Raw genomic sequence first — 288,358 nt, forward strand, 5'->3', positions numbered from 1 at the left:
TACATGCTTGTAATCCCAATATTTGGGAGGCTGACACAGGAGGATCATGGTTTGAGGACAACCTCAGTTATATAGGCCCTCTGCAACTCAATGAGACCCTGTTTAAAAATAAGAAATAAAAATAGTGCTGGGGATGTAACTAGGAGGTAGAATATCCCTGGATTCTATACCCAGTACTGCAAAAAATGTGCATTCTGGAATTATATATTGATAATAATTCCACAATCTTGTGTCTAAAAACATTGAATTTATAACTTAAAAGGATAGATTTATTGTACATGGATTATATCTTAATAAGATTCAAAATATCTTATTTTGAGCATAAATAATATTTAACTTTTTGATGTTGGAACCTGGTCTGAATAATAAATGTATTCCTATATGCATTCCTGTATTAAAATCTCATGAATAAGACTTTCAAAAAATCTTTAAAAACTTATAGTTTAATATTTAAAAACGAAAACACAACTTCTTATTATAAAATACTTAAGAACTTTAATTAATTGCTTTTTGTTAGTTAGGTGAACCGAATATAGTTTGAAATAGCTCAATGAACTGTGTATGATTGACAGTATATGAATGTGAGAGGATTTTGACAAAGCAATTATCTGAAATTAATTTGAAATAGTTGATCATGCAGAAATTGGATTTGCATTGGAAATTTATTTTATCATTTTTATGTCAAAACATAAACACCAATTTCTACCTAGATTTTAAGGCAATTAGAGTAATAGGCTACACAGTGCAGTTAAAAAGTAAAGTTATGCAGTGATCATGGTAGATAAGTAAGGTAAACACAACATATTGTACTCCAAATTTGGATTAGACCACTAAGCTTGATGATGAAAGATAGTACACAATTTTAATTTGTCATTTATATGGTTATCTATTCTTTGGCATCTGGCCAAGTATCCAGTTTCACCCCCAGAAACTTTACTTGAACTCTAACTACATCTCACTCTACCAGACAAGTAGCATTAGGTGTCAATTTGCAACATGCCCACGTGATTATATCTTATGTTTTGCATTAAAAATAATAAGAAAATGAAGGATGAGTGTATTGAAATTGGAGAGTATGTTTCCAAAGTATTATGATTTAAATTTATTACCATGTTTTTAAACTTATGAGAACTTAGTTATAGCTAAAGAGAGAGGGCTTCTTTTTTTACATCACTCCAGCTATTTATTCTTTGTACTTTTAAAAAAATCTACTTTTATACTACCTCCTGAGTTCTTCACTGTACCTAATTTAGGAAAATATCAGGTAATGATAGAGCACAACTTTAGGAGTAAAATGTCAAGCCTTTAGTCTTAGATTATTTATTATTTGCTGTGTAATTTACGTAGATGTTTTTGTTTTGTTTTGGTAGTAGGGATCAAAACCAGGGGTGTTCTACCTCTGAGGTATAACCCCAGCCCTTTTTTATTTTTGATTTTATGACAAATTGCAGGGGCTGGCCTCAAACCTTTGCTTTTCCCGTCTCAGCTTCCCATGTACTGGGATTAGAGATGTGTTGCCACTGAATTTAGCTACACAGCCAATTTTACAGAAAATCGACCTTTACTTTGCTCTACTCTGCAGACCAGTAGACTGGCAGTTACATTTTCCATTAGCCACCCAGAATTTCTCCCATATCCTTGCCTTGCTCTCGAGCCCAGATTGACTTATGTCTTGAATATCCATAGAGCCAGTGAAAAGAAAAGCATAGATGTTCATTGGATTATGTACACAAACACACACACACACCCCAGATGAAAAAGTGATAGAAAAAAGCAAAAACTTCAGGCATTTATAATCTCTCATGATAAAAGATTTAGTAATAAAACTTTTATTTATTTATTTATTTATTTATTTATTTATTTATTTGGGAGGATGCTGGGGATTGAGCCCAGAGAATTTCAACCTTGGAACTACACCCCCAGCACACCACACACACACACACACACACACACACACACACACACACACACACACATATATATATATATATATATATATATATATATATATAATGTATGTATATGTATAATTAAAAAAAATTCAAAACAGTGTCATACTAAGGTACAAATCATCCCATTACGTTGCTGAGTCTGACCTAGAATTTTCAATCCACCTGTTTCAGCCTCCCAAGTACTGGGATTACAGATGCACATAATGAGACTCTTTAAATTAGTGCCACTCCTTTGCATTCTCTAAATTTGCTAGGAATTGAGGACTCTCACACAACTGCTCAGTTCTCCATATCTGAGCTTCTTTTTCTGCTCAGATGGCAGTTTTTCCACTGGACAGCAGAGTTTGCCTTTCTTAAACTCACTGGGGGGAACTTCCTTTCAGCTTATTGGAGGGGAAATTGCCTATCTCACTGAGCCACGGCATGTCTGGCATTGGTTGAGTATATATTCTTTTTATTAATTTTCTTTCTACTCTAAAAACTGCTATTTCTGGGTTTCACTTGGTTGGGGCTCTCCAGGTTGAACTTTAATGCTTTCCCACAGCTTTCATACCTCATCATGCAGTTGCAGAACTGTTGCTTTGATTCAAACTTGGGGAGAAACTGCTGTAGGAGTACTTCTGTTCTGTCATTTTCCCTTCCCCTGTGGCTGAACTGGGATATTACAGACAATATCTTCATTTAACAAAGACAGGAGATATATTAATTTATGTTGAAGTGTACTTTAGCTGGAATATCTTTGATACATATCTCTTATGTATAAATCCTACTCTTTTGTTAGAATTCAGTCTTTAAAAGGACACTCTTAATAATTCAGTACATAGCACTTTCTATACAATTCACTCAGAGTAATTGTAAAAGAAGTAAAGTGTTTTACTTTAATTGAAGAAGTATCTAATAAGTGATAGAATTATTGTATACAATAGAGTTCCTTTATTAAACAGGTAAATTTTCTCCAGTTGTTTCCAAATGGATTGCTTTTAAAACAGTGACTCTCAAATTTTAGAGCCATAAGAAATAACCTAGGTTTGTGCTAATTGTTAAAAAATTTGTATTTTGGGGTCCTTCCCAAGACAGTGAAACAAGACATGCCCAGAAATCTGTATTTTAACAAGCTTTTTGAGAAATTATGAAAAATGGCCCTTGACCTAATTAAAGAAACACTCTTCTTTTTCTCAGATAATTGTCTTCAAAGAAGTTTAATCTAAATACATATATCCTTAGATTTGACCTTTAATTTTTTTTTGCATGTGGAAATTGATTTTCAGGCAAAATAGTTTCACGTGAGCTGACTCTGGTCAAACTATAATATCTATTACATAAGAGAAATCTTAAATGTGACACTTTTCTTTACTAGGCACCAGTTTTGTATGCCCTTGCCAAAGCAATTTTTTTCCCTGCTGATATACAGTTGGGGGCCTTTTATTCCTTGTATCAGCACAGTAGGTGATGTCCTAAGTCAGCAGGATAGAACTAAGAGCACTATTCCTTTCCATTCTACTCAGTGGGGAAGATAGACAATTGCAGGAACCCTTAAGCTAAATTTCAGAAAAGCCCATCTCTACTCTTCTGCTCCAAATTTCTTTTACAAGGAAAGCTGGTCCTATTGAGGGTAAAAGTAAAGGAGAATAAGAAAGTCGTTGCAGGGATAAGGGTAGAAAACTAAAATTTAAAAAATACAGAAATCTAATTAAAGAGATGAATATTACCTTATCCTGTGCATATGATTCTTCTCAATTGTATTATTTCAACTAATAACTTTCTAAACATATTGTCACTCTGTAATCATAACTTTTGTGTGTGCTGAAAATTATTCTTATCGTACAAAATATATTTTAATTTAGACATTATTGAAACTTTTTCTTCTTTTTTAGCACCTTGCATTACAGTTTATCATGAGTAGAGAGCATTGATACATGTAGCTCAATCCTCATAACAATAAAAAAAATTGAACATATATAGTCTGTCATCTACATCTCTAAGCATACCTGCAACAATGTTTTTCCCACTAAGTGTAAATATTTTAAAATATTTTTAAATTGGTATAAGGGATTAGTAGATGTTCTTTTAATGATATCTGGGCTTACCTAGCACAATTTTCTTGAATTTTTTTAACCTATTGAGGTTTTTACATTTAATCATCTTTGTACAATTTAATATAAAGTTGTAGAAAACTGACAATGCAAATGATTCTGTTTTTTACATGTGTGGCACTGGGAATTGAACCCCAAGGCATTCTACCTCTGAGCTACCCTCCTAGCCCATTTTTAATTTTTTTGTTTTGAAACAGAGTTTCCCTAAGTTGCCGAGGCTGGTTTGGAACTTGATCCTCCTGTCTCAGCCTTCTCCTGTCTCAGCTTTCCAAGTACTGGGATTACAGGCATGTTCTGCAACACCTGGTGCAAATGATTCTTTTTTATACAAATGCCAATGAGCTTTCTCCAAGGGAAGTACAATTGGTCATTTTCTTGTACAAACAATCAATTTTTTTTTCTATTAGCAAATTTAAATCAGGTTTTACTTCCCTATTTATATGTGAATTCTTTGATATCTTTCTTGAATTTAATTTAAATTTACATATGTATTAATACTATGCATTAATTAATAATATTCAGTTTATATATCTATATTTTACTGGTTTTATTATCAAAAGAAATTTTCGTAAGTGTTCTTGTTACATTTATATGAAGATCTTTTTTTCCAGTACTAAATTTATCTTTGAAAAACATAGAGATCATCATTAGTTATAGGAATCAGAAGTCACGGCTAAAGTCTGATAGTACATTTAAAGGGTCATTGACTAATTGATGGATACTGACAGTGGACTCTTCTATTGGCCCTTCATTTGAGGGCCCAACACTTATGTTATGAGTTTTGCTTCCCAATAGCCCAATCAGATTCTAAGATTAAAAAAAAAAATTGAACACAAATTTGTAATGCTTCATAAAAGTTACCATTTAAAAACATGTCCAGAGTTACGTTCTGATTAACTAAGGCCCCCATCCTAGGCAACTATTTTACTAACACAACTTTAACAAAGACTAAATTACAAAAGGGAAAATGAACAATCAATTCCAGACAATTGTAGCCTTCCCGTCTCATCTAAAGTAAATAAAACTCACTAAAAAGCACTTATAAAAATCATAGCCTAAGAGACTAAGAACTAATCTTTGGCACAGAGATTACCCCACTTCTTCCCATACTTTACCATCACATTAATAGAACCCTTCTAAAATAACAGGGGATTAAAGGCAATAAAACCTGTAAGTCTCACACAATCTGCGAGGGAGTCTTTAGGGAAACTCTAAAAAAGAAGAAAAATAGAGAAAATTTTGGCCTCTTACAGATACAGCAAATACTAAACACAGCCTAATGCATATTCAGATGTATATAAAACCTCATACTAAAGACTTATATACCTAAGTTGATTTTCATTAAAAACCTACAATGTAAACAAAAGGAAAATATTGAAGAGACAAAGTAAAAGGAGCAAAACCAGATTTAAATATGTTGTTGATTTTTGGAATTAATAACTTATGAGTTTGCCTGTGATTATTATCCTAATAGATGAAATGGAAAAACTAGACAATGTGTATGTAAGAAACTGTAAGTAAAACGGGCAGATAGGTGGAAATGTAAGAAAAGATGAGTAAAATGAGCAGATAGGTAGAAAATTACAAGAAAAATTAGAAAAGTGACATGGTAGTAAATATATGAAGAATATATCTGATTAGCCAAGCATGGTGGCACATGGATGTAATTCCAGCATTTGTGAGACTGAGAACAGAGGAATGCGGTTTGCTGACAGCATCAGCTACTTAGCAAGGCCATTTGCAACTTGGTGAGACCCTGTTATAAAAATAAATAAAAAGAATAGGATCAAAACCTTGGAAATTAGACCAGCGATTGTGAAGTTATTAAAGGAGGGCATAGGCTCAACACTCCAATATACAGGTACAGACAATAACTTTCTCAACAAGACCCCCAAAGTGCAGGAAATTAAAGCAGGATTTAACAAGTGGGATGGCTTCAAACTAAAAAGTTTCTTCTCATCAAAGGAAACCAGCAAGGACCTGAAGAGGAAGCCTACAGAATGGGAGAAGATTTTTACCAGCCACCACTCGGATAGAGGGCTAATAACCAGAATATACAAAGAGCTCAAAAGACTCTACACTAGCAAAACAAATAGCCCAATCAAGAAATGGGCAACTTAATTGAATAAACACTTCATAAAAGAAGAGATACAAGTGGCCAATAGATACATAAAAATATTTAGCATCATAAGCCATCAGGGAGATGGAAATCAAAACTACTCTGCAATTCCATCTAAACCCAATCAGAGCGGAAAGCATAAAGAAATCAGATAACAACAAATGTTGCTGAGGATGTAGGGAAAGAGGAACTCTTTTACACTGCTGGTGGGAGTGCAAACTAGTTCAGCTGCTATGGAGATCTGTGTGGAGATTCCTTAGAAAACTGGGAATAGATCCACCATTTGATCCGGCTATACCACTCCTGGGTATCTTTCCAAAGGGGTTGAAATCAGAGAACTACAGCAACATATGCATACCTATGTTCATAGCAGCACAATTTGTAATAGCCAAAATATGGAACCAACCCAGATCACCATCAACAGATGAATGGATAGCAAAACTGTGGGAAATACACACGATGGAATTCTATTCAGCCATAAAGAAGAACAAAATTATATCATTTGCAAGAAGATGGAAAGCCCTGGAGAACATTATGTTAAATGAGATCAGCCAAGCATAGAAAGAGAAGGGACATATGTTTTCTCTAATATGCCCAAACTGAGGAGTATTGGGGATACCAAAGGGACTCCAGATAATGGAGGAGAAACCTCAGCAAAGCCAGAATGGAAGGAAAGGAGAGGAAGACGGCTGAGGTTGATTAATGGAGGCGCTATATTCGAATATGTATATAAGTGTGAATGTAGCATGGTCAACCTGGACACTCATTTTTGGGATGGGGGAAAGGAAGTGGGGTGGGAGAGGGCACCAAGCACAAGTTAAATGTATACCATTTTCAATATGTACATTCATAAACATATCAAAGTCAATTAGCCAAACATGAGAAGGAGGAAGAGGGGGGGAATGGAGTTGTAATTGGGGATGAGCTAAATGAGTAATTTGTGCATGTAAGGCATTACCATCTTGTACTCAATTAACATATATTCTACAAGCTGGGTATTGATGGCACACACTTGTAATCCCAGAATTTGGGAGGCTGAGATGGAAGGATTGCGGTTTGCAGACAGCCTCAGCTACTTAGTGAGGACCTCTGCAACTTAGTGAGACCCTGTCTCAAAAAATAAAGAATAAAAAATAGGGCAAGAGGTGTATCTTGTGGGTCAAATGCCCCTGGATTCTATCCCCAGACCCACACAAAAAAAGATATATTCTACAATGCACCAATAAAAAAGATGATAATTTAAAATATATATATTCAAGGTAGAATACATATTCTCAAAATCACCATCCTACAGAAATGATCTACAAATTAAAAAAAAACTAATATCATTCTTTACAGATCTAAAGAAGAGTCCTAAAATTTATACAGAAAAACAAAGGGATAAAATAGCCCAAATAATTGTCACCAATAAGAACTATACTGGAGGTATCACAATATGTGATTTAAAATTATGTTATAGATCTATAGTAGTAAAACAGCATGGTATTTGTACAAAATCAGACACATGAGTCAATGGAACAGAATATAAGATACAAAAATTCATCCTCACATGTATAACCAGTTGATTTTTTACAAAGATGCCTGGAAAAAAGGCAGCCTTTTCAACAAATACTGTTGAATGAGAATAAACCCTAACCTTCACCCTGTGCAAGATCAACTTTAGATGTATCATAAATCTGGAAAATAGATGAGACTTTACCAATAATAGAAGAGGGCAGAGGGATAACACTTCAACATAAAGGCACTGATTGAAACATTCAATAAGATATCTAAAGCTCAGGAAATCAAAATCTAATAAATGAAATGAAATGAAATTTTTAATTTTCTGCTCATCAAAGGAAACCATCATGAGTCTAAAGAGGGAACTGACAAAATGCAAGATTTTTACCACCTACTCCTCTCATAAAGAACTAATATTTTAAATAAATAAATAAAAATAAAGAACTAATACTTAGAATATATGAAGAACTTAAAAAACTTAACACTAAAAATAAATAAATAATTAACAGTCAATTGAACTGAGTATACACTTCTCAAAGGAAGAAATATAAATGGTCAACATGTATATAAAAATGTTCAATTTTATCATCAATCAGAAAAATGAAAATAAAAACTATACTGAGATTCCATCTAACTCCAGGTAGAATGGCAAGTAAGACAGGCATGATGGTGTACTTCTGTAATCCTGGTACTTGGTAGGTTGAGGTAGGAGGATCTCAGATTCAAGACCAGCCTCAGCAACTTATCAAGGCCTTCTGCAACTTAATGAGACCTTGTTTCAAAATAAAAAATAAAAGAAATCTGAGAGTATGTCTCAGAGTTAGAATGTTTCTGAGTTCAACTCAAAGTATCAGAGGTAGAAAAAAAGAATGGAAATCATCAAGAACACAAACAATAATAAATGCTGGTGAAAGTGTGGGGAAATAGGAACCCTTTTACACCTTTGCTGGTATTTCAAATTAACACAGCTGCTGTTGAGAAAAGCATGGTGGTTCTTCAGAAGACTAGAAATGGTACCACCACATGACCTAGATATATCACCTCTTGGTATCTTTCCAAAGGATTTGAAGTCAGAATATTATAGCAAAACATGCATATCTGTCTTTAAAGAAGCACAATTCACAATAGCTAAATTATGGAACTAACCTAGTTATCCACCAACAAATAAGTGGATCACAAAACTGTGGTATATATACACACAACAAAATTTTAAGTAGCTATAAATTAACAAAGTTTTGTCATTTCTAGGAAAATGGATAGAACTAGAGAATATTATGCTAGATGAAATACTGTTTCATAATAAAAAGAGTCGGTGGTGTACCTCAGTGGTAAAACACCCATGGGCTCAAAATTCACAGAACTTACACAACTTAAACTGGCAGCATTATCAAAAGATATCATGGTTAGATATGAGTGCCCCCTGAAGAGCTCATGTATTAAGCTCAGGGTTGACATGCAGTGGATTTATCTGGGTGGTGGCCTGGGCTGGTAGAGTATTATGGCTGGAGAAAGTAGGTCCATGTGGATATGGCCTTTGGGATTATATATGGTTCCCCTTTACCTTTTTTGTTTACTCTCTTGCTTCCAGTCTCCATGATGTTGAGGAACAAAGTCTGCTCTCCCTCTCTCATTGCTTCCTGACACCTGCCTTGAGATTCTCGGTCCCTGTCCTCACATAGACTGAACCCAAGGATTTCCAAGAAAAAAACTTTGAGCAAATAAATCTTTCTTTCTCTAAGTTGCATGGTCAAGGATTTTAGATTATAGAAGTGAGAATGCTAAGACAAAAAGTGACTATATTCATTACAATTTACTGAGAGCATTTCATGTGCCACTCATTGTGCTGAACATTTAATCTGCTTGAATTGTTGCATTTTACTTTGCAATAAAGAAGTTAGTTACTGTTGTGAGCTCCATTTTTCAGAGGAAATTGTCATTTGGAGTTGTATGGCTTACTCAGGATTCCACAGGGGCATGGATTGAGTTTTGTACCACATTCAGCTTTAAGCCAAAAATCAAGTCTATGCACTTATGCAAATGATTTATCCATCTTAAAGAGCTATAATGTCAAAAATGGATAAAAGTTAAAGAATCCTTGTCTATATATTTCATCCCATAGCAAAACCCACTAATCTTAAAAACCATTACTCTTGACCTTGGAGTACAGATGAAGAGCTAACTCAGGGTTTGAATATCTAAAACAGATAATAGGATTGCCCATTATCTATTCAAGCATTAGTCTATTTGTTTTTATTTATATACATTTGCTAAATTTCTTTCACGTGCCAATATTTTTTTCAAATTTCTGAGAATTAATGGACTGAAGAAACAGTGGCTCACTGTCCAATGTGGTAGGACAATATATCAAATAATAAGTATTACTGTATTCAAACAAGAATACAATTGTGATCATTGTTAAGACTCTATGGATCCATATTTAAGACATCTTCAAAATCTATCTGATATAATTAAGGGATATTTTACAAGGTCATGACTTCAGTAGATTTTAATAAGCAGAATTTTTCTCACAGATAAAAAGGAGCAAAGTACTTCTGTTAGATGGAAAAGCATGTACAAATGAAAGAAGGCATGAGAATCCATGGTGTGTTAAAAATGAAAGTTTCATATATCATATAGAGAATATGGCAAATGCTCCAAAGGTGGGATTTCAATTAAATTACTCCACAGTGGTTTTCAATTTTTAATAATGCACAGTTGTGTCATAGACTACCTTATGTGAAGCCCTAATATAGATTAAAATAAAGAGGGTTTTATATAAGTGGAACCAGCAAGCATCAATTATAAAATTCTTATTACCTGTTTGAGACATTTAGACTTTGAGTTAGCTAATTATCCAAGTGTTAAATTATTATGTGTGACCCTTCACTTGATGTGACTGGCTAATCTTAAAACAATTTTCTCCAGTTCCATCTAGTCTCCTGAAAACAACAAAATTCTGCGCTTTGCTCTTTTTTGCTGAGTAAAATTCGACTGTGTGTATATCACATAATTTTGTAATCCATTCATCTGTTGATGGACATCTAAGTTGGTCCCATAAATTAGCTATTGTGAATTGTGGTGCTATAAACCTGGATATGTATATGTTACTATAATACTCTGATTTTAGTCCCTTTGGAATGATACCCAAGAGGGGAATAGCTGGGTCATAAGGTGGATATATTCCTAGATTTCTGAGTAAACACCACACTAATCTCTAGAGTGGTTGAACTCATTTGTAGTCCTACCAACAGTGTATGGGAGTTTCTATTTCACCTCATCTTCACCAGCATTTATTACTGACTTCTTGAAGATTTCCATTTTAGTCGAGGTTGAACCCAGGGTTATTCTAACTCTGAGATACACCTCCAGCACTTTTTATTTTTTATTTTGAAACAGGGTCTCACTAACTTGCTGAGGTCATCTTTGAGCCTGTCATCTTCCTGTTTCATATTCTCTAGTATTAGGATTACAGGCATGTACCACCATGCCACACAGTAAGCATTCTATCATATCCAGTTCTTAACATAATACTTGTTAAATTCATCCTGGCTTTTGTGTTTTATAATTAAGAGTGTTTCTTTTTATCTTTGGTAGCATTATATTTGGTGGATATTTCACAGTTTTTCCCATCTAACTCAATATAGGGTTAGGAGTCTTATACAGCATTTGGCAACTACTTAAAAAGTCTGTGTGGGGCCAGATGTGGTGTCACATGCCTGTAACCCAGTATTTGAGAGAATGAGGCAGGAAGAACACATATTCAAGATAAGTACCAGCAACTTAGCAAGACTTTGAGCAACATTTGGAGACTCTGTTTTGAAAACAAAAATAAAGTGCTGGGAATATGGCTTGGAGGTAGAATGCCTCTGAGTTCCCCCGAACTAAAAATAAATAAATATAAGAAGAAAGAGGCAAAAAGAAATGAAAAGTAAACAGGTATGATCTATTTCAGCTCAAGTCTTTTCTTATATTTTATTTTTGTAAAATTTTTATTGGTGCATTGTACTCATACATCACAAGGAGGTACAAGATGGTAGAGTCCCCAATTCCCACCACATTTCCTCCCCCTCCCTCCTCAAATTTGGCTTACATATTGACTGACATACTTCTGTATAAACAGTTTTCTTCCTCTTGTTTACATACATCTACTTCTACTGTTTTTATTTTGATGCAATTTTTTATTAAAATTATAATGTAGTATAATTAATACCTTGTTTTTATTGTCATTTTTATTGTCTTAAAATAAATGAAATTAGCTGGGTGTGGTGGCATACACTTGTAATCCCAGCACTTGGGTGGTTGAGACAGGAGGATCGAACAGGTTTGAAGCCAGCCTCAGCTACTTAGTGAGGCTCTCAGCAACTTAGTGAGACACTGTTTCCAAATAAAGTATAAAACAGGACTGGGAGGATAGCCCAGAGGTAGAAGGCCCCTAGGTTCCACCCCAAGTACCACCAATAAATAAATAAATAAATAAATAAATAAATAAATAAATAAAATTAATTTTCTCAAAATAATTTAGAAATCTTAGTCTAAGCTTTATTAGAAGAAATATTCTAATTTTTCATAATCATTTAATTCATAGCAAGACATTACAAAACCAGTAATTCCAATGGCTTTTCTAAATTAAACAGCTTTCTTCAGGTCTCCATAACATATCTTAATATATACATCACTTAAGTTTTCCACTTTTTGCCATCCAAGTTTCTCAAATTACTTGAAGTTAAACTTTTATCTCTTCAAGTATTAGGTGATATATTGTCATTTTAAAACAATAATGTACACACACACATATACAAACGCACACACACCTTTTCTTTGCAGCAATATTCTGCTTAATTAATACCTCACCAGAAGGTACACTTCCAGCCTGACAAAGTTTAAGAAGTAGAACTAAAGATACAAGTTCTCAGCAATGGAATATAATATTGTAAGAGGCTTCTGAAGTCAATGGGAATAATAAAAATATTATATGTATTTTACTATTATTTTATTCTTTCATTGTCCTTCTTTGAGTTACTGGATTTTAGATTGTGTTCCATTTTTTTTTATATTTTGAAGACTAGGAGGAGATGTTTTAGATATATATGTGATGTTCAGGACATTGAGCTGAGAAGAAAGAAGGGAATTGCAGAATAATACAATATCTTATGTAATATCTTGCATATGTATTGAGTCTGAAGTATTTTGTCAGCAGCATTGTGAAATGACAAGGCATATGATGCAAAAGGTGGCACTGGAAAGGTATGACACATCTACAAATCATGGATAACAATACTGGATAATATGAATAATAGGAAACTATAATTATATGCCTTAATGAATCATAATGTCAATATGTCTTCTCATTGTAGATACAGAATAAAAGAACTACAAACATCTGTCCCTCCTTCAGGGAAAATAGTACAGGGCAATTAAGAAAAGTGACAATTACATTGATGTGAAACAATTAATTTATTGGATGGAGAAGTTTGATTTTGTGAACAGATAAACAAAGTAGCATTACATAAGCCTGTCTCTTAGAGGTTAGTGGATTTGTTTTATGAGAAATTTTTTATTATTTTACTAATTAAATAACACATTAGCTGAACTTGTTAACATTTTAAAAATTACCTGAGAAATTATTGTTGCAATTTTCTTACTCTTAATTCTTATCTAAAGTTGCCACAGATTATTTGCTTATTTATATCAGATGGTTAAAATACTAATCATTGAACAACAGTCCTTATTTTTATAATGTTGTTTAATACAGTCTATCATGTATTTTTAAAAACATCTTTAATATGTATCCATGAAAATAAATTAATATTTCCACTTTAGCTGCCTCATTTTTAGAATGCATTTACATGTAAAAGGGAAAGTGAAAAAAAGAAAAGTCTTAGATAAATGAAGAAAGGGAAATAATTATCAAACCAGAGTTTAGGTATCATTATAAATTCAAATTTGTTTTTGCAATATGGTTTTTGGTTTTCATCTCATCCCAAAATGGAGATCACTGGGTTGAGATATTCTAAATATTGTATTTTACCCTTGATAAAAGAGAAAAAATATTTTGGAGACTGCTTGTCCCAGATGTAATTAAAATTTAAGACTTTTTAAAAATATCATTTAGAATTATAGAACTAGCCAAATCCCAACAGAACAACTAGGCCAGAGACCAATTATGTTCACATTTCCACCTGTGAAACCTTAGGGATTATTGACCCTTCTTAGAATTTTATTCAAGGTAAGAATTCTAGTATGAAATAACAAGCAAAAAAGCAATGTAATAAAAGTGAATAGAAAAAGAAAGTTAGAATAATTGATCTAGTTCAACATCCATCTTCATTTTTATGGTTAAGGCAAATTATGTTCATTGAGATTAAGTAACTCAAAAGATACAGTGCTAGTTTAATTTTAGAGAGAAAATTAGGATTCTCAACCATATATTTTTCTATTAGCATACAATGCTCTCATATCAAAGATTTTTGAGGAAATAAACCTATACAATTTTGATTATCATGAAATAATATATATTTTACAGAGGCATGGTTAGATTTTTTTCAAAACCCCTACTGTTTATAAAGAAAACATTTTCTAATGATACCTAGAATATTTTCCAATTATAGTGATAAAACAGGGTAAAATAGATACATTGTTTTTATTTAAATTACAATAAACATTGTTATTTTAATTGTTGAAATCTGTCCTGCAACATATTAAATGATTGCAAAGATAATTTGGTGTTGTATATGTGTTTGCTTTAAATAAATGTGATAACACTAAACTAGTGGCATTTATATTCCCCATACTTGTTATTTAAAGTATTATTTAAGTTCCTCAGATGAAGGCATTCAATCTGTGGAATATAAACATTGAAAGTCCACTTTATTTAAGTTAACTAACAAACAATTATCTTACTGATTTCTATTGACAGAGACACGGTTTTAATTTTGTAAATTATGATCACAATTAAGAAACAAAAAGGATGGCATTATTTCTTCTAATATGAAAGATTTTCAAGACATTTCCAATTTATAATAGTATTCCTTTGACTAATTTCTTCTTTAAATTTAGTATCTCAGGACATGAACTGAAATTTCATGTAGAGACATCCTTTTGCACTATAATTTGCCTCTACCACTGATACTCCAAGCACAGTGCAGTATGTACTATTTTTTCTAAGACTTATCAAAACTATTACTATCAGTATATCTAGTGCCTATGAAATGCTAAATGAAAAATAATATAGTCAATTGATGAGATTTAACTTGAGGATGGGATTGATGAAGTCAACAAAACACAGTCATTTCATCAAATTCTGCCTGGCTTATAAAGTAAGCTATCAACTTCCGGGAAGATGGCGACCGAGAAAAGTGGGGCTTAAGAGCCCCGCTAACAACCAATCTCCATTACCACAAAATCAGCACCTTTCATAGCCAGAAAACACCATCACCAGAGAAACAAAATAATTACCAGGCTCCAGAGAGAAAGCAGACTGAGAACAGAGCTCAGAGCCACAGAGGAGATACACCGGCCTCACACCCGAGGACGCGGCAGCAGCGCCATACTGCCGGGAGCAGCGGCGAGTTCACCGGACGGCAACAGCAAGCCGAGGTGAGCCACTGCGGAACAGCCAGGCGGGATTTCTCCGTGCAGGGAGCATCTAAAGCTCCCAGTAGCTGAGCTCAGCACACGCTGCAGGGATTCAGAGTGGAACTCAAAACCAAGAAGAAATACGCCAGCCTCACGGCCGAGGGCATAGCAGCGGCGCCATATTGCCCCCGGCGGCAGCAACACCGAATTCACCGACCAGTACAGCTATATCTGCGTACTCAAGAACAGTGAGTCAAATTGCGGGCCCCAGAGGAGAAATCCCAGTACTGTACTCCCTGGGACTTGACCCAGTGAGGGAATGGCGGTGGCAGAGATATCACACCATAGAAGAACGTGCAACCTGGCACCCCCCACAGTCTAAAGCAGCCTCTATCGACTCTCTGGGTTGGAGACTCTGTGATACAACCCAGTAAGGAGTAGTGGGGTCTGAGATACTACTGACTCAAGATCCAGAACACCTTAAGTGAAGTCATAGTGACCCAAGGGAAGAACCCAGAGAAGGCACAAACTTCCGAAATCGTGGGAAAGAGGAATAACACTGGAGCAATGAATGCCCACAACCCCACAACATCAGAACCCAATAAAACAGAAAATCAGAGATTTCTAGAAGATCAAATCAGGAAAATAACTGTAGAAATAATAGAGGTACTTCGAAAAGAACTCAGAGAGAGCCAAAAAGAGATAAAGGATGAAATTAATGAAGTAAAGGCCTGAATTCAAAGCACAAACAACCGATTAGACCACATGGAGAACAGAATCTCGCTCTTAGAAGATGATCATTCCAAAAATGAACGCATAGTTTCTAATCTAGAAAAAAAAATCTGACAGCAGGAATCTGATATTGAAGAAATATGTGTCCATTTTAAGAGAACTAACCTAAGAATAATTGGAATAGAGGAGGGAAAAGAAAGTGAAACCAAAGGGATCAACAATCTCTTCAAGGAAGTAATAGAAGAAAATTATCCAAACATAGAGCAAGAGGTTGATACACAGGTCCAGAAAACTTATAGAACTCCCTTTAGACAGGATCGGAGAAGAGGATCCCCACGCCACATAATTGTCAAAATGACCAATGTGGAAGCCAAGCAGAGAATATTAAAGGCAACAAAAACAAAGGGCCAAGTGACATTCAGAGGCAAACCAATTAGAATCACTCCAGACTTCCAAAAACAAGTCATGAGAGCCAGAAGGGCTTGGAGTAACATATTCCAAACTCTGAAAGAAAACAACTTCCAGCCAAAAATTTCTTACCCAGCAAAACTTTCTATCAAATTAGATGGAGAAATAAGAAGCTTCCATGACAAACAGAAACTGAAGGAATTTATGTCTTCAAAACCAGCACTAGAGAAAATACTCAAAGAGATTAACTACAAAGAAGAAATAGGTAACACACACCAGAACCAGAGAAACAAGATTCTCCATCCAACAGACAACTAAGATTGGTTATCTGTGGAGATTCATTATTTATGTTAGTCTTTTACCTATCTCTAAATGGTATTGTTTGCCTTTATTATTGTTAATTTTTAGGATTTCTAGTTGGAATATTAATATACCTTCAGATATAGCATTTGGAAATATTTTATCCCATTCTATTAGTAACTTTTAACTCTGTTTGCATTGTCTTTGGATATACAATATATATATATATATATATATATATATATATATATATATATTTTTTTTTTTTTTTTTTTTTTTAGGGAGTTTTAATACTCTTCTGTTGCCTGTGCCACTGAAATCATATCCAAGAAATCACTGCCAATTTCAATGTTGTGAGGCTTTATGTCCCAGATTTTCTCCTGAAAGTTTATAGTCTTAAGATTTATATTTAGGTCTTTTATCTATTTCGAGTTAATATTTGTATATGGGATTAAGTAAGGGTCCAATTTTATTCTTTTCCATGTAATTATTATTTTTCAACTATATTTAGTTAAAAGATTATTATTTCCACCACCAAATGTTCGTGGAAACCTTGTCAAAAATAACTTGACAATATAGGGAAGAATTTAGCTCTAGGCTTTTATTTAACTCCAATGGTTTATATATCAGCCTTTAGAATAGTACTACACTGTTTCAATTACTGTAGCTTTATATGGTTTGAAATCAGAAAATATATATCTTCTAGCTTTGTTCTTTTTCAAGATCATTGTGGGTACCTAGAGTCCATATTCCATATTAGGATAGATTTTTTTTTCTGAAAAATAAATATATAAATATATGATAGTTTCACCTAAAAAAAAATAGAAAAAAATATTCTCTGGTAAGAAAGAAAGTAAAAAGAAATATTGAAATGTTATCTTTAAGTCATCAAAAGCTTGGTATCAGACAAATGAAACTGCTTTGTGAGATTATCATTTTTAATTTTGGATAAATTGCTATTATACTAGATGTCAACCACTAAGCCAAGCATGGGAAGGAGGGATGGGGAGAGAATGGGGTGGGGATCGGGTGGGGGCTGACTGGGCGATGTGTGCATGTATGTCTACAAAAGTTTGTATCCCACTATTATGTATGAATACAGTGCACCAATAAAAAAAAAACAACTTAAGAATAAAGTAAGCTATCTTTTCACAATTTATTTCTTATATTTATTTAAAATATTATTAACTGCAAATAAAAAAACTTATTGGAAGTATCTTTTCAGTTTTATAAACTTAAAACATATAAAATGAAATTGTACAGAGAATCTTTTCATCCACCCTATTGATCAACACACACACACATACACACACACACACACAGTATCTCTGTGTTTTGGTACTATGGGTGTCAATTTAATCTGCTTCAGAATAAATTCAAGGAAGGAGAGGTTCAAGAAAGGCAAATTAAGCTGGATTCTGAAATCAGAAAATTGTATTTTCAGTATCCCACTGGCAGAGAAGCTACATGACTATTCAAGGGATATACAAAAAAACTTGATAAATTGTATTTTTGTTCCCAATATTTTCTTATTTTCAGTGTTTAAAATCTGGTGTGCAATTATTACTAAAAGTATATTTCAGTTCAAAATCACATTTCAAGTGCTTTGTAGCAATGTGCAATTAGTAGTTATTACACCGAACAGTGAAGGCTGAATTTCTTGTCCTTCCAATCTAGTTGTTGCCATTTACAATGAGCATAGAATGCAGGTATACTTATTCAACATGTTCTTTATCCTTAACTCTGTAAGGTGAAACCATACTTTCTAGAAGATTAAGACTCTTTTAAACCTAGGCTGAATCTTCCCACTTGACTGTTTTACTTATATAGGAAAATGTCTCCTTTAATTTCTTAAAGTTTCTAGCTGGGTCTAAGCATTAAAGTGGCATTACACAGTTTAATAGGAGAAAAGCATACACAATTATTTCATTTAAATTTTAAACATTCATAAAGAAATCAAGACAAAAACAGCAGTTAAATGCTAGCACTATATACTGAGCTGGACAGACTGTTAAATTATGAAACTATAACATTGAAAAGGTACTTGGACTAAGGCAGTTAATTGTGCAAAGGTGACTTGGAAGATAATTCATAACAAGTTTGTTTGCACAGAGTCCTCTTTGCATCTCCATCTCCAGAGATAATAATGCAACTATTTTCCAGGCATATTGAAGGCCTCTTTTTTCATGAATCTCTTATGATGTACTTCAGAGTTAAAGGTAGTCCTTCTAGTAATTTTCCAAATTTCTTCATCTTAAAATATTCAGTATATAAAAGTGTCTTATTTTCAGGTAGTGTATCCTGAACCTCATCCCTTAGGACGCACTGACAGATTGAGCTTGATACATGACAAGTCCCATACTTTGAACAATAAATAAGCAAATATTTTGGGTGAGGGAGAATTTGAAATTTTGTCTCCAATACTTTAAGAATAATAAAAAGAATATTTAAAAATTCATAGACACATTAGATTATGTCAAATGAAGTTTTCCAGATGGACTCCAGAAAATCATAACTATTCAGATAATAAAATGAAATAATCTCCATGTCCCAAATGAATAATCACATGAAGAAATGTGTAGTTGCTTATGTGCCTGAATGCTCATCAAATTACTAAATTTTCTTCTACAAGTGCAAGAAGATTTTTTTAATACAAAGGCAGCAGAAAGTAAATGTGACAAGGATTTTTGTAAACAAGATGAAATCAAAGTAAATAACAGGCTTTTGTTATAATTGGATTTTTTTTTTAGCTGTATATATACTGGAAATACTTTCAGTGGATTGGAAAAAAAGGAAGTGCTATACTGGTTGTTATATTAAGCATAATAAAACATGTTTCCTGGATAAATCAGTGATGCTAGTCTCTAGGTTATGAGATCAGTATGTTAACTTTCTTTACAACTTCTCTTCTGAAGCTAGGAGACCATTTTGTGACCCTTACAATAAACTGCGTTAATAAATATTTCAAAAGTAGTGAAGAAAATGCCACAGCTTTGTACCATTTGGGAGTGACCAAAAATACATTAAAACTTCAGTTTTCAAAAATAGGAGAATAAAATATTCCTCTTAAACTTATAACTAAAGATGTTTTTAAAAGACATGTATGATGCACATTTTTCTAATATTCTCCAATATCCTATATTCCTTTTTTGTTCAATGTGAAATCAGAAATAAAAGAAAAAAAGAAAGCCAGAGATTTAGCTACTAGAATCTTGCTTACTGTTTAAACAACTAAAATACTGAATAACATATATCTATTTAGATATTAGACAACAGGTATTTTGGGACTTTGTTCAAAGACAGAAAAAACATGAGAAAGACCTATGACAACTAGTCTTCAACTTGAAAAAACCTTCTGATACTTGACTGAAGTGAGGAGAAAGCTATTTTTTTTAAACTGGATGCTATATTTTGGATGTCGATTGTCCCCAAAGGTCCATGTGTCAAAGGCTTGATCCCCAGGGTAGCACTAATTGAAGATGATGGAACTTTTGGAAGGTGGGGTCTAGTGGGAGGCCCTTAAAACATTGAGGTGTGCCCTTGAAGAGACTTGTTGGACTCCAGCCTCATCCTTTTTTTTCCTCTCTGCTTTCTGGCCTGAAGTGAGCATTTTTGCTACATCATATACTCTCAACCATTTTCATCTAGCATCTCTACCATTGGCAAAAATAAATAAATAGACAAACCAAGCACTGAAGCCTTTAAAAACTATGAGCAAAGTAAGCATATTTTCTTATAAGTTAATTATCTGAGATATTTTATTATGATGTCATAAAGTTGACTAATACACTTTGAGAATAAATCAGCAATGGCAGGGGCTTCTAGTAATACCTTGGCTAAATTAAGTGTTCTAAAAGTATATGGTTTGCACTTTTCATAGTTATAATTTGATTAACAATAGTATCAAAAAAGCTAAGAGAGTTAATCACCACTAGTCCTGCCTTAAAAGATGTAACAAATACTGTTGATGGGAGTGTAAATTAGTACAACCACTATGGAGATGAGAATGGAGGTTCCTTAAAAGACCAGAAATGGAATCACTGTATGACCCAGTCATACTACTCCTTATTAACTTTTCAAAATAATTTAAGTCAGAATACTACAGTGATACATGCATATCCATGTTCATAGAAGCACAATTTACAATAACCAAATTATGGAACCAATCCAAGTACCCATCAACAGATAGATGAATAAAGAAAATGTGGCATATAATAACAATGAAATTTCACTCAGTCAATAAAGAAGGATAAGATTATGACATTTGAAGGAAAATAGACAGAACTAAAGAATATTATGCTAAGTGAGATCAGCCAGTCTCACAAAGTCAGGGGTCATATATTTTATCTTATACATGGAAGTTAGAGAGAATATAGAAAAGGAAAATGGTTTCAGATAAATGAGAGAGACCAGTGCAATAATGGAAGGGGACCTGAAGAGAGAGATGAGAAGGGTAAAAAAGGAGACTTGATGAAGGAAACAGTTCAAATAATGTCACATCAATATATGAAAATTTTACTATCAATCTCACTTGCATGTACTGGGAGAATCTGGGGGTGATGGGAAAGCATTATAGGAAATCACACAAAGTGCTTTTGTGCATGGCATGTTAGTATCACTTTGAACTTCACTATGGTATATAATTACAATATACTAATAAAAATATACTGTAAAAAAGAAGAACCAAAAAGGGTTCTGAGAGTTGAAATGAAAACATACAAAACATCAACATAAAATTAGGATTTTCCTAATTTCATAAATAAATTTACATATATATATATATATATATATATATAGTCTATTAAATATCTATGGCATGTATGTTGACATACACATACCTTGTATATCAAATATTTCAGTTGAGCAGAGTAACAAAGAGAAAATGCAAGGATTGAAGTTTTCAATATCTCGAGATCATCATTAGAAAATTCAAGGAAAAAGCTTTTTGTCAAAGAGTATTTTTTCTTGTGTTTTCTATCATCATTATTTCCTTAATACCATATTCAGAAATATGCTGTTTCCAGGCCTATGAGAATATAAAATTTGGATTATATAGCAGAAAAAATACCAAATATTTCTCTGAAGTAAAGAAAAATTCATACAATCTTCTTATTCTCATATGTATGCTCTTATGTTTAGATACAGAATGACCATATGTTTATCGGTGTTCTCTAGGTTAAAATGCATACAAAGCAGTTGATTTGTGAAAAGAGAAAACATATATTCTTTCACATCCAAGGACAAAACTGGTGGCAGGTCAGCCATACCACTCCAAGTAAAACAGTATTGAAATTCAATATAAATATGAAAAATGTGCTAAAGCTTAGACTAATACTTTCTTGTAAAATAAAACAACATTTAGAAAACCATATAACAAAGTTAAATTCTTCATTAATTTGCTTTAATAGTGATCAAATTCAAATGAACTTTATTCTGTGATATTTATTTTCATTAACAAGCTAACAAGTGTTATGTGTTTTGTTTTCATAATTTCTGTAGTAATTATTGAATAATAAAATTCAGCCTCATGGTTGACTATAAAGCAAGATTTTTTTCTCTCGAAAACATTGATGTTTCCAATAGCAATTTAGAGAAAGTAAGGAAATATTAATGTTGGCAATCCCTGAGGGAAGTTCTAAATAAGCGTAGTGCATAGAATATTACCAAGAGATACCTGTCTTTCTGCCTTACTTCTCACTTTGGATAAATGCGCTTCTTGATCCATATTAATATCAATCTTGGCAGAAAGCTATGTGTTTGATTAAATTTTATGTCTGTTATATGACTCAAGTAACTATTATTAATAAATGATTGCAAAGACATGAGGACAGACAGTAATATATAATCCTAAATTTGAGGTGTTATTAAATTGCCTGACCATTATGTAAGTTCATAAGATTGTTACTAAAGCAAAGAAATAAACAATTGTGCTGCATTGAATAAGGTCTTACCTTATTCAAAGTTATGTCCAAAATATTTATATTCAGTTTTCTGCTTGGTACACATTGTAATAACTATTTTCCCTCTGGTATATAACATTACTTTCTGCTATAATATACTCTCAAAGAGGACCTATTTTGGTGAATATTCCTCAGTCGCAAGGGGAAATTACTAAAGAAGTGTTGTAGCAGAAATCTTGGAATTTCTTTCCCTTGGTAGGTTTATGCCTCAAACTTAATGATGTTTGAATGTAAGCTGTTTCTGCTTAATTTCTTTCTGGCAATATAACTCATTTTGACATTATTTTATTTTGTCTGTCACTATAAATAACCTCTTTTGACTTCCAGTGAAATTGTTTTACCATTACCAAATACTTTTTAGTAGTGGTAATACAACAATTAGGTAGCTGTAGTTGTGATGTTAGTATATGTCTTCAGGCAACATCACAATATTATAATGCAGTATTTTTGATATTCTGTTTACACTGTAATAACAACTTAATAGCCTCATACAAGGCTACAAATAGAATTGTACTCAGATCACTTAATCATTGAAATTTTACATTAAAATAAAATCGTAATGTTTTCATAATATGATCTCCATAGGCTCCTGTTAAAATTTTATCCATATTTGGATATAAATTTGGTGTAGAATGCAGGAAATTTTGTGTCAAATTATAAACTCAACAAGAGAAATGTCACTATTCTTCTTTCTATATTCAATACTTTTCAAACTAATTGTTAACCCTCAATACTTTTATTTCTAACACTACTTTTTAGAGAAAAAGCTGAGTGTTTATCAAAGTCCAAAGGCAATACAAAATATTATTTTGGGTTTGATAACCAAGTTGATTACTGAGCCTTATTAGTCTAGAACAGAAAAATGAATTGTCATCGAAGAAAACAAAATCTCACTTCCTTTGTGTTTACACAGGATTGCCTGTGCAATACTGCCAAAATAGGCCAGGCCTTGTGTGAATGCAACCAGGGAATATTTAAAAGATATGATTTATTTTGTTTTAAAATAATATCTTCTTTAGATAAATTTTATTCCTAAATTGAACTAATGGGATTTCCTGGGTTGTCTCAGAGCCTCTAGATGACCTGGCAGATATCTTAGACGTTTTGGATAAATTGTATGCTTTTTGAATCCAAGATTTCTTTAGAACTGTTTCAGATATTCATTGCTATATTTATTGCTTATCAACTCACACTTTAGTGTGCATTTTTTTAAATTTTGCGTTTTGGGTTGTCTGTCTTGAAATAGTCTTTACCTTATTCACCATCTCTGACTTACTCATTCTTAGCTTTTACGTTTTCTCTATCCAATCTATCTACTTCAGTGTATTCTATACTTTCAATAAAAATTTTCTTTCTTTTTTATGGTGGTACTGGGGTTCCTGGAAGCCCTTCTACCTCCGGGCTACACTCCCAGACCTAATTTATATTTTAATTTGGAAACAGGGTCTCTTAAGCCAGCGCGGCTGGCTTCGAACCAGTGCGATCCTCCTGTCTCTGCCTCCCAAGTGCGGGAATTACAAGCATGAGCCACCATGCCTGGCTCAATCAAAATTTTCTGAAATATATATTTCATTAAATCTTTCCCCATACCACAATACCCTTTTACATTTCTACATTACAGTAACATTTCTAGTAACTCCTGCATATTAAGTTTTGGATTTTATACTTTTTTATATTAATCTTTAATTTTTTATGCCTGTTCCTCTTATATATCCATGCTTGTTGCTTTGAGGCAAGTCAACATTTATTAGTACTGTTTTGATCATTTGCTTGTTTGTGTTAACTTCCAAATCCTGATGACAAAAAAGAGAAAAAATTCTTATTTTGAGGCAGCGATAGTTTGCTAAACTTGGTCTCTTCAGTGGTCTCAGTGAAAAAGAACAATCATAGAGTACTTGAAAAAGAAGTCAATTAATGGGCTTCTGAACTGTTGCATTACACCGAAAGGTGCAAGTAGGTGGGTGAGTTTGAAATCTGCCTGACTTCAGGTTAGCAGTACTTTCAAGAGGTCTTTTGAGGAGAGACAAGGTATAATTAGCCTTTAAGCTAAGCTGGGATATTTCTTTTTGAGTACCATTTAATCACCAGAAGCCATCACATTTAAGCAGAATTACCATCCCAATTAAGCAACGATCTTTGTTGTTAATTAGTATTAATTCAGTAACTTGGGAAATGTCCCATTTAAGTGGACTTAATTAAATCTCAATTACATTGAATGCATATTAGAAATGATGATCAAATATCCTTCATTGTTTATCACTTGTGAATCCATGTATCTAATCCTAATATCTTAGACTGTGATCCAATTTATCTTCTATATATCTTTGGAGAAGCCCTATGTGCAAAAGAAAAGAGTAATTGATAAAATGTTAATACTATTACTACTGATCCCATCTATTGTGAATTTCAATATATTCAGCTTTTGTGATACATTTTTGTCTGTGACAGAAATGAAAAGAGGTAAATTTATAAACCAATATTTTATCATAACCAAACATATTTTATCAATGATTAAGATCTAATATGGTAATATTCTAATTATAGCAATAGTTAGAAAACTGACTCATAGATAATTGTGCATTTAATTGCTGTGTTAAACACACTCAACACAATATTTACTGTAATTTTATGAATTCTGTTTAATAGTACACTAGTCAATACAATAGTTATCTAAATAATTTTGAAACAAATGATAGGCTCTAGTTAAAAGTTTAATTTTAAAATTTCAAATTAATCAGATAATATCTACACTACTTATTTTTTAAAAAATCATATTTTTTCTCATTTGGTCAATATTTATGTTGAAATGATATATAATATAGATATGCATGCATTATTTTGGTAGTTCAGTTTCCATTTTTTGGGTAGGTACCCAGAAGTGGCATTGCTAAATCATATGGTAGGTTCATTCCCATTCTTCTGAGGATCCTCCAAACTGTTTTCCAAAGTGGTTGCACTAATTTTCAGTCCCACCAACAATGTATTAGAGTTCCCACTTCTCCATACCCTCTCTAACACTTGTTTGTGTTTTTAATGGTTACCAAACTAATGCATGTGTATCTATGTTCATAACCACATAATTCACAATTGCCAAACTAGGGAACGAGCCAAGATTTCCATCAACAAATGAATGGATTACAAAGCTATGAGATATGTACACAATGGAATTTTACTCATCCATAAAGAAAAACACAATTACATCATTTGCAGGAAAATGGATGGGACTGGAGGACATTATGGTAAGTGAGATTAGTCAGTCACAAAAAGTTTTAAAAGTCAGATGCTTCCTAATATGCAGGGAGAAAAGGGGTCATAGGAGGAACTATAGATAAAGGAGAAACCTTACATAAGCAAATAAGACAACCTGAGGGGGATGGAAGGGGGTAAGAAAGAAATGTACATGAGGTACATCCACAAATATATTAAAGTCAATCAGTAAGCAAAACATGAGAAGGAAGGGGGAGAGGGAATGGGGTGGGAATGGGGACGGGCTAAATGAGTGACGTGTGCATGTATGCCTCTACCATCTTGTACCCCATTAAGGCATATGACAACAATGCACCGATAAAAAATTATGTAACATATTTTTATATAAATTACTTATAGGCAATATCAGAGATACTATCTGATTCTTCCTATAATGCCAAATGAAACAGCCCAGATGAAGCATTGGACATGCTTCTTTTGCAATCTATATGGAACTGGTTTTATGATGACTGAGATATTAATATCTCATTATCTATGTCAGCAAACTCTGTGGTTAAAGAATCTCATTTTATGTGGGCACTCTTGTAATGCTACTGCTGAGAAATTTAGAAAAAGTCTAAGAAAATAAAATTACTGCCGTAGCTTTTTTTCATGGATCTTTAATATGATTTAACAAGAAAAGAAGGGAGAGAGAATGTTAAGGAGACTGTTCTTATGTTGTCTTGCTTCATCAGAGGCCCAAAAGGTATAGTACTTAAAGACTATATACTGAAATCTTCAAAGTGTGAGTCAAAGGTTTCTCCTTATTTTTATATTTATCTCAGATGCTTGTTATAGCAACAGAAAACTGAGCTAGTGACTAAAAATGGATCCTTTGAGGAACATTCACTCTGGACTTAGGTTGCCTTACCCAGGTATAGGTGCAAATACTCCAAGTGCTAGAAAAATATCAGAACAGAAAATATTGTAACAATTTGAACTGCCAAGTCATATTTCTTCAGGCCACAGAACATGGTTATTATAAATTCCAGCAATGGGTAGAGACATGATCTTCTCATAGTACTTTAATAATAGAAAATCAGAATTGTAATTAAAAATACTCCTTGTGCAAAATGGGGAGAGATGTAGGCAGGAAGCTTACCTGCCTTCACAGGTATGTGCTCACACTGAATATGAGAAGGACTATGGGAGTATTTCTACTAGATAGCTTTCTCTATTTTTCTATTAGATTCATCTATTTTATCATGATAAGATAGAAGATGATACTGTCATAACTCTGCAAATTTTCCCCAAAAAAGGACACTACTATGACTATACAATTATTTCCATGTCAAAAGGATTGTTGTATGACCACTATATACTTTTTCTTTCTTCTTTGCATATCATTATCTTTTTTCTGCCCGATAAAACGGTTATATTATCAGAGCTCCAACTATCCAGTGCTGGAAACAGATGATTTAGAGGCAGTAAAATGTCTACGTGTTCAAATTCTTAAGGGCCTGTTAGGTTAGTGTATTAGTCATCTTTTCATTGCTGTGATGAAAATACCTGACAAGAACAACTTACAATACAAAAGGATTCTCTTGACTTATGGTTTCAGAAATCCCTTTCATAGCCAGCTGGCTCTAAGGCAGAAAGATCATGGCAGCAAAGGATGGAGGATAAAAGCTTCTCAGGTCATGAAGGCTGATAAGCAGAGAGACAGAGAAAGGTCAGGGGCAGATATAGTCCTCAAGGCAACATTCTTAGTGATCCACCTCCTGCAGCCACGCCACACCTCTGAACCTTGTTGCATTGGGGACCATGTTTCAAAAAAGCTTTTACAAGGATATCTAAGATCCAATCCTTAGCAGGTAGATTGTGCTTTCACACCATCTGGCAAAATTGAGATCGACAGTGAGTGATGGCACATTGCTTAATGGTCAAGACAACATAATAGTGATCTATGTAATCCTACTCAATATGAAGGGGTATGGACTGAGAAGTATTTGTTATAATAGCATCATTTTCTGCAATCTGAATCAATACAGTGGTCAATGTTTCTTCCCAAGGTGAAAAAGTTGGTATATAAATCAACAGAAGAAATAATAATAACGTAGGGTAAAAGAATGAATACATTGATTATGTGATGAGGGAAATATAGTATTAACATTAAAAAAGTGAAGGGGCCCAGATCCATAATATTTTATTTTTCTAACGGTCTAACTGCTAACCTCTGAGAACAGGCAATGGTCTTGAGTGTGGCTGGGAAAAACCCGAAGATGGGTCCCAATAAAGCTTGGAACCTTGCCCAGTAACTTGGAGGAATTTTGCCTAGCTATAAAACATCAAGTGTCTTTGCAGATTACTGTGTGAAAATTTATCTAGTTCTTCTTCAAACTTTTTTGATGTAGTTACTTTTATGTTTATGTATAAAATTTTTGATGGTTAAGGTCTAGGAGGTGGTCTGTGGCATAATAAAATACACATATTTAGTCTTTAACCCTAGTTTCCAGCACAGAGTTTCAATAACGTTGGAATGTTCTGAGTTATCAGAGTGTTTTTGTTACCCATAATGCGTTCATTTGGTCTATGCCTATATAGTAGATAATGAGGTGGCTTATCCTCAGGATGGGGACTAATGACCAGGAAGACCAAACAGGCAATATGATTTGATTAAAAGCTGAATACATTCATTATTTATTATTACATAATAAAAGAAGTAAGGGTTTCTTTTTCTTTAAGAGGCAGGCAGTTCAGAACATATGTGGCTGCTCCCAAAGGCTATATGAGACCGCGATTGTTCTAAATGCTTTTCCACTGTCTTTATCATGTAGCTTTTTACTTGTGGTTAGAATATGGCTGCTATGCCAAGCTGCAAGGAGAGAAATGGGAAAAGCAAAATGGCTAAAAAATGTAATGGCAAAGCCAATGTTATTTTATTTGAAAATAAAAGCACTCTAGGGACATGTGCCTATATCTGATTGGTCACAACCCCATCACAAAAAGATTCTTAGCCACAAAGGAGAATGAAACGTTAAATACTTTATGCCCATTGCCTGCCACCTACATGAGCTCTGGATTCCAGCAGTAAAAAAATAGTGAAAAATTGACATGGCATATGTATGTATCAGTGTTTGTCTGAATATCTATTCAAAATATGATTTTTCTTTGCACATATTTATTATTAACAAATGCTTGTTGAATAAATTGATGAATTCTTTCTGATTAAGTGATATAGGGTGGATTTAATTTTTCTTCCAAATTATTATTTTTAAGTTTTACAACAGCATGCCTGTTGCGCTCATATCTACCTAGCTACCTAACAGAATTAAATGTTTACTATATACATGGCTTGCAGTAGGGTATAATTGTCCTTCTAAAAACATTGTGTGACTACTATTTCAGAATAAGATCAAAGAAATATACTTTTGGCAACCAATAATACAGGTGATGATCCCAGTCATTTATGGCCTTTAGATTATTTCCTATATATTTTAATTCCTTTATACTTCGTCCTACTTTCATATGCAAGTCATGTGCTTTTGCTTTAATCCAAACTGCCAATCACTTTATTTTAAATTGAGCATTTACACCACTTAATTTTATAATTGATGAGTTAATATTTAATGCTGCTGTTTTATTATTTTTCCCTTTTCTCTTTACTTTTTTTCTTACATCCCTATAGATTACTTGAATTTTTAGAATATATATTTTGTTTACCTGTAATATTTTAAGTGCATCAATTTATATCTTTTTTTTGGTTCATCTTGATAGTAAAAGAAATATTGTATATGTGATTTAACCTACTAATATCAAAGTTTAGTAGTTTTAAGAATGTGTGATGCCTGTACTTCCATTTATGTCTTTTAACCCTCAATGTGTCTTTTTCCTCCCTTCTTCTAAATAGTATTGGTTTTAGCATATGATGGTATTATAATTTTTTCAAAGATATTAATTGTAATGTTTCTTTCTTCATGGGCATGTTCTGTCCTGTCGGAATAGTTTATTTTCTGACCTCTTCACCAAGCTAGTTCTTGGTCATCTTTCTTTTTTCACTCAAATATTACTTCTTCGAGGACAATTGTCCTGACCTGCAAAACTCATCAAAAGCTGAAGAATTGTAGGGATTCTTACAGTTTTCCAATTAAAGAATCCTATAGTTAAGATTTTAACATCTGTATAAATTATTATAGTTAATGCCTGTCTTTTCTTCTGGAGTAACTGATAAATGTAACCAGATACCATATGTTTGTTCACCACTTATGCATTCTCGAGCTTAGTACTTTGCTTGGGATATGATATTTGATCAGCAAGTAGTTATGAAATAATGAATAAATTTCTCTTGTGTGCAATTCAATTATTTTTTACTTTGTAATAAAACATATAGGTGATATGTATGAGAATGCTCTTGATAAATACAGAAAATTGTCAAGAACAGACAGAAGCTATTATTATTGATAGATATAAGGAAGTTGTGATGTGAATGAATGGTTAGAAATTCAATACCATACACCTTGAATGTGAGGGGATAAGGGGCAATTCAAGTGAAAAGGTCAAGGACTTGGTGTATAATGTTAAATTTGAACTTGGCAAAAAAAAAGGATAGAGACCCAGAATTCAAGTTTTTAAAGAGAAATTACTAGAGAGTGAGCCTTTATATTAACCTTTACAATGTATTGGCTACTCTGGCATAATATAAAGCATTCATAGAAATATTGATGTATACAATTATTCTGAGAAAATTTACTACTTTTATTTTATTTCTTCATTTTTCCCTTTGAGGTTTGCTTCATTTTTAGCCAATTACACTTGCTTTGTGTGACTGTATATTAGAAATTTTGAAAGGAATTTTAAAAGATACAACATATCCCGCTTCAACTCATGCCTTTTGGTTTTTTGTTAATAATTTGAGAAATTTTCTTTTAAAGTTTAAGTTTCTAAATGAATAGATGAGATATAATTTAAAATAACTTAAAACATAGAGAATATCCTTTGTATTAATATAATATAGATCATTTTATTACATTTTTCTTTTCAATTTTTAATTCACATTAATTAAGAATCGCAAATTTGCACTGCAGAAAAATCAAATAATATGCAGATAAGACTATTAGAGACAACAATATTTTCATGTCCCACATCTCAGTTAGCCTGTGAGTGTATATTCTTTCACATAGTTTCCTCTCTGTTTAATCAAAAACTTTATTAATATATTCTATTTACCAGGCACTATTTTAGGAAATGAAGATCTAAAGCTAACAGGGAAGATGGAATTTTATGAGTACATTTATTTTATATTCTATAGCCAGGAGTTAAAAACTAAAAGTGTCATGACACATGATGATCATTAGTGCCATAAAGCAAAAACCAAAACAAACAGCCAAATGGAGAGGACATTGAGACAGGCAAAGGAGTGGGTGGTGAACATTTACTTTAGGTTACCAGAATATCTCTCTGGTCAGAAGATATCTGAGGATTTATAAAATAAAAAAAAAGCTGTATCTGAAAATGTTTGGAAGAACATTTTAGGAAGAATAACAAGCTAGCCAAATTCCCTTTTCAATTGTATAGCTATTTCAATTATAAACTTATAAACCCAAGAAATGTCTGGGACATCTTATTTGTACTTTATATTCTCAACTCTGTCCTCAACTAGGGAGAAAATTTTTTCTTTTATTTGTAATGTTTACTTGAAAGATCATTTTTATATTAAAATGATAAGAATGACATGATTTTCAACTATCATTTTTAGTCAAAGTCTATTTAATTTTTATATGTAGTAGATATTTCACAAAGTCCAAAAATTTCAAAAATAACTAAGCTAAAAGGGTTGTTCTCAAAGAACTCTCACTCTATCAAGGAGAGAGATATTTATGCAAACAAAAATAATAAAATCTGAATGGTTCCCTAATAGAAGTGTTATAGAGCAATGAGTGATCAACTCTGATTAGGTGGCGGCATCATGAAGAACAATAGAGAGGTGTTGATATTTAGTTTACTAACTATGTAACAGTGTGCAGCTATGCGCAAGAAGCAGAAGGAATCAAATATGGAAAGGCATGGAAATCTAAACAACATGGTATGTGTCATGAACTGCAAGTAGTTTTGTAAGTCAAAATCAAGAATACAGGAGAATCTCATTTTTTTCCTATCAGAATATTAACTTAAAGTTGGCAACAGTATTTGCCTGCTTGTCTACAGATCTAGTCCAAGTACCTAAAACAGTGTCAATATCAGAAAAAGGCATTCATTAAGTGGAAACATAAATTTGGAGGTATAAGTTGATGCCAAATCATGAAGAACTATTTGTTATTTGGAATTCCCAAAGTTTATTTTGACATTTGCTTCCAAAACAATTTCATTTTTTGTTTGTGTGTGTGGTACTGGGGGTGGGACCCAGAGGCTTTCTACCTCTGGGCTATACTCCCAGACCTATTTTATATATTTTTTGGAAACAGGATCTCAGTAAGTTGCTGAGAGCCTCACTAAGTAGCTGAAGCTGGCTTCAAACCTGTGAGATCCTCCTGTCTCAGCCTCCCAAGTGTGGGGATTACAAGCGTGCGCTATCACACCTGGCTCCAAAACACTCTCTTATTATTTTTCTGGAGTTAAAGGAAATTCCAGAAAATATACATGATATTCATATTTTGCATTTTGTGATTCATCCATATTTATGATTTCTACAGTTTTGTTATTAAGATTCGTTTTAAGTACATCAAAACAGAATCAAAGGACCCTCCACTATAGAAATCTCCAATTATTTGTTTAACCATAAATGCAGTCAAAGCATAAGTGTGTGTTGCCTAAACAAAATGAAAAATATTAATATTTGCAACATTAGTAAAAGTTTGTTCAAAAATCATCCAAGCACACAATTTTTGGAGTCTTTAATAAGTAATAACAATGAGTTAAAATTTTAGTCTGGGGCCAGGATGTAGCTCAGTGGCAAAGTGCCTGCTTTGCAGGTGCAATGCTCTGGGTTCAATCTCTGGTTCCAGAAAGAAAGAAAAGAAAAAAAGAAGAAGAAGAAGAAGAAGGAACACCTTTAAAAAAAATAAGTTAAAATTTTTGTCTCATAAAATTTCAGATTGATAAAACTATAAAACTGTAATTATACTTCTAATTGTTCTCTCTTCCCAATGGATATATTTCTTGATTGGTTCTTTGAATTTTGAGAGTCTGTATATATGAAAGAGCACAAATAGATATAATTATTCTAACTATATATTCAAAGGCACACCATATTTCATGTTATTAAAACATTTCTCTACTACAATCTATGGCAAACATGCAAAATAAGATTCTTTATACACAATGCTAATATCCCGAAGTCATTCATTTTTATTCACCTTTCATTGTTTTATGCATCAGCACTTTTTCCTTTGATCATATCTGGCAGCTTCTAATTTATAATGTTCATTTTTATATTCTCTACACAGTAATCAAATCTTTAGACCTTGAGGATAAGAAGCAAATTAAAGCTATTAACGTGTTAGAGAATTGTTTGATTTACTCATTATGAGTGATTCTGAATCTAAGAAGCTCATATGAAGTAGGCGCCTACAGGGATGGAAAATTTTGATCAGCAGTGTCAGAAAAGCCAAGGACAAAGAAGACATTTCTAATAAATTTTTAAATGATGTTAAGAAATGTTGAATTCTAATTGAGGAAAAGCAATTCATAATCATAAAGGCATTATTAATATAATTCTAAAGACTGAACACCAAAATGAGTAGACAACAAGGCTTGAATATTGTACTTTTGAATCATTTCCCTGATTTTTTAGCCTTGGTGCAAAATATTACTTTATACTTCATTACTAAAGTGTGCCTTTTTTAAAAAATTTGAAATTAGTTCAGGATTCATGAAACTATGAATTTAAAAAATGTATCTAACCATGAAGGCATATACACCTGTATTTCAAGGACCAGGAGATAAAATTAAAATGCTGTAATATAACGGCCACGAAAAGTAAAAAAGAACTATGCTTTGATTGCATTATGTTCTAGCTTTTTAAAATCACAAAATAATAAAAATAGATAGGCATGGAAATGGCAAGAATAAATAGTTGCAAAAAATGTGGGGAACATCTTTCACTGTATTTGTTCCAAGTAAAGTTTTTGTTTGTTTTTTATATGGTATTAAGGTAGGATAGAAAAAGTAAAATATTAGGTAGAAAGGAGACAAATTAGGAAGGAAGGAAAAATACAGTTTTAAAAACTGGAAATTTTCTAATCTCTTACTCTACCAAAGGAGGTATATTGAATCTTAGGCAGAAGCTTCAATGAACTCACACCCTTAATCACAGTAGCCTCTCTTCCCACTTGAAATTCCTGAAATCTTGGCAAATAAAGGATTCATGAAGATGGACATGGTCAGATACTACCAACCACTACTCATTGCTGAGAACCAGGGGATTAAGAGAAAGTCCAGACCTCAGCCCTTGCTGTGTGACCCCACCCACCGCTTCACTGGTGGTCTATGAAAGAACTGCAAAAGCCACAAAGACTCCCCCCACCTTTTTTCTCCCTCTCCCTCTCCCTCCTTCCCTTCTCCCTCTCTCCCTTTCTCCCTCTCTTTTCCTCTCTCCCTCTGTCTTCTCTTCAGCTTCTTGGGATTGCCAGCATTCTTCCTCGAACTAATATCCCTGACTTTCTTAAATAAACCAAGTCTTTGTCTCTGACCAGAGTGTATGCTGAAATTCTTTTCTGCCATGTAAGGCAAGAACCCAAGGATTATTTTGTTTGCCCATGAAAGTACTGAGGATTAAACCCAGGAGGTGTTCTGCCACTGAACTGCATCCCTAGCCCTTTTTATTTTTTATTCTTTTTTTTTTTTTTTGAGACAGGATGTCACTAAATTGCCAAAACTAACTTCAAATTTGCAATACTCCTGTCTCAGTCTTCCAAGTACTGAGGTTACAGGTGTGGACCACTGTCACCATCTTAAAGTAAATTTTCAGTATGACTGTGAATCTACAGTATGAACATTGTGTTATCAACCAATCTAAAAGAAGTTTATTCAGAGTTTCTTTCTGAATATGTAATTATAACTACTATTTAAAATAAAGGATTATAAAACACACTCTTACTGCATTTAAAAATGTATTATTTTTTATTCATTATGAAAACACATTCAGAAGTATTTAAAGTTTAAAACTATAAACCTTAGAGAGATGCAATTCCCAGACCTCAAATTACTGCATTTTTCTCCTCACCACAGTTACTTAGCTGAAGGTTTTTACCAAAATATTTTAACTTGTTTTTTATCTTAATGTATTTGATCAACTATTATAATTGCTACAGGCCACAATACACAAAATACCTTGAAAATGTACACTTTGAAGAAGAAATAGTTTAGTTTTATAGCATTTAACACAGACAACTCTCAATTGTATAGATGTTGTTTGAAGAAAATGGAAATTAATTATTTGTGTAGACTTAACATTTCATCCTCTAATGGCTATCTTAAAACCATGTTTGGTTAAATGTTCCTTTAAATCAGACACATAGGAGAAATTTGTGGATATGTTTCCAAATATTTTGAGTAATATGCTTTGTCAGGGTCAGAACAATTGGCATTCATTTTCATTTGGGCATTAATGACTTAAGTCCCTTAATTCATCAATAATAGGAAATAGTCGACCAGAAAAATACAGAATAATTATTTAAACTATGTTTCTTTTTACCAAGGCTTCTTTTTATGAATACTCTGAGTATGGATAAACAATTGATTTCAGTATTTTCTGAAGATTTAAAAATTTTCTTACTAAACAATTCCAATAGGTACAATATAAACATTTAGAAAGATCACAGAATATGTTTTCCCTGAAGGCATTAGAGGGTTTTCATACAGGAATGAATACTTAAAATTTGTGTAAAAAAATCAAAATATTTATGTGTTCATATATGTCACTGTCAACAAGATTTACATTATGATATTGACTATAATGTACCAATAAAAGCATATAAAAAGAAATTAAATTACAACAAAAGCATTGGTACTAGGATAAATTACATTAAAGTCTTTATGAGTATAGTCGTTTGCTATAAGTGGCATGTTGATTTTCTATAAAAAAATCATTGCATTACTATTTTTAAGTATTTGAAGTTGGCATCTTTATAGACATCATACCACTGAAAATATAATTTATGACCATAGGCTTATCCTCTATTTTTTTAAAATGGTACTTGGGATGGAACCCAGGGGCATTCTGCCTTCAAGCTATACCCCCAGCCATATTTTTCATTCTTTATTTTGAAACAAGGTCTCACTAACTTGTGGAGGACCTCACTAAGTAGCTGAGACTGGCCATGAACCCATGATCCTCCTGTCTCAAGCCTGCTAAGTACTGGGATTACAAACCTGGGCCACCACAACCAGCAGGCTAGTAATTTTTAAGAATGGAAGTTGCTTTTAGGATTTTCATATGAAATTTTCAGCAATTTAGTATAAAAGCAAAAATTTAGAAATTACTGAACATTATTTTGATTCAGTAGAAAATATTTAAAATATATAAAGAGCATAAAATAAACTTTTATACAGACTTTATATTTAAATGCTTTTTCCATATGGATAAAATTATACCACTTAAAATGTTTCTCTTGGTTCATAAATTATATCTGTGTACTTATATTTATTTTTGTTAAAAAAAATCTAGCTTTCAGAAGTATGATATTAAATGAATTTTGAGACTAAAGGCCTGGAGATAATTGTAAAGTTTTCTTAGTGCCTAAAATAAAAGAGCCCTGAAAAACGGTGTACACTTAGTAACAATAAAACTATTTTGCAAACATGAGGCTTAGAATTTACTTCATACAATATATAAACTCTAATTTTTTATAAATAATAAAGATATTCTTGTAAGTAGGTTGTTGTTTCTGATGAAAACCAAATTTAGAGACAAAGTTTCTTTTTAAATTATCTTTTAGTTTGACAATGATAGCAATTTTTATAAATCAGGCAAACTATGTCAAATGCCTGGGTTGTTACACATACCTTATTGTATGGAAACATTTAAATTATCCTACCATGTGAAGTTTCTATATTATAAATAATTATAATAAAAAAGGGAGAAGGAGACAGAAAGAGGGAGAGTGGGTAGAGAGAATACTGTAATACATTGCCAATTTAAGAAAATTCCTCTATGTGAAATATAAGCCCAAGTGTGGCCATGATTTTGTATGCAGATCTTTGATAACTAAAAATTCACCACTTTTGTTTACTTTTGAAAATAAGGGGCTTCTAGCTTTATTCATATTGCCTTCTTTTATTGTTTTTCTTTAAGATTACTGAAATTGGGTAATTATACCTGAGTTCTATTAGATTCATTATAAATTGGGTAATGGAAACAAGGGAAGAAATATCCATATATAATATACAACATTAACAGTGAAATAGTAAACTTTTCTCATTTGAGTATCAATAAACTTCCATATTTACACAACTCAACAACTTTAAATTTAAATTTCTTAGCTGTCTTTTCTAGACAGAAACTGCTTATTGTTAAAGCAGGAGCATTTAGTATTTTCTTACATCTTAGAAAAACTATTTTCATTTAATAATGTTTCGATTGCTTTCTCTTTGTGGTTATAGTGAGATAAGATAATTTTTTTCTTGGTTTTCCATTAATTTTAAACATATTCATGCTTCTTCAAGACTGATCTGCAAAATTAAGACTGGTCAAAATCCTCCTCTTACATGACACTGTCAGGATCATTCTTTCTTGCTTAAAGAAAAAAATATTGAAAATCAATAATCATAGAAAATATAAAGATATATGTATAAGTATATGTAAGATATATAATTAGACATTTTATTTATTTTGTTTTACATTTCAAATAATCCTATATTTTCATATGAAGGTATTTGTCCAATTATTCAACCTAACATATACAATATAATTGGCTAAACTTTGGAGTGTATTGAAATATACAAAATTCAGGGGATAGTCAAGAAATGTATTAGACAGCAAAAATAACAGATTGGTCCTGAGCAATATTTTTATAGTTCTTAGTTTCTTGTAGAGACTTTATTATTTTAAGTGTGTGACAGCATGATAAAATTATTTCAAAAACTTTGTCTAAAGTTTTTTTAATACAATGAAGCATATGAAGGAATCAAATGCAATATTTCCAAGACGTTTTTATTGTCTTTTTCCAGGCCTTTCCAAAATTCTGACAAACCCCTTATTTGAGTGAATTGTTTAAAAGAATTCTCTGATACAGATACTTGTCAAAGCTGTCAACTGAATTTTAATGAAAAAAACCTCATAATGTTTCTCTTTACATTCATATGTCATAGGCTTAGATAATATTTAATTATGTTATAAACTTGTAGTACTAAGTTAAACTGAATCTATAGGTTTCATAAGAAATATCGCCATTTGTAAACACACTCATTAACTGTTAAGTACAGAAAATGATTACAAACAAGTATGTAGCCTCTGCTACATGGGAGATATGAATATAATTTTACAAGAGAATTGAGAGTGTTCATTAACCCAGTGAGCAGACAGAAGTAAAATCAAAGGTTTCATTTGAATTTGTGAACACTTAGTCACCCTTTCATGATAGTTATTATGCATTGCAAATCTAATTGCATGTATGATGCATTTTGAGATTCCATTCCATGGGGCAAATTAAACTATCTAGATCACATATCTTTCTTCTTTCTTTTTTTTTTTTTACTCTCCAAGATATCAAGTTTAATAATTCCATTTCCCAATGAAGTAAAAAAAAATAATACTAAAACAGCATAACTTTAGTCCTCTACTTTTACCGTGTGCCATTCACTTTTAAGACATCTAGAAAATCTACATGTTTCCAACAAGTACTAATTACCCACTATACATACTTTAGTAATGAATAAACCACACATACATACTTAACAAAGGCTATCATTTGCAAGTGTCTTCTATTTAGGAACATTCTGGCTAGAATTCTAGAACATTCTAGAACCCTTTTCCCATCTTATCATCACAAGGGTCAGATATACACATCCGAAATGCTTAAGACTTTAATAATTTCACTTCCTAAGTGGTTTTAAGTTTAATCTTTCCTATGGATTTTAACACAAAGTGTACTCAATGTATTAGTTTACTACTTGCATTGTAAACTGGCAACCTCTTTACCATCTAGAAAGACTAGTTGTAAATTAAGACTCATTTGTCCTTTGTATACAGACTGTATACACAGCAAAGTAAAACAAAAGACAGACATAAATGCCAACATTATTATCGTGCATTGCCTCCTTCCTTCCCTAGCCCCCTTCTGAGTCCGTACAATTCCCTTTTAATTTTTTACTCTTCTCTTTCTTCTTGCCTTTCCCCATATTTAGTGACCACTTCTTCATTCTGTACTTTTCTGTGCTTGACTTATTGGTCAAGCACAGAAAAATGAGAACATTGATATTTCTCTTTCAGTATCTGGATTGTTTCATTCAACATAATGTCTTTACTTGTATCCATGCTGCTATTTATGACAGGATTTCATGTGAGTATTTATGAAATACCATGGTAAACCACACCAATATGAATAGTTAATATGTATTGGCAATTATAATAACAAAATCACTATTGTCTATACTATTTATGAACATTAAAAGTATAATGTCACGTAAAAGCAAAATAATAAATATTTTAGTTGGAATAATTTTTAATATTTAAATATAAAAAGTGAGCATTGATATTTCTTTTATACACAGCCAAAATGTGCAGAGGAAATGGGCCCCTACTCTATCCTCCACAATCTTCACCATCCTCCATCTTGTGGCTAAAAGCTGCAGCTAGCTTCTCTTCTCTCCAACATACAATAGAGATTCCTGGTGCTTTACACTGCAGCTCTAATGCACTTTGTTACTTTTATACTGTGTGTATGCCCCATCCCCAACATTTTCATTGTTTAAGAAAAAAGTCATTAATGGTCAGGGGCTCTTCCCTCCCACTGGCCTCAGTTTCCATCCCACAAGGGGATAATGAGATCATCAAGTGAGGAGCTTACTGAAAGGTAGAGGGTGGCTAGAGCTGAACTAACGATCCACATAGTGGCACTTCGTATCAGAGTCAGGGCAGAAGAAATGGCAGTAGAGGGCATGGGTGCAAGTTGGGGGGTCTCTCCATTAAGACATTTCTTATAACACTATATATTTCATTCAAATTTAATTTCTTAAGCTCTCTATGCACAAATTTGTCTAGATATAATGATCATTTGACACAACCTTGCATACCTGTATTAGTTTACTAGAACTGTCATAACTAAACACTGGCTGGCATAAAGAAGAGTAATTCTGCCAGTTGTGGTTGGCGGATGGTTGTAATCCTAGCACTTGGGAAGCTGAGACAGAAGGATCACGATTCCAGGACAGCCTCAGCTATTTAGTGAGGCCCTCTGCAACTCAGTGAGACCCGGTTTCAAAATAAGGAATAAAAAGTAGGGCTGGGGGTGTAGTATGGAGGTAGAATGTCCCTGGGTTCCATCCCCAGTATCCCAAGAAAAGAAAAAAAAAAGAAAGACAAAAAGGGAGAAGAAGAGCAATTTTTGTTCTTGTGGTTCTAAATTCTGAAAGTCCAAGAATTGGGTGTTAGCATGATTGGCTTCCTCTTAGGCCTCTTGAAGCCTCTTTAGGAGTTTTAATCTCCTCTTTCTTAAAGACACAGATTGAATTAAGACTCACCCTCATGACCACTTTGTGACTTACCTCTTGGAAGTCTTATTTCTAAATGTAGACACATATCTTAGGGTTAGGTTTTCAACATAGGAATTTTAAAGAAACACAATTCTATCACAATATTTAATAGAGAAATAACCAGTTAGAATATGTCTGTGTGCTTATTTCTAATAAAATTGCATCCTTGTGATTTCAAATTTTCTTGAGATTTAGAAGCAGCTTACCCTGGTGGAAAGGATGTACTTAAACTTTTAAAAGAGGTCTGTTAAAAGGGAATGTACTTTCATCCAATAAGTATATGCTTTACACCAATAAAAATATATGTAATAAAAATAAAAAATAAATGTTTTAATTTATTCGTCTCTGAAAGCTCATATTTCAGTGTATCTTTCCATGTCCCTGACATAAAGATGAAACACAGGGAAAGGTTTTTCTAAGAGGTGACACGGCTGCTTTCTGAGCACCACATACTTATGTTTGCTTCACTGCTTTCTAGTTGGAGAAGAAAGGAGAAAAAGATAGTTAGCGACTTTGGGGCTATGTTTATTGGGAAGAAATGAAAAAAAAATTTTGACAAAAATAATGCAAATAGAGTTATGTTGATGCATTTAACACTGAAAATTATTTAGCAGGAACCTCTAGGACAGATCACTTTTATTTAAGTATATTTTAAATAGAAGAAAAAGAATACTATTGAATATATTAGCTTATATTAGAAGCTTTCTTTCTATTCTGCTTTTCTCTGTCATCTTTTCAGGCTATAGAAGAGGCTAAAATGTTATGTAGTACAAACATTAGCAAAACTAAGTGTTATTTTTCATGTAAACAGGTTGAAAAGAGCCATAACACTTTCTACACTCATTTACTTTTCTTTTCACATATAACGCTGACCTTCCACCAGAAGATGAATCAATACTGCTTTACAAAAGCTTATAAGACTATATGAAACACTAAGTCAATATTCCATTTTCATGATGTTAGTAATTTTGTGTAATGCATTATTGTATCACAGCAAGTAATCCTGCAAAGTCTAGTGTTCAGACCTATTGCAAAGAAACCTTAACACACAAGGAGACCAAATGTACAATCTCACCCCAGTAGCAGTGATACCAGGAGCCATCACTCACCTAGGGCTCATTCAGTTAGGGCACTATTCTAAATGGTTACATACATTGACTCACTGGCTTCTCACAATGCCACGAATAAGCGCTAGAGCTATACACAACTTACGGAAGAGAAAATCAGCTCCCAAGTTCCAACAGCTCACAGGTAATGGCCTAAAATCAAACCAGAGGCACTCTGACTTTAGAGTTAGCACTCGTAATCATTATAAGGCCTGATATTAAGAAATCAATCTGTAGTATCAGACTGAGTTCAAGTTCGAAGTCTAGTTATTTCACTTTCTCAGGTAGATTTTTCTAGGTTTTTCATGCTGTTTTGGTTTCCTCACTTAGAAACTGACAAATTTAGGAAGACAGGAGAGAGGGAGAGGTGGGGGTTGGCTCAAAATACGACACATAACAATATGAAGCAAGATATTTGGCTTTAGTGACTTTGACTTTTATATTTCACCTGTGTATATAACTTTTGTTAAAGATCACAGCAATAAGAAAAACGGGATGAGATTCTCTATACTACAACTGAATCTCTGGCAAATTGCCTGAATTTTCCAATCCAGTATTTAGATTATAGATCTCTATTTACCCTAGGACTAATTACATCTTTAAAGAAGTCTATGTTTGAGTGGGTCCTAAGTTAAAATTACAATACCATTTGGGTCCCATCACCTTATAAATAAGGTTCACATTAAAAATAAGTTCAAGTAGTGATATATTTGCAAATACAAAAAGATAGCAACTTCAAGCTGAGCATGGTGGCGCACGCTTATAATCCCAGCGCTTGGGAGGCTGAGATAGGAGGATCTCACAGGTTCAAAGGCAGCCTCAGCTACTGAGTGAGGTTCTCAGCAACTTAGTGAGACCCTGTTTCCAAATAAAATATTAAAAAAAATAGGTCTGGGGGTATAGCCAGGAAGTAGAATGTTCCTGGGCTCCATCCCCAGTACCACACACACACAAAAAACAAACAAACAAAACATAACAAAAACATAGCCACTTCATCTCTTTAAATGTAGCAATTCTGCCATACCTGTGTGAATTGTATTCTCTGAGCCATCACTGAATACATGGAATGTTGAAATATATATATTTTTATATTCTTTCATAATATTCAAACCAAGTCAAGTTGCAAATACTATGCTATCGACTTTTCACTTTCATTTAGCTATGGGATAAGGTGCATGCAGAAACCCATAATAAAAGCCTCCTCAAAATTTTAAACCTGTTTATATATTTGCCTATTTTATTATATTTTCTCTTTTTTTGGTAATAGAAGAAAAACAGGGAAAGATATTTGGAAATTATTCATTATATCAGCTAAACTAGCAATGATCCAAATGTATGCAGCGCTGTAATAGCAGGTTTCACTCCTAATTGTAGTTTTCATTCTTTATCTCCCATGATAGCACTATGCAGCTCATTCCATGTGAAATCTGAGATATGACCAAGATGGTCGACCCTTGTCAAAACTGGTAATTAATTTTGCTTCCAGTTCTTCTAGTTGTGCTAAAAAATGAGGATTAGATAGATGAGAGATAGAAGATGATAGATAAATTGATAGGTGAATAGATATAGAAGAGGAAGAAGCAAGCACTAATGACAAGTGTTTATATATATAAAGCAAAGTTCTCTTTTAATGGATCAGAATTTTTTGTATTCATAGTATTTGAGTTTTCTGCTTCTCTTTCTTCTGTGTGCTTAGTAAAGTCATTTGTGTTCCAGCACCATTAGCTAACAGCATACCATTTTAATAACACAGAAGCAGCTTCATTCACAAATAGCAGAGAATACACATACCTTCTGTAATGAGTGGTGTTTTGTTTTTGATTTGCTTAGTGTATGCTGTAACACTTCCTTACAGAACCGAAACTTTTTGCAATCATAATAATCTCAAATGTATTACGACTGACATCTGGGTTCCTGATTTAGAGTCTAATCACATATCCTGCTTAGCAAAGAGATCCAAATTTGATTTAATTGAGTTTATATTTTTTTCTAGCCCTCAAAGAATACATTTAATCATATATCATCTGTTAATCATCTCACGTTATTACATATGCATGTGTATGTTTACACACAATGAATCTGAGATATCCAATATGTATTTGAAGGGCAGAATGACTTTTTTGTCCTTAACATGAGAAATCTGTACACATAAGATGCAACCTATGTAAACAAAATCCCCAAATGCCCTCTCTCTAAAGACAAAATATTTTCTGTGTTCAAATAAAGCTGCAAAGGCAAACTCCAAACAAACATTCGATTGGATCAATAGTTGGAAATTGCACAGAACAATATATCTTGATGCTTTATAGAATTTCCAAAGGTTCACACCTTATCTCCCAGTTTTTCGAGCTTCACACCGGTACTTATTGTCTTGTTTGCTTTTCTAAAAAAAAGAAAAGAAATAATAATAACAATAATAATAATAATCAATAATAATAATAATATGATTTCAAGAAAAATTTTCTTAAGAAAAGCAAAGATGTTTTTAAGACACCTAATCTCATTTTCTTAAACAGTCAATCTGATATCTCAAAGTTATTCAAGGATATAAAGGATTATATATGACATTCCTCTTTTGATTTTGACTTCTATGAAATTTAAAATGTATTTTCTCCTCCTCTTCATCCTCCCCCTCCTCCTTCTTCTCCTTTTCTTCCTTTTTTTTTTTTTCTGATACTGAGGAATGAGTCCAGGAGCACTCTACCTCCAAGTTACACCCCCACGCACACATATACACACAGCCCTTTGGTTTCTTATTTTTAAACAGTTTCTCACAGTGTTACTGAGTCCTTGAACAAGTTACTCTCCTGTCTCAGCTTCACATGTATTAGGATTGCAGGTTTGCACCACTACACTTGGCATAAAGATATATTTTAATAGTGTTCTATTATATTTATCAGATATTGTATCCCTATGTTAAAAATATCTCAACATAAAAATATAGTATTATTTAAAATATAAAATTAAAATATAAAAATGCATAGTAATTATTCAGTATCAAAACACGTATTTTAAAAAATTTTCTGAGGTACTAATTACATTTTCTGCTTTCACGTACTTGTGTCTCATGTTTGTACTGAAAGCAATATACATTTCTCTGTGATTTACAAGCAGCCTTGTAAATGAAAAGTTCTCATTATGAGTACTTTGTTTCTCCTATCACTATTCCAAGTAGTATCTTTAAAAATGTATATAAAATATATATCTATACATATTTCACCTTAACATAGAAATCAGTTATGTTTTTAAATTCAGTAATGATTTGTCAATGATTATTAAATTTGATTAAGGGTTTCAGACAAAGTACAAGCATTTTTTCAATTGGATTTATGTGAAAATTTGCAAGAGGAAACAAAGTAACTTCCCTGGGGTTGTTAGGACCTTCCTTTAATATTTTCTAAAAGTAAGTATTATTAGTAAACATCTACAGTTGACTGAAGTAAGAGTTAAAAGAGCTTGCATCAATGACCAACCCTTGGTACATATAATATTGATACCTTAAATTACAGTGTCAGTATCATGAAATAAACAGGCTAATTTCCCTTAGGATCAAACCAATTTTCTTCATCTTTTAATCATACATTTTTATGAATGCTTAACCACAACGATACTGTAGCTCCCTCCTGTGAAATGGATAAACTCTATTAACATGCACCACCAGTAAGTGAGACCAAAGGAGAAAAATGAAATAATGCTAAAATAGAAGATTATGTAGATTTCCATCTCAGATACAAACCTGAGGCTACATACATTATACACATAACCTGTTGGGAGGAGTTCCCAGAACAAATTATTCAATTTAGTTCCACAAACTCAGAATCAAAGGAATCATTTTCAATATAAAAGATAATGATACATAATTCTTTATATTTGCTTAGCCTGGCTATCAATATTCTTAACTTTACATGCTTTATTTTTAATCACTGCACAGAATTTTAGATGCACAAACACATTAGTGTGTTGGCATCTTTTTTGTCTTAAATGGCTCTTGGGTAATTATGAATTTTATGGAAGTTGTATACAAATAAGTCTAAGAAAAAAATACCAAATTTTAAACTTTCATGGCTTATGTAACTTAATAAGAAATTTGATTGCTTCATATTATAACTGAAAGGCAAGCATAAAAGGTGAATACAGGAAATAATACAAAGTATTTAATAATGTTTAATAGTAAGGAACAATGTCGGATAATGTTAAATTATTTATATTCTTTTGGCAGAGTTCACCTCATGCGAAGTTGTAAAGGAAACACTTTCTAAATCTATAGGTTTCCAAATCTCATTTGAATGAATATTTTCTCCAACTTTATATCAGTACTCACTCTGAGCACCATACTAAACCCTGCTTCCAGGAAAACATCTATTAATCATTTATCTAAATCATTCATATGCTCTCATCTTTACCTTAAATTTTGGAACAAAGACTTTCATCTGCTATAATAAAATTTTCAGTGACAGAGAACAGGTCCGGATGGCCTGCAAATAGAATTGTACCAATATTACTACTACTACTACTACTACTACTACTACTACTACTAACTACCAACACTAATAATAATAGGGTCACCATAGCTTGTTGAATAGCATGTAGATTGATGCTTTATCTAATTTTTCTATATAGTAAAGTCTATTACCTTTTTTAGGGGCAATCTGTGATTTTCTTTACATAAATTTGTTCTTTACTGGATTAGACTATGATCTCCCTATCAATCATCACCATATCTATTATATGCACCATTTTCTTTCCACTGACTAGTAAAGTGTCTAATACTGAAAAAAAATTGTTCAACAAATATTGAGTAAAATGTTGGTTAATTACTTGTTACTCCTTGAGAGTAACGAAGAAATGATCAGAATTTGTGTTCACTTATCAATTAAGGACAGTTTAATTTTCTGAAGACAGTTTTGTTGAAAACCGCCTCTAAAGCTTTCCTCTTTTCTTATAAAAAGGAGCGAAAAAAATCAGTGTAAACAGTATGTGTTATCTTTCCCTTTGTGAATATTTTTTTTGCCTATTTATATGAATGCCTATGTTAAAAAAATCTTGAAGTACACTTTCAGGTCAGAAATGTGCATAATAAATCTGCATATTTAAAAGTATGATTAAATTTTTGTGTGTGTGTTACTGGGGATTGATCCCAGGGACTTCCTACTCCTAAGCTATAACTTTAAAACTGTTCATTTTGATTTTGAAACTCATTCTCTCTATCATGCACTGTCTTAAAACTTAAAATAGATCCTGTTGTCCCAGCCTCCCAAATACTGGGATCACAGGTGTGTACCACCATGCCCAACTTGACTAAATCATTTTAATTTATAATATATTTAATGACATAACTGCCTACTTTTTGTGGGTGTACTTGAAATTGAATCCAGGGGTATCCTACCTCTGACTACTCCCTACACCCCCAGCCCTATTTTATTATTTATTTTGAAACAGAGTCTCCCTAGATTGCCGATGGTCTCATTAAATGCCGAGGCTGGCCTGGAATCTAGGAATCTTTGACCTCCCTGTTTCATCCTCTTAATTGCCTGCTTTTTTATGTTAATTCAATGCTGACTCAAGAGATATCTCTTAAAAATTGTTAATTTCTTATTTCATTCTGACCACTGAAATACTGTTTTTCTTCAACATCTTTCTAACATTTTTATGTCCTATTCTTGTTTCATTTTTATTTTTGGCTATTTTCCTTCACAAATTTTTAAGAAGTTGATGTTTACCATTTTACCCAATGAAACTGATTTTTCACAGAAATTGTAAAGCAGTATTTATTATGTCTATATAAAAACAAAATCCCACACTGTAAAATCCTCAGATTATATTTTTTTCACCATAATTATAGCAGTAAATTAAAACCTCAAGAATGAGCAATTGCCTATTATTCATGCTAAGGATAATGTCTTCTTCATTAAGGGATGCGGACAATAATTTAATTCATCAAGTCTATCCCTTAGGATATATTTGGTTTTGGGAATAGAGATGGCTATTAAGCTTTCATGTACATATAACTGAAAGAAATTTGTGTATGTAGCATACATCCACACTCTAAAAGAACATTATTATCCTATCATAATGAAAAATAAAATGAACAACTTCAAAACCCAGAGGGTACACAAAAGGACCTATTCATGTGGCCAGTACTCCAAATTCTGAATATTCATATATTATCTCAGATTGAGAATATAAAGGTCTTGGTCCCTACAGAGTTAAAGCCCCATAACTTAATTTATAGTTAAGAAAAGAGTAGGCAGAGAATCACCTCTCACATAATTCAAGTTCTTGCTACACCAGTGAGACAAAAAAAAGTCAGTTAAAAAAAGGTTATAAATATTTCTTTTTTTCTCAACATATATTAAAACATATAAAATGTGTGTTTCTTGTTTTTCTTTTTCTCTTTTTGTGGCAATAGAGAATAGAGATTGAACTCCGGTGCATTCTGCCTGTAAGCTACATCTCTATCCATTTTTAAATTTTTGTTATTTTGAAACAGGATCTCACGAAGTTGCTGAGGCTGACTTCAAAACTGCAATACTCCTGACTCAGCCTCTTAAGTACTAGGATTACAGACATCCACCAGCATGGCCAGCCTGTTTAAAATTCTTTTATCTATTTTTCCCATTAAGATGGAGACGGGAGATCATTCCAGAGCCAGGGGTTTTCTGGGGGCTAGAAGTCAGCTGCGGCAAAAGAAATATGCTGAAGTTTGGTGGAGTTGTATTGTCCAGGTCAGTTCTCCCCTTTACTTCAAGCCTACACTAGCCTGGCACCAGTATCAAAATGCAGAAAGACTTCCAGCCTTCTCTTGTATCAATAGTCTCTTCCCTTTCTCTTTTCTCTTTCCATCTTCCTATTTTAAAAGATTTTCCTAGGATAGTAAGAATCACTCTTTCATAATCATCTCCCTTTGCTGGAAAACTGATTAAGAACTCAGTTCTTTGTAGCTATATTCCTTGAGGAAATTTATGCGCGCACGCGCGCGCGCACACACACACACACACACACACACACACACACACACACACACACGGGGGTGGAGAGAAAAACAACTTGTAAATGTAGACAGTACTCAAATGTCAAGAGGAAATTGAAAAGACTGAGATGGTATCAAGGTGTCTACTATTCAAAGGGGCAAAATCTCCCCAGAGATGTCTTGCCTCCCCCTCCCATTTTTTTTTTATTCTGCATTAAAAGGGTGAAATATTTTCCTCCTAGTCTAATCCAATCCTGGTAACAATTAGACACCCTCTTTTTGCCATGAGTCCTGAAGTTTTATCAAAAAATAATCATACAGGTTTGAACCATACAGTGCAGATGAGTGGAGGTCTGTTTTCTCACTGGACATTCACAGGCACCACTGGAGAGAGCTAAAATAATCTACACACTGCTAATATTGCAGAGATCATCTATACGTCTTCTACTAGTTACCAGCATCATTTAGAAAAAAGTAGAGTTAACACAGTTGGGATCTGCAATATACTCTTATTTGAAAATTGAGCCAGGTTCTATGGAAATATTGAGGTCTCTTTTCTCCCTTTACCATAATTGTTTTTAACCAGTGTTGATGTTTTTCCAGCGGTCTCACCTTTCCTTAACTTGTAGTGGTATGAGACACTTATACACACCCTCAAAGGTCATCCTAAAACATTTGGATCTAAAGATGCAAATTGAAGCAGGGCGTGGTGGCGCATGCTTGTAATCCCTGCGCTTGGGAGGCTGAGACAGGAGGATCGCACAGGTTCGAAGCCAGCCTCAGCTACTTAGTGAGGCTCTCAGCAACTTAGTGAGACCCTGTTTCCAAATAAAACATAAAATAGGTCTGGGTGTATAGCCCGAAGGTAGTAAAGCCCCTCGGTTCCACCCCCAGTATGACAAATAATAATAATAATAATAATAATAATAATAATAATAATAAAAGATGCGGATTCAGACCGTGCACACCTGGATTGCAAGTTTGAGGTCAGTGCACAGTAATTTAGGTAGACTGTTTTTTTAAAAAAATATGGCTGGGGTATCAATCCTAAATATGGAAAAATAAAGGAAATGAAAATTTAGTTTTTAATATTTTGAAAATGTTACTTGAGAACTAAAATTACAAATCTCAAGAACCCAGCGATATTGTAATTATCCCTTTGAAGATCCACATTGCTGAGATCTTTTATTCTTTTCCTAGAAAAGATATCTATTCAAACGTCACATAATGCAAACATGTAGATGCTTCCTTTCAAATGTATTTCATCTGTTGTGTCAAATATCAGACATTGGCTATATTTCATTTTAAAGTACAAGTCTAATAGTGAGCATTTTTCCCCATAAAATGTAAGTATATCACACAGAAGTTATGGATACCAGTTAAAAAATTCATCCATTGCTTATTTAAAATTGCAGACATGCCAAATCTTTCAGACTCCAATATAATTTTCATTGATGTCATTTGAAAAAAAAAAGCAATTATAAGATGTTTGAATCAAACTAAATTCAGGCCACTGCAGACTGTCAGCAGGTGGAGCTACTCTGCAACATATGCTTACAAGTTTTTTGCAATGAAGAAAATAGACTAAAAATTGTTCAATATTTAAATGACACTGCAGTTTCATAAGCTGATAATTAAAATGTACAAAGAAAAAAGTTTGCCTTTCCTATAATTTAAGGTAATACTTTCTGTGTGTTTTTATCTCAAACTGTTTGCCACAAATATGTTAAAATAAGTTTTACTTTGAGTCATAATAGAGATTTGAGTGTAATAATTGAAAAATTTAAGTTTAAAACAAACAAGCAAAAACGGTATGCAGAATCCAAACAATGACAAAGTACACATATCTAATTTTGTTGAGACACACAATTATTATAGAGCAATTTTGCCATATTTTGTACAGTAAGCACAAACTTGCCCCCATCAATTTTGATCTATGTAAATTTTACATCTTGATTTTCATGAGATAAACCTTTTAAAAGTTAAAGTCCATTTTAGGGCTAGGAAAATAAATTAGAGTGAATTTTCAGTGTGTTACATTGTCCCCTTGTAGACAGTAAACATACTTTTTTATTCATTTTTATTTTTTTAATTTTTATTGGTAAACATACTTTTCTGTAGTCTGATAAAGCAATGTTCTGGTTTAAAATATTTTTTTTGTTGTTTTCAATGTCTTCAAGTTTTAGAGATTTTTAACCTTGGCTCATCTTCATCCTTTTATCACCATTCAACTCCATAGTCTAATCAGAAATCTGTTTGGAACCTTTGTTTTTATGCTGATTGATTCTATTGTACATTGTTTATTGGTTCCTGAGAACAATCTACAGAAGATAATATGAAAAAAAAAAAAAAACGAACCATTTGCAAGCAGAAAGAAGCTTGGAACAGATTATTTTCACAAGAATCTTAGAAGGAACCAACTCTGCTGATACTTTGATATTAGATTTCTAATCTCCATAATTGTGAAAAAACAAATTTCTTTTGTTTAGCTACTTGGTCTGAGGTCATTTGTAATGTCACCCCTACCAAACAAATACATCCATAGACGCTAATGATTCTTTATTTTAAATAGTCATCACTTTTCAAATGAATTGTAAGAAAATTCTCCTAAAAGCTCTCTACAGTGCTAAGCTAACACTAATTATCTTATGCTTTTGTTTATCTCAGGATCTCTATATGCTTTATTTCTTCAGTTTGAAGTACCTTATCCACATTTACCAAGCACCTTTAGTGATCATCCTTCACCACTAAGCTCGTGATATTGGTGAGTACTTCCTTGGCTATACCTTTCTTGTGCCTCTATTGAGGTTGTTAACATAATTATTATTTAATTTACCATACTGTTTAGAATTATTTTCTCATGTGTTGGTTTCCCCAATAAGAAAATGAATTCTTAGAGATTAAGGATGATGTTTCTTTTTTCTCTCAGCCTGGGAGAAATAGGAATGTTTCTAACTGTTGTGCACATTGTGTATACTTAAGATGCATAATATAATGTTTTGATATATGTATAAACTGTGAAATGATTACCACAATGAAACTAATTAAATATTCATGATCTAACAAATTTACTATTTTTGTGTGTGAAAAGAATACTCAATATCAAATTTCTTAGCAAACTTCAACTATTCGATACAGAATTATTAATTATAGACACCATATAGTCTCTTAGATCCCCAGAACTTAATTCATCCTACATAATTGTACTTTTTTTTTTAACCAGGGAACACACCTCTTTATTTTCGTATATACAATAACTAAGAATTGAATTAAAGATGTTAGGTTGTATTATATATAGGCTATTTTGATATTTTTCTAAACTCATATAGAATAGGTCTGGCAATGGCTTACTTTCTACCAATTAATTCAATAATCCACAAAATATATATTAAATGCTTATTAAGGATCAAGCATTGTATATGCTACTAAAGATTAAAAGTGGGTCAAGAGTTGGCATCTGCTATCAATAAGCCTTGAAAGAAATAAGGAAATCAGTTACTTAAGTATTACATAATGGAAATATGTACTGAATATTTTTGGATTCAAAGAGAAATTGCTCATTTGGAATGCAATGAATAAACTGGAGGATAGGAATAGGGTCCAGATGTGGTATATCAGAGTTTATGCTTTGAGAACAAAAGAGCTTCCAGCAGTGATGAATTCATGCACCATAGGCTTTCCGTACATTATCTCAATTTTGTCTCTTCAACAACTCTATGGAATGGGTAATGTCATAATTCTCATTTAACAGATAAGTACAATGAGGCTTGGAGAAGTTAAAAATTTTAATGAGCATCATATAGTATGTAAACGACAAATCTGGGATATGAACTAAAGTTGCTTAAATGCAGCCTCAAGGCCATTAATCATGCTTTAAATCCTCTCTAGAATGTTAAAAAACAAATTCTTCCTTAGCACTATCTGATATATTATAATTCCAGCATATACAAGGACGTCAATATTATTTTAAAGGAGCAGGAGTCCTGTTTGCATCCAACATGTCAAACTATATATTCAAGAAGTGTAAATGTCTTATATCTTTCTTAATGAATGTCTGGAGAGACAATTAGGGTACTATTCACTGATTCTATCAATATTAACTTTGATTGCTACAACTTCTATAAAGTTCAGGCTAACGACTATGCCTTCTTTGTTTACTCCATGCAATTTTTTTTTTTTAACATGGGCCTGAAGTATTGTTGTCAAAGGTTTAGAGCTAACAAAGAGTTTAAAAATTCTTCTTTGGGAAAAAAAGACTTCCATGCATAGTTTATATATCATCAAAAGCAACAACAATGCTGCTTTTCCTTACTTATCTATAAAAACTGTAAAACAAAAACAGATGCATGATAAATTATAAAATTAGTTATTATACTCATAAGAATCTTGGGATGTTTCATCCAGTAGTAAAACGTAGGTATTCCTTTACAAATGCCAAAGTAAGGAAATAGAAAACTTAAGGGTAATTCACAGAGAAAGCAATAAAACAAAATACTGTGAATGTTCTAGTAACTGGAAAAATAGTACACTCACATTTTGAATTTTCCAATAGAAAAAAAAAACTCTCTCTCTCTCTCTCTCTCTCTCTCTCTCTCTCTCTCTCTCTCTCTCTCTCCCTCTCTCTCTCTCTCTCTCTCTCTCTCTCTCTATATATATATATATATATATATATATATATATAGTCAGTAAAGGAAAGAAGATGCTATTCAAGATACCCAAATCTCGCATTTTTGATACTCTATACATCAACAGGAAATGTGCTATGTAACTTGTGGGAGCTCAACAATGTGTTTATGGATTATAGATTGGCTACAAACCAACAGCAAGCAGAATCAGAGGGTGCCTCTACTATCTAAGTGTTAGAAAGCAGGACTTCTCATCTTGTAGTGCAGAGATCACTTGTATATCTCTGGGAAGTGCTTGGACTGACACAAAAATTAAGTCTTACAGAAATATGTGCTGTTTCATTTATGTGTATTATCTATTATTTATTTGACTCTGCATTAAAAGAGAATAAGATTCCACCTTAAGTATATCAAAAGTAATCGTATCTGCGCAGCATATCTTGGTGTTGGTTCTCTCTGAAGACCATCTTGCTATTCCCTCCTCAATCCTCATACATATTAATAAGGTTGTTGATGATGCTTTCATATATGAACATAAGATTATTTGGCCTGTTTCCTTTCCTGAGGCTCTTTTTTTCTCTCCTCCTCCCTCCCCTGATTCCCTTCCACTATTCTACTATCAGACATTGACTGGAAATTAAGCAGTAATCTCAATGCCAAGAAGAACAAATACATTGGAGCCTTTTCCTGTCATTTCTATTGCTATGGCTCTGTAACCAATGTCTGAACATAAGATAAACCTCTTTGCAGTCTTTAGTGACTATTTCCACATCCAATTCTCAGAGGACAAAATGTAAAACTGACATCTGGTCATCTCTTGATTCAATCTATGCAGAGTGATATTGGCTTAGAGAATTAAAAACAAATGAGAATTTACCCAACTGGATCCAAGCTGTGTTCCCTCTCAACACAGCAGTTTTCTCAACCCTGCAATGAGGAAAACCCAAGCGTGGATAATCAGAAGTCAACTTTGAAGTGAAATTCCATTTGTAAATTATTTCCTAGAGTTTTTCAAAGGACTTCCTTTGGGTATATAAAATTTAAAATAGAAAAGTTTACAGGTTTATAATTACTACAAATTTAAAAATTAAAATGGTTTAATTTTAATTTTTTTAAAATTGTTTAATTTTTAATTAAAATTGTTTGTTTTTCTTTTTTCTGTGCCTTCAATTTTTCTTGATGTTTATTCATCTTTTCCTAAAGCCTGCCTATTTTAACACGATTTATAATAGATAACACTTATTGAGTGTTTAGCACTTTACAATTTTAATTAATCTAATTTAAGAGAAAAATAATTTGATGGAAATATTTCATATCAAGTGTGGTGTGCATGTATGCATCACAGCGAAACAGTGATTTAAACATACACTGAAAATGAAATGTATTTTAAGAAAGAAATATTAATTGGTGTACTGAAAGCAAAGCAGGAAACCTTGGAATTACTTACTTTTGTAATATGATAGTACTGGTAAATTGACTTTATTACATGAAAGGTTACAAAAAGGCAAAATAGTGGGATGGTTTAAAGGCTCAAACTGGTATGAGATCATCCACAGTCCTGACTACATCATTTACTGGATGGGTTAATTTGGGCTAGTTATTATCCTTTTCATTACTCCTTGCTTTTTTCGTCTATAATATCAAGATGATGAAAATAATAGTAATATTAGGTTTTTACAATGACTAAATTGATTAAATCATTTTTTTAAATTTGTGGTACTGGGGGTGGAACCAGAGTCTTTCTACTTCCGGGCTATACTCCCAGACCTATTTTCTATTTTATTTGGAAACAGGGTCTCACTAAGTTGCTGAGAGCCTCACTAAGTAGCTGAGGCTGGCTTCGAACCTGTGCGATCCTCCTGTCCCAAGCGCGGGGATTACAAGCGTGCGCCACCACACTGGGCTGATTAAATCATATTTCATTTAGAGTATTCTCCAGCACATAGTAAGTGCTTAATTATAATTAACCCTTAAAATGCCTTGATTTAGTCTAATTTCTATATAATCCTGTTTGGTTTGCTCCATTCCCTAGCTCTTTAAAGTACTTCAAGCTTCAGGAAGCTGTGTTACAGGTGAATACTGAAAAATCACATGGCTCTATAGATATCAGCACTAAAAATCATGTATAAATTGGTGAAAACACAATTGTGCTGTTATAAGTAGCTTGAACTGCCCAGACAAAGTATCTTCACTGTCTTTGAATGCAAAGGACAGTGCTTCAGTAAAATCTTTGTTATTACAATTTTGTGATAATTCTAAGAATATGAAAAATATTTGATTCATTCTATGAATCTAGTTTACACAACTGAAGTTAATTTTCTTGCAATGTCAAAATATATACATTTAATAGAAAATGGATTACCTATTCTTTAAGAAGCAACATTTAACAATGTTTGAAAGTACTGATTCTATGATTATTCTTCCTAGTGTTTCTAGCAGTTTCTCTTTGAATGTCTATATTTGCTCCAGAATTGTGAGATTTTATTTTGTTTTTATTTTTAAAATATACTTTATCGGTACATTGTAGTCTCACATTGTTATGGTCTGGACTGTTGTGGTTTGGGGAACTGGTCCTGGGGACCTCTGTTAGACTCCCAGAAACTATTCCCATAACCGCGGGTCCTTGTTCTGGACCAGGTTTGATATACACTAGTCAGAACTCTTGCTGAAGACTTAAATGAGTTTATTATTAAAAAGAAATACAGAGGACAGTGACAGTCCTGTACAATCTCAGGATCATATTGGGGGTGGCCCAAACAAGGTCACTGACAATTTCTGGATACAGAGTATTTTATAACCAGTCTTCTGACCCAACTAGATCTCTGCAGCAGATCTTTTGATATGTAGATGACCTGCTCTGTCTCCAGCACAGACCCCTATGCCTTTTCTTATACTCCAAAATGTGTTAAGTTGCTTATCTGGAGTCTGGGATTCCCCCACATCTTTGAGGAAGTCCACTTCTTTTAGAAATGTAAAAAGACCCTAGGCTCTTGTGCTTCTTCTGTTCTCTTGGTAATTACTTTTTGGCACCTGGATATCTGCAGTCCTTTCCTTGAAGCTCCTGGCTTTTTTACTATCAAATATATTTTGAAAATTAAAAAGCTTTCCCAATACTGTTACATTAATACATTTTGAAGCCTCTTCAAACATCATAATGAAATTCAGAGTGACAGGTACATGCATGCACAAAGCACTTGGTGAGCTTCCTCCAGTCTTCTATGTATTCCTTGTCTCTCCCCATACATGATATTGAGATTGGCACTGATAAATTTATTTATGTATATAGTATCAACTGAAATGTTTAGATTTTAAAAAGACAACACAATTTTTATTATTAGTCATAAAATGTTAGGTAAATTATATTATTTCTATTACCTACCTATATGAGATTTAGCAATAAAAATTAAATTTTGAGGATAAAAAGAAAAATGTTTAGAAAGAGCCCTCATAAATGTATTGAGTTTTATCTAGGGCAAGTGTATAAAAATTTACACATAACTTTTTAAAATTAAAACAGAGAAAAGTGAAGAAAAATATAAATATAAACATATTTATAAAGTTACATTAACTAGCTTTATCATGGTGTCTTTTATCCTGTCCTTGGCTCCTCATCATGCTTCTAGAGTCTTACTCTTTGAACTCTGGTACCCTACTATTCTTACTGGCTATACAGAGTTGCTGTATATCACTCTCATTTTTAAATTCTCCCATCAATCTTCACTGGAAGTACATGGGAAGATGTTACGTATGATTAGTCACTGGAGAAAGGCAAAACAATCATGAGATAAACTGCACAACTATTACAATGACAAACAAGATAAAACCATAAGCTCATTAGGATGTAGAACAGAAACTCCTATTCATCGTTGGCTGAAATGTAAATGGAATAGCCATTTTAGAAACAGCTCGGTAGTTTCTTATACTACCCAGAAATCCCAGTGTTTATATTCTAGTAAAATACAAATTTATGTTCATACAAATACATATATTTGAACGCTTATAACAGCTGTATTAATTAATGCCAAAACCCAAATATCTTTTACTGGAAGAGTATACCACTGTAAAGAGAGTGGATGAGACAGTTTGGGGTGGGGAGTCTTAGAACCATCTATTGTAATTACAGTAGTGGTATAAAAATTGATACATTTAACAAAATTATAGGATTATACAGCAACAGAATAAACTATATATTGAGTGGATTTTTTTTTTCCGGTGACATTGGAGTTCCTGGAAACCCTTCTACCTCTGGGCTACACTCCCAGACCTATTTTATATTTTTATTTGGAAACAGGGTCTCTTAAGCTAGCGTGGCTGGCTTCAAACCTGTGCAATCCTCCTGTCTCTGCCTCCCAAGCGCAGGGATTACAAGCGTGTACCACCACGCTCGGTTGAGTGAAGAAATTTTAAATAAATTAATAAAAATATTGCCACTCCTTCAAAGTTTTTATTCTCGTTGTACCAGAAAAAATTCCCTAAGAACCTTTTTCTTTTAAGTACGTCATACTCAGGTGTGAATAATTATTCTACACAATTTTTGACCCTCCACATTTAATTCTAATTTTAAACATAAGTCCCTATACACAAAATAACACATTTAGAAATCATAGTGCCTGTCCCAGGGAAAAATCCAGATGACCTGCAGTAATTTAGCCAGGCATGGTGGCACATGTTTGTAATCCCAGCATTTGGGAGGCTGAGACAGGAGAATTGTGGTTCACAGAGAGTCTCAGCTACTTAGTGAAACATGATCTAATTAAGTTGCAGAGGGCCTCACAAAGTAGCTGAGGCCGGGCCACAAACCCGGATCTTCCTCTCGCAGCCTCCCAATGACAAGAATTACAAACCTGCACCACCACTCCTGGCAAAAGAATTTTATACATGCTTAATTCCTTTCTGATTTTCCACTACACTTTTATCTGATCGTATTTGGGCTTTTGCCTCTGCTATAGTTCCTAGGCTTCCCCATCAAATTATTTCTGATGAACTTCTATTTTTATATAATTGTTGCATAACCCTTTTTGTAATACTGGGGTTTAAACTACATATGAGCGGTATCCCAAACCCTTTTCATTTTTGAAACAAGGTCTTGTTAATTTAATGAACACTGGCTTTGAACCTTCAATCGTTTTGTTTCAGCCTCCTAAGTACTGAAATTATAGTCATGCATCACCACAGCAGGCTCAACATTGTGTAACTTTGCAGAGAAAATCTTTCACCTACAACAAGCAGTTTAGAAAAACATAAATATCGGATGGCAAAATAGAGCTGAGTCTATAAGTAGCTCTGAAATTCATTTGCCTATTTCTGGTATCCTATAACTTTAGATGTTAATGGACAATATATATGGAAAACAGAAGCCAAAAATTACGGCCCGTCCAACATACACATTTATTTATTTATGGAATATAGGAAGATTATAATTATAAATACTTATGTGAAAGAAAACAATATAAATGCTATAATATTTATAAATAATTTAGAATTATTGAATCAAGCTAATTAGCATATGTATTTCCTCATTTTTTGTTTATTTCTTCTGTTGGAACTAAAATATTTTACACTTTGATTGGGATTTATTCATAATCACAGGTCTTTATCCAAGACTGTTCTATGCTCCTGAATTTACAATGGTTGTTAAATTCTGATAAACTCATCATAAATTGAAAATATAGTGGCTCAGAAATGCATTTAAAACACAAAGGTCATAGCTTAGACCAGCCTACTATAAACATACTCAGATCATTTAGATTAACCTACAGGTCAGCAGTGACATCTATCCAAAATCATGATTCAGAAGGAAGTATTGAATATTTTACGTAAGCCTACAGAGATAGGTATTTTGCAGACATGATAGTATGCATAAACATATATGTAATATCAAAAAAGCACAAACAACGGAATAAAGGGTAGAATAGTTTATTCCCATAATTTTGTAGTTGGCTGGGAGCTATAACTTGCTGCTACTGCCCAGCTTCAAGAGAAAGTTTTGTATTACACTTTGCTAAAGAGGTTTTTACCACATATGGCTACCCTGGAAAAAGCTCAGAATTCAAAATTTGATTTATGGTTTCTACTGAATGTGTATTGCTTTTGCAACATTTTAAAGTAACTCAAGGATGATATTGCCTCACAGAGGGAGAAATTAAGGAAAATTGCCTGTTTTAGCCTTGGCTTTGGGTCTAGGTAGAAACAAATTCTTCACTCAGAATTCACTGCAACAGAATGGTTCTCACTCAGAGTTGAGGGTGAAATCTATATTATCTGGGTGACACAACAAAGAAGACTGATAACTCATTTTAAGACTATTGGAGATCTTAGACACATGACAGAAAGTAAAATTATCATCATCATCATCATCATCATCATTAGTTCTGAGAGAACATTCCTTAAATTCAGATTACATAGTACACCAAAAAAATTTTAATGAGTTTACATATATAGGAATAATATGTAAGGTAAAACAACAATAAACACTTTATTGTTAAGTACAGTATTTCTAAGTACTTAATTCTGCACCAGAAAAAGCAATTAAAAGCTTTTATCAACAGTAAATTCAAGGCATGGTGAGGGGAAAACAAAGATCTTTGAGTCAAAGAGATTTGCATTCTTGTCTCACTTCTGTCAGTTGTTAGAGTTGTGATATTTGCATAGAAAGCAGAAATATTCGGAACTTTAGCTTCTCCTCAAGACATTAGGAAGAAGAAAAAATCCTTTCATAGGATTGAAGAGATGTGCTGACTCTGAACTGCAGAAAATACAGGGTACTTGTAATCATGTGGGCTAGAAGGCCAATCAAAACTCTAACATCTATGAACATGGGTATGCATATGTTGCTGTAGTTCTCTGATTTCAACCCCTTTGGAGCATTACCCAGGAGTGGTAGAGCTGGATTATATGGTGGATATATTCCCAGTTTTCTAAGGATGCTCCACACAGATGTCCATAGTGGCTGAACTAGTTTGTACTCCCACCAATAGCACAATTCATAATAGCCAGGTCCCCATCAACAGATGAATGGATTGAAAAATTATGGGAAATACACACAATGGAATTCTATTCAGTATAAAGAAGAACAAAATCATGTCATTTGCAAGAAGATGGAAAGTCCTGGAGAGCATTATGTTAAGTGAGAGTGTAAGACCCCCGCAGAGGGGAGACCCTCAATCAACCTCGGGATAAGCGACGACGGCCAGAACCACGAGAAACTCTACTTGATGCAAAAGCAGAAGGTAAGAATTTTTATTAGGGGGCCAGTGCACTGGGGCCAACTTGTATCTCACTTAAGAGCAGAGGAGTTCGGCCCCGAGTGACTGAAATTGAGGGTATTTATAGGGAAAAGACCACCAGTTAGGGGGGGTTTGGGCCAAGTTACATGCATTTACAAAATATTACAGAATCATTTGAAAAAGTACATTCTGTTGTCAAGTGTTAGATAAGACACTAGGTGTAGTCAGCAGGTTTCCGGCACAGGGCGCGCTGACCCGGTCAGTATAGATAAGATGCTAGGTACGTTCCTGGAACAGGGTGGGCTCATTGCATATTTTCATTCTTACGCTATGCTTCTTAAGCTGCAAGCTGCAGTAATATATACTTTTTCTTTTTAACTATTAGCTGGCTGATTTAACTATTAGCTGGCTGCTAGGGCTTGCGATTTTTCTTTTAAATGGGGCCTTTCAAGATCAACCAAGCACAGAAAGAGAAGGGACATAGGTTTCCTCTAATATGCCCAAACTAGGGAACACAGAAGATACCAGAAGGACACCAGATAATGGAGGGGAAACCTCAGCAAAGTTTGAATGGAAAGATAGGAAAGGAAGAAGGCTAAACTTGATTAATGAGGGTCCACATCCGAATATGTGTAAAAGTATGAATATGGCATGGTTACCCTGGACAATCATTGGTGGGAGAGGGGAGGGAAAAGAGGGCGGGGGAAAAAGGACCTCAAGTACAGTTTAAATGTATATCATTTATTTTCAATAAAAATATGTATAAAAAACCCTAACATCTAATACCATATAAAAATGTAGGTGTTCCAATTTTCCTGAGATTCAATAATTTTATCTCTGAAATGAAGATCATGATGGCCAATTTTGAAGCACTGTCACAGTATTAAAATGATTATTTCTTAAAATTTAAAAGGTCAAAATTTTATACAAGCTTGGTGATGTGTAAATGTTTAGGGACATTTCTCATGGTTATAAATGACATAAATTATGCAATGTTCAAATAATAGTATTTAAAACATTTCATATAATTGACTGCATTTTCATTTTTATTGGTACACTATAGTTTCCCATCATAATGTGGATCATATTGACAATGGCATATATTCACACAGTACTTGGTCCCCCCCCCCACTTCCCCTTCCCTTTCTCCCAACAATGAGTGTTCAGGTTGAACATGTTACATTCACACTTATGCACAAATTCGAATGTAGCTCCTCCATTAATCAACCTCAGCCTTCTTCCACCCCTACCCTTTTTTTTTTAGCTTTGCTGAGGTTTCCCCTCCATTATCTGAAGTCCCCCCAGTATTCCTAATATTCCCTAATTTGGGTCTTCTGGATGAAGGATCATGTCATTTGCAAACAAGGATAATTTAAATTTTTCTTTTCCTATTTGAATTTCTTTGATATCTTTCTCTTATCTTATTGCTGAAGCAAGAGTCTGGAGGACTGTATTGAAAAGGAATGGTTATATTGGGCATCCTTGTCTTGTTCCTGATTTTGGAGAAAATTCTTGCAGTTTTTAATCATTTAATTTGATGTTGGCTTTGGGTTTATTGTATATTGCCTTAATGATATTGAAACAAGTTCCTTATATTCCAATTTTCTGCAGTGTTTTTAACATGAGTGTTGGATTTTGTCAAATGCTTTTTCAGCATCTATTGATATGATAATGTGGATTTTGTCCTCAGTTCTATTTATGTGGTGAATAACATGTAATGGTTTGTGTATGTTAAACCAGCCTTGCTTTTCTGGGATGAAATCAACTTGGTCGTAGTGTACAATTCTTTTGATATGGTTTTGAATATGTATAGCTAGTATTTTATTTAGAATTTTTTCATGTATGTTCATCAAGTATATTGTTCTATACTTTTCTTTTCTTGAGGTATCTTTATTTGGTTTTGGTATTAATGTGATACTTGCCTTGTAGGAGGAGTTTAGGAGAATTTCACCTCTTTCGATTTCCTGGAACAAGTTGTAAAGTATTGGGATTGTTTCTTCACTGAAGGTTTTGTAGAATTCAGCTGGAAACCTATCAGCTCCTGGGCTTTTCTTTGAAGGCAGAATTTTTATTTCTGTTTCTATTTTTTTTGTTGTTGTTGTTGTTATTGTTTGGTTTAGGCTTGCTATGTCCTCTTGGTTCAATTTAGAAAGTTTTATGTGCTTAGAAATCTATTTCTTTCATGTTTTCCAGTCTATTGGAGTATAATTTTTCAAAATAGTTTCTGATAGCCAGGTGTGGTGGCACATGCTTGTAATCCCCACACTTGGGAGGCTGAGACAGGAGGATCGCACAGGTTTGAAGCCAGCCTAAACTACTTAGTGAGGCTTTCAGCAACTTAGTGAGACCCTGTTTCCAAATAAAATATAAAAAAAAGGTATGGGAGTATAGCCGGGAGGTAGAAAGCCTCTGGGTTCCACCCTCATTACCACCAAAAGAAACCAAAAAACAAAACCAAGAAACAAAAAACAAAATAGTTTCTGATAATTCCTGATAATTCTTTGAATTTACTCACTGTATGTGGTGATGTTTCTTTTTTATTTCTGATTTCAATTATTGAGTTCATTCTCTCTTTGTTTTGAGTTGTTGGCCAGGGGTTTGTAAATCTTGTTAATCTTTTCAAAGAATCAGCTTTTAGTTTTGTGAATTTTTTATTTTTTTCTCTATTTTATTTATTTCTGCTCTGATTTTAATTATTTTCTGCCTTCTGCTGGCTTTAAGATTAGACTGTTGCTGTTTATCTAGGTTCTTGACATTTGTCATTACGTTGTTTACTTTGAGACTCTCTCTTCTTATGTGGATGTGCAATGCTATAAACTTCCCCCTTGATATCACCTTTAAAGTATCTCAGAGTTTTTGGTATGTTGTGTCTCTATTTTCATTTAATTCCAGGAATTTCTTTATTTCTACCCTTACTTCTGATCTTACCCACTCATCATTTAATTCTGTATCATGTAATATACATGTATTAAATGGTTTCTTTTGGTCTTTCTGTTGTTGATTTCTACTTTCATTCTTTTGTGGTCTAAAAAGATGCAGGAAATTATATTACATCTTTTGAATTTGATGATGCTTGCTTTGTGGCCCAGGATGTGATCTATTTTAGAGAAGGTTCCATAGGCTCCTGAGAAGAATGTATATTCTGCTGTTCCTGGTTTAAATATTCCATTTGTGTCTATTAGGTCCATTTTGATTTATGGTTTTCTTTAGTTCTGAAGAGCTTTGACTTATCTTTTGCCTTGATCGATTTAGTGGTGTGAGTGGTGTGTTGAAGTCTCCCAGTATTCTTGTAGTTGGGTCTTTTTGAAATCTGATGTCCTGAAGGGTTTGTTTTACAAATGTGGGTACATTCATATTTGGTGCATAAACATTTACTATGATTGTAGCTCCTTGGTGAATTGTATCTTTTAATAAAATGAGGTGCCCTGACTTGTCTCATCTGATGTGTTTTAGCTTAAAGTCTGTTTTTTTTTTTTTTTTTATATCAGCGTTGCTACCCCTGCTCATTTTTGGTCTCCACTGGTATGTTATATCTTTTTCCATCATTTCACTTTCAGCCTATGAATGTCTTTGGCTGTAAGGTGAGTTTCTTGCAAGCTGCATATATTTGGATTATGTTTTTTTAATCCACATTGTCAGTCTTAAATTATCTTTTAATTGGTGAATTAGTTCATTTGACATTCAGGATTATTATTGAAATATGATTTTTGTTTCCTGCCATTTTGTGTTCTAGCTTCTGTTTGATATAATGTTATTTCTTCTTTGCTTAGTTGCCCCTCTGATCAAATTCATCTCTGGTTCTGAAAATTACTTCTTTTTTCTTCTGATTGGTTTATTTCTTTAAGATTTTCTCTAGTGTTGACTTTGTATTCATGAATTTTTTGAAATCATGCTTATCTTGAAACACTTTTGTTTTTCCATCAATTTTCAATAATAGCTTTGCTGGGTATAGCAGTTTGGGTTGGAAGTTGTTTTCTTCCAGGCTCTGGATTACATCATACCAGTCACTTTAGGCATTCATGACTTGCGTTGTAATGTCTGGGGTAATTTTTATTGTTTTGGCCCTGTATGTCACCCATTTAATATTATTTCCTTAGCTTCTGTGTTGATCATTTTGATTATTATATTCTTTGATCTTGTTGTATGTCCAAGTCTCTTTCAATGTTTGGAAAATTCTCTAAAATTATTCTTCTGAAGAGATTATGAATACCCTTGGTCTCTACCTCTATCTTTTCTTCAATTCCTTTTATCTGTAAGTTAGGACATTTCATGTTTTTCCATATTTGTTGTATGTTTAGATTTTGTTGATGTAATGACTTCTCTATGCTACTTACTGTGCCACACCAGGTCAATCATGTGATTGGACTCTTTGCAGTGGATCTCACCTTCAGAGTATTGAATTTCCTCCCACTATGGTTCCCATTTGTGTTTTTGTTTGTAAATATCTTCCACTGCTTTTTTTTGTCAAGATGCTGCATTCTAGGCAGTTGAATTTTGTTACAGCTACTGAGACATGCTTTGTCCAATAGCCAACATTTTACTGAGCCTCTGACAGTATTTTATTAATTGATTGTTTCTCATTCATGTGGATCCTTTGTGAATTGTAAGTTAGCAAAATAACTTTAACTCAGTTTCTGCTATGAGGCACTAACAATTATTTTGTCTCTGAGAATCAATACTAGAAAGGAAATTTGATATATATTGTATATATAAAATATTTTAAGTTGCATAAAATTCAACATTCTACCCACCCTAAAATATGTGAATTTATTGAGTTTCAGAAATATATGAGGATTCAGACTTAAAGTTTTCAATATGAAAATAAATTGTTTTAAATATTAAACTTAATAAAATGCTTTATTTATTTATTTATTTATTTATTTATTTGAAGTCTGGGGATGGAACCCAGAAGCATTTGACCTCTGAGCTACACCCCCTGTCCTATTTTTTTTTAATTCTTTATTTTGAAACAAGGTCTCACTTAGTTGCAGAGCCTCACTAAGTAGTTGAGGCTGTCCGTGAACCGCGATCCTCCTGTCTCAGCCTCCCGAATGCTGGGATTACAAGCGTGCGCCACCACGCCCGGCTTGAAATGCTTTATTTTTTAAAATAAACTGAAAATATAGGATATAATAGACAAAGCCTTAAAAAATCCAATGTTTTTTTGCCAAAAGTACATGTTAAAAATAAGTTGCATTTTGGTAAGACAACTTTATATATATGGTGCCAAGATTAGATCTTATTTTAATTCTAAGTATTCCTGACTCAAATAACAATAAATAAATTTAAATTTATTAAATATTACTGAGTAGAATTCCATTGTGTGTGGAACAAGGAAGATAAAAAGGGAGGAGACACAGAACTAATGAAGAAATCACTTCCACTTAAGTTATGTACATATGTGAGAATACCAATGCCAATATCAGTATTTTGTATGGGAAGAGTGAGGAGGGAGCCAGGGGAAAGCCCATCAAGGTGTGAGTGTATGTATGTCACTATCACCATAAACTACATTATGTGAGATAATAATGCATCAATAAAAGTATAAACACATCAATTATTCCCATGGATATGTGTGGGGCAAACAACCCTGGATAAAAAAATTGCTTTAAAAAGTTTTCAGTAAGTAGAGGTATGTTTTGAAAAGTTTTATTTCATTGTACACAGGACGAAATATTCAAAAGGAAATTGGCAATCCTAATTTTATTGGGTGGATCACTGAATAAATTTGACAATTTTTGATAAAAACTAATTAATACTAAAACTAACGGTGCACATATTGTGGAAAACCTTTTTCTAAATGAATAGGGAGCTATTTGAAGGCACAGATAATTAACTTTAGTGCTAATCCCTTTGAGTATAAAAAGGAAAAATGTATGATGTGTCCATTAGGATCTCTCTTTGCTACAAAATTCATAGGCTATCCATCCATTTACTAGAAGAATACAATAATACATAGTGAGGTGATTCATTTTAGACACAAAAATATGTTTGTAAAATTATATATATGCACATACTTTCATGCTTACATATGTATATATGTATATATAATATCTGAAGGAATCAGACTCTCCTAAGTAAATGAACCTTATCTAAAAGAAATGAGCAAAACCAAGAATTCTATCAAAAGAAATATGTATTATCTACAGAGTATTGGGGTTATTGGTAACCTCATTAACTGCATATTCTATTAGAACTTTATGGACTGAATAGATTAAAAATTTAGTGTTTAATCATAAAAAGCTTTTTAAAGTCCTTTCTTTTGTGAAGGTGAATAATATTGCATGTGAGTATGAAGTTTTCAAATTCTTTAGTTATTAATAAAAAACGGGTCCATCAGTTGGTGTTTATACAGTATTAATGAATTTGTAATAAGAAGATTTGTTATTGTAAAGATTTTGTATTAGAAATGTATATATTAAGTCTAAACATTCATCCTGGAAAAATAAAATTTAAGAGCCTAGCTCTTAAGAATTAATGAATGAATCTGATAATATTCACAGAAATATATTTACTACAACTAAACATAAGCAAATTAAATGATTTATGTTTGACTACAGGATCTATTGAGGATAAATATATGGTAATTTTTAAATGTGTATTTTGTGGTTATCACACACACAAACACACACACAAACACACACAAGAATGACCCCTACAATGTTTTTGTGTCAGCTAGCATAAAGATTAAATATTTTGGCTAAAATATTCTAATAACAATAGTGATGTTATTAAGATTGGAATTATTTTTTCATCTAACATATTGAAGCTTATGACTAAACTCAATTTCAACTATCTGTATTAATATATTAGCCTCTTCTACTACATACCAATCATAAATATAGTCATAGAAGTATTTATAAGTTACAACAAATTATAAATATCTTCAATTGTGAAAACTACTGTGTATAAGTAATCCTGATTTTAGCTGAGAAAGAATTAAATCAATATGAGTCATCATTAGGGTAATGATTAAGAAAATGTTTTGCTCATGGCATAGAGTCAAAGGTTATTTTGTCAACAGAATAATTTTGAAATGGAATTATGCTGGTACTGAGAGTATATAACACACAAATATGTTCTGTAAGGCTTCAATATGATCACAGCTGTTGACAAATTGTTATACAATACATATATAAGTTCTCAAATTGTTCTCTATGTAGAGAGAGATACTCCATCCTTGATAAAGAAAGTAAAAGTGATTTATTGTTAAATAAAACTTCAACAAATATTTATGATTAACATACCTTATCAGACTTCTGACTTTTCATATATGATACATGAACATATGTAACATATGAAGCATGGTTAAATCTTCTATAATAAAATAGAATAAGTTCAAATTCAAGAAGTTTTTCAAATACATTAGAGATCTGATGTTAAATAGTAACCAACTGATTCTATTTATAATAAAAGAGAGTGCCAGCCGGGCGTGGTGGCGCACGCTTGTAATCCCCGTGCTTGGGAGGCAGAGACAGGAGGATCGCGCAGGTTCGAAGTCAGCCACGCGCACTGGCTTAGGAGACCCTGTTTCCAAATAAAAATGTAAAAATAGGTCTAGGAGTGTAGCCCGGAGGTAGAAGAGCTTCCAGGAACCCCAGTACCACAAAAAAAAAAGAGAGAGAAAGAGTGCCTGATATAATAAAGAAAAAAATGAACATAGGTACACCTCTGTAAATACAATAGAACACCTGTAAGATGTCCAATACCTTGATTTCAGACTTAAGGTCTTAAAAACTCTGAGAGAATAAAGATATTGTTTAAAGCCACACTGTGGTAATGTATTGCAGTAAACCTAGAAAACTAACACAGATTTTGGTACTGGAAGGTTGGGTGCTACTTTAACAAATATATAAAATGTAGAAATAATTTGAAAATTGAGTAATTGGTAGAAGCTAGAAGAATTTTGGTAAGTATGGTAGAAAAATTTTAGGTTGCTTTAAGGAAACTTTTTAGTAGAAATATAAACACATATCATTTGGGGGAAGGCTCATAAGAAAGTGAGGAGCATAGTAAAAAAATCCCATAAAGAATAAATGCATCTTCACAAAAATATTATTTAAGAACTTGTTTAGAATGTTCACACATTGGTATTTTTTGTTCTTTTTTGTTGGTACTGGGAGTTGAACCCAGGGTCATTCTACCTTTAAGTTATACCCAAGCCCTATTGTAAATTTTTATTTGAAACAGGTTCTCAGTAATTTTCTGAGGATCTTGCTGAGTTGCTGAGGCCAGCCTAAAACCATTCTCCTGTCTCATTTTGTCAAGTATGGGGATTACAGGCACTCCCCCCGCCACACACACACAGGGGGCGGGATTTCTTTCTGTTATTTTTTTTTCCCTGCTATTGACTTCTGCATTATTCCATTGTGACCAGAAAAGTTGGTTGAAGGATTTAAATATTTAAAAATGTATTAAGTCTTATATTTTGATATAATATTTGATCCATTCTAATGTTCCCTATGCATTTAAGATAAAAAAAAATGTGCACTCTGTTTTCATTAGGTAAAATTTTCTAAATTTTCTATATATGTCATGTAATTGTTAGGTCTAATTATTTCTTCATTTTTTCAAGTCCTGTTTTTTCTTAGTTTATGTATTATTTAATATAGATTATTGTCAAGGGCTGGCCATATACCTGATAGTTGTTCAAGGATAGCTACAGTATATCACAAGTCAGCCTGTACTGCAAGGTAGGCAAAACCCAAACCAGTGGCCATATCCATGACAAGTGACAGAAGTTCTCATTTTGCCGGACAACAGGTACAGGCCTGGGCTAATAAGAATGACATATGGTGGCAGTTGCATATTCCCTACTGTCCCCAAGTTGCCAGAATGATTAAGTACCTTCTTTCTGGGTCTATTTTCTAGTTGAGCTTTCTTTTTTTTTTATACTTTTATTGGTGCATTGTTATCTCACACCATAATGTAGTTTATAGTGATGATGACAATAATAATGACAAGTGTACTTGTCATTCTAAATACAAGTCCCACTGGGTTAGACTGGGTTTTTGAGCTATCCTTGTCTGGGAGGCCCAAATTCAGGACCTCAGCCAAGCTTCAATATGCTAGATGGCCTGAACCCTCACTGACCCACTACCTAAAATTGGTTCACAAACTAAGAGAGCAGCGTATATGGCTACTAGTCATACTCATATAACTATATACACATCTGTGGCTGTGCAAGATGAATGTAGAACTCCAGCTGCATGGGATGAGCAGAGGCATAGGGTTATTTCCTCACCACCAGCATGTACTTCCTTCCAGTCTCCACAAGAAAGGAATAGCTTTGACTTTTACATTGTTTTCTCTTTGTTTTATAGTTTTATTTTTCTCTTTTATTATCTCCACTATTTTCTTTTTGGCATTTAGTTGATTTTTTTTTTTTTGGTAATGACATGTACTGATTTTCTTTTCACTTATTTTATGTATAACTTTTGTTATAATAAGTACATAAAATAATAATACTTTTTGGTAGTAGAGACTGAACCTAGAAGTTGAACCTCTGATCTATACCCAATTTTTATTTTATTTTTTCTTTTGAAACTGGACTTCACTAAATTGTTGAGGCTGGCCTTGTGCTTGCAGTCCTTCTGTCTCACCCTCACAAGTACTGGGATTACAGGTTCATGTCCAGCTGAAAACCATACTACTTTAACAACCTTTTTTATTTTGATAACATCTTCAGTTGCATAAAAATTATTTTCTTTTATAGCTTTACTCACTCTAGTTTATCAACAATTCCTTGAAATTTCTAGAGGAGTTCTCAGGCTTGGAGAAAGGGACCACTTCAGCATGGTCCTTGGCTTTTTTGGCAGAAAATAATTTCAGCACAAGCCAGTCAGAGACAAAAACAGACTTATTTAGGAAAGAGGGGGATGCACATTCAAGCAAGAATGTGGGCAACCTCAAGAGTGAGGGAGACATCTAGGGTCTTCACAGTTCTTTTATAAACTACCCCCCTTCCATTAGGGGGTATGTAGGGGTGCACAGCAAGGATGGAGACCTGGTTTATCTCAGAATGCTCATGTTCCTGACATCTGATTGATGGGTGGCTGGGTGGCACCTGGGTTTGGCCAAGTGTCAGTTATTACTTATAGATTCTTTGTTCACCAAATATCTTAGAAACTTTAGGTGGGGAAATGGGCCTTTAGGATTAAAGATGGAGGCCTTTTAGGGATTTATGTCTACAGGAAAAAAAGATACTATAGGGTAAGATAAGGATCATTATAGACTTTTTAGATTTAAAGCTACAGTCTTCTTTTTTCCATTGGTTCCCTTATTACTTTATTTCTCCTATCATTCCTCAGTTCATATATATATATATATATATATATATATATATATATATATATATATTTCTCAGTTAATTTATCTTTTTTTCAGATTTTCAAATATATCACTCCAATGTATTTTTCTTCCAAGGCTTCTGCTAATTGATAAACTTATTGATAATCACTTGCATATGATCAATTTCTTTTTTCTTATTGTATTTAAATTTATTTAAGAGAGTTATTTTAAAATATTTTTAGTATTTCTTCACCTGCATTTCTTCAGAGATGTTTTCTGCCACTTTATCTTCTTTATTTCAGCGATGATAGTTTTTTGTTTTAATGTCTTTATTTTTTACTAACAACTTGGCATTTGATAAAAGAACCATTTCTCCAAGGTTTTGTTGCCTGTCTACATACCAAGGAAGACTTTCAGTAATTAGCAAAATATTATGAGACTCAAAAGCAGCATGTGATGAACAGTAAATTTTATCTCAGATATTTCCTGGTTAGTTTGGTTCATTTTGTGATACTACAACACAATACCTAAAACTGGCTACTTTATACTCAACAGAAATTTCTTTCTCATTGTTAAAGGACCAGGAAACTCCAGATCTAGGAGCTAACATTTGGAGAAGGCTTTTCTGTTGGATCATTCTCTGATGGAAGGTGGAAAGGCAAAGAGAAGGTGAGACAGAGAAGGAAAATGTGGCCAGATATATGTTCATATACCTGCATTAAGGAAATTACTGTCATATAAATGGCATCAATCTATTCCTGTAGGCAAAGCCCTCAGGGTCTAATCATCACATTAAGGTCCCGTGTCTTAATATTACTATCTTGATTTTTTTTCAACACCATTTGTGGGACACATAAAATCATAATATCGGGCATGCAGATGGCTTCAGTCTGTATATGTGCTCTTTGTGACTCGCCTTGCTCTTTGTGACTCGCCTTATACACAATTGTTTTAAAATGTCTAAATTTCTTGAATAATATCACCCTGAGATTCTTCTTGAAACTTGATTCAGTTGTGTTCTTCTACTATTAGTTTCTTTCCTCCGTTTGTGTAGGTCCCTAGCCCTCTGAAGATTTCGTGAACGTTACCTATTGCTTTCCATGAATTTTCCCAATCAGAGCCAACCTATGTTGTTTTTCCCCATCTGAACTGTTAAGTACACTGTACAGAAACCAGTACCTCAGGCAATCCCCAGCCAAGCCAAAATGTTACAAAATGAACCAATCAAAATGCTGCTTGGATTGATTCAAATAAGAAAATTGATAATTGGGCCACTGTCTTTTCCTGACTGTGCATACCTTGCTGAAAAAGGGGAGTGAAGATGAGTGAACCTACTTTGACATTCCTATCATTTCAAATGTGGCTTTTTCTTGATAGCATATTTACTTGGTTGCTCTAAATACACGATTGTTCCTACAAAGCTTCTTTAAAGTTACTTTAGTGAGTCTCTGGTTATATTGTTAATATTTCCTTTGGGAAATGAAGATCTGGAGCTTCATAGAACAATTTGCTAAAGGCCTCCTGGTTGATCATTTAACTAAGTTTTACTTGTTATAAAAAAGCTCATATTTCAAGTAAATCACACTGGAGAAGAATAATAAAACCTATCTCCCACAATTGTAATAATTCCATTAGTAACATATGAGGAGCTTCTAAACCAATGCTTTTAATACATAGGTTTGGCATAAGTATTAACCATCTTTTCCTCATATGCCTAATATTTCCTTGATATATGCTCTTCCCTGTGCTTTTAAAATTACTTCTTTATTTCATCACTCTCTTTGATAAACTTTCCTACATTTTATCATTTTATTCACATATAGGACATACTCTATCCACCTAATTTATTTTGATTCTAAAGATTGTGTCACTCTCTAACTTAAACAATGTGTTATCTGCAATAATATACTTATTTTTGCCTATCAAATTACATGATGCAATAAAATTACTTCTTTTGATTTTGTTACAGTAAAAGTTATTAGAGTACTTCCATGAGGCCAGTCATGTTGGCATATGCCTGTAACACCAGTACTTGGAGGCCGAGACAGAAGGATTGCAGGTTGGAGACCAGACTTGATAACTTAGGGAGACTGTCACATCCTAGTAAGATTTTATTTCCAAACTAAAAATTTATAAATGGCTGGAGATATAGCTAGAATGTAGAATGCCTCAGGGCTCAATTCCCAGTAACAAACACACACACACACACACACACACACACACACACACACACACATCAATAAATAATCCTTCATTTCTAGTTTAAATATTCATTTTCAGGCCTGTAGCATAAAACATTCTAGTAAAGCAAATAATTAATATGTCAATATGACCTGAATTTGAATTATAGCTCATTCATTTCTTATTTCTGTGGTCATTGCTAAGTGATATTTTTCACACTGGTACTTAGAATTCTTATTTAACAAATACAAATATAAATTGTGTTTTTATACACATTAATTGAATTCAAATATATAAATAGCTCAACATGGTACTTAGGCAAAGTAAGAATTTAGTACATGGACTATTACAGTTTATTTTACAAGTAAACCAACTGATTTCCCACTTGGTGAATTTTAACTTTACAAGACTTTTGGGGAATAGAAACTTCAACTTAATTTCTCAAAACCTGACAAATCAAAACTGTTCATCATAAAGAAATATGATTTGTTTCTAAGACGACTTCACCAGAATTAACCCATAAGACGACTTCACCAGAATTAACCCATTATGTACCTGTTGCTAATGCAAAACAATTATAAAGACAACATACAGTTATCAATTCATTCATTGGCAGACAACAATCAATTTAAGATTTCACATAAGCATCATCATCTTGTAAAGAAATGTCTGGCTGGATAACTTATAGCATTTGAAAGACTTTTTTTTTGTTTGTTTGTTTCTTTCCATCAGGCCCAAAACAATTCCAATTCTGAAGCACTTATTTGGTAATTTAAGCTCATTAGTGAGTATCTTCATAATCTTTTTAACAAAATTTTGTCTCACCGCCCTGAAACCAACACCTCCTTCTAGTTTCAGACAAGTAGATCTAGACTTCCGAGTAAACTAAGGTAGCAGGGCATGAAAATAAGCTATCTGGGACATTTGATCACAGAAAAAGAAACACTAAAATAGTCACATGATTTTTGCTCTCCTTTTCCTTCCCATTCACTTTCCCCGTTAGTATTCTTATTGGAAAATCCTTTTGTTTGATTTGAAAGATGGAACTAGAGAGTATCATGCTGTGTGAGATAATCCAGTTTCAAAAAGTTAAAGGTCGTATGGTTTCTCTCATATGTGAAAGCTCATATTAAAAACAAATGAGACTTCAGATGAGCGAGGAGAGAGACCAGTAGAATACTGGAAGGATATTGGAAGATGGAGGTGAGGAGGTGGAAAAGGAGAATTGAGAAAGAAAATAGTTCCAAAACTGCTATATTTATATAAGAATGTATCATTGCTAATTTCACTAACATGTATGGGAAGGGAAGAATGGGGGCTGGGATGGGATATAGAAGGAAATACACCAAGTGCTGCGTACATGTATGTTTGTGTCACTTTTACGCTCACTATGATGTAGAATTATAATGAATCAATAAAGTTATAAAAGTAAAGTTAACATTCTAAAGCCTGTTCCTATTAGATATTTTAGGATGTAATTGGTAGTGGGGGGAGGAAGCTCCTCTCCAGAGGGCTGGAAAAAAAAGTAACCATGAAGATTTAAAAACATATGGTTCCACTACTGGGGAGGTAGACAGCTTGAGCAGAAAGGAGACTTAAACACAATGTAATGACCGTGATGGCTGCGGAGGTGCAGTTCAAGAGCAGTCCCACGCTTCCTACTACTAGATTAAGTAACAGCTGAGAATAAAAAATATCTTAAAATATTCACTATTTTCTAGGCTCTCTGAATGGGAGATCAGAAATCTCTGCACACTTTTCTTTTATCTTCTCTCTTTTACCTCATATGTTTTTATATCTCCAAAGCTCAACATCCTCTTTAATTCACTTGATTGGTAGATTCACTGAACAATAGTCATCCTAGGTTCAGGAGTGAGTCTATAGCATGAACTTGGAAGCTCTAGTCAGCAGCAGGTTGACTTTGGGACTCTAGAATTCTGCCTTTTAGATCCATGTGCGCCTGTACACATCAGGTGCAATATAGCCATTTAAACTGGCCAGATTTCAACAAGTGCAATTTGTTGAAGAACTTTGGAGCCACCTCGACTGCACAGGAGGAGATGAGACAGTTGTGATTAATAGGTGAGATAACTGCTATGAATTCTGGTGGCCCAAGTGCATGCAAACCCGCCACACTCACTGGCATGCATTGTGGGTGACTTTCAGAGCTTCCGGAGCACTCCACCAAACTGTGGCTCACCTACCACAGCTACTGAGATTTAGCACCCAATGCCTCAGAAAATGGCAACAGGAATGGGCTGAGGTATGGGGATTTATCCCTGGCTCTTGGTGTGTTCTCCAGAACATAGCGCTGCTCTTCCAGCCAGGGAGAGAACAGAATGGGCAGGACAACCAAAGTCACTCAGGTGGTTTCCTCAGATCCTTGTAGGAACATTTAGGCACCCGTGAATGCCACGGGAACACTGGAACTGTGCACTCAAGCTGGAAGTGGGTAAGTCAAGACTGGTGTGCAGAGATGTGTGAACCCAAGTGCTGGGAGGAATTTGAAGAGAACTGAATATATGGGACAGGAATCAAATATACACAGGTGAGCATGCCAGGGTGCTTGATATTTTTACACCCAGAAACACTCCGAAGTTATGCAGGAGAGCTTGAGGATCTAGGATGCCTCTGAATATGTGACATAGTCCAAAGCAGGAAAACCCAAGAAGGAATCCTTTCATCTGAACTATCTTAGCAAGAAGTAAATTATTTTCTTTTATACCTTTAACTCCTTAATGCTGATTTCTGATTTCACCAGTCCAACCTTATGTGTTGATTTGATATATTTCTCCCCTCTATTAGATTTTGTACTCCTTAATCAATTTTTATTCACTTAAATGATATTATATTCATTTATTATTTCTTTAATGTTACAATGTAATGATTGTATACATGTTTGCTCTGTCATTCTCTCTCTTAGTCATGCTTTTCCTCCTTTTTCTCTCTCTTGGAGTTTTCTGCTTCTGTCTACGTTCTCGTTCTCTCCCCAGTCCTGGTTTGTTGGTTGCTTGTTTTGTTTTTCATGGTACTTAGAGTTGACACAGTGGCTCTGTGCCACTAGACTACTTCCCAGCCTCTTTTGCATTCTTTATTTTTTTTTTTTTTTGTGGGGGGAGACGCTTTAGGTTGTCAATGTGAGCCTTGGGTTTAAGATTTTTCTTCCTCAGATTTCTGAATAGCCTGGATTGCAGGAATGTGACACCATCCAGCTTGTTTTTTTTTTTTTTTCAAACGTTCTATTCATTGGACTCATTTATTCTACCTTTTTCCTTGTTCCTCTTTTCTATACACGTTCCTTCTTTTTTTCTCTCATAACTTTATATTATTTGGACTTCCTTCATTCCCTTCATCCTGGTTTTTGTTGTTGTTGTTTATTTCTTTGCTTGTTTTTTTTTATTTCTGGTAGTGGATCATTGGATTTTTACATTTATTCTTTCTCTTTTTTGTACTCTCACCCTCTTTTTTTTCTGTTCTCATTTTTTTGTTTTCTACCTCTTTTTCTTCCACTCATTGATTTATCTTTCCTTTTTGTTTATAACTTACTTTTATTTTATTTTATACCCTACATAGAATAATAATATGTATAACATTAAATTCACTTTCTTTCTTGTTGTTGTTGCTGTTGCTATTAAGGATGAAACTAAGGGGCATTCTGTCTCCAAGCTATACCCTCTTTTACTTTGAAACATGGTCTTACAAGTTGCAGATGGCCTCCCTAAGTTGCTTAGGCTGGTCTGAAACTTATCCTCCTGTCTCAGCCTCCCAAGAACTGGGATTTCAGACATATGCCAGCATGTCTGGCTTAATTTTATTTTCTTTTCATCAAATATTTTAGCCTGTTGTAGCACACTGCACTTATTTTCCACCATTTTCTCTACACTACTGAAGTTGTAGGGAATATTTTCAATAATTTTTATGACATACTGCTCTCATGTAATTGTAGTTGTAGATCATCTCCCCTCAAAGTGGTGTTAGGGATTGAATGCAGCAGCATGAACACATTGACTGAGTCCTTTGATATGGGACCATGTACTCCCCTGGGTTGGGACAGAGCAAAGGGAAACCAGTTTACTAAGAAAGCTTCATATGAGAGTAAAATAAATTAATTCCAGCAGATGTGCAAATAGCAATATAGAAATACAAGACAAAGAGAAAACAAGGAAGTAAACAAGACATCTCCAAAAGTTTATAATACACTTAACTGAATCCAATGATATCGAAGTGAATGAAATCCCAGAGAAAGAAATTTTTAAATAATTGTTAAAATTTTCAAGAAACTAAAAGAAGATCTAAGGCATGAACCAAAGGAGAGAATGTAGGATGTAAAAGAAAAGTAAATAAGGAGATGAAAATTGTGAAAAAGAATAAAACAAATCTTGGAAATTAATCAATAAACACAGTACAAAACTTCATTAAAAGTCTCTTCAATAGATTAGACCACATTAAAGACAGAATTTCAGGTCCTGAAAACAAGATATAGAAACTTGGAAATAGTCACTATGGACACTGTTTATGCCTTTTTGGAGGATTATCCTTGTCTATTTTCTTTCATTCATACCACTGAATTTGATATTGAGGAGGATCAGAGATGTTACTTGTGGTGAGCCGCCATTGAAAGATGGCGCCGGCTTCCTGCCTCTGAGCTTGATTAGGCACATGGCTGTGCAGGAAGCAACTCCATATTTGGAGGCTAGGGTTGCGTAACACATGACGTGGTGGTGACCTGACGAGCGTGAGCCAGTGAGTGAGTGAGATGTGGCAAGAAGTGATTGGGGGAGTTAATGTTTATAATGCCCTGCGCGAGGCAGATCTTGGCCATTCCGTTATTACGAGTATCCTGAATAAACGGCTTGCAAGAAGAGCTTCGTGTCGTGTCTTAATTGCTGGTCGAGGGACGCGACAACTGGTGGCCCGTACGGGGAAAAAACAGCTCCCGTGCGTGAAGCTCAGAACTTGCTGTCGTCAGGGAAGGTGCACCGGTAAGTCCCCTGGTAAGTTGGGGGGTCCGCGAAAAATGCGGGTAACCGCTCTCACCTGTGGATAAGGGGAGAGCAAATCCAGTAGAGCTGCGATCAAAGCAGATGGGAAAGTGACAGTAGAGCTGCGATCAAAGCAGACGGGAAAGTGACAGTAGAGCTGCGATCAAAGCAGACGGGAAAGTGACAGTAGAGTTGCGATCAAAGCAGACGCGGGAAAGTGGAAGTAGAGACGCGGTCAAGCAGACGCGGGAAAGTGAAAGTGGAGTTGCGGTTAAAGCAGACCCGAAAAAGTGAAAGTGGAGTTGCGGTCAAAGCAGACGCGGGAACGCGAAGGTAAAGCCGCGATCAAGGCGGACCATTTTTGAATTTCATTTTGAGCTTAGTTTTGGGATGGGGGCTTCGCAGTCTCATCCAATTTTTTTGGCTCTTCAGGAGCTACTTTATTCTAGAAGTTTAGAATTTAGAGAGTCTACTTTAGAGAAATTTTTAAATGATTGTGACAGCGCCGCTCCATGGTTTGCTGTCTCAGATAACCTGACAGTTCCTAGTTGGGAAAAGCTTGGTCGAGATCTTGAATATGCCAAGCAACAGGGAAGCCTTAATCCCTGTGTTCTACCTATTTGGAAATTGGTCAGAGGTTGTTTAGAAGATCAAAAATATGATGATGCTATTAAGGAAGGGCAAACCGCCCTCGAGTTACTCAAAGAACAGAAATCTGAAAAGCATAAGTCAGAACGGGCAGTTAGTGAAGCAAAGGAACCTGTCCGTTCCTCACTCTATCCGAATTTGTCTGAATTTAAAGGGCCAGACTCCTCTTCTGATTCTTCTGATGAAGAAAAGGGTTCGTTAAAGAAACAAATGGCCTGTGTGTCAATTCATTCAGCCTCGAAAAAATCTCGTTTGCCTAAATTAGATCCGGACTTTCCTATGCCCTCAGGTTTACAAGATCCTCCTCCTGGGCCACCGCCATCCTCCACTCAGGGATCTCATAATTCCTTTTGCCCTCAAGTTTGGTCACGTGTTAGAACTGAGCTCCCGTTGGCCTTTCCTATTTTTCAAGATACACAGGGTGCTTGTTTTTATGAACCCCTTGATTACAAAAGCCGCTAACCTGTCTCGGGAGTTGTCAATTTATCTTTTAGGCAACTGGACGGGAGAATTTGAAACCCAACTAGAGAGATTACGCACTGCCGTGGTCACCTTCAACTCGACTCGTGTGGACATCAGTTTGGCTGAAGGACTGTCATCTTGGATAACTCGTGCCATGAATCATCTAAAGGAATGGGCTGGATTGGGGGCCTTGATGGGATTATTGGTTGTGGCTGTGTTGTTTTGTGTCTGGTGCATTGCTCGTCTTCGCCAAAGTTTTAATCATAATACAGCCATGTTTATACAGGCCTGTGTGGCTATCGAGGCAGGACAATCACCCCAAGCCTGGCTCGCGGCAGCTAAGGCATAGTGGCTCAGGTTGCAAGGCAAAGCACTGCAGCTGAGGGCACAAGTTTGGTCCTCAGGAAGAGTACGCTTGACTGCACACGGGTTAGGCACCCAAGTACCCGTCCCTAGAAAAAGGTGCCAGTGATTAATAGGGGTCGAACCTCTGCTCTTACCTGTTGCCTATAAAAACAAAAAGGGGGAATTGTGGTGAGCCGCCATTGAAAGATGGCGCCGGCTTCCTGCCTTTGAGCTTGATTAGGCACATGGCTGTGCAGGAAGCAACTCCATATTTGGAGGCTAGGGTTGCATAACACATGACGTGGTGGTGACCTGACGAGCGTGAGCCAGTGAGTGAGTGAGATGTGGCAAGAAGTGATTGGGGGAGTTAATGTTTATAATGCCCTGCGCGAGGCAGATCTTGGCCATTCCGTTATTACGAGTATCCTGAATAAACGGCTTGCAAGAAGAGCTTCGTGTCGTGTCTTAATTGCTGGTCGAGGGACGCGACAGTTACTGTTATATAAAACTTTAGAAATCCATAAGAGACAACAAGACTAGTTTTCTTAAAATAATTAATTTCTTTTAATTATCTTCCCCTAAAAACAAAGTACCTACAAATGTATGTACTTTATTAACATTTATTTAAATAATTCTCAATTTTTTTAGTTGAAATACATTTTTGTAGAAAATATGAAAAAGCCTCGTCAAATCAGCGGGTCTCTGGGTTATAGTCCATTCCAAATAATTCAGTGTCTCTGGTGTTGGGTACTGAGCAAACTACATTTGAAACAAAACTTTTGTGGAATTCTTATGTATAATAAATTTAAACAAATTGATATGAGAAGGAGAAATTTTATCTCGTTTTAAACATGATATAAAAATGTTTATAATTCAAGTTTAGAAAATATCACTACAGTAACAATGTAGAGAATAGACCAGAGGTGAGAAAAATAGAGGTTTAGTTATCAGAAAAATTTGCAATATTTTTGTTTTTAAAAGTACAGCCACAGCCGGGCATCGTGGCGCACGCTTGTAATCCCCGCACTTGGGAGGCAGACAGGAGGATTGTGCAGGTTTGAAGCCAGCCGTGCGCGCTGGCTTATGAGACCCTGTTTCCAAATAAAAACATAAAATAGGTCTGGGAGTATAGCCCGGAGGTAGAAGGGCTTCGAGGAACCCCAGTACCGCCAAAAAAAAAAAAAAAAAAGTACAGCCACTACAAAAATCTTGATATACTTGTATTATTTTTATTTATGTGAGAGACATCTGTGTTTATATATGGCTATCTATCTGGAAAGGAATATGGGTAATAGAGATGTAGAGAGAAAGACTTGTTGCTAAGTAACTTTTATAGCTTCTCTACTTATTCAATAATAAATAGCAATATCAACAATATGTAAGAGCTCTTCACATCTTAAACTTCTATGGTTAGGCCAAAATTTCCTAGATATTTAAACTGTTTTTGAAGACAATAAACAGTGATTTAATTTAGTTTCTTTTTTTTTTAATTGCATATTTAAGTTGACAGCATGGAACTAATTGATCTCTTTCAAAATACATAAACTCATCTATGTATAGCTATTCACGTATCTTACTAATCTACAATTTCAGCCACTGGTTTTCTTGCAGTGATTAGATTTCTTACTCTAGAATCATGTTCACTGAAGATTTTCTGTAAAACACCTTATAAAGCAATATAACCTGATACTTTGAAAATATTAGATTTGTCAATTAAGATATACGAATAATTACATAACATTTTGACTGCATAGTTAAAATCATATGTTGTAAATTGCAATATTGTTCAACATGAGTTTATTCTACCTTTTCTTTCAAGGGAGTACTATATTTCCATAATGATGTTGTGGTTGTTTATATATATGTTTTCTCTTCAATGATATCTGAATCTACATAATTTTAAAGTTTTGAATAAATGCAAATTATTGCACCTCCTCACAAAATTCTGATAGTTTCCTATAGAATGAAAGTTCTTATATAATAGATATTAATTAATTCTGGTTCCCAAAATTGGAAATCACATCAAACATAACTGCATCCTAAGCCTGAATTCAAATCACACCTATATGAGGAAAGCTTAAAATTATAATCAACTTAAGGTTTCAGGATTGGTAAGTATACATTTGTTGTAAGCTACGAGATTTACAGACTGGTTTTTTTAGTGCAGCAAAAGATGGTTTATCTATTATATTTTAAAATGTTATTTTATGTATCTTTCATTTTAAATAATAAACTCAATAACATAATCAACTATTTTTGCTTGAAAATGAGTAGATGTTTACATTTGTTACAGGCAAGATTGTTAGGACAGTAAACAGTTGCTTATGGCGTTTATTAGATGTTTTTCTTCATTGGTCTCAAGGTGGCTGCTGTAGTTTCAAAAACTGCCTCAGAATCCAGTGCAGAGGAATGGGAGAAGAAGAAAGGATAGTATGGTTTTCTCTTTCACTGGGAAAGAAAAAGCTTTTCTAAAGGTGACAACAGACTTTCAGAACTAGATCACGTGACCACGCACATCTGCAATGTGGGCCAAGAAATTGAGCAAGTGTAGACCCATAGGGTATGACACATCTTGACACATTACTTAGGAAGGTACAATGACAGCAAGAAAGAAAAGAAAAATACTCATAACTATTGAGAAGGAAACAGTGATTTCTCCTGTTAGCCTTGTTTATTATGCCCTCTATTTCTTGCTCTCCCCATCTACCTCTAATGCCAATGTATGAGAATGTACATGCTTAACACTATTTTTCAGAAATGTATTTTGCTGTCTTACCAAATGCCCTGCATTAATATTGGGACTTTACTAACAGATGTTGTACAGTTAATTGAAACAGGGTAAGCACTAAAGTTAATTGAAGCAAAGAAAATACAGTACCAAGGTGAAGTCATCTTCACTTAAGGTTCATATTTAGTGGGCAGTCATCCTAACAACATGGTTAAAGAGTATAAAATTTGGTGTGTCAGATTTAATGATACAGAACGTAGAGAGATCATATTAAAATGCAGTACAGGTACATAGTCTGCAAGAGTTTACGAGCCCTAGGTTTTATTACTCATATTCTCCTATATGATTGGATGCTGTATATTATAATGCAATCTTCAGATGTTCAAGGCGAGGTTGTGACACTGCTATAAAAACCTTGTAATGCAAAAGGATTTAATCTCCACAAGATAAGTCACTATATATGTGGCTTTCATGCTTTTAAACACGATGTGAAACATAACCTTTCGATAATACGTGGAATCTAAAGCGTAGTCACATATCTAGCTTTTATATACGGGGTTAGCTGTTTCATTTATATGTCTTTATTTTGCTCAAAATACATGTGGCACATTCTCTCAACACTTTAATTTTTTTCTTCATTTAGTTAATGTCAGTTTCCATAAAAGTTTTCAATTATCTTTTTGTCATTTTTTTCTAGAACTACCAGTTTCCACTTAAGAGTATACACCAAGCAGTGTTTACAGGGATCTCATTTTCAACATGTCAGTCTTTTGATTAGTTTTAAGAGTGTCTCATGGCTTTAATATAATTAAAATAGAAGACACAGTGACAACTATATAAAGTCATCCCCCACCTGTGGTCTTAATTTGACATAATAAAAAACTCCTTGCTCAATTTGGCTTTAATTCCTAATGTCCTAACTAAGAACAAATTAACACTTTTTTTAAACAGTGGGAGATTGAATGATCATATAAGCAGAAATGCCAAATTTCATATGCATTTACAATTTTTGTAATGCTCTTAGTAATAATAATTTACATATATCCTATTAGAAATTTCAAAATGCTTACTGCAAAAAAACATCAGAAAGGACATAAGTCTTTCAACATACCAAGTGGCTAAATAAATAAATCACAACAAATAAAGTCTTATTTTATTCTCAGATAGATAAGAAATAATATATTAGAAGTGGCAATTGTATAAAACAAATCTCTGTACTTATTAATACTTTTAATAAAATTTAAAAGAACTATAAAACTGGGCATGATGGCACATTTCTGTAGTCCTAATACTTGGGAAGCTAAGACAGGAAGAGTGCAGGCTCAAAGCCAGCCTCAGCAACTTAGGAAGAACCTTAGCTACTTATCAAGACCCTGTCTTCAAATAAAAATAAATAAAATAGGGCTGGGATATAACTCAAAGGCATAACACAACACATGGCAAACCGTAAAATATAGAAATAAGATTAATTACTATGCTTTCTTATAAACTATAGAAATATATAGAAATAGAGATGCAGCAGATATTAAGATATGATAAAGTAGTACTGACGTATCATTTTCTTCAATGCACCACTTTGAAGAAAAAAATTAGAGTTGACTATCTTTGACGTTTAAGTTACTTCATGGAAATAAAAGAATGTGCATTTCTGTTCCTCAGAAATTAAAAGTTTAGTGTTTGGCTGGGTGTGTAGGCACACACAGGTAATGTCAGCATTTGGGAGGCAGAGACCGGAGGATCATGTTTCACAGACAGCCTCAGCTACTTAGTGAGGCCATTTGCAACTCAATGAGACTGTTTCAAAATAAAGAATAAAAAATAGAGCAGGGGTTGTAGTTCAGAGGTCGAAAGCCCCTGGGTTCCATCTCCAGTATTCCAAACAAACAAACAAACAAACAAACAAACAAAAGTTTAGTGTTTGATGAGTTAAAAGGTGGCACAGGAAATATCTAGGACCAAAAGTTATAAATTTATTATGCTGTTTAATTTTTCCATTCAGTAGTAAAAACTCAACCAAATGAACTGCACCCATTTATTTAATTTCTTTTTAACAAACCTTACTAGGAAATTATATAATTTGTTGCTTTTATTTTTACTCTTTGATGATATTTTATGCCTTCTTTAAGAAAAACTTTAAGACTAGAAAGATATTTCCAAATGTCACTTAATACTGGTGGAAGAAAAATAAAATTGAATGACTTTATAAATAATGTAATAAAATTTTCACCATATATATATCATTGTACCTACATATATATTATAGTTGGGCCTGGAATTGAGAAGACTACATGGTGACAACAATTAAAGCAATCATATAAAGAAATAAGTTGAGATATGAAATGAATAATCATTGTATTTCTTCTCCTATAATGTATAGCTATGGCCAGCTTTTAATACTTAATACTACTGTACTGCCAGTACAGTAGTCTGTGGGAAGAGCTAGTAAAAATAATTTAAATATTCTTGATATATTCAAATCTATAAAACTTAATAACCTACTTCCTAGGGTGTTGAATGTGTGTGAGGTCATTGTAAGGTAATTACTTGCCAGTTCTAAGAACTTGTATATGAGTGGGAGAAGATAATGAACATTAGAAGAAGGACACTGGGAAAAGTCAAAGTCTAGAAATTACAGATTTCTAAGTTTAACCCTCATATTTTAGAGAGTCATAATAACTAATGTTTCAAACTTAAATAAACTATATAGCAGTTTTTTACATATTAAGTATTATTTTGAATGAATAAGAAACTTTCTAAATTACAAAAATAGGCCATGGTTATTAAGCTTAATTTATAGATATCTGTATTTTGGAATGTTTAATTTGGAGACAAGTATGTAGAGGGAAAAGAAAGAAAATTGTAATCTAAAACATAGTCTTGATTTGGAACTAGTATTTTATGAAGTCATAATTAATAGTTTTAAAGTACACAAAAGACTGAAATGCATAGACATATAGACACAGATATATATACATGTGCATATACACACAAACACAAGTACACATACCACAAATAGTTTACAAGTGAGGCCAAGATATAAAAGCTGTGTAGAAAGAAAAGACAAATATTCATAATCCAGATAATTATTTTCAAATAATGTATCTCACACAAGCCACTTAATCTTGTAGACTTGTTTTCTCATCTGTAAAATTAGGGTTATAGAGTAGATATTTTTCAGAGTTTCTTAGATATATATAAGTATGCTAAAGACATCCAGTAGTTTAGAATAGCCAAATACAATAACATTTCCAATACAAAATCATTCCCTTCTCATTAACCAAATTGTCTCTAATAATTTCCACTTCAAACAAAAATTGTTTTATAAGGGAAAGGCAGATATCATATTATCCACATCAGATATGCTGATCCTAGTTTAAAACTACAGTTATGACAGCGACACTGTGATGGTAGAGATTAAGAAAAAATATTTTGAAGGAAATTATGTAGACACTGGTTATTGACTATATGTGTGTAAAACATGAGGTAAAAGAAGAGTCAAACATATCTTTAACTTGTGGGATTCCAATTTAGACAAATTATGTTATCATAGACTAAAATGGGTGAAAAAGGAGAGGAGATAGTTTTGAATGGAATATATCTACAAAAATTATTTCACATTTTGGATTTTCATAGAAAAATTTAAATCAATATTCTACCTGAAAAAGTACACTGATTTCAGAGCCACCAAATATATTATGACTATAATGTTTTTCACAATAGTCAGGAATTTGTTTATTCTTTATTAGAATAATTAAATGCTTTTATTTTTAGTATATTATTTTATTTTATTTTTAAATAGACTTTTATAGGTACATTGTTATTATACAGCATAGTGAGGCCCAAAGTCATCGAAACATACATGCTCCCAGGTCTTGGAATTTGTTTATCTTTTGTCCACTCTGTTTCATAATCTCAATTAATTTTGTACATAACTTTCCAAACTACCATTTTTTTAATCTCTTACTGGTTTCTTGTAATCATTCATATTGATGCAGTTCAGGGTGATGGAAGCATACATGCACACAGCACTCTCTTAGCCCTCCTCTCCCCTCCCTCTGAGTCCCTCCTGAGTCCCAATTTCTCTGGATCATCCCCATATGAGGAAGACCATCAGACTTTTCACTTTTGTGACTGGTTAACCTCACTTAGCATAATATTCTTCAGTTCTATCCATTTCCCTGCAAATGAATTTTTTTTTTCTTTTTTATGTCTGAGTAGAATTCCATTGCATGTACAGCCCATAGTTTTGTAATCCATTCATCTGTTGATGGATCTCTCAGCCGGTTCCATAGTTTGGATATGATGAATTGTGCAGCTACAAACATCGATACACATGCATTGCTACCAATAATGCATCAGAGTTTCTATTTCTCCACATTCTCACCAGCATTTGTTGTTGTGTTTTTAATGATGGCCATTCTAATTAGGATTAAGTGAAATCTCAGTAGTTTTAATTTGCATATCTATGATTGCTAATGATGTGGGGAAAATCCATACATTTATTGGTCATTTGTATTTATTCTTTTGTGAAATATCTATTTCACTTGCCAATTTTTTGATTGGGTTGCTTGTATTCTTAGCGGTGACTTTTTTTAAGTTCTCTGTTTATTCTACATATCAATTTTCTATTGGAGGAGTGGCTGCAAAAGATCTCCCATGCTATACCCCCAGCCTTACTTTTTATTTTTTATTTTGAAACAGGTTCTCACTGAGTTGCAGAGGGCCTCAATAAGTAGCTGAGGCTGTCCGTGAACCACGATCCTCCGATCTCAGCCTCCCAAATGCTGGGATTACAAGCATGTGCCACCACACCTGACTTCTATATATTGCTTATGTCCATTGTTCTGTCTGCATTTTTGCTTGCTAAATCTTTTCCATATGCCTCAAGATCTGTTCACAATCCTTGTCATTTCAATTTTAGCAGATGACTCTGACTATTCTAAAATTTTTCATAACTCCTTTCCAGTGATCTGAAATTTTGTGTCCTTAAAAAATCTATAGGCTGAAATCCTAACCCCAAGGTGATGATCTTATGAAATAAGGCCTTTGGAAGGTGATTAAATCTTGAAGGTAGAGATATCATGTTTATATTTTCTTTCTTCTTTCATTGCTTAGATATGGTTTGCTTCAGTGACTGACATAACTTCAACAGTGTTCTTGAAGACATATGGAATTTGAAATTTATCAGACTTAGGTTTGAATTATAATTTTTCTCATGTGAGGAGAGAAAAATAGAGTAATATTAATATCGTTTTATTGGAGTAACATGACAGTTATGTAAGATGATTTAAAAATCTAACACACATTAGGCAATGAGTGCAATTAGTTTTATTTTCTTTCACTGCTAAATATGTATTAAGATTTTTACTTCTTGTTCCCAAAGTCATTTGTATACTCCATGTTATCTTTCTTGCTAGAATGTGAGGTAATTGAGTATAGTGTATCTTATGAGTTATAGAAGTCTTGAAATATAGAAGATATTCAATAAATATAGGATGAGATCATGAAGAATTGTTGAGAACTGCTTCACTTTATAGGATAAAACTCTTGCTAGTATCCCCATCTTATTTCAAGAATGTCATCCAAATTACCCATCTTTCATGAGCATCTCTAATGCTCCATGCCACTTGACATTTATTTTAACCTATGTGATTGATTAATTGTAAAAATAGTTGCATTTCTCCACCTTTTTTATGTCATATAGAATGTAACTTTTCTGCTCTTTCCAACAAGAGATGGAAACTGTTGAAATCTCTTAAATATTAGCTAGCTTTATTAACTACTTTTGCAAAAAGAATTTAAAAATAATTAAGTTCACATTTGACTGTAGGCCTCCAAAGTCTTTGTGATTTCTACTTTCTCTTTTACTCCTCTATTCAGAAACATTGAGAAAAATCCTAGTATAGGCTGCTAAATGAGAAGAAACACATGGCCTACTCACCCCAGCTGAGCCACCCTGTGACTGCTAGACTAGCCAGCTCCTTGCTTATATGTCAACTCATTCTCTGTTATCTTTGCACAAATTTTTAAAATATTAAATAGATATGACTCAGAATAATGTCTACCAAGTTTATAAAAGTGGGCAAGATATTTCTTATCCGTTTTTACCTATGGGCTCTACGCTGTATCCTTTATATAATTTTTGTCATTTGTTTCCCACAAATATATTCATATTTAAGCATAATTTGCTTTGATAGGTGAGGAAAACAAATTCTGAAAAGATTGATGAATTTTTCCTAGGTTACATAGTTAATATAGAAAAAGACTATCTTTACCAATATATAAGAAGCCTTTAAGCTACAATTAATGATAAAGAAGTTACTAATAAATAGTTTTTTTCATATATTACAGAATAAATAAGATAGGATAATGCAAAGAGATCATTCTTATTAAGCACTAAGGAGAAGGAAAGTGTAGTACTAATAACATATGAATAATTGTTTCAAGAAGTATGGTTAACTCTGCCCTCTAATATTTTGTGTAGACAAGTTCACTTTCTATTACTTTGTATGCATCCAGCAAATTTTCTGTCTTTATCATAAAGATCGACTAACATAATAGATATGTTTATATAAAATATGAATATAATCATAATCAAAAGGTGAGATTTCTCTTTATGCATCAAAATTAATTAATTTGTAAAAATGCAATAGGAATCTTGCCTGTTTTCTCCCTTTTTATTTCTCAGCTATATACAACGGGTATAGTAATTAATGATCCCTGGAGAGGTCACTTGGATTGAACCCAGGGATATTCTACTTCCAAGCCACACCCCAGCTCTATTTTTTATATTTTATTTTGAAACAGGTTTTCACTAATTTATGAAGAGGCTTGCTAAATTGCTGAGGCTGACATAAAACCTGCGATCTCCTATCTCAGCTTCTCAAGTACTGGTATTACAAGCATATACCACCATGCCTGGCTATGTAGTTTCTTGATATAGAATGAGAATAGCTCACATCCACTACAATATTTTTATTATTTTAAAATATTAGATATTATTGCCCGGCGTGGTGGCGCTTGCTTGTAATCCCCCGCGCTTGGGAGGCGGAGATGGGAGCATTGCCCTCGCTGGTTTAAGAGACACTGTTTCCAAATAAAAATATAAAATAGGTGTGGGAGTGTAGCCGGGAGTTGTTCCATCCCCAGTACCACAAAAATAAAATAAAATAAAACAAAACAAAACATTAGCTATTATATACATATTATTTATTTACTTATGGTTTAACTACAGGAAGACAAATTATTTCCTAATCTTCAAAGATGCGCAATAAGATGTAGCACTATATCAACATTAGTACTTCTAAATTGCCAGAAAATGTCATCATAAATAGCCAATGGAAAGAAGAGGTTTCAGTTAACAGTAGTGAATCAAGACAGGTCATCAAATGTCAGGAATTAAAAATAAATTTGGAGTCTTACCTTTCATCTTATAGTTGAGGTGTCTGAAATAAGGGGAATTAATTTAAGTCTTTGGTTTACATCTCAATTTTAGATTTCTGGGCTTTCTTTCCATTAAACCATGTTAGAGAAAATGACGACAATAGCACTGAGATCAGAAGAAGGGCACAATGTGGTCATCAGACCATTAGGGTAGAAACCCAAAGGCATATGCTAGGCTCTCAATTTATCACTGTGTATTCTTCAACAAGTTACTATTCTTTTATTAGTTTTTATTTTTTCCTCTGTGAAATGAGGGGCTGTACTTGACAATCTTTCAGATCCTTTCCAAATATGACCTTGGATACATGCTGGGTATTTTCTTCCTAAAACTCCTAATAAATAGCCTAAATGGTGCTTATTTTGCAATCCTACCAGATGTGCCCTCTAACTATTTATCCAGTATTTGTCATTTACTGCTTTTTTATTGTTTTCTGTCTTTTAAAAATGAGTATTTCAAAGTTGGAACATATTTATTCTGCAGTAGGTTGCAAATGCTTGAAGGACAAGGACTATACTTAATTTAACTTTCTGTACCTAGTGATTAATATATAGTAGATATTCACTTAGTTGTCAATGTTTACCTCTTTTGCACATAAAAGGATAAATGTCAAGGCAGCTGAAGATTATTATAGTCAATAAGTGATAGAGACAAAAATTGAACCCAGTATTCTGAATCCAGAACATGCTAATGAAAAAATGACAAGTTATATCTGCTAGAAATTTAAACCTATTTATCACAAATGCTGTTACTAATTTCAGATTTTATTCACCTCATAATAGTGGGTTATTTTTAGCAGTACAGAAATGGCATTTTAGGCTCAGATTTTCCATAACTACATTTCTTCATTCAGTCATGCATTTATTCAACAAAATGACCTATTTTATACCTAGTATAAAAATTGACATTATGTGATTCAATATTAATACAGTTTTGTTACTCAGTTACTATTATTTATATCACAAGCTTAGTAAGGTATTTTGTTTCTGATATGAAGGCAGTAGCTTCTTAAGACTATGATGCCAATGCCAAATTTCTTTCCACCTTTGTTCTATAGGCATGTATACAGTATGAATCTTGAGAAAAACTAGGCTTCCAAGTTATTACTACATAAGGAAAAGAGACCTGCAATTTATTATCTTCTGCTTCAATGTACATAGAAAATTTCAAATTGTAGTATTAAATTTTTTGAACTGTTGAAAGAAAACCAAATTTAAAGAAAACACTCTAAGTATTACACTTAATCTGTTAGTATCTATAGACCTTTTGTTTAGGAATAGGACATTTTGCCCACACGGCATTAAAAGAGAATTTTAAAAGGTACGTAGTGTCTTGAGTATACTTCCAGTTTATTTCGTGGCTCAATGTAGCCGCTTTTTATATATTGTGCATTTTCTTATTTTTGTCAGTTGTAGTGTCCTGGGCTTTGTTTAGTGGGAATTCCTCAACATTCCACAGACTAGCCATGTTTTTGATGTTCATTCATAGAGCTCCCTGATGAGAAAACAAAACAAAGCAAAACAAAAAACCTTTCTGTTATTTTTTTTTCTTTTGACATTACACTGCAGAACATTCCCAAGTGAATGAAACAAACAAAATCTCTACAATTACTTTATGACCAAAAGAAGTGGATTATATTTTTTGATATATTCCTGGTTTGCAACAAGTACAAAAGAATAAATTAGACCAAGAGGGAAAAAATAAAGAGACAATGGGCATGAATTTTATAAATAAAAATGGCAAACATTTATTGAAACCAAAAGTATATTCACAATTGCACCCAAAAGGCATTATTATTCATAGTATTGGATAAAGCATGTGATATTAGTTATTCTGAAATTTGGTGGTATCATTATTTTTAACATCTTAAACATATCACTAAACTTTTTGTGAGAGCTTTTATCTGAACTTTTATCAAGCTTCTAACAGTTATTAATATTTTTAGCCAAAAGACTAAATTCTTTCTGTTACTGTTAGTCCATAATTATGAAAACCACATGTGCTTTATATATTCAAGATACAGTAATAACTTTAAAAGAGGTTTTGCGAGATGCCTTTTATTTAAAAAACACAACGATTCTTGGTTAATAAATTTTGGAAATGTGACGCATCGTATCTCTTTTTAGATAAAATATGCATTGCCATATTAGAAACTTTGAAATCCTGCCAGGAAAGGAATTTCTTTAACTTGATAATGCAGAATCATCAATCTTATTTGATCATGGAGCTGTTTTGTTCAATTAATTCCCACTTGCTGGTTGTCTAGTTTGTGAAGCCCTGTGAGAAATTCAGAATGTAAACAATCACCTTTATAAGGGCTAGAAGAAATAGGGAATCATATAAGCAATAAAATTAATGTTCTTAAGAAAACCCTTTGAAGGAACCTTTTTTTTTTAACAGAAACAACAAATGTGCAAGGTGGTTATACAGTCTTTCCTATTATAAGAATTGTTTGTGAACACAAATAGCTGACATCTTGAAACGGGGGTTTCTTGCGAGAAAACCCCGGCGAGTTCTTGTCTACGGAGAGCGAAGAATGACACCCGCAGACCTCAGGAAGGGGAGTAAAAGGTTTATTGGAAGCAGCAGGGAATGGGGCAAGGGTGGCTGAACACCCCCAAAGGGGCTGGAACTCTGGGTCCAGCAGCTGCCTTCAGGACAATACTTGAGAGTAGCCCAAGCCGAATTGCCTTCAGGTGCAGGCTGCTTTCTTCTAGAGTCCACGTGATCTGGGATCAGAAGGGAATAGAGAAAAGTGGCCGAACACCCCATAGGGGCGGTCGAAACTCCGGGGTCCAGTAGCTGTCTTCAGGGTCACTACCCGAGTGTCGCCCGAGCCAAGTGCCCATCAGTTGCAAACTACTTTCTCCCAGAGTCCACGCGATCTGCCAGAAAAGAGGTACAGGTCACCCCTAGGGGCCTGGTCAGCCATGATGTCCAGCAGAGGCCTTCAGGTCACTACTCGAGAGTCGCCCGAGCCACGTGCCCTCAGATGCACTCTGCCTTCTCTCAGGGCCAACACGATCTGACCTGAGAGAGAACAGCTCCCCAAAAGGGGAGGGGGTCCCGAGCGGGAAAGTCCCCCGCTTTTGCCATCTGACTGGCCAGTGCCTGACCGCTTGTAAGTCCGTTTGTGGTTAGGGTGACTTTGAGATTCCAAGGAGAATTTGCATAGGACATTTGCAAGTTCTTTGAAGGGTCTCCTTTCAGGAATGCCAGACTTGCTTGGTGGGTTTGTTGATTAGGAAACTCAGGATGGCTTTGGAAAGCTCTGGCCTTCTTATCTCCTGAGCCTTTGGAGTTTCAGGCATTTGTCGCCCCTCAGGAAACTCAGGAAGTTAACTTTTTCTACCAAGGCCTTTTCCCTATCTGCCTGTTTCCTTTCTATCTCCTCAATCTAATAACATGATCTGGCTCAAATAACGCCTTGTGGAGGTTAGGAAAATGTAAATTCTCTGACTGATGTAAGTCAACACTTATGAAGACCCAAAATTTTTTAGTATATCATTGTCATCAAAAGGATAGACCTATCTCCCCAGCTTTCATAATAGGAGGAACTCTGGATGAAGAAGGAGACCATATGGAGGAGAGAATAAAGCTACCTGAGAAGATGGGAGGGGGATAGAGGGAAACTTTCTAAAGCACATGATGTACATAAGCAAAGATCTCAGAGCCAATCACTAAGCCAAGCATGGGAAAGAGGGATGGGGATGGGATGGGGTGGGGATTGAGTAAGGGCTAAGTGGGTGATGTCTGCATGTGTGTCTCCACAAGTCTTTTATCCCATTAAGATATATGAATACAATACACCAAAAAAAATTAAAAAACATAGCCGGGTGTGGTGGCGCATGCTTATAATCCCAGCATTAGGGAGGCTGAGACTGGAGGATCACAGTTCGCGGACAGCCTCAGCTACTTAGTGAGGCCCTCTGCAACTCAGTGAGACCCTGTTTCAAAATAGAATAAAAAATAGGGCAGGGGGTGTAGCTCGGAGATCAATGCCTCTGGGTTTCATCCCCAGACCCACCCACCCCCCCAAATTAAAAAAAAAAACAAAAGGATATTCATAGTTTCATTTGTTCTAGGAGTCTAAGGCAAGAGAAGAGATAGGAAAGACATAGAAGAGTTAAATGATATTAAACATAGGAAAAGCATCATCAGAATAAGAAAAATTATATGCTCTCTATATTAATTTGTTGTAAACGCATTTTTGTACAAGTGTATGAGTACTTTCACTTATTCCCATCTTATTCACCTTTTAGTAATGTCACTTTTCAGTCTAAATCCTTACCCTCTCCACATCAAAAACATATACAAGACATCTAATTTTTGGCCATTTAGAGTATTAATGTAACTACTGAAGATAAATATTTTTATGGATGATTCTAGCTAATGGAATGATTCTAAATGTAGAATAAATTAAAAAATGGTTTTACAAGATGACTAAATATAAGTTTTCAAAACAAAAAAAGACATTAAGAAGATTTGAGATCTAAATGGGAGAATAAACTGGAAAAAGTAGGAAGAAATAAATGAATGGTTAAATGCCCCAGATAAATATGAATAGCTAAAATAATGAAACTATAAAAACCCATTATAATATATTTAAATAAATACTATTTACAAGTTAGAAGAGACTTTACAATTATTGCATTGGACATTACATTGCTGTGAACAGAATTCTGCAGAGTGATGCTGAACATATTATATATCTTTGAGACAATCACAGAATGTGGGGAATCAGGCAATTACTATTTAAATACAATATAAATGTTTTATTTTATGAACAGAAAAACTTAGATATACATATAATAATATTTCAGAATTTTTAAGAATGAAGGGTAACTTGGCCATAATAGAATTTTAGATTTGAAAAATCTAAAATGTTTAACATCCTCCAAAAATTGTATTGAGAATAATCAAGACATTAAAGACCATAATTGAAGTATAAGAAGCAAATACTCTCTTATACTTAAACCCTATCAAATATTTATATAAAATTATTTTTCTAATGACTCTATAGGATAAGAATTACATTCTCATTATTTTATAGATGAGAAACAGACTCAGAATAAATTGACTTTCCCAATGTCAAACAGTAAGTAGGTGGTTGTCCTGGGATTTGAAATAAAATGTCTTATTTTATAGACTGGCTTTTTCTAAAACATTTCTTTTTTCTTTTTAAAAGGCACAAAAACATATGCCAAAATAAAAGAGTTAGATTTTAGGTATATACAATGTAAACAAGGTCAGGTAGACTCTAGTTTCTTAACAGCAAAGTCCCTTTGAGAAGACAGTATCATGCCAGGGGCTGGGAACAGTATCATCTGTCCTTAACTAGACTTTTCTTAGGAATAGAGCTGTAGATTTATTTTCATAAATCCTATAAACTAAGAATAAGAAAAATGCATGCCTTAAGTTGCTAGGATATGAAGAAAATTATATACAGTTTAAAAGATAAATATTCTCTTCTCTCAGTGACCAGCTTTGTATGAGCTTAGCAAACACACAGATGTGATTATTAACTAGACCCCAAATACATTGTGCTTCCATAGAAGCATATTCATATTTCTTGTACCAGTATTGGGGAGAGGTTTCAAAATGTATTAATGTACCAGTAGTGGGAAAGATTTCCAATTTTAAAATATATCTTTGGTAGTAAAGAAAGCCAGGAGCTTGGGGGGGGTGTCTTTTTACATTTCTAAAGAGAGGCAGAGTTCCTCAAGAATGTGAGTAAATCCCAGATTCCAGATAAGCAACTTCACACATTTTGGGAGTATAACAAAAGGTATGGGGGTCTGTGCCAGAGACAGAGCTTCCCCCCCTGCCTCAGAGGGTCAGATCTGGCTGGGTTGGAGATAGAGCCAGATACCTGGGCTAGAGATAGGGCAGCATATCTACATATCAAAGGACCTTCCCAGATCTGGTCAGGCTGACTATAAGAATGCTCCAAGTGTTGTGTCTTTGGTGCATTCGCTGGAACCACCCCCCTATGCCATTCTTGAATAGCATGGGGCTGTAACTATCTTCTGTAGTTCTATCTTTTTAATAAACTTCTTTACATCTTCAGCAAGAGTTCAGGCTATCATATACTTATCCTTAGCTCAGGACAAGAATCCACCTTTTTATCTTTTTATCTTATTGTGGTTTGAGGTAAATTGTGTCCGGGACCCAAACAGGGGTCCCTGGGGACAGGTTCCCCAAACTGTAATGTCTCTGTTTGTTTTTGACCCGCCAGCCTTCCTCCTTGGATAAATAAAAAGGGAGGGATGTCAGAGTTTGTATATATTAGTGCTTAGCAACATGGATATTTTTGTGGGCCAGGAATACAGGATTTAGAGACAATAATACAAATGTTCTGCCTACATGAATTCTCAGTTCATTAAAATATATTGAGAAACAAATAGAAAATTGTTAAAAAGTATGATATATATCATGAGAATAAAAATTCAGAATACATTAGAAGAAGGTTACTAAATTCTCTCCAACTTCACACCTCCCTCTTCATCCAAGTCATTATTATCTCTTACATGATGAGTGAAATAGTCTTTTTCATTGTCTTTCTACTTTTATTCTTCCTCTACCTGCAATTGCAACACATTCCTTCTGTACCTTGGTGGAGAATATATGAAAACTTCTAGCTTCTACCTTTTTCATAGGATAGCTTGAATTCCACACTTACAACAACAAAACTCTGATAATCTACAAAATCTGAATATTCTCTGAACTCAACATAGAACTGAGTTCACCGTGTGACCATTAGCATGAAGTTTATGTTTTATGTTAGATATGGGACATGAGCATGGACACACCTGTGCCATAGCATAGGAAGTGAGTCCATAGGAGGAAAATGGGATTATAAAAATAATTAACTTAAGTTTGTAAATAATTGTCAAAGGCTGTGTGTGTTAATATGAACTATGAAAACCCTGGGAGCTGAAGACAAGAGAATTTTATATTAAGGAACTTCCAAGACTGGAAGCAGGCATAAAACAGGAAAAGTCATGTTGTATGAGTAGAACCAAACTGGAGAAGGGAAATGACAAATGACTGCTAATGTGTCTAATTCACACCTTTCTCTCACAAGAAACAAAGATTTAAATAAACTTCTGGGAAAACAGCAACAGACCCTGTTACCTCTAAGATAATGATGAAGTTAAATTGTGATAGTGGAAAGAAGGAAAACAAAACCCTCTAACATTGGTGACAGGCTCAAGCCAAAGGAATATTATTGCAGAGAATGGGACAAGGTCATTGAAAAATCGCCATTCTCAAAACACAGGAATGATTTAAAGATGAGGCTGAACCCTCTTTTCCTCCTATCAGGCTAGCTAGCAGTGAATAACTAGCAACAGGATTACTACCACTGAAAGAGGAACAAGATTGTAGAAAAAGATATTCTCTGAGACACAGATGAACAGGAAAGGTATAATTCCTTAGCAGCAACATTGACAAAAGTCTTTCAAAAAACAATCAGGCTGTACCTTAAGAAAAAGGGAATGCTAGAGAAACTTGAAATAAAGAATGAGATTAGGTAGTCACAAAAAGTGAAAAGTCAGAAAAAGCTTTGGAGGAGAAGGGTCATTGGAGGATCTCTAGACAAAGGAGAAACCTTAGATAAGCAAAAAAGGTGGCCTAACTGAGGGTAGTGGAAGGAGGGAAGAGAGAATTCTCTAATACACATGATGCACATTCACAAATATATCAAAGTCAATTACTAAGCCAAATATGAGAAGGAGGGAGGGAGAGAGAATGGGGTTGGAATTGGGGAAGGGCTAAATGAGTGATGTGTACTTGTGTGCTTCAACCGTCTTGCACCCCATTAAGATGTATGATATGACTACAGTGGACCAATACAAAAAATGTTTTTAAAAAATCAATGAAGGTAACCAAAGCAAAATAAAAAAAGAAAAAGAATTTCTATCGATTAATCCATTGCCATATACCCATGGCATAGCAAAATAACAGATGTAAATACTTACTGTTGCAAGTAGTGTTTATCTAAATCTCTGATGTCCAAAATATGTCTAAGTACTATATTTCTAAGTTCTATATTATTCTGGTCCAAATCATACTGTTCAAGTGAACAATGTTTTACAGATTGAGTAATAACTCATTATGTAATACTTATTTGTAATGGCTTATCTGAATTTCTTATACTGTATATATGTTTACATATAAATATTCTGGTGAAACATCTGTAAATGATAAACTAGGTTACTAAGAAGAAGGAAAATAGTATTTCTGTTTAATTTTCCCTTTGAATAAGCAAAGAAAAACAAATCAGTAACACAGAATTTTAGCATCTGGGAACGTAGCTCAGTGATAATAATGTGCTTGCCTGACATGACAAAAACCTGATATTGATCCTCATTATAAATACAAATGTGAATTTTATTTCAAACCTCAAAGTATCCCTCTTTAATGCTCTCTGAAGAACAAATTTTCAGAGACTTTTAATCTCTTTATAAAAATTAAATTAAATTAAAACAATTAGAATGCATTTCTCTATTGATTTCTGTTTTGATTTTAGTAATTTTCTGTCTTCTACTGGCTTTGGGGTTAGACCTTTGTTGTTTTTCAAGGGCTTTAAGTTGTGTCATTATTTTATATATACGGTGATTTTCTGTTCTTCTTATGTGAGCACTTATTGCTGTGAATTTTCCTCTTAATACTGCCTTCATGTTGTCCCAAAGATTTGATATGTTGTATCTCTAATTTAATTTATTTCTAAGAATTTTTAAATTTCTTCCTTATTTTTTTTCTGTGACCAATTCTTCATTCAGCAATATGGTGTTCAGTCCCCATGTGTGTATGTGGTTTCTCTGGATCTTCTTATAGTTGATTTCTAGTTTCAGTCCATTATCATCTGAAAAGACAGTGGGGATTGTGTCACATTTTTTGGATTTTTCTAGTGCTCACTTTGTGGCCCAGAATGTGGTCTATTTTGGATAAAGTTCTGTGAACATCTCAAAGAAATCTCAATTTAACTGTAGTTGTATGGAAGAAGAATGGGAATAAACTTACCATATGAACCCATGATACCACTTCTTGGTATCTACCCAAAAGAATGGAAATCAAACTAACAGAATAATGCATGTGTATCTATGTTTATAGCTGTATAATTCATAATTGCCAAACTGTGGTAGCAGCCAAGATGTCTATCAACAAATGAAAGGATTAAAAAACTATGAGATATGTACACAATGGAATTTTACTCAGCCATAAAGAAGAACAATATTAGGTTAAATGCAGGGAAATGGTTGGAACTAGAGAACATTATGCTGAATGAGATTAGTCACAAAAAGTCAAAAGTCAGATATTCTCCCTAATATATGAAAGGTAGGGAAAATATGGGACATATGAGGGACTCCAAAGGAGAAACCTTAGATAAGTAAAGAAGGTGACCTAACTGAGCAAGTAGGAAGGAGAAAGAGGTAAGCACACTAATATGCATGATATACATTCACAAACATATCAAAGTCAGTCACCAAGCCAAACATCAGAAATAGAGAGGAGAGAGGGAACTGGGGAAGGGATAAATGATTGATGTATACATGTATTCCTCTCTCATTCTGTACATCATAAAAATGTTTGATTACAATGCACCTATAAATGAAAAAATGCATTTTAAGACAAATTTTATATTACAGAGAAAGCATATCATTCTAAATAAGTCAATGCTCAGTTAAATGAAGAAAAATATAAGTAGGTCAAGTCAATTCAGTCATAAGCCATTTTTAGGGGAGAAACCTAGAGACAGAAGGACACATTTCCTGAGGACAAAGATCCATAATTTTTTCTTCTTTAGAATCATATACTAATTTATTTTTGCATTCTGCTAAGCAGTTTTCTAGCATAATATATTTCTATAATGAGTTAAACTTTATTTTTGTCTTTGATGTCCTTTTATGATCATAATCTTGTTTTAACAGAGCAGATCATATATATATTCACTGCAATCTGGCTAATCATATTCAAGGAAAATCACAACCACTATAGTCCAGACGAATGCTTCAGCTGTTCCAATTTTTTTATACCCAGAAAATGCAATTTCTGAAAGTTGCCTTCAAGAACTCTGTCCACAGTATAAATAAATGGGAGGACAATTAAATAGAATAGAGAGGAGTTTGGTTTCTTTCCTTGCAATCAATAGCTAAGAAATATCACAAGTGTACAGGTGGATTCAATATATAGTTCATGAAAGAGATAAATCCTTTTTCGCAAAGACCTTATCCAGCTGTGATTTAGTCCATGGTGAGTGAAAAGAGAATGTCTGAGTGGGACCTTTCTTTTCTAGGCTTGTTTACTTACAATCAATTGAGACACTTATATTTTACTTATATGAAGAGTTGACTAAGATTCATAGGAAATATTATCATTAAGTTTAGAAATTTGAATCTTCTGAAATTTTGGAAATATAGGATCTGAATCTTCTTGGAGGGAGAGAAAATATCACATATTTTAAACAAATTGTGACCCCTCACGCTTAGATACAATTTTGGATTGTTCATGTATAGTTATCAATTACCTCAAAAACTACTATAATCAGCACAAATAAATTGAGTAATGATACAGATAAGATGAACTTATTTTAGGTCATCTTAGAAAGTAAATTTTTTGTAGTTCTTAAATGTGAATAAAATAATGACTTTAAATGATATATACCAAATTTGCTAAGATAAATCATCCTTCAGGAAAAGAGGCTCTTATGGTGTTTTAGCTTTTCTTTTAATTTTCTTTGGTTAGTACTTTCTTAAGATTCAATATATACAACTTCACATTTCTTGACAGAAACTGATACACACACAAAATAATAATATCCAGACAGTCTGGGGCTGAGTGATAATCACTAACATTCATGGATAAATTTTGCTTAGTCACAAAGAACAAAATTATGTCATTTGCAGGAAAATTAATGGAATTAGAGATTATTAGGCTATATGAGTTCAGCCAGACTCAGAAAGTAAAGGGTCAAATATTTTCTCTCATGTGTGGAAGCTAAAAAGAAAATAAAAAACAAAATGTATAAATGAGAATAGAAACCAGCAGAACAGTGGGAAGGGTTAGAGGGCAGGAGATCAGGAGAAAATTAAAAAAGAAAATAGTGCAAATAATGCTATATCTATACATAAATGTATCACTCCAAGTTTCATTAACATAAATTGGGAAAAAGGATGGGAAGAGTGGTGGAATCTGGAAGGTCACCAAGTAATATGTACATAAATGTCTGTATAACTTTGAACTTCACTATGATGTCTAATTACAATGTATCAATAAAATATAAAAATTCATAGTTAAATTATGCATGTAGAATTTACAAAAACATATAGATTGCATTTTAAATATTTATTCATATTTTAACATTATATGTGAATATGATAGGAATTAAGTCTACTTATAGATATGTATAAGTGGTATGGAAAATATACAGATAAAATAATACATAAGCTTTAAAATATTATTTAAGTGATATGATATGATATGATATGGTTAATATACAAGCATATAGAACAATAAACTTAAATAATAAATAGCACCTAATTTATTTATTGAATTAATTTATTTATTTTTCTTAACAATAAGGTAAGCTATTCACTAAATCCGTCATCAGCTAAGTTACTTCAAAGCAAAGAAAATAAATCCATATAGCAAGATATAATAGAACATAAATTGTAAAATAGGAAAGTGATTAAATCTTAAAAATTGTATACTCATAGTCTTTGTACAATTCTTCAGGTATGTATTTTGATTCTATTTCATTGATGTATATTTCTACCATTCTGCTAATACTACCTTTCTTGATTACTATTGCTCTGTTTTAAATTTAATTTCCTTTACTTCCATGCCTCAAATTCTATGAATGCATTTCCATCTATGGTTAGAGGTGTATATTAATTAGAAATATAAAGGAAATTGCAAATATAATAACTGATTTAAACTACAGTTAATCTGAATGTCTTTCTGTAATAAATGTAAGAAGTAATCTTCAGTATTTTAACACATGCCATTAAAGGTCACACATTAATCATCTTTGAAAGATTCATTAGTCATCTTTAAAAGTCCAGTACAGATATCATAAATATTTCATGGTAAAAGGAAGTATGAGGTTTTCTTACAGTCTGAAAAACATTCTTTTATCACTGTTCTATATTTATACTCTGAAGATCTCTCTTTAGTCATGACTTCACCCTGAAAAGCATAATTCAAGTGCTATTTGATATACTTATATTAAACTTAGGGGTTTTATAGCCCATTTGCATGTCTGATAATGATATCTACTCTATCAGTGCCATCACATATAATCATAGAATTTGAGAGTTTAACCTATAGGATTTCTAGGTGTTCAGTAAATAATGCAATGTTATTAAGCAACTGAAATTTCTTTTGGCATATATCTGTTTATTGTCTCCTGTTGATAGTCCAGTGCCATGAGTGGCAGTTAACTTAGTCATGTCTGATGATACACAGTTTTATACTCACCTAAAGTTAAGGACTTTCAAGGATGTGCAAACTGTAAAAACTTTCAGTTGTAATTCTATGAATAAAAATCTGAAATTCTGATACCTTTGGAAACATGAGCAATAAAGAGCAACATGGAAAGCAGTTTGTTCATGGGATAGGCTGTTTGACATTGCCCTACCTATACTATGAGAGATTCTTTGTAAACTATTTTGAAATGACAGAGAGCTTTAGAACAGAAATCTCTGTAGAAACAGTACAAAGGGAGTGCATTTTATTTCTTGAATTAGTTGGAGCAGAGAAGAAAGAAAAACTACTGAATTATAGGTAGGTGATGTAGCTCAGTGTAGAGCTTTTGCTTAACATGTATGGGACCCCTCAGTTCTACAAAAGAACAATGAGGAAGAAGAGAAGGAGGAGAGGGAGGAAACAAAGACCACTAGATAAAATGGCTTGATACAAAGATTTGGTCCTAAATTTTTTCTATACTTTTTTGGTGCATTGTATTTTTACATCATACTAAGTTATAGAGTGATAGGAATCTACATGCACAGAACTCTTGGAGTATTTTTCTCCAGATCCCACTGCCCTCTCTTCCCTTCCCTTTACACCCCTTTGAGATTGGCATTGATAATTTCATATAAATATATAGCAGTATTCACTGTTACCTTTTTTACTTTCCTATTTTTCCCCATCCTTCCACTACTACCCTTCCATCCATAATTCCATTAGATTCTACTCTTCTGAGAATACTTAAGCCCCAAAATATTATTACTCTCATCCTGCAGCGAAGAATATATATATATATATATATATATATATATATATATATATATATGAATTCTACTCCCGAGCTACACCCCAAGCCCTATTATTTTAGTCTTTTTAATTTTAAAACAGGCTTTCAATGAGCTGCAAAAGGCCTGCTAAGTAACTGAGGCTGTCTGTAAACCATGATCCTCTGGTCTCTGCCTCCCAAATGCTGGGATTACAAGTGTGCACCACCATGCTTGGACTATGAAACTTATTTTTAATTAACTTTACCAACATAAAATTAGAATAAAATCTCCTATAAAGTGGAGGTACAGAATCATACCTCTCTTTTCTATCTGTTGGCTTTGGACCACTTTATTACCAGAAGTTTCAGATTTTTTTTATGGAAACATTTACTTGGATAGTTATAAAAAAAAAAAACATTGGCAATAATACTGTCATTTTTTTGTCACACAATATTTTTGTCTTGTCAAAGTCATCTTACTTAATTTCTACAATTTAACAAACCCAATGATAACACTGATATTGCCCTAGTACTGATATTTGCAAAAAATAAAGTATCCTTTAAGAGAAGATGATCCGAGTCCTGTATTCAAACATGATTAAAATTCATGCTGATAATATTGCATATTTTTATAACATTTCAATCACAAAGAACATCAATATTTTCAGAACATTTAGCCAGGACCAGTAGGAATATATATCACTTCATGAACCATCAAATACCAACTTATATATCCTTGTTAATCTTTCTTGATTAGAAATCAATGTATATTTTTATCTACATAAAAGTACTTTTCACTAGAACATTAAACGTACATAATTTTATACCAAGATAATCCTTCTTAAATTTAGTAACTTCTGCCCATCTCTCTAAGAGCATTTACTTTTAGTAATTCAAAATATCTCCTTTCTGAATAGGCTTTTCAAGTGGCTACAAAGTTTCCATAACTTAGCTTCTGAGAGAAATGACTTCAGTGACTTCAAGAGGATTTTCTAATACTAATCTTTCTAGGAAAAAATAGAAAATGGTGGCTCAATATCTTATTTAATACCTCTTTAGTAAACTAAAAATTTAATATGTCTCACTTTGAAACATTGACTAATACATAAATAAGAATGGATTCACCAGTAAGAGCAAACTTATTGGATAATATTTTATCATTGCCACAAGGAAGGATGAGTTTTTTAAGACTATAAAGACAGAAAAAAATTTTATACTATAGAATAATGAGCAAAAAGACTAGAAGTGTCTACCTACAAATTCTTGCATTTTTCTGTTACCTAGGACTATGCTATTATGCTCTGGTATATAAAACACAGGATAAGAAAAAAATAAAGATGTCTCTATTCTGAAAAAATACCTAATACTTTTGCATAAATATTACCTGCACACAAAATATACAATAAAAAATTAAAAGAATTGTACTTTAGGAATAAGTGATTCAATGAAAATCCTTTTAACCTAAAGATTTAATGCTTCTCACTTCACTGAGGGTCCTCAGAAAATAAAATAGAGAGGAATACTTCCCATAGTAAGGCTTTTTGTGTCTGTTTATGCTTAGATTTATACAATAGCAGCTATTCAAGATTATCTTAGGCATCTTAGACAGCTATTTCTTCTTCTTCTTCTTCTTCTTCTTCTTCTTCTTCTTCTTCTTCTTCTTCTTCTTCTTCTTCTTCTTCTTCTTCAGTACTGAGGATTTAATCAAGAAACATTCTACCTCTGAGCTACACCCTCAGCCTCATTTCATTATTTTGTGTATTCTATTTTTCCTGGTTGAAATATTCTGTATATGTCTATTAAGTCCATGTGGTTTATAGTTTTCATTAGTTCTGAAGAGTCTTTACTCATATTTTGCCTTGAAGGTCTATCCAGTAGCATGGGAGCTATATTGAAGTCCCCCACTATTATTGTATTTGGGTCTATTTGAGATCTTATGTCCAAGAGGGTTTGTTTTACAAATGTGGCTGCACCCACATTCAGGGCATAAACATTTACTATCATTATATCTTCTTGGTGGATTGTTCCTTTTAATAAAAGGAAGTGCCCTTCTTTGTCTCTTCTGATGTGTTTTAGCTTAAAGTCTGTTTTGTTGGAAATCAGTGTTGCTACTCCTGCCTGTTTTGGGTCCCCATTGGCATGATATATCTTTTTCCATATTTTCATTTTCAGTCTGTGAATGTATTTTGCTGTAAGGTGTGTTTCTTGCAAACAGCATATATTAGGATTATACTTTTAAATTCACATTGCCAGTCTGTGTCTTTTGATTGGAGAGTTAAGTCCTTTGACATTCAGTGTTATTATTGAAATGTGCTGTTTTTTCCCTGTCATTTCTTTTCTATCTTCTGTTGAATATAGTATTATTTTTTAATACTTAGATGCCCTGCTAATCGACTCTGGTTCTGGAGTCTACTTCTTTTTTCTTCTTTATGGTTTATTTCTTTAAATATTTTCTCTAGTGTTGGCTTAGAATTCATGAATTTTTTGAGGTTCTGCTTATCTTGAAAGAATTTTGTTTCTCCATCAATCTTGAATAATAGTTTTGTAGGTGATAGAAGTTTTGTTTGGAAGTTGTTTTCTTCCAGAGTCTGGATCACATCATACCAGTCTCTCCTGGCATTCATGACTTGAGATGGATAGTCTGGAGTGATTCTTACTGTTTTGCCTCTATATGTTACCTGTCATTTTGTTCTCACTGCTTTTAAGATTCTTTCCTTGATGTCTATGTTGGTCATTTTGATTATTATATTATGTGAGGATTTTCTTTTTTGATCTTGTCTTAGTGTTGTTCTGTATGTCTCCTGAACGTGAAGATTCAAGTCTCTTTCCATGTTTGAAAAATTCTCTGAAATTATTTATTTGAAGAGATTATGGATGCCCTTGGTCTGTACTTCTATCCCTTCTTCAATGCCTTTTATCCATAAGTTAGGATGCTTTTATTTGTAAGTTAGAATAGAAGTACGGATAAAATGTTTACATTTTGTTGCTGTTCTGACTTCTGTGTGCTGTTGACTGTGTTTTTGGTTTTGAATGAACTGTCTTCTAACAGTGATATTCTACTTTCCATTTGATCTAATCTTCCAGAATTTCTTTCTATTGCTGTCTTCATTTCATTTATTGACTGTTTCATTTCATTCCAGATCTCTTTCTGATTCTTTCTTAGTGTTTCAATTTCCTCTCTCATTTCATGTAGACTTGTTTTAAAACCTTTCATCATAGCCGGGTGTGGTGGCGCACGCTTGTAATCCCCATGCTTGGGAGGCAGAGACAGGAGGATCATGCAGGTTCTAAGCCAGCTGTGGGCGCTGGCTTAGGAGACCCTGTTTCCAAATAAAAATGTAAAAATAGGTCTGGGAGTGTAGGCCGGAAGTAGAAGGGCTTCCAGGAACCCAAGCACCACAAAAAGACAACAACAAAAAAACAAAACAAAAAAACAAAACAAAAAAAACCTTTCTTCATATTGTAGATCAAGATTCTGAACTACCCTTCTTGCATTTCTTGTAGGTCAGTATTCATGATTTCTGTTGTCTCTTCATTATTCCCGGTTCTCGTATTTTCAGTGTTCTCAGTCCTGTTTTTCTGATTTCTACCCATTGTTTGTGAGTATTATGTTTAATCCAATATTAGTATTAGAAGTTTAGAGGTATCAGCAGGTCAGCAGTGCTTTTCCAATGTTGAGGGTTGGGTGATGGGGAAGGAGCCAGGGTGATGGGTACAGGAGTTGTATTAAGTAGAGGATAAGGTAATATCTTTTTGAGAATGAGGGAGAGAGTTAATTAGTAGAACTCTGGTAATTATTAGAGTACTTAAGTATGGAGATATGAAATACTTTGAATATTAAACAAGGAGGTATAGTACAGGAAAAAGTTTTTGGGGAAAAGAGTAGATAGGTTAGTGTGGGAAAGTTTGTAAGAGGGGTTGGGGGAGGAGCAAACATAAATAAAGTATCAGCACAAAATACAAAGACTAACTATTATGTAATCAAAGAAAAAAAACAACCAAAAGAAGAAAAAGAAAAAAGAAAAGAAGGAGGAAAAAAGGACAAGAATAAAATAAAAAGAACTAGAGACAGTGTGCAACCGGAAAACAAAGGAAACTATCAAATATATAGAAAGAAACAAGTAAAAGTAAAAGAAGGGTGGGGAAAAAACAAAACAGCAACAACAATAACAAAACAAAAGCAATAAAAAACAAAACAAAAAAACAAAATAACAACAAGAACAACAACAACAAAAAACAGTCCTACTAATTCATGAATATGGGGTTGGGTCCATATAATATAATATTTGAATGCCTGATTGCTGTGGTAGCTTTCAGAATATGATCCAATGTCTCTTAATTTGCTCTGTACTCTATTTTCAGCTTCTTAAGCCATTCTCTGGGTGTTTGGACACCTTTCTTTCCTTTGACAGCTTTGGGTTTAGGTGTCAGAATGTCTGATGTGACTGTTAATAAATTCTGTACAATTCCCAGGTTCTGTGTATTTCCAGGCTGTAGTTAGCACCTCTGTACTCACCACCCTAGACTCAGGCCTGTGCTTACCTACAGCAGGGGTGGAGGATGTCCTAAGTAGACTTGGAACTTCCCCTGAGGCCCTGTGCAGGTATTGCGTCTTGATGACTTTTCCTGTGTTTCTGGAAATTCTAACTAGGCTAATCCATGGGGTTCCAAGATGCACCTTGGACAAAGGGTTGCTGTAGGGTCCCTTGGCACAACACATAATAACTGCCAGAGTGCTGCCAGTTCCCAGGGTGTAGGCTGGGTGCACAGCTATTACTGGACCCCGGCGTGAGTGGGCGCAGATGCCTAATGCCTGGTCCTGGGCTCAGGCAGGGTGCACAGGGCTGGAGCCCGACCCAGGGTGTGGGCTAGGTGCTCTTGACTAGAACTGAGTCTCCAGCTGTGGGGCAGGTGCAGACAGCCAGTGGTGGGTCAGGGGTGTGGGGTGGGCGCACACAGGTCCAGGAGCTCAGGCATACTACAGGGTCCAGCACTGGTCTCTGGCTCAGGCAGGGCGTATGACAGTAGCACTAGGCCCCAGGGCGTGGGGTGGGCACACACGCTAGTGCTGGACCCAGTGCGTGGGCTGGGGGCTCAAGGATATCTCACGGTCTCAGGGTGCATGTGGGGCTCACAGAGCTATCGCAGCCCGGGAAGCAGGCAGGGCCCGTGAGGTTAGTGCCCGGCTCCGGCAGGGCGCGCAGGCTAGGCGCAGAAGGTGAGAGCCTAGTCTAGGGGTGTGGGTGGCACAGGAAACTAGTGGGGGTCCTGAGGCACAGGCAGGGCGCAGGAGAACAGTGTTGGGTCCTGGGTAGGGGGACAGGTAACCAGGGCCAGTGCCAGACCTGGGGTACACACTAAGACTCTCAGCTTCTCTGGACACACTCAGATACCTGGCTTCCTTGATCCAGGTGTCTGAAGGACTCACTGTGCGGTTGTGGTCCAGTCTTTGGTGAGCACACAGAGGGTCTCACTAAGTTGCAGAGGGTCTCACAAGTTGCTGAGGCTGACTTCAAACCTTTGATCCTCCTGTTTCACCATCCCAAGAACTGGTATTACCTGTGTGGGCCACCATGTCTGGCTCAGCTATTTCTTTTAAAATGTATGCTAACATTTTCTTCCCGGTAAGAGATATTCTTGAGGATAAATTTGTGCTTAATTTTTATTGTTAGCAGAGTTAAATATTAATTTATATGTAACCAAAACTTAAATTTCATAAAACAATCAATAGAAAAATACTTAAAATTTATTTTATTCTTGTTCTATCTTATTACCATACAAAATAAATATGAAATAGAGTATACATTTATAATACACAAATGAACAAATTGTGCATTAGGGGTTATAATTAATGTGATTTATGGAGCCAAATGGGATGGCACATGCCTGTAATCCTAGTACTAGAGAGGCTGTGTTGGAAGAATACTAGATTTAAAGGCATCCTCTGTGACTTAGCAAGGTTTCCAGCCACTTAGACCCTTTATACAAATAAAAATATGGTCCAGTGTGATGGCATTGGGTTGTAATCCCAGTTCTTGGGAGACTGAGACAGGAAGATCGTAGGTTCATGACCAGCCTCAGCTACTTTGTGAAGCCCTCTATACCTGTGTGAGACCCTGTTTCTAAATGAAAAAGAAAAAATATATAGCTCAGAGGGAGAATGCCCCTGAGTTGAATCCTAAATTTCCAGTACCATACACAAAAAATAATTCATGTAGAATTAAGTATATGTTTATATTATTATTAGAGATAGATACTCATTTGGTGTTGCATCAATTAAATATTTTTCCCTTTGTTTTGAAAAAAATTATTTGAAAAGTCATCTTTGAATTTTCAACTATATAATAATTTTGTGTAGGACAAAACCTACTCTATATTTACTTTTCACAGAAAACAAAACTATAAAATCGTAAACATTATTAGAATAAAAAGACTAACAACCATCAAGTAAAAATTTTTATTATAAAGATAGATGGAGAAATCTGTTGGGAGTAAATATATTGTATCATAAGATATTGAAGACAATTTACTTATAAAAATTACAAATAAAGCCATTAGTTGTCAAAGAACATTCATCTTATAATTATTTCCAGAAGACATGGAAAATTATTGACTTCACAAATAAATACAAGAAGAATCATATACTAAACACCAAGAGTACCTATCCACCTTAAATTTTTTGTTTACAATAGACAACAGAACAAAAAACAACATAGCTCAGGACATATTAGCAGTGGGAAAACAATTGTATATCCCTTTGCTCCAGAAACAAATAAAAAACATAAAGTCACATATATTATGATATATTCTCCATAAATGCCAAAAAGTTGTTGTGATTGTTTAGATATATATTCATAAATTCTGCAATTTCAATGTATTTTTTAATTCTATACCCTCTTGAATATGGGATTGTTTTTATGATTCATTTGCAATAAATAAACTGCTTGTTTTTTAAAGGCAGTACAATTTATGTTTGTCTTCATATGGTTGTCCCTGTAACCCAGCAACCAAAACATGAGGAAAACATGTGTCTGTGTAGATAATCCACTGGTTGGAGTATTGACCATAGTCTCATCCACATGTGCTTCCACCATCCACCACCATATCTATTAGTTAAAATGCTCTGTGATGAATCCAAAACCCAGGCTTTAAGTCACACTGATTAATTCTATATGAAGCAGATCAAAGCTATTCCTGTTGAATTATACATATATTATATATTGATAAGTAAAATTAATGTTGTGAATTTTCTCAGATACTAGTATTAGGGTGTTATATTTTTATTCAACAGTAGATAACCAGACGATTCCATATAATTTATAGCTTTAAACAAATAGAAGTTTCATTCTTAAGTAAAACTCCAAGCGTAACTTATACAGTACTTGTGCACCATGGTATTAGCAACTTACAGTACTTTATCCTGGTATTCTATCATATCTAACCAAAATTCTCAAGGGTATCTTTAAAATAAGGTGAATGGTCTAACTCCATTTGTCCTATCTATATTATAGTTTCCTTGAAAAAGGAATAAGAAAGTTTCAGGCATTGTTTCTATAGTCTAATTTTTAACGAGTAATCATATGCCAGATGTAAATGTAATATTGTTTTATTCCAGAAAAAGAGGTGTCAAGATTAAAATAATTATATTACTAAAGAAGAATGAAAGAAAGAATGCTGAATGCAATCTTATTCTGCTATGCTATAATAATTAGCATTTTTACTAATGCTAGTGTGGCAAAGGGAGCATCAAATCAATAGAGAGAAAAAAATTAATATTGATATGAAAACGTAAGTTGTTGCTCTGAGCCTGCAGGAGGCAAAGAGCTAGAATTAAGTCCTCAGAATAAACTATAATCATGGAAAAATGAGCTCTATGAAAAGGAAATGAGCCGGGCGTGGTGGCGCACGCTTGTAATCCCCGCGCTTGGGAGGCGGAGACAGGAGGATCGGGCAGGTTCGAAGCCAGCCGCGCTGGCGTAAGAGACCCTGTTTCAAAAATATAAAATAGGTCTGGGAGTGTAGCCCGGAGGAAGAAGGGCTTCCAGGAACCCCAGTACCACCAAAAAAATAAATAAATAAATAAAAATAAAAAAAAGAAAAGGAAATGAGAAAAAATATTACTCTCCAAATAAATGATTTTCATCATGGATTCTTAAATGTCCCTTACAAAAAATTAAGCATAATGAGCAATTCTTTATGTTAAAAATTATTACTCAGATAAATAGAAACATTTCATACATATATCAATTAAATTAATAGCACAAAAATGTGAAGCACTGCAAGAATCTGGAAGTAGAAAATAAATAAATATATAATAAGTTAAAGAAACATAAAAATTAAAATTCTGTTTTTTTGGAAACAGGGTCTCACTGTGTTGCAAAGGGCCTCACTAAGTAGCTGAGGCTGGCTTTGAACCTGCGTGATCCTCCTCTCTCAGCCTCCCAAGCACTGGGATTAGAAGTGTGCACCACCGTGCCCAGCAAAAATTAAAATTCTTATGGAAAGATGCTTTTCAAAAAAAGAGTGCTACAAAAAGAAAGAAAAGAAAAATATACAAATGTAGATTTTGATATTAAAATTGAAATGACATGATCTTAATACAGAGAAAGTCCCTAAGACTTCACCAAAAACTTTTTTGTGTGTTTGTGTGGTACTGGGGTTTCTGGAAGCCCTTCTAACTCTGGACTACTCTCCCAGACCTATTATATATATATATTTGGAAACAGGGTCTCTTAAACCAGCGCACCTGGCTTCAAAACTGTGCGATCCTCCTGTCTTCGCCTCCCAAGCACGGGGATTACAAGCGTGCACCACCACGCCTGGCCCCAAAACTTTTTAAAATAAATTAATTCAGTAAGATGTGAGATACCAAGTAAATACATCAAAATTAGTGATATCTGTATACATATATATCAGATTAACTGAAAAAATCAATAAAACAATCTCAGTTAAATATTATAAACTACACAAAACTTATAAATGTATTTAAAGATCTGCAATAGCTGAACACTGTACACTGAAAATATTCTTCAAAGAAATTGAACACACTAATAAATGAAAGATATCTTATGTTTATGAATTTAAGGAACGAATGAGTTAAACTGAAGAATGTTAAGTGAAATAAGTGAGAGACAAAAGTACAAATACTGCATATTCCTTATATGCAGAAACTAAAAAAGTTTATTTGAATGTAATATAGAGCAAATTAGTGCAACCACTTTGGAAAACAGTATGGAGGATCCTCAGAAGAATGGGAACGAACCTATCATATAATCCAGCAATACCAGTTCTGGTATTTACCCAAAAGAATGAAAACCAAGCTATGAAACTAACACATGCGTATCTATGTTCATAGCCACACAATTCACAATTGGCAAACTATACAACTGCCAAGATGTCCATCAACAGATGAATAGATTATAAAACTATGGCATATGTACACAAAAAATTTTGCTCAGCCATAAAAAAGAACATAATTGTGTCATCTGTGGAAAAATGGAAGGAAATGGAGAACATTATGCTAAGTGAGATTAGTAAAGAACCAAAAGTAACTACACAAAGAAGGAGATTCTATAGATAAAAAAAATAAGGCAACCTAAATGAGGGAATGGAAGGGGGGAAGAGCAAAATTCACTATTGTACATGATATACATTCATAAACATATCAAAGTCAAACAGTAAGCCGAACATGAGAAGGAAGGAGGAGGGAATGGATGAGACTTAGGAAAGGGCTAAATGAATGATGTGTGCATGTATGTCTCTACCATCTTTTATCCCATTAAGATGTATGACTACAATGTACTAACAAAAGAAATGATTAGAATTTTGAAAAGGTATGGGATTAAGAAGACTGAAGACTGATGAATGGGTACCAAATTATAGGAGTAATAAGGTCTTGTGTTTCACAAGTGCAATGACTATGTTTATAATAACCTATAATTTATGAAGAATTAATAAAGAGGTGCCTGAAGTCTTTAAATTAATGATAAGGACATTAAAATGCTTCTATATTGGTTTGATCAATATATGTTCTATACCTGTTTGAAAATTTTCTAATGTTTGTCCTAAATATATACAATTATTATTTGTTAATAAGAATATAAATATGTAGATATCAAATTTCTAAAAAAAAAAACCTCCCATCTAAAATTGTAAAAGGGGAGAAAAGAAAAAAATATTAAGAATCTGTTCTGATTGTATAAGTACAAGACAAAGAATGTTTTTGTTAAGAGAGAATAATAATGCCAATCTCAATATCCTATAATGAAAAGGGGAAAGGTGAGGAAGCTAGGGCATGGGGAGTGGGGAAGCCCACCAAGTTCTGTGTATATGTATGTCACTATCACTATGAATTGCATTATTATGTGAGACTAGAATTCAACAATGAACATATATAAAAAAATTGAGAAATTGTCACATCAATAAAATTTTAGGTGTTCAATAGTCTAGAGCCTGACAGCACATTTTTTTCATAATAAAGAAAAATTATTTCTATAGCAGAATGTTTTTAAGTTTATATATGAGCAAATATGACAAATACACTAGTTCAATTAATTAAATAGCAAATCCAAAACTAAGAAAACATTTTAAAAAATATTGACATTTTTAATTGGAACTTAGTGGCATCTGAATTAATAGCTATAATAATTACTTTATTCTTGTCATAGAAGAATAATGTGTATTAAATGGTGAATAATATATGTTGGTTTCAAACTGGTAGTGTTTTAAATTTTAAAAAACAAGAGAACAATTACAAATTTAAAAAAAATTACTCATTCTTAAATATCCCCAAAATGTCACAAAATCATACATAAATATGAACTCTTAAAACTCTAAAGAAGGGCCCTATTAGTGCTCATTAATGATATTGAATGATAGTAACCATTAGATACCAGGCATAGAATTTATATCTCAATAACTTTGAAAATGATAAATTTTCACAAAAAGAGGTTGTGAATTTTTATTGCTTTGATTGTGTTGAGATCACATTTTTTTTTTGGGGGGGGGGTCTGGGGATGAAACCCAGGGGCATTGGACCTCCGAGCTACACCCCCTGTCCTGTTTTTTATTCTTTATTTAGAAACAGGGTCTCACTAAGTTACGGAGGGCCTCACTAGGTAGCTGAGGGTGTCTGCAAAATATGATCCTCCAGTCTCAGCCTCCCAAATGCTGTGATTACAAGCGTGCACCACCATACCCAGCTCGAGATCACATTTTTTAAATTTATATTTTTACTAAGTTCATACATCTTCATATCCTAATGTTATCAATTTTATTGATAATTAAAATCTAAGGCTATTAATCGTGGAATCATGAAGTAAATTCAGTACGTGTGTAAAAATCATAGACAAAAGTTAACCTAAGGAAAGATCCTCTACCACAGTCCTGGATGGAAACTGACAGTGAGGACTCAAGATTACTGATCTCTCTCCAATGACAAAACTTGTTGAAGCATTTTTAACAGTTGCTTTAATATTCAAACATGGAGTATCAGTTAATTTCATTTGTGTATTTTAGTGCTATATTTTTATTCTTGTTGTCAAGAATCAATTTAGTGTCACTAAACTATACTATACTGCAACCATAAATGAACCTTTTCTCCAAATATGAGAAAACTATACATACATCTCCAAGTGATTGTTTTTTGTATTGGGTTTTTCTTCCTTAAGTCCCTACCTGCCTTGCAACCCTGGCCATGGGAAGGACATGTGAGCAGTTCCTTTTGGGTCCCTTGCCTTTTCTTTTAATTTTTTTTCTCTGAAATTCTTTATTTTTACTTACATTAATCTAAGTATGGGTATTGTATGATTTTCCAATGTAGGATTTTTGGGTTCCCTAATTTGAAGATTCATGTATTTAATCATTAATATAATTTTCAGGTTTCGTCTAGAAACCACCTTAATTATCAATGTGGTATATGTTTTCTAAATATTTATTCAACATTTGTTGTACATTTCATTCTATGCTCTCTTTGCTTACTTGTTCATATTATATATCTCTTTTTATCTGTGAACTTCATACTAAGTAAAGTATTTAGCTGAAGTTTCTGTAATTATTTGGCAGTAATTCATTTAGGGATTAATGTTTAATATTTTGTTAAGTTCTTAATTTAAAAAATGGATTGTATTATTACTCTAATTTTATTTTTTCCTTTTGATCAAATTAGTTTCCTTTCAAAAATGCCTTTTTCCTTTATTGAGATCTCTGATTCTTCTTTGACGTTCATATTTGAACTTAGTGTTGGTGGCTTTTATGGACTACTTTTTTCTAGTGCGATTTCCTTTAAGAACATGTTCGTGGTTATTGTGAAAATATGTTTATCTCCAAAATATAATGAGCTTAACATTTAATTTCTCCTTTTCAGTTTCATGTGCCAGTAACTTTCTTGACATAATTCTCAAGTACGATCTACTTTTTTGGCTCTCATTCTTCTTCATTGTTCACATTAATGTTAATCACCATAAATCCATTAGAAATAGTATGTGGGAAGGCCATATGCTTAATATAATCTTTGTGGCAGAGCAGAATTATTTGTTTAATTAGGAAAGCTCATTGCTGTTCATCCCTTAAAACCTTCAGATTCTTATATTTTACTCTGCAGGATCTAGCAGCAATGGGGTTTCGTATTTCTCTAAAGCCCTTGATCTCTGAATTCTGTCCTCTTGATATACTTTAAAATCAGCCAAGTCTCAAATGAACTCATTTGTTTCTAAGTGTATCTTGAAAAATGTAGAAAAGACCAGCCAAAGCATGCCATCTCTTCCATTCTTCTCAATCACTTCCCTTAATGTTACAGACTTAGTAAGCAGAAGATGTAGATTGTAATATGTTACAGGCAAAAGATTTACAAATTGTTTTAACATTCTACAATTTAAATTAGTGAAGCTCAAACATTAAGTTCCTAACCTTACCAATGAGTTCAGTTCAAATATTTTTTTCTTATGGAAGCAGCTTGCTTCTGTTTAGTCTACTTAATATTTGCTTTTATCTTAGAAAAGACTAAAGTAACAACCATTTTAAAAGGTTGATAAATTTAATTGAATATGTAATTAAAAACCTAAATAACCATTTTTGAGAAGACACTTGAAACACATTAGTAGAGCAAGAGCCACTATGGACAATGTATAAGATCCACAAGTCTATGATAAACAACTAAATAGAAAATGGAAAAGAGATCTTTCATTTTTCTGCTCATGTTCTCTCCTATTTCTTTATAATTTTTTATGCACACCTTTGGCAGTAGGCTTTCATTCCCAATAGGCGATATCTGATACTTTCTATTAAAGAATCACAGACTGAAGAATTTAGTTAAGCTCGCCTAAGGGAGAAGTAGAAAGTAAATGGGAAATTATGTTGCTCAGGCGGCACCTCTTAATCAAGAAATTGGGTGGGATCACACAAATGTTCATTATTCCCTTCTGGATCCAAGAGCTACACTATCAGTTATGTCTTGGGAACACTGCCTAACAAGATCCTGTTTTCTGAATCCCCAGTTTGGATTCTGTTTCTTTGGGCCACAACCTAAGTTAGACACTAATTAACACTTTAAATAAAGGAAGGACAAATGGCAAACAAAAACAATGCAATGAAACAGAACTTCAGTGGTCAGGCAAATTTGAAACAAGTTTATAATTAGATCCAATATTATGTCCATTAGATGTAAAATGAAGATATCTGAAAATATTCAGTGTTGACAAGATTATGAATCAATTAAAATATATAAATCACTGGCAAAGTTGCACATTGGTACAAATATTTTGTAAAATTATTTGGCAATGTTTGTAAAGCTAAACATCCACATACACCTACACCATGACTGAGAAGCCCAACTAGATAGACAACCTAAAACCTTGATACATAAAGTATGGATTAAGACAAGAAGCATCAGGCTGACCTCAGATATTTTTTACACATGCAGAATTTTAGTTGACACCTCACATGTATTGCAACTGCATCTGCATTTAAACAAAATCACCTAGTGATTCATGTATAAATTACATTTGATGAGTAGTGCCCCAGAGAAATGATGCTTAGAGAGTTCATGTTTGTGGAACATCTATTTCCTCTTCTAAATTTACTACTCACCATATATAGTTAGTCTGGATCAGGTGACTGTATATAGTTAATAGGCTGGGACTTCACTTCTGGGACCTTTTCTTCACATGCTTTGGTGACTTGGGAACCATGTTACCATAATGACATATATAAAGGATGGATCAGTCTGAAACTCTATTTTGTCCCTTGGAAAAACTCAGAGCGGATGATCTCTCGAATTAGATCTTAAACCACATTAATTTCAAGTATTTTTAATGATTGTTTACTTCATATTTTCTATCTCTGTAAGTGAAAATACTTGAGATATAAGATTTTGACAATGATTTATTCATGTGACTTTCTGAAACTTTTTCACAAAATATGTGTATTCATACATTGGGAGAAAGTAAAAGAAAACATTGCTAATTTCATGAAGAATTTGCCTAGACATAGAGGTTAAACATCCACAACTGTTGTGATTTTTGTCATATCAAAGCACAAACAGATCATCAGCAATGCCACATATAAAGCCAACATAACTGAACTATTTTTATAGTTGCTAAAATAAGCTTTGTATAATATTTAAACATCTGACATTACTTTGTATTATGGGACTTGACTGTGAAACTATTATTTTTCCCCTATTTTTATGTAAAAATTGTTTATTTAAGCTGGCATGGTGGTGCATACTTGTAATCCCAGCATTCAAAAGACCTGAGGATCGAGGTTCCTGGACAGCCTTAGCTACTTAGCCAGGCCCTTTGCACCTCAGTGAGACTCTGTTTCAAAAATAAAGAGACTAAAAAATAGGCCTGGGGGTGTAGCTCGAAGATGCAATGCCCCTGGTTTCCATTCTTAATACCTCAAAAAAATGTTTATTTAAAGTGATTAGACTAGGCATTAAATTATATATATATTTCTGATTTATTCTATTTAAATGTATTATTAAAAGGCACAGTGAATTAGACATAATTTGCCATCAATTGAAACAATACACACAAATGTTTTCTAATTATTACTGTGTGATATTAAACAAATAGCTGTTCTAAAATATGGCCAAAATCTGGGTGTGGTGGTGTACACTTGTAATACCAGCAATTGGGAGGATGAGACTGGAGGATCACGATTCACAGATAGCCTCAGCTACTTAGTGAGGTCCTCTGCAATTAGTGAGATCCTGTTTCAAAATAAAGAATTAAAAAATAGGGCAAGGGATATAGCTCGGAGGTAGAATGCCTGTGGATTCCATCCCTAGACACGCAAAAAAAAAAAAAAAAAAAAAAAAAAATATATATATATATATATATATATATATATATGGACCAAAATGTGCATACATTTATTTAAGTAATTTGATAATTCTTCAATTTCTGTATGATTAATTTTTAAGAGTCAAAATATGTACAAGTTTCACATGACCACTATTATTTGATATGCTGAAAAATAAGAGTATTTTAATGATATTTTTAAGCTATAGAGGACTTTCAATGAAAGAGAGAATCCTAACCTCCCAAATCCATTAACTTTCATCTGGACTAAAACTATGAGTTAAGAATACTCCTTTTCAAGCAGCAGTTAATTTATTTTCCTCAGTAATAAGAAATCCCTAAGGTTTTTAAAATAAATTTTTTTCAAAATTCATTAGAAAATTATCTTTTTCATGTGTACCATGAGTGATTCAAAATTTATTAGAGATGTCTGTGTGTTTTCTAAATGGCCGCTATGTTTAGGAGTAAATTTATGTGTATGGTTTTTGAATATTTCATAATGGCAAAGATTACCTCAGAGATTACTTTTTTCCTGGGTTGTATATACTATCTTAGATTGTGCTTCCTGATTCCTGCTAAGAGCTACCTAATTTGGAAACAGAAGAGAGCATTTCTCACAAGAGGTGAAAGGAGAAGATAAAAGAAAGAGGAAAAGAAGAATTGTACATAAATAGAAAGTAATTACAATCTGAAAACTCACTTTCATATGTACCCTGAGTATTACCTCCCATTCCATGGTTGAAAATAATTTCCAACCCTATTCAATATATTTCCCTGGTTATTTTTTCCATTTGTTAATGCAAAATCACAGCACACTGTAAAGTCTCTCTGCTGATATGTCTAGGCATTCCCAGAAAAACCTACCCAGTTCTCATAGATAATTATAATTTACTGTCAAGCTGGGAAAAACTTGAGTTGGACAACAGGGAAGACAGTTGAATTTAACTCCTAGAAACTTCCTGGTCTAGCTGCCACTATCTCTGGTTGTCATTATGCCCTCTACACAGCAGGAAGAATGTCCATGCTAAATTCAGCTACCAGCACTAATTTAATAAAACACTGCTGGGATCAAAATTTTACAGGGTGCTGAGGTGAAAAAAAGAACAAAGCTTTCCTGTCCCATACATGCATGAAAAGCTTATGCTCTAAAATTATTAAAGGCTCTAATAAAATCATTTCCATGCTTATTTAAAAGATTTTTGTTATTGATATCTGTGTTCATATAATTAAATAGATGATAAGTTAAATGGACATTCATAGAGCCAGGTGTAGTGGTGCATGGTTGTAATCATAGTACTTGGGAGGCTGGGATAGGAGAATTGCAAGTTTGTGGCCAGCCTCAGCTACTTAGTGAGGCCCTCTGCAATTTAATGAGGCCCTATTTCAAAAAAAAAATAATAATAAAGCTGGGGGTGTAGCTCAGAGGTAGAATGCCCCTGGGTTCAATCCCTAGTACCACAAAATTAAAGGGAATTTATTATGTTGTCTTCAGAATTGCTCCTCCTATTGCAGGCTTGCACATGCACATGTGTGTGTTTGTGTATGTGTGCATGTATGTGGTGCTAGAGATTAAATCCAGGGGTCTACTACTGATATATATTCCCAGCCCTATTTTTAAATTATTTTATTTGGAAACAGTGTCTTGCTAAGTTGCTGAGGTCCTCACTAAATTGTTGAGGCTGGACTCAAAAATGTGATTTTCTAGTCTCAGCCTCTCAAATACTGTGTGCTATCATATCTGGCTTCCATTTTGCTTTAAAGAATGCTGTGTTCTATACCCTTTTCTAAGACAAATTCACTTTTAGATGTCTCTAGAAACACTGTGAAAAAATACTGCATGATTACACTTAGCCGTTTATTAACAGTAATTGGAAATGTAAACAAACACAAGTAATGGTGATGATTTTGCACACACACACATACACACACACACACACACACACACACACACACACACACACACCTTTCTGTATCTCTTTCTCTTTCATTTTGTTTTCTTTCCTTCCCTCTCTCTTTCTCCCCCTCCCTCTCTCCCTCTTTCTGGAAAGAATTTGTCGTGTTCTCAGTGTTGTTTCCTCTGCAGATTTAATAATTAAATTGTAAATGCCAGCTATAACATAAGGCAAATTTACTCAGACTCAGTAATGCCAAAATAAATGCATATTTTAAAAAAACATTGTTTAGTAGTTCTAATTTTATTCTAATATTAGTCAAGTACTTCTTGAACTTTAGTGACTTAAAGTATTCCTGTTTTTAACTAGCCATGGATATGGATTTTTTTATTTGGGTATTAAAATAACTAGTACTTCATTCTTTGCTATTGGTAAATTTTTTGTAAAGCATGGACATTTTCTGTCAATATAATGAAGCAAATATAAAAATCTATTTACTTTTTTTTTCCTAAGAGGACTTGAAGACATTTTAATAACTTGGCAAGCTTATTAGCTCTCATCTAGCTAAGCAGTCCCTTTTGGAAGAAGAGGGAATAAGAAGAAAATAATGAGGAAAAAAAATGTCTTCTTATTCCAAATCCCTATTCCTCCTCTTCAAATGTTATTTTTCACCTCATTTGCAAAGGAAATAGCTCTTTATTATTAAATTCAGGTTGGCTTGTTAATCCACTATACATCTTTTTGAAACAAAATCACTTAATTTCCTTGGTTCTATTTCTAGTCTTCATATATCAAAGGACAACAGTCTGAAGAAAGCACTAATAAACTTGCAAATAGTGTTTTAGTCTTAAAAGCAGCATAGTTTCCCATCGAAATCTACTTCTGTATAAATGTACTTAGTCTGCTTTATTTTAACCATGTCATTAAGGGAGGATTTAATAATAATTAAGTCCAAGTTCTCTTTAAATTATCTCCTCTATGAAAGCCTGTAGATGTTTTCTTTCTTATCCTAAGAATGGGCTGCAAACAGAGAGAGGAATTAGTTTGTTGGCCAACCTCTCCACTCATGCTTCTTGCCAACAGCTTTGGGCAGCTTCCAACTATTTCTTACTCCCTTTTTCTATAAAACTTTAACTGTACTAATGTAGGCCTGGAAAAGACATGGAAACCATGTTAGTAAGTCAGAGGCAGTCAAGGCAATGGTTGGGTAAGTATGACATATTAAACTAGATGTAGGAGAAATCGTTGAAGTTGAAGACTGGACGTATGTAATTTTTGTTAAAGTTTCTACAATAATGGGCATTCCTATAAATAGGATTTATTTCTCCTTTACATATGAACAAAATATTCTTTGCCATAGAATCTATAACTCAAAGAAAATTAGTGATTGTGTGATTCTTACAGATGTTATTTTAAACTCTAATTCTATAAAAGCATATGGTTAAACCTGAAAGAAATGCAAAATGTTCTACAAAAGCACACTCAAAATTTGGCATTAGGTATTCAAATATTTAAAATTGCCATATATGTTGATTTCCTATTTCTTTAGAATTGATAGAGAATAATATTCCAACTAACCAAATTATGTTTTATATATATATGAACAAAATAATAAAAGTAGAATAAAATATGTTTACTGATATGAAAACATACTATATGTGGTATTAAAATATAACTCCTAACCGGGAGTGGTGGTGCACACTTGTAATCCCAGCATTCAGGAGGCTGAGACCAGAGGATCATGGTTTGTGGACAGCCTCAGCTACTTAGTGAGGCCCTCTGCAAATTAGTGAGACCCTGTTTCAAAATAAAGAATAAGAAATAGGGTAGGGGATGTAGCTCGGAGGTCAAATGCCCTGGAGTTCCATCCCCAGACCCATAAAAAATAAAATAAAATATAACTCCTCTTTATATATCCTTTGTAAATGTATATTTTGGTATAAATCCCAATTTATCTTTGAGGACCTGAGATTAAGATAGAATTCATTAAGGAAACTTGCCCTCGTCTCTCAAATAAAATTCCTTTTCTTTTTTATAATTTTTTAGTTCCTTGGACTTTGGGATTTTAACATATTGTGCAAAACTAAATTTTAGTTTTTCATTCTGCTCATTCTTCTGGTTGCTACCTGGATAAATCATTTAGTGCAATCAAATCTAGAAAGTTGTCATTTCTTTTATATTTTTTATTTTGTTGGAGTATAGTTTTTCAAAGTAGTTTCTGATAATCTTCTAGATTTCTGCACTTTCAGTGGTAATACCTCTTTTTTATTTCTTTGCAATCGATTTGGATTGATTCTTTATTTTGATTAGGTTGGCTAGTGGTTTATCTATCTTGTTAAATTCTTTGAGAAACTGGATTTTGGTGTTGTTTATTTTATGTATTGTGTTTTATTATCTACTTCATTGATTTCTGCTTTGATTTTAATAATTTTCTATCTTCTACTGGCTTTGGAGTTAGAGTATTCTTGTTTTTCAAGGGCTTTGAGGTGTGTCATTAGGTTACTTATTTGGTGATTTTCTGTTCCTCTTATGTAGGTGTTCAGTGCTATTAATTTTCCTCTTAATACTGCCTTCAAGGTGTCCCAGAGGTTTTGATATGTTGTGTCTCTATTTTTTGTTTGTTTCTAGTAATTTCTTGATTTTACCCTTTACTTTTTCTATGACCCATTCTTTGTTCAGCAGTGTGGTATTCAGTCTCCACATGTTTATGTGTTTACTCTGGGTCTTCTTATACTTGGTTTCTAGTTTCATTCCATTGTGATCTTAAAAGACACAGGGGAATATGTCACATTTTTTTTTTTTAATTTGCTAGTGCTCACTTTGTAGCCCAGGCTATGGTCTATTTTGGAGAAGGCTCCATAAGCAGCTGAGAAAAATGTGAATTGTGCTGTAGTTGGGTGGAATATTTTATATGTGTCTAATAGGTCCATTTAGTCTATGATGTTCTTTAGGTCTGAGGCATCTTTACTGATCTTTTGTCTAGAAGATCAGTCTAGTGGTGTGAGAGGGGTATTAAAGTCTTCTAGTATAATTGTGTTGGGATCTATGTGTGACTTAATGTCACCAAGAGTTTGTTTTATGAAAGTAGCTGAACCTATGTTTGGTGCATGCATGTTAACTATTGTTAATGTCTCTTGCTGGATTGTTCCCTTTACCAGTAAATATGACCTGCTTTGTGTCTTCTGATACATTTGAGCTTGAAATCTAACTTGTCTAATATCATTATTGCTACTCCTGCTTATCTTTAAGTTCCATTGGCATGGATTACCTTGCTCTAGCCTTTCACCTTTAGTTTGTTACTATCTTTACTTGCAATGTGTGTTTCTTGCAGGAAGCAGATGGATGGATTTTGTTTTTTAATCCATTTTGCCAACTTATGTCTTGTTATTGGGGAGTTTAGACTAATTATTTTCAGCCTGATTATTGAGAGATGATTTTTAATTCCTAACATTTTGAGTTTTAACTTCTGTTTGAGGTAGTGTTTGTTATTCTTTGTTTAGTTGTTTGCTTGATGACATTTACTGTTTCAATTGCCCTGTATGTATTACTTATTTCTTCTTTGCAGTTAATCCTTTTGAATATTTTCTCTAGTTCTGGTTTGGAAGGAATTAATTTGCTCAGCTTCTGTTTGTCTTGGAAGATTTTTATTTCCCTGTCAAGTTTGAGAGATAGTTTTACTGAATAGGAAATTTTTGGCTGCAAGTTGTTTTCTTTCAAAGTTTGGAATATGTTGCTCCAGGTTTTCCTGGCTTTCATGACATGGTTTGGGAATTCTGGAGTGATTCTAATTGGTTTGCCTCTGAATATCACTGCACCTTTCATTTTTGTTGCCTTTAAGATTCTCTCCTTGGGTTCTATATTGGTCAGTTTTACTATTATGTGGCATGGTGAACCTTTCTTTTTCTATGATTTTGTCTAAAAAGGGTTCTGTAAGTTTCTTGTACCTGTGTATAGACCTCTTACTATGTTTGGAAATTTTTCTAAAATTACTTTTTTAAAAAGATTGTTAATCCCTTTGATTTCACTTTTTATTCCCTCTTTTATGCCTATTATTTTTAGATTATCTCTTTTAATATGGGCCCACATTTCTTCAATGTCCAATTTATGCTGTCAAATTGTTTTTTTCTAAATTATATACAATGTGTTGGTTTTTGGAGTGATCATCTTCTAAGAGTTAGATTCTATTCTCCGTGTGGTATAATCTGTTGTTTATAGTTTGTATTGATGTTTTCACTTCAATGATTCCATCCTTCTTTCAGGCTCTCTCAATTCTTTTTGGAAATCCTGAATCATTTCTTCTGTTAAATTTTGAATTTTTTCTTTAGGTGATCTCTGCAATTCTGTGTTGTCAGGTTCTATTGTTGTGGGGTTCTGGGAGCTAATTGCTTCCTTGTTAGTCTCAATTCTCCTTATTTCAGAAGTTATATCTGTTGCTTTTGATAAATTTCTCTCCATCTAAAGGTTTCAGCTGGTATATACAAGTGCAACTTGTGTTGTATTCAAAGGTGAAGGTTGAGTGAGGAAGAAAGTGAAGTCATAAATGGAAGAATAGGTAAAAGCCACAGATAGTATCAAATAGAATGAGAGCATGCGTGTGGTAAGATAGTATATAGCAGAGATTAGAGATAGTGAATATGTAGTGAGATTTCTAGTAACCAGTGTAGAATATTTAGTGTAGTGATACGAAGTAGATTTGATATAAGATTGAGAAGAGAAAAAAAAGAAAAAAAAAAGGGATGGAGAGTAGAGAATAGATATATACAAGGGAAGTAGCTTGTGAAAGGCGTAGGAAAGAGACAAAAAAAAAAAACAATCATATATATATATATATATATATATATATATATATATATATATACACAAAAATAACACAACAACATAATGCAACCCTATAAATATATGAGTACTCAGCAGATTTGACTACTAGTCTCTGTGCAGATGCTGAGTGCCACCAGAGACTTTTCTGCTGAAAACCTGGTTATCTGAGTTTCTCTCAGGCTATACAGATGCCCATTATCAATGGGGCTGGATCTAGTGTTAAGCATAGGTCTCTCTTCATGCTTTCCACTAATGCCGAGCCCTAGTCTTTGCTATGTCTAACAGTGTACTCAACCTTTACCTTTTCTGGGTTGAAGAGTAAAGTCTCAGACCTTGAAGTTTATTGCTGGCTGTGTGAGTCCCTGTCATAGTGCTGGGTGGTCTCCTGAAGGAATAGCAAGTTCACTTATGGTGTTGTTGAGTGCTGCTCTGGATCTTTGGAGAGTGTGGTGAGCTCAGCCATCACTGCTGCAAAGTTGTAGCTGGTGTTTCAGCAGGAAGAACTGTCAGCTTACAATTCAATGATTTACAGCTCCTAATTTCATTTCAAGTAGTTGGCTTTTTTTCTGTGAGTATCTGGCAGTCAGGCACAATGAGGCAAAATGACACCTTTTCTGCTCTCTGATCTGCCTTCTACCTTTTTTTTCTACCACTTTTCACTTGTGATCTTTTAAAATTTATGCTGTTTTTTCTTTCCTCAGATACTGTTTTCATGGCAACAGAGACTGAGTGTCAGCAGGACTGCTTTATGCTGCTTTCCTCAGTTGCCATCTTCCCAGAAGTCTCTGCTGATTCTTTATAAAACAGTTTTGCCAGTCAGGCATGGTGGAACATTCCTGTACTCCCAATACTGGGGAGGCTGAGACAGGAGGATTATAAGTTTGAAAGAAGTCTTAGGAAGACCCTCATCAAATTAGTGAGATTCTGTTTCAAAATTTAAAAAAAGAATCTATTTTAAATGTAGATCAGTTCCTGATTTAATTCTCAGTGCCTAAATAAATGAATTAATGAATTCTGCTACAGGTAATCTGTTCATATACAAGGCTCAGCTTGAAAGTTATATAAAATTTTTCTCTCACTTTCTTTATTTTAACTGATATGTAAAAACATAAATATTTTACATATTAATAAGTGTCATGTCATGCTTTATTGCATGTAAAAATTGGATAATGTTTAAAGCAGATTAAGCATATACAATTCCTGAAGCATTTATTATTATTATATGATGAAAACTGTCAAAATCATGTATTCTAGATTTTTTAAATATTATACAGTGCAGAGTTAGATATGGCAGCATACTCTTGTAGTCTCTGTTCTTGGGAAATTGAGACAGGGGGATCATAAATTTGAAGCCAGCCTCAGCAACTTAGTGAGGCACCCCACAATTTAGCAAGACATGTTTCCAAATAAAAAATAAAATAGGGATGAGGATATAGCTTGGGGGTAGAATGTACATGGGTTAAATCTCCAGCAACACACACACACACACACACACACACACACACACACACACGCACATACACAAATTATGCAGTACAAAACTGTCACCTATAGTCACCTTACTGTGCACAAAAGCTTCTTGCTGCTATCTAACTTTAACTTAGCACCCATTGATCAAACTCTCTTCATCGCTCCTCTATACCTAGTCTCCCCAGATTTTGGTACCTATCATTCTATTCTCAATTTCTCTGAATCCAAACAATTAGACGTGAGATGAGATCATGTGCTAAATGTCTTTCATTTTTGTTTATTCATTGAACATAATGATATCAAGTTATATTCATTTTGTCAAAAATGACAGAATTCTATCCCTTTTGTCTGAATAGTATTCTACTTTATATATGTACTGCCTTTTATTTTTTCACTCATCCACTGAGCAACATTTATGTTGTTTCCATTTCTTGATTTGTTAATATTTCCATAATAAACATTAAAACACAAATGTTTCTTTGACAAACTGATTTCATTTTATTTGTTTATATTAGCTATATATACTGGAATGGGATTTCAGGACAATATACTAGTAATATTTTTAATTTTTTAAACAAATTTTATATTGTTTTCCATAATGGCCTTACACAACTTGGCTATGTAACGAAAGTTTTTTCATCTGTTTTGACTATAAGAAAATCATAAATTTTTATATGAGCTATTCTTCTGTATTATACAATTTTGGCTTTATATTAAATTTCTACATTATTAGTTGATAAAATATCAATGAAAATTTCTAAACAATGTAATAATTTTTCAAACACCATGATTTTACTGATAAATAATAAGATAGTCACTGAAAGTTTTGACCTATTTATAGAGATTTTTGTGCTTTTATTGGTGCATTACAGTCTCTTGTCATAATGTAAATCATGTCGACAATGACATACATGAACACAGCACTTGGTGCTTCCCCCACCTCCCCATTCCCTTCTCATCCCAATACAGGGTATTGAGATGGATATTGGTATTTTCCCATGTATACACATAGTAAATAGAATTTCCATTAATGAACCTCAGTCTTTATCCTCCCTTGCTCTACTGAGTAACTCCATTATCTAGAGTTCCTCTGGTATCCCAAATACTTCCTAGCTCGTGCATATTAAAGAAAACGTATGACCCTTCACTTCATAATATTTTAATAGACATTGAATAAATTTTACAAAACATTTTATTGAATATTTTATTATATACCATATCAATAATTCCCTGCAAATTATAGCATTATATATTATTTTATATATTGTATATTATACCCATATGTTTCATATTTTTCTTGATTCTGTTACATTCTACCTTTAAAAAATTTAAAACAGTAATATTTATTCTTTTAGGAAAGCTGCCACAGAATTATATGTAAATATATTTTTGTCTTTAAAATGCCAATGTTTTAATTTGCTTTCTAGATATAAATGAAGAACAACTTCCTACATTTTTCAGTGAGGGAGAACCAAATTTTTTTGCAACAATTCCTCCCCTCCAAAATTTATGAAAATATCTTGAGCAAAAGAGGCAAAAGAGTTAGAAAAGATGCAAGAAAATTAGATGTGGTGAGATCTCTGAGAAGGACCATCCATGTCCTGTTCTCACTGCAGAGTTATCTCCTATTTAAAATATAGCAATGTGATTACTCCAAGATTTAAAAATATGAGACTACAGGATAACAGCACCCTTATTGTATGTTTACACTGAAAAGTAGCAAGCTTTAAATTATTTATTGAAATGTCAGACCAGGAGGGAATTAAAAAAAAAATCACATGTGTTACCCAAGAAAAGTGGATGTAATTAAAAAAAATAAAGAGTACAAAAATCCATGACCTTCAAGTATAGAAGGAGTATAAATTTTAGACTGAATGTAAATGAGCAAGCTAACCATATTCTGCCATCAGGAATAATATCATATGATGACAGAACCTGAACAACAAAAATTTTATATTGTGTTGTGTGAACAGCTGAGTTATATGGCATACACGTTTGTGACTGTGTACATGTGTTAGCTTGAAAAAACCTATCAGAAAACATGAAAACCTATGTATTCTATTGTGCATAAAGCTAAGAAAGCAGAACAGTTTAATAGGAGTGCAGTCTTCGAAACTGTCAAGTGTTCCACAGGCAGAAAATAGAAAAAAGTTGACTTTCAAGAATAGCTATTTAGTAGAGCAGTAAAATAAAACTAAATTCTACAATAAGATAACATATGTGAAGAAAAAGATAACTTAAGGAGGTAAGTCATTTGTATATTTAGCAATAAAAATAATAGTATTACACAGTACTGGACTCATGAGTATGCAGAACTTCCATTTCATGGTCAGAAGGATAACTTTTTAGAAGGACCAATTGGCTTTGATTTATAAAGTTAAGTTAGTTGTAAAGTGTGATGTTTTCTGCAAAGATTTTTCAAAATTATTTTAATACAACAAAATACTTTCAGAATTTTTTTCATTAAGTCAAAACCAATAAAGATGTCAAGATTCACTTCATATAAATAAATGATTAATTAAAAAACAAGATGAAGACCAATTATGCCTTCAAGAATTATTAAGAGACAATGTGAACATAAGATAAAGTGGTTTTAATCTGTTCATACTGTACAGAGATATTTCTATACAATCCATTAGGTCAATTACACTCAGTTGAACATTGGTGCTTCAGACTCCTTGACAAACACTGGAATTGCTTCACAGAATCACATAATCTCCTGCTTATGCATGATGCCTGTCTGAACTCCCAGGCAGCTGAACAGGCAAATCATCAAGTTATTCATTGAAGTTTATCCTATTTCTCTCTCACTATCATTTCTTATAATATTTAATTTTAATTAAAAATATGTTTTCATTAATGGGTGTGTCAAAATCACAAAAATGAACAATAAGTGATAATCATGGTTTGAGTATTAAAATTTTCTTTAACTGATAAACAACATATGCCTGTTCAATGTGCAAACACCCAGCCCTTTTAATTTTTATTTTGAAACAGAATATTGTTATGTTGCTCATGGGCTCATTAAATTGCTGAGGCTGGCCTTCAACCTGAATCCTCCTATCTTAGCTTTTCAAGTACTGAGATTACTGGCATGTGTCATGGTGCCTGGCCAAAAACATACATTATTTTCAAATATAAATTGACAAACTGAGCTATTCTCTTAGATCTCTTAGCTTTATTCATTATGTGAGAAAAATGTATTTTTTCTTACATACTCAACAATCTAACTGTGGACTGTTGCTAAGACACAAAACCTTGATATATTTTGTTGTTGTTTTGTCCTTAGGAGTGTTCAAATAATTCCAAGCTGAAGTAACATCTAGAATATTTATCTGATAACAAGAATAGTGGAATAAAAGTTAAAGATGAACTATAAGATTAATGTCTAAAAACACCCTGAGTTATAATCTTTCTTCAAGTATCTATGCTCTATTATTTTTTAAAAAGTAGTACTATTGAATAATTGAGTGATGGGAATTTGGTACAAATGAGAAACAAAAGCATATTGAAAAAGAATAAGTTACATATTTTATTATTAGAATCAAGTATCACATTACATTTTTATTAAGAATGAAATTGCTAATCAAACTATGCCTTCCACATTTGATATGAAAAACTATGTGTGTGTGTGTGTGTGTGTGTGTGTGTGTGTGTGTGTGTGTGTACTAGAGATTGAACACAGGGGCACTCTGCCTATGAGCCACACCCCCAACCCTACTTAATTTTTTATTTTCAAACAGAGTCTAAGTTTGGAGGGCCTTGCTAAGTTACTGACGGTGACCACAAACCTGTCTCAGCCTCCCAATTATTATGATTACAGGCATTTGCCACCACACCCAGTGAGAAAACAGTATTTTTAATATATTATTTTCCTTAATTTAGGAAATGTCAACACTGTTTAATGAAACTTGTGTCTAATTTTAAAATAGCAAGAGAGAATTCTGTGTACAAAACTCATAGGTGCTCATGTAAAAACAGAACAAAGGCAAGCTAAAATAAAAAAACCTTTAATATTCTTAGAGTTTTTGGATCACAAAATTTCTAAAATTTGACCAGGGATTAATTTTTTTTTTTGCTTTGGGGGATTCTTTAATTATAGATAGCTAAGAATTCCCATTTGTGGCTACTAAAGTCTTCCCTTAACTTCTAATTTGTCGTTTCAAGACCAATAACTTATAAAGAAAAAAATAGGAATTCAAAATTGGAACTTCTGGAGCAGTCCAAAACCATGCCCCAGGTGATTAATGTAGCAAAATGGCTTGACTTACAAGTGTGTTGATCAAAGAACTATACAAATTGCAAAATGATTGATAAAAATAATGATTCTGAGATTTTCTCTTATTTAATATTGTCTTTCAAAATAAAAAATTCAATACAAACAAATAAATGAAGCAAAATGATGCCCACACAATTGTTGGTTTCAAGGAGAGACTGAAAATTAGTCATGCCTATAGTTCTTGTTCTCCTGAGAAGAGACATAAACCCAATGCTCTAGCTTCTATTTTGAAACTCAAGTTTAGACTGCAAATAATAAATGGAACATGAAAAGAAAGGTCAAACACTAAATAAGAAATATTCTGGATGTGAAACAGTGATATTTCTACTTATGTGTTAAAGTAAAAATAAATTGGCTTCAGTATGGATCAATCAAAATCATCAATTGAATTTTGAACTAGATATTTCTCAACAGAAAATAAGTATATCATATGCATGTACACACAATTTACAACACATAGATATAAACATTACAGTAATAAGAGTTTCATTTGCTGGTGTACTAGGAAAAGAAATAAAAACACTTTTCTTTGGCTTTATATAAAATATTTTTCTTTGGCTTCATATAATTTTTTTCTTTAGGCAAAATATGAAATATAACATATTTTCACATCTACATAGTATAGAGAAGGATAAATTTTTCAAGTTATTTATGCATGGAAAATAATTTTATGTTTCCCTTAATTCTTCATAGATTATAAAATATTATGGAATATTTAGTTATTTACTTATATACTGTGCTGGTTTTATATACTGAGCACTTCCCCTGGAAGTGCTCGTGTATGGCAATGCAAAATATTTAGTGATAAAATGATTGAATCATAAGGTTCAAATTTCCTCAATGTAATATTTATTGGGTGGTAAGTAGACAGGGTATGACTGAAAGAGGTATGTCACTAGGGGTGTGGCCTTGGAGCATATATATATATATATAGAGAGAGAGAGAGAGGAATATATATATATATATATATATATATATATATATACTTATGTTAATTCAATAATTAAATTAATTCAAAAGTAAAGTTTTTGAAATCAAAGCAAATATTGTCTTCTGTAATATTAGCATCCGTAAGAAGTACTATCATCAATATTATGTTCTCAGTGAATATATTAGTATTCTGTTCTGTTAGAGAAATCTTACCTTGTTTATAGACTTATTACACTGCAAATAATTATTCATGTACCTACATGCTCCCTGTGACTAAACATTAATTACTCATTTAAATTCTAGATTTAAAATATTCTTCTTTATATACTTATAAGGATTATTTTGCTTCCTTCTATAAATATGACACATGTGTTAACCTGAATTGTATGTGTTGAGACTTAGTTATTTAATTATAAATGTCATGCTATATATATCTTTTAAAAATTTTTTGGTACTGGGGATTGAATCTATGTGCATTCAACCTCTGAGGTATATCACAGTTTTTTCTTTTACTTTTATTTGAAATAAGGTTTTGCTAAATTGCTGAAACTGGCCTTGAACCTGTCATCCTCCTGTCTCATCCTTCCAAGTACTGAGTTTAAAGGCATGTGCCAATAAGCCCACCTTATCTATTAAACATTTTAGAAAAAAAAGTCATGGTAGTAATTCAACATAATTTAATTAAAATATGAGGATAATCAATGTTCTAATTATAGTTTGCATAGACTACAAGTTGCAGAGAAATTTTATTAAATGATACAAATATGGACTCTGAAAACTTGTAATGTTTGCATTATGTAAATTAAACTTCAAGCTAAAAACACTAAAACAGAGTATGGTATAACTTTCAAATAATATTTAAGGTCATCTTTGACTTCATTTCCTGTATCTAAAACTAAATGAATGCTTCTATTTGCATTTATATTGTACTCTCTGTTTATCTATGGAGAATCTCAGAAGACTTAAACTTTGTTCAGTGAAATCACATTATAACTACTAAAAAGTGGAGCTACCTATAGTGTCTAACAATAAGAGATTTTTCTTGAGTAAGAATTAGAAAATAGGTATTTATGTCCTGAATTTCAATGTTGGTACTGAAGTTAACAGAGAGTAATAGGTAATTTAAAAAGATATGCACTTAAAAATATTCTATTAGTTTTTGCTAAATTTGAATATTTGTTCTGTTGAGTGTATATGTAAAAAAAAGTGCATAAGCACATGCAATTATTTGGACAAAATAAAAACTCTACTGTGACCATATCATAGGTTTTCTCATTTCTAAAATGTTTTTGTATGATCTTGAATACTCTTTAAAGAAATATTTATTTGTGCTTTATATATTTGAGTAAATTTTATTTTATAGAATACTAAGTCAATGTAATATTTGGAGAGTTAGTCTTCTTTCAATCTATGAAGGAAAAGAGGTAAGCATAAGTTTGAATTATTTGAATTTAAGAATCATCACATTTAATACATATGGATCATAGGTATAATTCTATTGTATGTTTTGATTTGCAAAGAACAGTGATTTGCAAAACTGTAAATTTTAATTTGGAAAATGAGAAATGATAGGTTAGTTTTATAAAAATTAAAAAGAATCTTGATAATTCCAAATTAAGTATTATTCCTCAAAGGGCAAATATAAAACCTGAGGTATATACCTATGTATGTATGTATGAATGTATGTATGTATGTATGTATGTATGTATGTATGTATCTACCTACCTATCTATCATCTGTCTGTCTGTCATTTGTCTGGAGGTTCAAGGAAGTAAGCCTAGTGTCAGGAGTCATAATTCTCTGAAGCTTTGTACTGAGTCAGGTGGAACCACCATTATGTAATTTTTGCTTTTTACAGCTTCCAAGGTTAATGAGGCATGATATGACCTGTTTACCATGACTATAATAGTTAAACATGACTTCTTAAAAATTGCCTTAAAATTATGGTTTAAAATAACTACACATGTATTATCATGCAATCTAAAAAATTCAGACATTAGCCATATACCCTGAATACAGGATCTTTCACAAAACCGTAGTGAGAGTATTAATTATAGCTGCATTTATCTTAAGATTCCAGTGAAAGGAGCTCCACTTACAATCTCACACAAGCTATTAAAAGCATCATAATATCTGTGAGCACTCATTCTTAGTCATAAACCTCAGAATATATTGCTATTGGTAAGCCCTTGCCTAGAGACTCCAGGTTTTTGCATGTGTACTTCCTCACTGTGGTATATGTAATATGGATGCTTGCTTGCCCCAGAATTTGTAAGAAAGAACAGTCTTCTTAGAATTGAATTGAATTGAATTGAACCTATTGAAAAAGTAACAACATAGCCGGGCTTGGTGGTGCACGCTTGTAATCCCTGCATTTGGGAGGCTGAGACAGGAGGATTGCACAGGTTCAAAGCCAGCCTCAGCTACTTAGTGAGGCTCTCAACAACTTAGTGAGAGAGACTCTGTTTCCAAATAAAATATAAAAATAGGTCTGAAAGTATAGCCCAGAGGTAGAAAGCCTCTGGGTTCCACCCCCAGTACCACAAAAGTAACATCATTTCTCTCTCTCTCTCTCTCTCTCTCTCTCTCTCTCTCTCTCTCTCTCTCTCTTTCCCTCTCTTTTTCTCTCTTATTGTGTGATATTGTTTTTATTTTTGTGGTGTTTGAATTGTACCACAGGGATTCTCCCTGCAAGCTATACCCCAGTCCTTTGTAATCTTAATTGTTTTTGTTAAGTTGGCTAATGGTTTATCTATGTTAATTTTTTTGAGAAACCAGCTTTTGGTTTTGTTGACTTGACATTCTGTATTTTTTTATTATCTACTTCATTGACTTCTGCTCTGATTTTAATAATTTTCTATCTTCTACTGGCTTTGGGGCTAGACTGTTCTTGTTTTTTAAGGGTTTTGAGGTGTCATTAGGTTATTTATTTGGTGATTTTCTGTTTTGTGGACACTCAGTGCTATTAATTTTTCTCTTAATACTAACTTCAAGGTGTCCCAGAGGTTTTGATATGTTGTGTCACTATTACTGTTTCTAGGAAATTCTTGATTTTACCCCTTACTTTTTCTATGACCCATTCTTTGTTCAGCAGTGTAGTGCTGTTTCCACAAGTTTATGTGTTTACTCTGGGTCTTCGTATACTTGATTTCTAGTTTCATTCCATTTTGAGCTGAAAAGACACAAGGGAGTATATCACCTTTTTAAAAAATGTGCTAGTGCTCATTTTGTGGCCCAGAATGTGGTCTATTTTGGAAAAGGCTCTGTGAGCTGAGAAAAATGTGAACCGTGCTGTAGTTGGGTGGAATATTCTATATGTGTCAACTAGGTCCATTGAGTCTATGGTGTTCTTTAGTTTTGAAGCATCTTTACTGACCTTTTAACCAGAAGATCAGTCTAGCAGTGTGAGAGGGGTGTTGAAGTCATCTAGTATAATTGTATAAGAATTTATGTGCGACTTAATGTCACCAAGAGTTTATTTAATGAAAGTAGCTTCACCCATGTTTGGGGCATAAATGTTAACCATCATTAATTTGTCCTTTTGGATTGTTCCGTTTGGCAGTAAAAATAACCTGTTTTGTCTTTTCTCATAAGCTTGGGCTTGAAGTCTAACTTGTCTGATATCATATTTGTCTTCAATCTCTGTTTTCATGGATTACCTTGTTCCAGAGCTTTACCTTTAGTTTGTTTGGGGACTTTTGGAAATACAATCTATGAAGTCAGCATCACATTAATACCCAAACCAAATAAAGACATCTCAAAGAAAGAAAACTACAGGCCTATATTATTGATAAACTTAGATGTAAACTGCTAAACAAAATACTAGCAACACGTATTTATTTTTTTTGAAGATTTAAAGAAGTTTATTAAAAGATAGAAATACAGAGGATAGGTACAGCTCCATACCAGACTGGCATGGAGGGGTGAGTGGAATGAATACACCCTAGCAACATGTATTTAAAACCACATCAAGCCAGCCTCAGCTACTTAATGAGGCTCTCAGCAACTCAGTGAGACCCTGTTTCCAAATAAAGTATAAAATAGGTCTGGGAGTATAGTCCGGAGGTAGAAAAGCCCCTGGGTTCCACCCCCAGTACCATACACACAAAAAAAAAATCAAGAAAATTATATACCATGACCAAGTAGGGTTCATTCCAGGGATGCAAGTCGGGCTCAACATACAAAAATCAATCTATGTAATTCATCATATAAACAGAATCAAAGACAAAAAGACAAAAATTTCATGATTATTTCAATAGATCCTGAAAAAAAAAACATTTGTCAAAATCCAACACCAATCCAACACCCATTTATGTTAAAAAAATTGCAGAGAATCAAAATAGAAGGAATATACCTCAATATTATAAAGGTAATATATAATAGGCCCACAGCCAACATCATATTTAATGAGGTAAATAGACACTTCAAAAAGGTAGAAATTCAAATGGCCAATAAATGTATAAAAATGCTCAATATAATTAGCAATCAGAGAAATCCAAAGCAATTCTACCCTGAGATTTCACCTAATGCTAACTAGAATGGCAATCGTTCAAAACATAAAACAACAACAAATACTGGTGGTGAGGATGTGGAAAAGTAGAAACTTTAGTACACTGTTGATGTAATTACAAATTAGTGCAACCAGTTTGAAAAACAGTATAGATAATCCTCATAAAAATGAGAACAAAATTACCATATGATCCAGCAATACCACTTGCTGGGTATCTACCCAAAAGAATGAAAACCAAACTATGAAACCAATGCACTAATGTATGCATATATATATATATATATATATATATATATATATATATGTATGTATATATATATGTATATATATATATATATATATATATATATATAGTCACACAATTCATAATTGCCAAACTATGGAACTAGTCAAGATGTCCATTAACAGATGTATTATAAAACTTATGAGATATGTACACAATGGAATTTTACTCAGCCATAAAGAAAACCAAAATTACATCATCTGTGGGAAAATGGGTGGAACTGGAAAACATTATGATAAACGAGATTAATCAGTCACACAAAGCAATAAATCATATGTTCTCCCTAATATGTAGAGGCTAGGGAGAAAATGAGTCATAGGAGGAACTCTAGACTAAGAAATAAATAAAACATATATGAGCAAATGAGGCTTGACATAACTGAGGAAAATTTTTGAAAAGGGAAAAGAGAAAATCCCTCATTTACATAACTTACAAACATGATAAGAAGGGAGGGTGGATAAAATGGGTAGGAATCGGGGAAGGGTAAATGAATGATGTGTGCATGTATGCCTCTACCACTTTGTACCCCACTAAGATGTATGACTACAGTGCACCAATAAAAAATTTAAAAAATAGTTGTGCTTGCAGATGACATGATTAAATGTGGAGAACCCCTCAGTATCACACTGAATGAAGAAAAACTGAAAGAATTCTCATTAAAATCAGGAACAAGGCAAGGATGTTCACTATCACCACTGCTACTCCACATAGTACTCAGAATTCTAGCTAAAGCAATATGGCTATTAATAAAGGGAAATTAAAGGGATACAAATGGGGAAAGGAGAAAAATTATATCTATTTACTAACAACATGATCATATACTTAAGACTCAATAAAATCAACTAAAAGGCTATAGATCTGATAAGCAAATTCAGCAGAGTATCTGGGTATAAAATGAACTTAAAAATAATTAACCTTGCTATATATCAATTATCAATCCACTGAAGAGAAAATATGAGATTGACCCCATTAACAATAACTCTAAAAGAATAAAATGCTTAGGTATAAATTTAATCAAGGAAGTAAAAGGCACTTGTGATAAAAACTACAGAGTGCTGAAGAAAGAAATAGAAGACCTCAAAAGATGAAAAGACCTCATGTGTTCCTAGATAGGCAGAATAAACATCAAAATTACAATACTACCAAAATTACAATCTAATCCACATTAAAATACCAACAACATTCTTCACAACAATAGAAAAGAAATCACTTCTATAATTCATGTGGAAAAGCAATAATCTAGAATTGCCAAAGCAATTCTTAGCAACAAAAGCCATGCTGGATACATCGCAATACCTGTCTTCAAACAATACTACAAAGCTATAATAATAAAAACAGTGTGATACCAGTACAAAAACAGACACTTAGGTCAATAGAGCAGAATAGAAGATGCAGAAACAAATTCTCACACCTATAGCCATTTGATCTTTGACAAAAGGACCAAAAACAGATTCTGGAGAAAAGATAGTCTTTTCAACAAATTGTTCTGGAAAAACTGATTAACCATATGTTGAAAAATGGAGAATACAGCAGGCAGAAAAGCAAATGCCCTGATTATTTGTGCCAAGTGTGGTGGCACATACTTGTAATTCCAGTACTTGGGAGGCTGAGACAGGAGGATCTCAGGTTTGTAGCAAGCCTCAGCTACTTGGTAAGGCCCTTCAAAACTTAGTAAGTCCCTGTTTCAAAAAATAAATAATAAAAATAGGCCTGGGGGAGTAGCTTGAATGTAGAATGCCCCTGTGTTCAATCCCAGGTATTCCCTCCAAACGTAACTAAAACCCCAGTCTGTCACCTTCCACCAAAGTCAACTCAAAATAGCTAAATGATCTAGAAAATAGACCAGAGACTTTCTAACTAATAGAAGTGGGCATAGGATCAATTCTCCAATGCTTCCTCAATAAGAACCAGGAAATAAAAACAAAAATCAATAAATGGAATTACATCAGATTAAATACCCTCTGTGCGTCAAGAGAAATTATCAAGAACCTAAAGACAAAGCCTGTAGAATTGGAGAAAATCCTAGCCACCTACTCCTTAGAGAGATGATCATTATGTAGACTATATCAAGAGCTTGTAAAAATTAATACTAAATAAAGAACCCAATTAAAATGAACAATACATATAAATAGATCCTTTTCAAGGGAAAAATACAAATGGGCAATAAATAGATTAAAACATTGTTCAATATCATTAGCAATTAGGGAAATGCAAATGCAAACAACATTGAGATTCCATCTAACCCCATTTAGAATGGTAATCATCACTGTTGTTGTTCATCCTATGGACATCAATAAATGTTGGTGCGGATGTGGGGAAATATAAACTCATACATCATTGAGGCGGGTTGCACATTATTACAGCTGCTGTGGAGGTCAGTATGGAGGTTACTTGAAAAACTAGGAATGTAGCCAACTTTTGACACAGCGATACTCCTTTTGGGCATTTCCCCAAAAGCACTGAAATCAGATTATAGAGAGGCATGTATTTCTATGTTTATAGCAGTTCAATTCATGATAGCCAAACGATGAAACCAGCCTAAGTACCCATCAACAGATGAATAGGTTATGATATTTTGGTGTATGTATACACACAATGAAATTATACTCAGCCATAAAAATAACAGTTATGTAATATGCAGAAAAAAGGATGGAACTTAAGGATTTCATGCTTATTGACATTGACCAGTCACAAAAAGTGAAAGACTATATGTTTTTACTCATATGAAGAAGCTAGAGAGAAATGAGAAAATAAGGAAGACCTCAGATAAATGAAAAGGGATGCAAATGGAATAGGGGAGGTGGAGCTGGAGGGAGAAGGGGAGAAGGGAGGAGAGCAGGGATATCTGATAATGATAGCTATTAAAATAATATTTTGTTCATACATAAAGTTATATGTATGGACATAAAGACTATCTGTCAGGATGAGGGAACAGGATGGGAGCCAATAGGAAACCCAAACAATGAGTGTGGCATGTATTTATCATTCTGAACCTCACTATAATGTATATATTACAATTCGCTAATAAAATAAAGAAAAAAAGAAAAGAAAAAATATTCTGCAACATTCTGCCAAAGGGACAGCCAATCTTCTTCAAACATTTTTTGTACTACCACCAAATTTATAAATTGTAACTAAATGCAATACCATTAACAATACCACACAAAATATAAAGCACATAGGGATAAATATGACAAAAATATGAAAGACTCGTTGATTGAAAATAAAAATAATGGCTGAAAAATTAAAATGAGAGCTATGATATGAGATACAAAAGAATACATTATTGTGTCATTTGTCAAAATAAGACAATTTTTCTTTTTCTTTCTCAATATGGGTGCACATTATTTAAATGTTTGTTGCTTCACTGTATATGTTAAAATTTCCAGTACCATGCTGAAAGAACAGAAGAATGGCAGACATCATTGTCTTGCTTCTGATCTTAGGATAAGGACACTCAGATTTTCACCACTAAGAATCATATTGGCTGTACAATTTTTTTTTGTGGTACTGGGGTTCCTGGAAGCCCTTCTACCTCTGGGCTACACTTCCAGACCTATTTTATATTTTTTAATTTGAAACAGGGTCTCTTAAGCCAGCAAGGCTGGCTCCCAACCAGCTCCCAAGTGCGTGGATTACAAGCTTGTGCCACCATGCCCGGCGGCTGTACAATTTTAAGAGATGTCTTTTAACAGTATAAGGAAGTTTCCTTTTATTACTTTCTAAGAGTATTTTATGAGGAATTTGGATTGCCATCAAATGATTTTTTATCAAACTCCTTTGTTTAATTTGGTGCACTGTAATGTTACATCATATTGGTATACAGAGTGTTAGAAAAATACATGTACACAACCCTAGTTGCCTTTCCCAATAGTTCCCTCCCCCACTCACATCATCACTGGTGCAAGTGTTTGAGATAAGAATTGGCAATATTGTAAATATTCATGGCATTATTTCCACTATGAATTCTTTTAGTTTGCTTTTATTGGTGCATTATAGTCTCATCATAATGTATATACAATTTTACATGTATTTTTCTTTATTTTATAGAACAGAACTACATTAACTACCTTAAAATATCTGCTTGATCATTCTTGCATCAATTCAAGGATTTTTAATTGTTAGCTGTCCTTTCCATTCAATTTTATATTATGTCTTTGTACCAAATAATGTTTATTTGTATCCTAGTTAAATTTCATATTTTGTTGAGCAGATGCTTGGTCTCCTTAGGATCCTCTGGTTGAGCAGATGCTTGGTCTCTTTAGGACCCTCTGGTTAACAATTTTTTGTTGTTGTTTTAACAGGCTATGAACAATGTTAGAATGAGACCAAAAGTTCTTTCTTTCATTTATTGTATAGTGGTTAAAATACTAGTTAAATTTTTGAAGTTTATCTGCCTGAGACTAGTCCTGTGCATGCACAGAGAAACAGTTAATCTGAAATTTGAAATAGACCTTTGAACCTCAATTAAGTTCTCTGAATCTTTACAGAATTATTTGTCACACATAACTAGAGGTTATTTTGAATTTTGTGTGGTGCTTTAAATGTACACTAACTTCTGTAAATTCTTGTGATGTTTATTTTGGTCTGCCTTTATATTTGTAGTGCAGAGCATTGGTTAAGTATTATATACAAAAATAGAAGATCTCCATCTCTACTCTCTGGTAGCCTTTGAAATTTTCCTTACTATTTATTAACAGCAAGTCTATTTCTGCTGCTTTTTCTGGCCAGAAAGATAGAATTCCCGTCATAGTATCAAACAATGCATGATCATAGCACCCAAGATTTTTTTGTCCCTGGAGATCAATTTCAGAGAACAACTATAAGAGCAAAAAGGAGAAACAAAGCAGTAATATCATACCAATAATGGTCATATCTCCTCCTAACCAGATACCTGATTTAATTTTTCTTTTCTCTTTCACAATATTCAAATACATCATGCAGGATTTTGTATTTTGTCCAAAGTTATTAACTATAATAAGCTATATTAAGATACAGTAGGCCCATGCTGTCATGATAAGACCTTAAACATTTCATTTTTGAAGACTTTTTCTTTTAATATGTGTTTCTCAGTTGAGAAATTTATCTATGTATCTACGGATATGAATGTATATTAAATCTAATCTAATATATAAAATATATTATAATTAAATCTATATTGTTATATGCCTATAAATGTATCATAAGATGAAAGCAAATAGTGCATATTATAATTATCAATTGTTTTGTATAGTAACATGTTACAAATACAACAATATATGTTATAAGATCATATGTTACTTAATTATGGAGATAGGAAAAAAGTATGGTTTTTCATCACTGAGTGTATTTGCATAAATGAAATTGTGTAGCCAATTGTATACCTAGGCTTTTTGGTATAGCTTATTATTCTTAACTACAATATACGTATGTGTACACTATTTGTTTAGTAAATATACTTTATACACATAAGAAATACAGTAAAAATACATGATATAAAATAAAAAATGATAAACCTGCATAGGACATTCCACATGTACGTAACTTCCAAGATGAAAATTGTTCTGGGTGAGTTTGCAAGTGTGTGGTGTGTGTGAAAGCCTGGGATATTATTGCACCTGACTGTCGATTTTATAAGCACTTTACACTGAGTGAACACCAAATTAATAAAACATATTTCCTTCTTTTTTTCAATATTAAATTAACCTTAGGTACTAAAATTTTTTACTTTGTAATACTTTATTTTTAATCTTTTTATTCTTTACTAATAACAATTTGCTTAAAATAAACTTATTTTAAGTATTACAAAAATATTTTCTTCGTATCTACATTCTATATGTTTTTTTATTCTTCTAGCCACTTTTTAATAACTAAGACAAAAAGCACACATTAGCTTAGGCCTACACAGACCCAGGCAAAATATCACTTTCTTATTCCATATCTGACCTCACTCTAAGCTCTTCAAGGGCAACAGCGTGTGCATGGATCTTTTATCTCTCTCTCTTTTGTTTTTGCAGGTATGGGGATGGAACCCAGGGGCATTTTACCTCTGAGCTACATCCCTGCCCTATTTTTTCTTCTTTATTTTGAAACAGGGTCTCTCTGAGTTGCAAATTACCTCACTAAGTAGCTGAGGCTGTCCACGAACTACAATTCTCCTGTCTCAGCCTCCCAAATGCTGGAATTACAAGTGTGTGCCACCACACCTGGCTGATCTTTTATATCTTATTATAACAATGCCTTATTGAGGAATATCTCCTGAAGTATATGTGCCTCATATTATTCCTTAAGAAATATCACTGGAAAAATAGGTACATAGTGGTTTTCTTGACTTGTTTCTTTTTTTTTCACTATAGATTTTCTATAAGAAGATAAGGTACCATGAACATTCCTCTCTTTTGAAAATACTTTGATGTTGAAGCCCATATTATCAACTTTTTATCTTTTTTTTTTTTGGTACTGGGGTTCCTGGAAACCCATCTTCCTCCGGACTATACTCCCAAACCTATTTTATATATTTTTTTGGAAACAGGGTCTCTTAAACCAGCAAGGCTGGCTTTGAACCTGCGCGATCTTCTTGTCTCCGCCTCCCAAGAGCAGGGATTACAAGCGTGCACCACCACGCCTGGCTTAACTTTTTATCTTTTAATTAATTAGTTAATTAAGTTTTTGTGGTACTGGCGATGGAAGAGCATTGTACCTCGGATCTACACTCTCAGCCCTATTTTTTAGTCTTCATTTCTAAAACAGGGTCTCACTGAGTTGCTAAGGGCCTCACTAAGTATGTGAGGCTGTCTGTGAACTGCGATCCTCTGGTCTCCGCCTACCAAATGCTGGGATTACAAGTGTGTGCCACCATTCCCAGAAAATTTATTTTTTATTGACACATAAAATATTTAATGTTTTTGTTGAAATATACCAAACCTTCGGCTAAAACTTACTATGAATATTCTTGGGGGTTCTTCTCATTATCCCCTTGCAATTTTCTTTCCTTTTGCTCCGTTAGCTATGTATTTACAAGAAAGTAAGTTTTTCAACTCCATTGTAATCTTCTGAGAGAACTATTATCTGTGTGTCTACCATTGTCTAGAGTGTTATTCTATGGTCCATTACTGTGTGTTTTGTGTGTGTGGATATGAGTGTGTGTGTGTGTGTTCTGGTGTATATGATGCCAGATAACAGTAGGTGCTATGGAGAAAAAGAAAGGAAAGAGCAAAGAATGTGGAGAATGTACATCTAGGCAAAAGGGTGCTATTTCATAATAGCTAGTTAGGAAAAGTTTTATCAATTTATGATATTAGAACCGGAGACTTGAAGGAAGTGAGGAAGGTCTGTATATAACAGGCATATGCATATAACGCAGAAAGAACAGTGGATGGGAGGACTCCAGAAGTAACATGTTGGATGTGATATGCACCAGCAAGAAGGCCAGTGTGCCTAAAGCAAGGTCAGCCACAAACATAGTGAGACATGAAGACAAAGAAGTAGAGAGGGGCCAAATAACTGAGGAATGTGTTTCCAGTGTCTAGGATATTGGGTTTGAGAAAAAGTGAGATTTCAAATATATAGCCAAATAATTACTATATTTTCTTTTTGGATAGCTCAATTTTTTAGTATTTAGATCTCTAACCCATTTCTAGTTTATTCTTCAACATAATTGAAATATGTGTCTGATTTTATCTTTTTCTATGTGGTTACACAGTTGTCTAAGAAAATTATAAAAAAGAAGTCCATTTTTACTTGAAAAGCTACTGCTGTCTTATTCCAAATGTTTATACAGTTTTTTGTTTAATTCTCTACGTTAAATTGTATTCCATTGGTCTATTTTTTCTATTCCTATATCAATACTGAAAATTTTTTAATTACAGAGGAGTTAAGGTATAATTGAATGTCTAGTAAGGATAGTTCTTCCTCATAGCTTTTATTTTGCAGTATTTTCTTAGCTATCCTTTCAAATTTGTTTGTACAGATGAACTTTAATACAACATGCCTAATTCCATAAAATAAATTATTCGGAGTCTTATTTCAGCTTTTTCTCATAGCCTTATATGATGTCTTGTATCTCTCTATTTGAAATCTCTTGTGTCGGGGATCTGGATAATTTTACTCTCTATACTTTTTATATTCAGTGACCACTTCCTTTCCTCAGCTGATATTTGAATTAGTTGAACAGACTTCAATCCTTCAGCAGTACCTATGGAGATAAGAACATTGCAAATGATGTCTACTCTGTTCCCGCCTGAAAAAGTGAAGGCATTGGCATTCGAGCTGCTGCCTGCTCAGATCAAACTAGTGGAACAAGGGCAAATAAAAATGAAACAAAATGTCCTACTGTTTTAAATGTGAGTTTTAAGAAATTTATGTTCACTTGGCCATGGTACATTTTTGCTTTCTCTGTAGCTCATCTATAAGGTTAGTTCAGCCATTTTCTAATTGTCTTTTAAGTTGCCATGTAAGAATAAAGACTTGGAGTAGGGTATGGTGGCATACACTTATAATCTCAGTGTTTGGGACACTGAGACAGGATAACTACAGGTTTGAGGCCAACCTAAGAAATTTTTAAAATTTAAAACAAAATTTAATAAAAAATGTCCTGGGTGTGTAACCCATAGGTGGAACAACTCTGGGTTCAACCCCTAATAGAATAAAAAGAATAAAGACATGGAGCTTACTGTGTTGCCAATATGCTCAATTTTAAATAGATTTTTTGACATGTATATAATTATATGTAAGTGATTTTGTGTTAGAATACTTCAAGTTTTTTGTTCATTTTCATTTTTTGTTTATATAGTTTTTAATAAAAATGTGTGATCATTATTATGTTCATTCATATGTCAGGGATCTCATAGCACCCTCCACAATCGTTAATTCACTAGAAGCACTCAGAAAAATCACCTACCTAGTTTATTACAATGATTAACAAGGGAGAGTGATACATTATTTGGATTTTGAATAGATTCTGGTTTTCTTTCTTCTCTGAGGGGACTCACTTGACTGTGATTCTTTTCCAATACACAAAGTGTCATAATATATGCACAATTTCTGTCTAGGGAAGCCTATTAAGAGACTTGATGTTCAAGGATTTAAAACCTGGATAGGCATATAAGAACTCTATGCTAACCAAAATTACAAAAATTCCAGATTCCCAATTGTTTGTTCATATACAGTCAACACAACCTTCACAGTACTGGAAAACTTCTGACAGTCACATTCCCACATGATAGCCAAAGGACAGCCTTACAAGTAAGTTCTTTACAATATCCACTCTCCTGGCCTTTGTCCAAGACTTTCTTACGTCCAAACTATCATCAGCAAAATTACAGGTGGCAGGATGAGGCTTATTCTTAGTATTTGCATTAATGGTCCTGAATTTAACCAGTTACAGCGAATGCCATCAGTGGTACAGGTGGTTCTTAGAAGCCAGGTGGCTTCTCATTATTTGCCTGTATCATTTTCTTACCTGTCCAAAAGGATTAATATGGGTATAGCATATTATACTAATAATTTTTCCCAGATGTCAATTTAGCATTAAGGCAAAGATCTATGATAAACTTTGTTATATATATTGATTCTGATAGGTGAATTAAAGCTAACCTGGCACTTTTCAGAATTGAGGCAATGGCATGATCACTGTAGCAAAAGTCAGGAAAAATACAGGAGATCATAATTCCAGAATTCGCATAAGATCCCAAGCACATGTATATTTTTACAAACAAGTTTTAATGGAATTCTTGTTTATTGTCTGGTACTCTTTTTTAATAACTCAAGCTTTGATATATTTATTAAAATTATATATTGGGACTTATTTCTGCCTTCTGACTTTGTACTATTTGGCTAACTTATTCTTGTTTTTACAATTCACCTGGTTGTAGTAATTTTTATTTTCCGTATTCTATATTTCTCTATGGTACTATTCTTTTAATGACTACTCTTCTTAATTTAAAAATGCATACTATTGTAGCAACATATAAAATTAATTTACTTGTTGAAAGTTCTCCATTCTACACATAAAATATTTCTGAAGCTCCATTCACTATCCACCTGGGGCCTATTTGCTATTCTTTTTTACCTTTGTGGGATAATTCCTAAGCCATCATGAGGTTTCTTAGCCTTTGACTATGCAACCTATAAACAAGTTTCAGATGTACTTCTGGTTAGTCGACACACAAATGATAATAAACAGTGAAAACAGTTGTAAAGAAAAAGTAAAAAGTAAAATATTATCTTGAACTAGGCTTTTTTACATTGTTTTCTTACTCTTTTCAGCATTCTATTCCTTAATATCCTCTGATATAATAGTATAAAATATGGATGCACTGCAACTGCAAATGTTCCAATTACTTCCAAATCAAAAGGAAATTGTTTTATAAAATTATGTTTAGCAATAACTCTACCGAAAACAAATGTATTCTTGGATTAGCATTTCTAAATGTGTTTCTTTTTCATGTTATAGCTACTGAAACATTTCACACACAGCATAAATGGTAGAAGTAAAGGCTAGAATGTCACCATGTTTTATAGTATGATCTTTTGAACTTATTTCTTCTATCTAATGGACACTTTGTATTCTTTGACTGACAGCTCCTGAAAACTCCCACTAGCCCTGAGTAGCCACTATTCTTACTTAGTATTTGTATTAATTCTGAGCCTGATTCTGAGCTTAATTATTAGATTCTATGTATAAGTGAGGACATGTGATATTTGTCTTTCTGTGCCTGGCTAATGTCCTCCAGGTACGTATATGTGTCAAAATTGACAATATTTTTTTGTTAAAGCTGTATAGTATTCAACTGTGTGTATCTGTATATGCATATGTATGTATGTATGTATGTATGTATGTATGTATATATATATATATATATGTGTGTGTGTGTGTGTGCATAAATTATTTTCTTTATTCATTCATCCATTAATGAGAAGTTGATTCCATATCATATCCATAGTGAATAATGCTCCAATGAACATAGAAGTTCAGCTATCTCATCAATATAATGATTCTTGGATTGTATTCTTAAAAGCCTCTAAGAGAGTAGATCTTAGGAATTCTTACCAAACACACATGTACACACATACACACACACACAAACTGACAGTGGAGGGACAGACAAGAAGGTGACTGAATTGAATAAAATTTTCCAGCTATTGTTCCCAACAGGAAAACCAGTTTGAATAGCTGTTTGTGCACCCAACTATCTAAACAAGAGGTAAGGAAACTAAAGTGAGCAATCATACTGTCTTACTTAGTATAATAAGGGAAGATGCATAGAAGAAAACAAAATAGAAAGAATTGCTGGCATCTCCCATTCCCAACCCCCAGGCAATATGGAGAGAGATACCTCCCACTTGGGGTAAGTAGAGAGTCAAGTTCAAGTCTTACACTCTAAATCTATTTTAAGCCTGTAACAGTGAAAACAGGTTCCAGGCAGAGCCTGGTGATGCTTACTCTCAGTCTAAAACCTATGGCCTGAGCCACTGAAACTGAGTTAGCTAGGTGGCTGCTTATTTCTACCACTCCTCCCAGCCTCAGCAGCAGAGATGGATGCAAGCCTTCAACTCACTATTGAGGAGGTCACAAAAATTAGAAGAAGCCTACAGAATTGGGCATGCTATGAGAAGATCTGGCATGATACAGAAACAAAATAGCTCTGTATTCAGAACAGAGCTTACAGACAGGCTCTAGACCTACTCAGGCATAAGGCAATGACATTAAGGCTTCAGATAGACTCAATATTTTGCCTGCATCATTACCGTCCTTGAAATGTGCCTTGAGATTACCTCCTCTCAGACTTCACAGATCCATGAGGCTGTGAGACGCAGGTGTAACACATATTTGTATTATCCTTGGTCCCTCCCCCAAACACCCTTCACCACCTTTCTGCCAAACCCAGATAGAACAGATAGTCCTTAAGCCAATGCACATAGATAGAGATTCAATACCTGCTCCAGTAGCAGGTAGAGAACTGTGCCACATGAAGACAAACATGTTTGTGTCTTTATCTTCAACATCTACAGTGTGGGTCTGGGAGTAACCCTAGAATTGGTCAGGAACAACCCAGATAGCTACCTTGGTAAACAAGGAAAAATATTTACTAAACTACCTCTCAATCAGGCAGCATAGCATGGAGTGAGACCCCATGTTCTGGGAGTAGGACAGATTCTAAGCTCAGAACTTTACCCCTGGACTTATAACTGGTATGATCAAATCTAATACAATTTAGATTCCAAATTTCCCCCATTTCTGGGCCAAGGCTCACAGAAGTTGCCTTAGAAACAGCCACAGTGGCAGGTGGAGACATATGACCCAAGTCTATTGTATATATTTTCTAGCCAGCATCAACTGTGGATGTTTGGAGAAGTCTTGGGCCACAATCAATCTCTATAAGACCCCAGTGCTGTGCTAGTATTATCAGGCTCTGTAATCAGGACATGATAAGTTTTTAGCATTAGTTGCCACAGGCATAGCATAGGAGCTGAATATTCACTCCACAGTGATTCTGCCAAAAGCCAGGCAAATCATTACAATATCTGAACACAAGCAAGTGTTTCTGAATGAGACATCTTGACCTACCCAGCCTTGAAGGAGACTTGGTAGTGTGGAGTATCCTTTATAGATATATCATGAAGAATACATCGATTGCAGATTTGAGAGAAACATGAGTTGTAACCAGCCTTTACTGCAAAAACAATGATAACATATTAACAGCAGACTCATGGACTTAGAGCATAATCTGGTACTGGAATAGTAGAAGTGGCTATAAGCTCAGAAAAAGTGAACAGCCTCAGAAGTTCTGAAAATCAGGCACAAACAAAACCTAATCATAAAATTTAGAATAAGTAACCTTTTGATTGCAATGTAGTGTCATACACCAATCTATAGATATTCAAGAAGGTATTGGTTTATATATTAATAATTTTAGCCATTTTATGGAATTGTTAATTGTGAAAATTATATTAGAAAAACTATTTCTCATTTTTCAAATTTACATAATGGATTTATAGGATATATTTTTGCTGAAAACCTAGTTTCTGCTAATATGACATCAACTTCTCTATTAGTTTTGATTTTTTTTTTATCATGATTGCAATTTTAAAATATTTTAATAGAAAGTAAATGGTTTGCACATATATTTTTATAAATCAGAAAACATTAAATATATTCTTAAAACATTTAAAATTAATTAATTTTATCTTGTAAAGAGAAAGGTTATATTACATATCAGAGTGAAATGATTGTTATCTTTTCTATAACTTTCTATTATCATCCAAGTAATAGAACAAAGAATTAAGAAGCATTTCACAGTAGGTCACCAAGAAGAGAGAACATACCTATAAAAATGATGACTGGTTCTTTTAAAGATGCTTTGTTCTGAATGATGAAATACTATTAATAATGGAAAATAATAGAGATATTATCAATTTAATTTAACTTTTGTTATCTATAAAATTAAAAATTTCATTCTATTTTAGCATTATGTTCCATTAAGTATTCTGATAATTCAGTAGGTCAAATTAATATCACTTATTAAATATCACTTTAATTTTGTTTCTTTTATACTACAAAACTTCATGAGATTCGATTTGTTATTTTCATAATATAATTTAATTATTTTATGACTGAAAAAAATCTTGTCTCTTCAGAAACTAATTAATGTTTCTCTTTCATAGTCATGTGCACATATTTTATTCAATGAAAAGTATGATGATTAATTAGCCTAACTGTTAATGGTTTCTCTAGTGATCAGAGAAATCTGAACAGTTTTACTTACTATTCTGTCTAAGCAAAAGAATGAAGATACTGCACGTAACCCATTTTACATTAAAATATAGTCTGTAATTTTCAATTTTCTGTACCATTGAGATTCTGTATATTCCCTATATGTTTTGCTTATCTCTTTGGAGATGTTCTTGTTTTTCTGTTATTGCCTCAATTGAATATATAAATTCTGCATTTGGTTTTTCAGTATACAGAAGAAATACTACAATGAAACAAATGTAAAAAAATGATTTTCAACATATTTTCTCTCCTCTAGGAAAAAGTATATCATGGAGTCACGCTGCAGAAAATTTTAGTCCTTTGTCAGGTGTATAAAATCTATCTCCTTTTAAGTTTTATTTTCTTTTAATGCAGGAGCTTTAAACTACTTAAATAGGATATCATAAGAATCCTTCTAAGTTAATAGGCCCAGGTTCATAGCTGCATTCTGTAATATAATTTGTCTCTACTGGAGTTGACTCCATTATGACTGTATAATTGTGACCATTTTAGTTATTATAAACATTATAGTAATAAATATTTTAGTACATACATCTTATGTCTGTGCTGTACTGGGAACTAAACCCAGGGGTGTTCTACTTCTGAGCTACACACCACCCCTAGCACCATTTTATTTTGAAAAAGGTTGTCACAAAGTTGCTGAGGCTGTCTTTGAACCTGTGATTCTCCTAACTAAGACTCCAATACTGGGATTACAATCATGTGCCACCAAACCAAGCCGTACATATATATTTTACCTGCTATTTTTTGTTTGGTTTGGTTTCATCCGAGGCTGAACTGAAATCACACTGTTGCCATCACACACATAAAATATGCATTTTAAATTATATGTTTCCAAATTATTTTTTAACAATATTTTATTGAACATAAATAGTATACATTTAAACTATATTTGGTGCCCTCTCCCCCCCGCCCCCATTTTCCCTTCCCCCCTCCTACCAATGGTTGTCCATCTTAACCATGTCATACTGTTTCAAAGACAAAAAAAAAAAAAATGGACCAGGAATATAGTTGGGAAGTAGAATCCCCCTGGTTTCAACACCCAGTATCTCCACAAAAACAAAACAAAACAAGAACCAAATTATTTTTTAAATGCAAATTTCAACAAGCCGTACATGAGAAAGCATGTTTCCAAGATATCATTTTAATCAGATCTCATTTTTCTTTTAACTATTTTACAATATCTTGAGTGAAAAATATGGTATACTAATATTTTATTTTGATTTTTTTTATTTTTTATAATATTTATTTTTGGTACAAGAGGTGGATATCATATATACAGTGTCTCAAGAAATAAATAAGAATCAACTGGGTCATGTAGGTAGACAATCCGAAAATCCAGGGGGTACATATCGAGACAATAATGGATGCAGTGGATATAATAATATAACAAGGACTTGGCTTTTCTCTTGCTTTTGATTCTACAGCTTTGAGTTGATCATGCATGTTTTAAAATGATGCTTTACAGATTACATTAACTTTTAAGGGTAATTATTTGTGTTATAACATGTTTTATATTCACACCGTCAACAGATTTTCAAAATTATCTATTTTGTCTTAGTGCTCAATATTGGTGTAATATTCTATATCGTTTTTGGTCTCTTAATTTTGCTTCAATTATTTCTCAGTTAATATATGCTTTTAAAAATATTTTATGGGAACTATACTTCTTGAGTCTTGTGTTTTCAAAAACATCATTCTATTTTCTTCACATATTAAAAATAGTTAACTTGTTTCAAAATTTGATATGGCAACTTTTGCTTTCAAGATTCTAACATTCTTGCCATTCTTGCCTAGCATGAGATTTCCTTGAGTTATGTATATTGAGTTAAATTTCTGCCAAATTGATCTCAAAAATTGAAAGATAATAACCTTTTAGCCTGAAATTTTTCAACTCCATTTAATAAGAAGATGTAGTTTAGATTTGCTTTTCATGTCTACAGTTAATTTTATTTTATATTATCAGGTGGCATGCAAGTTTTATGAGGTGAAGGTATAGTCTCCGCTGCAATTTTTTATTTCAAGAAAACTAGTATAAAATTGAAGAAAAATAAAAACAGTACAAGTGAGAAAATTGAAACTTGTGGGAAATTAATCGTAAATGGAAACTTCATAATGAGAGAAGTCTATCTTTGCTAATCAAATTGAATTAATAACAGCCTAGAAATAGTAAAAAAGAAGTATGGTAAAAATTATTGATGTTTTAGCAGATGTCTATATCTTGAAAAATATGTAATGCTTGCACTGAATAATTTAAATACGTGTAGAACATAAAATATAATTGTTCCATTTTATATTTAAGTGGCATATTAAGTTATTTTGATTTTGAACTCCTGTACCAGATGTTCATTACAAAAGTTTAATATATTTTGATGAATATATTACCAAATCTCTTCAATAATTCATTTGTATTAGCGGCAAAGGACTATGCTGACATTTCCCCAGGGTATATGGACTGAGGTTAAGCAGGATAAATGTCACAGTTAATAATATTGTTAAGACATAGCTCTTATAGTAAAACTACATATCAGTTCCTTGTTCTATGGCCCTTAAGAGTAACTTTAGAAATAGGTTTCTGTTTCAAATGATACATTGCGTCTCTAAGAATAAAAGTTATAAAATCGTTACTCTTCAATGAACTTTGCAACTATAAGATGTGAATACTTGGAAGAAATAATGATAAAAAATAGAAAGCCAAACGATATGTAGCATTTTTACTCTGCTCTTAGAAAACAGAAAATGGTCATATAATGGTATTTAGTCTAGACAAAGTAAATAAATTAGAGAAGGTAACTTTAATATTTGAAATGTTCATTTCTTAAATTTCTTCTAATATTTACTTCTAGTACATGGAAAAGTAAATGAATTAAAGAAGGTAACTTTACCATTTGAAATGTCCAATTCCTAAATTTTCTTCTAATATTTACTTCTAGTACATGGAAAGGCTTTAGTACCATAAAATGCTTGTTTCTTTTTTTTTTTTTTGACCTATATTGGAATGTGAATAATGTATTTATCTCATTTAAAGAAATAATAATTTTAAAAACTTAAGAATTATCTTGTTTAGTACTAGAAAAATATTGTAGATCTGAGGTATAGGTATCTAAGAATCACATTTTAACGTATCAGCATATTACTATAAATGATGGTAAATTTATTTTAATTTAGAATAACTCAATATGATCATTATGTTTTGAGTTCATATATAATAAAATAAATAATATAAACAATTATGAAGCAGTTTCAAATTTTATATATATGTATATATATATCCCTATTATTTAATAATTTAATAAAAGACAAGAAACTTTTTTTTATATAAGTGATCACCAACATAAGCAGGAATATGTACACACAGTTGTTTTGGTTTATTGGGGAGGACTGTTACTATAAATAAATACATTTTGAATTAATTAAAAACTTTAAGGTAGAGTTACAGTCCTTGAGATAGCAGCAAAATTTGAGAATAAAGATGCATTCGCAAAATTGTCATGATCAAGGGTAAAAAAGGCAACGGAAAAAAATTATGGGATGGAGATCATCAGTTTTGACTCCACAGTATGTGTGAAGATGACCACCTTTGTGGAGTAAATGATTTCACATTCATTTCCCCCATGCTATAATGCAGTTTTCTCTGGCTGGGCTACATAACTATTTTTTCAAAGTTGCTTGCAAACTAAAGTTATGTAGGTATTTTGGGCTTTGACTGAGATTCTTTGGTTATTTGGGGGTAATGGGGAAGCCAAACGGTGTGAATTTGGTACAGAAGTGATGCTTCTCTTTTAATAATTACTCTTATAAAAGCATTGACTTTTTCTTCAGAAGCATCATCAGTTTCTACAGTTCTATCCCAAGTTATGCAGGATATACAGAATACACAGGGAATAAATAAATTTTGCTGGTACACACCTAGTAATTTTTGTGCCTTTTTTACTCTTATTTATAAGTAGAAAATATTGAAAATGGTATACATTTAGACTGTGCTTGGTACCCTCTCTCCCACTCCATCCCTCTTCTCTCCTACCAACACTGAATGTCCAGACTAAGCATGCTATATTCATACTTTTACACATATTCAGATGTGGCTCCTCCATTAATCAACCTCAGCCTTCTTCCTCTCCTATTCTTCCATTATAGCATTGTTGAGATTTCTCCTGCATTATTTGGAGTCCCTCTGGTATCCCCATTGCTCTCTAGTTTGGGCATATTAAAGAATATAGTCCTTGAGACTCTTGCCACAGAAATTAAACAAGAGAAGGAAAGCAAAGGAATTCAAAAGGAAGAGAGGAATTAAAACTATCCTTATTTTCAGATGACATGATCCTTTATCTAGAAGATCCATAGAACTCAACCAAACGACTTTTGAAGCTGATTAACCAATTCAGCAAAGTTGTAGGATACAAAATGAACCTAAAGAAATCAGTTGCTTTTCTTTATGCCATCAATGAATCCACAATGAAAGAAATTAAAAAATTCAATTCACTATAACCTCAAAACCAATAAAATACCTAGGAATAAACCTAACCAAAGATGTAAAAGACCTCTACAAAGAAAACTATAAAACATTAAAAAAAGAAATTGAAGAAGACCTTGGAAGATGGAAAGATCTCCCATGTTCATGGGTAGGCAGAATAAATATCAAAATGGCCATTCTGCCAAAAGTGATCTATAGATTCAATGCAATTCCCATTAAAATACCAACAACATTTTATATGGAGAAAGAAAAGACCCAAAATAGCCAAAGCAATTCTCAGCAATAAGAACCAGGCAGGAGGAATCACAATCCGTGACTTCAAATTATACTATAGAGCAATAATAGTAAAAACAGCATGGTATTGGCACAACAAGAGGCAGACTGACCAATGGAACAGAATAGAAGATAGAGAAACCCACACACCTATAGTCAATTAATCTACTTTTGTGCCTTTTAAGCTATCAGTTCTCATGGCAGTTTTCTAATAATTAAATAAAAGCTCAGGCAGCCAACAGTTGTGTTTGAACTTGCATTGCCATTATATATATGCATCCATGTATTTCAATTTGTGCTATGTGATCATGGCTTTCTTCAGCCTTTGTAAATTTACATGTGGCTTTAAGCATAAACTAAAAATGTCTCCATTCTTTCGCTCATTCTACATTGTCTCCCCTAATTATTTTCTTAAGTCTCAAAAGTTTTATATGCTATCTAAAGTATAGAATTACCAGGGTTTGGCATTTTCAATTTTATGTCAGAAAGATTTTCTAGTATTTATTATTATTATTATTATTATTATTATTATTATTATTATATTTTTGTGTGTGTTTGGGGATGGAATCCAGGGACATTTGACTTCTGAGCTACACTGCCTGCCCTAGTTTTTACTCTTTAATTTGAAACAGAGTCTCACTAAGTTATGAAGGGCCTTACTAAGTAGCTGAGGCTATCTATGAACTGTGTTCCTCCAGTCCCAGCCTAGTGATTTATTATATAGACATTTTAATAGCAAAATATATAGGGACTGATGTATTCAAAGAATTCTATATTGTAGTTCTTAAATCCCCAATACCTCAAATCTTCTGAAGATATTGGGAGTCTGTTTCATTTATGGAATTCTTTGCTTGATAAAATGATACATATCTTCCTTAAAAACACTTTTCAAGAACAAACTTGGGATAAAGACAAAGCAATACATTAAGAAACTCAGAATCAGGTGAATTCTCTCAAATCGCCCCCTCCCATGCCATTTCTGAATGGCATGGGGCTTTAACTGTCTTCTGTATTTCTATCTTTTTAATAAACTTCTTTAAATCTTCAGCAAGAGCCCGGGCTAATGTGTATTTACCCTTAGCTCAGGACAAGGACCTGAGCTTTTCCTGTTTTTCATTTTCCTGTTTTTCATTTTCATTTACTGGGAAATTATTCCCAGGGGTCTAACAAAGATCTGTTTCTCAAAACTGTAACATTTTTGGCACCCAATGTTTTGGGGCAATGTGGGTCATGTGGCTCAATAATTTTCATGGGACTTTTTGGCTAGTGGGTCGGTGGGCACCTGCAGCTTTAGCTCCAGCTGTAGAGCTGTTGAGATTTAAAACAACTATAGAGCAGCCTTTGCATCACTGCATCTCTGAAAGTGAATTCCAGGGCATCTCGCCAGTGGTCCTGGTACCACTGCACCCCAAAAGGTATGTACCTTTCTGGAGCAATAAGGAGTTCCCCCAGAATGACTGTTGATCTTCTGGCATCTGGGAGGCAGTTCTGATTTGTGGGGACCCCCCGGTCAAGGAACTATTAGCCTGTGGTTGAATCGCCTCCAGGAAGTAAACCCGTTAAATAGCATAGGCTTGATAGGCCCATTAAGTGCCTGTCCATTCTGCCCATATCAAAGATGGGACACTCTTTTAAAAGCCCTATATAAGACAGGCGTGGTGGCGCATGCTTGTAATCCCCGCGCTTGGGAGGCAGAGACAGGAGTATTGCGCAGGTTCGAAGTCAGCCATGCTGGCTTAAGAGACCCTGTTTCCAAATAAAAAGCATAAAATAGGTCTGGGAGTGTAGCCCGGAAGTACAAGGGCTTCTAGGAACCCCAGTACCACCAAAAATAAGTAAATAAATAAATAGCCCTATACAAAGTTAAATCTAAAAAGAGAAAGGTCCATGGCCCACCTTCAGAAAGTTCCCCAAATAGGAGATGCCAGCCAGCACCCATTTCTAAATAGCAGTGAGGTGGTTTTTTTTGTTTTTTTTTTGTTTGTTTGTTTGTTTTTTCTGTAGTTTGACAGTAGTGTGGGAAGGGAGAGTTTAGATTTTGATCTGTCCATACAATCTGTCCATATGCAGTTCTTTTTTAAGGGCTGAGTGTAAGGCTACAGCACCAACTCAAACAATAGGTGCTGGCAGTCTTTGTCAATATTTTTATCCAGTAGAAGGGGAGGCCATCCTTATGACAAAGACTACTACTGCAGGCTGCCAATTTGGTTTAACAGGGACTTGAAAAGGGAAAGACAGGTAGGCAAAAGCCATGAAAGAACTCTGGCCAAGCACAGAAGCCTAGGCTCAATCTTTAGGGGTGGAAAGCAAGGGAATCTCTGACGTAACTGCCCTCAACCACAAGGCCAAAAAGGACCTTCCCAGGCTTGGCTCAAAGGGCAAGGGGGAGCATTAAATGGCTGAGTGTCCCAGTTCAAAAGGGAACTGGGGTCCCCAGACCTAGATTCGCAGTGAGTCCTCCCAACTCCCTCAACCTGAGTTAAGACTAAAGAGCCTTAGGTGGTCACAGTGAGATCTCAGATGGAGATGTTGCCCTTCTTTTCCAGCCCAAGGTCCAAAAGTTTAGTTAGGGCGTTGGGTGGGGGGCATATCAGGCCAGCCCTAAACCATCTCTTTACTCAAGATTCAGCCTGCTGCATCCAGGGTGACCTTCCATTTTCCCATTATTAGCCATACCAGAGATTTCAGCTCCTCGGCTAACAAGGAAATACAATGTCAGGAAACCAGAAGCTTTTATTTTCTTTTGCTGGCTACACTAAAGTTATCGCTTGAAGTTTTTTTTTTTTTTTTTTTTTTTTTTAACAGGTCTCCACAGTACTAATTTCTGGATTCATGTGGCACAAAATAAACTAAATACATCCCACTTTTGTGTGTTTTAACCTAAGTCAGCAAAACAGGTTTTAATTTCTCATTTAAATGCTATGTTTAGATTTTTATGGTTAACCTGTATTGTGAGTGTCCTCTCATAGGATTGAAGCTTTCAGACTTCAGATGGTGTTACAGACAGAACCTGATAAAGACATCTATCAAAGTCCATTGAATGGCCATAGAGACATACTCAACCATCTGACTCCCTCACCACCACCCTGTATGAATGATAAATGTTTGTAAAATTGTAAAAGTCAAAATGTATTTTCTGTATCTACCTTTGGCGTGACAGGTATCAGGAAGTTACTAGATGGAGGGGGGGATGTACCAGTATTGGGAATGGCTTGGGAAGATTTGAGAAAGCTCTGATTATTATATTTCAAAAATTGGTGAAAGGACTTGGTTTCTGCAAAAAATAAGCAGGCAACTATTCCAATGTAAATTAACCTAGCTGAAGGTAATTAGCAAGTCTATAGGAGAGGGGAACTAGGACTTCTCCATCCTCATTCTAAAGACAGGTTTACATAATAATTGGGTAATCTAGCTAGGATGGGAGGAGGGGGTCGACCTTCATGAAAGGAGACACCCTGGTGGGGGAGGAACATTACAGGGTTTTTACTACATCAGAATTACATGAACAAAATGGAGAGTGTCATGTATAAAAAAGTCCGGTCCACATGCTGTATCCTTGGTGAATTCCCTCAAATCGCCCCCCCCCCATGCTATTTCTGAATGGCATGGGGCTTTAACTGTCTTCTGTATTTCTATTTTTTTTTAATAAAGTTCTTTAAATATTCAAAAAAACAAAAAAAAAGAAACTCAGAATCAAAACTTTTCTGAACTGCTGTGGGAACTCCTGGTACATTTGATGTTCTTTAATAAATGATATTTAGAAGGACAAATATTTTCCAAAATAAAATTTCTTGTGTAATTACTTATTGGAATCCTTTATGACAGCATATACAATAAAATAATGTGAGTGAAAATAAAATTGAAAAAAGCTCACATTTCTCACTGATTAAAAAATTGTCAATCTGCTCACAAGTTAATGGTCACATTTAGATACTATTATCATACAATTAGTATTGTTAAAGTCTCTAATGGGAAACATTTCTGAGTCATGTTCAGTATTTTGTGGGTTTTTATTTCTCTGTGTATGTGTGATTGAGTGAAATATAAGTTTTATTGCAGTTTATTCTATTAAATTAAGGTAGAAGAAAGGATAAAATTTGACATACTTATAAAATAAATTAGTAAAAAATACACATTTTGATGTATATAATACTAAGCAGAAGGGTGATGAATTAGCATCAAATTCAGAAGAGCATACTTGCTTAGTATTGGATGGGAATTTCTTAGTCTAAAAATTCTAGTATAGATCTACTATTGAAGGTATTAATTTTTCCTCTAAATTTAGTGGCAATAAAATATTATTTGCTAACTTCCTTGTCCCTCTCATATTTTGTAATAATATTTGACCAATTCACAACCAGAAATAAATTTAATTTTATGTATAGATCTTCATTGGGAAGACTAGAAGATTACATTCAAAGAGGTACAGGGGGTTGTGAGAAATTATAATCCTCTTCACAATGATCACAAGAACATTGGTGATGTCATCCAGTTTCATAGCTTTAGGTACATATACTGATGATATCTTGATGTCTTTCTATCAAGGGCACATCTAAATCAACCATTGGTACCAAAAGAGAGAGAGATATCCCCTCTTTTCTTCCTTTATTTCTTATTCCGACTCTGGCCATATCCAGCAATCTAATTGATAGAATAGCTAATTAACAAGAGAAAAATATAAAAAGCTTTATAAAATTTGCATATACATGGGAATATTCACAAGAGAGTGAATCCCGGAGAAATAACCTAAGTATTTTATACCTTTTATAAAAAGAATCACAGAGCTATGAATAACTGAGATGACAAATGGATATTTGGGACTAGGGGAGAAAATTCTAGGAACACAATAAGATATATAAGAGGAATATAAAGGATAATGGGTTACTTCAAGGAACTTGTTTATTCAAGTTAATTGTAGCCTCAATTATCAGTCATGTGAAGAATATCTTGTTGGTCAATTGTTAATTGCTGCAGGTAAAATACCTAATGCGGACAACAGACAGGATGAAAGAAAGATTTATTTTGGTTTATGGTCTCAGAGTCTTTAGTATATGGTTAACTGACTACTTTCCTTTGGGTATGAGGCATGAAAGAAACTCATGGTGGAAAGTTGTGGCAAAGGAATGTTATGCTCGTGGCAGCCAGTTAGAGGTGAAAGTAAGAATAAGAGGCTAGGGGCAAGATAAACCTTTCCAGGGCACACCTCAAGTAATCTTTTTCTTCCAACAATGTCCCACCTTCCAGTAGTACATTCAGTATCAACTGATTTTTCCATTAAATGAATTAGTCTACTGATGACACCAGAGCCCTCATGATCCAATCTTTGCCCCAAAGCATTATCTTGCTATATTGGGGACCATGCATTCAACATGAGACTTGGGAGACATTCTAGATGCGAATGGTAACCTCATCACTTCTCCCCACATTCATATGGTTTGTTGCACATGTAGAAAAACACAGGCCAAATGTCTCTTTCTGATGTTAGTTTCTCTAGTGATTTCAGCTTGAAATAATCGATATACCAACTTGACATGCTCTGAGATGGCATGGCCTTAACTCCTTCACAGACAATCGTATTGATGAAACCTTCAAAATATTTTATGAATCTTGTAACTTTTCACTTCCCCCATTGCTACCATACTGATCCAAGTACAATAATCTAGCACCCTGGTGTTACAAGAGTCTCTTAAACATTGACCTTATTTCAGCCCATGACTTATCCTACAGCTCATTCTGTGTAAATCACCAGACTTAAAATTTTAGCAGCAAGTAAGTTCAAAAGACTGAAAACACTTACTACAATATTATCATTTTAAGTAATAGAATTATAAAACATACACAAATATTAGTCTCTTTTTTTATATACTTTTGTTCTAAATGTTCTACAGTAAGTGCATATTATACTTATTTTTAAAAGGCACAACAATTTATGCTCATTGCTGGTTAACTTGGCTATGTATGTCATGTCACCATGTTAGTGCTCTAGATTTTGGAATCAGAGGTTTTGGTTCCGATTCTAGTGTTGCCATTTACTAGATATGTGACCTTTTACAAATTGCCTAGTATAATATGCTTCAGTTTTGTAACCCATAAAAGTATGATATCAATAGTCCCTACCTTAAAATGTTTCATTGTATAAGGACAAAATGATGGAATATTGTTTAAGCATGTGAATCAGTGACTAGCATACAGTATATATTGTAGCTATTAAGTCAGAAATGAAGATCCACAAATGCACAAATGTTGTTTGTTATATTTACTGGTTTGTTTTTGGAACTCACAATAGTGACTGATATATTTACTTAATATCTGTTGAATTACTAAGTTAAATATTAATCATTGTATGTTATATAATCTTGCTCTAGCTAATCTTTTTCTAGCAAATCTTGAAAAATAGGAACATATACCATTCAATTTTGCTTATATAATTCAAAACATAGACTTCCCAGAGTTTCTGAGGTTGTGTAGAAAACACAATAAAAGTATTTTTATTGCTAGAGTTTAGGATACCATAGTAAGATTTTCAAGAAAACATAATAATTTACCCTTAAAGTTAATATATCTTGTCCAAATTTGCATTTTAATTACTAGCTTTATTATGGTGCTGGTTCTCTTTCCATTTGTATATTGTTTAAAAGTCTTCAGGGCAATATTTGTGCTCTGCTGGCTAAGCATATCTTAAAAATTCTTGGTTTTCTTTCCTGTCAGTATTTGTTGCACATCACCGCATTTCTCTCAAAAATTAATGAATGCATGCTTATGAAGTTAAGTGCAAAAATTAAGATAAAAAGTATATACTCTTACTCTAGTTTATGAATCTAATTTAAATGCATTTCTAATTTTAATACTTTGCAAAAACATTATAGATACCTCTTGAAAATGAAAATGATTTGATGGGTAAGACATTTGGCTGAGAAAAAGTGTTCAAATTAAGTGAACTATGAAATATTCTTTGCTTGCTTTCTGCTCCAAAACAGTTTATTAAACAAGAACAACTTTAAGTATATAATCGGTTTTCCATGTTTTAACCACTGTTAATAAATATCCATATGTATTTTATGTAATTTGTGTATTAAGAAGAAGCTCATATAAAGATTAGAAATAGATGGTAAATTTTATAAAATGAAATTTGTTATTTAATACACATGAAAGCAACTTGGAAAGTGTCATATCATGCAGAAGAAAATAAAATGTGTATTATTCTTTCTATACTTCTAAAATGTTGATATAAACTGGAGAAATAACTTTGTAATTTATTCCAGTGTATTTTCTTATAAAACACGACATTAATAATAAGTATTAAAGCATAGTGGCAATAACAAAGGCTAATAAATTCAGACTGCCTAGGTCAATATAATATTATTTCACCACTTTGGGAAGGTTATTTTGTCTTTGTCTCAGTATTCTCATCTGTAAAATAGTACTGTCAATGCTCAGGCCTTATAATGGGGTTTGATTATTTCATGATATAATGCATATAATGAACTTGGAACAAAACCTGAAAGAAATTAAGTACTCAATATTTGCTGCTATAGAATATTAAATAATGCAAGCATTTCTCTATAATTGACATTGCATATTTTTGCATAAATATGTGTTTTTTAAGAATTTTAAAAATCATTCAAAATATAATCTGATCAAACTTTCATTTATATTATTTTCAAAAACATCCTGGTTATACTGTACAAAACATATTCTAATGTAGTTTTGCACTTAAGATATTCAAACATGCTCACATATCTTAAAATATTAAATTTAAAATAGTATAAGTGACCTCACAATATTCTATTTTATAGATATATCAGAACTAGTTTATCTCAATTTTTTCCTGGATATTTAAGTTGTTTTCAACTTTATACTACTACAAAATCGTGCTACAGTAAATACACTTGATAAATCTGAAAAGTATTCATTATAATTTAAGAAAACTAGGTATGGTGGTGCACACCTGCAATCCCAGTACTTGAGAGACTGAGACAAGAAAATCACAGGTTCAGGGATAGCTTCAGCAACATGAGATTCTCAGTAACCTCAAAAAATCCTTCTTCAGAACAAAAAATAATAAAATAAAAATGACTGGAGGTGTAGTTTAGAAGTAGAATGTCCCTGGGTTTAAATCATAGTGTCAAAAATAGTAGTAGTAGTAGTAGTACTAGTAGTAGTAGTAGTAAATACAATAATAATAAAAATTCAAAAATGTGGAAATACTTTTTAAAAATTCTCAAAGCACAAACATTAAGCAAAAAAGAAAGACCTTTGTTCCATGAAAAATAATACCTTCATTGTAATTGTTGTATGGTGAAAGAATTGTGTTTGTGTGTGTGTTTGTATTAGAACTTAAAAAATACATACTGAAATAATTTTGGCATCATTTTATTTTTTTCTAATTTTTGTTTATTTTTTATTTTTTATGTTTTTATTATTTTATTTTATTTTAGTTAAATTGTCCATATAATTTAATAATTATGAATAAAATACTTTTCAATTCCATTATTAAATAATTGCCTATGATAATAAATTTTAAATCATATTTCTAAATATATTTTATAATGACAAAAACATTATTATTGTATTTTATATATCTATGTTTAAAAGGACAGATAAGTCTCTCTCACTCTGGAGATGGTCCACATTCTCCTTTGAATGTGTGCTTCTTGCTTTCCTAAATATATCTCTGTCTATCTCTGACTGCTGACCTTATTTTTCCATCATGTAATCCAAGGGCCCTGTGTGTTCTGAATTGTTTTTCCCCCTCTCCTGCAACTGGGAATTCTTCCAAATCCTTCATGGAATTGACCTTTCTCCAGTGAGATCTCAAGCCCAGAGTTTTGTACAAGATTCAAAACATAGAAACAGTGAGGCCATCAGTTTTCCCATTTCCTCTCTTTTAGCTAGCCATAATATAGAAACAAAATACAAATATCAACTTTTATAAAACTATATTATATTTTATAATTGTTCTTAAGCTAAAAGCAGGTAATTGAATATTTTATATCTATCTCCTTTTAGTTATAAAGTTCTAGAAGGAATATTTTCCTCTTGGGTGAAAAGCAGCATGATTTCACTCATATTAAGAAAATCTAATCTTATAGCATTCAAGAGTAAAAGGATGGTTATGAAAGACTGGAAAAGTAGAAAGGAGGGAGGGTTGGGAAAAGGTATCAGTGGCAGCCATGTCACAGATCAGTGGCACTACTCTGATGTGCTGCTTGGCAGCAGGGTGGACTGGAGGTAACAATAATGTTCTATTTCTCAAAATCTAGAAGAAAATATTGAATTTTTGCACCACAAAGAAATGATAAATACTTGAGATAGATATGCTTACTTGAATGGAACATTATAAAATATATAAAAAAATCGCATGGTACCACAGAAATACATACAATTTTAATGGGTCAATTAAAAATTAAATTAAATTGAACCCTTAAAAAAGAATATTAATAGTTGTATCTAATTTTTCATGTTTTTCATAACATGATGACAACAAACACAGAAACTTGTGTTTATTCTAAATAATAGTATTTGTGCTAATGATGAATCAGTATTAGATAGTATTTTTACAAGCAGAATATATTTTTGTAATTCTTATTTTATTATGCTATGGAGAAGGTATTTTATATATTCCATATCATATTCAAAACAAATAACTAATATATAAATATCAGAGCACAATTAATTCAAATATATTAGTAATTCTCTGAAAATATGGAAATCTCTACTGCTAAAAGTTCATTGATCATTTTAACTTAGTTTCTTAAAATGTTGTCAAATCCATATTTTGGAGCTTAATTATTTTTAAAAAGCTTATTTATGGAAGATGGGAATATGAGATATGTCAGTGTTTTCCAGATACAAATTTAGATAATAGGAATATTTATAACTTAGATAATAGGAATAGATATAGATAATAGGAAGATTTAGATAATAGGAATATTGGTTTGATAACTTACAGGGCCAACTTTAGATCTAAAGCTTACACATCTTGAGACTAAGTTTGATAAATTTATAAAGAGAATATACTACCAAATTATACATGTGTATTCAAAATTCCAAAGACCTTTACATATTTTATTAATGTAATATCATTTTATTATTTTTCTAATGTATAGGAGGAAAGGAATTTTTCCTGAACACTCATAAATTCCTGCTTGGAATAGACCCATCTTACAAATGACAGATTAACAAGAGAAAAATAAGTAAGTTTATTGGCATGTATACATCCATGACAGACAGAAAGTTAATAAATTTCAGAGAGTTGATTAGGAATGTTAGCTTATATAGAACCTTCAACAAAGACCAATACATTCTTAGAGAAGTAACAAGACAAAAGAAAATTAATTTGATACTATAAGTGTTAGAAACTTGTGTGAAGGCAAATAAATGGCAGAAAAAAGCTATTTGGCAAGGCCTATTAAGGTACATTTTTCTCATATCTCTTCCAAACCTATAAGTGTCTAAAGTTGCCCGAGGTAGTTAACCTTTTATTCTCCCTGATAGGAAAAGAATGAGTAGATGTGATATATTTTGTCTCTCTAAATTTATGTCCTGATTTTAGAAGGAGGGAGAGAAAAGGGCTTTTTTTGCATCTGCTTCATCTTAATTGCCTTGAGCTCAGCAAATATTATGCCAAAAGGACATATTTTGGAGTGACAAATTCTGTTCTACAAGATTACTTTATTATTCTCCATTTGAAAATAACTGAATAAAGCCATTCTTCATTCTTCATTCTTCATCCATCATTGATTAGTGACCAGATAATTCAACTTCATTCTTTAAGAATACAGTAAGTCAATGGGGCTGTGAGAACTTTTTAGCAATTTAATATGGACTAGGCAGAGGCAGGTCTAAGCACTGCATTACTCCTACTCTCCTTAGTATAACATGTTCTTTCATGAAAATATGAGGCACATACCATGGAACTATGTAAGAGTTTTTCTTGTGCTCTTGTTCTGTGATTCAGTATCCTGACTTGAAGTCCTGCTGTTCTTTGTTCTTTTATTCTGCTTCTTGTTTCTCAGACTTAATCAGTAACTGCTTTTCCAGTTTTTATCTGCAATATAAAAATCTGGAATCAAATATAATTGGGAAACTTTAATAAAATCTTTTTTTAACCTAGAATATTATATAGCTGTAAGGATATTGCAGTTAATGGTTCTTCTATTTGATGATTTATACTATATGCTTAATAAGAAAATATTAAAAATATTTTATATGTATGTATGCTTCTTTTGCCAAAGTTTCTGATCTCACTCCCAACACCATAGTATTAACATGTCTGCATAGTTCTTTTTCTGATATTCTTATAAGATATATTTTCTGTTATCTTATTTTTTCTTACAACAGAAAGTTCAATTCTTTTTGAAAGTTCATGTGACGGTGATGTAAATGCATTTCAGTAACTTTATTCAAAAAATAGTAAGTGATTTTTGTTCATTTGTTTATTATTTGAAAAAGTCCACTCTATTCCATGATGTCCTCTATCCCAACTCATAAGGATTCCTAATTAAGTATTCTGCTTATACTCATTTAAAATATAATAATCTGCCTATACACATTTAAGTTTAATTTATTTACTGTATAATAATGTCCTGGCATAAGAAAGAGTTTGGTTACAAGATGCTGGCATAAGAAAGAGTTTTGGTCACTGTGGGTACCAAAATCCATAGATGTTCAAGACCCATAGAAAATGTCATATTATGTGCAAATAAGCCTTCCATACACTTTAAGACATTTTATATTACTTATAATGCAAATATATGTGACATATAAATAGTTATTATGTATTATCTAAAGAAGAATGACAAGAAAAATCTGTACAATACTCAGTATAAATGCAATTAAAAATATTTTTAATTGGTGATGTCTTTACTCCACAGATGAAAAAAAAAACTCTAAATAATTAGGGTTCCCTATAATGCAATGATTTACCATAACTTTTTTTCTTGCAGTACTGGAGATGGAACCCAGGAGCATTCTACCTCCAAGTGACAGGCCCAGTCCTATTTTTTATTCTATATTTTGAAACAGGTCTTACTAATTTGCAAAAGGCCTCAGTAAGTAGCTGAGGCTGTCTGAAAACCCATGATCCTCCTGTCTCAGCCTCTCAAATGCTAGAATTACAAGCATGCACCAGCATGCTTGGCTTTCCATAATTTTATTTAAAACAATATCATAGTGACTGAGCTAGTTTGCACTCCTAGTTATAGTGTAAAAGAGTTCCTATTTCCTCACATTTTTGCCATCATTTGATTCTTTATGTTTGCCACTCTGACTGGGGTTAGATGGAATCTCAGCATAGTTTTGATTAGCATCTCCCTAATTGCTAATGATGTTGAACATCTTTTCATGTATCTATTGGCCATTTGTATCTCTTCTTTTGTGAAGTATCTATTCTATTCAGTTGCCCATTTCTTAGTTGAATTATTTGTTTTGCTAATGTAAAATCTTTTGAGCTCTTTATATATTCTGGATATTAACCCTCTATCAGAGTGGCAGCTGGTAAAGATCTTCTCCCAATCTGTAGGCTTTCTCTTTGGAGATCAGTGTGGAGATTCCTTAGAAAACTGGGAATGGATTCACAATATGACCTGGCTATACCACTTCTGGGTATCTTTCCAAAGGCATTTAAATCAGAGAACTACAGTAACATATGCATACCCATGTTTATAGCAGCACAATTTGCATTAGCCAAAATATGGAACCAACCTAGGTCTTCAACAACAGATAAATGGATTGCAAAATTATGGGAAAAACACACAATGGAATTCTACTCAGCAGTAAAGAACAGAATCATGTCATTTGCAAGAAGATGAAAGACCTGCAGAACATTGACATCAGCCAAGCACAGAAAGAGAAGGGACATATGTTTTCTCTAATATGCATGAGCTCGGGAGTATTGGGGATACCAGAAGGGACTCCAGATAATGAAGGGATAATCTCTGCAAAGCTGAAAGGGAAAGGTAGGAGATAAAGGAGGCTGAGGTTGATTAATGGAGGAGTTACATTTGAATATGTGTAAAAGTATGAATATAGCATGGCTAACCTGGACATTCATTGGGAAGAAAGAAGGGAAAGTTGGGGGGAGAGGGCACCAAGTATCGTGTGAATATATCCCATTGTAAACACGATCCACATTACAATTTGAGACTATAGTGCACCAATAAAAAACAATATTATAAATTTCCCATAATTTTTATTGGAAATTAAGCAAAGATAGAAAGAAGTTCAGGGTGATAGAGGCATATATGCACAACGTGATTGTTGACCCCTCCCCCAGTTCTGACCCCACTCTGTCTTCATTCCCATCTTCCTGTGCTCAGTATAGTGATTAATTCTGATAAGTTGGCATATGTACAACGTATCCATTGAAAGATTTTTTTTTTTTTTATCTTCAAGTCTTTCTCCCTCCCCCATCTTCCTCATTTAGGTCCCCTCCTACAATCCACTAAAGTTCCTCCTTGGTCTGGAGTTCCTTCTGTTCCCCAATTTCTCCCTACCTTTCACATATGAGGGACAATATCTAACCCTTCAGTTTTGTTACTGACTAATCTGACTTTGCATAATATCCTCCAGGTTCTTCCATTTTTTGGCAAATGACACAATTTTGCTCTTCTTTATGACTGAGTAAAATTCCATTTTGTATATATATACTTTAATTTTGTAATCCATTTATCTTTGATGGCTATCTCAGCTGGTTCTATAGTTTGGTTATTATGAATTGTGTATCTATAAACACAGATATATGTAGAAAGTAAATATGGCACAGAAAATCTATACCTTGGAGGCTACTGGTCAGTTGACTTCACTAACTGGTTTTCAAAAGTTAGCAATCAATAACCCATAGGGTTCAATGATGATCACTTCATTTTTGAGTTGAAATTTTCCATTTTTCCTTCTATTTCATTAGTTATTTAGAATGCATTATCATGGTAATTCTTTTGGGTAGATACCCAGAAGTAGTATAGCTGGGTCATGTGGTAGCTTCATTCTCATTCTTCTAAGAAACTTTTACACTGATTTTAAAAGTGGTTACACTAATTTGCAATCCCATCAACAGTACATCAGACTCCCTACTTTTCAACAGGGTCTCACTGAGTTTCAAAGGGCCTCACTAAGTAGGTGAGACTGTCCATGAATTGTGATCCTCCTGTTTCAGTCTTCCAAATACAGGGATTACAAGTGTGTGCCACCATGCCTAGCTTGTATTTCTTTTTTGAGAAGTGTCTATTCAGATTCATTGAGAATATTATGCTTAGTGAGATTCCAAGAAAGTGAAGGGATATTTACTTCACTCATATACAAAAAAAAAAAAAAAACAAACAAACTGAAAAGCAAAAAAGACCTCAGATAAACATGTGGAGACATTAATGGAATGAGAGAAGTGAATCCAGAGAGTGAGGTAGGAGAAAGGGAAGATATGATAATGGAATCTATTCAAATAATCATTTTCTCATATATAAAGTTAATTTGTATTGATTTAAAGACTATGGGGGAAGTCAAATATGAACCAGAGGGAATCAAGCAAGAAATGCTCCATGAATGTATGCATTTGTCACTCTGAACCTCACTATGATTCATAATTACAATGTACCAATTAGAAGACAGTAAGATCAAAATTCAGCAAAAGAAGGTGACTTAAAAAACAAGATCCCAAAGGCACAAGAAACTAAAAGATGAATCAAGATATGGGATTGCATGAAACTGAAGAGCTTCTGTACAGCAAAGGAAACTGTCAAGTACGTCAATCAAGAGCCAACAGAATGAGAGAAGATTTTTGCCACCTACTCCTCTGATAGAGGACTAATATCTAGAATATACAGAGAACCCAAGAAACCCAGCACTAAGAAAACAAATAACCCAATCAAAAAATGGGCAAGTGAATTAAACAGAAATTTCATGAAGGAAGAAATTCAAATGGCCAATAAATGCATAAAAATGTCCAACATCATTGGCAATAAGAGAGATTCAAATCAAAACTACCCTGAGATTTCACCTAACTCTAACACAGAGAACACACAAACAACAATAAATGCTGGCCAGGATGTGGTGAATGGGAACTCTAATACATTGTTGGTTGGATTGCAAATTAGTGCAACCACTTTGGAAAACAGTATGAACAATCCTCAGAAGAATGAGAACAAACCTACCATATGATCCAGCAATACCACTTCTGGGTATCTGCCCAAAAGAATGGAAACAAGCTACCAAACTAATACATGCGTATCTATGTTCATAGCTGTACAATTCACTATTGCCAAACTATGGAACCAGCCAAGATGTCCATCAACAGATGAATGGATTACAAAACTGGGATATGTGCACAATGAAATTTTACTCAGCCATAAAGAAAAACACAATTAAATCATTTACAGGGCAATGGATGGAACTGGAGAATATTATGCTAAGCGAGATTAGTCAGTCATAAAAAAAGAAGAAATCAGATGCTTTCCCTAATATGCAAAAACTAGGGAGAAATGGGTAACAGTATGAAAGGGGATAATGGTCATGCACATTCACTAACTAGTCTACAAAGTTTAGTAATCAGTAATCTGTAATTTTCATTGATAACCATTTCATTTTCAAATTGGATTTTTCTTGCATTTCATTAGTTATTTAGCAACAAGAATAAAATGACAGTTACTTTAAGATGTATATATGCCCCAAACCATTGCCTTTAACTTACAAAGAAATGCAATTTGTATATGGCAAAAATCATATGACACCTAAAGTCCTAAACATTTTAGTGTGCAGTGAATCAGAAACTTTAGTGCATAATCTAAATGGTTCAGGTAAAAGTAGCAGTGTATTCTTGTTAATGACTATACTTTCTGGTGACTTCATGATATTTTCATCTTCCATTACAGTCATGTAGAAGTTCTAGCTCTGACAAACAAAATAGAAAAAGAACCACATTTAATGTAATAAACTAGTGAATAACTTTATTTTCTGTGGGATTTAAGGGGGAGCCCTTGGAGTATAGAAATCTGTATATCATTATTATATTAAATGAGCAGAAGGCCATTCACCTGAGGCTGCCTCAGTACTTTGGGTCCCGAATTACTAAACTGAAATCTAACTTATAATACAAATAAAATAAAAACTAAATTAAAAGTATATGTTTTGTAACAGCTCTCAGCTAATTGAAAACAGCCAAATTTCAAAAAAAAAAAAATCTTAGACTGCCAACTGATTAGACAATAAAAAAAAACTAATTGTAAATAGTCATGCTATTTCTGTACTTTCATTTCTTCTGTGAATACTGACTTCCCATTTTGCACTTTGAATAGCTGTGAATCTTTTCTAGTTTTGAGTGTTGCCTGAGTCATGAATCATTCTTTGTGAAAATAAACTTTATTAAATTTCTTTGGTCAAAAATTTTCTTTTCAACTCATGGTGATATCTCTGTCTTATGTCTAATGGAATTTTCTCATGGTTGGAAAGTTGGTTGAAATATTCTTAGCTAAGTTTTTATTGAGTAGCCATTTATATTTTAGCTGTCACATCATTTTAATCATATTAAAATGGTTCTTGATATTATCATCAAGTAATGTTTCCTAAAGATCTATTATATGAAAAATCTCTTCTTGGCAGTAAAAAGGATACAAATGAGTCTAAGCAAACACCTTACCTTCTAAGAGCTACAACTGATTTGAATAAAAATGTAATCCATATGTAAAAATAACAATAATGAAAGTTTATAATAACGGTCAAATTCTGACAGTCTGTTCAATACTGTCCATTTTGCTAATGTATATTTTTGAGAAGATTGGCCCTATCATTCTTCAGTACTATGGCTTTTAGTAATAATTTTTTATTCATGCCTATGTTGTTTCTGTTTGGTTACTTTTATTTTTTTTGTTAGTGCATATATTTACCATTCAGTTGTACTGCTTAGATATTTTACTGTCATTTTATAACTACTTGAGATGGATACCTAATTTATTTTACACACACACACACACACACACACACACACACACACACGCAGACACACACAAGTTATGATGAAAAAATGTCAGATGAGTGACATCCAATGTATACTGGCTGCACCCTGAGATTAAATTAAACCAACTGTTTTGCAGCAGCATGATGAGATAGGGGAACAGAGGGGAAAATGATGGAATCCATGTCAAAGTGTCAGCAGCCAGGTTAAGTTCAGAAATAGTGAGTGTTTTAGCATAATAAGAGTTAGAAAAGACAAAAAGAAGAGAAATAGACTCCATCAGGAATGGATATGTGAGTCCTCAGCAGGGGAGGGGAAGCTCCCCTATGGAGAATTGAAAGAAAAAATGGTAAGAATTTCATTTAATGCAGACTCCACTGCCAGAAAGGTATGAAGTCTGAGCCAACTGAGAGTCATACTGAGTAGCAAGATGGCATGGAAAGAGTTTCCCTGCAATTCCTTGAGGGCTGGGAAGGAAAACCATCTTAAAAGAGCCTTCCCTGTCTAGCCTATCTGTGAAGGAGATCAGAAATTCCTGCACTACTTTTTTTCCCCTTTTTTACCTCTTATATTTTGTATTCTCAAGATCCAGTGGCCACTTTTTAATTTCTTTTCTTTTTTATATTTTTATTGGTGCATTATAGTCTTACATTATAATGTAGTTCATAGTGCTAGTGACACACATGCACAGAGCACTTGGTGAGTTTCCACAGGCACCGAAAACAAAAAGCATCTGCACTCAGGATCTGTACTCTTCGAGAACTGTGAACTGAAGCAGGCAACTGATTACAGGTCCTCTGAACCTGACAATGTACAACTGTGCAGACTCATTCAGCACACCTGCCACCTTGCAGAAAAGTTTACTCAGTCCAAATAGAGGAATTTCAAGCATTGATGTTCATCACAGAACTTTTAGAGCCACCTCAGCTTTGCCAGAGAAGGGTGGAATGAAATATGAATAATAAAAAAGGAAATATGAACTTTTAGTCCTAGGAGTACCTTGTTTCCAACAGGGCCTACACCCCAGCCTAGTCAGGGACAGAGCTGGCCACAGGGCAGTAGACACATGATGCCTTTGCCTGGGACCTTTCTGACAACTATCAAGAACCAGTATTGTGTTCCAGGCTGATTTCACAGCCCATCCCCAACACACACTATTTAACATTGCATATCTTAATGTTGTAATGTGCTATTTAGAATTATCAACTTTATCTTTCTTTTTCATACTCTCGTCTTTCTTTTCCTTCTTTCTCTCTTCCATCCTCCTTGTTTTTCTTTTTTTGCTTATTTTTTTTTATTTTGTTGTGCTAATTTGAATGTTTTATGTTTTCCTTCTTTCTCTTTTCTCTCTCTCTTTTTCTCTTCTTTCATTTCTTCTCTTTCATTTCCTTCCCTGCTCCCTTTTTTATTTGGCTTCTTGTTTTTCTTTAATTTTCATGCCCTAAAAAGTAAACAAATAAACAATTTTATTTCCCTTAATGTCCAATTTTAATCCTGATATAGGACATCACAATCCTTTATATCTCTACATCAGTTGTATACCACATGCATCTATATTTCTAAGAATAGGTCATTTTAATCAATCAGCAATTATTTAGTTACTCCTATTAGGAGTAACTATAAATTTTTAACTCACAATGTACATGCTTTCCAGTAAATGCTTCTGGTTTACATCTATTTTCCCCAATAATGTCTGCACATTTTGATTACCTAGGCATCTTTCAAAACTCCAGAATCAAGGCAATATCTCAGATCTTATACTCTTGAGGGGTGGAAGAGATATTAATACTTTCTGAAGTTATCCAGATGACTCTAGAGTGCAAATAAGTTGGAGAACTGCTAGATTTTATATCAAAATAATTTTAGAATAATCTAAATAATCCCGTGTGTATTAATAAAATATGTGTGAAATGAGGTTTAGAACCTTAAAGAAGTCCTATTAAACAGTCAAAAAGTCTTAACAGTATTAGCCTCTCACATATTTACCACCTTATTTATCATCAAATGTTAGAATGTAGATTCCTAAGTATAAAATGCTTCCTGGAATTAAAATTTATGATATTTTAAAATGAAGAATAGTATCCTCTCTGCATTCCTATTCTTCTCTCTTGTGAGCATAAATGAGAATGTTGTGCACATGAAGAAGGGAATCTTTTCTTGAAACAAGCACTTACAATTTAAGAAATGATCTATATAACTACTCTAGAATTTTTCATTATCTCAGAGTTTCAAAATCATACCAGAGGAACATCTATGAAATGATAGTATACAATTTTGTGTTCCACAGTGAAGAAACCTGTTAGTTACAGAAAAAGAAATTAACCATTGCATCATTTAGAAGTTTTTACAATTAAAAGTTTTATTCCTGGAGGAACTATAAGACAATTAAATGAAATGCTAACAACAAATTAAATGCTTTATAGGTCAGTCATCCCATTAGGTCTCTTTAGGGAAGCTGTTCTCATATAAAGCATGCTATAACCTATTTGCATAATGATTCTATCTTAACTGTGCCTTCTGCTTTTTAATGCCATGTTGTTTATCCTGATGCATGGCTGATATAGGAGAAATGTAAAGGATATAAAAGCTGCTATTTATGGCAAATAAAATTTGCAGAACTTAAGCATAGTAAACAAAGCATATTAAACCTGACAGTGAGCCTTTAAAAATCATAGATGTGATTTGGTGTAAAATACTTAAAGCTATTATTTCACAGGCAAAAAAAAAAATGCAGAGAGCTGCAGTAATAATATAGGTAATCTGTACCCAAATAAAGCTTCCTATGGAAGAATATTTGAGTGCCTTACTTTTTACCACTGTTCATTAACACCACCTGAATACGCTTTTGATTTTTCATCCCTCCATTTAACTTTGCTTATTCATGCAAAAAGGCATATATTTATTTAACAAATGCTTGCTCATGAATTCTATGAAAAAGATTTATGCATATTATATTCACTTATATAATCACCTTTACAATTATATATGTTCTAACATGTGAGAATAAATAATCATCTGAATATATGGTAAAAGGCCCCGTGCCAAGAAAACAGACTTTTTTTTTTATCTTTGTGCTTCCATTCTATTATTTATTAAATGAAGTGGAAAATTTGGATTAGAAAATCAATCAATCAAAATATAAATATCTTTTGTTGATGTTTACAAATTTAAGGTTTATTATATGTAATAGACAAAATTATTAAGTTCAGATTTGCTTTATATTTCAAGTTTCATTAACTTAGGAGTTAATACAATTTATTTATAAAAATTTTAAATTTATAAAATTTATTATTTATGAATTTTTGCCCGGCGAATTTTCATCAGCATCTAATAATAATACAAAATAGTGGGCTTTGTTGTATCAGACTAATCTATGCACATAAAATAATTTGTTCTATTTTAACCTTTTTTAATTTTTAAATTTTTTATTTATTTTTATTTTTTTTATTGGTGCAATTTATTCATATTTTAACCTTTAATACTTTTTCTTAGCCCCCATTTCTTCCCAATCCCCTTCTGCTATAGTCCTAGTTTATTTCCAATTTTTATGTGATCACTTTTTATTCTATGTTTTGCATATGAGAAAAAGACTCCTGACTTTTGAATTTCTTTTTTTTTTTTTTTTTGGTGCAATGTATTCATACATCATAGTGGGATACAAACTTTTGTAGACATACATGCACACATCGCCCAGTCAGCCCCCACCCGATCCCCACCCCATTCCCTCCCCATCCCTCCTTCACATGCTTGGCTTAGTGGTTGACATCTAGTATTATAGCAATTTATCCAAAATTAAAAATGATAATCTCACATAACAGTTTCATTTGTCTGATACCAAGCTTTTGATGACTTAAAGAAAACATTTCAATATTTCTTTTTGCTTTCTTTCTTATCAGAGAATATTTTTTTCTATTTTTTTAGGTGAAACTATCATATATTTATATATTTATTTTTCAGAAAAAAATCTATCCTAAAATGGAATATGGATTCTAGATACCCAAAATGATCTTGAAAAAGAACAAAGCTAGAAGATATATATTTTCTGATTTCAAACCATATAAAGCTACAAGAGTTGAAACAGTGTAGTACTGTTCTAAAGGCAGATATATAAACCATTGGAGTTAAATACAAGCCTAGAGCTAAATTTTTCCCTATATTATAAAGTTATTTTTGACAATGTTTCCACGAACATTTGGTAGTGGAAATAATAATCTTTTAACTAAATATTGTTGAAAATAATAATTACTTGGAAAAGAATAAAATTGGACCTTTACCTAATCCCATATACAAATATTAACTCAAAATAGATAAAAGACCTAAATATAAATCTTAAGACTACAAACTTTTAGAAGAAAATCTGGGTCATAAAACCTCACAACATTGAAATTGGCAGTGATTTCTTGGATATGATTTCAATGGCACAGGCAACAGAAGAGTATACAAACTCCCTAAAAAATAAAAAAAAAAATATTGTATATCCAAAGACAATGTAAATGGAGTTAACAGTTACTAATAGAATGGGATAAAATAATTCACAAATGCTATATCTGAAGGTATATTAATATTCCAACTAGAAATCCTAAAAATTAACAACAATAAAGGCAAACAATACCATTTAGAGATAGGTAAAAGACTAACATAAATAATGAATCTTCACAGATAACCAATCTTAGTTGTCTGTTGGATGAAAAATCTTGTTTCTCTAGTTCTGGAGTGTGTTACCTATTTCTTCTTTGTAGTTAATCTCTTTGAGTATTTTCTCTAGTGCTGGTTTTGAAGACATAAATTCCTTCAGTTTCTGTTTGTCATGGAAGCTTCTTATTTCTTCATCTAATTTGATAGAAAGTTTTGATGGGTAGGAATTTTTTGGCTGGAAGTTGTTTTCTTTCAGAATTGGGAATATGTTACTCCAAGCTCTTCTGGCTCTCATAACTTGGTTTGGGAAGTCTGGAGTGATTCTAATTGGTTTGCCTCTCAATATTACTTGGCCCTTTGCTTTTGTTGCCTTTAAGATTCTCTGCTTGGCTTCCACATTGGTCATTTTGACAATTATGTGGCGTGGGGATCCTCTTCTCTGATCCTGTCTAAAGGGAGTTCTATAAGTTTCCTGGATCTGTGTATCAACCTCTTGCTCTATGTTTGGAAAATTTTCTGCTATTACTTCCTTGAAGAGATTGTTGATCCCTTTGGTTTCACTTTCTTTTCCCTCCTCTATTCCAATTATTTTTAGGTTAGCTCTCTTAAAATAGACCCATATTTCTTCAATATCATATTCCTGCTGTCAGATATTTTTTCCTAGATTAGAAACTATGCGTTCATTTTTGGAATGATCATCTTCTAAGAGCGAGATTCTGTTCTCCATGTGGTCTAATCGGTTGTTTGTGCTTTGAATTGAGGCCTTTACTTCATTAATTGCATCCTTTATCTCTTTTTGGCTCTCTCTGAGTTCTTTTCGAAGCACCTCTATTATTTCTACAGTTATTTTCCTGATTTGATCTTCTAGAAATCTCTGATTTTCTGTTTTATCGGGTTCTGATGTTGTGGGGTTGTGGGCATTCATTGCTCCAGTGTTATTCCTCTTTCCCATGATTTTGGAAGTTTGTGCCTTCTCTGGGTTCTTCCCTTGGGTCACTATGACTTTGCTTAAGGTGCTCTGGATCTTGAGTCAGTAGTATCTCAGACCCCACTACTCCTTTACTGGGTTGTATCACAGAGTCTCCGACCCAGGGAGTCGATAGAGGCTGCTTTAAACTATGGGCGGTGCCAGGTTGCACGTTCCTCTATGGTGTGATATCTCTGCCACCGCCACTCCCCCACTGGGTCAAGTCCCAGGAAGTACAGTACTGGGATTTCTCCTCTGTTGCCCGCAATTTGACTCACTGTTCTTGAGTTCGTAGATGTAGCTATACTGGCCTCGCTGAATTTGGTGCTGCTGCCGCCGGTGGCAATATGGTGCCGCTGCTACGCCCTCGGCCGTGAGGCTGGCTTATTTCTTCTTGGTTTTGAATTCCACTCTGAGTCCTTGCAGTGTGTGCTGAGCTCAGTCACTGGGAGCTTTAGATGTTGCCTGCGCTGAAAATTCCCGCCTGGCTGTTCCGCAGTGGCTCACCTCGGCTTGCTGTAGCCATCAGGTGAATTCGCTGCTGCCGCCGGCAATATGGCACTGCTGCCGCGTCCTCGGGCGTGAGGCCAGTGTATCTCCTCTGTGGCTCTGAGCTCTGTTCTCAGTCCGCTTTCTCTCTGGAGCCTGGTGATGTTTTTGTTTCTCTGGTGATGGTGTTTTCTGGCTATGAAAGGCGCTGATTTTGTGGTAATGGATATTGGTTGTTAGCGGGGCTCTTAAGCCCCGCTTTTCTCGGTCACCATCTTCCCGGAAGTCTCCTCGACTTTTGAATTTCTGAGCCTGGCTTATTTTTATTTATTTCACTCTCCAGTTCCACTCATATTTTTGCAAATGTTATTATTTCACACTTCCTTATGGCTGAATAAAACTTCATTGTCTTTATAAATCATATTCTTTATATATTCTCCTGTGGTGGTCACTTAGGTAGGTTTTATGACTTGGCTATTGTGAATTATGCCACTATAAAATATGAGCATATGCCAAGTGTGGTGGTGCATGCTTGTAATCCCCATTCTTGAGAGGCTGAAACAATAATATCACAGGTTCACCAGCAGTCTCAGCAACTTAACAAGATCTTCAAAAACTTTGTGAGTCCCTGTTAAAAAAAAAAATAGAGCTGATATGTAGCTCAGAGGTAAAATGTCCCTAGGTTCAATCTCCAGTATTATAAAATAAAGTGAAATAAAATAAAATAAACATGTGCATACTCTTATTTGTATAATATGCTGATATTAATTCTTTTGGACAAATACCAAGAAGTGGTATAGCTAAATTGTATGGTGGCTCCCTTCCTATTTTTTTGAGAAAACTCAATACTGATTTCCATAGTGACTGAATAATTTATATTTCCATCAACAGCCTATATGATTTTCTTATTTTCTGAATCCTCACGAACAATTAGTTACTTATATTTTTAATTGATATTCTAAATGTAGCGAGATGAAATCTCATTATGGTTTCAATTTACATTTCTCTGATGGCTAGAGATGTTGAACATTCTTTCATATTATAGGTATCTATTTGTATTTCTCTTTTGAGAAGTGTCAGCTTAGCTCATTTGATCATTTATTAAATGGGTTATCTGTGAGTTTTTTCATTAAGCTTTTTGAGATTATATATTCTAGATATTATTACTCTATTAAAAAAGTAGCTGACAAAAATTTGCTACTATTTTGTAGGTTTTCTTTCTGTGCTATTGTTTGCTTTCCTGTGAAAAAGCTTTTTAGTTAAATGCCATCTCATTCATTAATTCCTAGTATTATTTCCTGAGCTTTAGGAATCCTATTGTTAGTGCTACCTATTCCTATATACTGAAATATTTTGCCTACCTTGCCCAATGTAATTTTTGCTATACTTTTTATTATTATTTATGCAAAAATTACACTGGGCAAGGTAGGCAAAATATTTCAGTTAGTAAAAGGATTATGATGGTTAATTTTTTGTGTTAATGTGACTTGTTGGTCATGGATTGCCCAAATATTTGGCTAAACTCTCTCTGGGTAGCTGTGAGGATATTTTGGAAGAGAATAACAGTTGAAATGATAGATCCAGTAAAGTAAATTGCCTTTCCTAATGCATGTGGCCTTCATCTAATCAGTTGAAAGCTTGAAAGAACAAAAAGGCACACTGTCTGCCTATAATCCCAGTACTTGGGAGACTGAGACAGGAAGATCACGGGTTCAAGTTCAGCTTTGATAACTTAGTGACAAAACTTTTTTAAAATAAAAAAAGTAAAATTGAGTTGGTGTAGCTCAGGGATAGAATGTCCTTGGGTTCAATTTCCATTACCATATAAAATGCTGATTGTCCCACATATAAAGGGAAACAACTTCTGCCTTACTCTTTTGAGACATCAGTCTTTTCTTGTCTTCAGAAGCAAACTAAAATATTAACCCTTCTTGAATCCTGAGCCTATTGGCTCTTGGACAAGGAATTATACTATTCGCTCTTCTGGGTTTCCAGAAGATCAACTGCAGATTTCTGGATTTTCCAGGTCTCATAATTACAACTCTTTATAATAAATTATATTTCTCTCTTTCTCCACTCCCCCACACTCACACACACATATCTTATGGCTCATTTTTATCTGGAGAACCCTAACGTAAAAATTTAAGAAAAAGTATGTCAAAGAGGTATATGAAAACATCTTTCTCTGCATTCCTCCATGATCCCACCTGTATAACATGAGTATTACAAACAAGCAAGGTATAATTAGAGTCCTTCTATTATGTTCTTAATCCCTAAAAGACTGCCGATTGGTAAAATATTTTTGCATTTTTTAAAGTTTTTCTGTTTATTAGGTCATTTTGTCTTAAATTTTACTGGTAAAAGAAGCAATCCTAAGCAGGGTGTGGTAGCACACGCTTGTAATTCTAGCATTTGGAAGGTTGAGAAAGGAGGATCACAGTTTGCAGACAGCCTCAGCTACTTAGTGAGGTCCTTCACAACTCAGTGAGACCCCATTTCAAAAATAAAGAATAAAAAGTAGGGCTCGGGGTGTAGCTCAGAGGTAGAATGTTCCTTGGTTTCATCCCCAATACCTCAAAAAAAAAAAAAAAAAAGAAGAAGCAGCAGCAAGCCTTTCCATTATAGAAAGGTTTCTTTGTCACTCCAAATATATTTTGTTTCCATTTTTCTGAAGCCCTTTAGACAAAACATTACTATCTACTTGATCATAATCCCTCGTCTTTTTATTTCATTGGTTGACTTAAATGGCTATAATGTGACAGAATATGGATAAATCATGGTCTTGAATTGTGTTTTATAAAGTTATAAATTGAGAAAGATGTTCTTTCTTAACTCTCTACTGTCTGGATCTATTAACAAAGGAGTAATGTAAGCAAGAAAATTAAAGACGTATCCACTTCCACCACCTGACAAAACCTCTTAATTTTCTTCAATTGTATGAGCCATATCAATATTATCTTAATGAATTTCTTAATTTGTCATAATGAGTTTGCTTTTATTACCTGTGATTCTGATGCTTCTTCCTAAACCCAGCATCCCTGATAATTTAAGAAGGTATTAACATACTCTGTAGCAGATGCCACAAATTGGTGCTTCCTAGGCCAATCCAATTAATAGTAGCATTGTACTAATAGATCATCTCTTTGATAAATAAAGAATAAAAATAATAAGGGAAAATAAGATTAATGGTATTAACTTATTTCTATGCTGTAAATACTCTTGCCATGCAAAACGTTAACCTTTGGTAAAAAGCAAAATAAGTTGAAAAGGTTTGATACATCAAATTTAGATTATATAGTTTTAAAAATTATCTTAGGGAAGTATTCCTTGGATATTAAAACAATGAAGGATATATTTATTCTGCTTCTTAAATATTAAACATAAAATGAAGATACATCCTGAATCAGAGAATCCTAAACCCTAATCTTATATTTCCCAATTCTTACTAAAAATTTCTGGACCAATAAGTTATTCTCTGCTCCTTAGTTTCTTCCTTAGTTAAAAAGTAACACAATAATACCCAACCTCTTGGCTTGATGTGGTGATTGAAATATAAAATATATAATTTTCCAAAGTTTATATTATAGAGCACGGTAATTTTAATGTATCTACAATATTAACCATTATTGGTATAAAAATTGTAACAATTTTTTTAGATCAGCATATGTATACCAAACCAAGCCATTTCCACAGTAACATCTGTTTTACTTTTTCTGTAGACATTTTCTTTAACATTTAAATGCAGTGATTTTCTACCATGACTTCACATAAGAATCACATGAGAAGCTTATATTTAATCCCCACACCTCTTCTTGAGAGATTCTTATTTGTCTGGGGATAAGATAAGATATTTAGTAAATTTTTAAAACTCCCCAGATAATTACAATGTGCATCCAAGATTCAGAACCATTGCCCTAAGAAACCAAAAGCCCCATATGGTATGGACCATCTGCTATGTAAATTATTGATCATGAGAGTTGAAGTACATTTTTTGGATGAAATATAAAGTCTCAGTTGCATACTTATGTAATTATTAGAGTAGATTCTTACAGATTTCACAACACAATAGCATCTGCTTGCATTCAACTCTGAAGGCTGTATGACTAACACTCCTGTGTCCTGTACGGGATTATTTATTAGAAGGAAAGGAAAGAGAAGCTGGTACTAATGACTGAGACAGTGATTGAGCTTAGAAAACAGTACAGTATGTCAGCGATCATAAAGCATTATTTTTCCACTCATGTTCTTTTAAGTTGTTGAGGCTGGCTTTGAACTTGTGATATTCTTGTCTCAGCTTCCCAAGTACTTGGATTGCAAGTGTGTGCTACTACACCCAGCTAATTACACACAAATTTAAATCCCATTCACACAGTTCATTCATTATTATTTCAAAGTCCAAATTAAAAGCCTAATCTGTAAAGTAGGAGGTTCCAGGTGCTGGCCATGTTCTGGTCATCCTTGACAGTTCTGTTCTGAGTGAGTGACTCACAGGTCTTCAGAGTATGAAAGGCAGGCCAGAGGGCTTTCACCTTGCTCACAGGAACAGGGGCCTTGTGAAGAGTGATCACTCACAGAGTGAGTCTGTTCATGGAACCATGGAAATTGCTTGCCTAGCTGGCATTTTGCTGGCTAAAGTTTCTTTTTTCTTTTTCTTTTCTTTTCTTTTTTTTTTTTTTTGTGGTACTGGGATTTCTGGAAGCCCATCTACCTCCGGGATACACTCCCACAGGCTACACTCCCAGACCTATTTTTTAACTTTTTTTTATGTGGAAATAGGGTCTCTTAAGCCAGCAAGGCTGGCTCCGAACCAGCGCGATCTTCCTGTCTCTGCCTCTGCCTCCCAAGCGCGGGTATTACAAGCGTGCGCCTGGCTAAAGTTTCTTTTTTAAATAGAGTTTTTCCAAGTAGTTATGGCTGGATTGTTGGCTTTTCTTCTGATTGGTAATGGTTTTTAAGTGTAGTTTTCTTTTATCCAAGTGTTCATTTACACTTATATAATATTGTTTAAAACTATTCTATAGTATTCTATCTCATGTTTGTTTATAATTTTGCTGTGATATTCCACAGCATACTGTCAAAAGTACACTACTAATTAGGCATACTTTTAATCAAATGTTATTTATGCTTATAATAATTTATAGCACATTGTCAATCAAATATCAAATCAGTGTTAGTCAATCTTAATGCTAATCAAATTAATATAACAGTGTCACTCATGACATATCTCCACTGTGAAACATAGGTAGAAGAGAAGAAAATGTAGTGATAATTTACTAATTTGGCCAGTTTTTTTTCTAGAAAATTCAAGGGAACTTTTTGATGGCCACAAATGCCATCAAATTTTGAAAATGACATGAAAATATAATTTAATAATATGCATTAGAGCACTGCCTTTAACCACAGAAAGATTAGTCCCTGCCCTAGATCATGTTCTGAGTCTCTTGTACCCACAGCATTGCTTACAAGATGAGATGTCCAAGCCCATCTATGAGCTACATGTACTTCTAGTGTTCAAATAGAACCAGGTTGAAAAAAAGAAGAAAGGGAGGCATATCAACTGGGGTTCAAGGCATTAATTTTCTAAGGCTATTATGTTTCAGAATCCTTGTGTATGGTCATGTTGGTTGGACCCAGAAACATTCTACTTCAAAGCCACACCCACAGCCCTATCTTATTCATGTTTAATCTTGAAACAAGGCATCTTGTTCAGTATTCTAACTGCTATAATCCAAAGCAACTAACTATACAACTTAGAAGAAGGAAAAGTTATTTGAACACCGTTTTTGAAAATTTACAGGGAGCCGGGCGTGGTGGCGCACGCTTGTAATCCCCGCGCTTGGGAGGCTGAGACAGGAGGATCACACGGGTTCGAAGCCAGCCTCAGCTACTTAGTGAGGCTCTCAGCAACTGAGACCCTGTTTCCAAATAAAATATAAAGAAGGTCGGAGAGTATAGCCCGGAGGTAGAAAGCCTCTGGGTTCCACCCGTAGTACCACCAAAAATAAAAAAATAAAATAAAATAAAAAGTTAAAAAAAAAAAACTTACAGGGTCAGTCCATCTAAAGCTGGCACCTACAGAGCTGAAGGTCTAGTGGCAAAAATTGAGGGGGGAGGAGAATTAAAAATAGAAAGAGAGAGAGGGAGAGAGAGAGAGCCTACAAAGCTTCATTCTCAGTTCAGGGAGGCCAGAAGCAGAGTGAGCAAGGGGATGAAAGAATATACAATACCAATGGCTATGACCTCAGGTAATCCCCCCTTAACAACTAAGCTTCACTTTGAATATTGCTACTTTGTTTTTATGTGGGCTAGGGGAACATTATAAATCTAAATTATTACACAGTGAGTGTCCCACTACATTTCAGAAAGCTTCATTCATTTGCTAGGGCTGGCCATAGACCTGTGATCCTCCTATCTCAGCTTTCCAAATACTAGGATTATAACCATGTGCAACAACTCCCAGCTATGTGCTTTCATTTCTTCCCCTAACCCCATTCTACCAATGCCGAGAGTGGGTCTACTTCATTATATTATTGCATGTTGGCTGAAAATCTTATATGAATTTTAAATTTGCATTCCACTCAGAAATATTATAAATAATCTGAATAAGTAAGTTCTAAGTGTACTTTCATCTCAGTGATGATAAATATATGAGCACATGATTGTAGAGTATGGGAAGAATAAGAAAGAATTATAAGATCCTGGATCATTTGTAGGAAGATATCATAAAGGGGAAGGAGGACAATTAAGACAAAGTTAATTGTAATCCTACATGTGATAATTTGATAAATTCATGTGTTATGAATGTTTATTGTAGTTATGTCTATTTTATTTATAATAAGGAAAAGTTTGTATAACAAGGCAAAATTTAAATAAATGGATAAATCTAAACCTTCCCTTTATTCATTTATCATTTTGAAGTCCAGTTATGGATGGAACCTTTAAATATAAAGTAATATTATGGGTTCATTTTTAACAAAACAATATTTATAAATGACCAAAATATATTTATATTAAAATGGGGTATGTGCTGATTTGCAAGCAAGACTGATTTATGTTTTAAATTTTTTCCTCTTTTGTCTCTGTGGAATTCTTAAAAAAAACAGGATCAATTTATGAAAGTTTTGTCCATGCAGAGTATACTACTTCAGCTCAAAGGTTAATTCTCTTTTACATCTAAAGGGTGCCATCTGAAGAACAGCTCAGAGAAGATAAGTTATTCCATAAGGCCCATATGCATTGAGTATCTATAGTAAATATTCTCATTAAGAATCAATGTAAAGGAGCAAAAACACTATTAGAAAGGGGTAGAGAGGTGAAGATGATAATGAAAAGAAACAGTGAAGAAGTAGTCACTTCCACAAAATTTCGGGTTGTGGTTTTCCTGTTTTGTGGCTTAAAATTAATCAACTTGAGAAGTTTGGTTAGAGATAAGGTTGGATGAAGAGAATTAACCTTTGACTCAGAAAGCACTAGCCAGTGGTACTGCTGCTAACATAGTAGCAGCAGTGTATTAACTGAAGTCAATGACAAAGTCAAGAGTGCAGAACTTTCCTGAAAGCTGATAATTAACCTGCCCTAACCTCTATTATATTTTGGTTAGAATGAGTTGCCAATAACAGATGGAGAAATGATCATAGCAATTTTGTCTTCAAGTATAATTAGCAGACCAGATGTGGCATCTAAATGTGTGAAGGGGGAAAGAGATGAATGGTATAAAAAATAAGCAACAAAACATAAGAAAACACAAAATAAAGAGAATTTGAGAATATTGCTTGTATATATTTTCTGTGGTGGGATGGCATACATCATTCCCATTCTCTATATTCTGACCCAGTCCTTTGAGGAAATTCTAATTAGCCTTGAAGAAGAAAACTAATCCTTTCCTTGTGGACTTGTAGAAAACTAATGACCAGGGGGAAAACGCTGAAACAATGAATTGGCATGCATTGATTTTGTAACGAGATATTTAAATGAAATCTGAATTAAACATAATTGAAAAGGGCATTCAAGACAGTAAGTACCATACAGTTCCTGCGAAAAGAGTTTATCTGTTTTAAATTAAGTAAAGCTTGTCTAAGGTACAAAACTCATATTCTGAGCCTATTTTTCTTAGATTTTTGCCTCCTAATTCTGGCAAGCTGTGGTATATAGAGTTTCCTTTTGTATCAGTTTTTATGAGAGAGAGAGACAGACAAACAGAGTGAGAAAGAGACAGAGAAAGAGAGAGAGAGAGAGAGAGAGAGAGAGAAAGAAAGAGGGAGAGAGAAGTTATGTCAGAGGTCTGTTTACATATAAATTATATGATTGTGAATACAAGTAAACACACAACTGACTAAAACTACTCCAACATGATTCAAGAGCTCTATATCCATCAAAAGATCTTGGAAAATAATTAAACTCACAAGTATGTCTGGCCTAACTTTATTCTACACTGAGACACACTGGTCATGAAAAAGAGCCCCTGAAAATGTCACTCACATGGGATTTCAGTGGATTGAATTTCAAGAAAATATCTAAATGTTATGAAGGATGCTTAAGTTAACTCTTTCATTAGCATAGTCCCTCAGTTTTATTTTCCTTTCTGTCATTTGAAAACTCGATTATTCTCATTTTTATTTTGCACAGCAAATAACTGTCCAACTTTTATTTGGCTCTAGGATCATTTTTACATATGCAAATAGTAATTAATGCACTCAGCTAATCAATGGTAGGAAGCTACAAATACATTTTTGGTCTTCAACTCTTCAACTAGGGAAGGGATAGATTGTAGTTATTTATTTCCTTTCTAATTTAAATATATATATTTTATACTGGAGATAGAAACCAAAGGCATTTATTTTGGAAGAGCATCCTCCTAAGTTTCTGAGGCTGAACTGGAACCTGTGATTTTCTTGCCTCAGCTTACAAAGTAACATCACTTTCTCTTGAATGAAAACAGTTATATTAATTTTGGTTTTAGTATCATTTTTCTTTTACAAATACAGTTATATTTTATCATATTTTATGATATACATAGAAATAGTATAGTGTATGCCTAAACATATAAATATGATTTGAATATTGGCTCAGCGATTTTCTTGTTTGATGACCTTGGGAAGTCAAATGGTAAAGTAGTTCCCATTCTTCTGAGGATTCTCCATACTGTTTTCCAAAGTGCTTGCACTAATTTGCAATTCCACCAACAATGTTTTAGGGTTCCCAATTCTCCACATCCTCGCCAGCATTTCTTGTTTGTGTTTTGAATGATTGCTATACTAGTTGGAGTTGGGTAAAATCTCAGGGTAGTTTTGATTTGCATCTCTCTGACTGACAATGATGATGAACATTTTTTATGCATTTATTAGCCATTTGAAATTTTTCTTTTGTGAAGTGTCTATTTAGTTCACTTGCCCATTTTTTATTGGATATTTGCTTTTTAAGTGTTGAGTTTCTTAAGCTCTTTGTATATTCTAGATATTAGTCCTCTATCTGAGGCATAGGTGGGAAAGTTCTTCTCCCATTCTGTTGGCTCTCGGTTGAGGATCCTGACAGTTACTTTTGCTGAACAAAAGCTCTTCAGTTTCATGCAGTCCCACATATTGATTCACCTTTTAGTTTGTTGTGACTTTGGGGTCTTGAGAAAGTTTTTATCTGTGCCTATGCATTGCAATGTTGGACCTATGCCCTCTTCAAGGAGCCTCAAGGTATCTGGTCTAATTTCCAAGCTTTTTATCCATCTTGAATTGCAGGGTGAGAAAGTGGGATTAATTTCCATTTTTCTGCATTTTTCTGCATTTTCCAGTTTTGCCAACACCATTTGTTGAACAGGCTATCTTTCTTCCAGTGTATGTTTTTGGCCCCTTTGTCAAATATCAAATGGCTGAAAGTGTGTGAATTTGTTTCTGAGTATTCTATCCTGCTCCATTGGTCTATATGTCTGTTTTTGTGTCAGTACCATGCTGTTTTTATTACAGTGGCTTTGTAGTATAGTTTAAAGTCAGGTATTGTGATTCCTCCTGCATGTTTTTATGTTGCTGAGAACTACTTTGGCTATTCTGGAATTTTTGTTGTTCCAAATGAATTTAAGGTCTAATTTTTTTTTATGTCTGTAAGGAATGATCTTGGTAACTTAATGGGTATTGCACTGAATCTGTAGATCACTTTTGGAAATGTGGCCATTGTGATAATATTTATTCTGCCTGTCCATGAACAGGGAAGATCTTTCCATCTTATAAGATATTCTTTGACTTCCTTTTTTCAATTTTTTATAATTTTCTTTGTAGAGGTTCTTTACCTCCTTGGTTAAGTTTATTCCTAAGGATTTATTTTATTTTTTGTGGGAAATCCTGAGTGGAAGTATTTTCCTGATTTCTTTTTCAGTGTATTTATGGATGGTGTACAGAAAAGCTTCTGATTTGTTGAGATTGATTTTGTATCCAGATACTTTGCTGAACTTGTTGATCAGTTCTATAAGTCTTTTGGTTGAGTATGTTGGGTCTTCTAGATATAGTATCATGTCATCTGCAAATGGTAAAAGTTTGAGTTCTTCTTTTCCTATTTGTACTCCTTTGATTTCCTTTTTTTGTCTTATTGCTCTGGCTAGAGTCTCAAGTAATATATTGAAGAGAAGTGGTGATAATGGACATCCTTGTGTTGTTCCTGTATTTAGGGGGAATTCTTGAAGTTTTTCCCCATTTAATATGATGTTGGCTGTGGGCTTATTGATTGCCTTTATGATGTTGAAGCATGCTCCTTCTATTCTGATTCTCTGCAGTGCTTTTATCATAATTGGATATTGGACTTTATTAAAGGCTTTTTCAGCATCTAATGAAAGGATAATGTGATTTTTTCTTTGGATCTGTTTATATAATGTATTACATAGATTGATTTTTGTATGTTAAACCAGCCTTGCATCCCTGGGATGAAGCCTACCCGGGCATGGTGTATGATTTTTCTTGATGTGGTTTTGAATGTGTATTGCTAGTATTTGGTTTGTAGTTTTGCATCCAAGTTCATCGAAGACATAGGCCTGCAGTTTTCCTTCTTTGAATTATCTTTATTTGGTTTTGGTGTTAATGTGATGTTAACTTCATAGAATGTATTTGGGGGATTCCCTTTTCTATTTCACAAAATAGATTGAGAAGCATCGGGATCAGGTCTTCTATAAATGTTTTATAAAATTCACCTGGGGCCGGGCGTGGTGGCTCATGCTTGTAATCCCCGTGCTTGGGAGGCAGAGACAGGAGGATTGCACTGGTTTGAAGCCAGCCTCTCTGGCTCAAGAGACCCTGTTTCCAAATAAAAATATAAAATAGGTCTGGGAGTGTAGCCCAGAGGTAGAAGGGTTTCCAGGAACTCCAGTACCACCAAAAAACAAAAACAACAACAAAAAAATTTACCTGGGAAGCCATCTGGTCCTGGGCTTTTCTTTGATGATAATGTCTTTATTGCCGTTTCAATCTCTTTGACTGCTATTGGTTGGTTTAAGTTTTCTGTGTCTTCTTGACTTAGTTTAGGAAGGTTGCATTTATCTAGAAAGTTTTCCATTTCCTCCAGGTTTTCCACTTTGTTGGAGTATAGTTTTTAAAAGTAATTGCTGATAATCCTCTGGATTTCTGCGCTGTCAGTTGTGATATCTACTTTTTCATCTCTTATCTTCAAGATTTGGGTTGATTCTCTCTTTTTTTAGCTAAATTGGCTAGTAGTTTATCTATCTTATTAATTTTTTGAGCAACCAGCTTTTGGTTTTGTTGAATATATATATATATATATATATATATATATATATACATACATATACATATATATATATGTATATATATATTTTTTTTCTCTAGTTCATTTATTTCCACTCTGATTTTGACAATTTCTTGTCTTCTACTGGCTTTGGGTTCAGATTGTACCTGTTTTTCAAGGGCTTTGAGGTGAGTCATTATGTTGTTTATTTGATAATTTTCTATTTTTCTTATGTGTGCACTCAGTGCTATAAAATTTCCTCTTAATACTGGCTTCAAAGTGTCCCAGAAGTTTTGATATGTTGTATCTCTATTTTTGTTTGTTTTTATGAATTTCTTGATTTCACCCCTTATTTCTTCTATGACCCATTCTTCATTTAGAAGTGTGGTGTTCAGTCTCCACATGTTTATGTGCTTTCTCTGAGTCTTTTTATAGTTGATTTCTAGTTTTATTCCATTATGGTCTGAAAGAAGACAGGGAATTATGTCACATTTTTTTAATTTGCTAGTGCTCATTTTGTGGCCCAAGATGTGATCTATCTTGGAGAAATTTCCGTGAACTGCTGAGAAAAATGTGAACTCTGCTGTAGATGGGTGGAAAATTCTATATGTGTCTAACAGGTCCATTTGATTAATAGTGTTCTTTAGGTCCAAGGTGTCTTTACTGACCTCTTGTCTAGAAAATCGATCTAATGATGTAAGAGATGTGTTGAAGTCTCCCAGTATTATTGTATTGGGATTTATATGTGACTTAATATCACAAAGAGTTTGTTTTATTAAAGTAGCTGCACCTTGCCAGGCATGGTGGCGCACGCTTGTAATCCCCACACTTGGGAGGCTGAGACAGGAGGATCGTGCAGGTTCGAAGCCAGCCTCAGCTACTTAGTGAGGCTTTCAGCAACTTAGTGACACCCTGTTTCAAAATAAAAATATAAAATATGGCTGGGAGTATAGCCAGAGGTAGAAAGCCTCTGGGTTCCACACCCAGTACCTCAAAAAAAGGGAAAGTAGCTGCACCTAAGTTTGGAGCATAAATAAATGTTGATTATCATTATTTCCTCATGCTGGATTTTTTTCCTTTCCCCAGTAAAAAATGACCATCTTTGTCCCTTCTAATAAGCTTGGGCTTAAAGTCTAACTTATCTGAAATCATGTTCCATTGGCATGGATTACCTTGAGTTTGTTGCTATCTTTACTTGTAAGGTGTGTTTCTTTTTCTTTTTCTTTTTCTTTTCTTTTCTTTCTTTTTTTTTTTTTTTTTTTGGTGGTAGTGGGAGTGGAAACCAGGGGCTTTCTATCTATGGGCTATACTCCCAGACCTATTTTACATTTTATTTGGAAACAAGGTCTCACTAAGTTGCTGAGAGCCTAAATAGCTGAAGCTGGCTTCAAACCTGTGTGATCCTCCTGTCTCAGCCTCCCAAGCGCTGGGATTACAAGCGTGCGCCACCATGCCCAGCAGTAGGGTGTGTTTCTTGCAAGCAGCATATAGATGGATTCTGTTTTTAATCCATTTTGGTATGTACAGAGGGAGAGGCTTGGGAGAGGCTTTGGGGACAGGTTAAAAATAAAATCAAAACAAAAAATGACAAGATAACCAACTAGGTAAACACACTCAAACATATAAAATGGAACAGATAAAGCCCAAAAAACCTCAACCACAAATTAATGCAATTCTGCAACTAAATGATGATCCAGCATATAGGTCTGCAGCAGTCTCTTTCTGTGCATATACCACCAGCACCCTTCCTGCTTTGAGTTTGGTTCTCTGAGATTTTCTCAGTCTATGTAAGTGGCCACTACTGTTCTGGCTGTGTTAGGTATTACGCACAGGTCACCCTCCCGCTTTCTGCCGGTATGGAGACTAGGTCTTTCTCTGCCACCCTTAATGTGGGAGCCTCTGTTCTCCACAGTTAGGGTTGGTCAGGTCTGATTTCCCCACATTCTCCACAAATGGGAAGTAGTGCTATTGAGGCCAGCTCTGAGCCTCTAGGGAGTATGGTACTCTCTTTCAGCAGTCGCCTTTACTGAGTTTGACCACTAGATGTCAGACCCAGGGAGTTTATAGTGGCTGCGCAAGTCCCTAAGGGCACATCATTGGATAATTCCCTTTAGGCTGCAGCTTTACTCACACTCTGGATGCCTGCTGGCTGGGACTCTGGTGGGTGTGGTATGCTTGTCTGTCACTGGGTTAATGGCAACACAGAGGCACCCCTGAGCCTGGCGAGTTTCTATTCTGGTGCTGAGCTCAACTCTGGGTTCCTGGGTGTCATGGTTAGCTCCCGTTTGCTGTAGCAGGTCTTCAGGATGGCTGACTTCCACCCTGTGTATCTGTGGCTACTCCCTTCAGATCTTTTGTTCTCTTTTCGTCCATGGTGCATGGTACTGTGCAGGAAGCCTGTGCCTGAGTTGGCACCTGCCACTGAACGTGGGACTTTCTCTTTTTTACCCTTTTCTCAATAGTCTTCCAGTCTATTTCTCTCTGTCACTTGTGTTTAATGTTCTTATTCCTCTGCTGGTTATTTTGTTTTGCTTTGTAGCATTCAGTTTTGGGGACAATGGGGATAGAGTCAGCAGGATTTGTATGTGCTGCTACTCTCGGTCGCCATCTTCCCCTCCTCCTATTATATTATTAGAATATAAAAAGAGCCTATTGTGTTCAAAAATTCTAAACTGATTTCTAAATTGGAGTGACAGGTAACTAGATACAAAATTTATCGTTCCTCTTACCTACATATGACCCTTGTGGGTTTCTTAATCTGCTTCTGTCTCAATCAACTGCTTTATAAACAGAAATAACAGTAGTAGTTGCCTCACAGTTTTTAACATTATTCACTTAAGTATGTTTCATATCAATATCCCAGTTATAGAACCAATCTCAACCTTGGAGTCTATCAATAGAGGAATGGATAAAGAAAATGTTGTATATAAATACAATGGAATTTCTCTCAACCATAAAGAAGAACAAAATTATGTCTCATGCAAGAAAATGGACAGAATTAGAGACTTATTCTGAGATCATCCAGTCTCAAAAGTCAAAGGCCATATATTCTTTTTTTTATCTGTGGAAGTTAGAGAAAAAACATAAAAGAAAAGGGACTTCAAATAAATGAGAAAGACCAGTAGAATACTGGAAGATGATTTGTGGAGGGAGATGGAGAGGAGATAAAAGAATTAATAAAGAAAATAGTTCAAATAATGCTCTGTTTATATACAAAGATGCCACTACCAATCTCGCTAACATGTAGGGGGAGGGAGAAAGAAGGAGTGTGGTGTGATGTTCAGGGTAATACACTAAGTGACATGTGCATGTATGAATGTATCATTTTGAATTTCACTATGATGCAAAATTACAGTGCACCAATAAAAGTTTAAAAATAAAAATATATGTGTATTGTTCAAAAATTGGCAGTAATCCATTACTATGTAACTATTCATAATTTTATCATGTCTAAGGATGATGAGCTTACAAATTTTACCTATCTTCTTTACTAAGAGTAACAGTAGAACTTACCTTTGTACAAAGCAGTTTCTTAAGTAATTAACATATTCCATCTAGTATATATTGTGTATAATATAACAATTATAATTTTCATTTTATATTTTATGTAAGAAAGTGTATAAATAAATATAAGGCTTATTAACAATGAACATAGAAATAATAAAATGTTTTAAAATTTCTGATTCTTGAATCTACTGTTCATCTCTATACTTTTCAAAGATTTTAATATTTGTTATAACTTAATATTTATTGTATATATGAGCATAAATCCATTTAGATCACATAGATGTAATTTCTAAAAATTTTAAATGAGCAAATAAATAAAAGATGGATGTCATTAAAAATTCACTAAGTGCTACTGTGGCAAAAAAAAAAAAATTAAATTTAAACAGAATTGTTTTACCTCAATTTTAAAATGAAAATTAAAGGTAAAGTATACATTTTTAAGAGTGATCATTCAAATAAAATTTTTGTTTAAGATGAGAAAACTTAGAAGATTTTTTTTAAAATATGGCAGTGATGAGCTTAAAGTAAGAGTATCATTGTTACTTCTAATTCATTAATACCTAGAATTTTATCTGCTACAATAGTTATTTCACTTTTCTTTTTGCTTTTTCATCAGGCTATTAATGTTTTCATTAGGTCCTATTAAGATTGACCTGCTCAGATGTTGTATTTCTTTTGGGACAGAACATTGTCCCTTTTTCATTAAGTGATAGACTTTATTGGAAAGAAAATAAGAATACTTAACTATTCTAGACTCTTTAGTCCAAGATCATAGTTTGTAAGATTTATAGTCATTGAAGATCCATTTTTCTGTTGTTGTTTGGGGAGATTTTGTGGGGTGGAAAGGGAGGAGATTATGAAAGCCTAAGTGTGAAAAAATCTATTTCTCAGTGTGTTCTTAAGTCAGTCATGGCGGTGAACTCTTATCCCAGTACTTGAGAAGCTGACTCAGGATTGTAGGTTCAAAGCCAGCCTCAGCAACCTAGTGAGACCCTGTTTCCAATTAAGAAATAAAAAGAGGCTGTGGGTATAGCTTGGAGATAGAAAGTCTCTGGGATCCATTTCCAGAAACAAAAGAAAAAAAAATAATTCATACAAAAATTTAATTGTTCAGAAGAATTGATTTACAGTGAACTTTACAATATTATATAATCAGAAATTCTTTAAGTCTATATTATATGTATAAATGTAAATTTATTAGTTTTTCCCTTACAGTATGCTGCTTGGTTTGATTTTGAATGTTATTTTTTTTGAAATATTAAATCTGTGCTTCAGTAAGTAAAAAATTTTGATAAGGTTAATGATCTAGTTTCTGGAAAATAAAACTAAGAGAACATATAAGCATAAAAGAAAAAAATTCAAAAAAAAGGGAGGAGAAATTTTTTTTTATTTATTTATTTTGGTGGTACTGGGGTTCCTGGAAGCCCTTCTACCTCCAGTCTGCACTCCCAGCCCTATTTTATACTTTTTATTTGGAAACAGGCTCTCTTAAGCCAGTGCAGCTGGCTTCAAACCTGGGCGATCCTTCTGTCTCCGCCTCCCAAGTACGGGGATTACAACCATGTGTCACCAAGCCCGGGACAAGGGAGGAGAATTTTGAAGTGGAACCTGGTCTAGTTTTACTTTCTCACAACTAACATGAGTGAGTTTTCTGATATCTTCTCAAAATATATTTTATTTCTATAAAAATAGAGAAGTAGCAACAAAGCAAAATAAATTATAATATATAATACTTTAGGATTATATCTTTATTACTTTGTTCTGAGTTGTTTGCTTTTTGATTTATCAATTTTAAACTATGCCTGTCATTAATTTAGTTAATTTCAATCCTACAATTAACAAATCATGTAATCCAGGTGCAGTAGTGCATCCCTGAAATCCGGTACTTGTGAGGCTGAAAATGGAGGATTGCAGATGAGAGGTCAGCCTCAGTCATCTAGCAAAACCCTCAGCAGCTCAGCAAGGTACTACTTCAAAAGATATTTTTTAAAGGGTGGGAGTTTTGCTCAAAGGTAGAAAGAATGCCCCTGGATTCAATCCCCACAGCAAAAATTCATGTAAGCAGTCAGCACCAGGAAGATTACAAATTCAGGGCCAGAATAAGCAATATAATGAGTGAAACCTCTTTTTCAAAAATTAAAAGAGAAATCATGTAAATACATGCAATATAGATAGCACAAGCACCTTCTCTCAATAAAATTTTGAGGAAAAACTAAGCATAATAAACAGCAAGCCTAAGATTGTTGGAAAAATTTTTGAATGAAAGATATACATATATTTATACATAAAAACTTGGTGTTAACATCTATTTTCCCAACTATTTAAATCAACAAATTTAGCATTGTCTTTAAGTTATAATTATTCTCCAAAACATGGCTTACTGGGGTGGTAATTGCTTCTTAAAGTTCAACAATAGGTAAATATATATTTAAGGTGGATAAAAATGATTATTATTCTATTTTTCTTGAATTTTCTAGTTTCTTGAGTGATATCTCCTTTCCTTCTTATCCTCTAAGCAATGTTTTATTTATTTATTTATTTATTTATTTATTTATTCATTTATTTAGTGGTACTGGGGACTTTTCTACCTCCGGGCTACACTCCCAGACCTATTTTCTACTTTATTTGGAAAGAGGGTCTCACTAAGTTGCCGAGAGTCTCACTCAGTAGCTGAGGATGGATTCGAACCCATGCGATCCTCCTATGAGATCCTCCTGTAAAAGATTCATTCTATAGGTAGAGCATTTCCAAACAGTACTCTCCCATAATATTTACCTGAGTATATTTTTCTGATACACTTAAAGGTTGGTCTCCCATGTTGTTTGGAATAAAGTCTTTCATACTCTGTTTCTCACATCCATTCCTAAATCTTAGAACTTTCTCTTTCAGTGTTTCTGTGTTTAATAGTAGTGAATCATTTGTTCATGCATTGCAGAATTTTCTATTAGAAATGCTTGTCATTTTTTGTTTACATTATAATTATCTGAAAATATCTATTGCTTTTTTATACTAATTTTTTCTTATAATTGTTTTGAAAGTTATTTCTATAAAATTAGTTTTTGGGGTACCAGGATGGAACCCAGGGGCTTTCTACCTGTGGGCTACATTCCCAGACTTATTATATATTTTATTTGAAAACAGGTCTCACTTAGTTGTTGAGAGCCTTACTAAGTAGCAGAGGCTGGCTTCAAACCTGCAGGATCCTCCTGTCTCAGCCTCCCAAGTGCTGGAATTACAAGCGTGCACCACCACACCTGGCTCATAAAATTATTTATTACTGAATATCAATATTAGAAAGGATACTAAGCAAGATATTATAAGTGGTTTTATATTAACCTGTTGATAAATTAGAGGCGTTATTAATTTATTTGGAAAAATTTTAAATTTATATCAAATTTATATGCCATAAAATACACCATTTAAAGTCTATACTATGTTCCGTTTTAGGATATGCACTTTCCCCTGTCTCCTGGATTTGTCTATTCTGGAAATTCCTTAAAAATGGAATCAAATAAAATATTGTCAACACTTTAGTTGCTATAATTTAACATAATGTTTAAGAGCTTAATTCCATGTTATAGTTTGTGTCAGCAATTAATTCTTTTTATAGTGGTAAAAGACACATAACATGACATATTGTTATTTTAACTATTTTAAGTATACAATTGAGTATTTTGATTTTGAAGGCATTATGGGGAATCATAATACGGTAAGATTATTAACTCATTTTTACGTATATGATATACACATACTTTCTTCTAGCCATGTGTTGTCTTTTCACCCTGTCATTTTAAAGAACAAAAGTTGTTAATTTTAATGTCCACTTTTTCTATTTTTCCTTTGTTGTTTGTGTTTTCAATATCATGACCAAGACATCACTGTTATATACAATGTGATATAGAATCTAGAATCATGCTACTATTTTGTGTATAATCTGTATAATGATATCATTTAGGGCTCAGACCTGAAGCTTTTTTTTAATATTTTTTTCGTGGTACTGGAGGTGGAACTCAGAGGTCTTCTACCTCCGGGCTATACTCCCAGACCCATTTTATACTTTATTTGGAAACAGGGTCTCACTAAGTTGCTGAGAGCCTCACTAAGTAGCTGAGGCTGGCTTCAAACCTGCCTGAGCCTCCTGTCTCAGCCTCCCAAGCACGGGGATTACAAGCGTGCGCCACCACACCCGGCTCAGACCTGAAGCTTTGTTTACTGAGCCTCACTGGTGAATATCCTACTTTGCTCTATCCTACTCTGGCCTCTGCTTCTTATCCTCCATGAACCAAGCCTACTGCAAAAAAAAAAAAAAAATTACTTTTGACTAGGTTGTAAGAGTTGTTTTTTTTCCCCCCAGTGCACCACATATTCAAAAGAGGCACGGGAGAGCCAACATGCTACATAATCTACTATTTTAAATATATAATGTTCTTAGTTGAGCATTGTTCTGGTCTGAATCTTTACATCTTACCAAAACTCATGTGCTAAAATCATATCCTCCAAGGTTAGATATTACAGACTGGGGCTTGGAGGGTAATTCAGTCATGAATACATAGCCTTCATGAATGGGATTAGTAGTGATCTTAAAAAGAAACAATGTACATGATGTACACTCACAAACATTTCAAAGTCCATCAGTCAGCCAAACATGAGAAGGAGGGAGGGGGAGGGAATGGGGTGGGAATTGAGGAAGGGCTCAATGAGTGATGTGTGCATGTATGACTCCACCATCTTGTACCCCATTTAGATGGATGACTACAATGCACAAAAAAAAAAAAAAAAAAAAAAAGAAGAAGAAAGAAAAAGAAGAGAAAGAAACATCACAGAGATACCAGGCTCATCTGACATTTAAGAACACTAAGAGAAGTCTCTGTGTCAGGACCTCATCAGAAGTCAAACTGGCCACAGCCTCAATTTCAAACTTCCCAGTTTCCAAAATGATGACAAATACATGTCTGCTTATAAATGTCCCAGTTTTATCACATTTTGTTATTCCAGCCCAAACTGATGAACACAGGCATTTGCTTGGTTGCTGTACACCACAGATTGCTATGTAGAGAAAATATTAAACATATTATTATTATTGTGAATTTTTTCCTATAGATATTTACTTTCATGGGGAAGTTCCATGGGGAACAAGAGATTAGAACTTCCTAATCTTTCTCACTGACATCATTCCCATTTTTTATTGATTTTTCTAGTATATTACTATATTATTGAGTTTTCTTTATATTTTTAAATTATTTTGTTAGTGGTTTCCCTGGAGATTATTATTTTTATAACTTAACTATGTCCCTTTATGATTTTGTCCTTTTCCCTTTGTGTTTTTATTTTTTGTGGTGTGTGTGTGTGTGTGTGTGTGTGTGTGTGTGTGTTAGTAATGGGGGATTAAACCCAGGGGCATTTTATCTCTAAACAACCCTCATTAGTAATTTATTTATTTTTTATATTATTTTGAAAGAGGGTCTCACTAAATTGTTGAGACTGGCCTCGAACCTGAGGTCATATTATCTTAGCCTACCAAATACTGGGATTACAGGTATGTATCACTATACTCAGTTCTCTCTTGTGTTGTTTTCCAAAAGTATATTGTTATATTTATATAGACTTCTAACTATTATTTTATTCATTTGTATTTTAAATTAATCAAAATGAAAGAAGTTATAAATAAATGTTGCAATCATATTGGCTTCTATTTTTATCCAATATAGCAATTCCTGCCAGTGTTCATTTCTGTAGATGACTTTGATTTATTGCTTAATTTCCTTTCATTTTCATCTGAAAGACATCCTCTAAGCTTCCTGTTGGGTACATTTAGGGGTCATGAACTTCATTAGCTTTTTTATCTAGTAATATCTTCATTTTTCTTTCATTTTTGAAGAATAGTTTGGCTGGATATAGCATTCGTGTTTGAAAATTGTTTATCTTTTAGCACTTTAAGTAATCCTACTGTCTTCTTGTCTTCGTGTTTTCTATTGTGAAATTAGCTGTTAATGTTATTGTAAGCACTTTGTGAAGACGGTGCTTATATTAGATGCTTTTAAGATCCTTTGTCTTTGACTTGTAGCAGTTTAATGATAATGTTTTTTGTTGGGAATCTCTGAGTTTATTCTACCTGGAGTTCATTTAATTTTTTCAAATGAGCAATTCAGTGCCTTTTATCAAATTTAGAAGTTCTGGGCTATTATTTCTCAAATATTTTCTACGCTTCTTTCTTTTTGATCTCTTAATAGCATTCCCATTATGTGTTTGTCATTATCCTTGATGGCATCCTACAGGTCTTTTAATCTCCCATAATTTTTCTTCACTATTTTTTCTCTTCAGACTGCATAATTTCTTTTGATCTTTCTAAAACATCACTGATTCTTTATTCTGTCTGCTCAAATCTGTTGTTGAATCTCTCTAGTAATATTTTAGTTATCATACATTTTAGCTCTTAAGTTTCTATTTGGCCCCTTTCTACAATTTCTTTTTATTAATATTCTCTATTGTTGCAACTGCTTTTTTAGTTTTATATAGTTCTTTGTCCATGATTTCTTATGAATTCTTAAGCATTTTAAAACACTAAAGTTTTTACTAATGCCAATGTCTGTACTCCCAAAGAGAAAATTTGTGTTAATGTCTGGGTTTCTTTTCTGCAAATGTGTATACTTTTTTATTTCTTTGCATGCATCCTATTTCTTTAAAAACTGAACAATTTTAACACCTTATGATGGTTATTCTGGAAATCAGATTTTCTACTTCTTTTATATTTGCAGTTTTCATTTGTGCTTTTTTTTTTTTGCTCTGCTAACTTTGTAAACTGTCTTCTAAAGATTACATTATTTTTCACAGATAATTTCTAAAGTCTCTTTTTCTTTAGTTTGATGATCAATAAGTAGTTCACTCAGACTTCCTGAAACAGGTGGCTCTAAGAAGAAGAAAAAAAGATGTATAGAAGAAATAAAAACAGAGAGAAAAGAAATGAAAGGAGAGATAAGGAAAGAAGAGGTGTGGAGAAGACATGAGAGATCCTTCCAAGTTTTTGCAGACTCATTTTGTTAGGACTCTCCTGAAATACTTACCCAGGCTGTTTACACCTCTCCCTTTCTTTCATTTTTTCCTTGCACTTCACCGTAAGATCATTCAGAAGTGAAAGCTTATAGTCTTCTTGGCTTTTATTTTGGTCTGTTTGTTTGTTTGTTTGAACCTGGATCCTACTAATATACATACATGTTCTGATTTTCTAGTTTGCCCAATACATGCAGGAATTTAACATGGTTAGTATTTTCCGCAATATATCTATTAACAGCTTTTCCTTCCAGGCGTTTTGGCATTCTTATTTGATGAGGAATGTGCTGGTTTTGGAAAATCACTTTGGTAGTTTCAAAATGAAAAAAATAGTCAGAACCTGGGTGTTGAGCAGGCACTCAGGCAGGGAGGGGAGGCAGCTGTAACAGTGCAAAGTTCAGTACACAAAAGGCTTTCCAAGCAGGATGGGAGATAGTAAATTCTTATAAGCATATCAAAGGCCTTGCCCTGAAGATAATGGATGGGCCCACACCTAGTCAGGAGCAGATAGAAAGACTATTGGTTAAGTAAGATGAGAGACAATTAATCTATAAAAACTGTTCTATGTTCAAAAACTTCAGTGTCTTATTTTCAAGGCACTACACTACATCCCTCTCTCTGACATACATTTTGCTTTATAATTCTGTCCCTTCTTTCTACCTTTGTAATAATAAAAAATGTTTAAGCTTATAGCATTATAGTTATGGATATTTTTTTCTAAATTAGCTAAAACAAGAACCCACGACAGCTCTCCAATTCACTCCATTACAATTTTGGTGCCCAAAGAGGGTGCCATTACAGTTTTGGCTCGGTTACATTATTACTTGCTTAGTCAGATTTTGCCCATGGTTCCAATATATTCTTTGTTTATTTTTAAGTATTTTCATACAGTATCTTCTTCAGAAGTCATCCAGTGTTTCTGAGAAAGTTCTGAGTTAGGTTAAACCAAAACACACCCGTTTCAGAGGATATAATCAGAAAGATCAAAATAAGCATACACAGTTTCTGGGAAATAAGTTATGTTTCATTCCCTCTGAAACTATGACCTTGTATGAAATGCTGCTCTAAGACAACAGTAATAATCATTTTTCAGAATTCCTCTAAGGTTAAGTCTCACGGATGTTTTGTTTGTTGAGCTACAGACCCAGCCCTATTTTATTTTATTTTATTTTATTTTATTTTATTTTATTTTATTTTATTTTATAGAGACAGGGTCTCTCTAAGGTGTGAGAGTTCTCTTAAGTTGCTGAGGCTGGCCTGGAACCTGAGATCCTCCTGTCTCAGCCTCCTAAATTCTGAGATTTTTTTTGGCATGTGCTACCAAAACTAGTTTCAAAGGTCTATATGTGTTTTTGATGTGTGGAAAAGGACCCTGAAACTTTGCCATTTTACTGATGTCATTTCTCTTCATCTTTACTATTAAAAATAGTTATTCTTGGAATATAAAGCTACTGTAATTTTTGCTTTCAAGTCTTTATTAAGTACAATATCTGAATCCTACTTCCAGTTGTTTGTTACCTGCTTTTTAAAATTTTTTTATGCTAAACTTTTCTAATTTTCTTATAATTTCACATTGAGTTTAGAACTCCTTTAATAATAAATATAACAATTCTAAGTAATGAACTCTTCTTCCTAAAATGAGAGAAGAGTTTGTAATTATTCTTTACTTGTTTGTTTAGTGAATTCGAATTTTAGTGGGGAAAAATCCATACTTTATGGAGCACTTTTTAAAAAAAGATCTCTATCAGTGGCAAAGAAGGATTTAACTCCCAAAGCACACTTGGGTGTGACTCAACAAAATGTGCATTGTGAAAGCCTAACTCTCACAGCACACACAGACATGGCACAATACACCCAGGGTATCAGGAGCAACACTCAGATGCCAAGCACAAAGTACAATGGCCAAGACCTAATAGGCAATATGCAGGATTAGGCCTGCTGACAAGGAGCACCCTGACAACTACATGAAGTCCCTAGCAATCTAAGTGTTGTGGTGAGCTCTCAGCTAAGAAATTCAGGATCTATAGGATCCTTGGCTAATGTGACAGAAAAGAATTTCAGCATGTGCCAGTCAGAGACATGGACAAAGGTTTATTTGTGAATGGGAAGGAAGTACACATTCAAGAGAGAATGTGGGCCACCTCAAGATGAGGAAGGTATACTGGAGAGTTTAGAGTTCTCTTCTTATAGGGGACTTTTGTGAGGGGTGGGCTAGAGAAGGTATTTGAGGATGAGCTCAATCCGGTAGTCTCAAGGCAGTTTGTGGTGGCAGGTGGTCTGGTCAACCTTAAGGTGGATAATCTCAGTCCAGTAGTCCCGAGGCTCTTCCTGATGGTCTGGTGGTCTGGTCAGCCTTAGGGTGGATGATCTCCGGTTGATTGGGGTCCTCATTAGCTGATTGACAGATAAGCTGGAATGTCCTAAATTATAGGTTTTCTCAGAAATATTGTTAACACTAGGATCTACCGGTTTTCTGAGAATTTTGGGGAGAGTCAGGCCTAGGAAAGAGAACTGATTTGTGGATTAGAGGCTGAAGCACTTCAGTTCCAGGTTCTTATATTGAAGTTATATTTTACTTTCCCTTCCTGTCTATCTCCTTTCGACTTACTTATTCCTTCTATCCTACATCATAAGGATGATAATTGTCAGCACTTGAGATTGAAAACCAGCAGTTTCTTCTGCCAAGGACCTCGCGACCTTTCCATGCCAACCAGCAAAAAATTAATGTTGATGCAGGGAGCTCTGCTGGTAGCTGTGGGACAAAACCTCATCTTCAGTTTTAGTTGAACACTGGTTAAGGTCAGGTCTGAAGATCCAGACCAGACTCATAACTGGCATGGTCCTGAGACCTTTATAGAGCCATTTGAGGTCCATGGTAAATGGGCCATCCAACCAGCCTTTCAGGTTTCAGGTTGAACTAATCTCGCTCTCGCTCTTTCTCTGTCTGTCTCTCTCTTTCTTGCTCTTGCTCTCTCCCTTCCTCCCAAAATTTCATAAATTGTATGAAATCTGTGTGGAGTATTAACAAATAACAAAAATTCTGCATTGGTCTTGATTATAATTAATGCTGACTGGGACCATGCCCCCCCCCATGATCTAAGTCTTCTCAGAACACATACTATGGTAGAAGAAAGGCTTTGGTTCCACTGCTAGGAGGATGGAGCATGGCGTGTTCAGTTACTCTGAAATGAAACTGGTTTTATAAGATTCTTTTGGACCAACCCTTTGCCTAATTATCTCTAGCTTTTAAGCTCCACTAATTGTAGGTTGATTGTTCTATTCTTTATTGCAATAACTTGGGGGCATAAATTGCTCCAGAACAGGATGCAATTTGGGTACTACTCAAGAGATCAATCTCCTCAACACTTTGGTTGTCTTTGAATAGTTTAGGTGATAAGACAGTGCAGGTCCAGACCATGAAGCCCCAAAATTATTTTGTAAGTACCAGAGGTCATCATCACATACCTCTACCCTCCCCCAATAAAAGTCCCCTATAAAAGAAGAGTCCTGCACTCCTGAAGCATTGGTCTCTCCCTCTTCAGATGGCCTGCATTCTCCCTTGAATGTGTATTTCCTACTTTTCTAAGTAATCCTCTGTCTGTCTCTGAAAATGAGTATATAAATACATAAACAAATGAATGAGTAAATAAATAGATAAATAAGTAAATGAATAAATATAGGCCCTTTTCAGGTATCATTTATGTGTCTTATCTCTGAGATTTATCCTGATCACAGAATTGCTTATTTTAGTTGTCTGTTCCTCTGCTTCTTTCTGGTAAACTTGCTGGTTTGTGGCTTAGTTTGGTGGTCTCGTGAGGCCACCAGCCTCCTCTTAATTACTTACCCCACAGTTCACCATTATATTGGAGAGTAGTCTTACACTTGGACATTCCTCATGCTGTTTCAAATGAAGTCAACTAATTTGAGGAGAGCTTCATAACTCTCATTTGTTTCTTAAGGTCTCTCTCCACTTCTCAGGCAAAATCTCTGAACAAATGCTTCTGTGAGAGGAACAAGGAAAATGTTCAGTGTCTTTCCGAATTGTATTCCAAGTTTACAAGCAAGTCACTGAGCTAGTGAGGTAACCTCTGGTCTTGTCGACATGCTTCACAGATATCAAACCTTTAATCTACAATCAAGCAAGCTGAGATGAGGGCTACAGTCACTGTCATATCTGATGACCTCTTGGCACTGCTCCCTTAGAATTCATGTTCTGCAACACTGAACTGTGGATGATGAGAAAAGTGGGTACAACATCCAGGGGAGATAGTATGGCACTTGACTGGGAGTTTGAAGAATATGGAATCTTCCTTTCTTGGCCACAACTGCCTGCAGTAAAGTTTCTACAGTGCTAACCATGAAGCAAGGAAGTGGGATCAAAGTTTAAAGTCCATACATTGCAACTTTTAAAATTGTATTTAGTAAAACATCTTGAATAAAAGCTTTATCCTATGTTTTATTAGTTTAGTGAAATTTCTAATATATTTAAGCATTTTTGTGTTCATAATATTTTTAAATGATTTTCAACAATTATATTGGTTTTTTTTGGGGGGGGGGTAAATAACTTACATAACTCCTCTCTTGGCCACTCCAGAAGATATTCCCATATGTGATAAATTATCATCACTAATTCCCTAGACCTTAGCCTAGTGTCTGTTGTGTAGAATAAACAAAATAAAGACAATACTGAACTAAACATTGGTCTACTAGTCTCCTATTGCTGCTGTAATACATATATTCTTATAACCTTATAAAATTAAGATAGATTTATTATCTTATAACTCTAGACATCACAAATTCAAAAAAATTAACTATGTTAAAATTAAGATGATAAACTGGCACAATGACTCAGTTACACCTGTAATCTCAATATCTGAGAGGCTGAAACATAAATCATATAGATCACAGGTTTGAGGCCAGCTTCAGCAATTTATCAAGACCTTGTTTTAAAATAATAGAAAAGGCTGAGGGTAGAGCTCTTAGGTAGAATACCCCAGGGTTCAATCCCAAATACCAATCTATGACCAGTAATATAATTAATATAATTTCAAATGTTAGTAGGCTTGCATTTCTTGCAAAGGTTCTAATCAAGAACCTTTTCATTTTGACCCCATATTGTAGAAATGACCTACATTCCTTGGTTCATAACTCATTTTTCTATTTTCAGAAAAAGCAGTGTAAATCTTTAAACACCCTTTTCTGCAGTACTCCTGCCTCTCTCTTCTTCCTCTTATAAGGATACCTGTAATTATGTTGGGTACATGCAGATAAAACAAAGATAATCACCCCAATTTTTTATTTGTATGTGTAGGCTTGGGGATTGAATCCAGGGTCCTTCTACCCCTGAGCTAGACCCTCAGGCATTTTCATATTTTATTTTGAAACAGGGTCTCACTAAGTTGTCCAGAGAGCCTGACTAAATTTCTTTCTTTTTTATACTTTATAGAATTTTCATTTGTACTTTAGAACTTGCTGGGAACATTCTTTGTGAGGCAATGCAGTCTTTTTTTAAAAAAATATCAAACTACTTAAACCCCAAGACAGGATCACTAATATTTTTTAAGACCAAGCAACAAATGTTGAATAAAACCCAATAACTTAATGATTGTGACATAGACTTGATTATGTGAGCTTAGAGAGCTTCCCCACCTCTGTCTTCCCTATGGCAGAAAGGGTTTTTGTGTGCTTTTCTGTGTCCTCTGAATTTAGTACAATGGAGATGAACATTTGAAATTCCTAATGATCCAACATCTGAGCAATCATCTTCTGAGACATGGCATATTTATTTCTCTTTTCAAATTCTTCTGAATTGCCAGGCATGGTGGCACACACTTGTAATCCCAGCATTCAGGAGGCTGAGAGCAGAGGATCGCGGTTCGCAGACAGCCTCAGCTACTTAGGGAGGCCCTCTGCAACTCAGTGAGACCCGGTTTCAAAATAAAGAATAAAAAATAGGGCAGGGGGTGTAGCTTGGAGGTCGAATGCCCCTGGGTTACATCCCCAGACCCACACACACAAAAATCTTCTGAATCAAATTTCTGCCAGTTTCAGGTTCATGAAACTCTACTCTGTATCCTTTTTCTATGGCCATTTCCATATAAGACTTTATTTCCCAAGCTTGTGTGTTAGTGTTGTCTATTATAACTGGAGAGTGCCCCTGACTGATAGCTTGTTTTGATGTGTTCTGGTTCCAGTCATGGGCATCCCCAAGTTGATTAACATTATGCCTGTACTCAACTCGATACTGGAAATGTTACCCCAGATGCTGACGGCTGGGCGGCCTGCTCTTTCAGTTCTCTGCTTTGTGACGGTGGCTTAGTGTTTCTTTCACCTTCCTATGGGATCATGTCTTTGTGGGAAAGTTTTTTTTTTTTTTTTTTTTTTTTTTTTGGAGAAGGTCCATGATAAACTGTAGAGTAAGCTGGCTTATGGAGAAACTGAAGCTAAGCTCTTAAGACCTGGAGAAGAGCTAGCAAGTGAACAATGCTATAAAAAAATTGAAGTCACCTGCAGAGGTTTATGTTTTTCCCCATCATGGTAGTGCTCATTTTCACAGAATTCAAGGAAATACTGGAGATAATCACGACCCTCTAACCATCATTGATATCAAAGAACATAACTATCCTCAGGAGCACAAAAATACAAACTTCAGATTTGATGAAACCTATGCATGATGAAATGCTTGGCAACAGACTAGATGTTATTGAGTTCATTGGTTCACCAAGTTTGCAGAATAAAAACCCTCTGTTAGTATCCACAGATGATGACATACAGCACAAATAAAGCATTTATAGGACCCATTTACAAGCCTCCTGAGAAAAACAAATGTAATGAAAAGAGGAACAAAACAGAAACTCTCAGTGGTATAAATGGCAAGGGAAGTTGAGAAGAAAAACAGAAGTTTAATTCCAAAAAAATCAGAGATTGACACTGAATTATCCCAGTTTTACAAAGAAATAAAAGAGCTTGAGAATGAAAAAGATGATTGGGAAGGCAGTTTTAAGGAACCTAAACCTTCTCAGGAACAATTTATTCCATATGATGGGGGCATAATAATGATGTCTTAAGATATGAAGTAAAAAGAGATCTTAGTAATGATCTTCCTTCACACGTGGTTATCAGCAGTATTTGGGGAATGAGCTAGGCAAATATACTTGTGATGGACAAGTAATACTGCATTTTATGACATTTCATTTACTTCCTTCAGGCATGAATGGCAGTCAACACCTCCTTTTATAGTATCTCATAGTATCTTCCTAGTTTTAACTATCATTTAAATATTCAAAGATTCAGTGCTCCACCAAATCCACCTCCAAATATTTTCCATGCCCAAGATGACTCTCAGATGCTAAATGGGTATGATGTACACAGTTGTCATGTTAATTGGAGTTGTTTGACTTTTGATCAGATCAATGAATATACTAACTCTAGTGAGAATATCAGTAGAGCTCATTCTTCTAGAAATGGCTACAGCATGCAAGATGGATATGCAAGTAAAGGTTTCTATGAAATTGGAGGATGCTGGAAAGATCTTTCAATAAACATGTATAATGAAAGAGAAAGGTCTGTGTACCAGCAGTTTCAAGAAGAAAAGTTAAACAAATTGCAGTGGTTACTAATTCTTTTAAAAGGTCTTGGTTCTGGGAAAACAACATTGTCTAGAATTCTGCTTGGTCAGAATTGCAGTGGCATTGTGTTTAGCACTGATGACAGAGCTAAATGATGATGGCTAAATTTCTGAGGCTGTCTTTGAATTTGTGATTCTCAACCTCCCAAGTACTCAGATTACAGGTGTATGCCACCACACCCAACTGATAATCTTACCTTTTCAAGACCCTTACCTTAGACATATATCCAGTGTTCTTTTCACTAATTAAGGTAACATATGCATATATTCTGAGGACCATGATGTTCATATCTTTGAGTGGTCATCATTTTACCTACCAGAAGATTTTTTAAAAAGCAAAAATGAAAAAAAAGATTTGTTTTATCTCTCATTTAAACATAAGAATGAATTTTTATCCTTCAGAAATATATTTTACTTCTTTTTAATATGAAGATAATGAAATAAAGCAAAGAAAAATTATAATGACAAGTCAGTTGTTTTTAGTATTTGTTCTGAAGTGCTCTTTTAACTGTTCACAAGGTCCTAAGTTAAATAAAAATTACATTTATGCTAATGTCTTATGGACCCACTTGGTAAAATTTTTAAAGAGTTAGAGTTTTTGTAAACAACTCTCTTTTCTTCTACATAAATACTAGTTTCACAAGTTTATTTTTAATACTAATCTATCTAAATAAAATATCTTAAAATGGAAAAAATATTAATGTAAAAATATCTTATAAAAATCTTATTGGAAAAATATATGTCCATAATTATTCCAATAACTCAGGGAATTTGAAAACTGTATTTGGTAGGGCTTGGTACCAAATTCTTTAAGTTAATCCTTAGAATAATTTGCAAAGCAAACTGTTTAGAGACAAGCAGAAATGGAAAAACTTACTTTAACATATTTTTTTGCAATTCTGACCATCCTACATTTAACTCTCCACTAAATAATCATTATAATCACAAAATACTGCAGAGGTTCATGCCCTTGTGGAGAAAAACATTTTTAATGTAATTAACAAGTGAAAATTATTTTATTTTCTCCGTGGACTTTATTCCAAGAAGCCCTGGGAGAAGGCATCTGGTGTTATCTATGAATCCAAAATAGAAAACCTGCACTTCCTTATTGTGCCCATTATCTGTCTTCATTTCCTGGCCTTTTCCACTGATATTATTCAATATCTCCTTTTGGACCCCTGTTATTCTCTGCTTCGTTAACTGCTAATGAGTTGAAATACACTACAACATGTCTTTCCTCTAATTTTCTATTCTTGTTCCTTGTATTTACAGGGGAGTTAAGAAAATCAATCTGTATTTTGTTATGTTATATCATCCTGGTTCTTCTATCATGTAGTTTGTGTTATTGTTAAGCTTTCCTACATAGATGAATATACTCACTTGATCTTTAAAACTGACTTCTAAACCATTTCTTCATGTGGTAAAAGATAATGACAACAAATCTTAGTACTCCATTGTTTATTTCTATTTGACCTAAGTGCCAACTTTATTATAAGTTTTTCCGAAGTTACCAGAGTAGATAATTGTCGTCTGAAGAATGCCATTTAATCATTTGATGAGCATCACCCTTTTTATGTTATAGTTGACTGTGATAAAATTTTCTCATTATTTTTACTTCTAATTCTGCCTAAACAACTCAAATTATTTTACACTTGCTTCCACACATATTTTATTGTGGAAATGTAAGAAAAAGTTTTCAAAATATTTCAAATAAAAAATCCTTAGTAGACTTCCACATCTTAACCTAAATTACTTTGAAGTCACTTTTTTTTTCTGGTATACTGCTTGTCTTACAACAACAACAACAACAACAACAACAACAAAAACTCATGACAAAACAAGTATATTTAAAATAACACCCTACATATGAATATATATGGCTGAAGCCTCCTTACTTTGGATTCCTGTTTCTTACCTCTAATACCTTATTTCTGCTTGTTTCATCTACTGTTGATTGCTTATTTTATTCTTAGGATATTCTGTGCTGAATATATTCTTTCCCCCTAGATGTTGCTGAAATTATAGAGTGCAGTTAATACATGAGGCTAAGAAACAGTACTTTTACCATCACTATCTAAAATTTATTTTTAGCACCCCCTCACAATATACTCTAGTTATTTCCTTCATTTTCTCATTCTAAATCCCATCTTTCCCCTTTTTTCAGTCACACCATTCTAAATATTTTTTTTAAAGGAAATCTTCCTTTTGGTTCTTTCTCTCTATCTTAATTAGTATTTCTTTCTCTGTGGGGAGCCATTAAGGTTTTCCCCTAAAAGAATACTTCTGACTGTCCTTTGCCCAGAGTCAAAAAGGTTTGGGGTCATGGAAAGTTCAAAGTAAAAGGTCTGAGAGAAGCTCAGGTGGTGATGGCATGAGGGGTTGATTGGCCTGACTGTTATGCGCTCAGATGGTGATGGCAAGAGGGATTAATTTACCTGTAACTGTATAAATAGGATGAGAGAGATAAACCCTGGATTGGCCAGTAGAGATATTGACCCAGGAGTGGACTGGAGATCCTTCTATGCTTGAATTAAAATTCTTTGAATTCAATTCTTTGAATTGAATTTTTTCATCCTCACTCTTCTCTTCGGAACACATACTTTTTTTGCTAGCTGTCTCCGGCAGGTGGTGGCCCATATGGGGAGATTCTGAAACTGAGGATCCAGTGAAGGACATCGCTGAATGAAAAAGGAGTGCGCTCGAAGACTAATGGTGGTGGTGAGTAACGTGGAAATTGTAATATACAATGGGTCAAAAAATTAGTCTTTTGTTTTTTTGTACATATGTTAAGAGATATGCTTGGTGTTAGGAAAACTAAGAACACGAAGGCGCTTTGACTTCACTTCCTAAGGAAGATGAGGATACTGAAGAAGAGGAGCAGCTTGAAATAACTGCTGCTCGATACCATAGAAATGAATTAGGGGCTTATCCAAATATTCCAGAAACTCCTGAGCCCAATTTTTGCATAAAACAATTATAAGTAGCTGTAGAAACTTTAAATGATTAGATCAGATAGCTCCTTCAAATAGTGAAAAAGAAGGACCTCAACAATATTCTCCTATTATCAGTAATACGAGCTTTCAAAATTCTCCCACTATAGCATTTACTAAAAAAAGCATTGAAAAACACAGACCTTTATATTTAATATCACCACTTCAAGTGGCTATAAATCAGGCTTCAAAAAACAGAGAAGATACTAGAGGATTCAGAGTTTTCCCGGTTACTGAAGACCTTGATGGTCAAGGAGGTGTTATTAATTTCTTGAATGCTGACAAAACTGGTTGCACTACAGCAGATAGATATTGGCATCCATCCTCCAAAAACAATTTTTCTCTAGTAAAATGGAAAGATCTTTGCACAGGAATTTGGAAAGGTCCCAACACTGTACTAGTATGGGGAAAACGGCATGTTTGTGTTTTTTCACAGGATGAAGATAATGCACGGTGGATACCTGAGTGGCTGGTGCAATATATGGATCAAGCAAAAATTGAAAACTTTCGGATTAATCTGATGATGCTCCCAGCTTCAATGATAAATGAAACATGTCCTTACGTTCCAGATCATCCCATACTTCATCCAGCTGTTTGGGAACAATGGAAGATCACTGTCTTCAGTGACAACTCACGATTCTTCTTGCTTTGAACTTTATACTTGGAACTTCTTGCTTTGAACTTTATACTTATTACAGAAACTTGTAATTATTCTGGACAAAGAATTGGTACACCCTTATGTTTTTCTAAAAATGTCAAGAAGATGGGATGTCTGCAGTTGACACCTGTGGTATTGCAGACAAGTACAAAGACTGATGGTAACTGTGTGTTAAAGGTGTGCTCTTGTGGGGCCTTGGTTACACAGGGAAAGAAGATAAAAATGTTAGTCCACCAATAACTTGTTTACCCTGTTAAACTGATTTAACATGTAGAAATCCTAGTGTTAATTGGAGGAAATGTCTTACTGAAATACCTATTTTTCATGATATACCCAATACCTTATTTATTAGAGACTCGGGACAAAGTGAGTCCTTGGACAAAGTGAGAACATTTTTATTCAGCAGAAGTGCACAATCTACGTCTAAAAAGTACCCCCATTTAAGAAGCTGGTAGTCAATGATGGGTAAGATTTCCATGGGACAAAGAAACCTAAGACAGGATATACAGCTTATAGATCTGTATTGTCCAAAGACGGGTAATCCTCGATACCAGAAGGAAACAACCTAAGACAGGCACAATTTTTTTTAATATAATAAGAAAGGGGGAATTGTGGGGAGCCATTAAGGTTTTCCCCTAAAAGAATACTTCTTACTGTCCTTTGCCCAGAGTCAATAAGTTTTGGGGTCATGGAAAGTTCAAAATAAAAGGTCTGAGAGAAGCTCAGGTGGTGATGGTACAAGGGATCGATTGACCTGGAACTGTATAAATAGGACAAGAGAGGTAAACCCTGGATCAGCCAGTAGAGATATCAACCCGGGAGTGGACTGGCAATCCTTCCATGCTTGAATTAAAATTCTTTGAATTAAATTCTTAGAATTGAATTCTTTCATCCTCACTCCTCTCTTCGGAACCTGTACTTTTGCCGGCTGGCTCCGGCATTCCTGCAATGATTTCACATATTTCCCAGTTAGAATACAGGGTATAGCTAAAATATTTGCTCATTAGACGTCAAAAACAAAGAAAAATAGATACAAAATCAATAGATTCTTCTTCATTAATCACTAAAATAATCATTTTGATCTTGTCAAACAATGAGCAATAGCCATGTTTGGAGGAAGAGACGAGAGAACAGAGTGTGGAATAAAGAGAACTTTCTCTATGTGTACAATGAACTGTTTCTGTGTAAGGTAAAATCAGAAACTAATACCTATTGTATAAAAAGGGGAGTTACTTATTGAATATATTTCTTATTTCATACTTACAATTAAAAAAATCAAAGTGGTCAAAATATGATTTGTCCATTTTCCCCATCCATATGGAGATAATATTTCCTTGGTTTATTCATATATATAGGGCCCATATAAAACAATATATAATTTCTATCTTAAATTTGTCTTGGTAAAGCTAATGTTTTAGTTCCTTAAATATAAACAATTTTAGCTCAAAATATTTTAGAAGACATTTTTCCATGTATGTAGTCCAACTGCTTAAATGCAAATCTAAAAAATATTCAAAACATACAGAATCGTACAAATACATGGTAACAGATAAAATAGTATGGTGATAAAATTTATTTGAGTTTACTCATAATTCACCTATCTAATCTTAGATAGAAATTTTCACCCCTACTGAGAGTTAGAAGGGCTAATTTTGATAGTAACCACATTTATCAAATACTATTCATAAATTATGTTAGTTTTGAGCTTGGGAATACACTGAAAAAGTATTATTTTTTATATATTACACCACAATATTTACCCTTTAGAAGAGTTCAATTCAGATCTTGATAACAATGTACACATAAATGAGGTTACTGTCTTAAATATTAGACAAAATATTGTAACCAAATGGTCAAATAAAAGAATAAGTAGTACATGCCTATTATTTTCCACATAAAAACACTTCTCCAATTGTCTGGATAGACATTGTTATTCTATTTGTATGTATATTTGTATGTGTTTTCAAAATCTCAGTATGTATGATGTGAAAGGAATATTATATTATTTTCCTATCATTCATATAAAGATCAACAAATGTAAATTTTATGAGTTTGAATAAATTATGAAAACCTAAAGTTAACTAAAAACAAAACTGTGTATAAAAAGACTTATTAAAAAAATTAAGATTAAGAAATCAAGTTTGGATTTAATATATTGTTTTAGTCTATACTGATTTGAATAATGTCAATTTTTTTGAACTGTGATGTAGCCATAAAATTCAAATGGCTATGTTTCTAGGGGAAGATATGGAAGATAATTTATTAATTAATACTGTTTTAAAGATTGAGACTAAATCTGAGCATGGTGGTTTATGCTTGTAATCCCAGTACTTGGGAGGCTGAGACAGGAGGATCACGGGTTCATGCCCACCTCAGCTACTTAGTGAGGCCCTTGCAACTGTTTCAAAATAAAGAATAAAAAATAGGGCTGGGAGTATAGCTAGGAGATAGAGTGCCCCTGGGTTCAATCCCCAGTACTGCAAACAAACAAAAAATTGGGACTATAGAAGAAGGGAATATTCACAAAATACAAAATCATTATGAGGTTCATGAGAATATTTTAAATTCAAGTAAAACATTTGCCCAAAATACACTTTGACATACACTAGTACCATTAACATTTATTTCATTTATGTATGTATATATAATTAGTTGCCCTGTATATAAGCACCAGAAGGACAAGGGCATTCTCCAGATTTTTTTTGTGTGTCACTACTCAATCCTCAGTTTCTAGAATAATTCCTAGTTACAGTAATTGATCAAATATACACTTTAGAATAAACTATAAAAGATATAAATTTATTTCTCATATTGCTCATGACGAAGAAAGGTATACAGGATACATGTTATCATTCTCATTTCAGGTAAAAATAAAATATTAACATCTAGATAATAAAGTTGTGCCCTTGGAAATATAAAACCCTTGATAGTATCATACTGAATAAACACACTTTCCTGATAGTTTTTATACCTGTAATATTGGTTCATGTGAGTTTAAGCCTTCTGTAACTTTTCTATGGTGGATCTCTACTGTATATTTTTGGGGGAGGAAGTAAATGCTGGAAGTCAAATCCAGGGCCTTGCCCATGCTAGACAAAGACTTTGCCACTGAGCACAGCTCCCAACCTATCAACTGTAAATCAAAATAAGATAAAATTGTTTGATCCAACATAAATGCAGATAATATGGATATCTTAAACATGAATAAAGTACTATATTATAGGCATTAGAATTGAATTTTCATATATTACATAATTTTTATTTCATTTTTAAAGTGTTCTGCTGAGGATGGTATTAGCACCCCTATTTAAGAAAATTTTATTAGAAACCAGGCAGAGTGGCACATGTCTGTAATCCCAGTACTTGGGAGGCTAAGACAGGAATATCACAGGTTCAAGGCCAACTTCAGCAACTTAGTAATACCTTCATTAACTTAATGGAATCTTGTTTTCTATTTTTTTTTCTGTTTCTTGCTTAAATCTTCATCTTTTCTGTTATTCTTAAATTATTTAAGTATCTGTTCTTATTCCATTGTAATTTATCTTCTATAATTTTGACTAAATCACTTTGTTTAGGCTATAATCTCCCACAAAAATGTCTCAAATGTTAAAATTCCTAAAGAACAAAATTTCTTAAATTTTAAATCTTGAAAGAGTAATACCTCCAAACTGTAATTTTGGAGAAAAAAAAAAAAAAAAAACTTTTTTTTTTTTTTTTTTTTTTTTTTAGTACTGGGTTGGTACCCAGGGGCATTCTACCTCTGAGCAACACCCTCAGCCCTATTTTTTATTCTTTTTATTTTTGAAACAAGGTCTCACTGAGTTGCAAAGGGCCTCACTAAGTAGCTGAGGCTGCCCATGAACTGTGATCATCTGTCTCAGCCTTCCGAATGCTGGGATTACAAGTGTGCGCCACTACACCCAGCTAGAAAAAATAATTTTTAAAAACTGTAAATTAGGAAAATAATACAATTCAAATTAAAATATATTTATTTACATTGTAAAAAGATGATTTACTTGAGAAACATAAAACATGAAAGGATACTTCATAAGTAGCTTCACAATAAAATAAGCAGAATGTATATATATATACATATTTAGAAATGTGTAAATTTAGTAGTTATTTCATATGCTAGATTGCTCATCAGATAGTCATATATACATAAAGTTATTGTGTAATTCACTATTTTAGATGCTGATTTTTTTGTGTACTTAATGGGACCTAAACTGGTACTGACAATAGTCACATGCATAAAATAGTTATGAGCAGATGATTAATATTCATAAAATATATTAAAAATCAAATCATGTGAATATACAATTATGGAGGTTGGTAATTATGTTCACACAGTTTTATAACTGCAATAATCTGAAATACTGTGATAGAAAATCTAAATCTTAGATTAAGAAGCTCAATCTAAAAACTGCAATGACTCATCATCTCAATTTTTAGGCACACCAAGAACCGAGATTTTGAGAAAATTTCTTTCACAAATGAGATGTACAAAATGAATTTCTTTATTTACTGAGGAAGTTTCAATATTTTCACATACATGTACAATGTTACACATAAAATCAATGCTGTAATAATACACTTCAGTGGAATCAGTTTTGCAAAAGAAAAAGAAGCAGAAGCCTAAAGTGAATTTGAATTCTCTAAATGTCCTTACAAAATTTATTCCTCCAATATTGAAAATGATATGAAGATAGAAATATATTGCATAGCAAATTGTAAAAAAAAAAAAAACACTACTGACCATTTAAAATAGTGAGAAAAAACAAAAGACTAAAATTAAAATTAAAATTTGACATATGGAAGTTACACTGTAGTGACTGATCATAGACAGTTGCACAAAAGTCAACTGTTGCGGGTGAAATGTGCGTGGTGTGTGTGGGGAGAAGTAATCCCCCCCCCACCACCACCACACAAACAGACAAACAGAAAAACCGTGGATTCTTGTCCTAAGCTAAGAATTAAGTATTCATAGCTTGGACAGCTGCTGAAGATTTAAAGAAGTTTATTAGAAAGATAGAAATACAGAAAATAGAAATACAGCCCCATGCCAAGATGGCATGAGGGGATGACTCGAATGAATACATCAAAGGGCTTACACGTGGACTTGGCCTTTTATATCCATGACCTCCATCTTGTTTGCGTGACTCTGACTTAGGGAATGTCCCTGTAAGGTACCTCCCCTAGCAAGGTGTGGTGGTGCCTCCTTTCATGAAGGGCAGGGTCAAACCCTGCCCCATCCCCCTTAGATCATCTTGTAGATCTGTCTTTAGAAAGAGGAAGCCCTAGCTCTCCTCTATTGACTTGTTAATTACTTTGAGTTAGGTTGATTTACATTGTAATTGCTGCCTGTTTTTAGGCAGAAACCAAGTCCTTTCTTTATCCATGTCTGCCTCCATTTTAACACAACTATTTTGAAATATACCAATTATTTTCTTTTGAAATATATTAATAATCAAAGCTTTCCCAAATCTTCCTAGGCCATTCCCCATACTGGCACATCAACCATAAAAGCTAGGGAAATTCACAAACATTATATTTTGAAATGCTGCACAGAAATTAATAAATGCTTGCTTTCTTTTCACTTTCCCCAGAAAATATATTCAGATTTATTTTCTACTTAACATTGCTCTTGTTAAAATTCGATTGATAAGTACCAACATTAACATTCACTATTAAATTTTTCCATCTTCTGTGACACATTCTGAGTTTTTTTCATTGATATGTGGAAATCCATTCTGTGTGCAGATACAGGCCACAGATTTGGTAGAAACAATACTGGTGATCAGATAGCAGCACTGTTGTTTAAGTGTCTTCTTATATTACCATTCACATCATAGTTTTTTGACCAGTCAGTAGCTCTGCTGGATTCTCCAAGAAAATGTGGCTTTATATCATTAACTACACCTGGAATTTCATCAGCTGGAAGGAATGGAAATGGAGATTAAGGGTGCTTTTAAAAACTTGGGTATAGAGCTGGCTGTGGTGGCACACGCTTGTAATCCCAGCATTCTGGAGGCTGAGACTTGAGGTGGTTCGTGGACAGCCTCAGCTACTTAGTGAGGCACCCTCTACAATTCAGTGAGACCCGGTTTCAAAATATAGAATAAAAATTAGGGCAGGGGCTGTATCTTGGAGGTCGAATGCCCCTGGGTTCCATCCCCAGACCCCCCACCCCCCCCCCCAAAAAAAAAAAAAAAAAAACATCTTGGGAATGTATCTCTGCTCTATCATGAGGCCAATCTTTTCCCAGAATTTATCCTATCCCTCTTAGATAGACTTCTGTTTGTAAAAATCATGGTTTGAGGGATTTACATTTTCAGGATTTCAGTATTCAGTCTTTTGAATTTTTGTTATTGTGATTTTGGGCACTTTTAATCTTTAAAGATTTTAAAAGTTGTATCAATTATCCTCTTGCTGATAATCATTAACTTTTAATTTATTAAGCATTATATAAATGTTGATTTTAACATGGCTATAGAAAATTATTATACCAAACTATACAAAATTTAGAATATTCATCTTCCATCTAAATATATTGTATATACAATACGTATATGAGGAGGATTAAATATTATAAAATATTAATTAGAGAGTACTTTACAGGCTTCTTCAGTTTCACCGGTTGATCAATAGTAAAGCAGTGATTCTAACCTTAGTTTTAATTATTTGAAGACAATCCTTATTAAGTAGTGTGGTTTACAAACTACAGGCAGCTAAATGTAATAGAACTTAGAGTTTTTGTTTTAAGTTAATGAGTGTTTACTATTGCCCATTTCTCATCAACTGCTTTGTCTCAGCCAAATTTTTAGTTAAGCTTTTTCCTTTCTTTCAGGACCTTGAATTCTGGTTGCTCCTAATCCTGAGCAAACACAAAACAGGTAGATTGTCCTACCCTTCTCTGCTTCTCTTGTAAATTGTCTAAGCATCACTGGACACTTTCTTGTTAGAACTCCTTTGTCTTTCCCTCTCCTTTGTCCAACTTCTCCACTGATTCTGCTTATCTTTTCTTGCCTACTCTTTACATTATGAAAGTAGCATTCATCTGCTGAATTTTGAAAGTCCATAAATTTCTGAGATTTACAGCAGACTTCCTAATAAAAATCTCTCCTTAAATTGAGCATGCCTCTAATCACAGTACTTTGGAGGTTGAGACAGGATGATCATAGGTTTCAGGCCAGGCTCAGCAATTTACCAAGATCTGCAGCAATTTCACAACATCCTGTTTTAAAATAAATAATAAAATAGAGGTGTGGCTTGGAGGTAGAACATACCAGGGTTCACTCCAGTACAAAAAAAAAAAAAAAAAAATCTAAGTCCCTATTTGTTTTTAGTTAAAATAAATCAATAAGTGTAAATAAAATAAGTTTAAAGACACATTTTAATTCTAAGAGGGTTTTCAATGGACTTAGTTTAGTTGTGATTATATTGCCTATAGAAATCAAACTGTATCTCTTCTGGAATAAACTGAATGGACAGATCAAATAAAAATAGTTGTACCAAATAGAGGAGTTCAAAACTGTAGCTACTTATTAAGTGATTGTGAGAGAGTAAAATATATATATATATATATATATATATATATATATATATATATATATTTGTGATACTGGGATGGAACCCAGGGGCATTCTACCTCCTATCTACATCCACTAGCCCTATTTTTTTATTCTTTATTTTGAAACAGGGTCTCGCTGAGTTGAAAAGGGCCTCACTAAGTAGCTGAGGCTGGCTGCAAACCTGGATCCTCCTGTCTCAGCCTCCCAAATGTTGGGATTACAAGTGTGTGCCACCATGCCCAGCTGATGGTAAATATTTTATTTTCTGAAAGAATCAATGCTGATATTATTTATGTTCTCAGAATGATTATCTTTTCTAATCAAATAAATCAATTTTATGTGGTTAAATAATAGATGATCTCTACTATTAACCAAGAAAATAAATGAATTCATCAATAAAAGTGTTAAAAATAAAATAAATGACCAAACTTTATGTTGCATGGGAAATAAGAATTTAAATAAAAAGAAACCAAATGTCATCCTGAATATTTTACAGTTGTCTACTTTCAATAAAGTAACATTTATACTAAAATCAGTGGTGACAGTCAAATATGTTTTGTATGACAAAATTTTTACACAAATCTCAATTTCTCTAAACTGTTGGTTTTCAAATTAAAATCTCCAGAGCAGCAGCATCAATATCACCTAGAAACTTGAAAAAATGCAAATTACTTCAATCAAACTTAGCCCCACAGGAAATGTGGGAGTAAGACAGGGCAGGCTATTTTAGCAAGCCCTCCAGGTGATACTGAAGCTTTATCAGCTTTAATAATTGTGTTTCCAACTAGATAGACATAGATGATGCTTAATCACAGCTTTTTCCTATCACTTACTGCGGTAACTTATTCCATAATCTTGGCTGACCATCTGGCTTCATTAGGATCCACTTTCCCACTTTCAGATATGTAATAATAATGTTCTGTTCTTAAATAAATGTTGAAACCTTCTCTTTTTTAAAGCCAGATTATATTAGAAGAATAAAACCAATCAGTAATTTTAATATAAATCTAGACTTTTCATTTTTATAAAACTCAAAAAAATTATACTTATGAATTGTAGTTCTAACAGAAGGTACCGGTGTATGAAAGACAGAATAGCAGACACCAATTCTGTGTTTATCTATAAACTTCATTCAAGTCTGAAAATATTAAAAGTTATATATAAAACAGTTCAAAACTGTAATGAAACATTTCTGAAATTCAATAAAAATACATTTTAACAGCAGAGATGTTGGCAGAATAATCCAAAGTAGATGTGTTCTAAATTTTACACTGTGCTTTCAATGAAAAATTAATAAGTTATGAATAGAACTATGGTCAATGGAAGAATGATGTTTTTCTGATTAGATTAAATGTGCTTTATGAAGTGCTAGCTTCCTTATATATGATTTTATCTTACATATAATTTATTCGGCTTGGTATTTTTCTAAGGGTAAAAGGAATTCATATATATTCTCTATCTACTCATTTTCAAAATAGATGACATATGCTTTTCATACCCAATTTATTTCATCATAAAATTTTTAAACATTTAAAAAGCCTCTTCAAACTTTTTCTTAGCACTCATATTTGGAAGAAAAGAGAATGAAAAGTTTTAAAATTATTATCTTAATCCAAAGGAAAAGTATGTGCTTTTATAATAAAATTGTTTTGATCATATGATCAAAAAACAAATGCTTATAAGGCCTTCTTTTTTATATCTCAGTGCTTATCAGGTCATGACCCAGATTCTATTTGACCACTCATTAGCGACCTCATTAGTCTCATGTTGCTGACATTTCACAGTACAATCATAATAGCAGAACCCATAGCATCATTAGGCTTTATAACAACTATGATGTATATCATGAAATTGTATGTACAATTGATATAAAATACTATGCATTAAAAAGTAATCTCCACCAGGCCTTTAACCATCAGTGTGTCATGTCTTGACATTCTAAATTTGTAAATTAAATTTGGTTAAATTAAATTTGGTTAATAAATACTGTATCTGAATATTTACAATTACAAACAATACATTCTTGTTCCAGCCACAATTATAAGCAATCACAAATATATAGAATAGTATCATCCAAAGAACAGACTGGATAGCCAATGATTTTTTTCTTTTTATTCAAAATGTATATTTTTATCAGTTATGAGAGGGGAAATAGGCAGGCAAAACACATGCAACATGTGATTTTCACTGAAATTTAGAAAAAGAAACACTAAGGCAGGCCAATACGTCTTATTTTTTTGTTTGTTATTTAATTATATATTTTATTTTTTCTCTTTTTAATTTTTTTATTGGTGCATTGTAATCATATATGACACTGGAATACAAGATTTGAGAGGATATACAAGCACACATCATCCAATTAGCCCTCGATCCCATTCTTGATTGGTGATTATCTTTGATACATTTGTTTACGTACCTCATGAGTTTTAAAGAGGTTCCATCCTTCCCCATCCCATCCCCTCTAATTGGTCATATTAATTGCTTCTCTATAGGGCCCTTTCTACAACTCGATCTCCTCCTGTTACCCCTTTCCTCCTAGTTTTTACTAATTAGGGGAAGCATCTGGTTTTTACTTTCTATGATATTTCTCTGTGCATGCCGCATTGCAAGTTCTGATCCCACTCTTGACATCCCCAGTGGAGTCCTGGCCACCCAGAGAACTCTGATATCGACCTCGCTGGCTCCAGCATTGGCCTTGCCTCATGGGAGGCCCCGATTCTAGCCTCGCTGGCCCCCACATCAGGTTAACTCCTTGGCTGGCTCCGATCCCGGCCTCAGAGGCCCCAGCACCAGCCTTGCCTAAAGGCAGGCTTGGATCCCGGCCTTGCTGACCCTGGCACCGGCCTAACCCCTTGGCAGGCTCCGATCCAGGCCTTGGAGGCCACAGCACCAGCCTTGCCTCATGGCAGGCTCAAATCCCAGCCTCCCTGGCCCCAGCACTGGCCTAACCCATTGGCAGGCTCCAATCCAGACCTCAAAGGCCCCAGCACTGGCCTTGCCTCACGGCAGACTTTGATCCTGGCCTCGTTGGCCCCGGCACTAGCCTAATTCCTCAGCAGGCTCTGATCCCAGCCTTGGAGGCCTCAGTAGTGGCCTTGCCTCATGGCAGGCTTCGATACTGGCCTCACTGACCCCAGAAACGGCCTAACCCCTTGCCAGGCTCTGATCCAGAAATTGGAGGCCCAGGCACTGGCCTTGCCTCATGGCAGGCTCCAATCCAGACCTCGAAAGCCCCAGCACTGGCCTTGACTCAAGGCAGGCTTCGATTCCAGCCTTGTTGGCCCCAGCACCTGCCTAACCCCTCGGCAGGCTCTGATCTAAGCCTCGGAGGCCTCAGTAGTGGCTTTACCTCATGGCAGGCTCCGATCCTGGCCTCGCTGACCCCAGTACCGACCTAACCCCTTGGCAGACTCCGATTCAGGCCTTGGAGGCCTTAGCACCGGCCTTGCCTCACAGCAGGCTCCGATCTCAGCCTCGCTGGCCCCCGAACCAGCCTAAACCCTTGGAGGGCTCCAATTCCGGCCTTGGAGGCCTCAATAGTGGTCTTGCCTAAAGGCAGGCTCCGCTCCTGGCCTCGCTGTCCCCATCACCAGCCTTTCCCCTCTGCAGGCTCCGATCCCGGCCTCGGAGGCCCCAGCACTGGTCTTGACTAATGGCAGGTTCCGATCCCGGCCTTGCTGGCCCTGGAACAGGCCTAACCCATCAGCAGGCTCCAATACAGACCTTGAAGGCCCCAGCACTGGCCTTGCCTCATGGCAGGCTCCGATCCCTGCCTCGCTGGCCCTGGCACCGCCCTAACCCCTAGGCAGGCTCTGATCCCGGCCTCGGAGGCCTCAGTAGTGACTTTGCCTCATGGAAGGATCTGATCCTGGCCTCCCTGGCCCCAGCACCAGCCTTAACCACGCGGCAGGCTTCATTCCAGGCCCCCATCACCAGCCTTGCCTCATGGCAGGCTCCGATCCCAGCCTTGCTGTCCCCGGGACCGGCCTAACACCTTGGCAGGCTCCAATCCCGGCCTCGGAGGCCCCAGCAACCGGCCTTGGCTTGTGGCAGGCTCCAATCCTGGCCTCGCTGGCCCTGGCACCGGCCTAGCCCCTCAGCAGTCTCCAATCGAGTCCTCAGAGGCCCCACCACCAGCTTTGCCTCATGGCAGCCGCCAATCCCAGCCTTGTTGGCCCTGGCACCAGCCTAACCCCTTGGCAGGCTCCGATCTCAGCCTCGGAGGCCCCAGTAGTGGCCTTGCTTTACGGCAGGCTCCAATCCTGGCCTTGCTGGCCCCAGCACCAGTCTAACCCCTAGGCAGACTCCGATCCCGGCCTCGGATTCCTCAGTAGTGGCCTTGCCTCATGGCAGGCTCTGATCCTGGCCTCGCTGCCCCCTGCACCATCCTTAACCCACAGCAGGCTCCATTCCAGGCCTCTAGCACCGGCCTTGCCTCATGGCAGGCTCCAATCCCAGCCTCGCTGGCCCTGCCACCGGCCTAACCTCTTGGCAGGCTCTGATCCCTGCCTCGGAGGCCCCAGCACGGGCCTTGCCTCATGGCAGGCTCTGATCCCGGCTGGCCAATATGTCTTAAACAAAATGATTTAGTACCTTAATATGTGTCATAAATTAAATAATTTTTATTTTTTTAAATCCAGTAAACTTTTATCTTTCATTGTATTTACTTAAAAAAGGAGATTTTTATTACTGTGGAAAAAACAGCAAAACACAGTGCCTAATTAAGTCTGAAACAAGATCTTGTTTCTTGTTTATTACTAGAAATAATGCATGGTAAGCCCTTTTTTTTTTTTTTTTCCTAAAGGGTTTTGACCAATGACCCAATGGCTGTGATTTATTAATTTAAGCACAGTATACTGTGAGTAAATGTTGGAAGTAAAAGAGAGAGGAAGCCCAAAGGAATATTAGTTGCAAGCAGAAAGTGCTTTTAAATTGGAATCTTCTATTTGTCTCTCCCAGAACACTCTATAAACTTATTATATCATTTTATAGCATATTTTACTTAATTTATTAATTTTCTTCCTTATACTGATAAAATTATTAAATACTTGCCTTACACAAATGAGTGTTTCTTAAGAACAAGACTTCAATGTTAAATCAGCTTTATGTCTTCTATATTAATTATCAGAATCCTTGCCAAAATGGAAGTGATCAATACCTTATTGATTTAATCATTAAAATATTTGGAAGAAAATATTTTGGAAACATGTTTAATTTTAAAATGCAGAAATGTTCAAAATGCCATGCAAAATATCTTCCTGCAACTAAATTTTAAATTCAGAAATCAAGTTGATCATCTACCCTGAAATATATCAGATTGAAAATTCTATTCTATTTTGTGTTTTAAAAAATACTTTGCTATTTTTAGACAAAATGTATGATATTTCTTTAAAATTAAATGTCCATATATCTGTATGATTTTCATTGTTCAGTTTTCAGAGTCTGTGTCCCAAGGAAAATATCTCTAGTTTTCTGTATTATATAATATCACTGTTTCATACCTCCATCTCAATTGCATCATAATCTATAAAATAGTGCTGCCAACAAAAATATTCATGATAAGTGTCTTTGTTTACTTTCAAAAAGATTAGTATAGAGAAAGGAATGATACAGTGCAATAGCTAATAATTCCAGATATTCAAAATACATATGAAATCAGTGTATATAAATTTATTTTTGTGGAAGTATATATTTTCTAATATAAGATAAATTTTCTTCCTTATACTGATACAATTATTACATAGCACTAGATATTATTCATTATTTAATGTTTTTTTGCCATAATGGAGTTGGAACCCAAAGGCATTCTACCTCCGAGCTACATACCTAGCCTTATTTTTTTTTTCCTTTAATTTGAAATAGGGTCTCACTGAGTTCCAAAAGTCTCACAAAATGGCTGAGGCTGTCCACGAACCACTATCCTCCTTTCTCAGCCTCCCAAATGCTGAGATTGCAAGTGTGTGTCACACCTGTCTTCATTATTCAATTTAATGTAGGAAAACAATTGTTCAACAAAATTATAAAGCAAGTCTTAAGTCAGCATTTATTTATATAACTTAGACCTCTTTTGAATAGCTAAAAAAATCACTATTTGGTTAATCAATAGAAACACATGCTTAAAATATTTACCAATTAAAATGATTTGAATTTTATATAAATTTATTAATACTAGGGAATTAAATTCATGTGAATACTAAAGCAAAATTCTGCTATTTTATTTTTATCACTTTAATTGTTTGAGTAAATACTTGAAAATTATTCTATTTGTTTATATTAATAGAATTCTGCTTCTACTCATGAAAGCTTAGCAGTTATTGGAATCATTCTTCTGCCAGAGTCGATTAAAAAAAACAAACATAGAATGATATGATTTGAAGCACAGAAGAAAAGTGCTAGGAATGTAATAACTAAGGGAAAGAAATCACAAATGAGTTTACTACAATAGTGTCCTTCCTTTAATGACTCAGTTTCCAAGCCACATCACAAGGAGGAGGAATTAAAGCAGATTCTGGAAATCCTCTGGTGATAAAAAAAAAAAGACTGGAATAAGACTTAGGAGACTTTAAATCATTTATAATTTATGTTGGAAAGTATCAGATAAAAGGAAGAAGACCCTAGAAAATGTCACTAGAGTTCACAGAAATCTTCCTAGAATCTTTGGCTGACTAATAGTTTGAGCATGAATGAAAGCAAACTGCTCAAGTCATGGAAAAAGAAAACACTGGTAAGTAGACATCAGGTCCAATAATTAAAAGAAAACACACATGTATAAGTATAGATCATGTTCTAGATATCTTAGAGAGAGAAAAAGATGGGGGGGAGAGAAGAAGAGAGAGAGAAAGAGAGAGAGAGAGAGAGAGAGAGAGAGAGAGTGTGTGTGTGTGTGTGTGTGTTACTGGAGGTTGAATCCAGGAGCATTCCACCTCTGAACTACACTCCAGAGTTGTTGTTGTTGTTGTTGTTGTTGTTGTTGTTGTTGTTGTTCTTCTTCTTCTTCTTCTTCTTCTTCTTCTTCTTCTTCTTCTTCTTCTTCTTTTTCTTCTTCTTCTTCTTCCTACTACTACTACTACTACTACTACTACTATTATTATTATTATTATTATTATTATTTGTTTTGAAACAGAATCTTACTAGGTTCCTGAGAAATTTGTTAAGTTGCTAAGGCTGGCCTTGAACCTCTTATCTCAAATGCCCAAGTACTGGAATTACAGGTGTGTGCCACCATCCCTAGCACTGGGGAGAATTTTTATTTTTGTGGTGCTGGGGATGAAATCCAGGGGCCTTCTACCTCTGGGCTGCATGCCCAGACAAATTTTATATTTTATTTGGAAACAGGATCTCACTGAATTGCTGAGAGTCTCACTAAGTTGCTGAAGCTGGCTTCGAACCTGGAAGATCTTCCTGTGTCAGCCTCGCAAGTACTGGGATTTAAGGGTGCACCACTACACCCAGTGGGGAGAATTTTTTATATACTGGAATTGAATAAAATTCTTAGAAGAATCATGGCCTATTTGTGGGAGCAAAGAATTCCTGGAAAAGAAAACCTTTCTGGCATCTGCCATAACAAAGACAAACATTGATCTTTGAATGGATTTGTACATTATTTAATAACATTCTAGAACTAAACAAGGCTAGTAAAATAAACACAGCAAAATTTAGTACCTAACAACCTAAAATAGAAAGTTTCCAGTATTCAATTAAAACTAGCAGTCACATAATAGATATAAAACAAATGAACCAACACACAGAAGAGAGAACAACCAAGACAAAAAAGGAAGAGAATTGACAAATATGAAATTACCAGAAAAGGTAATTAAAATCGCAATTACAAATATGATCCATATGTTCATAGATATAAGGAAATCATGAAAATGTTTAGGAAAGGGAAGTGGAAAATATAAAAACACTCAAATAAAACTTCTAGAGATATAAATGTAAATGAAGAAAGGACAAATATTTTAGATATGACTAATAAAGGAATAGTAAGAAAAGGTAGGTGTGAACTTAAAGACATAACAATAAAAATAACTATAAATGAAGCATAAAAAGTAAGAAAAACTGAAAATATATGTATATGTAGAGAGAGTAACACTGACTAAATATATATATATATATATATATATATATATATATATATATATATATATATAGAGAGAGAGAGAGAGAGAGAGAGAGAGAGAGATACCTTCCTACTAGAATTTGACCTTCATGAGATTTGACTTGCTCAGTTCTCTAGTGTATTCCGAGCACCTGAAGAGTACCTGAACAAGTTAAATAATAGCTGAGGAATAAATGAATGAAAGAAAATGCACCATAAAGAAGTAATTTATTGTAATAGTGTTGATGGGGAAGCCAGATAAGAGATTAATCAAAGTAAAAACTTTATAAATATGTAAATCTTAATTTATTATTGGCTGTCCTACCCATCTATCTATCTCTGTTACAATAAAAGCAAATGTTCATGTACCCATACACATATACACAACACACACACACACACACACACACACACACACAAACACACACACACATACACACACATCTGTGTAAGCATAAAATGTGTCTAATATGTCCTAAAGCGTTAAAAGTGTATAGCTGGCACTGTAGGTGTCATATCTCGATCTGTGCCATCCTTCAGCTTCTGCCAATTTTGGTAAGGCAAGGAAACTTTAGAACTTGCTCTTGGGTACTGTATCTACTGCTCTTGGGTACTATATCTATTGCCTTATATGCAGGTGCCTGGGGCTTTACTCTTCTGCCCCTTAAGATGACAAGTAGACAAAGACTAATGAAAATGGGAGTATTATTACACCATTTGTGGGGTCCAGTACAAAATAAAGATGGTTTGAACAACAGGTACTATCTTTCTAAGTGAAGATGCTTTACAAGTGCACAGGACACACATCCATAAAGTCGACCCTGCTTAGAAGTCTAATTTATGCTTCCAAGGTCTAGAAGTATTGAACTGAATCTCTGACTTCACTAAAATTACGCACTTCCTTGGAGCTTCTCAACCCTGTACCCCAATCTCTGGTCCCTACCCCTTAATGATTTCTACTGAGAATGTTTCTTTAATTACTCATTAGTACCTGAATTCTTAGCTATGGATAAGGATCACCATCATAAGCATCAAATGTCATCACAATATAACTGTGAGATAATGTTGCTTAATAAAGTGCAGAATAATAAGCAGTTTGCTGATGTGATATCCAATTAGAGACAGAAGTTTTTCCAAGTAATCAGCAGAAATTTACCCGACATAAATCCCCCCAAGTTTCTAATATCATTATTTGGCAATATTGTAGCACAAAACTGACTCAAACGAACAAACAAACAAGAGTTCTAACGACAATGTTTCTTTTCATCCACAGCAAAGTGAGAGGCAGGCTAGCAAACTTTCCTCAAAGTGTTTGCTTCCTCTGAGTATTTCAAAGCATTAAAGAAAGTAGTAATGAAAGTTTCCACATCCTCATAAATGCTCCAAAGCAGTTTGAGAAATGTTTGTAGAGAATGTTTTCACTCTCAAAATAACCATGGAGAGCTTTAAAGGAACTGTGAAGTGGCATGAGCTGTGAAGTGGCATGATAAGAGTGGCGAGGAATATTTAGCACATAGAAAATGTGAGCCTCCTTTGAGCTATTGAATTGGATTGTCACTCTTTTTACTGCCATGAATTCAATCTCCTTATTCTCTCCACTTCAAACGATTCATTTCAATAGGTATAGGGAGCACATATGGAAACTCCAATGGCCAGACTCTGAGGAGACAAATAACAGGAGAAAAAAAAAAAAAAAAAAACTTAGGGAAGAGTTTAGTCATCAAAGGAAATTTCAGTCAATTCTCCAATGCCAAATTTTCTTCCAATAGCTATTAACACAAAGCTGATGTCTCCAGGTTATACTAGGCTAGTGAACAACAAAAAAAAAATATTTGTCGGGCTTATATATATTTTATAACACATGTGTTTTCTGGGAATGTTCTATTTGAGTAAAGGGCCAGAGATTATTACCATCCTAATATTTCAAATTATTAACACAATAAAATACTTGCATGGAGGGATTTCTAGTCTTTCTTCCTCATAATGGATGTTTACTGACTTTAGTGGTTCTCTATAACCACCTCTTACTACAATAATACTGAGTATTCTGTGGCTAGTTAGTAGCTTAAAATCAAAATTCAAAGTGACCATTTAAACAAAACAAAATGGATCGAGAATTAGCATGAATTTTGAATGTGTATTTTCTATGGAAAACATTCTACTCATTAAATATACAGGATGGAACAAAGTAATGGATCACAGCCAAAACAGGAAAGCTTCTATGTGTGTGAACCCAACCTCTGACTGTGATTTACTATTCTGTAGTAACTCATCCGAATCACATAGGGGCACAGTGTGGAATAAGAAATCATGAAAATCATAACAAAATTTCATATATATATATATATATATATATATATATATATATATATAGTGTGTATGGTCTTATTATTTTATTTATTTAATATTTGTAGCAATTTTAGTTTCATGAGTAAAGACATAAAAGTAGTAGTTATGATGTCTTGCAAAGCACAAACGTAAAGTGAGTGTATCTGTGACAGTGTCAGAGTGAATGACCAGGCTCATAGTTCATCCATTCATACATGCACTTGGAGAGATAGAAAAATAACATCAATTAATTTTATATAATTGAGTAGTCCTCAGTTGAAGGATAATAAACATTGTTAGGCAAACCCAACTGTCATTCTTATTAAATTATTGTATAAATTGAATTGAAAAATTACTAGAGTTGAGCCAGGCATAGTAGTGCTTGCCTGTAATCTCAGTACTTGGGAGGCTGAGACAAGATAATCACAGGCTTAAGGCCAGCCTTAGCTATTTAGTGAGGCCTTCAGCACCTTAGTGAGGCCTTTCACAAATTAGTGAGACCCTGATTTCAAAAAGATATAAAATCAGACTAGAGGTATAGCTCAGAGGTAAGAGGCCCCTGGGTTCAATCCCACAACAACAAAAAAGGACAGGGAGTATAGTATGAAAGTAGAATGCCCTTGAATTCAATCCCCAGTGACTGTTCCCCAAAAAGTACTGTTGCTAATTTTGTAGTTTTGTAGTATACATTCTGTAGTCTACTTTCTTAGATTTTCCAAGTAACATGATTATTATCTAAGATTCCAACTTTCCTATCATAAACAGTGTTACTAACCCTATGTAAAGGAGCCATTGATTAGATATCACAACCATACATAAATATGTTTCTGAGCCCCTTCAAACTTCAGACTTTCCTCAATAGATTAAATAGGTTTCTTCTGTATCCTAGCACTACTAACTACAAAAATCTCATGCTCTGAATACCTAGGAAGGTGAGTCACTTTGAAATATCTTCCATCCTGGAATAACATTTCAGTAGTTATATGTCTAAATACTTTAAGAGTGTTTTCTTAGATATTGGCCATAATAGTATGGAAATCAGGCTATTCCAGAGTTCTTAGTTTCTACATGGAACTCCGAATGCAGCACATGTCAAAATGTAGCAGGATGGAGATCAGTCAGTTTGAAAAAGTCAGACTTCATATGTTTTCTGTCATATGTGGAAGCTAGAAAAAAAATAGGAAGAAAATCGATTTCAAATTAGGAGAGAAAACAATAAAACAGTGGAAGAAAGTTAGGAGAGAAAGATGAGGAGAAGGGAAATGAGAATCAAAAAACAAACCACCACTATGAGAAGGAGGGAGGGGGAGGAATAGGGGAAGCGCAAAATAAGTGATTTGTGCATGTATGCCTCTACCGTCTTGTACCCCATTAAGTTGTATGACTTCAATGCAGCAATAAAAAATAAAATAAATACATATTTATAAAAAACACACCTGAAAAGAAGTTATCTGCTTTTGCTAAAAGCAGTGAGAATAATTTTCACCAATTGCATTTTCAGAACTAGAAATGTCTTTGTGTATGATATAGTTTAGAGAACAGTTAAAATAATGTTCATGTATGAAAGTATCACTACCAATCTCACTAACATGTGTGGAGAGGGAAAGACAATACACAAACTGATATGTGGATGTTTGTATCACTTTGATTCCCACTATGATGCAAAATAGACAATACACAAACTGATATGTGGATGTTTGTATCACTTTGATTCCCACTATGATGCAAAATTGCATTGTACCAGTAAAAGATGAAAAAAGTAACAGGGATGGACTGTGGACCCTTACCCCCAAGTTTACTTAAAATATAAAAATGCTCATTATTTATATAATTAAACTCTCTATATTTTATATGAAAGCATTGTGCTTAAGCATATTGGACCCATGAAGCCTCTGTAGGAAGGTTATTTGACTTTGGTGAATTAAGAATAATCAGTCACATATTCTTATTTAGTTCTCTATTAAATGCCGAAGTCTAAATTCAAACTGGCCTCCAAAAGTCTATTTTCATTAAAAATTTTTTTGAATATCCAAAAGCATTCAAACAGTTTTCACTAACCTGGTCCTGAAAAAGGAAAAAAAATGACCTCAAGTGGATTATTTATTCCTAGGGTCAGTAACACTTCCACACACAAGACCCTTCCTGGGACCTCATAATTCTACATGAGAGGAAACATATTTTAGCATTATAAATTCTCTTTGCTTTTTCTTTATTTATAGCTCTTTGAGGATGCCTTCCAGTTTCTCATTATGTTGACATCTAATTCTCTTATTTACTCAGCATCAAGAGCATTCTATTATTATTTTAACCATAAAGTAATTTAAAAAGCAACAGAATATACTTACCACCTTTATTTAGAATTAATACATTCATACCTCTGAGTGGCATATCTGTATTGAATGCGAAAGGATAAGTTGGTTTGTCTTTACTATGAATAATTGATCTTTCTAACAAAGAAGTTGAAGGGCTTCCTTGATTCTGAAAAGAGCACCCACAGAGTATGCCAGAGTGAGAGCCCTATTATCTTTATAATATCTCAATCCATTTCATAAAAACAAACATTTTGTGTGAAGCTCTTTTTGAATGAAATTCAGTTTTTAGATATATAATTCTAAAAAGCTAGTTCTAAACTGTATCATACACAAAGACATTTCTAGTTCTGAAAATACAATTGGTGAAAATTATTCTCACTGCTTTTAGCAAAAACAGATAACTCCTTTTCAGGTGTGTTTATTTATAGAGATGTATTTATTTTATTTTTTATTTTTTATTGGTGCATTGTAGTCGTACATCTTAATGGGGTACAAGATGGTAGAGGCATACATGCACACATCATTCATTTAGCCTTCCCTAAATTCCCACCCCATTTCCTCCCCCTCCCTCCTTCTCATGTTTGGCTCACTGATTGATATTGATATGTTTGTGAAGGTACAGCATGTACATTAGAGAATTTCCCTCTTCCTCCCTCCCATTCCCCTCAGTTAGGTCGCCTTATATGCTCATGTATGGTATGTAAGAACTAAATTAATATAAATTTAAAGTGAATGGGATGCTCAAAAATATCCACTACACTGACCTATATTCTTTTTCTATAGCTTCCCATTTACTTTTCCTTTATTATCAGTATCTGAGATCTATCTCTGATCAACCAAATAACTGATGGAGAGTAAGATGGAATGAAAGCAGATATTAATACTGGCTAAGATTATTTTAAGTATGAAAACCTCAAAAATGCTGTTGGCAAAAAGATCCTCTTGAAGAACTGACATAAGTGTGTTGCTCAAAAACAACTATTCCTTTAGTTACTGTTGCATGTTGAATTCTGTTCTCACAGAAGTTATAATGAAGTCCTTGTACCAGGAGAGTCTTTCTAGATATAGACAAGGTAAAATGAGGTCATATTGTATTACAGGGGTCTATAAAAAACAATACGGCTGGTGTTTTACAAAAATATAAGTCACATATCAACAAGTAGGTGCATAGGAGAGGAGGTTATGTGCTGACAGGGACAAAACTGGAGGGAAACAGCAGCAAGCTCCAAACACCAATGACTGGCACAAACCACAAGAAGCTAGGAAAGAAGCACAAATACTCTAGACAATGTGATTACAAATTTGTGCCCTCTAGAACTGTGAAGGAATAAATGTTATTTTAATTCACTCAAAGCCAGACATGGTGGTGCACGCTTATAATCCCAGTACTTCGGAGGCTAAGACGGAAGGATCTGTTTGTGGCCAACCTCAGCTACTTAGTGAGGTGTTCTGCAACTTAATGAGACCCTGTTTCAAAATAAAGAATAAGTAGGGCTGGGGGGTATAGCTCAGAGATAGAATGCCTCTGGATTCCATCCCTAATACCACACACACAAAAAAAGCGCCATTTGGTTTGTGAGAATTTGTAATGGAACTGTTAGAAAGTTAATATAGACTTTGATTCTGGAAGTGGATTGCTATTTCAACAACTATCTTAAAGTGTGGAAGTGGCTTTGGAATTAGGTAAAATGCAGAGGCTGAGAGAACTTTGAGGTGAATGATAGGAAAAGCCTAGATTGCCCTGAAGTATATGTTTTTAGAAATATGAGTGTTGGCCGGGTGTGGTGGCGCACACTTGTAATCCCTGCGCTTGGGAGGTGGAGACAGGAGGATCACGCAGGTTCGAAGCCAGCCATGCTGGGAATATAGCCCAGAGATAGAAGGGTTTCCAGGAATCCCAGTACCACCAAAAAAAAAGAAAGAAAGAAAGAAAGAAAGAAAGAAAGAAAGAAAGAAAGAAAGAAAAGAAAAGAAAAGAAAAGAAATATGAGTGTTGGAGACAATTCTGTTGAGGGGTCAGAAAGAAGAGAACTATAGTGTTGCCTCCCTAGGGCTCCGGCCCACAGAGCCCCAGGAAAGAAGACACAAATGCCGAGTCTATTGACGATGCTTCCTCTTTATTGCTTCCCTTTAATGCTTCCCCGGCGTTCCCCTGCGTTCCCCGGCGTTTCTCTCAATGCGCACAGCAGGGAAATATATCAGTCTCATAACCCCTCCCTCATCACTCCACCAACCCCAAACTTCCCACAGCTAGGGCATGCACATTTCTAACCCTCTCATAGGCGGGCTGGTGGTAGCACGAGGCACTGCGTCACTAATCATCCGTAGGACGCCTGATAGGGCTCACTGCGCAGGCTCAGGGCACCGCCAGCCTCGTGAGCCTCGTGACTTGACAACATGCCTAGGCGCCATCTTGAGTCCACGCTGGAAACAAGCCTGAGTGCCATCTCGGTCCAGCCGAGTGGGCCCCAAAACTATAGAAAAAGCAGGTCTTAGATAACTGGCATATTGAAGGTCTGAGGAAAATGAAGAAGGAGTAAGAACCCTTAGATGAGCCTCTCTCTAACTCATATTGGGGAGTTCCAAACTGAGCAGCATTCTATATCCCAGACTACCTTCATGGCAAGTGGGAATTCAAGGCAGAGAAACACAATAAAACCTACAAGGCCTCCTTTAAACACCCATGTTATAAAAAAAAAGGAACAAAATGAAAACAGAACAATAGTGTGCCTGTAAACTATCCCCTTTGGACTGGTGGAAACTCCGGAAGAACTGAAAAATCTTATAATCTGCAACCAGATACCTAATTCACAAACACCAAGTTCACCAGCTACAGAATAACAGAGCCCCATGAGGACAAGACAGAGAAGGTTGATCACATCCACATCCCCATTCTGTCCCTCTCAACCCACATTTCAAGGTGTGCCTAGTGGCAGAGGTAAGTGTAGTAGCCTCATGTGGATACTGAAAAGAGACAATAAAAAGTGAGTGGGAATACTCACAGGCTGTGGTGGCATGTTGCACGTAAACCTCAGGAATACACGAAGTTTGAAACCACAGAGTCCCATGCTTGTCTTGGAGAGGACCAAGCCCCTGGGGCCCAGAACTGGGTACCCTGGCAAACAGAGCGAGACAAGGGACAAGGCTCTCACTAAGATAGAACATCACAACGGGACTGAAAACTGACAATATCTTTGCTCTAGGTTTCTGCACAAGTGAGAATGCTTGGAATATGCTTGAGAACCTACCATAATAAGTGGATCTTAATAGACTCAAAGTATCCATGCAGACCCAAGAGGGTGACAGAGGACAGATGGAAGAGTGTTTTTTTTTTTTTTTTGTCATTTTTTTCTCTCCACCTTTTAATTCTGTATATTTCTTTTTTTTTTTTTTTGCTGCTCTGTACTTGTGTATTTGTATTTTTTGCCCTTTTTTGTGTTCTTTCTCTTTACATGGCCTTTCTTGTCTCTTTTTTTTCCTTTTCCTTTTCTTTTTTTTCTCTTTGCTGCACAGGGGATTGAACATAGGACCCTAGTGAATGCTGGGTAAGTGGGCTGGGCCACACCCCAAAACTTCAGTCTAGAGGGGACTCCCTCCAGAAACCAGTAGGGGCTGGTCCCTCCATGCACTTCTTCCTAATCTGCTTCCTTAGCAAAGTAGGAAACAGACTGGATGGGGGAGCAGCCTTGAAGCAGAGTTCTAGAACAGCTTTCACATTTCACGTCTCTTCTACACAAGCCTCAAACAAAGAAGAAGAAAAAAGAAAAAAAAATTGGAAAGAAAACATCAAAAGCCACAAGGAAAACTATCTCTTTTCCAAAAGGGAAATATTACTCAATCCTGATTAAGAAACCCCTTTTTTTCTCTCTTTTTTCTTCCTTCTCTTCTTGTGTGTGTACATGTGAGAGACTGTGTTCCATTTTGTTTGTCAGACTCTTAGTGAGTCTACAAATGACTTGTACTAAATTCATTTCCTATCACCTAAATAGTCTACAGTGGCTATTAGGATTTTCCTTTATTCATACCATCTCTAATCTTTACTATATATTACCTAAGTACACTCAAACTCATATTATATTTCATTCTATTTTCTACTTTACCCTATTCTTGCATCTCCTACTTTATCCTTTTTCTTCTAAATCACCCTATACCATTGAATACAATAAAATTTATCCTTTTATATACCAGCTAACTCCTCTAAACCTCTATTGCTGAGATTGGACCAGATAAAGAACCAACAGGAAGAACTACCAAACACTAAGGATAAACTAATCACAGCTGACAGACGGATCCACTCAGTAGCTCATACACTGAAGGTTGTATGTGTCTAGTAATTTGTCAATTTCAATTAGGTTTTCCATTTTGTTGGAGTATATTTTTAAAAGTAGTTTCAGATAATCCCCTGTATTTTCATGCTATCCGTGTTAATCTTTTTATCTCTTTTTTTAGTAATTTTAATTGACTCTTTCTATGGTTAGGTTGGCTAGTGGTTTATCTATCTGGATTTTTTTTTAGAAACCAGCTTTTGGTTTTGTTATTTTTTGCAATTTTTTTGTTCTCTATTTCATTAATTTCTCCTCTAATTTAAATGATTTTCTGTCTTCTGCTAACTTTGAGATTAGACTGCTCTGGCTTTTCAAGGGCTTTGAGGTATGCCATTAGGTTATTTATTTGATGATTTTCTGTTATTATGTGAGCACTCAGTGATATGAATTATCCTCATATGACTGCTTTTAAATGTACCAGTGATTTTGATAGGTTGTGTCTTTATTTTCATTTATATCTAGTAGTGCTTTAATCTCTCCCTTTATTTCCTCTATGATCCAGTCCTCATTCAGCAATGTAGTATTCACTCTCTTATAAAATTTCTCTGGGTTTTTATATTGATGATTTCTAATATTATTTTATTATGATCTGAAAAGTTGTTGATTATTCTGTCATACTTTTTAAAAAATTGCTAGTGCTTGCTTTGTGGCTCAAGATATAGTCTATTTTGGACAGTCTTCTATGAGCAGCTGAAAATAATATGAATTCAGTTGTAGTTGGGTGGAACATTCTTTATGCGTCTAGTACTTCCATATGTTTTATGGTATTCCTTATGTCTGAGGCATCTTTACTGATTTCTTGTCTGTAAGATTGATTTGGTGATGTCAGAAGAGTTAAAATCTTCCAAAATTATTGTATTGGGATCAATGTGAGAATATCATGAAGAATTTGTTTAATGAAAGTAGTTGCACCTATGTTTGGGACATAAATTTAGAATTTCATTATATCTTCTTGTTGGATTGTTCTTACAAGTAAAAAATGACCTGTTTTGTCTTTTCAGATAAGTTTAGACTTTCTAAATTTATTCAAGAAGATAAGAAAAATTAAACTGATCAAAAGTAATAAAAAAAATTGAGGCAGCAAAAAGAGCCTACCAGCTAAGAAAAGCCCAGGTCCAGATGGTTTTGGAGCCAAACTTTATAAAACCTTTATAGAAGATCTTATCCCAATACTTCTTAATCTACCTCATAAAATAGAATGAGAAAGGTCTGTCCCAAGACATTCTATGCAGCCAATATCACATTAATTCCAAAACTGAATAAGGTAAAGAAAATAAAATTAAAGACTAATATTGTTGATGAACTTAGAAACAAATCTGCTAAACAAAATACTAGAAATACATATTCAAAACAACATTAAGAAGATTGTACATAATGACCAAGTCAGGTTCCCAGAGATGCAAGTCTGTTTTAACATACAAAAAACCAAAAACCATATAATTCATCACATAACAAAACTGAGGACAAAAATTACCTGATGATTTCAATAGACACTGAGAAACACATTTGACACAATCTGATATATTTCATGTTATAAAATACAGTAGAAAATCAGAAAAAAGAAAATTACCTGAAAATTATAAATGATATAAAATAGGCCACAGTAAACATCATTTTGAATGGGAAAAAACTACAGATTTTTTCTTAAAGATAGGAACAAGACAAGGATGCTCATTATTACCACTTCTTTTCAATATAGTTCTTGAGACTCTAGAAAGAGAAAGAAGTCAAAAGAGCAAAAACAGGAAAAGAACTGAAGCTATCTCTATTTGCAGATGAAATGATGTTATACTTAGAAGACCCAAATGAACTGAACTAAAACATTCTTAGAACTAATCAGTAAATTCAGCCAATTGAATACAAAATAAATATTAAAAAAGAAGCTTTTCTGTATGCCAACCATAAATCCACTGAAAAAGAAATGAAGAAAACATTTCCACTCACAACATTCCCCAAAACAATAAAGTACTTTGTAACAAACCTAAGATGACAAAATACTCGTCCAATGAAAATAATAAAACATTGAAAAATATTTGGGACAATAAAAACACAAGAATAAGGCCGGGCGTGGTGGCGCACGCTTGTAATCCCCGCGCTTGGGAGGCAGAGACAGGAGGATCATGCAGGTTCGAAGCTAGCCCCGCGCGCTGGCTTAGGAGACCCTGTTTCCAAATAAAAATGCAAAAATAGGTGTGGGAGTATAGCTCGGAGGTAGAAGGGCTTCCAGGAACCCCAGTACCACCAAAAAAAAAACCAAAAAAAAAAACCAAAAAACAAACAAAAAAAACCACAAGAATAGATAAAATGGTTTTCAGCAAGAAGAACCATGCAGGAAAAATCATAATCCCTGCCTTCAAACTTCAGTGCAGAGTTATAGTAATAAAAACAGCATGATATTGGCACAAAAGCAGACACATAAACCACTGAAGCAGAATAGAAGTTTCAGGGGAAAAAACCCACACATTTTTTGCCCATGAAATTTTTTACCAAAAAAGCCAAAAACATCCACTAAAAAATTAGCCTCTTCAATAAATGGTATTGCCAAAACTTGTATGCAGAAAAGTAAAAAAAACACCTCCTCACCTTGCACAAAAGTCAATTAAAGATGTATAAAGACCTGGAAATTAAATTATAGACCTTGCAGCTCCTTGATGGGAGCATAAGAACAACACTTCAGCACATAGGTATAGGTAAAATCTTCCTCAACAAGACACCAAAGGAACAAGAAATTAAAATAAGGATCAATAAAAGATATTGCATTGAAATTATGAGTTTCTGTACAGCAAAGGAAACTATTAAGCACCTCAACTGAGAGCCAGCAGAATGGGAAAAGATTTTTGCCACCTACTCCTCTGATAAAGGAATAATATTTAGAATATACAGAGAACTCAAGAAACTCAGCACTAAGAAAACAAATAACCCAATGAAAAAATGGGCAAATGAATTAAATAGACATTTCACAAAGGAAGAAATTCAAATGGCCAATAAAGGCATGAAAAATGCTCAACATCATTGGCAATCAGAGAGTTGCAAATCAAAACTACCCTGAGATTCCACCTAACTCCAACTTGAATGGCAATCATTCAAAACACAAACAACAACAAATGCAAGCAAGGATGTGGAGAAGTGGGAACTCTAAAACATTTTTGGTGGGATTGCAAATTTGTGCAACCACTTTGGAAAACAGTATGGAGAATCCTCAGAAGAATGGAAACAAATCTGCCATTTGATCCAGCAATACCACTTCTGGGTCTCTACCCAAAAGAAAGAAAACCAAACCACCAAACTAATGCATGTGTATCTATGTTCATAGCTCCACAATTCACCATAGCCAAACTATGGCACCAGCCAAGATGTCCATCAACAGATGAGTGGATTACAAAACTGTGGGATATGTGCACAATGGAATTTTACTCAGCCATCAAAAAAAACCCTCAATTACATCATTTTCAGGGAAATGAATGGAATTGGAGAACATTATGCTAAGTGAGATTAGTCAGTCACAAAAAATAAGAAATCAGATGCTTTCCCTAATATGTGAAAGTTAGGGAGAAATGGGTCATAGGAGGAACTCTAGATGAAAAAGGAAATCCTATAGAGGAGCAAACAAGACAACCTAAAGGAGGGGGGAAGAGGAAAATCTCTAAAACACACAATGTACTTAAATATATCGAAGTCATTCACTAAGCCAAGCATGGGAAGGGGGGATGAGGAATAGGGTGAGAAATGGGGGAGGGCTCAGTGAGTACTGTATGCCTCTATCACCCTTATCGTCATCAAGATAAATGATTAAAATGCACCAATTAAAAATAGGAAAATGCACATATTAACATGAACAGATTATTGTTAGAATATTAAAGGCGCTTCTGGTCACAAAGAATTAAAAAATGTTACTGGCCATTATAGAAAGTGCAACTCTTATTATAAAGTGTCAGAAAATAGATAAATTGTGTTTTACTCTTAGGTAAAATTTAGAACTCATCACTGATGAACAGAGATACTTAAATGAAACTATTTCATAGCAGAGTCTTGAGGAGGAAGCTTATATATTCACTTTTGATAATAAACTGGAAGAATAAATTTATTAAGGAAGGAGCTATTAGAAAAAATAATTAGAACTTAATGACAACTTGGAAAATGTCAAGCCTATTCATTTCACAAAAATAATAAGGTGTGATTTGAAGAGAACACCAAACATGAGTAAATAAAATTGCTGGATAGGTGAGGCATGTGACTCATAAATCCAATCAACCATATCAGTTGAAATATTGTCGGCTTGATTTGAAGGAAACAGAAACACAAGGAAATGAAGGAAATCTGTCAGATTTCTGAGTTCTATATGCAGAAAACAGATTGCTTACATTATAAAGCCGTAATCAAGTGTGAGGAAGGTGGAAGCTGATGAGCCCTTTGCAGACACAGATACAGTTGACAGATTCTCTTAAGGGTATAGAAGCTGGGATATGCAAAATGTCCTTAGGCCCAAAGGGCAGACCAAGTCACATATAATTATTCTCAGCTGTCAAAACCTAATGTAATTGGCTCTTCTGTGCTTCAAACTTTCTTGGAACCTATAACCCTCATTTTCTTTCCGTTTTTCTTCTGTTTTTTTTAATGGAATGTCTATCTTATGGCCTGTGCCATCATTGTAGTTTGGAAGCAGAAGCAGATAACATTTCTTTTTCACAGATATACATTAGAAAGATATTTTTCCCCATGATGAACCATCCTCATAACTGACTTAGTGATTTTAAAGATGATATGTGGGATCGTCAATTGGTTGTTTTTAGTGACGTTTTAATCTTAGAGTTTATACTGGAATTGGTTAAAACTTAGGTACATTTGAGATGAGAGACATGTGGAAATGAATATAATATATTTGGGGTAGAGATAGAGAAAAATTTGTTGTGGACTGATCATACATTCTGAAAAGAGGTCTCCCTAAATAAATAAATATATATATATATATATATATATATATATATATTACTATTTTATTAGGAGAGACTTATGGTCATAATAGATTTGAAAGAGCTTCAATTCTATTAATGCTATTTTTATAATAAATTCAGATACAGAGATCTACATGTGGAAAATTCCATGTGATGGTACAGAGTTCAAATGATGTTTCTACAAGCAAGGACTTTCAAGGATTGCTGTCAACAACTAAAAGCTAAGAAAGGGACATGGTCCCAACCTTTTCTTAGAGTCCCCAGAAATAAGCAATCTTTTTTAATTTTTATTGGTGCACTGTATTCATACATCATAATGGGATAAAAAACAAAACCTTTTGTAGACATATACGCACACATCGCCCAGTTAGCCCCTACCCAATCCCCATCCCATTCCCTCCCCATTCCTCCTTCCCATGCTTGGCTTAGTGGTTGACATCTAGTATTATAGCAATTTATCCAAAATTAACAATGATAATCTCATATAACAGATTCATTTGTCCGATACCAAGCAATCTTGATAACAACTTAATTTTGGACTTCTAATCTGCAGAACTATAACATAATCAATTTCTGATTTTTTAAGCCAAGCAACCAGTGGTAATTTACTAGCACAAACTTAGAAAAATAATGCAAGCTATGAATACTGTATTGGAAAGAAAAGCATGAAAAGAAATTTGCTTTGAAATCAGATAGTTTCTTGTAAGGGAAAGAGTTCATGTAGCTGTACCTGTAAGGATTTCAACTATTTTATTACTGTCTGGCATCATCTACTTCTACTCAGAGGTATAAAATACATAATTTTTTGTAACTAAAATATATGGACAGACAAAAAAAAATCAGAATTTTATAATATTTAGCAAAAAATTAGTAATAATCTAATAATGATGGAAAATTCACTGCAATGTAGTCATAGAAAGCTTATTGCAAATAGTTATTACTAGTAATGATAGAGTAAATACCAAAAACTAAACAGATGTCCAAAGAATCTAATAACAGCCAGCATATGTGATATTTATTACTTATAAATGGGGAACAGCATTTAAAGAGGGAAATAGTTTAAAAATCTGGGGGAAAAAAGGGCATTATATGCTTAGGGAATCTGCATTATTACCTCTACCCTGCAGGCTAGAGGAGACTCCTCCCCTCCCCCAGCCCAGGAGAAGAACAGCAAAAAAATGAAAGAAAGAAAGAAAAATGAAGCGGAATCCTGTAGACCCAGTGGTTGCAGAAAACCAATACAGTATGTATGGGGCAAAGGAGAAATCAGGTGAAAACCAATTCATTCATGTCTATCAGTCTGAACTTCATTGTGATGTGTGATTATAATGCACCAATACAAATTTTAAAATGTTTAGAAGATGCCCATCCCTATCATAGCTACCTCAAACTGAGATTCCTATCTCTTTGAAATAGATATTTTTGTGTACCACTAAATAGGAAGGTAGTGCACTGAGGTATTTCAGACTCAGGACGGCAATAAGGAGACCACCTTTGATAAGTCAACAAAACTAGACAGCTGTAAAGCCTCTCTGGGAAGCTATTCTTGGAAACACCACTGAAAATATTTGAGAAAATGAGTGCTGCTAAGAATCCCACATGCTGTTGACCACATACCACAAAGACAAACAGTGAAGAGCACAAGAAAATATTTTATCCTGTAGCATTTCCATAGCATCTCTTATTTACAAAGCTTAACATCAAGTGGCAAAATAGGAATGCTTATAGGATCTAGCTTCAGTTTCACAAAACAGTATAAACACAGGTAAACAGTATAAACAAGAATTAACTGATTTAAAGCCAAGAGACACAAAAATTGGTAACCAGATGTATGATATTTCTTCTGTTTCAGGAAACAATGAGTTAACAGTCAGTAAGCCCCACAAACCTTAAAAGACAAAACCTCAATACAGTTAAGATTTGAATTTTTCCTTGATGATCTATGATTCAATTATTTTATTTAGTTATAAATAAGAATTGAAAATTTAAAAACATGAGGGGATATTGGGACTGTTCCCTTCCTTTCTTTGCTTCCTGGCGACTATGAAGTGAATGAGTCTCCTCTGCCTCACCCTCCTACTATGAAGCACTGTGCCACCATAGGCCAAAGATACAGAAACTAGTGACCATGCATTGAAGCCTCTGAAATGGTAAACCAAAATAAATTTTTTTCTTTTTAAGTTGACTTGTATCAGGTATTAGTGACGGAATGATAACACACTGTTAAAGTGAAAATTATTTTACTCTGATAAATATAACGGCCTAGAATCTTTGACCATACAGTGGTGTTATTTTCTTTCTGTAAAAATCTTCAAAGAGGATTTCAAAGGCTAAAATAGTATCTAAATCTTTAATTAAATTAATTCAATTAAGGTTGTGGCTTTTCTTAAATACGATTTGACAAGACCATGATTCTGCTTTGAGTATGCCAGAAGATTCCTTTTTAAAAGCAATTGGAATGCAATTAGAATAATGTTAAGGGAATATTTATGAAGATTAATTCTCCTTGCTATAAAAGTTAACTTGATGGTAGACATGGCATTTAAAAATGACCCTAATCAATAAATTGTTCAAGCAACCTTTATACATTTTGAGAATAATCAATTTTGTTGAGAAAAATATTGATTAAAAATCACATAAATTATCATCACATTATTATTATCACTCAAATGTTATCATCTAAACTTTAAAATTAATGCCTGTTTTTTTAAGAATGGAAATAGTATATATTACATAAAAGAGTTTTAAATTTGTAGTGAATATTAAACATACAGAATTTATCGCATGAAATGTGTTTAGGCTTAAAAAATGATATTCAAGAAGAAATTGGGCATAGATGAATTCTATATAAAATATAATATTATATGAAAACATGTTGAAATGTACTTGTGATGCTAAAAATGACATAAAATTGTCAGGCATGGTGGCGCATGCTTGTAATCCCAGCACTTGGGAGGCTGATACAGGAGGCTCGCACAGGTTCAAAATCAGCCTCAGCTACTTAGTGAAGCTCTCAGCAACTTAGTGAGACCCTGTTTCCAAACAAAATATAAAATCGGTCTAGGAGTATAGTATGTAAAAAGCCTCTGGGTTCCAACCCCAGTACCACCAAGAAAAACATACATAAAATTAACTTGATAACATTTTTAATACACATTACTGGAATATTTTTAATACCTAACCTATATAATCTAGGTTATGAAAGAAAAACTAACCCATGACTATAACATTCCAGCAGCAAATACTTTTTACCATATATAGAAAATATTAATTTTGAATATGTTAATATGGAGAGATTATACATACATATGTATTAAAATTAATAGTTTATATGTGTAGCAAATATAGTTTGCGTATATGTGTAATATTATTTATTTAAATAGTAATGAAAAGAAAATTCCACAGCTTCCTATCACAATTTTAGTGTAGAATATTATTTATTCAATTTTCCTCAAAACTTCTTCTGATACAGAAAATATCATGATTCTCTAAAAAATAATAAGACTATGAATAAAAATGTCACAAAAATATGACAAATATCTATTTGCAATCCATTCTACTTATGTAGTAAGCAGCTTTGGCTTATTTATCAGAAGCTTTCTTCCATCCATGCTTCTCCAGGTTTCAATGATTTTTCAAATGAAAAACTGTGTTTTACACTCAAGGTACAGATAAAAGTACATCCTTGTTCTAACACAACACAACCTAAAATGCAGTCTCAATGAAATGACAACACAGCCAAACATTTTCTCCAGTCTCATATCACTTGACATCCACTGTCTCATATTAAGTGAAGAGTTATAGCCAAATAGTACATATGTACTAATATAAACACTGTCAGTCTTTTTCTGAAATCTCTTCCCCAGGAACAGAACAGTCATATATCCCTAAGGCAATGATAGCTACCTGGTGAGCTTAAAGCATTAAAAGTCATTCAAGTACCTTCAAAATCATCAAAAATTAAATTACTTCCAGTACAATTTCAGTGTTGTATGAGTTTTGTTTTCTAACTTTTGAAAATTGTTGATTCTTGTGTAAATTCTAGGGCAAATCTCTGCTAACTAAATATGTGATTCACTAGAACATTCCCTTTACTCATTCAAATAGAATCTCCAGTCAGCACAATCAATAGTAACTTCTCCAGTTATTGGCTAAAATTAGAGATAATTTCATAATTTCCAAATCATCCTATCCTGAAGCAGCTATTAGAAAATTCTGCAATGGGTACTTGATGTCCATTCTAGAAGAGACAAAATCCTCATAAACATTAAAAGTTTTATGGAACTTCCTGCTAAAACAGTCAGTCTTAATTTCTTGTTATTTTCAAGACTACATTGGCTTTCTAATTGGTATTGCTTTTATAAAGACAATTGTATTTTAAGTCTTTTTCTTTGTCATGTATTTTCCCCTTTTCAGTTGACTCTGGTTCTCTCTTGTATATAAATGTAAGCATTTAAATGAATGTGTCTATATCATGCAGAAGTATTGCTTATGAACATGCCACTTTTATTCATTGCTTAATTTAAAATGGAAAACATAAAATTAAATATATTTTAAAGTCTATTTTTCAATACAGGGGTATTGAAAAATATGTATGTTTATATGTATGTTTATATGCCTAAAATGTGTATGTTTTAATGTTTAGTTTGGATTTAAGGAAGGGCTTCCTGACAAAAATCATTGAAACTTATTTTTATATCCTCAAACATTAGCAAATTGTTTAGATCTATCTCTGTAACTGTTCAAATGTATTAAAGTAATATATTAGATTTCCAAGGCTGCCATAGCAAAGTAGCCCAAAACTGGTGGCTTAAAATTATAGAACTTCATTGTTTAACAGTTCGGCATAATAGAAATACAAAATCAAAATATGTGTATTTGATACTTGTTTTTAAATTTTATTGGTATAATATAGTCATTATCCTAATGGGATACAAGATGGTGGAGACATACATGCATACATTACCCAATTAGCCCTTACCCAGTTCCTGTCCCATTCTCTCCCCCTCCCTCATTTCATGCTTGGCTTAGTGATTGACTTTGATATATTTATTAAAGTAGATCATGTGCATTAGAGGATCTTTCTCATCATGAACATTAGAGAATTTTGCTCTTCCCTCATCCCATCCCCTCAGTTAAGTTGCCTTATTTGTTCATCTATAAAATCTCCTTCTTCATCTAGAGTTTCTCCTATGACCCATTTCTCCCTAGCTTTCACATATTAGGGAAACCAACTGATTTCTTATTTTTTGTGACTGACTAATCTCACTTAGCATAATGTCCTCCAGTTCCATCCATTTCCCTGTAAATGATGTAATTGTTTTATTTAATGGCTGAGTAAAATTCCATTGTGTACATATCCCACAGTTTTGTAATCCATTCATCTGTTGATGGACATCTTGGCTGGTGCCATAGTTTGGCTATGGTGAATTGTGCAGCTATGAACATAGATACACATGCACTAGTTTGGAGTTTGGTTTCCATTCTTTTGGGTACACAGAAGGGCTATTGCTGGGTCAAATGGTAAATTTGTTCCCATTCATCTGAGGATTCTCCATACTGTTTTCCAAAGTGTTTGCACTAATTTGCAATCCCACCAACAATGTTTTAGAGTTCCCACTTCTCCACATTCTTGCCAGCATTTGTTGTTGTTTGTGTTTTGAATGAGTACCATTTTGTCATACATTTTTAATGCCTTTAGGAGTGCTTGTTTCTACATTACCTTTTCCTTGCTACAAAAAAATACCTGAAGCAATTAACTTATAAAGAGAAAAGTCTTTTTATTTATTTATTTATTTATTTATTTATTTATTTATTATGTGTTTCAGAAAATTCCAATTCAAGATCAGGCTGTCCCCATTTCTTTGGAATGCTGGTAAGAGTTTCAGATGACAACGGCAAGGAGCATGACTCTGAGGAGCATGACACCTCATATTGTGAGCCAGTAAGTTGAGACAGACTAAAATACCAGAGTCCTACAATTCCTTCTCAGGGCATATTATCAATGTTGAAAAGACATTCCATAAAAGCCCACATTCTAAAGCTATATAACACTCCCCTATATCAACACACTGGGGATCAAGACTTTAATACATGGACATTTAGAGAACAGCATCCATTTTCAAACCCTATCATCTTGGTGTTCCTTGGCTTATGGCAGCATAACTGCAATGAAACTCCATTATCACACAACACTCACCTTGTTCTCTGTGTGTGTTTTCTCTTCTTCTAATGACACTGGTCACTATACTAGGATCCATCTTAGTCCAGTATGACCTCATCTAACCTAATCACATTGACAACAATCCAATATCCAAAAAATACTACATTCTGAGGTTCAAGAGAGAAATAAATTTTGGATGTTACTTTTCAACCTAGTACAGGTGTTATTAGTGTTTAGAGGCAGTGGCTGGTACTACATAATTTCTTAGTGTATATCTGAGAGCGTAGTTATGTTAATTTTATTTATTATGATTTTCCAGTCAATATACTCATAAGTTTATGAAGCCACCCACTGTTTTTAAGGTTGTAGGTAATATGAGTTTATAAAAATTCAAAATGATTCTTTCTTTGCATGCAGATCAAGAACTTTTTTTCCATGCAGAGCAAGTATAATGGGAGCTACTGTGAACAAAACTAACTGCAGATGAATTATGTTTTAAACAAAAATCTCCACTTTTGACCATTTAGACTTTAGTAAAAATGGTCAGGTAAGTGGTTGATATTTAATTCTTCCAGCTCATATGCAACATATCTAACACTGACACAATTTCAAGTCTCAGTTTATCAGATTCTCATATGAAATCTTGGCATTACCTGAAGAAACTGACATAAAATTTTTCATATACAATTCATAGCTATTTGAATAGAATAACCTCTAAATTTTTGTATACTTTCTAATGAACACAAATTATCTCTTCACAGGTTCATTTTAACCCATTTGATATTTTTTTAATGGTACACAATACAAATGGGTTTGGTGGTGCATGCTTGTAATCCTAGTACTTGGGACGCTGAAACAGGAGGATCACAGGTTCAAAGTCAGCCTCAGCATCTTAGTGAGGCTCTCAGAAACTTGGCGTGACCCTATTTCCAAATAAAATATAAAATAGGTCTGGTGGTGTAGCACAGAAGTAGAAATCCCATGGGTTCCATTCCCAGTACCACGAATAATAAGTAAATAAATAAATAAATAAGTAAATCATAATACAAAGTGGTTTTCTTATTATAACCATACCCTATTTTTCATACATGTCTTCACTTTTAGAATATTAGAAAAATGTTTGTTTGCAAGAAACAAAAAGTTATTCATAAATACAAAATTCAGAGGTAAACCTTAGCAATCAATTAGTGCACATCATCTCAACTACTTTCTAATTTTGTGGAATACATAAATATTTGGATTATTGTCCTAGTTTCACAGGACAGATAAGTAGAGTGTGCAACACGAAGTGTATGCTTACTTTCTCCAACCTTAGATTTGATTTTAGTTTCAAAATGATGGATAAATCTGAGACAAATCATCACCAGAAGATTTTACAGAGGAAATATTTACATGCTCTAGAACAGTTCCATAACACTTGATTTTCCTAGGTGACTTTGGAAATATGAAAGAGTGAAGATATATGGAGAGAACTTCAGAACTGGGAGTCTGCAGGTGTGGCACCTGAATGCCTGCCCTCTTAGAGTAGGCTGTGACAACAGTGCTGGCAGGAACTGTAGGCACCTGTGCATGAGAACGAAGAGCTGAAACAGAACATTCTTTAGGATAAGCCATAAATAATGCTATAAGACATGTCTTAATCCGTTTTTTTAAAATGAAAACGTGTCTTCTATATCCATAATAGATGCAATTTAGAAATCAAGAAGAACAGTGAAAACCCTAAAAGAATGACTAATGGGTCCTCAAGAATCTAAAAAGGTACAAAATATTTCTTAAAACAAAAGGAAAACAGGACATAGCATAATTAGTAATATATAGCAAAGACAGTACTAAAAAAGATGCTAAAAAAAGCCAAATGTGGTGTCCACACCTATACTCTTACGTGAAAGGCTGAGACAAAAGGATAACAGATTTGATGCCAGCCTCGGCAACTTAGTGCGATCCTAAGCAACTCAGAGAGACTGTTTCCAAATAAACGAAGGGCATAGCTCAGAAGTAGAATGTTCCTAGGCTCAATACCTAGTACCACACGAGTCAAACAGAGGTTGTTTATAGTAACGAATAGCTACATTAAAAAAGTAAAGATTTCAAATAACTTAATGTAATGATGTACCTCAAGGACCTAGAAAAAGATGAAAAAAATCCAAAATTAGTAGAAGAAAATGAATGATTAAGATCTGAATATAAATAAATAAGATTAAGATAAAATGTTTAAAAAAGATAATGAAAATAAAAATTATACAAACTTGATTAACCAAAAAAAAGGGAGAAAATAAAATTAGAACTGAAAAACATACATTATACCTGATACAACAGAACTTAAAAATATTGCTATGAACTACTATGAGCTACTATGAATTCTGCACTAAAAATAGAAAAATTCAGTAGAAACTGATAAATTTCTGATGATCTCTAACTTACAAAGGTTGAACCAAAAATAGAAAATTTATACAGACCAATCACAAGTGCCGGGGTCCAGCCCTAGCAAGAGTCAAGGTTCGTGTGTTGGTGAGAGGAGAGCCGAGGTCAAATGAGAGAAGATCTGTCACACGAGACCAGGTTCAAACTTCTCTGCTTTATTCAGGATTTGTTACAATTTTTATATTTTCTTTTTTGGCAGAAAGCAAAGGCATAGCCATGCGAGCAGGAACTCCAAGGACAGGAAAAGTTTTTTACAGACTTCAGGGCAGGGTGCCAGACATTTAAATAATCATAGAGAGTATGTTTTTTTTTTAATTTTTATTTTGTAAGGCTGACTGGAACTTAATTTTATACATTGGCCCAAACTAAGGTCAGTTTGAACTTAATTTTTGTCCCAAACTTTATCCTTGAGAAAAAATCTTTGTTGTCTGAGTCTTTTATAAGCCACTGCCCATCAATTTTAGTTATAATGTTTACACATAAAATTCCAATTACATATATTTATCCAAATAATCTTAAAATGATTTTTTGAAGAAGGGAATGCTAAACATACATTATGGGGGACCTACGCCTTTGCAGGTCCCCTGACTGAGTTTTCTCAAGATCTGCATGAGATGCTGTAGCACACAAGTAATGAGACTGAAGTGATGAATTAAAGTATCCCTTAAAATAATTCTCCAGAGGTTGATTGATATGATGCATTTTATAAAATGTTTAAATTAGAATACCAGTTTTCTGAAAATATTCCAAATAACTGAAAAAAGGGCACTCAGTTAAACTCATTTTATAAAATCAGCCTTGCTCTTATATAAAAATCAGATATGTGTACAAAGTAAATAGTATAGACCAGTAACCCTGATGAACATAGACGAAATATTCCTGGCAAAATACGAGTAAACTGAACCCAACAACACATCAAAAGATTATGCACAATAATCAAGCAGAACTGATTTTTTATTGTTATAGTCCTTGTTTATTTCTGACTCTCAGATTTTGTCATTTTGATATACTGCTTTTTCAGAGTGATACGTTTTGATTATTTTCTCTTTTTCACTTACGTTTCTGCTCTCACAGTGAGTTTTACTATTTAATGTGTCTCCACCATGGCACTTACTGCTCTTTTGTACCATATTTATGACTTCCTTAAGCATTTTTGTTAAGTCGGATTGAATTAGTTTTGCTTTGCTGTAATGAAATACCTGAAGCTAAGTAACTTTATCAACAATATACACTTCAGTTCACAATTCTGAAGGTTCAAGTTCTGGTAATGACATTACCTTGGCTCTGATGAATACCTCATGGAAGATGACATCACAATGGTAGGAGCACATATGAGAATCATAGATCAGACACCAGACAAGAACCCGGGGAGTAATTTAGTGGTCAGGTTTGGCCTTGCCTAACAACTCCCTCTAGAGAACTAAAGCAGAGGTCCCACAGGAAATACTCTCTTTCTTAGGGCAGGGTCATCCTGGACTTGAGGATCTAGATGTCCATAACTCTTTCAAGTACTGGAAAATGTTTAGTCACTGATCCTTTAAATAGGGTTTTGATGGTTTTTCCCATCTCTACTTCTTCTGGAATACCCATATATTAACTATTTGCTTTCTTAGTGGTCTCCTGGAAGTCTCATGTATTTTCTCTACTTTCTTTTGTCTCTCCTTACTTTTCTTTTCTTTTTTTTTTCCTTTTGGTCTAACTGGATCATTTCAAAAGTTGGTTATGAGCTGGGTGTGGTTGGCACACGCTTGTAATCCCAGCATTCGGGAGGCTGAGACGAGGATTGCAGTTCATTGACAGCCTCAGCTACTTAGTGAGGCCTTCTGAAAATTAATGAGATCCTGTCTCAAAATAAATAATATAAAATAGGGCAGGAGGTGCAGCTCAGAGGTTGAATGCCCCTGGATTCCATCCCCAGACCCACACATACACAGAAAATTATATATCTGAACAAACTGAGATCAGTATGCCAAATAGATGCCTGCACTCTTGTCTCATGTTCATTACAGCACCATTCACAGCACTCAAGTTATGTTGTTCAGCCTAAGTGTATATCAAGAATTAAATGGATAAAAAGGTGGTAGGTACAGTCAATGGAAGGCAATTCGGCCTTTAAAAACATCTTGTTAGCTGGGCACAGTAGCACACACCTGTAAACCCAGTACTTGGGAGGCTAAGACAGGAAGATCATCAGTTTGAGGCCAGTGTACAGTAACTTAGCGAGAACTTGCTTCAAAATTTAAAATAACAAGGAGCTTGATAAAGTGGAGCATGCCTGTAGTCTCAGTACTTGAGAGGCTGAGAAAGGATGATTGCAGGTTCAAGGCCAGCATTAGTAACTTAGAGGGACTCTCAGCAACTTAGCATGACCCTGTTTCAAAATGAATAAACAAACAAACAAACAAATAAATAAATAAATAAGGCTTGGTTGTAGCTCAGTGGTAGAATGCCTCCAGGTTCAATTTCCAGTATCAATTAATTAATCAATTAATTAAAAATACAATCCCTCTGTGTCCAATTTCAAATTTCCAAATAGTACACACACACACAGAAAGAAAACTCTGTTTTTATAACAACTTCGATGTGATTGGAGAACATTATGATAAGCAGAAAAAATGCTCTTATTTATATGTGGATCTTATAAAACAATAAAATGCACAGAAGCAGATAGTAGACTGGTGGTTACAGAGGCTTGATAGGGATATGAAAAATGATTAAATTCCGCCGGGCGTGGTGGCGCACGCTTGTAATCCCCACACTTGGGAGGCAGAGACAGGAGGATCGCACAGGTTCGAAGCCAGCCGCGGGCGCTGGCTTAGGAGACCCTGTTTCCAAATAAAAATGCAAAAGTAGGTCTGGGAGTGTAACCCGGAGGTAAAAGGGCTTCCAGGAACCCCAGTACCACACACACACACACACACACACACACACACAAAAAAAAAAGATTAAATGTCACAAAATTGCAGGAGGAATAAGGAGTATTTTTAAATTCATGTTGAATATGGTAAATAGCAGTGTATTATACATGTTGAAATTGGTTAGGTGATATATTTCACATGTTCTTGCCACAAAAAATTATTTGAGTTGATGAATATATTATTCTGATTTAATTATTACATGTTGTGTTCACAAATCACAGCATCCCTTTTAGCTCTAAAATGTACATAACAGTAAAATATCAATGCAATTTAAAATTTTTTAGTTTTAGTTTAAAAGAAAAAAAACAAAATCAAGAACAGCAATAAAATCACATAGAATAAAGCCTCCTTAAATTACTTCTGAAGATTTCCAAAGGGTATCTTGTCAGTTAAGTGATCTTTAACTTCTATGATTCACCGCTAGACATTATTGGGTAAGATCTCAATAAACTGCTATATTCTTTGGGATCATGGAAGTAATTGTAATAATATCATTACTTCTTGGTGTACTATTGCACCCACTGTAATAGAGCACTTCTTCCAACAACTGTCATAGTCTTAGAAACACAGCTATAGTTTGGATTTCCCACAGGATAGAGACAGAGATGGTGTTGAGTTCAAAACTTTCTTGGGGAGTCAATCTTAGGAAAGTTAGTGAGGAAGCCAAATAGGGCAGGTAGAGCCACCAGATTGCAGTGTAGAACTCCCAGATCTCTGCTGATGCAAAGGGGGCTCCACAGTAAAGATTCTCATCAGAGGCAGAACTAGTTGGGCAGTAACATCCCAGCCTTTGCATCATTCCTTTGCACAGTCACTATTATGATAGGACCTGAAAGAGCTAACAGCTGGAAGGTATGTTAATCATAGTCTCCACAGCTGGGCAGCAAATTTTCCATTAAATGGGCACCTGTGTAGCACATCTCTAAATTTCTAAAGTCATTTCAATGTTCCATCACGCAAGAGTCCTACCCAAGGCTTTGTTGCTGTGTCTGCCATGATAGCTGCACCACTGCTGTTGTCAATTTAATGAATTTTGTCAGAGCTGGGCACAGTGGGGAATGCCTTTAATCCCAATATTTGGGAGGATGAGACTGGAAGATAGCAGGTTAGAGAATAGTGTGCGGTAACTTAGCAAGACCCTGTTTAAATTTTTTAAAAATCTCTATAAAAAGTAGAAAGTGCTGGGGTATACCTCAGAGGTAGAACACCCCTGAGTTCAATCTCCAACCCCAGAAAAATAAAAACTTCTTAACATGATTATGCAGTAAGAGCCCAAGAGGCACTCATTTCCTCTCTCCTCCACACCTTCTCTCTCATGTCCTTCAGCAAAGCATGGATCCAATGCCTGACTCAGAGACTCTTACTCTTTAAAATTACTTGCCAGATATCTCCTCCTTTTCATAAGCAAAGAGGTGCAAAGTTGACTATTCCGCTCATTTGTCAGATGACACATAAGTTTTTTTTTTTTTTTTATTCCAGAATATTTTTTTTTTTAATTTTGTGTTGCTGGGAATCGAACCCAGAGGCATTCCACCTCCAAGCTACACCTCTTGCCTGATTTTTTTTTAATTCTTTACTTTGAAACAGGGTCTCACTAAGTTATGGAGGGCCTCACTAAGTAGCTGAGGCTGGCCATGAACCCATGATCCTCCTGTCTCAGCCTCCCAAGTAATGGGATTACAAGCGTGCACCACCACGCCTGGCTTCTGTACTCCAGATTTTATTTAAGCCTGATGTATTTGCTATATTTGGATACTGTTAGTAATGGAGTCAATTTCATTTAAGCTTCTTTTGTAAAGAATTATCTGAACAACAGTACAAATGTTAAATTCACCTGAGTCCTTAAAAGACACATAAACATATTAACTATAGAGAAAAAATTTGATTGTATATTATACTCAAAATGTATATTATGTCTAATATGTATTTACGTTGTAATATCTATTTAAGTATTAACATTTTATTTTAATGATCATTTAAAAATGTGTGAGTTTTATTGCTAACATCTTCATTTAATCCTCATGACAAATACCTGCAAATGAAAGCTACGTTGCTGGTTCCTAACTTCTTATAATTAATCAGTGACAAGAATATATCTGATTTTGTCCACCCTGAATCTTTAAATAGTTTTTATTTACAGCAGTTAAGTCTTGATCCAGAGCCTTCTAAAGAAATTATTGTTGTGCTTTATGGAGTTATAGTACCTTTACCACTCGATGCAGAAAGAAAACTCTGACAGCACATAATATTATTGATCTGCAGTAAATGTGCCACATAACAATGCTACATCAATCTTGGATGCTGCTACTTTTTCTATAGACACGTGATGAGACTGGAATGGAAATAAAAGCATAGGGGTGAACTAGTCAATATCTATATCTTATTATAAGAAATAACCTTATGCCACTACTTCAGCAGCCTAAAAATATGATTAAAAAACCCAATCATCAAGAACATAAATAAGACATAATGGTTTAAGAAAACAAAAATCATTTCTGTAGAGCTACATATCAGCTCATTCATTCTGACTGCCAAAGAAATTTGCTGAGAGACTTACTTAGTTACTAAGGCTGACTGAACAAAATTACACAGATTCTTCCATATGGCGCCTTATAATATTTGTTCATTACTACTGTCTGTAAATGCAAGTATTAAAGTAAGTGAATAGCACATAACCTGAAAATGATTGATAAAAATAACCCCCACACCCAAAAGAAGGATCACATTTTTTTCTAACAGATTGAGTTGGTGTGCCATTTTCTTGGTTATCAAAAATACTCAATTATCTTTAGAATTTTGAATTGGTGAATATCTGTGGTGTGGAAAAGTCCATTATGAAACAAAACCCATAGAAGATTTGAGCTCAGGCTAGACTTTCAAATGTTTTTTCTTATCAACAAGACTTATAGGCACAGAGTAGATGTTTATGGTCTCAAGGCATTTGAGCATGAATCTTTACAAAATCATTAGGTGAACATTAATTAACATTAAGTAATGCAAACACCAGAACAGTTCTCAAGAAGCCAAGATGTGTGTATAGGTGTTTGTGTGTATATGCATGTATAGAATATATCTAAGAACCAATATATTTATTATATTTGTAAAAATCATATGGAATTCATTCAATAACTGAAAGACAAATTTCATACAGAATTAGAATTTTTGTGTGTGTTTTCCACTTCTGGGGGTGGAACCCAGAGGGTTTCTACCTCCGGGCTATATTCCCAGCCCTATTTTATATTTTATTTGGAAACAGGGTCTCACTAAGTTGGTGAGAACCTCACTAAGTAGCTGAGGCTGGCTTTGAACCTGTGCGATTCTCCTGTCTTAGCCTTCCTAGTGTGGGGATTACAAGCGTGCGCCACCACACCCGGCTCAGAATTAGAATTTAAAGCTGAAAATTTTTACTATATAAAAATACTTCAAAAGCAACTTGATATAGTCTAGTTGAATACAGAAGTATAAAAATAGTTACACTACTCAGAATAATCAGCTCTACACTGAGATTTCAGTGCCAGGAAGGATGGCAATCATCAATAACATAAATAAGCTGGGCGTGGTGGCACATGCTTGTAATCCCCGTGCTTGGGAGGCTGAGACAGGAAGATCACGCAGGTTTGAAGCCAGCCTCAGCTGGTTTAAGAGACCCTGTTTCAAAATAAAATATAAAATAGGTCTGGGAGGGTAGCCCGGAGGTAGAAGGCCCATGGGTTCTATCTCCAGTACCACTACAAAAAAAAAAAAGCTAAAAAAGAACATAAATAATAATAAATGATGGTGAGGATGTAGGAAAATAAAAACCCTATTATACTATTGGATGGACTGAAAAATAATATGGCCACTTTGGAAATCAGTGTGAAAGTTTCTAAAAAATTGAGAATATAACTACCATAATACTCAGAGATAGTACTCCTGGGCATTTTCCCAAAGAAATGAAATCAAAATAGATAGTATAATCACATTTACATATCCATGTTCATAGCAGCTCAATTTACAATAGCCAATATATGAAATCAGGGTAGGTGTCCATCAATAGATAAATGGATCACAAAACACAATGAAATTTTGCTCAGCCATACAGAGAAACAAAATTACATGTGCAAGAAGATGGAGAGAACTCGAGAATATTATACTAAGTAAATATACCCAGTTTCAAAGAATGAGTAGATGTATATTCTGTCTTATATGTGGAAGCTAGAGAGTTACTCAGAAACAAGGGCAACATCAGATAGATGAGTAGAGACTCCAGGGGAACGACTGAAAGTGATTAAGAAAGGGTTGTGGGGACAAAGTCATAAAGAATGCAGTAGTAGAAACAATGCTATGAAGGTATACAAAACTGCCCATTTCAATCTCAAAGACTTGAGGGGTCAGGGGGAAATCTTGTGGGGAGACCAACAAGAGTTATATCCATGTATTTTTCTAACATGCTGTTCCCTAATATGATGTAAAATTATAAGGCACACAATAAAAATATTCATTAAAAATAAAAAAGTGTTTAATGCAAAAATAAATAACCATAAATAAGGATTACAACTAACAGTATGAAGGGTAAATAATGCCATAATTATTAAATAAAAATATTGGGTATAACTTATAATACTAAAATTATACTTCAAGATATAGATAAAATGTTATGTATGTATTAAGCAGCATATTGTCAAAATTCATAAAGCAAAATATGTTAAATATACAAGGAGAAATAGAGATAAACATACAATATTAATGTGCTTTTGTTGCAGTTGTTTAAGTAACCGACAGATTAGGTCTGAAAAATATTTTGTAGAAAATTTATGCTTAATGAGATATAAACTTATATCCTAAAAACAGACAATATTATTATCAGGTACCCACAAAACAGTCTAAATGACCAAATACAGGACAAATTAAATTTCAGTGAATTCTGTGATTAAAAATGATCTTGAACAATTCTCTAATGATTTTTAAAATACCATATAATAATTATTCTTATAATTAAGTAATGTGTCTTTTTAATGACATTTTATTTCAAAGTGGAAATAGAAAAAGAAACTGCAGGTATATGAAAAATAATCAGAATTCACAAGAGAGCTAAACCATGTTCAGAGGAATGTTTTTATTAAATTAATGTATCAATTCACAAATTTATTTATTTTAATTATGCACTTTTATTGGTGCATTATAGCCTCACATCATAATGTAAATAATGTTGACAGTGACATACATGCACAGAGTACTTGGTGGCCTCTCTACTTTCCCCTTTTTGATTACAGAGTACTGAGATTGATGTTAATATATTCACTTATATAGACATAGTTGATGGTAGCCTTTTCATTAATGAACCTCACTCTTTCCCTCTCCCTTCCCTCAGATCACCTGTCTCTACTGAGGTTTCTCCTTCATTGTCTGGAAGCCCTCTGCTACCCCAGTTACTCCTTCTCTAGCTTTCTCATTTTAGAGAAAACATATGACTCTTCACGTTCTGTGACTGGATTATACCACTTAACACAATGTTCTTCAGGTCCTTCTATTTTTTGCAAATGACATATTTTGTTCTTCTGTATTGCTGAGTAGAATTCCATTGTTTGTATATCCCATACTTTTGTAATCCATTCATCTGTTAATGGTACGGTGTTTGTTCCATAAATTGGCTATTGTGAATTGTGCTGCTATGAACATGAATATGCATATATTATTGTATTTCTCTGATTCCAGTGCCTTTGGAAAGATACCCAGAAGTGGTATAGTGATATTATATGTTGGATTGATTTTCAGCTTTCTAAGGAATCACAACACTGAACTTCTCAGTGGCTGAAGTAGTTTGCAATCCCACAAACAGTGTAAGAGTTCTTATTTCCCTATATCCTCACCAACATTTATTGTTATTTGACATTTTGATGACTGTCATTCTGATTGGAGATACAAATGGCCAATAGATACATAAAAAATGCCCAACATCATTAGCAATCAGGGAGATGTAAATCAATTAAAAATATAAAAGCATAAAGAATGTAATTTTACAAGTGATAAATAAAACAAAATATATTCATGGGAAATATAAGTATGAAATAATTCTATATAAACTACGATAATGTACACAAAAGAAAAATTATGTGTATATTAAGTGTTTACTTGTGCCTATATATTGAAGTGTGAGACCTAAGGTGGCCTAACATGGGGGGAAGAGAGGGAAGAAGAGGGAAATTCTCTAATGTACTTGATGTACATTCACGAACATATCAATCACTAAGCCAAACATAATAAAGAAGGTGGTGGGAGGGAATGGGGTGGAAATTGGGAAAGGGCTAAATTATCTGTGCACGTATGCCTCTACCAGCTTGTATGTACTTCATGAAGATGTATGACTACAATGCACCAATAAAAATAGTGAGTTCTGTGTACATGTATGTCATTGTCAACATAATTTTCATTATGATATGAAACTATAAAAATGCATTGATTAAAGCACATAAAAATAAAGTACGAAAAAGAAAAAAAATGAGATCCAAAAATGAATTTGGCTCCAAAATACAAAATAAAATTAAAAATACAGTAATACATTACATCAACACAACATGTGCCTTATCTGGCAAAATCTAAAGTTCTAACTTATTTGTGAAGTTTTATGCCAGAATATTCATATATTCTCTTAAGAAATGCAAGAAGAAACTCTAATATAGCCAGTTTAAAGAAGGAAATCTTTAATATATGATAAGCAATGTGTCACAAGCTGAGTAGTATAGAAATATATGTCTTGTATAATTAATTATATTCTCAGTGAAGCGATAGAAATCTAATTTAAATCAGGTGGCATAATGACTCAGATGAAAAAAATGCTCATTGAAATTGAAATGCTTAGTTTCAAAATATTATCATCTGTCAGAGTAGAATGTTGCCATAGCACAACATAGTAGTGAATCCTGAGGGACAGAGTGTTTATTCCTCTAAGGGCATATTATTCATAGAAACAGACACATAAGAAGCCAGTATCCTGGCAACATGGAAATGTTGTGAGAATATGGAACCAAAGAAAAACTGCCAAAATTCTGGGGTTGATAAAAAGTTATATTGGTACTCAGCTGGTTGGTAAATTATATTAAAAGAACTAAATAAGTCTAAAGTTGAATTTGGTTTTTGTGGGGAAATGTTCAGATCATGTTTCAAGGCTTAAACAGTGGATAGAAAAATAATTTAATGGAAAACTAATATGTATTAAATATCTGCAGGGTAGTAACATTAATACCATTACCTGGTGTTCAATGTTTAATTCTTAGTGAGAAGAGATGATTTAGCAAAACATTTGTTATAATGTTTTTGCAATATATTTTACTCCTTTTTGTACAATCTGTGCATATTTATTTTTCCTTTTATGCTCCAATGTAGTATAATAATTACATAATTTTCTATTTTAAAATGATTGATTAAATTATTGTATTATTATGAGAAATAAGTGTAAACACATGACACATTTTCTGGATATAATGTACAGATAATAAAAAGACAACAGAAACAAAATATCATAAGGAAAAATTGCCTCAAAAATAAGTCAGATAAGATGGGTGTGGTGGAACATGCTAATACTTGGAAGGCTGAGGCAGGATGGAGACCAGCCCCAGCAACTTAGTGTCGCTTTTAGACCCTGTTTCAAAATAAAAAATAAAAGAGCTGGAAGTGCAGCTCAGGAGTAGAATATACCTCAGAGCCCTACATAGATATATATATTTGTCTAAAAAATATGGTGAATCAAGTTGTTATTTCAGTTTCCATTTACAAAATTTATTTTCTTTAATAAGCAATAACAAATTTATGGGAAGTGAAATAAGCTCATTTGTCTGTGGCATATTATTTTAATAAAATGTAATTCTTAAACTTAATTTCCAGGAGTGTAAGTCAACAGTTATGAAATTTAGAACTGGAGACTATAGCTCATTTATATAATGTAAAGCAATCTAAATTAATTCAAAGCTTAATACAATTTTACATGTAGTCACACATTATAATGAAGTAAATAATTCTAAATAGCTCTTCATATTTAGTCCCTTTTCATACTTCTTCATTGATTGGCACAGTCACTTACTATTCTTTTTATTTTTTTCAGTACTGGGGATGGAACTCAGGGTCATTCTATTTCTGAGCTACACCCCTAGTCCTATTTTTTTTTTTTTTTGAAACAGGGTCTTACTAAGTTGTGGGGGGCTTCACTAAGTAGCCAAAGCTAGCTGTGAACCTGGGAGCCTTTTGTGTTAGCATCCCAAGTACTGAGATTACAAGCATGCACCATCATGCCTGACTCCTATTCTTCTTGAAATATTTAGTCTATGGTTGCACTAACTTAACATGACACGTGATTAAATTGGGGAAATATTTATAAGATTTTAATATAAAAGACGTGTTGGATTCTTTATATGAGTTAAGTATTATCTCTTCTATAACGTGTGTGCCTGGTATTATATTGTGTAAAATATTAAACACAAAATTTTATGTATTGTTACTATTTGTATATGCATACTTTTTTTAATTTTGGTAAGGAATTTCCCCAAGAATATATTACATATGTATTTTCAAATTTATTCGTGTATAGTTCACTACATATTCTTGAAAATACTGGAAATATCTATTAGGCTGCCTATTTCTCATTATAAAGAGTACTTACTTTGTTTTCTATGAATTTCTTATTCATTTGTAAATATTGCTATTTCCTGATTTTGAGCTCATTACTTTTCAATCTGCCTTCTATAGTATTAACATTTAGGTACTTTAAAGTACCTAAATGTTATCAGTTTGAACTTTATCAGACACATTTTTTCAAGTAATTTTTTCTTTTCATTGTAAATATTTTGTGATTTATATATAATTTTCTCTACTATATTTCTTAGGTATATATGTATGGAAATTTTATTATTAGTATATGTAATATAATTACATTATGACCATATAATGTGAAATGTATAATATCACGACTGATATTTATTGGGACTCTGCCTTTAGTTTGGCATGTGGTTAGTTTTCATAAAAGCATAGTGTATGTTTTAAGCACTATGTATTTATGATCCTTTTTTGCGGTATTTTAAGTATATCTATTAGAGGAAGTGACCTATATTATTACAAATTTTTTCTATCTTTTTTATTTCTTAAACAGAGAGAAGTTTGACAATCTCCTACTATGTTGTGTCTATATTTTTGTGTGTTAATATTTGCTTTATCCCTTTTAGATACATCCAAATGAGTGGTGTGATGGTAAATGTTTGAAAGCCAGCTCTTTGCAAGGAGCAATACACCTGATTTTTAGTGTTTGTCAGTATATGACAAATGATCTGAGCAAGCTCTCAGACTGAAGTCACTAAATGCTAAGCTAAGAAAATAACAACCAGCTCTCACAACTATCAACAGAATTCTTCTAATACAACAATAATATAAATATACTATAAATGTATATATATACTATATGTATATCATACATATCTATGTATACATGATTAGTTGAATATGTTCGTGTGCATGTAGTCTTTTATTTCTTTCACAGTTTTTTCCTTGAAGAATTTCTTTTTCTTTTTGGTACACAATCATAAGCTTTAAGTCAGCTTTCTTTGGTTAGTATTTTCCTGGTGTCTCTTTTCTAGTTTTTGTGTACAACATTTATGTATCACTTACTTAAATATGTTTCTTATAAATAGCATATGATGAGATTTTATTTTCTATCTAGTTTGCAGTCTTCTGTTTAAGTGATTTAAATAGCTGAAAACAAGTTTTATTTCAAACATTTAATTTTGTGTTTTAATTTCTTGCCTTTTATATGTTTTTATACCTTCTTCTCCTTTCTTTTTTATTGTGTGCCTTGTACTTGTTTAGAAGTTGTAATTTATATGTCTACTGTTTTAATAATTATTTTAAACATTTTAACATGAATATTTCATTAAAATTATGAATCTCCTTACAAAATTGAAACTCCTAGGAACATTTCAGATCCTCTTCGCTACTATATTTTTGGTTTTCTGTGCTGAATTTACTTTGTAAAATTTTAATGTTTCAAGTTATACTTTTTAAAAATATAACTACATATTTGGTACTTTCTTGTATCTCACAATGTAATTATTGACATTCAGTATCAGTTGGATCCTACTGCTATCACTTCAATAACAGGAAACATTTTAACTACTCATTAGTATCATCCAATGCATTATCTCAGTTGCATTTTCCCCTGAAGTGTAAAGATAATAACTTTTATTATAAATCTTAACTTCATGCATTATAAAACATTTTCCTTCAAATCACCATTTAATATTTAAGAAAATGTTAGTAGACATTCTGAAATATTATTTAAAGCACACTAGCATTTGTACCAAATATTTTTATTTTTTCCTTCAATTATTAGATAATTTATATCATCAAATCAAGGTTTTGTTTTACTATATAAAGTCTTATAATGCAAAATTGTTTTTAAAAATACAACAAATAAATTCTAAGGATAATTTAAGTAATAATAGATTAGGATAGCTGCTAATTCTTTTTATTTGTTGATTTATAAAATTTTGATATAATTTATAGATCAATATGAAATCACAAGAAATAATATATAAAGATCCTATGTGCTTGTTTACCTGGTTTCTTCTAATAGCAGTATTTTGTGAAAGTGTAGTACTATATGACAACAGATATTGGCATTGATGCAGTCAAGATGTGGAACATTTCCATCAGAACAAAGATCCCTTCTGTTGCCCCTTTATAGTCACAACTACTTCTCTCCCACTCTTAATCCCTTAACCCTCCAGCAGCCATTAATTTTTCACCCATTCTTTAAGTTTGTTATCTCAAAATTGTGCTAATTCTTTTTATGTAAGCATATTACAAAAGCTTCCTCAAGGATGTGGGGGAATCCCAGACTCCAGATAAGCAATTAACACATTCTGGAGTGTAACAAAAGGTGTGAGGTCTGTGCCAGAGACAGGGCACAGATCTAGGGCAGATCTAGTTGGGTCAAAAGACTGTTTATAAAATACTCTGAGCCAGGCCTGGTGTCGCACACTTGTAATTCTTTCGCTTCAGAAACTGAGACAGGAGAATCACACAGGTTTGAAACCAGCCTCAGCTACTTAGTGCGGCTCTCAGCAACTTAGTGAGACCCTGTTTCCAAATAAAGTATACAATAGGTCTGGGAGTATAGCCTGGAGGTAGAAAGGCCCTGGGTTCTGACAGGTTGGGTCTCTCCCCACAGGGGCAGGACCTTAAAAAAGGAGGAGACTCTGCTGGGCAATATCACCAGGCAGGCGATGTCTTGAGAGGGGTGGCATTCCTATGCGTAGCCCCACCTACAAGACTTAAACCTTAAAAGGTCTCCAGGAGCCGTCCAGCCCCTATCCCCGAGAGAAGACCACATTAAAACTCTTTTCCCATACCCGGTCTCTCTTGCCTTTTTCTTCACCAAAACCTAACTAACATCTGGTGCCAAGACCCGTGATGATTACTTTATTTTATTATAATTTAATTTTTTTTTTTAATTTCCTGCCACCACTGCCATGGTGTGCTGTGGGCGGCCTTGACGGAAACCTCCACCTGGATCCCCCAGGGTGCTAGATCTGCTGGGACCACTCCCACCCCGCCCGCTGCTCAAGGACCGCTGCCGCTCCAGAATTTCAGCTGCCGATGCCCCCTACATACCCAGACCAGAGACCATAAGCCATCTTTCCCAGCCCTGCGCTCTCCTCCTAAGAGCCAGCAGCCATCTTCCCCAGCCCCGCGTTCTCCAGGAGAACTGCCAGCCATCTTCCCGAGCCCCACACTTTCTTCCTGAGAGGTGGTGGCCATCTTCCCAGCCCCCGTGCTCTCTTCCAGAGAACCAGCGGCCATCTTCCCGGCCCTGGGCTCTGCTAGAGCCAGCGACCATCTTCCCCACCCCTGCGCTCTCCGGGAGAGCCGGCGGCCATCTTCTCAGCCCCACGCTCTCTTCTGGAGAGCTGGTAGCCATCTTCCCAGCACAGACCTCTCCTGAGAGCCGGTGGCCAGCTTCCCCAGCTTCATGCTCTCCCTGAGAGCTGGCGGCCAGCTTCCCCTGACACAATCAACACATGCTCAGAGCTGGTGGCCATCTCATCACCCAGCCAAGCCCTGGCAGCCATCTTAAACCACATCCAGCCCTGATTCCACCCAACAGCTCCACAGTGTGCCCTCCTGGCTCAGCACTTCAGTTTCAGTCAGCACTGGCTGATTACACTGTGGTAATATTCCGCTTCCTTGGATAAGCAGGTTACAGCTTTTAGCCTCTTCCAGACTTGGGCTCACAGCTTTTAAAAAAACCCAAATATTTGGTGCCCAAGTTCTCCAAGGGTAACCAGGCTGTCATATGGTTATGTAAAGGGAATGGAGACTTCCTTCTCTAACACAACCATGCTGTTTCCGGATGTTAGACAGGATCTTGGGATGCCAAATTCTTGTATTTATCCTCACCTGCTGACCAGTATTAGGGGGAAGCCAGTCATCTAAAATAGACTCCCAATTCGCACTAGGCCATGTTCTGGTTAATCTCCATACTCTAGGTTTATCTGGGAAACTGTGTCCCGAGTGGCTCATATTTTTCTGTACAAAAGTCTGGCCCACTTATGAGATGGGTAATGGCTCTCAATGGCCTGAGATGGGTACGTTAGATCTTAAAATTCCTATACCCTCTTATCTCAGATTTCCCCCAATACAACCCACTTTTCAGTTCTCAACTTAAAGAATGTGTTTTATACAATTTCTCTGCATCCTGAATTGTACCCCCTTTTTGCCTTCAATTGGGAGGACCCTGATACCCAGGTTGCTCAACAACTAACCTGGACCGTCCTCCCCCAGAGTTATCAAGATAGTCTCTTTGGACAGGCTCTAGCAGAGGACCTCCTCCAGTGCCACTTGGAGCCTAGTTCTTTGTTACAAAATGTGGATGACCTTTTGTAGGCCCTCCCTAGAAGTGTCCAAATGGCACACGGCCCTTCTCCTTAATTTCCTTGGAAGCAGGGGTTACAGGGTGGCCCCACATAAAGCCCAGTTATCAGTGCCTGAGGTGTGGTATTTAGGCCTACATCTCACCCCAAATACCCGAGGACTGTTGACCAGGTCAAGGCCTTACGAGACTTGCAGCCACCCACCTCAGCAGACCAGATCCTATCTTTCTTGGGTTTTATAGAATTTTTCCGACATTGGATCCCCAACTTTGCCATTCTAGCTAAGCCATTACATAAGGCAATTAAGGAAATCCTGGTTGGCTCCCTCACTTCACCCTTGGTCATTTGCCAAGCCTTCCTGGATCTCCAGGAAGCCCTTCTTAAATCCCCCTGTTGACACTCCCCAATCCCACTAAGGCCTTCTTGTTATATACTGATGAGAGGCAAAGAATAGCAGGAGTGCTCACTCAAGCCCTGGGACCAATCCAGTCACCAGTGGCCTTTTAATCTAAACATCTTGACCCTAACACTCGTGGGTGGCTACCCTGCCTCAGGGCTCTGGCGGCAGCAGCCAAGCTCACAAAAGAGGCTCTTAAAATTTGACTCCGGATGCCCCTGCAGGTTTTTTTTGCCCACATAGACTCTAGGATTTGCTCTCTCCTGGAGCACTTCCTCTTCTGTCACCTTCTCGCATTCAGGAACTTTATTTGTTGTTCATGGAAAATCCAGATGTTAAACTGTCTCATTCCCCAGCCCTTAACCTGGCCACTCTTTTACCAGTGAGCTAGGTCTTAGGCCCTGATTTGTGTTCACCTAACTATGGTCACTCATGTGTTGATATAATTGAAGCTTTAGCTAAACCTCGGGCGGACCTCCAGGACATCCCCCTTCTTAATCCAGATGTTACTTATTTTGTTGGTGGCAGCTCTGTTTCTGACACCAGAGGTAAGCAAAGGGCAGCCTATGCAGTGGTCACCCTAACTCAAGTCATTGAGGCTGCCTTGTTACCGGATGGTACTACTGAGGAGATAGAAAGGAAATAGGCAGATAGGGAAAAGGCCTTGGTAGAAAAAAGCTAATTTCCTGAGTTTCCTGAGGGGCGACAAATGCCTGAAATTCCAAAGGCTCAGGAGATAAGAAGGCCAGAGCTTCACAAAGCCATCCTGAGTTTCCTAATCAACAAACCCACCTAGCAAGTCTGACATTCCTGAAAGGAGACCCTTCAAAGAACTTGCAAATGTCCTATGCAAATTCTCCTTGAAATCTCAAAGTCACCCTAACCACAAACGTACTTGCAAGCGGTCAGGCATCGGCCAGTCAGATGGCAAAAGCGGAGGAGGTCCCGCTCGGGACCCCCTCCGCTTTTGGGGAGCTGTTCTCTCTCTCGCAGGTTGTGTTGGCCCTGAGAGAAGGCAGAGTGCATCTGAGGGCACGTGGCTCGGGCGACTCTCGAGTAGTGACCTGAAGGCCTCTGTTGGACATCATGGCTGACCAGGCTCCTAGGGGTGACCCGCACCTCTTTTCTGGCAGATCGCGTGGACTCTGGGAGAAAGTAGTTTGCAACTGATGGGCACTTGGCTCGGGCGACACTCGGGTAGTGACCCTGAAGGCAGCTACTGGACCCCGGAGTTCCGACCGCCCCTATGGGGTGTTCGGCCACTTTTCTCTATTCCCTTCTGGCAGATCGCGCGGACTCCGGAAGAAAGCTGCCTGCGGCTGAAGGCAATTCGGCTTGGGCTACTCTCAAGTATTGTCCTGAAGGCAGCTGTTGGAGCCAGAGTTCCAGGCCCTTCGGGGGTGTTCAGCCACCCTTACCCCATTTCCTGCTGCTTCCAATAAACCTTTTACTCCCCTTCCTGAGGTCTGTGGGTGTCATTCTTCGCTCTCCGTAGACAAGAACTCGCCGGGGTTTTCTCTCAAGAAACCCCCGTTTCACTACCTCTCAAAAGGCTGAACTGATTGCTCTAACTCGAGCTTTACACCTGGAAAAAAAACAAGTGGGTAAACATATATACCGATTCTAAATATTCCTTTTTTTTAAATAGCACATTGCCATTAATCCCCTCTCTCTCAATTTGGAGAGAGAGGGGATTTCTCTCCACCTACGGTTCACCCATTGTTAATGCCACCTTGATTAAGAAACTCCTAGATTCCCTTTCTTTACCATCTGAGCTTGCCATCATCCACTGTTGGAGCCACCAGACAGAATCTTCCTTAGTGGCCAAAAGAAACAGTAAAGCTGATTATACAGCAAGACAGCTGACATAACAACCTCAATCAAGCCCACCAGCCTCTGTATTATTTTTAACCCTCCCCTCAATGGCACCTAATTACAGACTAGCTGAAGGAAAACACCTGATCAAACTTGGGGTGTCCAGTAGAGGGTATGGTTGGCTCATGATACAGAATAAGATTGCTCTGCCTGAGGCTTAGGCCAAAAAGGTCATTAGCCTAATACACAATTCCTCATGTGGGACCTATGGTGCTGAAGCATTTCCTGAGCCCCTTGTTTTAACTCCTCTCCTGAAGCAGCTGATTAGTAAAGTCAGTGCCTCCTGTTCTACTTGCACTGCTGTGTCTTCCCAAGAGGGCCTTCGCCCCTCCTTTCCTACCCACCAAATGAGAGGACACTTGCCAGGACAGGACTGGCAAGTCGACTTCACCCATATGCCACCTCAAAAAAAACTTAAATATCTTCTTACCATGGTCAATATCCTAATAGTTTGGGTAGAGGCTTTTCCCCCAAAGGACAAGACAGCTAGCACAGTGGCCGATGTTCTATGCTCGAACATCATCCCTCGATTTGGACTCCCTAATTCTTTACAGTCTGATAATGGACCAGCTTTTATTTCTAAGGTTACTCAACAGGTGGCACAAGCTTGTGGCATGTCATGGAAGCTCCACATCCCATATTGACTGCAGTCATCAGAAAAGGTAGAAAAAATGAATGGGATCCTTAAAATCCACCTAACAAAACTCTCTAGAGCTGTAAGTATCATGGCCTGAACTCCTGTCACTAGCTCTAGCCCGTGTAAGGGCCACCCCTTGAAGCCCCACCTTTATGAGCCCCTTTGAATTTCTATAGGGTCACCCTTTCCTGCTTAATCATGCTCTTCCTTCAGAACCACCTCCTTTGGCTTCCTATCTTCCTTACTTGTTATTTCTCAGGCACCTTCTTAGGGAACATGCTGACCAGGACTGAAAAAGCAGCTCTACACCCTGCAGTCAAGGTCCTTAAGCAAAGGGATCAAGTCTTCCTCAAGTCACTTCAACCAAAACATCTCCAACCATGATGGACTGGGCCCTTCACACTGATCCTCACCACACCTACTGCAGCCAAACTTCTTGGAGACCCCAACTGGTATCATCTTGCTGGGCTAAAAAGGGCTCCGTTAAAACAGTCCCATGACAAATTCTCTTGCACAGTGTTGGGGCCTCTAAGCTTCATTTTTCTCAGCATAATTCTCTTTGATGTTTTATTTTAGGAGATCCACTTGTTCACATACTATGGTGCTCTCCCTCTTCAGATGCCATACTGTCATAACTCCTCCTCTGTTAAAGTTTCCTCGAGCCCATATCACCAAGCTGTCCAGGGTAACCTCCGACTCACGCCACAGCTATACTCCCACCTGCCCACTTCTGGAGGACCTGACCTCTCCTGGCCGAGGGGCCCCCTCACGATGCCCCTTGGCAGCAGGACATAGCTTAAAATTCAAATCTTCCCCCATTATCACCAAAAGGCCGGGTTGATAGATTGGGTCTCTCCCCACAGGGGCAGGACCTTAGAAAAGGAGGAGACTCTGCTGGGCAGTATCACTAGGCAGATGATGTCTCAAGAAGGGTGGTGTTCCTATGCATAGCCCCACCCACAAGACTTAAACCTTAAAAGGAAGGGCATTTCCTCTCCAGGAGTAGTCTAACCCCTATCCCCAAGAAAAGACCACATTAAAATTATTTTCCTGTACCCGGTCTCTCTCGCCTTTTTCTGTGCCAAAACCTAGTAGGTTCCACCCCCAGTACCACCAAAAAAATAAACAAATAAATAAAATTAGTTAATTAAATAAAATATTTGTATCCAGAAATCTTTGGTGACTTCAAGTCATCCCACTATGATACCCTTCATGGCATAGTGCTTACTTTAATCTATAGTCTATCTTTCTATCTTTGTAATAATAAAGTGGCCTAAGCTTGCAGTGTTTGGATTAGACTTTTTTATACCTAGTTCATAACAAGAACCCAAGGTTACGTCTCTCTTTCATTGTAACTGGAACAGTTTCAGGAGCCCACCAGGGTTCCCAGAACAGTTCCCCACAACCGTAACAACTATCACAAAATCTAATGAGCTACATTTTATAAAAGTATGTGCTATGAGTCTTAATATCTCTCCACACAATATAAACAAAGCCGCAAAACTAAGACCTGTTATGGTTTGGGGGAACTGTCCCTGGGGACCTTGGAAGGCTCCTGGAGATTATTCCTGTAACTATGTGTTCTTTCTAGACTTAGAACAGATGTACACTAGTCTGGGCTCTTGTTGAAGATTTAAATGAGTTTATTAGTACAAAGATAGAAATAAAGAATACAGGTACAGCCCTATACTATTACAGAATAATATAGAGGGGTGACCCAAAACGAAGTCACCAGAATACAAAATACACAACAGATTTTATAGACATAAAGTCCTCCATCTTGCTCTTGCACGTAATTTTATGACATAGGTCTAAGTCTGCCCCTTAATTTCTCACCTGACTGCTGGTCTATGTCCAGGTTTTTTTGTTGTTGTTGTTGTTGTTTGTTTAAACCAGAATGATTTATGAGGTCAAGTGCCATGTGGTATCTGCTCTCCTTTCACGAAGGTCAATCCCCTCCTCTCATCCTCTTGAGAATCCTTAGCTAGATATCATTTATTATGCAAACCTGTCTTTAGAATGTGAAAGTCAGAAGTCCCCTCCACTATCTACTTGCTAATTACTTTTAGCCAGTGTACTTTTGGATTATAACAACTACCTGACTCCTGGCAGTACTCAGGCCCTACCAGTCCTTCCCTCTTACAGGTCTGCACTCCATTTTCTACAAATTGATATATTTCAATAACCAAAACTTCTTTTTTGAATCTTTTAGGTCATTCCTAATACTGGTACAAGAACTTACTTCAAAAACGATTTCTAGTAAAAAAAAAAAAAAAGGCTAATACAGTTTGCAATGAGTGTTTTAATAACTGAGATTTAGAGATGTTAAGATTTCTTGCTATCTTAAAGTGTTAAGAATCAACTTATAATTTTCTGAGTATCAATGTCATGGGTTTAAGTTATACAGTTATTTCTTACATGTTTTAACAAAACAGTCTACTGAATTTATATTGCATTGGAAGACCTTGGCATCAATGATGCATACAGTCTAACTTCTTCTATCTCTGGTTTGGTTACTTTGTTAAAGCCTGTGAAACAATATCCCTTTGATCTTCAGCATCAGCAAATTCTTAAGGACTGGTGAAAGGAAAAAAAAAGATCAATATTGCCATATAAGCTTCAATTTGAAAGATCTACAATATTGCCTGATAGTTTTAATCAGATAGTCTTATCTGTCTTTGTTTTATGTCAAACAATTCACTACTGTAAATACAAGGAACTGGTAATGAATAACACCAATTTGAAGTAGTCATTATGGCTTTAAGCTCTATATCCTAAAAGAGTGTGAGCCTGCATAATTTCTAGCCAGAAGCAATTTTAAATGGGAGATATAACATCAGCCATTAAAACTAGCAGGTGAATTAGAACCAGTATCAACTTTAATCTATTTTGAATGCCAGCTCTATGCTTATAAATTTTGTTGGCAGTTTGTGAAATAAAAGAGCTACAGTGGCCTACATTCTCATCAAACATATATCACAATAACAGATGAGTTGGTATGTGCATGAAATTGAATGAATTAAATTCTGGAGAGTGAAAAATTTGAGCATATGGCAAATAAATATTTGGGTGTGATTATGAAACAATGCACTGCTTTCTATAGCATAATATAGCAGCTCACAAAGCTTTCAGGGTTGTTAGCTAGATACATCTTTCTCTTTTGTTAGCCTTAGGAAAAGTGATGTCCCATGTTTGCATTTTTCATTTTTTCAGAGAATTATTGGAGCCAAATGAATTAAGATGAGAAATAAATCATAAATTGAGTGTTTATTGTCTATAATCCTGCAGCAAAATATTCTTATTTTGGTTTTAAAAAAATAAAGGTAGAACTGTGGCTCAGTCCTATAATACATTCTCTCTTAATTCTTCCCTTCACCAATGAAATGGACTATTAATTTTTCCAGCTAATTTAGATAGACTCCTCTTAGAGTATTAATGTCAATATTAATGTAACAGTATTCATAATAATTATAGTTATTAATTCTAATCTTAAATAGTTCTCAAAATCAGTTCACATCAATCTCTCATATATAGAGCAGTTAAATATTTTCCTAGATATCATTTTTAATATTTTTTCTCTAGGTGATCCATGACTTTAAGGTTTTTTTCTTAACAAGAGTGTATGCTTCCCGGAGATCAAACCTAAGAGCTACTTTTAACTTTTTAGCTCATCTAACCTTGCAGAATTTGACAGTCAACTGATCCCTCACTCCCTGACATTTTTCTTCTCTGCTCTTCTAAAACAACAACCTCTTTTTTGTCTTCCTCCTATTTAGTAAACTGCTCTATCACAGGCAGTTTATTAATTTGTAACAGTTTTACTAATTATTGTTCCTCTCCCCTTCTTTTCTCTTTGCACAATTTCTCTATAGGTGATTTCATCATTGGAATGGTTTCAAATACATTTCGCATTGTGATGATCTCCAAATTTGCCCCTTTGTCCCTTAAGTTTCAGACTTCTGTACTTCAATATTTAAATATTTGTAATAAAAATCTTAAACTTATGAGGTCAAGCGTGAAATTTTTGTTTTCTCAAAAATTGGTACTTATCCCAGTGTGTCACTTTTTTTGTAGTAGAACTAGTAGTTATAATAGCAGTAGTAGTAGTGGAGCTTGACCAAGGGGAATTCTACTTCTGAGCTATACTCTAAGATCTTCTAAGTTTTTATTTTGAAACAAAGGCTTGCTAAGTTGCTGAGGATGTTCTTGAAACTGCAATCCTCTTGTCTCTGTCCCCAATTTATTCAGGAGGTAGTTACAGGCATGTACCACCAGGCCCTTGCTCCAGAGTGTCTCTTCTAATGTAAATGCTACTGCCTTGTAACAAATTGCTCAGGCCCAAAACTTTGGAGTCATCTTTGCATCCTCTCTGTGCCTTGAACTTATCCAGTCATCAGTAAATCCTTTTATTTATGCCTTCAAAATATATCCCAACCAATGTTTTCTCTTTTACCTTAATACTACTATGACTCCAACCATCATCTCATGTAACTTGCAGTACAGTAAGGCTCCCTGTTTGACCTCATTAAATCTTACAGGTCTTTTTTCTTTTCCTTTCTTTTTTTTTTACCTAACTATACACTCTCATTTTATTTTCCACAGAGGATCCACAGAATTCACTAAAAAATGAAGACCTAGCCAGGCACAGAGATTCATGCCTGTAATTCCAGTACTTGAGAGGCAGAGACAGGATTTCAGGTTCAAGGCCAAACTAAATAACTTAGCCTGGCCCTATCAGTTCTTTTCTCTTCTAGTTACTTTTTCTTTTATTTTTCTTCTCTCATTTTAATTTTATTACCATTATTATTGAACTGTGGATTGAACGCAGGTGCATTCTAACTGTGAGCTATTTCCCAGCACTTCTTAAAGTTTTTATTTTGAAACAGGGTCTTGCTAAGTTGCTGAGACTGAGCACTAGACAAGTTCATGAATACCAGAATGTGAGCTAAGTTGATGAGGCTTGCCTCAAACCTTTGATCCCTCTGTACCATCCTCCCAAGTACTGGGAATAGAGGTGTGTTCCACCGGGCCTGGCCCATCAGTAATTTTTAATGAAAACTTTTTTACAAGGCTGATTTAGTTTTCTTGATGGCATGATAGCTGTCTTTTTCCAGAACAAGCAATACAGAAGCTAAAATGCTCTGTATGGCCTACACTTGGAAAATGCGTGTTGGCACATCTGAGTATTTTATTGGTCTCACAGACCAGCAGTTTTAATGTGGTGAAAGCTAAACAAGGTCATGAATGCCAGAATGGGAACATCATTAGGTCCTTCGTGGGAGCTTGTTAATACCTATGGAAATGAAGCAAGCAGAAAAGAAATAGATTCTAGCACTTGAATATAGTCCTGAGAGTTCTACTATTGTGATTCTGGGGTCACTTGGTTGTGATGAAATCTAAAATACTTGTAGAAAGAAATGTTGGAGCTCTATAGTCTAGAAGGAAATTTTGTTTTAAGGGTAAATTTTACACAAATTAATGGAGTAAAGAGACAAAATTTGAGTCATAACTTATTATAATGCATGGAGGATCCGAAAAGTAATTAACCAGTAGCCCAACAAGTTTCAAAAGCTTTTCTACCATTTTCTACAAAGAAAAAGAAAAATGGAAAATGTAGATACCTGTGTGTGTGTGGTGGAAGGCAATGATGATTGAACCCAGGGGCATTCTGCCTCTGAGCTACACTCACAGCACTTTATATACTTTAATTTGAAACTGGGTCTTGTTAAGTAACCACATACTGGATTCCAACCTGTACTCCTCCTGTGTCAGCCTCCCAAGTACTAGAATCACCACATCTATTCATTCTATCTATTTTATCTGTTCTTTCTCTTGAAAATAGGATCTCAATCTTAAACATAATTTGTGTTTTAATTACCAACTGGAGAAGTATTGATGCTAGTTATATAACCTATTTTTTGTTTTTGTTCCTGGAGATTGAATCCAGGGGCTTTCTATTTCTGAGCTACTTCCAGCCCTAATATTTTTACTTAGAAATAGGGTCATGCTAAATCCCTGAAGATATCACTGAATAGCTGAAGATAGCTTCAAACAGGCATATGGCACCAAACCCAGCTCATAAACTATCGTTAAACAAGAAGTCCTCTATAATTGTGTTAATGTAAAAAGTTCTTAGATTCTTCACATTTTTTCTGCAAGTGTCCCATGGGTTTCTAAAAACAGGATTAAAGAATTGTCATCTTTTCCTCCATTTTTCATTCATCTCCCTTGCTCTGTGTCACTGTGGATTCAGAGAACAACAGATTAGATTAATAAATATCATATATGCTGAGTCTAGGCTACCCCCCCAGGCAGCAGCAATTTGATTATGCAAACAAGGCTCCTCTGAACCAGTCCTTAGATAATGATGGATAGCATACCTGATCAATAGCAACCTGATTGGACACCAGGCAAAAGCCTCCAGCTAGCCAGGCATGATGGTCCATGCCTATTGTGCCAGTAATTGGGAAGCTGAGACAGAAGGATAGCAGGGTCAAGGCCAGCCTCCGCAACTTAGTGAGACTAACCTCAGCAACTTAGCGAGACCCCATTTCAAAATAAAAATTATGGTAGAGCTTGTATATAGCTCGAATGCAGAATACCTCTGGGTTTAATCTCTAGTACCCCAAATAGATGAATAAATAATAAGACCTAAATTCTATCAAACTCAGAATAAAATCCTGCAAAAAATATTTGGTTTAACTTAAACTTGCTCCTGGCTACCTTCTAATAATACTTCTCACCACTCTAACTAAGTCCTCCCCCGCAGCCATAGTATATTTCTTATTTTTTAAGCATATGCAGTATGTCTCCACCTCAGCATCTTGGTATATGAGGCTTTTCTGCTATAATCTCCTTCCTTCAAGTATTACATGGCTCCTTCCCTTATTTTATAACTTGATATCTGTTCAAAACTACCTACTCAGAATTATTTCTCCAGCCTACCTTGAATAAAGGAAGATATATCTAGCATATTTTCATTCCTATACCGTGTACATTTTCTTTTATTGTATTTATTATCCAGAAAATTTGTATGTTTGTTTATTCCTTTTTTCTCTACTGTTTCACAAGCTTCATGTCTGTAGGGCCTGCACAGTTGTTGGAATTAATAGGCCAAAATATGTGACCTGCAGCAATGTTGGTTACTCATTAATAAATTTCACATAAATAAGTCTAAGTTGAGTGATGCAATAATCACTTCCAAATTGCTTCTACTCTGCATTTTGTGAACTGCTACTATTCTAAATTTTCTACAGCATCAAGACATTTCTCAAATTCTGTACCAGGCTCCCTTCTCTTCTATCTTTATTTATTTTTTATTTTTTGAGCATCTGGGGATGGAACCCAGAGGCATCTGACCTCCGAGCTACACCCCTGCCCAATTTTTTATTCTTTATCTTTGAAACAGGGTCTCACTGAGTTTCAGAGGGCCTCACTAAGTAGCTGAGGCTGTCCACGAACGGCTATACTCAGATCTCAGCCTCCCGAATGCTGGGATTACAAACGTGCATACCACGCCCGGATCTTCTATCTTTAAATAAGTATTTTCTCTAGTTTCTCATATGTATTCATATGGTTAAAAACTAAATATTTATGACTTCTAAATGTGTGACTTCACCTTGAATTTTTTTTATAAATTGAATCATGCCCCTCCTCTAAAGCATATGTTGAATCCCTCCTCCCCATGTAATTATGCTAAGGTCTATAAGGAGACATGTAAGCTTAAATGAGTTCATAAAAGTGGATGTCTGATCCAGTAGAAATAAAATTTTTTTAGGACAGTTACCAGAGAGCACTGAAAACACACAAAGGGGTGATATAAGTACACAAAAAGAGACTCTTCGCTAAAAACTCAAAGTTCTGGGACCTTGATCATTGACTTATAGTCTCCAGACATCTGAAAAAGATTGTTGCTTTAACCACCCTATCTTTGGTATTTTGTCATGGTAGCCATAGTTGACTAAGAGAAATCTCATCCTCTAACTTTTGATCCAAATGAACAACTATGTGGATTTCCCATAGAAAATCAAATCCAACTTGCCAGAAAGTATAATAATTACCCTGCTGCCTTAATCTGCTTTTTTCAAAGAAATCTTCATCTCATCATATGGCAAATATTTACACAGTTATGAGAATAAAAATTTAACATTTTTCTTGATCTCTCTCACATTATCTGATGAATCACAGGGTATGGTTTCTTTAGAGTATTATCATTACTTAAGATTATTTTACTTTATGTATGTCCATGTACTGCTACTGTAATCTAGGCCTTAGGTAGGTCTACCTTCATTTCTACATTTTATTGTCTTTACTCTTTATTATACCTGGTTTAACACTTTCAAAGTCACTCTCCTGAGCCCAAAAAAAGTAATTAAAAAAATAGAACTTTTACATTTAGGGAAGATTTAAGTTCACAGAAAAAGAATGAGCAGAAGCATATCATGCATATACCTTTGAAATCTACACATCTATCAAGATGCAAAATATTTTCACCTAGCTAAAAAATTCCTTTATTCCTCTCTCCGTTCAGTTACTCTCAAATGTATTCCTACAAAGGAACCACTTCTATAAACATAGACTATTTTTGCCTGTTCTTGAATTCCTTATAAATATGATTATATCATTTTACAAAAGTATTTTAGTATATTTCTCAAGGCCTGGTGGCAGTACTAATAGCTATGTTGTTGGGACATATGAACTGATAAATTAACAGACTATACATAAATAATAATGATAGTTCATACTTTTGTTGATGCATTGTAATTAGTCATCATAATGATGCAGAGCTGGTTGTGGTGGTGCACACTTATAATCCCAGCATTTGGGAGGCTGAGACTGGAGAATCATGGTTCACAGACAGCCTCAGCTATTAGGTGAAGCCCTTTGCAACTCAGTGAGACCCTGTTTCAAAATTAAAAGAAAGACTAAGAAATATGGCTCAGGGTAGAATGCACCTGGATTCCATTCCCAGTACCACTAAATAAATGAATGAATAAATAAATAAATAAATAAATAATGTGGCATGTATTGACAGAAATGTACATGCACGTAACACTTGGAGTTTTCCCTCAGATCCCACCCCTCTCCCTCCCCTTCCCTGTATATGTCATTGAGATTGGTAGTGATCATTTAATATATGATTGTAGCATTTTTTAAACTATTACCTTCATTAAGGTAATAGTCATTGTCTCCTTTCCTCCCTTCTCTAAACTCCCTCAATTGCTCCACTGGAGTCTTTCCTTCTTTATCTTGGGTCGCTTTTGTTAACTCAATTTCTAGCTTTCATATATGAGAGAAAACATACAACTATTTGCTTTCTGAGATGGGCTAATGTCACTTAGCATAGCTTTATGCAACCAAGAAGAAGGAATGATTGTGTATCAAGAAAGTATCAAGGGAATTAATGATATGAAGCAGATGCCTTTTGGCAAAAAGCAATACCCACTCCTTATTATTAGAATGGAATTGGAGATTTTGTTGGAGCTCAAAGAGTATAACAGACTCATGATCTAAGGAGATAACAAGCTCAGGAAACAATAAATTTTCTAAGTGAAAAAAGCGAAACAATAAAATACTCTGTGCTAACTTTACCTTAGCTGAGGCTGTCCACTGATGTTACTGTGGCAGAGAATTTACTGCCTAGTGCAAGGGGCAAGATCATCTGTAACACAGACTGAAATATGTAGATACTTCTGTGGGCTAATGTGGAGTGTGTATGTTTGTGTGTATGCTCACGTGTGTACACACACAATAGTATTAAAAGATCACTGAGACACTTCTGTGATTTGAAGACAACATTGGACCTCAAGGGACGCTTGCATGTGCACAAATAGCAAAGGTGACTTTGCCATTCATACTAGAGCCTGCAGTGATAGAAGGCTCAATTATGGATGGTGGATGGTTGAATCTACCAATTTCTAAGAGTAAAAGATCTTTTCTATCGGTAAAGAAATAGGTTTTATTTCAAAGACAATTTGAAAAATATTGCCCAGTTTGGTTTTATGTTGTTAGTGGGGTATTAATTTGTTCTCCTGTTAAAATGTCCTTGAGGTTGGAGCCCCAGAACTTGTATATAAACAGACCATCTAATTTAGTTATCACACTGTGAAATCTGTTTCTCAGTTATTGACTTGATTTGCTATGGCAAGCTAGTGTGTACTTTGTGTTGAAGAGTTTATATTAGCCAAATTCAATGGCATACTAACCACAGTATTTGACACAGTTTGGTTGAAATAATGGCTTACTTGTGGATTTTGAGTCCCTTGATTGCAAGGCAATGAAATCAGTATAATGGATATAAAACCAAGAGTCAGTGTAATGTGCAAATACACATTATAGACATATTTTAGGTGATGAGTAGAAGTTTAGTTTAATATGAATTCAGTATTAGAAGGGCAGCTGCTTGGACTATGGAAAAAAATTATAATTAAGGACACCTAGGAAAGTGTATGCTCTCAGTCTCTAGTTTGCAGTTTTTATAGGATGGGAACTAGATTATAAACATTAGCTAAGTAGAGACATTATTTTCAAGCCTTTTATACAGTTATCAGATTCATGGAGGTGAGATATATTCCCCTTTAAATATAAAATGCCTTTTGCCTTTTCTTTTTCTTTCTTTCTTTTTTGTGCAGAGAATCGAAGCCAGGTGCTTTCCACTTCCAAGCTGAACCCCAGCACTTTTTACTTATTTTTTTATATTTTTAATTGATGCATTGTAGTCATCCATCTTAACGGGGTACAAGATGTTGGAGGCATACATGCACACATCACTCATTTAGCCCTTTCCCAGTTCCCATCCCATCCCCTCTCCCTCCCTCCTTCTCATGTTTGGCTTACTGATTGACTTTGATATATTTATGAAGGTACATAGTGTACATTAGGGAATTTTCCTCTTCCTGCGTCCCATCTCCCTCAGTTAACTCACCTTATTTGCTCATCTATGATTTCTCCTTCTTTGTCTATAAAGGGAAAATAAAAACAATATACAGAAACACCTTGCCCTCTTTGCAATGTTAAATGTCATTGTTAAAAGCATGAATGTTACCTTTGCAGTGCTCGTTAAGGCCAAATTTATTTACCTTTCCTATTACTTCCTTCCAGTTAGAAGTATCACAAACTTTACAGCACCTTCATTTCCTCCTATGACACTGGCTAGTTATCAGAAGTCTTATGTAAATTTTAAAAACATAACCTTTAAAAATTTTGATTCACTGCTTACATAGAACAGTCTGCAAATACCAGTCCATTTGTGTTGCGTGTGCTAGCACTTCCAATATATGGGAGGTGAGAGGAATCAGATAACTTGTTTTGGTGACTTAGAATACTCTGAGTTGTTCATTCAGAAAAAAAAAAAATAGGAAAGACATCTGTGACAAGGTTTTATTTATTTTTTAAAGTTTTTGTTTGTGCATTATGGTCATACATTGTAATATTTGTGCATTATGGTCATACATTGTAATGGAGTACAAGATGGTAGAGGTAAAAATGCACACATCACTCATTTAGCCCTTTCCTAATTCCCACCCCATTCCCTCCCCTTTCCGTTCTTCTCCTGTTTGGCTTACTGATTGACTTTGATATGTTTGTGAATGTACATCATGTACATTAGGAAATTTCCATCTTCCTCCCTACCATACTCTCATTTAGGTAGCCTTCTTTGTTCATCAATAGTTTATTTTTCTTTGTCTAGAGTTCTTCCTATGACCCCTTTTCTCCTTAGCTTCCACATATTAGGGAGAGCATCAGATTTCTTACTTTTTGAGACTCGCTTAACATAATGTTCTACATAATGTTCTACAATTCTATCCATTTCCCTGAAAATGATGTAATTCTGTTCTTCTTTTATGGTAGAGTAAAATTCCATTGTGCAAATCAAAACTACCCTGAGATTTCACCTAATTCCAAGTAGAATGGCAATCATTCAAAACAAAAACAACAACAGATGCTGGTGAGGATGTGGAGAAGTGGGAACTCTAAAACATTGTTGGTGGAATTGCAAATTAGTGCAATCACTTTGGAAAACAGTATAGAGTATCCTCAGAAGAATGGGAACGAACTTATCATTTGATCCAGCAATACCACTTCTGGGTATTTACCCAAAAGAAAGGAAACCAAACTACCAAACTAATGCATGTGTATTTATGTTCATAGCTGCACAATTCACCATTGCCAAACTATGGAACCAGCCAAGATGTCCATCAACAGATGAATGGATTACAAAACTATGGGATATGTGTCAAAGTTTTAAATGCACCATTTATTGATTGAAAATAAATGTGTTCGTAAGCTCTTACTAGCATGGAATTCATATTATTTTTAATGAACTTGAAGTACATGAGGACTCCTTGAATCTTCTGCCATTTTCCTTTTTTTTTATTATAACCCATGAGAACATTCAAATGAAGGGTGGGAGAGTCAGATGAAGGGGAATTCAATATTTTACCAAAATGAAAGAAAGAAAAGAAAAAGATCTTCCTTCAGCAGTAACAAATGAGCGTATATTCTAGTTAAAATCCTGTACCTGGCCGGGCATACTGGTGCATGCTTGTAATCCCAGAATTCGGGAGGCTGAGACCAGAGGATCACAGTTCACAGACAGTCTCAGCTACTTAGTGAGGCCCTCTGCAACTCAGTGAGACCCAGTTTCAAAATAAAAAGAATAAAATATAGGGCAGGGGGTGTAGCTCGGAGGTAGAATGCCCCTGGGTTTCATCCCCAGACCTAAACAAAAAAAAAAAAAAAAAATCCCGTACCTGATTCATGATTTGGGGGTCAAACAAACATATATCTGAATCAACTTCCACTGATGACTAATTCTGGGAGCTATACCCTAGTAACAATTCTCAGAAACTTTTGTCACTATAGATCCATCTAATACCACTAAGTTGTTTTGCAAACTCCTTCAGAATTTTTTCCATTATTTCTTTTTACATGAGCCGCCTTTTGTAATGAATATATTATAAGTAGGGTTTTGTTCACCATCTATTTCAGGAAAAATAAATATAACCTATCAGTTTTTCAGTTCCCCCAGGTAAACCTGTATTATTCTTATTCTGTGAAATAAATGCAACATAGGTTGAAAAATGAATAAATTCAATCTTTTGACCAAGGAATTTGGTGATATTTATACCTAAGAAGAGAATTCTTAAGACATTGTCAGAAGTAGTGAAATGGAACTGTAGAATAATGTGTAAGGTATTGCCCAACAAGGTAAATGAGCAAATATCATTCTTTTGCATTGGGGAAAAATATCATGTTTTTGAAATAGCATTAGTCTTCCTTTGTTCATGTAGAAAATTAATATTGACAATAGACCTGTAATTTCTTTGCTGTAGATCCAAATATATATATATATATATATATATATATATATATATATATATATATATAGTTATATGGAATAAAAGAAAATTATATCTTTCACAAAGCTGTGTCAAATACAAACAATTCCAGAAAAAAACTGTGTGTGTGTGTGTGTGTGTGTGTGTGTGTGTGTGTGTGTGTTTTATATGTACTGAGAATTGAACCCAGGGGTATTCTATCTTTAAGCCACACCACCAACCCTATTTTGTTTAATTTTTAAAAATTTGAAACACTATCTAGCAAGTTGCTAGTGGTCTCTCTAAGTTTCTGAGGCTCACCTCAAATCTGTAATTCTCCCATTTCAGCCTCAGAAGTACTAGGATTATAGGCATGCACTACCATGCCTGCTACTTTTTAAATATTTTCTGATAAGAATTTTTTCTAGTGTTTTTATTTTAAATCATGTTGTTAAAGGCTTTTAAAAGGCAAATATTGATGATAGAATAAAATAATTTACAGAATTAAAAAATAAAATGCCTGAAAGCAGGGTATGGTGGTGCATACCTGTAATCTCAGTACTTAGGAGGCTGAGACAGGAGGATCACAGGTCTGAGGTGAGCCTCAGCAACATACTGAGACCCTCAGTAATTTAAGTCAGACCCTGTTTCACAACTTATAAAAGGCTCAGAGTGTACCTTGGAAGTAGAATGACCTTGGATTCATTCACCAAGACCAATAAATAAATAAATAAATAAATAAATAAATAAATTCCTCTAAATAAAAATTATATATTTTTTATAACTTTATTGGAATAATTTATAGATAGCTCTTACTTAAATTACATGTTAAGGCTTACTGTAGTAAATTATCCATGATATAAATCATAAACATTGTTGGTAAGAAATGTTGGTATTTTCACCCATTAATAAATCAAGAAGAAATAGGTAAATATAAAAGGTAGTTTTGGTCAATAACACTGACAATATAAGTATTCAAATATGGTGACTTCCAGTTACATCATTTACAGGGAAATGGATGGAACTGGAAGACATTATGCTAAGTGAATTTAGCCAGTCACAAAAAAATAATAAATAGGATGCTCCCCATAATATGTGAAAGCTAGGGAGAAATAGGTCATAGGAGGAACTCTAGATGAAGAAGAAGATTCTATAGATGAGCAAATAAGGTGACCTAACTGAGGGGATGCGAGTGGGGAAGAGGGAAATTCTCTAATGTATATGATGTACTTTAACAAACTCATCAAAGTTAATCAATAAGCCAAGCATGAAAAAGATTGAGGAGGAGGAAATGGGGCAGGAATTGGATAAGGGCTAATTGGGTGATGTGTACATGTATGTCTCCACCATCTTGTATCTTTTTAAGATGTATGACTACAATGCACCAATAAAAAGTTAAAAAAACAAAGATGCTGACTTGTATGTCATTAGCATTTGACCACTTCTTCATATTACTAACTGACTTAATAATAGTACAATAATAGTTTTATTTCATGGCAACAAGTTCATTCACTAAACACAATGGATTAATATTACTGACCATTTCTGAATAACATCAGCACTGTCAAATGCTAGGAAATTAAGCTAAGTTTACTAGGAATGGAAAAATTGGTGATTTCTAAACACCAAAGTTTAGGGAAAAAATTGAGGACACTTATATACTTGAAATTAAGTTCTAAATAAAAATCTTATTTTATTGACTATATATTTTTATGGTAGATGCATTTATGAGAAAGTGATCTTAGTAATCATAGATTAGCTTTATGAGATGTTTTTATTTTTGGTCTAAGCAAAGAGACATTTGTTTATTTTTCTGAACATTACTATGCCTAGAGATACTGGCAACATTATCATAGTGATTTTCATGAGAGAAATCAATATTCTCATTTTATTCACCTCTTAGGTTAGAAATGAATCATAATCTACCTCTTATTCCCATTGTGTACATGACTTTATAATGACCTACCTATAGGCAACTTCTCAGTTGTAAACTAAACTGACATATCTTCTAGGTACATGTGAATGATTTATTAAAGAAATATGCATTGTAGTAAGATGGGATATGTCAAGTTTATTTTTACTTAAAGAAACAGGAAAAATTCTTATGTTAAAATCAAGTTTCTAATCAACATTTAAATGTGTATACACTACTAAGGTCAGCTGAATATTATAAATTATTATTCTAATGAGTGAACCGTTTCTTCATATAAGGCAGTTATTTCTGACTAATCATTAGTAAAACTTTCCAAAGTTACTTAAAAATTGTTGAATACATATCAAGCACTGTAAAAAATAGCTTATAAGATCCTTGTCTTAGGGAAATCTGAACTTTTGGGGGAAGCAACAAGACTAAGACCTCATATAACACTCATATAACACTCATATAACAGTAAGTACTGTGCAGTTGAAAAACAAGTAATATTTTTCTAAGCTGAACTACTAAAGGAAGTTTTCAGGAGGAAAAAAAAACAGTACAGAAAATTTTCATGGGACTTCCGGGAAGATGGCGACCAAGAAAAGCGGGGCTTAAGAGCCCCGCTAACAACCAATATCCATTACCACAAAATCAGCGCCTTTCATAGCCAGAAAACACCATCACCAGAGAAACAAAAAAATCACCAGGCTCCAGAGAGAAAGCAGACTGAGAACAGAGCTCAGAGCCACAGAGGAGATACACTGGCCTCACACCTGAGACCGCGGCAGCAGCGCCATACTGCTGGCGGCAGCAGCGACTTCACCGGACGGCTACAGCAAGCCAAGGTGAGCTGCTGCGGGACAGCAAGGCGGGATTTCTCGCCGCAGGTAAAATCTAAAGCTCCCAGTGGCTGAGCTCAGCACACGCTGCAGGGATTCAGAGTGGAAATCAAAACCAAGAAGAAACACGCCAGCCTCACGACCGAGGGCGTATCAGCGGTGCCATATTGCCACCGGCGGCGGCAGCAGAGAATTCACCGAATCCAGTACAGCTACATCTACGTACTCAAGAACAGTGAGTCAAATTGCGGGCCACAGAGGAGAAATCCCAGTACTGTACTCCCTGGGACTTGACCCATGGGGGAGGGGCAGTGGCAGAGATATCACACCATAGGAGAATGTGCAACCTGGCACCCCTCACAGTCTAAAGCAGCCTCTATCGACTCTCTGGGTCGGAGACTCTGTGATACAACCCAGTAAAGGAGTAGTGGGGTCTGAGATACTACAGACTCGAGATCCAGAACACCTTAAGTGAAGTCATAGTGACCCAAGGGAAGAACCCAGAGAAGGCACAAACTTCCGAAATCATGGGAAAGAGGAATAATACTGGAGCAATGAATGCATACAACTCCACAACATCAGAACCCGATAAAACTGAAAATCAGAGATTTCTAGAAGATCAAATCAGGAAAATAACTGTAGAAATAATAGAGGTGCTTCGAAAAGAACTCAGAGAGAGCCAAAAAGAGATAAAGGATGCAATTAATGAAGTAAAGGCCTCAATTCAAAGCACGAACAACCGATTAGACCACATGGAGAACAGAATCTTGCTCTTAGAAGATGATCATTCCAAAAATGAATGCATAGTTTCTAATCTAGAAAAAAAAATCCAACAGCAGGAATCTGATATTGAAGAAATATGGGCCCATTTTAAGAGAGCTAACCTAAGAATAATTGGAATAGAGGAGGGAAAAGAAAGTGAAACCAAAGGGATCAACAATCTCTTCAAGGAAGTAATAGCAGAAAATTTTCCAGACATAGAGCAAGAGGTTGATACACAGGTCCAGGAAACTTATAGAACTCCCTTTAGACAGGATCGGAGAAGAGGATCCCCACGCCACATAATTGTCAAAATGACCAATGTGGAAGCCAAGCAGAGAATCTTAAAGGCAACAAAAGCAAAGGGCCAAGTGACATTCAGAGGCAAACCAATTAGAATCACTCCAGACTTCCCAAACCAAGTCATGAGAGCCAGAAGGGCTTGGAGTAACATATTCCAAACTCTGAAAGAAAACAACTTCCAGCCAAAAATTTCCTACCCAGCAAAACTTTCTATCAAATTAGATGGAGAAATAAGAAGCTTTCATGACAAACAGAAACTGAAGGAATTTATGTCTTCGAAACCAGCACTAGAGAAAATACTCAAAGAGATTAACTACAAAGAAGAAATAGGTAAACACCAGAACAGAGAAACAAGAGTTTCCATCCATCAGACAACTAAGACTGGTTATCTGTGGAGATTCATTATTTATGTTAGTCTTTTACCTATCTCTAAATGGTATTGTTTGCCTTTATTATTGTTAATTTTTAGGATTTCTAGTTGGAATATTAATATACATTCAGATATAGCATTTGGAAATATTTTATCCCATTCTATTAGTAACTGTTAACTCTGTTTACATTGTCTTTGGATATACAATATATTTTTTTAATTTTTTAGGGAGTTTGTATACTCTTCTGTTGCCTGTGCCATTGAAATCATAACCAAGAAATCACTGCCAATTTCAATGTTGTGAGGTTTTATGACACAGATTTTCTCCTAAATGTTTATAGTCTTAAGATTTATATTTAGGTCTTTTATCTATTTTGAGTTAATATTTGTATATGGGATTAGGTAAGGGTCCAACTTTATTCTTTTCCATGTAATTATTATGTTTCAACAATATTTAGTTAAAAGATTATTATTTCCACCACCAAATGTTCGAGGAAACCTTGTCAAAAATAACTTGACAATATAGGGAAGAATTTAGCTCTAGGCTTTTATTTAACTCCAATGGTTTATATATCTGCCTTTAGAATAGTACTACACTGTTTCAATTATTGTAGCTTTATATGGATTGAAATCAGAAAATATATATCTTCTAGCTTTGTTCTTTTTCAAGATCATTTTGGATATACCTAGAGTCCATTTTCCATATTAGGATAGATTTTTTTTCCTGAAAAATAAATATATAAATATATAATAGTTTCACCTAAAAAAATAGAAAAAAATATTCTCTCTAAAGAAAGAAAGTAAAAAGAAATATTGAAAAGTTATCTTTAAGTCATCAAAAGCTTGGTATCAGACAAATGAAACTGTTATGTGAGATTATCGTTTTTTTAATTTATTTTATTGGTGCATTGTATTCATACATCATAGTGGGATACATACTTTTGTAGACATACATGCACACAATGCCCAGTCAGCCCCCACCCGATCCCCACTCCATTCTCTCCCTTGCTTAGCTTAGTGGTTGACATCTAGTATTAAAGCAATTTATCCAAAATTAAAAATGATAATCTCACATAACAGTTTCAGTTGTCTGATACCAAGCTTTTGATGACTTAAAGATAACTTTTCAATATTTCTTTTTGCTTTCTTTCTTACCAAAGAATATTTTTTTCTATTTTTTTAGGTGAAACTATCATATATTTATATATTTATTTTTCAGAAAAAAAATCTATCCTAATATGGAATATGGACTCTAGGTATCCAAAACGATCTTGAAAAAGAACAAAGCTAGAAGATATATATTTTCTGATTTCAAACCATATAAAGCTACAATAATTGAAACAGTGTAGTACTATTCTAAAGGCAGATATATAAACCATTGGAGTTAAATAAAAGCCTAGAGCTAAATTCTTCCCTATATTGTCAAGTTATTTTTGACAAGGTTTCCTCGAACATTTGGTGGTGGAAATAATAATCTTTTAACTAAATATTGTTGAAAAATAATAATTACATGGAAAAGAATAAAATTGGACCTTTACCTAATCTCATATACAAATATTAACTCAAAATAGATAAAAGACCTAAATATAAATCTTAAGACCATAAACTTTTAGGAGAAAATCTGTGTCATAAAACCTCACAACATTGAAATTGGCAGTGATTTCTTGGTTATGATTTCAATGGCACAGGCTACAGAAGAGTATACAAACTCCCTAAAAAATTAAAAAAATATATTGTATATCCAAAGACAATGTAAACAGAGTTAACAGTTGCTAATAGAATGGGATAAAATATTTCCAATTGCTATATCTGAAGGTATATTAATATTCCAACTAGAAATCCTAAAAATTAACAACAATAAAGGCAAACTATACCCTTTAGAGATAAGTAACAGAATAACATAAATAATGAATCTCCACAGATAACCAATCTTAGTTTTCTGTTGGATGGAAAATCTTGTTTCTCTAGTTCTTATGTGTTACCTATTTCTTCTTTGTAGTTAATCTCTTTGAGTATTTTCTTTAGTGCTGGTTTTGAAGACATAAATTCCTTCAGTTTCTGTTTGTCATGGAAGCTTCTTATTTCTCCATCTAATTTGATAGAAAGTTTTGCTGGGTAGGAAATTTTTGGCTGGAAGTTGTTTTCTTTCAGAATTGGGAATATGTTACTCCAAGCCCTTCTGGCTCTCATGACTTGGTTTGGGAAGTCTGGAGTGATTCTAATTGGTTTGCCTCTGAATGTCACTTGGCCCTTTGCTTTTGTTGCCTTTAAGATTCTCTGCTTGGCTTCCACATTGGTCATTTTGACAATTATGTGGCGTGGGGATCCTCTTCTCCGATCCTGTCTAAAGGGAGTTCTATAAGTTTCCTGGACCTGTGTATCAACCTCTTGCTCTATGTCTGGAAAATTTTCTGCTATTACTTCCTTGAAGAGATTGTTGATCCCTTTGGTTTCACTTTCTTTTCCCTCCTCTATTCCAATTATTCTTAGGTTAGCTCTCTTAAAATGGGCCCATATTTCTTCAATATCAGATTCCTGCTGTTGGATTTTTTTTTCTAGATTAGAAACTATGCATTCATTTTTGGAATGATCATCTTCTAAGAGCGAGATTCTGTTCTCCATGTGGTCTAATCGGTTGTTCGTGC

At 34.3% G+C, this 288,358-nt stretch overlaps 1 pseudogene across 1 annotated transcript; it reads left to right on the top strand.

Moving 5' to 3' along the window:
* Positions 1 to 31,850: 31,850 nt before the first annotated feature.
* LOC308279062 (NEDD4-binding protein 2-like 2) lies at positions 31,851 to 207,766 on the top strand (annotated as a pseudogene). Its single transcript has 2 exons — positions 31,851 to 31,907; positions 206,459 to 207,766. The product of its transcript is annotated as an NEDD4-binding protein 2-like 2 (transcript).
* Positions 207,767 to 288,358: the final 80,592 nt, after the last annotated feature.

This window comes from Muscardinus avellanarius (genome assembly GCF_963383645.1).
Source record: "Muscardinus avellanarius genome assembly, chromosome: X".
In the NCBI taxonomy this organism is placed as follows: Eukaryota; Metazoa; Chordata; class Mammalia; order Rodentia; family Gliridae; genus Muscardinus; species Muscardinus avellanarius.